The sequence below is a fragment of the Ranitomeya imitator genome, chromosome 2 (genome assembly GCF_032444005.1).
Source record: "Ranitomeya imitator isolate aRanImi1 chromosome 2, aRanImi1.pri, whole genome shotgun sequence".
NCBI lineage: Eukaryota > Metazoa > Chordata > Amphibia > Anura > Dendrobatidae > Ranitomeya > Ranitomeya imitator.
In genome coordinates this window covers 353,260,061-353,511,203 of record NC_091283.1, presented here as the reverse complement: position 1 = coordinate 353,511,203, position 251,143 = coordinate 353,260,061, and the positions used below count along the sequence as shown (strand labels likewise).

Genomic DNA, 251,143 nt, shown 5'->3' with positions numbered 1-251,143 from the left:
TTGCAATAAACGCATTACTAATGAGTCTTTTGAGGACAAAACTAATCGATTAAGTAATAAAGCTGCTGCTGCACGCTCTCAACGTTGCAAACATAATATTTCCACGTCCTCAGTCATAGATTCTGCCCACAATACAGCTTCTTTGTCTCCATTCATAGAATGTGTGCAGCTTGAAGCTCCTTTAACCGTTGGTAAATCTGCACGTAAGCGCAAACACTGTCCTACTTACACTCCAAATGATAAACGCCGTCGCCTGCACACTGTTAAGTCTGCTTATAAGACATGCTTCACACCTGACTCTTCTAAGGCAACAAACAAACCATTACCAAATGCAGCTGGTGCACGCCGTGAATGGCGCAAAAAAACCGCTTGCACCTCCATATTAATAAACTCTGACCACGATACACCTTCCAACTCCTCAGTGATCGTCTGATGTCTTTCATCCCTCCCCTCATAAGCATGTTCATGGATCCTGTGTAACTGTACCTTAAATAACAAGAATTGTCAAGAGCTGGTGAGTGCAGCCATTTTTTGTTCTTTCTTACTATTATTTATTAATTGTATTATTCTTACATTTGAATAAATAAAGTATATATGGATTCTAGACTCCCGATTCTTTAGAATCGGGCTGCCATCTAGTCTAACATAAAGAGAAGACTGCATGAAAGTAAGTACAGAGGGTTCACTGCACGGTGCAGCCACTCGTAAGCATCAAGAATAAAAAGGCTAGACTGGACTTTGCTAACAAACATCTAAAAAAGCCGCACAGTTCTGGAAGAACATTCTATGGACAGATGAAACCAAGATCAGCCTCTACCAGAATGATGGAAAGAGAAAAGTATGGTGAAGGCGTGATACAGCTCATGATCCAAAGCATACCACATCATCTGTAAAACACGGCGGAGGCAGTGTGATGGCTTGGGCATGCATGGCTGCCAGTGGCACTGGGTCACTAGTGTTTATTGATGATGTGATACAGGACAGACGCAGCCAAATTAATTCTGAGGTATTCAGAGCCGCCATACTGTGTGCTCAGATCCAGCCAAATGCAGCCAAACTGATTGTCCATCTGTAGTATGAAACGACGACCAATGACCCAAAACATAAAGCCAAAGCAACTCAGGAGTTTATTAAAGCAAAGAAGTGGAATATTCTTGAATGGCCAAGTCAGTCACCTGATCTCAGCCCAATTGAGCAGGCACTTTTATTATTATTATTATTATTATTTATATAGCACCATTAATTCCCTGGTGCTGTACATGAGAAGGGGTTACATCAAAATACAGATATCACTTACAGTAAACAAGACTAACAATGACAGGCTGGTACAGAGGGGCGAGGACCCTGCCCTTGCGGGCTTACATTCTACAGTGAATGGAAAGGGATTACCTGGCTTAAGGAAGGCAGAGCGACAGCAGGGAGATGTGGTGGTGTCACCGGCCTGCGCCCTGGTAATCCCTTTCCATTCACTTGTGTTCCATCTTATCCACCTTAATTTGAATCCCTATATCTATGCACTACCCATAGTGTGGATGCTTAGGCCATCTAGTGGCCATTATCCATAACCACCACTTGAGTTTTTACCTTATTTTCACCAATTGCGATCCTTTCTATTTCTGTTACATGTGGTTTCTATAGTAATTGTAATACTATAGTGAACTTTACCTTGGGTCAGGATTTAGGCACAAACTGGTTTTGTGTTCCTTTTAGGGGTGAGGTTTAAGGGGTTAAAATTTTGAGGCGCCAGCAACGTCCTCACCCTCTCTTTACACATACCTCTCCAGTCCCCTTAGGAAACACTCTACAAGCAGTAAAAAAATACCATCTTGTGTGTCACCTCCTGAATTTTGGTTGGAGGTCCTACAAATCTCCTTTTCATCTCCCTATCTATTTTAAACAAGTTGTTTTAACATTGTGTTAATAACAAATTGTTTTATCCATTACTCTGTGCGTCACTTCATACCTGCTTTGGTAACATTTTTGATAATTATGTATTATTGAAGTGCTTTTGCCAAACCTAATGTCGGATTATGTGATTAGTCATTTTGCGTTTGCAGAGCCCCTGATGTGCTTAAACAGTGGAAATGCTCAACAAGTGCCCCCTTTTTGGAACTGATCTACTGTTATGGGAATGTTATAATGTAGTGGCATTCGTGAGTTGTGTAGTTTTTTTCGGGTTGTCATATGTCAGTTGCATAAGTCAGAAATGAATTTAGTGGTCCATGGATGTGTGGTACAGTCTGAAGCATTCCTTTCATACACAGGCCAGGTTTTTCGTGGCAGGTGTCACATTGATAAATGAGTCCTCTTCCCCTTTTGTAACACATTCGGCACCTCTTTTGCGATTTACCATTTTTTTGCGCTTTGCTGGACTTCCCCCAGGAAATGTTGGCCTTTGTCAGGGATCCCAATTCACGATCCCACCTTCAGTTTCTGTTTTGGAACATGCAGCTTTCTGGCGCCCCCTTATCCTTAGGTCAGTCAGGGAACTACACCTAGGATAAGTAGTCACCAAAAGGGCTGCCTTGCTGTGTACTGGCTAATGGGCACTCTGCAGGGAGGGTGGTATGTATGTCCCCAGTCTCAGGTGGGTAATACACACATAATAACCTCTGTTTGTCACTGCCAGTCTCCCCAAATACCCCAGGACACACTTTGCTGACACCAGCTCCTAGTTCTGATATTAAAATCAATATTAGGTCAGGAGCCAACTGTTGTGAATTCCGCTCTTGGGCTCCCTCCGGTGGTTGTAAGTGGCACTTTTGTGAGTTCTGCTCTTGGGCTTCCTCTTGTGGTTTCAAGTGGTATGGCTGCTCCTTGGATTTAGCTGTCAGCAGCTGCTGCACTGATTGTCTTTTCTGCTCGGCTATTTATGCCTGGCTCTTTCCTTCAGCCAGTGCCACTTGTAAATGGTTTCTGGTTGGATTCACATCTCTTTGGATTTCCCTGTTATCCTGACCAGTTCAGCAAAGCTAAGCTCTTGCTTGCTCTTTTCTGTCTACAGATTGTGGACTTATCCGTTCTGTGTTTTCTATGTTTGTCCAGCTTATCAGTATGAATTAATTCTGTCTTGCTGGAAGCTCTGGGAAGCAGATTTACCCTCCACACCTTTAGTCAGGTGTGGAGATTTTTGTAAACTCTGCGTGGATTTTTGTAGTGTTTTATACTGACTGCACAGTATTCCATCCTGTCCTATCTATCTAGCTAGACTGGCCTCCTGTGCTCATCCTGGTTTCATTCTGTGTATGTCTTTTCCCTCTCCACTCACAGTCATTATTTGTGGGGGGCTAATCTATCCTTTGGGGATTTTCTCTGAGGCAAGCTAGTTTTCCTGCTTCTATCTTTAGGGGTAGTTAGCTCTTAGGCTGTGACGAGGTGCCTAGGGAGAGTTAGGAGCATCCCACGGCTACTTCTAGTGTTGTGTTGAGCTTAGGGACTGCGGTCAGTACAGATACCACTTCCTTCAGAGATCGTTCCATGTTGCTCCTAAACCACCGCATCATAACACCAACCTGTTGTGAATTCTGCTTTTGGGCGCCCTCCGGTGGTTGTAGGTGGTAATGCAGTTGTCCCTGGGTTGAAGTCCTGGTCAGGTGTATCTGCTGATTGCAGTTCTGACTGGGGTATTTAGGTGTGCAGGATTCATTAGTCCTTGCCAGTTGTCCATGGTTGTTGGGAGGGGTTGGACCTCTGTCTGGTTCCTCCTGCCTTGCTGCCAAATCAGCAAAGATAAGTGTCTGGTTTTGTTTCTGTGGCACACATGCTGTGTGCTTGATAATTCAGTGCTATTCATTTGTTTTTTTTCTTGTCCAGCTTTGATTGTGTGAGTATTTACTCAGTCTAGTTGGATTCTCAGGAGTTGCAGATATACGTTCCACGTCTTTAGTTAGATGGTGGAATTTTTTGTATTATCTGCTGTGGATATTTTTGGAAGGTTTTTAATACTAACCGCTTAGTATTCTGTCCTATCCTTTCCTATTTAGCTAGAGAGGCCTCTTTTGCTAAATCCTGTTTTCTGCCTGCGTGTGTCTTTCCTCTCCTACTCACATTCAATATTCGTTGGGGGCTGCCTATCCTTTGGGGTTCTGCTCTGAGGCAAGGTAGAAATCCTATTTCCATCTATAAGGGTATTTAGTCCTCCGGCTGTGTCGAGGTGTCTAGGGTTTGTTAGGCACACCCCACGGCTACTTCTAGTTGCGGTGTTAGTTCAGGATTTGCGGTCAGTACAGTTACCACCTACTCCAGAGAAAGTTTCATGCGGCTCCAAGGTCACCGGATCATAATAGCTCTGTATGTAATTGGGACAGTAAAAAATTCTTCATATTTCCAGACAGCCTTGTAAAATACAAGCATCTTCCATTTCAAAAGTACTGGGCCTGCTCCTTCTTGACTGCCAAATATCTGGGCCTTAATCACTACCTCCTGGAACTGAGGGTTCGACGTAGCGGTCTGGCCTGCACATCGGGACAGCTGGAAAGCATTGTACATTGCCATCTATACATTGTGCACAGCCTGCTTCTTGTACCACACCTTGGCCTTTCTCAAAGCACTGTACAGCTGGAGGACTAGATCAGAGAGATCAACGCCAATTTTTTAGTACCCCAGTACATAGTCCGGTTTGCAAACCTGTAGAGAGGTGCCTGGTACAGTGCTGACATCACCATGTATGGTGGTCAAGAAAACAACATCTTGTCCTTGTACTTGACCACCAGCAGGTGGTCGCTACATTGGGCTCTGCTGTCACCCTTTCTGAGCATCTGCCCAATTAGCGATTTTCGTGAGACCTCTGATTTTTGCCAACAGTATGGCAGGCTGCGGTGCCTTGTGCAGAGAGGGACTTGAAGAGTGGGATGCTGGTATAAAAAGTTATCCATGTAGAGGTGATAACCTTGAACCAGCAGTGGGTGCTTGTTAAATATTAATTATTGATTTATTCTTTTTACACTTAACTCTATACTGAGCACGTTGCCTTTTTGCAGACATTACATGTATTGCTCCTGTACATTTAGCTCAGGGTAAAAGTTAATACCATATACAAAGAACACGTGCTCTGTGGGACGTATATAATAACATGACCCACAAGATGGGGAGCTCACTTCACACACACTCCACACAGTCTTCAGACTGAATGAACAGCTGGTATGTGAGTTAGCCATATGCTTCTTGATGGACTTCTATCATGCTTTTGACAGAGACAGACGCCATTTACCATTCATGATCCCAAGAAAGATAGGGAGCAAACTTTGATATTTACAAATGGACAATCTCTTTGTAACTATTTCACCTATTTTATGCTTTGCTGCAATGATACTTTCTGGCTGACAATCCAATAAACCACTAGATTTTTAGAAGAAATATCATGACATTTTATTTAGAGTATCGCATCTGGTAAAGAGTCCTGAATAAATATACGAAATAAGTATATTTAACAGTGCTCCAAATCCCACACTATTTTCCCACTAAACTGCCAGGACAGGGGAGCATTCAGGGGGTTCAATGCAGGTGTCCATCCCTTCATAAATTCTAAACCTGTGGGTGTACCGTGAGGTATTCTCACACAGCTTATAGAGTTTAATTCCATACCTGGCTCTCTTACTGGGCAGGTACTGACAGAATTTGAGCCTCCCCTTGAAATAGATTAGGGACTCATCCATGCAGATGTCTCTTTGGGGCATGAACACTTTAGCAAAGTTGGGGTCATCTCGGGCAGGACACAGTGCATTATCATTATATTGCAGGAATTGGTGGATGGCCTCAAAACTTGTCTGGGTCATGACCATTTGGTACACTGGAGTGTTGTATAAAACATCAACACTCCAATATTCCTGAAAGTTCTGGCTTCTTTAGGATCCCCATGTGAAGGACCAGGCCCCAAAACTTCATCATTTCAACTGCATCTACAGGAGTCGACAAATTGATGAGCATACAAATTAGTTTGTCCTACCATGAGGATAACAAAATCCTCAGGGAAACAGGTTTTGAAAAAGCCTATTTCTGTGAGGCCGGTGATGTCAAACTTGATTCCTAATTGTGCCTCAAAATCAGGAATTAGTGGTTCACAATTTTCAGGAAGCAAGGTCCATATGGGGTCACTAATGGGGGCGCTGGTTCACCTTCTGTCCTAGGACGTCTTCGTGCTGGTTCACCTTCAGTCGTGGGGCGTATTTATGGTGGTTTGGCAGCACCTGAGGAGGAAGAGGAGGAGTCAGAGTCTGAAAAATATAGAAAGGTGGGATCCTCTCCCTCACTGTCAGTGTTGGAGGCAAGGAAAGTGTATGCCTCCTCCACTAAATAGCGTTTTTGGGCCTTTTTTTTAATGTATGTGGTGTTTGTGTCAGTACTTTAGTCAGAGGCAGTGAAAAGGGGGGGGAGAAAAAATAGCAAGTGAATAAAATAGCGTAAAACAGCGAGCACGTGTGCTGATCAGTGCAATGTCACTAATCAACTCTCAACGGCTGCTGGAGGTGCGCACGGAGGTGGTGCAAAGGGAGTGGGAAGGGGTGAGAAGGGGTTTGGAGTGGATGAGAGATCAGGCAGGGATGTTCTTACAGATGTCTTCTCTTCTTTCACAGCCGGAGCAGTGAGCTATTGTGGTGTCACAGATCAGAAAGCGTGACTGCCCTGTACAAATCCTCAGCTACTATGAGGACATGCAGGGTGGTGACAGGCAGGTCACACCGCGTCTGTGCCCTGTGATCGATGTCATCGTCAATCGCACAAATCAGAGCTGGCTGAGCTGATGTTGGTGTTGCCAGGCACCAGCTTCCGGACTTAATGAGGTATCATCGTCCTGCCTTGTGTTGCTGCATTTTAACATATTTTATATTATGTAGTGAATTCTTCTAGAGTCTCAACTTTCATCCAGACACCCAACGACTCTGGTTGGGTTATGTCTCTCTGATAGACAGTTAGTCGCTGATTTGCCGTATCTTACCAGTATACTTTTGGTGTTTCAAGTGTAGAACAGGGCTAACCCCTGTAATGAGGCCTTTTACTCCATTCTCAATTTCTACAACTATTCTCTTGGAAATCACACTATATTATCATTCTTGTTTACATAAGATTGTATCTTTGCCAAGGCTATGATCTCTCTTCCTTTTTATGTACCGGTGGCTTGGACTGACTCATTTATACCCAGATAGTTCAATACCATGATAGTCTATGGAATCGGAGTCTGATGTTTAGAAAATTAATGTGCTTCGATAGATTATGTTTGCAACCTTATCATCTACCAACTTGTACTATCTCTGCAGTTTATGCAATGTTGAGGTATGCGCCAGGATGAGATGAAATCCTGGGTTATTGGAGACAATGGGAGATTTGGGAAGGATATTTTCAGAAGCAGACAGATCAAGGATATTCCAGGTCATAAACTATCAAAATCAGAAGAATTTAAAAATTCTCTGACGATTGTATAGATACCTGGAATGGCTGCACATAATTTTTCCTTATATCTCTAATATGTGCTGGAGATGCAGAGCTGAAAGGCTCTTATCTACATTTTTGGTGGGCTTGTCCTCTAATTCATGTATTCTAGACATTAGCTTTTGTCGAATACAACCTAGTCAGTTCCATTTCTGTATAGCCTTCTCCGCAGTTTTCCCTACCGTCAGTGAAGACCATCTAAAGTGTGCCAAAAAAAGGCTTCTGAGACATTTTATTATGACAGCACACTGCCTCATCTTTCCTCATTAGAAATCCTGTGTGATTCCTTCTAAACGTGAGTTTATAGAGTACTTAAATTAGATAATGCATATAAAGGACTAAATTGCAGCAGACCATGATTTTTATGATCAGTTTTGCAATGCCTGGATTAGTTGGTCATTCTTGACAATCCCTTAGTGGGTATCATGGAAATTTAGGACCTTAACACCTTAATGGATGAACAGCATTTAGTGGACCAGGCTGACGCTCCTTGCCTTTACCTCCTGCTTGCCTGTCCACCATTGCAAGGTACGTGCATGGAGTGAAGACAGATCTTAAGGTCCCAGCAAATCAGATTTCAGGGACCACAGAAGGCCTTCTCTAAAGTCTCTGTGAAGATAGACATCTGGAGCACCCACCTTCAGTCCAAATAAGTGTATCCCACACTCAGCGTGCACTGGTAATGCCCCCTTTCATATAAAATAAGCACGGATTCTAGGGGAGATCTGTATCCAGCCCATAGATCTTAACAGGTAATTTACATATGATGAAAAATGTGTACTTCTGTGGAATAAGACATCAAATCACAAATATCAAGGTATCACTGTTCAACTACTTATGACCTGTTTGCTCCAATACACTGCTTAACCCCTTTACCCGCAAAGGTGGTTTGCACGTTAATGACCAGGCCAATTTTTACAATTCTGACCACTGTCCCTTTATGAGTTTATAACTCTGGAACACTTCAACGGATCCTGATGATTCTGACAATGTTTTCTCCTGACACATGATACTGGTAAAATTTCTTTGATATTACCGGCATTTATTTGTGAAAAAAACTGAAATCTGGCGAAAATTTAGAAAATTTCGCAATTTTGCAACTTTGAATTTTTATGCCCTTAAATCACAGAGATATGTCACTCAAAATACTTAATAAGTAACATTTTCCACGTGTCTCCTTTACATCAGCATGATTTTGGAACCAAAATTTATTTTTGTTAGGGAGTTATAAGGGTTAAAAGTTGACCAGCAATTTCTCATTTTTACAAAACCATTTTTTTTAAGGATCACATCACATTTGAAGTCACTTTGAGGGGTCTATATGATAGAAAATACCCAAGTGTGACACGATTCTAAATACTGCACATCTCAAGGTGCTCAAAACCACATTCAAGAAAATTATTAACCCTTTAGGTGTTTCACAGGAATTTTTGGAATGTTTAAAAAAAATTAACATTTAACTTTTTTTCACAAAAAATTTACTTCAGCTCCAATCTGTTTTATTTTACCAAGGGTAACAGGAGAAATTGGATCCCAAAAGTTGTTGTAAAATGTGTCCTGAGTACGCTGATACCCCATATATGGGGGTAAACCACTGTTTGGGCACATGGCAGAGCTCGGAAGGGAAGGAGAGCCTTTGACTTTTCAATGCAAAATTGACTGGAATTGAGATAGGATGTCATGTTGCGTTTGGAAAGCCCCTGATGTGCCTAAACATTGAAACCCCCCACAAGTGAAAACCATTTTGAAACCTAGACCCCCTAAGGAACTTATCTAGATGTTTTGTGTGGTGAGCACTTTGACCCACCGAGTGCTTCACAGAAGTTTATAATGTAGAGCCGTAAAAATAAAAAATCATATTTTTTTCACAAAAATGATATTTCGCCCTCAATTTTTTATTTTCCCAAGAGTAACAGAAGAAATTGGACCACAAAAGTTGTTGTGCAACTTCTCCTGAGTACGCTGATACCCCATATGTGGGGGTAAGCCACCGTTTGGGCGCATGGCAGAGCTTGGAAGGGAAGGAGCGCCATTTGACTTTTCAATGCAAAATTGACTGGAATTGGGATGGGACGCCATGTCGTGTTTGGAGAGCCCCTGATGTGGCTAAACATTGAAACCCCCCACAAGTGACACCATTTTGGAAAGTAGACCCCCTAAGGAACTTATCTAGATGTGTGGTGAGCACTTTGACCCACCAAGTGCTTCACAGAAGTTTATAATGTAGAGCCGTAAAAATAAAAAATCATATTTTTTAACAAAAATGTTCTTTTCGCCCCAAATTTTCCCAAGGGTAACAGAAGAAACTGGACCCCAAAAGTTGCTGTGCAATTTGTCCTGAGTATACTGATACCCCATATGTGGGGGTAAACCACTGTTTGGGCGCATGGCAGAGCTCAGAAGGAAAGGAACACCACTTGACTTTTCAATGCAAAATTGACTGGAATTGAGATGGGACGCCATGTTGCATTTGGAGAGCCCCTAATGTGCCCAAACATTGAAACCCCCACAAGTGACACCATTTTGGAAAGTAGACCCCCTAAGGAACTTATCTAGATGTGTGGTGAGCACTTTGACCCACCAAGTGCTTCACAGAAGTTTATAATGTAGAGCCGTAAAAATAAAAAATCATATTTTTTTCACAAAAATGATATTTCGCCCTCAATTTTTTATTTTCCCAAGAGTAGCAGAAGAAATTGGACCACAAAAGTTGTTGTGCAACTTCTCCTGAGTACGCTGATACCCCATATGTGGGGGTAAGCCACCGTTTGGGCGCATGGCAGAGCTTGGAAGGGAAGGAGCGCCATTTGACTTTTCAATGCAAAATTGACTGGAATTGGGATGGGACGCCATGTTGTGTTTGGAGAGCCCCTGATGTGCCTAAACATTGAAACCCCCCACAAGTGACACCATTTTGGAAAGTAGACCCCCTAAGGAACTTATCTAGATGTGTGGTGAGCACTTTGACCCACCAAGTGCTTCACAGAAGTTTATAATGTAGAGCCGTAAAATAAAAAATCATATTTTTCACAAAAATGACCTTTTTGCCCCCAATTTTTATTTTCCCAAGGGTAACAGAAGAAACTGGACCCCAAAAGTTGTTGAAAAAATTGTCCTGAGTACGCTGATACCCTATATGTGGGGGTAAACCACTGTTTGAGCGCATGGCAGAGCTCGAAAGGGAAGGAGCGCCATTTGACTTTTCAATGCAAAATTGACTGGAATTGAGATAGGACACCATGTCGCGTTTGGAGAGCCCCTGATGTGCCTAAACATTGAAACCCCCCACAAGTGACACCATTTTGGAAAGAAGACCCCCTAAGGAACTTATATAGATGTGTTGTGAGAACTTTGAACCTCCAAGAGTTTTACTACAGTTTATAACGCAGAACCATAAAAATAAAAATTCTTTTTTTTTTCCACAAAAATTATTTTTAGCCCCCAGTTTTGTATTTTTCCAAGGGTAACAGGAGAAATTTGACCCCAAAAGTTGTTGTCCAATTTGTCCCGAGTACGCTGACACCCCATATGTGGGGGGAACCACCGTTTGGGCGCATGGCAGAGCTCGGAAGGGAAGGAGCACCGTTTGGAATGCAGACTTAGATGGATTGTTCTGCAGATGTCATGTTGCATTTGCAGAACCCCTGATGTACCTAAACAGTAGTAACCCCCCACAAGTGACCCCATATTGGAAACTAGACCCCCCAAGGAACTTATCTAGATGTATTGTGAGAACTTTGAACCCCCGAATGTTTCACTACAGATAATAACACAGAGCTGTGAAAATAAAAATTCTTTTTTTTCCCACAAAAATTATTTTTTAGCCCCGGTTTTGAATTTTCCTAAGGGTTACAGGAGAAATTGGACCCCAAAAGTTGTCCGATTTGTCCTGAGTATGCTGATTCCCCATATGTTGGGGTAAACTCCTGTTTGGGCGCACGGCAGAGCTCAGAAGAAAAGGGGCACTGTTTTACTTTTTCAATGCTAAATTGGCTGGAAGTGAGATCGGACAGTGAAAACCCCCCAATTCTAACTGAAACCCTAACCCAAACACACCCCTAACCCTAATCCCAACAATAACCCTAACCGTAAATGTAATCCAAACCCTAACTTTAGCCCAACCCTAGCCCTAACTTTAGCCCCAACCCTAACTTTAGCCCCAACCCTAACTTTAGCCCCAACCCTAACCCTAGCCCCAACCCTAACTTTAGCCCCAACCCTAATTTTAGCCCCAACTCTAACTGTAGCCCTAACCATAACTTTAGCCCCAATCCTAACCCTAACTTTAGCCCCCACCCTAACTTCAGCCCCAACCCTAACCCTAACTTTGGCCCCTACCCAAACCGTAATGGAAAAATGGAAATAAATACATTTTTGCAATTTTATTATTTTTCTCTAATTAAGGGGGTGATGAAGGGAGGTTCAATTTACTTTTATAGTGGTTTTTTTAGCGGATTTATGTGATTGGCAGCCATCACACACTAAAAGACGCTTTTTATTTAAAAAAATATTTTTTGCGTCTCCACATTTTGAGAGCTATAATTTTTCCATATTTTGGTCCACAGAGTCATATGAGGTCTTGTTTTTTGTGGGACAAGTTGACGTTTTTATTGGTACCATTTTCGGGCACGTGACATTTTTTGATCGCTTTTTATTCCGATTTTTGTGAGGTAGAATAAACAAAAACCAGCTATTCATGAATTTATTTTAGGGGGGTGCTTATACGACTCCACGTTTGGTAAAATTGATAAAGCAGTTTTATTCTTCGGGTCAGTACGATTACAGCGATACCTCATTTATATTTTTTTATGTTTTGGTGCTTTTATAGGATAAAACAATTTTATATAAAAAATTATTTTTGCATCGCTTTATTCTGAGGACTATAACTTTTTTATTTTTTCGTTGATGATGCTATATGGCGGCTCGTTTTTTGCGGGACTAGATTACGTGAATGCTGCGATCATCTTTGATCGAAGTGTTTCGGGGGTTAATGTGCCAGGAGCGGTCCGTGACCACTCCTGGCACATAGTGCCGGATGTCAGCTGCGATAGTCAGCTGACACTCGGCCGCGCTCCCCCCGTGAGCACGGCTGATCGCGTTAGACGTACTATCCCGTCGGTGGTCATACGAGCCCATACCACCTCGACGGGATACTACGTCTAATGTCAGAAAGGGGTTAAGAGATTAAAAGGTCCTACTGATCCTTTAATAAAATTGTTTCTTGGCATAATTATCAGAGACTCGTAACATTTTTATTTCTCTGTTTATAGATGCTTTAGGGCTTGTTTTCTGTAAAAGAGCTTGCATTTTTTATTGATACCATTTTGGGGTACATATTTTGATTGCTTTTTATTGCATTTTTTAAACAGGTTCAGTCATAAAAAAAAGATAAACCACAATTCTAGCATTTTGATTTTTTTTAATGTTGACGGCATTTCTGGTAGGAGATGATTAATTTTAATATGTCAAGACCATCAGTAAATTCTTCACAGTTGATGCGCACTGACTCAGATTTTCTCAGTCAGTGTAAAGGCTCATTCAGACATCCATGATGCATGGATGTCTGAATGAGGCGTTACTACTACCTCTGCAAAATGTGTCAGACGAGATTATTTGACACTGGTTTCTGTGCTCTGCACATTAAAGTTGAACTTGCAGAGCATATTAACCAATGACCGTGATCTCATCTGATGTTTCATTCTGACATCCATGCTCTATAGAGGAATTTTGTAGTCCGGATAGATGACATTTTTCCTTTGCAATGTTTAAAATAGTGGACTGTAGGGGGTCTTAAACGAGCTTTTGCCCACTGAATTACTAGAATGCAGGATGTTAAGTTCCCAGGATTAACATTATCTTCTGTACAGACACATGATGTTTGGAGATTAGATGCTTTTAGGAAAAAGTTATGAATTTTGTTTGGAGGAGGAAAGCATTTCATGAATCTCAAGTCCAAAGAATCCACAGGAATAACTAATGATAAAGAGTAATCAGACCAGATTTTTGGAAATTATCCAGCCTAGGTGAATCATGATCTCCATTACTTGATCTACTTGGACCCTTCCCTTGTCCCTGAACCTTCTCTTCTCTTGGAGCTACAATGTACAATGAGCAAATGTTCCAAGAAAATATCCTTTTCTTGGATAAGAGCCCCCAGCTCTGTCATAACATTGGATCCTGGTGATGATGCGAGGGGTAGAGGGTAGAGTTGAGCGAATTTTTCAAAATTTGTTTCCGATTACGATTGGTGGCGAATATTGTACTTGCAATATTCGCCAAAAACAGCCGAACGTCATTGGAGTCAAAGGGAGTAGAAATGACTGAATATGTTCAGAATCAATTGTCAAACATAAATTCGCACAAATAGGGTACCAATATGATGCGAATATGGCAAATTCAGATTTGGCGACCGATTCTGAACATATTTGCTCAACTCTAGCAGAAAGATTCTAAATGTGCGTCCTGACTAGGGTTGAGCGAAACGGGTCGTTCATTTTCAAAAGTCGCCGACTTTTGGCAAAGTCGGGTTTCATGAAACCCGACTCGACCCCGATGTGGGGTCGGCCATGCGGTACGCGACTTTTGCGCCAAAGTCGCGTTTCAATTACGCTAAAAGCGCCATTTCTCAGCCAATGAAGGTGGACTCAGAGTGTGGGCAGCGTGATGACATAGGTCCTGGTCCCCACCATCTTAGAGAAGGGCATTGCAGTGATTGGCTTGCTGTCTGTGGCGTCACAGGGGCTATAAAGGGGCGTTCCCGCCGACCGCCATCTTAATGCTGCTGATCTGAGCATAGGGAGAGGTTGCTGCCGCTTCGTCAGAAGCAGGGATAGCGTTAGGCAGGGTCCATTAACCACCAATCCGCTTGTGCTGTAGCGATTTCCACTGTCCAACACCACCTTTTGTTTGCAGGGACAGTGGAAGCTACATTTTTTTTTCCTCAGCGCTGTAGCTCATTGGGCTGCCCTAGAAGGCTCCCTGATAGCTGCATTGCTGTGTGTACGCCGCTGTGCAAACCAACTGCTTTTTTCAAAGCACAAATCCTGTTGTTCCTTCCTTTCTGCACAGCTATCTTTTTTGTTTGTCCACACTTTTTATTTAATTTGTGCAGCAGTCCACTCCTTCCTGGCTGAGATTACTGCAGGGAGATGGTAATTGAAGGACAGTCCCTTTTTTTTTTTTTTTAAATTCTCCCTAAAAAAAATCAGTTGTGGGAGATTAAGATTGGCATTTCTGCTACAGTGCCATCCCTGTGTGTGCCATCTCTCTCAAATAGTGGGCCATAGAAAGCCTTTTTTTTAATTTTTATTTTTTAATGGGTTTATAAATTCTCCATGAAAAAAAAAACAGTGGGAGATTAATATTGGCCTTTGGGCTTTTGTGCCAGTCCTGAGTGTGCCATCTCTCTCAAATAGTGGGCCATAGAAAGCCTATTTATTTTTTTGTTTTTATTGGGTTTATAAATTCTCCCTGACCCAAAAAAACAGTGGGAGATTAATATTGGCCTTTGGGCTTGTGTGCCAGTCCTGAGTGTGCCATCTCTTTCAAATAATGGGCCATAGAAAGCGTTTTTTTTATATATATATTTGGTTTCTAAATTCTCCCTGAAAAAATAAAAAAAAAATCAGTGGGAGATTAATATTGGCCTTTCTGCTTGTGTGCCACTCCTGACTCCTGAGTGTGCCATCTCTCTCTCTCAAATAGTGGGCCATAGAAAGCCTATTTTTTTTTTATATTTGGTTTCTAAATTCTCCCTGAAAAAATCAACAAAAATCAGTGGGAGATTAATATTGGCCTTTCTGCTTGTGTGTCACTCCTGACTCCTGAGTGTGCCATCTCTCTCTCAAATAGTGGGCCATAGAAAGCCTATTTTTTTTTTTTTATTTGGTTTCTAAATTCTCCCTGAAAAAATAAAAAAAAAAACAGTGGGAGATTAATATTGGCCTTTCTGCTTGTGTGCCAGTCCTGAGTGTGCCATCTCTCTCTCAAATAGTGGGCCATAGAAAGCCTATTTTTTTTATTTGGTTTCTAAATTCTCCCTGAAAAAATCAACAAAAATCAGTGGGAGATTAATATTGGCCTTTCTGCTTGTGTGCCACTCCTGACTCCTGAGTGTGCCATCTCTCTCTCAAATAGTGGGCCACAGAAAGTGTTTTTTTTTATATATATATTTGGTTTCTAAATTCTCCCTGAAAAAATAAAAAAAAATCAGTGGGAGATTAATATTGGCCTTTCTGCTTGTGTGCCACTCCTGACTCCTGAGTGTGCCATCTCTCTCTCAAATAGTGGGCCATAGAAAGCGTTTTTTTATATATATATATATATATATATATATATATTTGGTTTCTAAATTCTCCCTGAAAAAATCAACAAAAAGCAGTGGGAGATTAATATTGGCCTTTCTGCTTGTGTGCCACTCCTGACTCCTGAGTGTGCCATCTCTCTCTCAAATAGTGGGCCATAGAAAGCCTATTAATTTTTTTTTTATTTGGTTTCTAAATTCTCCCTGAAAAAAATAAAAAAAACAGTGGGAGATTAATATTGGCCTTTCTGCTTGTGTGCCAGTCCTGAGTGTGCCATCTCTCTCTCAAATAGTGGGCCATAGAAAGCGTATTTTTTTTTTTAATTTGGTTTCTAAATTCTCCCTGAAAAAATCAACAAAAATCAGTGGGAGATTAATATTGGCCTTTCTGCTTGTGTGCCACTCCTGACTCCTGAGTGTGCCATCTCTCTCTCAAATAGTGGGCCATAGAAAGCGTTTTTTTTATATATTTGGTTTCTAAATTCTCCCTGAAAAAATAAAAAAAAATCAGTGGGAGATTAATATTGGCCTTTCTGCTTGTGTGCCACTCCTGACTCCTGAGCGTGCCATCTCTCTCTCAAATAGTGGGCCATAGAAAGCGTTTTTTTTTTTTTATATATTTGGTTTCTAAATTCTCCCTGAAAAAATAAAAAAAAATCAGTGGGAGAATAATATTGGCCTTTCTGCTTGTGTGCCACTCCTGACTCCTGAGTGTGCCATCTCTCTCTCAAATAGTGGGCCATAGAAAGCGTTTTTTTTTTTATATATTTGGTTTCTAAATTCTCCCTGAAAAAATTAAAAAAAATCAGTGGGAGATTAATATTGGCCTTTCTGCTTGTGTGCCACTCCTGACTCCTGAGTGTGCCATCTCTCTCTCAAATAGTGGGCCATAGAAAGCCTATTTTTTTTTTTTATTTGGTTTCTAAATTCTCCCTGAAAAAAAAAACAGTGGGAGATTAATATTGTCCTTTCTGCTTGTGTGCCAGTCCTGAGTGTGCCATCTCTCTCTCAAATAGTGGGCCATAGAAAGCCTATTTATTTTTTTTTATTTGGTTTCTAAATTCTTCTTGAAAAAATCAACAAAAATCAGTGGGAGATTAATATTGGCCTTTCTGCTTGTGTGCCAGTCCTGACTCCTGAGTGTGCCATCTCTCTCTCAAATAGTGGGCCATAGAAAGCCTATTTTTTTTTATATTTGGTTTCTAAATTCTCCCTGAAAAAATCAACAAAAATCAGTGGGAGATTAATATTGGCCTTTCTGCTTGTGTGCCACTCCTGACTCCTGAGCGTGCCATCTCTCTCTCAAATAGTGGGCCATAGAAAGTGTTTTTTTTTTTTTTATATATTTGGTTTCTAAATTCTCCCTGAAAAAATAAAAAAAAATCAGTGGGAGATTAATATTGGCCTTTCTGCTTGTGTGCCACTCCTGACTCCTGAGTGTGCCATCTCTCTCTCAAATAGTGGGCCACAGAAAGCGTTTTTTTTAAATATATATTTGGTTTCTAAATTCTCCCTGAAAAAAACAACAAAAATCAGTGGAAGATTAATATTGGCCTTTCTGCTTGTGTGCCAGTCCTGCGTGTGTGGCATCTCTCTCATTTGGTGCCACAGAAAACAGAGTGTGTAAAATTGTGGCTGATTTTCCTTGCGGTCTCACCCACCTGTAAAGGGATATCTAAATAATATTGAAGTTATAGCTCACCGTGTAAGTTGTTTGACAGCAACAATTACCGTTACTTTGGTTACGTTTTAAAAACAATGAGGAAGTCTGGTGGAAGAGGTCGTGGCCGTGGGCGTTCATTGCCAGCTGGTAATGATGGTCGTGGTAGTGGAGCATCAGGTGCTCGTGGGAAAAAAAATATAGCACCTAAGTCTGGAGCTGTGGAGCCAGGTTCGTCGTCTGGCTACACAAGGCCTCGAACGCTACCTTTTCTGGGAGTAGGAAAACCGCTTTTAAAGCCGGAGCAGCAAGAGCAAGTTTTGGCTTGCCTTGCTGACTCAGCCTCTAGCTCTTTTGCCTCCTCTTTTGAAACTGGTAAATGTAAAAGCAGCGCGTTGTTAGTGGATGTTCACGGTCAGGGACAAGTCGCTTCCTTGTCCTCTTCAGTAAAAACAACAACAGAGAAGGATGCAGCAGGCGACACAACGGGTTACTCCATGGAGCTCTTTACACATACCGTCCCTGGCTTAGAAAGTGAAACAGTTAACAGGCCATGCCCATTACTAGTTGAATCGGACATGGAGTGCACTGATGCACAGCCACAGCCAGACTACTATGCTGTTCCTTTAACTCAAACCACAACATTGCCCTCGCAGGGTACTGATCCAGAATCAGAGCCTGATGAGACTATGGTGCCCCGTCACGAACGCTATACCACCAACTTACACGGTGACACAGACGAAGTTGCACACGAGATAGAAGAGGAGGTTATAGATGACCCAGTTGTTGACCCCGACTGGCAGTCATTGGGGGAACAGGGTGCAGGCGGCAGTAGTTCTGAAACGGAGGAGGAGGGGCCGCAGCAGGCATCAACATCGCAACAGGTTCCATCTGCCGGGCCCGTATCTGGCCCAAAACGCGTGGCAAAGCCAAAACCTGTTGGAGGACAGCGTGGCCATCCGGTTAAAGCTCAGTCTGCAATGCCTGAAAAGGGATCCGATGCTCGAAAGAGTGCAGTCTGGCATTTTTTTTAAACAACATCCAATTGATCAGCGCAAAGTCATCTGTCAAAAATGTTCAACTACCTTAAGCAGAGGTCAGAATCTGAAAAGTCTCAATACAAGTTGCATGCATAGACATTTAACCACCATGCATTTTCAAGCCTGGACTAACTACCAAACGTCCCTTAAGGTTGTAGCACCCTCGGCCAATGAAGCTAGTCAGCAACGCTACATCCCTTCCGTCACTGTAAGGCCACCATTTTCCGCACCACCTGCAGTATCTGTGCAGGTTTCTTTGCCATGCCAAAGCAGTCAGGGTCAGGGAATCACCAGTTTCATAGTAGGAAACACTGCATCTAGGGCACCGGCGGAAACAATACCCTCTCTGTTGTGAATTCTGTGGTCAAGCTCCCTCCTGTGGTCACAAGTGGTACTTCGGCTGATTCTGTCTATGAGCTTCCGTTGGTGGATGTGAGTGGTACTGCGGCTTCTGAGTTTCCTTCCTCAGGTGATGAGGTGAAGTCGTTAGGTGCTGCTCTATTTAACTCCACCTAGTGCTGTGCTTATTGCCTCCAGTCAATGTTCCAGTGTTGATCTTGCTCTCTCCTGGATCGTTCCTGTGGCCTGTCTATCCTGCATAAGCTAAGTTTTGCTGGTGTTACTTTTGTTGCTATATTTTCTGTCCAGCTTGCGATATTGCTTTTTCTTGCTTGCTGGAAGCTCTGGGACGCAGAGGGGGTACCTCCGTACCGTTAGTAGGTGCGGAGGGTCTTTTTGCGCCCTCTGCGTGGTTGTTTATAGGGTTTTGTGTTGACCGCAAAGCAATCTTTCCTATCTTCGGTCTGTTCAGTCAGTCAGGCCTCACTTTGCTAAAATCTATTTCATCTCTGTGTTTGGGGGGCTGCCTTTTCCTTTGGGGAATTTCTCTGAGGCAACGTAGGCTTATTTTCCTCTCTTAGGGCTAGCTAGTTTTTCAGGCTGTGCTCGAGGCGCCTAGGTCTGGACAGGAGCGCTCCACGGCTACCTCTAGTGTGGTATGATAGGATTAGGGATTGCGGTCAGCAGAGTTCCCACGTCTCAAAGCTCGTCCTTGTTATTGGTAACTGTCAGGTCACTTTGTGTGCTCTTAACCACTAGGCCCATTGTGGTTCTGAATCACCAGATCATAACACGTCTCCAACCATCTCTCAGTCTGCCATGTCCACCGTCACACCCGCTAGTTCCACGATCTCCAGCTCTCCAGTCCAGCTCACCCTACATGAGACTCTCGTTAGAAAAAGGAAGTACTTAGCCTCGCATCCGCGTACACAGGGTTTGAACGCCCACATAGCTAGGCTAATCTCGTTAGAGATGATGCCCTACCGGTTAGTTGAAAGCGAAGCTTTCAAAGCCCTGATGGACTACGCTGAACCACGCTACGAGTTACCCAGTCGACACTTCTTTTCGAGAAAAGCCATCCCAGCTCTCCACCAGCATGTTAAAGAGCGCATCGTCCATGCACTCAGGCAATCTGTGAGTACAAAGGTGCACCTGACAACAGATGCATGGACCAGTAGGCATGGCCAGGGTTGTTACGTGTCCATCACGGCACACTGGGTGAATGTGGTGGATGCAGGGTCCACAGGGGACATCAATTTCGGGACAGTTCTGCCTAGCCCACGGTCTAGGAAACAGTTGGCTGTAGCCGTTCGCACCCCCTCCTCCTCCTCCTCGTCCTCCTGCAGAAGCGAGAGCTCGTCCACAGACCGCAGTCGCCCAACCACACCATCCGCAGCTGCCACTGTTGCACACCAGTTGTCCCATTATGGGGCAGCTACTGGCAAGCGTCAGCAGGCTGTATTGGCTATGAAGTGTTTGGGCGACAACAGACACACCGCGGAAGTTCTGTCCGAGTTCTTGCAGAAAGAAATGCAGTCGTGGCTGGGCACAGTAGATCTTGAGGCAGGCAAGGTAGTGAGTGATAACGGAAGGAATTTCATGGCTGCCATCTCCCTTTCCCAACTGAAACACATTCCTTGCCTGGCTCACACCTTAAACCTGGTGGTGCAGTGCTTCCTGAAAAGTTATCCGGGGTTATCTGACCTGCTCCTCAAAGTGCGCGGACTTTGCTCACATATCCGCCGTTCGCCCGTACACTCCAGCCGTATGCAGACCTATCAGCGGTCTTTGAACCTTCCCCAGCATCGCCTAATCATAGTCGTTGCAACAAGGTTGAACTCAACACTGCACATGCTTCAGAGACTGTGCGAACAGAGGCGGGCTGTTATGTTTTTGTGGGAGGATACACATACACGGGCAGGCAGTAGGATGGCAGACATGGAGTTGTCAGGTGTGCAGTGGTCGAAGATACAAGACATGTGTCAAGTCCTTCAGTGTTTTGATGAATGCACACAGCTGGTTAGTGCAGACAACGCCATAATAAGCATGAGCATCCCCCTAATGCGTCTGCTGATGCAAAGTTTGACGCACATAAAGGATCAGGCATCTGCAGCAGAGGAAGAGGAAAGCCTTGATGACAGTCAGCCATTGTCTGGTCAGGGCAGTGTACAGGACGAGGTAGCGGGCGAAGAGGAGGAGGAGGACGAGGAGGATGATGGGGATGAGTATATTTTTAATGAGGAAGCTTTTCCGGGGCCACTGGAAATTGGTGGCGTGGCAAGGCCGGGTTCTGGTTTTTTGAGGGACACAAGTGACATAGATTTGCCTGAAACTGCCCCTCAACCAAGCACAACCGCAGATTTGACAACTGGAACTTTGGCCCACATGGTGGATTATGCCTTACGTATCCTCAAAAGGGACACACGCATTACTAAAATGATGAACGATGACGATTACTGGTTGGCCTGCCTCCTTGATCCTCGCTATAAAGGCAAATTGCAAAATATTATGCCACATGAGAACTTGGAACTAATATTAGCAACCAAACAATCAACTCTTGTTGACCGTTTGCTTCAGGCATTCCCAGCACACAGCGCCCGTGATCGTTCTCACACGAGCTGCAGGGGGCAGCAGACCAGAGGTGTTAGAGGTGCAGAAATCAGAAGTGGCGTTGGACAGAGGGGTTTTCTGACCAGGTTGTGGAGTGATTTTGCTATGACCGCAGACAGGACAGGTACTGCTGCATCAATTCAAAGTGACAGGAGACAACATTTGTCCAGTATGGTTACTAACTATTTTTCAGCCCTTATCGATGTTCTCCCTCAACCGTCATTCCCATTTGATTACTGGGCATCCAAATTAGACACCTGGCCAGAATTGGCAGAATATGCATTGCAGGAGCTTGCTTGCCCGGCAGCTAGTGTCCTATCAGAGAGAGTATTCAGTGCTGCAGGTTCAATATTAACCGAAAAAAGGACTCGTCTGGCTACCCAAAATGTTGATGATCTAACCTTTATTAAAATGAACCACAACTGGAGTTCGAATTCTTTTGCCCCACCTTGCCCGGCCGACACCTAGCTTTCCTATGAAAACGTCTTGCCTTTGGACTACTCTGAATGACTTTTCCAATGTCGTAAGTTGCAGCAGCTGATTGTCCAGCATACGACATGTTTACACCTCCCTAAATGGCCAAACTCCCCACACGGGGACGTGGTATCGCCACTTGGCGCAAGCACCCGTGAGAGTGCTGTTTGTCTGAAGAGGTGGGTGTGCCCGATTTTGGTCGACGGCACTGCCACTGGGTCCCTCATAGTACAATAATGTGTCTCTGGCGGTGGTGGTGCGCACCCAACGTCAGACACACTGTTGTAACATGAGGGGCCCTGGGCCTGTTCCGCCGGCCAAAAGAGAGTTCCCCCACCCCCAGCTCAAACATTGCTCTACCACTTGCACAATTATCTCTCACAGTTCCACCAAGGTTTAGTCTATGCGCTGACATCCTTACATTCCTGCCACTGACAATACCATTGTGTTGACATGTATGATGGTACTTAACATAGTCAGGGGCAGTGTCCTATATTTACCTAAGTAAATACTTTGCGCCAAATTACTAGGTCTGAAACTGCGCAGAGGAGCCCACCCCTGTACCTAATGATTGCACCCTTTTGTGTTTTCGTTTTTTAGTACTGCGAGACATTAACATGCATTTATTGTTTTGGACTACTAACTGGCAGACACTCATTAAAATCGGCCTCCGCTGACAACACCAATGCTGCCTGTGTACCCCTGCAAGAGACTTCCAAGTGTCTACAGCCCAATTATATTATGTTAGGCCTTAGAAGCCTGTCTGCGGGCCCTCCTTCCACTAGGCCTCCACTGACCAGACCACTGCTGCCCGTGTACCCCTGGAACCAATTATAAAGTGCCTACAGCCCAATTTTATTATGGTAGACCTTCGAAGCCTGTCTGCGGTCCCTCCTTCCACTAGTCCTCCAATGACCAGACCACTGCTGCCCGTATACCCCTGGAACCAATTATAAAGTGCCTACAGCCCAATTTTATTATGGTAGACCTTTGAAGCCTGTCTGCGGTCCCTCCTTCCACTAGTACTCCACTGACCAGACCACTGCTGCCCGTGCACCCCTGGAACCAATTATAAAGTGCCTACAGCCCAATTTTATTATGTTAGGCCTTCGAAGCCTGTCTGCGGTCCCTCCTTCCACTAGTCCTCCACTGACCAGACCACTGCTGCCCGTGCACCCCTGGAACCAATTATAAAGTGCCTACAGCCCAATTTTATTATGTTAGGCCTTCGAAGCCTGTCTGCGGTCCCTCCTTCCACTAGTCCTCCACTGACCAGACCACTGCTGCCCGTGTACCCCTGGAACCAAATATAAAGTGCCTACAGCCCAATTTTATTATAGTAGGCCTTCGAAGCCTGTCTGCGGTCCCTCCTTCCACTAGTCCTCCACTGACCAGACCACTGCTGCCCGTGTACCCCTGGAACCAATTATAAAGTGCCTACAGCCTAATTTTATTATGGTAGACCTTCGAAGCCTGACTGCGGTCCCTCCTTCCACTAGTCCTCCACTGACCAGACCACTGCTGCCCGTGTACCCCTGGAACCAATTATAAAGTGCCTACAGCCCAATTTTATTATGTTAGGCCTTCGAAGCCTGTCTGCGGTCCCTCCTTCCACTAGTCCTCCACTGACCAGACCACTGCTGCCCGTGTACCCCTGGAACCAATTATAAAGTGTCTACAGCCCAATTTTATTATGTTAGGCCTTCGAAGCCTGTCTGCGGTCCCTCCTTCCACTAGTCCTCCACTGACCAGACCACTGCTGCCCGTGTACCCCTGGAACCAAATATAAAGTGCCTACAGCCCAATTTTATTATGGTAGGCCTTCGAAGCCTGTCTGCGGTCCCTCCTTCCACTAGTCCTCCAATGACCAGACCACTGCTGCCCGTATACCCCTGGAGCCAATTATAAAGTGCCTACAGCCCAATTTTATTATGGTAGACCTTCGAAGCCTGTCTGCGTTCCCTCCTTCCACTAGTACTCCACTGACCAGACCACTGCTGCCCGTGCACCCCTGGAACCAATTATAAAGTGCCTACAGCCCAATTTTATTATGTTAGGCCTTCGAAGCCTGTCTGCGGTCCCTCCTTCCACTAGTCCTCCACTGTCCAGACCACTGCTGCCCGTGTACCCCTGGAACCAATTATAAAGTGCCTACAGCCCAATTTTATTATGGTAGGCCTTCGAAGCCTGTCTGCGGTCCCTCCTTCCACTAGTCCTCCACTGACCAGACCACTGCTGCCCGTGTACCCCTGGAACCAAATATAAAGTGCCTACAGCCCAATTTTATTATAGTAGGCCTTCGAAGCCTGTCTGCGGTCCCTCCTTCCACTAGTCCTCCACTGACCAGACCACTGCTGCCCGTGTACCCCTGGAACCAATTATAAAGTGCCTACAGCCTAATTTTATTATGGTAGACCTTCGAAGCCTGACTGCGGTCCCTCCTTCCACTAGTCCTCCACTGACCAGACCACTGCTGCCCGTGTACCCCTGGAACCAATTATAAAGTGCCTGCAGCCCAATTTAATTATGTTAGGCCTTCGAAGTCTGTCTGCGGTCCCTCCTTCCACTAGTCCTCCACTGACCAGACCACTGCTGCCCGTGTACCCCTGGAACCAATTATAAAGTGTCTACAGCCCAATTTTATTATGTTAGGCCTTCGAAGCCTGTCTGCGGTCCCTCCTTCCACTAGTCCTCCACTGACCAGACCACTGCTGCCCGTGTACCCCTGGAACCAAATATAAAGTGCCTACAGCCCAATTTTATTATGGTAGGCCTTCGAAGCCTGTCTGCGGTCCCTCCTTCCACTAGTCCTCCACTGACCAGACCACTGCTGCCCGTGTACCCCTGGAACCAATTATAAAGTGCCTACAGCCCAATTTTATTATGTTAGGCCTTCAAAGCCTGTCTGCAGTCCCTCCTTCCACTAGTCCTCCACTGACCAGACCACTGCTGCCCGTGTACCCCTGGAACCAATTATAAAGTGCCTACAGCCCAATTTTGTTATGTTAGGCCTTCGAAGCCTGTCTGCGGTCCCTCCTTCCACTAGTCCTCCACTGACCAAACCACTGCTGCCCGTGTACCCCTGGAACCAATTATAAAGTGCCTACAGCCCAATTTTATTATGGTAGGCCTTCGAAGCCTGTCTGCGGTCCTCCTTCCACTAGTCCTCCACTGACCAGACCACTGCTGCCCGTGTACCCCTGGAACCAATTATAAAGTGCCTACAGCCCAATTTTATTATGTTAGGCCTTCAAAGCCTGTCTGCGGTCCCTCCTTCCACTAGTCCTCCACTGACCAGGCCACTGCTGCCCGTGTACCCCTGGAACCAATTATAAAGTGCCTACAGCCCAATTTTATTATGGTAGACCTTCGAAGCCTGTCTGCGGTCCCTCCTTCCACTAGTCCTCCACTGACCAGACCACTGCTGCCCGTGTACCCCTGGAACCAATTATAAAGTGCCTACAGCCCAATTTTATTATGTTAGGCCTTCGAAGCCTGTCTGCGGTCCCTCCTTCCACTAGTCCTCCACTGACCAGACCACTGCTGCCCGTGTACCCCTGGAACCAATTATAAAGTGCCTACAGACCAATTTTATTATGTTAGGCCTTCGAAGCCTGTCTGCCGTCCCTCCTTCCACTAGTCCTCCACTGACCAGACCACTGCTGCCCGTGTACCCCTGGAACCAATTATAAAGTGCCTACAGCCCAATTTTATTATGGTAGGCCTTCGAAGCCTGTCTGCGGTCCCTCCTTCCACTAGTCCTCCACTGACCAGACCACTGCTGCCCGTGTACCCCTGGAACCAATTATAAAGTGCCTACAGCCCAATTTTATTATGTTAGGCCTTCAAAGCCTGTCTGCGGTCCCTCCTTCCACTAGTCCTCCACTGACCAGACCACTGCTGCCCGTGTACCCCTGGAACCAATTATAAAGTGCCTACAGCCCAATTTTGTTATGTTAGGCCTTCGAAGCCTGTCTGCGGTCCCTCCTTCCACTAGTCCTCCACTGACCAAACCACTGCTGCCCGTGTACCCCTGGAACCAATTATAAAGTGCCTACAGCCCAATTTTATTATGGTAGGCCTTCGAAGCCTGTCTGCGGTCCCTCCTTCCACTAGTCCTCCACTGACCAGACCACTGCTGCCCGTGTACCCCTGGAACCAATTATAAAGTGCCTACAGCCCAATTTTATTATGTTAGGCCTTCAAAGCCTGTCTGCGGTCCCTCCTTCCACTAGTCCTCCACTGACCAGGCCACTGCTGCCCGTGTACCCCTGGAACCAATTATAAAGTGCCTACAGCCCAATTTTATTATGGTAGACCTTCGAAGCCTGTCTGCGGTCCCTCCTTCCACTAGTCCCCCACTGACCAGACCACTGCTGCCCGTGTACCCCTGGAACCAATTATAAAGTGCCTACAGCCCAATTTTAATATGGTAGACCTTCGAAGCCTGTCTGCGGTCTTTCCTTCCACTAGTCCTCCACTGACAAGACCACTGCTGCCCGTGTACCCCTGGAACCAATTATAAAGTGCCTACAGCCCAATTTTATTATGTTAGGCCTTCGAAGCCTGTCTGCGGTCCCTCCTTCCACTAGTCCTCCACTGACCAGACCACTGCTGCCCGTGTACCCCTGGAACCAATTATAAAGTGCCTACAGCCCAATTTTATTATGGCAGGCCTTCGAAGCCTGTCTGCGGTCCCTCCTTCCACTAGTCCTCCACTGACCAGACCACTGCTGCCCGTGTACCCCTGGAACCAATTATAAAGTGCCTACAGCCCAATTTTATTATGGTAGACCTTCAAAGCCTGTCTGCGGTCCCTCCTTCCACTAGTCCTCCACTGACCAGACCACTGCTGCCCGTGTACCCCTGGAACCTATTATAAAGTGCCTACAGCCCAATTTTATTATGTTAGGCCTTCGAAGCCTGTCTGCGGTCCCTCCTTCCACTAGTCCTCCACTGACCAGACCACTGCTGCCCGTGTACCCCTGGAACCAATTATAAAGTGCCTACAGCCCAATTTTATTATGGTAGGCCTTCGAAGCCTGTCTGCGGTCCCTCCTTCCACTAGTCCTCCACTGACCAGACCACAGCTGCCCGTGTACCCCTGGAACCAATTATAAAGTGCCTACAGCCCAATTTTATTATGGTAGACCTTCGAAACCTGTCTGCGGTCCCTCCTTCCACTAGTCCTCCACTGACCAGACCACTGCTGCCCGTGTACCCCCGGAACCAATTATAAAGTGCCTACAGCCCAATTTTATTATGTTAGGCCTTCGAAGCCTGACTGCGGTCCCTCCTTCCACTAGTCCTCCACTGACCAGACCACTGCTGCCCGTGTACCCCTGGAACCAATTATAAAGTGCCTACAGCCCAATTTTATTATGGTAGACCTTCGAAGCCTGTCTGCGGTCCCTCCTTCCACTAGTCCTCCACTGACCAGACCACTGCTGCCCGTGTACCCCTGGAACCAATTATTAAGTGCCTACAGCCCAATTTTATTATGGTAGACCTTCGAAGCCTGTCTGCGGTCCCTCCTTCCACTAGTCCTCCACTGACCAGACCACTGCTGCCCGTGTACCCCTGGAACCAATTATAAAGTGCCTACAGCCCAATTTTATTATGGTAGACCTTCGAAGCCTGTCTGCGGTCCCTCCTTCCACTAGTCCTCCACTGACCAGACCACTGCTGCCCGTGTACCCCTGGGACCAATTATAAAGTGCCTACAGCCCAATTTTATTATGTTAGGCCTTCAAAGCCTGTCTGCGGGCCCTCCTTCCAATAGTTCTCCACTGACCAGACCAATGCTGGCCGTGTACCCCTGGAACCCAGCAGAAAGTGCATGGAGCCTACTTTTTTTATTTGTTTTATATTTATAAAGCCCAGATGAACTACTCTGTACCACGGTTCAAGCTACCCAGTCGACACTTCTTTTGCGAGAAAAGCCATCCCAGCCCCGGCATGAAAAAGTCTGCATTGTCATAGCACTCAGGCAATCAAACAGTAGAAAGTTGCACGTGACAAGAGACGCATGGACCAGTAGGCATGTCCACAAAAAGTTACGTGTCCATTACGGCGCACTGGGTTAATGTGTTGGATGCATGGTCCACAGGGGACAGCCTACAAAGTCTGTCTGCAGTCCCTAATTCAAATTGTCCTCCGCTGACCACACCACTGCTGCCCGTTTACCCCTGGAACCTATTTTTAATTGCATAGAGCATCCTTTTTTTAATAGTAGGCGTACAAAGTCTGTCTGCGGTCCATAATTTAAATAGTCCTCCACTGACCAGACCAATGCTGCCTGTGTACCCCTGTAACCTTTTTTAAACTGCATTGAGCCACATTTTTGGTTTAAGGCTTACTACTTGTGTATGTCTGCGCCACTCAATACAGCTGTTCTCCTTTGAAAAAAGCTGAGCGTCAATAGTCTGGTTTTCAGCCTCTAGGAATTTGAAAACTGCATTGGGGCTACTACTTCGGTAGGGCCTACTAACGGTGTCTGCCGCTCCAAGGTGTTCCCCAGGTTTCCTCGCCATTGCTTCGATCTTCCGACTCTCGTTTAGTAGTTGTTGAAAACTACACTGCATTAGGCCTACAAATTGGGTATGGGGTGTAGAGACGGTGTCTTCCGCTCCAAGGTGTTCCCCAGGTTTCCTCTCCATTGCTTCAATCTTCATGCTCGTCTTAAGTAGTTGTTGAAAACAACACTGCATTAGGCCTACAAGTTGGGTCTGGGTTGTAGAGACGGTGTCTTCCGCTCCAAGGTGTTCCCCAGGTTTCCTCTCCATTGCTTCAATCTTCATGCTCGTCTTAAGTAGTTGTTGAAAACAACACTGCATTAGGCCTACAAGTTGGGTCTGGGTTGTAGATACGGTGTCTTCCGCTCCTAGGTGTTCTCCAGGTTGCCTCTCCATTGCTTCAATCTTCATGCTCGTCTTAAGTAGTTGTTGAAACAACACTACATTAGGCATACAAGTTGGGTCTGGGTCGTAGAGACGGTGTCTGCCGCTCCAAGGTGTTCTCCAGGTTGCCACATAATCGAAGCTGCATAGAGCCTATTTTGTAATTTTACGCCTACAAAGTCTTTCTGCGGTCCCTCCTTCCAATTGTCCTCCACTGAGCACACCAATGCAGACCGTGTACCCATGTAACCTTTTTTAAACCTGCGTCGAGCCACCTTTGTGGTTTAAGGCCTACTTGTAGTGTCTGGCTGCGCCACTCAATACAGCTGTCCTCTTTACAAAAAATGACCTACAATTATCTGGTTTTCAGCCGATCGGAATTTTAAAACTGCAGTGGGCCTACTAGTTGGGTTGAGGCCTTCTATCGGTGTCTGCCGCTCCTTGCTGTTCTCCTACAGTGAACAAAGCTGTGCCGCCTGTTTACTACTGTTGCCAATTTTGAACTGCATTTAGACTACTTAATGATTTGGGCCTACTCTCTGTGTCAGCCTCTCATTCCAGTTGTCCTCCACTGAACAAAGCAATGCCCCCTGGTTAGTCCTGTTACCAATTTTGAACTGCATTTAGCCCACTTTATTCTTTGGGCCCATATCTGTTTCCCCCTCATCCTGCCCATTGCCCAGCCAGTGATAGATGAGTCTGCTGGTACATTGACCCATAACGCAACATTCCACGTGCACGCTACACTGCAAGATTGTGACCCTGCTGAAAGCCAGGTCCCCCTTCCCGCATACCATACCACCTTACACGGGGACAAAGAGGAAGGTGCAGATGAAGGTGCAGGTTCCTTCATCAGGTGGGGGGAGGAATACTCGTTGGCGACGTCACTGGCACAGGGCCTCTCATAGTACGCAAAAGTGTTGCTGCAGGTGGGAGGCGCCCCCGCCATGCAAACACACCGCTGTACTTTGAGGGGCCCTGTGCCAGTGCCAATGCCAACGGGTGGGGCCTTCCTGCTTGCTCAGGATCACAGCACTTGCAAAGTTGAAATACTTACCTCTCCCTGCTCCACTGCCGTGACGTGGTCCAGATGTCCTGGGCCCACTAATTACTTGAACCAGCCCTACCCCCCACAACTTTAGCCAAATGACCCCCAATTTCAAATGCCTTACAATTATTATAAGCTAAATTACGATTGACAAGCTTCAGTAGCAAGAATGGATGTTTTTGCCAATACAATGGGCTCTGTACATGTTTTCCTGGCCTCTACTCACTGCCGACTATGCTCCCCCATTGACTTGCATTGGGTTTCGTGTTTCGGTCGATCCCCGACTTTTCGCGATAATCGGCCGATTCCACTCGACTCGACTTTTGAGATAGTCGGGTTTCGCGAAACCCGGCTCGACTCTAAAAAGGTCAAGGTCGCTCAACTCTAGTCCTGACACTTGAAGCAAGATATTTTCCTCTTGTATATTGTTGCTACCCCAAGAAAACTTTGATAGTCTTTGTGAGTTGGTACTTAGGAATATGCATCTTTTGTCTGCTACCAAAATGAAGCTTTGTCTGTTTGGATTTTTTTTTTATCATAAATAAGGGCGAATGAAGCCCCATGTATTCTTAATATAAGAGACAAGGCATTAAAACCTGCTTTTCCAAGAGCCTTGTATCCCATTCCCTAGGACTACTTTCTAAGAAAGAACTTACATGTCATTTGGGAGTTGTGAAATAGAAAGTCTTCATGTTTTAATATGGAAAGTAGATTGTGCTGCTAATCCAACCCTGGTAGCTGAGGTGTAAGCAGGAGATCTGCAGCCTTCTGGGTGACAGGATAAAATCTTTTTACGTTTGTAAGCACTCACAAACCTCAAAGGAACTCCCTGCATGTTCGATTTATCCTATATGAAGCGACTATATGATTAAGACTCGGGAGGAGTCAAAACGTCAGTTCAGTTTCTGGTCACTTTCTACAGTGTGGCATCCTATGTTTAATGTCCTATTAATACATTTTCACTATCATTGTAATATAAATCATCAGAGAGTGCGGTGTATTATATTAATTCTGAAGCTTAGGAAGCTGACAGTCCGTTGATGTACAGTACAGACCAAAAGTTTGGACACACCTCATTTAAAGATTTTTCTGTATTTTCATGACTATGAAAATTGTACACTCACACTGAAAGCATCAATACTATGAATTAACACATGTGGAATTATATACTTAACAAAAAAGTGTGAAACAACTGAAATTATGTCTTATATTCTAGGTTCTTCAAAGTAGCCACCTTTTGCTTTGATGACTGCTTTGCACACTCTTGGCATTCTTTTGATGAGCTTCAATAGGTAGTTACCGGGAATGGTCTTCCAACAATCTTGAAGGAGTTCCCAGAGATGCTTAGCACTTGTTGGCCCTTTTACCTTCACTCTGCAGTCCAGCTCACCCCAAACCATCTTGATTGGGTTCAGGTCTGGTGACTGTGGAGGCCAGGTCATCTGGCGTAGCACCCCATCACTCTCCTTCTTGGTCAAATAGCCCTTACACAGCCTGGAGGTGTGTTTGGGGTCATTCTCCTATTGAAAAATAAATGATGGTCCAACTAAACTCAAACCGGATGGAATAGCATGCCGCTGCAAGATGCTGTGGTAGCCATGCTGGTTCAGTATGCCTTCAATATTGAATAAATCCCCTACAGTGTCACCAGCAAAGCACCCCCACACCATCACACCTCCTCCATGCTTCACGGTGGGAACCAGACATGTAGAGTCCATCCGTTCACCTTTTCTGCGTCGCACAAAGACACGGTGGTTGGAACCAAAGATCTCAAATTTGGACTCATCAGACCAAAGCACAGATTTCCACTGGTCTAATGTCCATTCCTTTTGTTCTATGCGGTCCAGCTCACATCAAACCAGCTCGATTGGGTTCAGATCTGGTGACTGTGGAGGCCAGGTCATCTGGTGTAGCACCCCATCACTCTCCTTCTTGGTCAAATAGCCCTTACACAGCCCGGAGGTGTGTTTGGAGTCATAGTCCTGTTGAAAAATAAATGATGGTCCAAATAAACGCAAACAAGATGCAATCGCATGCTGCTGCAAGATGCTGTGGTAGCCATGCTGGTTCAGTATGCCTTCAATTTTGAATAAATCTCCAACAGTGTCACCAGCAAATCACCTCCACACCATCACACCTCCTCCTCCATGCTTCACCATGGGAACCAGGCATGTAGTCCATCCGTTCACCTTTTCTGCACAGCACAAAGACACGGTGGTTGTAACTAAAGATCTCAAATTTGGACTCATCAGACCAAAGCACAGATTTCCACCGGTCTAATGTCCATTCCTTGTGTTCTTTAGCCCAAACAAGTCTCTTCTGCTTGTTGCCTGTCCTTAGCAGTGGTTTCCTATGAGCTACTTTACCATGAAGGCCTGCAGCGCAAAGTCTCCTCTTAACAGTTGTTGTAGAGATGTGTCTGCTGCTAGAACTCTGTGTGGCATTGACCTGGTCTCTAATCTGAGCTGCTGTTAACCTGCGATTTCTGAGGCTGGTGACTTGGATAAACTTATCCTCAGAAGCAGAGGTGACTCTTGGTCTCCCTTTCCTGGCGCGGTCCTCATGTGAGCCAATTTCTTTGTATCGCTTGATGGTTTTTGTCACTGCACTTGGGGACACTTTCAAAGTTTTCCCAATTTTTCGGACTGACCTTCATTTCTTAACCCCTTCATGACCTTGGGATTTTTTGTTTTTCCGTGTTCGTTTTTCACTCCCCTCCTTCCCAGAGCCATAACTTTTTTATTTTTCCATCAATATGGTCATGTGAGGGCTTATTTTTTGCGGGACAAGTTGTACTTTTGAACGACATCATTGGTTTTAGCATGTCGTGTACTAGAAAACGGGAAAAAAATTCCAAGTGCGGTGAAATTGCAAAAAAAGTGCAGTCCCACACTTGTTTTTTGTTTGGCTTTTTTGCTAGGTTCACTAAATGCTAAAACTGACGTGACATTATGATTCTCCAGGTCAGTACGAGTTCGTAGACCCCAAACATGACTAGGTTATTTTTTATCTAAGTGGTGAAAAAAAATTCCAAACTTTGCTAAAAAAAAACAAAACAAAAAAGCGCCATTTTCCGATACTCGTAGCGTCTCCATTTTTCGTGATCTGGGGTCGGTTGAGGGCTTATTTTTTGTGTGCCGAGATGATGTTTTTAATGATAGCATTTCGGTGCAGATACGTTCTTTTGATCGCCCGTTATTGCATTTTAATGCAATGTCGTGGCGACCAAAAAAACGCAATTCTGGCGTTTCGAATTTTTTTCCCGCTATGCTGTTTAGCGATCAGGTTAATGCTTTTTTTTAATTGATAGATCGGGCGATTCTGAGCGCGGCGATACCAAATATGTGTAGATTTGATATTTCTTTTATTGATTTATTTTGATTGGGGTGAAAGGGGGGTGATTTAAACTTTTATATTTTTTTTAACATTTTTTTCAACTTTTTTTTTTTTTACTTCTGCCATGCTTCAATAGCCTCCATGGGAGGCTAGAAGCAGGCACAACTCAATCGCCTCTGCTACATAGCAGCGATCTGTTGATCGCTGCTATGTAGCAGAAATGCAGGTGTGCTGTGAGCGCCGACCACAGGGTGGTCTCAAGGACACAGGGTGGTCACAGATCTCAAGGACCTCTATGGTTACAATGGAGATGCATCGCCGACCCCCGATCATGTGACGGGGGTCGGCGATGACGTCATTTCCGGCCGCAAGCGGTAGTTAAATGCCGCTGTCTGCGTTTGACAGGGGCATTTAACTAGTTAATAGGTGCGGGCAGATCGCGATTCTGCCCGCGCCTATTACGGGCACATGTCAGCTGTTCAAAACAGCTGACATGTCCCGGCTTTGATGCGGGCTCACCGCGGAGCCCTGCATCAAAGCAGGGGATCTGACCTCGGACGTACTATCACGTCCGAGGTCAGAAAGGGGTTAAAGTAATGATGGCCACTCGTTTTTCTTTACTTAGCTGCTTTTTTTCTTGCCATAATACAAATTCTAACAGTCTATTTAGTAGGACTATCAGCTGCGTGTCCACCAGACTTCTGCACAACACAACTGATGGTCCCAACTGTCATGATCCATTCCAGGGTTTATTAGTGTCTGCCCTTTTTTTGGATGGATCATGTCAAGGGTTAACTTTGCTCTGCCTCATTCTGGGTTCGGGTTTGCTATTTAGCTCCCAGGAGTCTTACTGGCAGTGTCAGCTATAGTTCTGTCTTTGGCTGGTGAACCTGACTCTGGAAGCCCTTGGTTTGCTCTGCTGTGAACCCTGACTTGTCCTGTGTCTGTTATCTCCCTCTGTCTGCCTTTTCCCTGCGTTTGTCTGTTCTGCTTAATTCTCTGATTCTGACCTCCTGGCTTGGCTATTGACTCTGTTTTGATGTGTCCCTATTGTACCGTATTTTGCCCGTCCTGGTTTACTGATCTCTTGCTATGTCCTGACTATCCTTTCTGTTTAAATCCTTTTTGTACTGACGTGCTATCTTGTGCCCTGACTCGGCTTTTCTGACTACTCTCTTGCCACTAGATGGCATCTGTTCTGCTGCTCAGTGTGTGCAGTCTCGCTTCCCTATAAAGCTCCCCCTGGTGAAGGTTGCGCTGTACTGCAGCTGCATGACACCAACCCCATTTATAAGGCAAGAAATCCCACTTATTAAACCTGACAGGGCACACCTGTGAATTGAAAACCATTCCCGGTGACTACCTATTGAAGCACATCAAGAGAATGCCAAGAGTGTGCAAAGCAGTCATGAAAGCAAAAGGTGGCTGCTTTGAAGAACCTAGAATATAAGACATAATTTCAGTTGTTTTACACTTTTTTGTTAAGTATATAATTCCACATGTGTTAATTCATAGTATTGATGCCTTCAGTGTGAATGTACAATTTTCATAGTCATGAAAATACAGAAAAATCTTTAAATGAGAAGGTGTGTCCAAACTTTTGTTCTGTACTGTACGAGGCCAGGTGACTTGATTGTCCCAACCTGGATTCTCTAAACGTCTTTGAAGGTTCAGCGACGGTCAATTAAGCAGCTCTGTATTTCTTCAGTTGAAGCCATAATGCCATGGCTACTGTAATGTAGAGTCTCTCTAAACACAGATACTCCTTTTTATAGATCACAACTTTTTAATCAGGCATTTCTCCACAGGCTTGAGTGAAGGTAGGAGGCCGTCTCTCACTGCTGGAGTGTTCAAACAACATGCATAGATTGACCTTCATATTTTCAGAGCACCAATGGGTCATCAACATATTACCAAACATTGTTCCTTTGTTTCCTAAAGATAGTAGAACAATACTAGGACTGCAATACTAGAACAGGTACAATAGCTAATCAGCACCAGGTCCACAAATGACAGCCATTTAACATTAAATTCAGTGACAATAAAAGTCAACATTCATTCTCACATGAACCTCAGGTCCCTGGGCCTATTGAAATAATATGTCTGGATAATTGAGATTAAAAGCTGTGTCACCACATGTGTTGCTGGTCTCCACCCCGAGTTCCTGATTGGCTCCACCCTTATTGAACACCCTATTTAAACCTGGCATTGCACTCCCTTCCTTGCGAGATTATTGAGCTACCAGCCTCTAGACAAGCCCCCTTTCACTCGCTGCTTATCCTCAAGATTCCACTGCTGCTCTGTGTACCGACCCCTGGCTATCCCCGACTACGCTACATGCTGCTCCTTAAAACTACATTGCTGCTCCGTGTACTGACTCCTTGGCAATCCCTGACTATGCTACCTGCCGCTGCTGCCCCTAGTGGTTGCAATACCATTACTCCAACCCAGGTCACTCTATAACAGTAACAGCTAGGATCATTGATACCTCATACAACAGCTCAAATTTTATTCGCAGCCACACTCAGAGGGCACAAACATCAGTTTTATAGAGTACTTTAGGTAGAAAAATGTAAGGAAAGTAACAAGTAGTTGAGTAGACTGATCAATTGACCCACAGTAGAACATCTTATAATGGCACAGAAGCAGTCAGCCATGGGACATGCATGAGGTATCAAGGTCTGGGCCAGGATTTACAGCTTTGAATTGAAGTTTCAATGAAGACATGGTGGTTAAGGGAGCAGTGTAAGCCTTCTTTGCTGTGATACCTCATGCAACAGCTCCAATTTTTTTCATAGCCACACTCAGATGGCACAAACCTCCGTTTCATAGTGTACTATGGGTAGAATAATGTAAGGATAGTAACACAGGTAGCTGAGTTAAAGTATGTGCAGGCTTGCCTCTCTGGAAGCCTTACCTCAACAGGCAACACACATAAAAGAGACCTAACTTGAATTCTCCACATTTAAAAAAAAAATATTGTCACACACCAGTAAAGTGGCATCAATTTCCAGAGAGTAGAAACAGTATAATAGGCCTCTGACACACCTTCAACTACAGGTAAACCACCAGATGGAGACTCAACTTGGAGTCTCCACATTTCAAAAACTGATTGTCACACACCACACCTTCCACTACAGGCAACCCACCAAATGGAGACACAACTTTAAGTCTCCACATTTCAAAAAATTGTTTGTAACATCAGCAGCAGTAGCAACAGCAGCCACGACAAAGGTTTAACAGACTGCAATAACGCGAGATCAATGCATGACAATGAAAATGACACCATCGCCTAGTCTGCGACTGGGGTGCAAAAGTCATTGGAGAGCCATAACTTGTTCATTTTGATGAAAATAAGGTAATCTACACTTTCAGAGGACAGCCGGATGTGCTTAGACATCAGGACACCACCAGCAGTGCTGAAGAACCGTTCTGAGAGCCGGGCATTACAAAATCTCCAAAGTGTGACACGCTTCCTCAAGCTACTCTTCAGTTTTTGAAGACCAAAATGTAAAAGGGTCCAAATTCCCCCTGATGGCCTTGATATTGAGCTTAAGATATTCCTGCACCATCCTCCCCAGCCATTCACAACCTGTCAGACTTATACTCTGTTCTACTGGTGCACATGCTGGTCTACAAATATGTGAAATGCCTAACAGAAATTGCTTATGCCACTTACACTGCTGCTAATGTTTTTGTAATGATGACTTGGCGCCCGGAGTTGAAAGTCTAGAACTGCAATGCACTCTGTGTGCCTCACTACTGTCTTGGGGAAAATCACTCATAAGATTGTTTATAAGCATGTTTTCATACTCCAGCACGTGTGTGTCCCTTTCCAGGGAAGGAAGAATCTGGCAAAATTTTCTCTTGTACTGTGGATCTAACAGAGTGGCAACTCAGTAGTCAGCACTATTTCTAAACCTAAGAATATGGGCATCATGTTGAAGATGGTGCAGCAAGAAGACGCTCATGTGTCTGGCGTTTCCATGAGATCCAAGTCCATGGTGTGTTGGTAGTTGGGTAACACTCAAGGTTGCTTCCTCCATCCCCTCCCGCCAACCACGGACAACAGAGAAGGGATCATTAACCTCATTATCTACTGACTGCTGCATGCACATCACCTCTTCCTCCTCAATTTGTTCCTCGGCTCCTACATTTTCACTAACAGTTTGTCTGGTACCAAGAGCCCCCCATTGATCACTGTAATCCACCCCCCATGGCACCTGCATGTGCGACGACAGTTCGGAACTTAAGAGATATTGTTATCCCTTCCGCATCCTACTCTGCTTCCACCTATTCCTCTGGGACCAACACCTCCTAACGCAGACGCTTCAAAGTGTGCTCCAGCATGTAGGTGACCGGAATAGTGATGCTGATGATGGCATCGTCAGCTCTAACCATCTTATTATCCATTTCAAAACTGTACAGAAGGGTGCAGAGGTCCTTTATCTGTGACCACTCCGTAAGCGTGATTTGTAGCATGTCCATACTACATTGGCCCAGGCTTTGCAAAAGGACATACTGCATCAGGGCTTGTTGCTGCTGCCAGAGTCAATGAAGAATACAGCGAAACGCGCATAGGGGCGGCAGGCGGTCACGTTACAGCACAATGTACCAGTAAGTACAGACTCACCATATGCACTTTAGCCCACTTTTGGCCGTGGTTTTGCACCATTCAGCACTTTATCTATACACATTTACATACACTCATGTGCAGCTACTTTGTGCTCATTGTGATTTCTAACCACTCAGCACTACGCAGTTTCTAACCTGAATTACTGTTGCACTCCAATATCTGGTACTAATTCCATGATAATTTTCTTTACCTTACATACATTGATGTGGCTTTGTACATTATAAATTAAGCTTGCTAATCGCTTCTTATTTTGGATTCCCTTGTAGTCCTGCTTTGGCAATATGATTCTGTTTTTTAATTACTTTTGTATTGTACTTTAATAAAATATAATTTCCCTCTTTGCTATAATTAGCGGTTTGAGGGTTGTCTATGTCTATATACCAAATTTTGTGGACTATGAGGCACATTTTTTTCCAAAATTTGTTTTAGAAAAGTGAGGGGTGAGTCTTATGGTTCGGATGTGGCTTTGGGGGAAGTTGGAGTAGCGGCAGCAGAGGAGCGGGTCACAGGTGGCAGGAGTCGGCGACTGCAGCTAACAAGTGTGCTCGCCATTAAAGACAATGAATATTTGCTAACCATCCCCATCTCTGGACACAGGCAGAGCAGTGAATATTCATTCTCTTTAATGGCAGGCACACATGATAGCTGCAGTCCCTCTTGCGGCTGGGAGATTACATGTGAATGCTAGAAAGGAAAGTGTTTACTTCTCCCCATGCCTATAGTCCCTCCCACCTCTATGCACTGGAACCAGCGCCGAGAGGGAGGCGGGACTATTAGAGAGAAGAGCAATGAATATTCATTCTCTTTAATAGCGGGCACACTTGTTAGCCACAGCGGCTGGCTTCCTTTGTCCACTATTAAAGAAAATGAATATTCACTGCTTCCCACTCCCATAGTCTCGGGCGTGGGGAGCAGTAAATATTTTGGGAGCTGAAGTCGACGTGGGGGCACATGGCAGTGACTTCGTGCGCCGCATACATGCTGAAGTCAGCTGCAGGCATCAGGACACCGTGCTGTGAAGGAACAGAGGGAAGGTGAATAGAATAGTTTACTTTTTTACATGTGCAGTGTGATGAGAGCATGTATACCAGCATAGGGGGGCATATATACCAGAATGGCTGGCCATGTATACCATAATGGGGGCCATGTATACCTGGATAGGGGGGGGGGCACATATACCAGGATGGAGGGCCATATATACCAGGTTGGGGGGCCATGTACACCTTTATGGGGACATATATACCAGGATAGGGATCATATATACCTGGATGGGGACATATACACTAGGGGAAATAAGTATTTGATCCGTCTGGCAAACAAGATTTAATACTTGGTGGCAAAACCCTTGCTGGCAAACACAGCAGTCAGACAAAATTAGCAAGAGATCAAATACTTATTTCCCTGTTGTGAATTCTGTTGTCGAGCTCCCTCCTGTGGTCATGAATGGTACTTCGGCGGGTTCTGTCCATGGACTTCCTTTGGTGGCTGTGAGTGGAGCTGCTGCTTCTGAGGTTCCTTCCACAGGTGACGAGGGTAATTCGTTAGCTGGCTGCTCTATTTAACTCCACTTAGATCATTGCTCCATGCCAGCTGTCAATGTTCTAGTATCGGTCTAGTTCGCTCCTGGATCTTTCTGGTGACCTGTCTACTCCAGCAGAAGCTAAGTTCCTGCTAGTATTTATTTTCTATTTTTCTGTCCAGCCTGCTATTTTGATTTTGTCTTGCTTGCTGGAAGCTCTGGGATGCAGAGTGGCACCTCCGCACCGTGAGTCGGTGCAGAGGTCTTTTTGCACACTCTGCGTGGTTTTTTGTAGTTTTTGTGCTGACCGCAAAGATACCTTTCCTATCCTCTGTCTGTTCAGTTAGTCGGGCCTCTCTTTGCTAAAATCTATTTCATCTCTGTGTTTGTGATTTCCATCTTAACTCACAGTCAATATATGTGGTAGGCTTTATTTTCCTTCCTTTAGGGCTAGCTAGTTCTGAGGCTGTGACGAGTTGCATAGGGAGCATTAGGAGCAATCCACGGCTATTTCTAGTGTGTGTGATAGGATTAGGGATTGCGGTCAGCAGAGTTCCCACTTCCCAGAGCTTGTCCTGTATTATTGTTACTATCAGGTCTTTCCGTGTGCTGTTAACCACCAGGTCCATTATTGTCCTAACCACCAGGTCATAACAGTACAGCTGGCCCAAAGTATTAATGCATCTCAATAGAGGGATAAGAGAAGTTCTGAGATCATTTTTTTTCTTTGCAGTGTTTTGTCTCTTTTCCCCTATACCTCTGGGTGGTTCAGGACACTGGTGTAGATATGGACATTCAAGGTCTGTCCTCTTGTGTGAATCATCTCACTGCAAGGGTACAAAACATTCAGGATTTTGTGGTTCAGAATCCGATGTCGGAGCCTAGGATTCCAATTCCTGATTTGTTTTTTGGGGATAGATCTAAGTTCCTGAATTTCAAAAATAATTGTAAATTGTTTCTTGCTTTGAAACCTCGCTCCTCAGGTGACCCTGTTCAACAAGTGAAAATCATTATTTCTTTGTTACGTGGCGACCCTCAAGACTGGGCATTTTCCCTTGCGCCAGGAGATCCTGCATTGCGTGATGTTGATGCATTTTTTCTGGCGCTTGGATTGCTTTATGAGGAACCAAATTCAGTGGATCAGGCAGAGAAAATCTTGCTGGCTCTGTGTCAGGGTCAGGATGAAGCAGAGATATATTGTCAGAAGTTTAGAAAGTGGTCTGTGCTCACTCAGTGGAATGAGTGTGCCCTGGCAGCAATTTTCAGAAAGGGTCTCTCTGAAGCCCTTAAGGATGTCATGGTGGGATTTCCCATGCCTGCTGGTCTGAATGAGTCTATGTCTTTGGCCATTCAGATCGATCAACGCTTGCGTGAGCGCAAAGCTGTGCACCATTTGGCGGTATTATCTGATCATAGGCCTGAGCCTATGCAATGTGATAGGACTTTGACCAGAGCTGAACGGCAAGAACACAGACGTAGAAATGGGCTGTGTTTTTACTGTGGTGATTCCACTCATGCTATCTCCGATTGTCCTAAGCGCACTAAGCGGTTCGCTAGGTCTGCCACCATTGGTACGGTACAGTCGAAATTTCTTTTGTCCGTTACTCTGATTTGCTCTTTGTCATCTTATTCTGTTATGGCATTTGTGGATTCAGGCGCTGCCCTGAATTTGATGGACTTGGAGTTTGCTAGGCGCTGTGGTTTTTTCTTGGAGCCCTTGCAGTATCCTATTCCATTGAGAAAAATTGATGCTACGCCTTTGGCCAAGAATAAGCCTCAGTACTGGACCCAATTGACCTTGTGCATGGCTCCTGCACATCAGGAGGATATTCACTTTTTGGTGTTGCATAATCTGCATGATGTGGTCGTTTTGGGGTTGCCATGGCTACAGGTCCATAATCCAGTATTGGATTGGAAATCTATGTCTGTGTCCAGCTGGGGTTGTCAGGGGGTACATGGTGATGTTCCATTTTTGTCAATTTCGTCTTCCACTCCTTCTGAAGTCCCAGAGTTTTTGTCGGATTACCAGGATGTATTTGATGAGCCCAAATCCAGTGCCCTACCTCCTCATAGGGATTGCGACTGTGCAATTAATTTGATTCCTGGTAGTAAGTTTCCTAAGGGCCGACTGTTTAATTTATCTGTGCCAGAACACGCCGCTATGCGGAGTTATATAAAGGACTCCTTGGAGAAAGGTCATATTCGCCCGTCGTCATCACCGTTAGGAGCAGGGTTCTTTTTTGTGGCCAAGAAGGATGGTTCTTTGAGACCTTGTATTGATCACCGCCTTCTTAATAAAATTAGTCAAATTTCAGTACCCTTTGCCGCTGCTGTCTGATCTGTTTGCTCGTATTAAGGGGGCTAGTTGGTTCACCAAGATAGATCTTCGAGGGGCGTATAATTTTGTGCATATTAAACAGGGCGATGAATGGAAAACAGCATTTAATACGCCCGAGGGCCATTTTGAGTACCTGGTTATGCCATTCGGGCTTTCCAATGCTCCATCAGTATTTCAGTCCTTTATGCATGACATCTTCCGAGAGTACCTGAATAGATTCCTGATTGTATATTTGGATGATATTTTAGCTGGCTGCTCTATTTAACTCCACTTAGATCATTGCTCCATGCCAGCTGTCAATGTTCCAGTATCGGTCTAGTTCGCTCCTGGATCTTTCTGGTGACCTGTCTACTCCAGCAGAAGCTAAGTTCCTGCTAGTATTTATTTGTTTTCTATTTTTCTGTCCAGCCTGCTATTTTGATTTTGTCTTGCTTGCTGGAAGCTCTGGGATGCAGAGTGGCACCTCCGCACCGTGAGTCGGTGCGGAGGTCTTTTTGCACACTCTGCGTGGTTTTTTGTAGTTTTTGTGCTGACCGCAAAGATACCTTTCCTATCCTCTGTCTGTTCAGTTAGTCGGGCCTTTCTTTGCTAAAATCTATTTCATCTCTGTTTGTGATTTCCATCTTAACTCACAGTCAATATATGTGGGGGGCTGCATTTTCTTTTGGGGAATTTCTCTGAGGCAAGGTAGGCTTTATTTTCCTTCCTTTAGGGCTAGCTAGTTCTGAGGCTGTGACGAGTTGCATAGGGAGCGTTAGGAGCAATCCACGGCTATTTCTAGTGTGTGATAGGATTAGGGATTGCGGTCAGCAGAGTTCCCACTTCCCAGAGCTTGTCCTGTATTATTGTTACTATCAGGTCTTTCCGTGTGCTCTTAACCACCAGGTCATAACATTTCCCCCACTGAATATCAGGATGGGGAGCATATATACTAGGACGAGGAACATTAGTACAGAATTGGGGGCCATTATGCATATAAAAGTGTCAGCAGAAGACCCCCCATAACAGAGCGCCATGACTACATTTTTTGCTTCAAATTTTTTACTATTTTACTACTCCAAAACGTAGGTGTATCTTGTCTTCTGAAAAATTCAGTAAATTTGTGGGTGTAATGAAATGTGAAAGACTTTAAAGGGTATGATTATTTTTTCAAGGCTCTGTAAATATACCAAAATTCGAAAATGACAAGTTTCAGAGTGAACATTTGTTGTTTTAGGGCAAATTGGTTTATCAATTATGATTTTACCTCTACACCTTTCCTTCATTCAGTTGTACCCTACATTCGACAGAAACTGCACTCATCAAAGTGACCAACGACCTTCTGACAGCAAAATGTAAGTGACCACTCTCTGCAGCTTTCGACACTGTTGACCACCCTCTCCTACTCTCTAGGCTCCAGACACTAGCAATTAAGCACACTGCACTCTCTTGGTTCTCTTCCTATCTTTCTGACGGCTCCTTCACTGTTCTGTTTGCTGGCTCCACTTCATCTCCTCTTCCTCTCATTGTTGGGATACCTCAGGGCTCAGTCCTTGGCCCCCTTCTCTTCTTCCTCTACACGGCCCCAAATGGACAGACCATCAGCGGATTTGGCTCTTAGTACCATCTTTATGCTGATGACACACAACTATGCACATCATCCCCTAACTTTACCCCTGCTGTACTACAGAACGCCAGTGACTGTCTGTCCGCAGTCTCCAACATCATGTCCACTCTCTATCTGAAACTCAACCTTTCCAAAACCGAACTTCTTCTACTCCCGCCGTCTACTAGCCTCCCTAAATCTGACATTTCCCTCTCCGTGGGTGGCACCACAATAACGCCCCAGTAGCAGATGCGCTGCCTACGTGTTATGTTTGACACCAATCTCTCCTTCACCTCCCATATACAATCTCTTGTCCGCTCTTGCCGTTTACACCTAAAGAACATCTCTAGAATCTGCCCTTTTCTCACCATGGAAACAAAAACCCTTACTATTTCCCTGATCCACTCTCGCCTAGACTACTGTAACGTTCTATTAATTGGCATCCCCCTTACTCGACTTTCCCCCCTCCAGTCCATCCTTAATGCAGCAGCCAGGGGCATCCACTCTTCTCCAGTCGTTACACTGGCTGCCCATTCATTAAAGGATCCAATTGAAAGTACTTGTTCTCACCCACAAAGCTCTCCACAGTGCGACACCACCTTACATCTCCTCCCTCATTTCTGTCTATCGGCCTAGCTGATCGCTGTGCACTGTAAACGACTTTCGACTAACCTCTTCATTTAGCTGTACCTCCCACTCCCATCTCCAAGACTTCTCCCGTGCTGTGCTTATACTCTGGAATGCTCTACCCCAAGAAATTTGGAGCAGCCACAACTTGCACAGTTTTAGGTACTTCCTCAAAACACATTTGTTCAGAGCGGCCTGTCAAAGTCATTTTATGTGTAAGGGTATTGTTAAAGAAATGGTTAATCTACATTTTGTTACATATCAGAAAATAGCCGAAAAACAAAGTATTGCATAAGATGTTATCATCTGTCTCTCCTTGTGAACAGTTTCCCGGAACATTCCACATAGTAGCGGTCAGAATGTTCAGCCAAAATCCAATAAAACTGCAGACATGCACAACAACTCCCCGCATTCTTTCACCTCATCCATCTTATATCCCAGGATGTTTTTTTCAACTTATTGTATAAGACATTCATTTATGCCAATTTATTATGTAACTCTACATTTCCTTTTGATCTTGGGCCTTTATAAGCCCAGCCCTAAAAATAAAGGAGCAGAGACTATTTGGACAGACAACGAGCGTGTGTCTCTCTGATTATTCCTTCATTGCGTAGGTACCTAAAGACAGAACACCTGAGTAGGTTGGAAATCCCTTCTCTAACAACTTGGAGGCCTTCAGCGGGATAATATAATTTCTCCTTCGACATTCATCTTAGACTGAACAATTGACTGCCTCCATCCTGAACAGAAAACCAAATCCCGGGTAAGTGAGTAGATTTATTACTCACACAGTTTTCTCTCCGAGAATGGAGGCTTTATAGAGTCAGTCTTTGGGGATTTCTAACGGGAAAGACCTCAGGTAAAAGAAAGTATCTGTTATTTGTTTTGTTGTCTCTCGCTTGTCTTTGTTTTGCTTGTTGTTTGTTTAAGTGCTGTTAACAGTTGTTTTTGTTTCATTATGAAGTACGATGATTTTCCAGTTTGTTTTGTCTGTATCTATGACAAGGGTTTCTGTCTGTCTGTAACGATGTCAATGTTTGTTAATACTGTAAATATTGTAATAGAAGTGTCTTGATCCTGCTCTGCTATGCTATACTTGTACTATGATTGTTCTATATTTCTTTCCTCCTTTATTACTCTTATTCTGATTTTGGTTAGTAAATTATATCAGTTGAGTTTATTGGTGCCTTGTCAGTTGATAATTGATAAGTAGTACTGATAGAGCTGTGCTGAACTGTTCTGATTATGCTGTGTTTCTTTCTGATATATTGCTGAATCTATGTTGTGGGGTATGGAGCAGCGTTCATGATATGATGTATGGAGACTAAATGATGTGTGTTCAGTATATAAATAGCCTCCTCATTAAAAGCAGTGAGTAAGATAAAACTCTCCGGTTAGTTGCTTCTTGAAAAAACTTACAGGAAGGTCCCGGGTGGGAGTTTGTAGTGAAGTGGGAAAGAGCTCGTGAAGACAATCTATGTGAACATGAATTGAGGAAATGAATTAGAGGATATAGTGAATCAAGTAAGAGATTCCACAAATAGATGTGATTTATGTTTTTATGCATTGGCACTAGATCACTTTGATAAAATGTGAGGAGCAAGAAAGTACTAAGTAATGTGTGTATGGATGTAATTGAAAAATCAGACAAATGCTTCCCATGAGTGCAGCACATGTGTGAAAAGTGTCTATGTTCAGTTCACCAGTTTAGGCGCAGAGAGTACTCTTGTCATATAGTAACTCATCCTCATGGATTGATCAGAAGCTGGGTAGATATATTAGACTCTAGATGATATATGCCAAGGTGGAAAGATAATGTCACGGACGAATATTATCTTATTGAACCCGGAGTAGGTTCAGGAATAGACTTTGCATATTCAGTCTAGTGAGGACTCAGATCCAGATGTATGAGTATATAGCGCTTGTGGTTGGAACTGCGTTGTTCATAGTGATCTACTTTTACAGGACAGTGTGCATCAGCATCAGGACAGAACAGTGAGTTGCGGTTCAGCTTATTGCTTTGGAAGCAGGATTGCTGGCTATCATAGTAGACCAGTGGGATCCAGCTTATACATAACAGGGCTGAAGATAGGGGTCGCTACCTTTGACAGCTGTTATGGGTGATACATTAACCAGGTCAGGATAGATTACGGATCCGAGATATAAGATAAAGGACCTGGTGGGAAATAAAGCAGATAAGGATACCGCTAATAGTTCTAGAAAGGCAGGAATACCAAAAGAATTTATGTTTGGATGCTGAGAGATGGAAGCATTTATGTAAGAAGCATGCCACATGGATTGATAAATATGACTATGGGATGCAAGTTGCAGTATGGATCAGAACCTCTGGACGACATAATCTGTATTTTAATACTGAGAAGGATGATGAGGATGATAGTGATGAAGCACACTTGAGAAGCAGGATTTATGAAAAGAAATCTGCAGCTTCACCCCCCTCGGAACAGGCAGCCCCTCCTTCACAAATTCAGCAAGCACAGGCATGCGGGCACAGGCAGCCCCCCTTACTGAGTTCAGTGTCTGTGCAGCTCCCTCCGCCCCTGTAACAGGGGGGGATGAGATCAGCCCCCTTCCAGCAGCAGCCCAGGGAAGAATGAGTCTATGTATGAAAAAGGAATGATCCCTAGCTCGGGCTTCTCTGAGTTCCCAGCCTCAACCTCTGTGGCTAGTACAATACCTTATTTACCTAGTTTCATATCCACCCCTTCATTTCCATCTCTCATTGGGGTGCAAGCCCCGGTGATCTGCCAGCAGCCCCTTCTCCAGCAAGGGGCACCATGGATGTCTGTGATGGGAGGAGGGTGGATGCCGGTGCCAGGGCAGGTACAGTTAGCATATCCAGCTTGTGAGGCTTCCCCTCTGGGGTATTTAACTACAAACCAATACCCTGGGCTGCCAAAAGGATCCCCAGATAGTTTTTCCACTCCAGTAAATAGTCCTAGACAGCAGCAGGAAGCCCTTACCTACGGAAGTGAGGACAGGTTTCACATACATACTACCCCAACACCTCCTCCGGATGACAATAAAGCAGAGTAGACAGCGAATGGAGGTATATAGGAGATGACCAGGACAGTGAAGGATTGATGGGGGCTACAGAAAGTAGTCCTACGCACCCACAACCCGTAGTGCACGCAGGCAAGCCACAGGATAGGCAGAGAGATAAAAGAGCCATGGGATCCACTACCTGGATCTGTAATAACACAGACCACAAGCAAACCACAGGAGATACCAGCAGACAAGAAAACTAGGGAGTCAGGACAGCAATTTCTAGCCAGGCTACTTGTGGTTGCCAGAAAGCAGACAGAGGACTTAGCTTCAGGATTAACAGAAGTATTTTAGGGTTCAGAGGAGCCTATGGACAGATTTTATGCTAGATGTACAGCAGTGTTCACAGTCTCACAGATCATGATTATGACCTGAAGAATTTAGGGAAGTTAGGTTTCTTAAAAATATGTTCCTGACAGGATTAAGAGAAGAGTGAGGCCAGAATGTATCTATGCTACACTCAATCAGTCCCTTCCCATGTTAAGGTGAATATACCTCTGGATGTATTTAATAATGCTGTGAAAACTGCGGTGCAGGGGACAGGTATATATCACAGGGGAACAGGTGGAGAGAAAAGGAAAGATGGGAGTTTGCCAAGAGAAATGTAAACAAAAATAGTGGTCCCCACAGGATGGAAATCACTTTCACACAATTATAATGCCTGATTGATACGGGGGCGAGTCTTACGCATATAAGAAAATGGATATGCCACAACGATTCATGACAGTGAAAACAGTCCAGGGTGTAGGGACAGATGGGGCAGTCCATCGCTTGCATGAAACAGAACTCAAGAATGTGTGGATAGCATGTACCACAGACTTGTGTGCCCAATTGCAATGTTCAGCCAAAATCCAATAAAACCGCAGATATGCACAACAACTCCCTGCATTCTTTCACCTCATCATCTTATATCCCAGGATGTTTTTTTCAACTTATTGTATAAGACATTCATTTATGCCAAGTTATTATGTAACTCTACATTTCCTTTTGATCTTGGGCCTTTATAAGCCCAGCCCTAAAAATAAAGGAGCAGAGACTATTTAGGCAGACAATGAGCGTGTGTCTGATTATTGCTTCATTGCGTAGGTACCTAAAGACAGAACACCTGAGTAGGTTGGAAATCCCTTCACTAACAGTATGTGCACACGTTCAGGTTTTTTTCGCGTTTTTAAGTGTGCGTGTGTAGCCCATGCACTATCTCCACCTATCCCCCATGCCTGAAGATAGTTGTACCTTCACTGTAAATACATCATTGTAAAAACACACCTGCACTTTGTATCTCCCCCACCTCATTGTAGATTGTAAGCTCTCACAAGCAGGGTTGTTTTATTTTGCTTTAATCATTGTATTGTTAACGCTGTTACTTATGACTGTTGTGTTTTGAAACTGTTTAACTGTAAAGTGCTGAGGAATATGTTGGCGCTATATAAATAAAGATTAGTATTATTACCCAAAATGAATTTCAGGAAACTCATCTCCATTTCCTTATTATCATTTAGTGCAGAAAACTAATATTTCTTTCTCTTGTAGATGCTTGCATTTGTTTGTTTTTCTTGCAATTTGCCAATTAATAAATTGGTTAAAAAATAAAATTGCTACTCTTTCGTATGAATTCTTTGATGTTGAAGAAGATGAGATTTCTGGTTAAAATATTTACCACATTTGGAACATGAGAAAGGATTCACACCTGAATGGCTTTTCTGATGAGTAACAAGACTTGATTTAGCTTTAAAACATTTCCCACATTCTGAACATGAAAAAGGTTTTTCCCTTTTGTGACTTATCTGATGTCTAACAAGCGTTGATTTAACCATAAAACATTTCCCACATTCTGAACATTTGAATGGTTTCTCTCCAGTGTGAGTTCTTTGATGTGTAAGAAAATATGATTTACGGTTAAAACATTTCCCACATTCTGAACATGAAAATGGCTTCTCTCCTGTGTGAATTCTTAGGTGTCTAACAAGTTGGTATTTCTCTGCAAAATGTTTTCCGCATTCTGAACATGAAAAAGGTTTTTCCCTTTTGTGACTTATCTGATGTCTAACAAGCGTTGATTTAACCATAAAACATTTCCCACATTCTGAACATTTGAATGGTTTCTCTCCTGTGTGAGTTCTTTGATGTGTAAGAAAATATGATTTACGGTTAAAACATTTCCCACATTCTGAACATGAAAATGGCTTCTCCCCTGTGTGAATCATTTGATGTGTAAGAAGACGCGATTTACGATTAAAACATTTCCCACATTCTATACAAGAAAATGGTTTCTCCCCTGTGTGAATCATTTGATGTGTAAGAAAATATGATTTATGGTTAAAACATTTCCCACATTCTGAACATGAAAATGGCTTCTCCCCTGTGTGAATTCTTTGATGTGTAAGAAAAGATGATTTATGGTTGAAACATTTCCCACATTCTAAACAAGAATATGGCTTCTCCCCAGTATGAATTCTCACATGATTAAGTAAATTTGCTTTCCACTTAAAACCTTTCCCACATTCTGAACATAAAAATGGCTTTTCTTCTGCATGAATTATTTGATGCTGAAGAAGATGTGATTTGTAGGTAAAATATTTTCCACATTCTGAACATAAAAATGGTTTCTCCCTAGTGTGAGTTTTCTTATGTCTAACAAGATCTGATTTAAGGCTAAAATATTTCTCACATTCAGAACATGAAAATGGCTTCTCCCCAGTGTGAGTTCTCTGATGTATGGCTAAAATTGATTTACACTTGAATGTTTTCCCACATTCTGGACATGAAAATGCTTTCGTCCCTGTATGAGCTTTTTGATGTTCAGCATCGCTTCTGTTTTTTTTCTTTTGCTTATCAGTCTCTGGTGACTCTAGGATCTGTTGAAAAGGATCGGAAGATAAATCTTTGTTGTGAATGGCTAAAAATACATCTGGGATAATGGCGTGCTCTTCAAAAGTAGTATCTGGTGCAATATCATGATCATCTGCTTTAAAACCTGAAAACATCAGATGTGCTTCGGAGCTTCTGGTACAGTCATCTGTTAGGAATAAAACTCATTTTATCGTTTTTCATTTACTTGAATAAATAGTATTAATTCTAATAAAATATATAATAAAAATACTGTAACATTTCAGTGTAAACATTTCTACACCTTTCTAAACATATTTCTGTATAATGCTGTAAAATTGGAACATTTCTTACATATACTAATATACTAACTAAATACAGATACCACTGATGCATATCAATGCAAGCCTCTCACAGAGATACACCCTATAATGGACATAAGAACTAACAGGGCAAAACTCCACTACTAATCAAATCCTACAAACAAGCCACGGAGTATAAATACACCCAAAAGCTTAATATAAAAATGTAACACCTTTATTAAATATATTTATAACACAGAATAACAAACTTGACATACAGCGTACACGTATAGTCAACGTACGGCGGACAAAAACCACTGTGTGTAACACCTTGGGTACAGACAGGACACAAACCAATAGCTACCAGGAACATGTCAGTACTATAAATGAATCTATTGTCTACCATTAAAGTGCATGGTGCAAATACATGTGCCTAGTAGAGCCATGTAAGTAACGACTCATCAGACTAAAATCAGTAACATGACAGAGGTGCTATGCCTGTCTTACCCACAACAACTTAACTACCCCCTAGGAAGCCTACGCGGAACGCGCGTCGGGGCCGCCGGACAGACGCTGGCACCGATTGTTGTGGGTAAGACCGGCATAGCACCTCTGTCATTGTTACTGATTTTAGTCTGATGAGTCGCTACATGTGCCTAGTAGAGCCATGTAAGTATTTGCACCATGCACTTTAATGGTAGACAATAGATTCATTTATAGTACTGACATGTTCCTGGTAGCTATTGGTTTGGTTTGTCTGCCGTACGTGGACTATACGTGTACGCTGTATGTCAAGTTTGTTATTCTGTGTTATAAATATATTTAATAAAGGTGTTACATTTTTATATTAAGCTTTTGGGTGTAATATACTAACTACCGTAATAAGGCATATACTGCCAGATGTAACCAATATGTATGTGCCTCTGTTGGAAACAGAAGATGGAATTGACAACTCTAGGAAGGCACGCCACATATGCGACACACTTACGCTAATTTTCTATAGACCTGTGTCGCCCTTTGTCACATATCTACTTCCATCTTGGTTAGGGCTCATACTCACTTACGAGAAACTCGGATGAGTCTCGCATGTTAATACCCAGCACTCAGGAGCGGAGCGTGTGGCTGCACGTATTCCTATGCGGCCGCACGCTCCGATCTGAGTGCCGGCAGCAGTGCTGGGTATTAATATGCAAGACTCATCCAGGTTTCTCGCAAGTGAGTATGAGCCCTTAGTGTGTAGCTTACATTGTGGGCTTTGTCGTGTTTGGAGTCTGAGTGCGCATTTCCTAAACATTCCATAGGAGGTGTTGACATTCTACACATGTGTCTAATAAGTGATCACCATTTTCTATTGGATAATTCCCACTTAAATACAACTCATCTTTATACCACATCACCCCTGGAGGAAGAAGTTTCTGTGAAACGCGTGTCGCCTGTAGCAGAACTTCACCATCTCCCTTGTGGTTTGTACATCTGGTGCTGTGTGGGTAAATAATACTACTTTTGCTATCATATAGTCTTCTATTGATGTGTATTATCATATGGGTAGCTTACTCTATATATCAATATCACTTACACTACTACCTTCACTTTATTATATTTATTATCTAAGTTTTATAGATGTACCCTTTTGGCTTCACTTTTTGGATTGGTACAGCAAGGTTTCCACTATGGATCTTCTTTTGATAGGGTGATTTCTGTCATTTTCTCATTACCTGTGGTTCTCGATTTTTCCTGTTTACAAATTTTATTATCTGCTTTAATATATTACTAATAAATAGTTGGTGATTTTATTGGTTTGCATTTGTTCTATTTTTGTTAAGTCTAGGCTGTCAGTAAGACATTTCAACGTATGCAACCCTTGCATTCACACGTAAAATCTTTCAGTAAATTCCATGTAATAAACTGTGTAAATAACTATAAAAACCATTATCGCAGAAAAATCTTTGACTTCTCTGCATCTAGTGATTACTACTCACCTGGGCAGTTATCTGTAGGAATCTCCTCTCTACACCGCTCATCACTCCTCACATATGTCTCTGTAGTATTACTATGGGTCGGATCTTCACACTGAAACAAATATTGTAAAAGTCACAGACAGATGGAGAAGTCACATCTATGATCAGCTCTAATCCTGCGATCTCCACCGTTCTCATTACACAAGTCTAAAACATAATACTGGTGGATAAAACAAGACTGAGCACAAGACCTTCACAGCCATCTACACATCATAGGGGAGATCTCATGACTAGGGTTGAGCGAAACGGATCGTTCATTTTCAAAAGTCGCCGACTTTTGACAAAGTCGGGTTTCATGAAACCCGACCCCTGTGTGGGGTCGGCCATGCGGTACACGACTTTTGCGCCAAAGTCGCGCTTCAATGACGCTAAAAGCGCCATTTCTCAGCCAATGAAGGTGGACGCAGAGTGTGGGCAGCGTGATGACATAGGTACTGGTCCCCACCATCTTAGAGAAGGGCATTGCAGTGATTGGCTTGCTGTCTGCAGCGTCACAGGGGCTATAAAGAGGCGTTCCCGCCGACCGCCATCTTACTGCTGCTGATCTGAGCATAGGGAGAGGTTGCTGCCGCTTCGTCAGAAGCAGGGATAGCGTTAGGCAGGGTCCATTAACCACCATACCGCTTGTGCTGTAGCGATTTCCACTGTCCAACACCACCTTTTGTTTGCAGGGACAGTGGAAGCTACTTTTTTTTTTCCTCAGCGCTGTAGCTCATTGGGCTGCCCTAGAAGGCTCCCTGATAGCTGCATTGCTGTGTGTACGCCGCTTTGCAAACCAACTGCTTTTTTCAAAGCACAAATCCTGTTGTTCCTTCCTTTCTGCACAGCTATCTTTTTTGTTTGTCCACACTTTTTATTTAATTTGTGCAGCAGTCCACTCCTTATTGCTGCCTGCCATATCTGGCTGAGATTACTGCAGGGAGATAGTAATTGTAGGACAGTCCCTTTTTTTTTTTTTTTTTTTTAATTCTCCCTAAAAAAATCAGTTGTGGGAGATTAAGATTGACATTTCTGCTTGAGTCCCATCCCTGTGTGTGCCATCTCTCTCAAATAGAGGGCCATAGAAAGCCTATTTTTTTAAATTTTTTTATTGGGCTTATAAATTCTCCCTGACCCAAAAAAAACAGTGGGAGATTAATATTGGCGTTTGGGCTTGTGTGCCAGTCCTGAGTGTGCCATCTCTCTCAAATAGTGGGCCATAGAAAGCCTAGTGCCTGCTTTGGGTTATTAAATTCTCCTTGAAAAAAAAAGAAACAGTGGGAGATTAATATTGACATTTGTGCTTGAGTGACAGTCCTGCGTGTGTGGCATCTCTCTCATTTGGTGCCACAGAACAGAGTGTGTAACATCGTGCCTGATTTTCCTTGCGGTCTCACCCACCTATAAAGGGATATCTAAATCATACAGAAGTTAGAGTTCACCTTGTAAGTTGTTTGACAGTAACAAATACCGTTACTTTGGTGACGTTTTTAAAACAATGAGGAAGTCTGGTGGAAGAGGTCGTTGCCGTGGGCGTTCATTGCCAGCTGGTAATGATGGTAGTGGTAGTACTAGTGGAGCATCAGGTGGTCGTGGGAAAAACAATATAGGACCTAAGTCTCGAGCTGTGGAGCCAGGTTCGTCGTCTGGCTACACAAGGCCTCGAACGCTCCCTTTTTTGGGAGTAGGAAAACCGTTTTTAAAGCCGGAGCAGCAAGAGCAAGCTTTGGCTTACCTTGCTGACTCAGCCTCTAGCTCTTTTGCCTCCTCTTCTGAAACTGGTAAATGTAAAAGCAGCGCGTCGTTAGTGGATGTTCACGGTCAGGGACAAGTCGCTTCCTTGTCCTCTTCAGTAAAAACAACAACAACAGAGAAGGATGCAGCAGGCGACACAACGGGTTACTCCATGGAGCTCTTTACACATACCGTCCCTGGCTTAGAAAGTGAAACAGTTAACAGGCCATGCCCATTACAAGTTGAATCTGACATGGAGTGCACTGATGCACAGCCACAGCCAGACTACTATGCTGTTCCTTTGACTCAGACCACAACATTGCCCTCGCAGGGTACTGATCCAGAATCAGACCCTGATGAGACTATGGTGCCCCGTCACGAACGCTATACCACCGACTTACACGGTGACACAGACGAAGTTGCACACGAGAGATAGAAGAGGTGGTTATAGATGACCCAGTTGTTGACCCTGATTGGCAGCCATTGGGGGAACAGGGTGCAGGCGGCAGTAGTTCTGAAGCGGAGGAGGAGGGGCCGCAGCAGGCATCAACATCGCAACAGGTTCCATCTGCCGGGCCCGTATCTGGCCCAAAACGCGTGGCAAAGCCAAAACCTGTTGGAGGACAGCGTGGCCATCTGGTTAAAGCTCAGTCTGCAATGCCTGAAAAGGGATCCGATGCTAGAAAGAGTGCAGTCTGGCATTTTTTTTAAACATCCATTTGATCAGCGCAAAGTCATCTGTCGAAAATGTTCAACTACCTTAAGCAGAGGTCAGAATCTGAAAAGTCTAAATACAAGTTGCATGCATAGACATTTAACCACCATGCATTTGCAAGCCTGGACTAACTACCAAACGTCCCTTAAGGTTGTAGCACCCTCGGCCAATGAAGCTAGTCAGCAACGCTACATCCCTTCCGTCACTGTAAGGCCACCATTTTCCGCACCACCTGCAGTATCTGTCCAGGTTTCTTTGCCAGCCCAAAGCAGTCAGGGTCAGGGAATCACCAGTTTCGTAGTAGGAAACACTGCATCTAGGGCTCCAGCGGAAACAATACTGTCTCCAACCGTATCTCAGTCTGCCATGTCCACCGGCACACCCGCTAGTTCCACGATTTCCAGCTCTCCAGTCCAGCTCACCCTACATGAGACTCTGGTTAGAAAAGGAATTACTTATCCTCGCATCCGCGTACACAGGGTTTGAACGCCCACATAGCTAGACTAATCTCGTTAGAGATGATGCCCTACCGGTTAGTTGAAAGCGAAGCTTTCAAAGCCCTGATGGACTACGCCGTACCACGCTACGAGCTACTCAGTCGACACTTCTTTTCGAGAAAAGCCATCCCAGCCCTCCACCAGCATGTTAAAGAGCGCATCGTCCATGCACTCAGGCAATCTGCGAGTACAAAGGTGCACCTGACAACAGATGCATGGACCAGTAGGCATGGCCAGGGACGGTACGTGTCCATCACGGCACACTGGGTGAATGTGGTGGATGCAGGGTCCACAGGGGACAGCAATTTTGGGACAGTTCTGCCTAGCCCACGGTCTAGGAAACAGTTGGCTGTAGCCGTTCGCACCCCCTCCTCCTCCTCCTCCTGCAGAAGCGAGAGCTCGTCCACAGACCGCAGTCGCCCAACCACTCAATCCGCAGCTGCCACTGTTGCACACCAGTTGTCCCATTATGGGGCAGCTACTGGCAAGCGTCAGCAGGCTGTATTGGCTATGAAGTGTTTGGGCGACAAAAGACACACCGCGGAAGTTCTGTCCGAGTTCTTGCAGAAAGAAACGCAGTCGTGGCTGGGCACAGTAGATCTTGAGGCAGGCAAGGTAGTGAGTGATAACGGAAGAAATTTCATGGCTGCCATCTCCCTTTCCCAACTGAAACACATTCCTTGCCTGGCTCACACCTTAAACCTGGTGGTGCAGTGCTTCCTGAAAAGTTATCCGGGGTTATCCGACCTGCTCCTCAAAGTGCGCGGACTTTGCTCGCATATCTGCCGTTCGCCCGTACACTCCAGACCTATCAGCGGTCTTTGAACCTTCCTCAGCATCGCCTAATCATAGACGTTGCAACAAGGTGGAACTCAACACTGGACATGCTTCAGAGACTGCGCGAACAGAGACGTGCTGTTATGCATTTGTGGGAGGATACACATACACGGGCAGGCAGTAGGATGGCAGACATGGAGTTGTCAGGTGTGCAGTGGTCGAAGATACAAGACATGTGTCAAGTCCTTCAGTGTTTTGAGGAATGCACATGGCTGGTTAGTGCAGACAACGCCATAATAAGCATGAGCATCCCCCTAATGCGTCTGCTGATGCAAAGTTTGACGCACATAAAGGATCAGGCATCTGCAGCAGAGGAAGAGGAAAGCCTTGATGACAGTCAGCCATTGTCTGGTCAGGGCAGTGTACAGGACGAGGTAGCGGGCGAAGAGGAGGAGGAGGACGAGGAGGATGATGGGGATGAGTATTTTTTTAATGAGGAAGCTTTGCCGGGGCTACTGGAAATTGGTGGCGTGGCAAGGCCGGGTTCAGGATTTTTTAGGGAGACAAGTGACGTAGATGTGCCTGAAACTGCCCCTCAACCCAGCACAACCGCAGAATTGACAACTGGAACTTTGGCCCACATGGCGGATTATGCCTTACGTATCCTCAAAAGGGACCCCGCATTTCTAAAATGATGAACGATGACGATTACTGGTTGGCCTGCCTCCTTGATCCTCGCTATAAAGGCAAATTGCAAAATATTATGCCACATGAGAACTTGGAACTAATATTAGCAACCAATCAACTCTTGCTGACCGTTTGCTTCAGGCATTCCCAGCACACAGCGCCCGTGATCGTTCTCACACGAGCTGCAGGGGGCAGCAGACCAGAGGTGTTAGAGGTGCAGAAATCAGAAGTGGCGTTGGACAGAGGGGTTTTCTGACCAGGTTGTGGAGTGATTTTGCTATGACCGCAGACAGGACAGGTACTGCTGCATCAATTCAAAGTGACAGGAGACAACATTTGTCCAGTATGGTTACAAACTATTTTTCATCCCTTATCGATGTTCTCCCTCAACCGTCATTCCCATTTGATTACTGGGCATCCAAATTAGACACCTGGCCAGAATTGGCAGAATATGCATTGCAGGAGCTTGCTTGCCCGGCAGCTAGTGTCCTATCAGAAAGAGTATTCAGTGCTGCAGGTTCAATATTAACCGAAAAAAGGACTCGTCTGGCTACACAAAATGTTGATGATTTAACCTTCATTAAAATGAACCACAACTGGATTTCGAATTCTTTTGCCCCACCTTGCCCGGCTGACACCTAGCTTTCCTATGAAAAGGTCTTGCTTGTGGACTACTCTGACTGAATTTTCCAATATCGTAATTTGCAGCAGCTGATTGTCCAGCATACGACATGTGTACACCTCCCTAAATGGCCAAACTCCCCCCACGGGGCCGTGGTCTCGCCACTTGGCGCAACCACCCGTGAGAGTGCCGTTTGTCTGAAGAGGTGGGTGTGCCCGCTTTTGGTCGACGGCACTGCCACTGGGTCCCTCATAGTACAATAAAGTGGCTCTGGCGGTGGTGGTGCGCACCCAACGTCAGACACACTGTTGTAACATGAGGGGCCCTGGGCCTGTACCGCCGGCCACAAGAGAGTTCCCCCCCCCCCAGCTCAAACATTGCTCGACCACTTGCACAATTATCTCTCACAGTTCCACCAGTGTGTAGTCTATGCGCTGACATCCTTCAGTGCCTGGCACTGACAATACCATTGTGTTGACATGTATGATGGTACTTAACATAGTCAGGGGCAGTGTCCTATATTTACACCAGTAAATAATTAGCGCCACATTACTAGGTCTAAAACTCAGTAGAGAAGCCCACCCCTGTACCTAAGTATTCCACCCCTTTGTGTTTTGGTTTTGTTGTAATGCGAGACATTATATCTCAAATATCTCGCTGAGGATCTGTTTATACCAAGGAAGGTGAGGGGCACAAGGGGGCATTCTTTGCGTCTGGAGGAGAGAAGGTTTTTCCACCAACATAGAAGAGGATTCTTTACTGTTAGGGCAGTGAGAATCTGGAATTGCTTGCCTGAGGAGGTGGTGATGGCGAACTCAGTCGAGGGGTTCAAGAGAGGCCTGGATGTCTTCCTGGAGCAGAACAATATTGTATCATACAATTATTAGGTTCTGTAGAAGGACGTAGATCTGGGTATTTATTATGATGGAATATAGGCTGAACTGGATGGACAAATGTCTTTTTTCGGCCTTACTATGTTACTATGTTACTATGTTACATTAACATCTATTTATTTTTTGGGAGTACTAACTGGCAGACACTCATTACAATCGGCCTCCGCTGACAACACCAATGCTGCCTGTGTACCCCTGCAAGATAATTGCTAGTGCCTACAGCCAAATTTTGTTAGGTTAGGCCTACTACGCCTGTCTGCGGTCCCTCCTTCCACTAGTCGTCCACTGACCTGACCACTGCTGCCCGTGTACCCCTGGAACCAATTTTAAAGTGCCTACAGCCAAATTTTGTTATGTTAGGCCTACTACGCCTGTCTGCGGTTCCTCCTTCCACTAGTCCTCCACTGACCAGACCACTGCTGACCGTGTACCCCTGTAACCATTTTTAAACTGCATTGAGCCAAATTTTTTGCTTAAGGCCTACTACCTGTGTCTCTCTGCGCCACTCAATACAGCTGTCCTCCTTTTAAAAAAAGCTGAGTGTCAATAGTCTGGTTTTCAGCCTATAGGAATTTGACAACTGCATTGGGGCTACTACTTCGCTACGGCCTACTAACGGTGTCTTCCACTCCAAGGTGTTCTCCAGGTTGCTTCTCCATTTCTTCGATCTTCTGGCTCTCGTTTAGTAGTTGTTGAAAACAACACTGCATTAGGCCTACAAGTTGGGTCTGGGTCGTAGAGACGGTGTCTGCCGCTCCAAGGTGTTCTCCAGGTTGCCACATAATCGAAGCTGCATAGAGCCTATTTTATAATTTTACGCCTACAAAGTCTTTCTGCGGTCCCTCCTTCCAATTGTCCTCCACTGAGCACAACAATGCAGACCGTGTACCCATGTAACCTTTTTTTAAGCCAGCGTCGAGCCAACTTTGTGGTTTAAGGCCTACTTGTAGTGTATGGCTGCGCCACTCAATACAGCTGTCCTCTTTACAAAAAATGACCTACAATTATCTGGTTTTCAGCCTATCGGAATTGTAAAGCTGCAGTGGGCCTACTAGTTGGGTTGGGGCCTTCTATCTGTGTCTGCCGCTCCTTGCTGTTCTCCTACAGTGAACAAAGCGGTGCCGCCGGTTTACTACTGTTGCCAATTTTGAACTGCATTTAGACTACTTACTGATTTGGGCCGACTCTCTGTGTCAGCCTCTCATTCCAGTTGTCCTCCACTGAACAAAACAATGCCCCCTGGTTAGTCCTGTTACCAATTTTGAACTGCATTTAGCCCACTTTATTATTTGGGCCTATATCCGTGTTTCCTCCTCATCCTGCCCATTGCCCAGCCAGTGCTAGATGACTCTGCTGGTACATTAAACCAGACCACTACATTCCCCTTGCACGCTACACAGCCAGAATCTGACCCTGCTGAAAGTCAGGTTCCCCTTCCCGCATACTATACCACCTTACACGGGGACAAAGAGGAAGGTGCAGATGAAGGTGCAGGTTCCTTCATCAGGTGGGGGGAGGAATACTCGTTGGCGACGTCACTGGCACAGGGCCCCTCATAGTACGCAAAAGTGTTGCTGCCGGTGGGAGGCGCCCCCGCCGTGCAAACACACCGCTGTACTTTGAGGGGCCCTGTGTCAGTGCCAATGCCAACGAGTGCCCCCCCCCCCCACCCCGCTTGCTCAGGATCACAGCACTTGCAAAGTTGAAATACTTACCTCTCCCTGCTCAACTGCCGTGACGTGGTCCAGATTTCCTGGGCCCACTAATTACTTGAACCAGCCCTACCCCCCACAACTTTAGCCAAATGACCCCCAATTTCCAAATGCCTTACTATTATTATAAGGTAAATTTAGAATGACAAGCTGCAGGAATAAGAATGTATGTTTTTTGCCATTAAAATGGACACTGTACATGTTTTCCTGGCCTCCACTCACTGCCGACTATGCTCCCCCATTGACTTGCATTGGGTTTCGTGTTTCGGTCGATCCCCGACTTTTCGCGGTAATCGGCCGATTCCACTCGACTTTTGAGATAGTCGGGTTTCGCGAAACCCGACTCGACTCTAAAAAGGTCAAGGTCACTCAACCCTACTCATGACACCTTCTCTCCATCTACCTGATGATCCTGAGGAACATTGGGATCTTCTTGTTTACAGTCCTGTGGAAGAAGAGGAAGGGGACCTCTCTCTGGTGTTGTCCTCTTACTGAATAGAACTAGTGGAAACACATACAAGGACTGAATTAATTCTTTACATACAAATATGTATTATAAACCGTGTGTATTTAGTCCTATTACCTGTTGATGTGAGGGTCTGGGGAACGTCCATCACGACGTCCTTGTACAGATCTTTGTGTCCTTCTAAATACTCCCACTCCTCGATGGAGAAATAGATGGAAACATCCTGACACCTTATAGGAACCTGACACATACAATGATACCGTCATCCCCCCGATCCTTTCATAGCGTTACTGTATAATGCCCCAGCATTCCCAGCAGTGTCACCTCTCCAGTCAGAAGTTCAATCATCTTGTAGGTGAGTTCTAGGATCTTCTGGTCATTGATGTCCTCGTGGATCAGGGCGTGAGATAGAGGCCCCGCAATTGGGCTCAGGGGTCTTCCCAATCCCTCAGACATAGGGTCCTGACAGCGCTCACTAGAGGTCTTTTTCATTACTGTGTAATCCTGGTTATGGAGAGACACATTAATAAATCCGACTACAGACATTTCCAGAGCCCTCACCTCTCCACTTCTGTCCATCGGTTATTCCCATAGATGAGAATGATGTAATGTGACGTCATCAGAATCTCTCACCTCTCCAGTAAGCTGGAAGAGGATCTCTACGGTGAGATGTAATATTCTCTCCACCATCTTGTCCCTGTCCCTATCCATCTTTGGTGGGTCAAGCAGGACAGTTATCTTATATGTAAGATCGCCACTCAGAGGATCTGATTTTCCAGGTACCTAAATGGGAAGATGATTAAATTTAAAAATGAAAAAAAAAAATCCCTGGTAATGATACAAATACTGGTAGTAGAGCGCTATGGCTGTATAGCTATTGATACAGACAGAAATAAGTAAATTCAGATGAATGAACCTTTCAAAATTTTAATTTGCCAGCCTCCCCGAGGCTTTAAAAAAAAATAAATTTGTGAAAAATCACAAGTCCTGCAAGATCTCCACTTGCCCTAAAAAGATCAGCATGACACTAATGCCTCGTAGGACTGTATCCAAGCACTTTCAAGCTTTTCAAATCAAATACAGTCTTAGTAAAGTGACCACAACATATATTGCTACGGATAAATGATTGGTAATTCATGAAAACTTTTACACTATTTAATAATACCTTGCACTGACAGACTTTTTATGTTTTTTAAAATGTAAAAGTGGTCCAAAAATAATCTCTTTTGTGGGGCAGATGTCTGCCATTCCGGTGTTTATACAGAGGCTACAACATGTGGTGGGCCAAAATCTATCCATACATTTGAACAGCAACAAGTTTGTTGGTTTGAAAATCAGGAAGCAGTGGCTTAATAACAAACCACCTTTTTATTCTGTTTAGAGAGTGAAGATGCAATGGCATTTTAAGTAAGTTATTCATTTTTTTGGGGAGTAGAATAATGATAATGTTGTTAATTTTTACACCTAAGGGTATGTTTGCACGGTTAGGATTGCATCAGGATTTGACGCAGGTAAAATCTGCACCTGAGGTCACTGGCAGGTCACCTGCATTTTTGATGCGTTTTTACATGTGTTTTTCATGCATTTTGTGGGTGTTTTTGTAAGCTACATAAATATATTAAAAAAAAAAGAATTGTTATGTAATTTCTTGTCCAACCTCTTCATTTACATACTCCATTGAAGAATAATGTTTACACATTGGGGGGGGCGTGGCCTGAACGTCCATGTGAGCGGACGTGTGACAGAGCGCTCCCGCTGCTAACGCTGAATTTATCCTTATAAGCCGCAGCTGAGCGGCGATTCAAGGCGCTTACCGGCTGCAGGAGAGTCCCGGGAGTGCGGCGGTGAATAGAGGCGGCCCCGAGGTCAACAAATATGACCAGGAGGAGGCAAAGAGATGCAGGAGCCGGCGAGGCTGGGACCAGCCAAGATGGCGCCGACGCCAGGGAGAAGGACAACGCGGCATGCCAGAAGAGAATGGCGGCGGCGGCAAAGCTCCAGCAGTTTGCTAGAGTGGAGGCCGCAGGGAACACAGGAAAAGCAGAGGAGGACGCCGGAGCAGACACAGACCGAGAGGAGGAAAGCCCAGCAGAGGAGCAGGAGGTACAACAGGGGAGCAGGGATGGTGACATGGCGGTGGTAGTAGGGGGATCTGAAGATAAGGAGTCAGGAGCAGAGCCCACCCTTAGAGATGTTTTTGCACTGGTATCATCATGCAAACAATCCCTGACCCAGCAGCTACAGGAGGTCAAGGGGGATACAGCCCAGATAAATGCAGCCCTGCAGAAGATTGACAAACGTGTGGGGGCTGTGGAGGAAAGAGTGAGCACGGCAGAAGACCATATAGTGCAGCTGCAGAAAGCGGAGAGGAAGTTTACTCAAGCAATATCGGAGCTAGCTGCAAAAAATGAGGATCTGGAGAATAGGTCCAGAAGAAATAACATTCGTATAGTGGGTGTCCCTGAAAAAACTGAGGGGAGGAATCCCACGGAGTATATTGAAAGCTGGCTCCTTGAGACTTTTGGTGATGCAGAACTGACAAAAGTATTTGCGGTAGAAAGAGCCCACAGGGTCCCACCGAAACCACCTGTCCCTGGAGCAAGTCCCCGTACCATGCTTGCCAAAATCCTAAACTACAGAGACAGAGACATTATCCTGAGGAAGGCTAGAGACATGACGGATCTGACAATTGGAGGTCAAAGAATTGCTATTTACCCTGACTATTCCGCCCTGGTACAGAAACAACGGATGATGTTCACGGGTATCAAGAGACGGCTGAGAGAACTGGGAGTGCAATACTCCATGATGTTTCCGGCACGACAGAGTGGTAGCGTTGGATAAGATTCATTTTTTTCCAGACGCCGGAGGACGCTACCCAGTGGATAGATCTTAACGCTAAAAAGCTTAAAGGGAAAGGAGATTGAAAATGTGGGGTGGGTTAGTCGGGAGGTATTTTAATTCTTTCAAAAAGGGGAAAAAGAGATTGACTGACAGTACATTGGTAATTGAAATGTGAAGGTTGGAAAGTGGAACTGGGTATTACTCAGGGAACGCACTGGGAGTGCTGATGCGGCGGAGAAGTACGAGGGAGGAAGGGTGTGCAGCGTACTAAAAGTTTATTTAGTTTCTTGCAGTTGTAATTTAATACAGGTTGAATTATATTGTTCTTCTAAGAATTGCGCCGAATTCTGTTATAAACGGTAGCGGGAGGCGGAAGGAGAAGGTTACGTTAACAAGAGTGTTTGCAATGGGTGATGGTGCCCCACTCTTGATAAGAGGCAGAATGTATAGTATTGGGGGGTGTGGGGGAGGGGAGGGAAGTTAGACAGCTCAGAACCGGGAGTAACGACATAACTAAAGATGATGAGTCACATAATAGGGGACCGCTTTAAGATATTGAGTTGGAATGTGAGAGGTCTGGCGGATAAGTCTAGGAGAGCTGCGAGCTTGCAGTATGCGAAGGATCAGCGGGCTTCTATGATATGCTTGCTAGAGACGCACTTGATACAGGAGAAAGTGGACGTACTGAATAGACGTTGGATACAGAAAGGGTATCATTCTACCTTTTCGACGTACTCAAGAGGTGTGTCAGTGTTGGTGCCGGTGGGAGTGCAGTATGAAGAGGTTAAAGTATGCGTGGATGCTGAGGGTCAGTATGTAGTGATACAATGTATATTGTATGGAGTGAGATTGTGTGTTGCGGCAATGTATATTCCACCTCCATATTCAAGTAAGATCAGGGAGGTGTTGGAGAAGGTGGAACGATGGGAACCACTACCACTCTTAATTATTGGGGATTTGAACAATATCTGTGATGACTTTTGGGATAAAAATAAGAACACCCAGAACAGGTCGGAGGGGCACACTACAACATTTGGTACCTATGTGCATGAAATAGGCATGATTGATCTATGGAGAGTTAGACATGTTGGGGAGAGAGGGTACTCGTGCTACTCGCCGGCTCATGCTACGCTATCCAGAATTGATATGGCGCTGGGTAACCGCCTGTTGGACACAATGGTGGGAGAGGTGCGTTATCTGCCGAGGGCCCTTTCGGATCACAGTCCAATTGAGGTGGAGGTTAGGTTGTTGGGGACACGGACCGCAAGCGGGAGAGAATGGAAGATCCATCCTAACTGGTTACAGAGTATTGACTTGGACGGTATAGGGAAGGAGGTGACGGAATTCTTTGCTTTAAATGATGGGAGTACAGATGCTCTAACTGTTTGGGATGCAATGAAAGCGTACCTGAGAGGGTTACTATTTAGAGACATTAGTAGGTGTAAGAGGAGGACAAGGGAGGCGGAGAGAGTGGCGATGGAGGAGCTGAAAGCCGCAGAGGACGAGATGGTAGTGCTGGGGACTTCCGAGGCAGAGAAAAGGTTGAGAACAGCGCAAAATTGTATGGAAAAGATTCTGCTGGGAAAAGCTGAAAGGAAGCGGGAGTTTCAGAGGGTGACTTATTTTCAGGAGGGAGAAACAGTGGGACACATGCTATCGGTGGTAGCCGCGGCTCAGCGTAGTACCTCGTATGTACACTCGTTGGTTTCAGGTGGGGGGAGCAGGGTATCTGAAACACCTGAAATTATAAAGGTCTTTGCGGACTTTTACGCGGACTTATATTCCTCCAGGGTCAATGAGTCAGCCGGAGATACGGAGACTTTCCTTGAGAGTCTGGATCTTCCGAAATTGAGTGAGGAGGATAGGGTGAGCCTCAATGCCCCTATCACCGAGGAGGAACTGAGTCGGGCGCTGAAGTCTATGGCCAATGGGAAGGCACCTGGGGTTGATGGGTTACCAGCCGAAATCTATAAAAGTTTGGAGGAAGTGCTGATTCCCAGATTAAAGTTAGTACTGGAGGAGGCTGGATGCCAAGAGTATCTCCCAGCATCTATGAGGGAGGCTATTATAGTGGTTATTCCGAAGGAGGATAAGGATCTGGGGAAGCCCGAGTCATATCGGCCAATCTCTCTGTTAACCATCGATGTCAAACTCTTGGCCAAGGTGTTAGCTACCCGTTTGTCCAGCGTCATTGCTAACCTTGTACATCCGGATCAGTCTGGTTTTATGCCTGACAGGTCTACAGCGGTTAATCTGCGGAGGCTGCATATGAACCTGCAGCTGAAGTCTGACAACTGTGGCCGAAGGGTTATTGCATCCTTGGATGCCCATAAGGCGTTTGACAGTGTGGAGTGGTGATATCTCTGGCGGGTGTTGAAGTGTATGGGTATTGGTCCGCAATTTGTGGCTTGGACTCAACTGTTATATTCATAGTTACATAGTTATTAAGGTTGAAGGAAGACTATATGTCCATCTAGTTCAACCCATAGCCTAACCTAACATGCCCCAACATGTTGATCCAGAGGAAGGCAAAAAAAACCCATGTGGCAAAGAGTAAGCTCCACATTGGGGAAAAAAATTCCTTCCCGACTCCACATACGGCAATCAGACTAGTTCCCTGGATCAACGCCCTATCAAGGAATCTAGTGTATATACCCTGTAACATTATACTTTTCCAGAAAGGTATCCAGTCCCCTCTTAAATTTAAGTAATGAATCACTCATTACAACATCATACGGCAGAGAGTTCCATAGTCTCACTGCTCTTACAGTAAAGAATCCGCGTCTGTTATTATGCTTAAACCTTTTTTCCTCCAACCGCAGAGGATGCCCCCTTGTCCCTGTTTCAGGTCTATGATTAAAAAGATCATCAGAAAGGTCTTTGTACTGTCCCCTCATATATTTATACATTAAAATAAGATCACCCCTTAGTCTTCGTTTTTCCAAACTAAATAGCCCCAAGTGTAATAACCTATCTTGGTATTGCAGACCCCCCAGTCCTCTAATAACCTTGGTCGCTCTTCTCTGCACCCGCTCCAGTTCAGCTATGTCTTTCTTAAACACCGGAGACCAGAACTGTGCACAGTATTCTAAGTGTGGTCGAACTAGTGACTTGTATAGAGGTAAAATTATGTTCTCCTCATGAGCATCTATGCCTCTTTTAATGCATCCCATTATTTTATTTGCCTTTGTAGCAGCTGCCTGACACTGGCCACTGAATTTAAGTTTGTCATCCACCCATACACCCAGGTCTTTTTCATTGACGGTTTTGCCCAGAGTTTTAGTTTAAGCACAAAATTATACATCTTATTACTTCTACCCAAGTGCATGACCTTACATTTATCCCCATTAAAGCTCATTTGCCATTTATCAGCCCAAGCTTCTAGTTTACATAAATCATCCTGTAATATAAAATTGTCCTCCTCTGTATTGATTACCCTGCAGAGTTTAGTGTCATATTCACTACCAACAGCTAGAATTAGAGTGAATGGGGAACTTTCTCAGCCTATAAAGTTGGCCAGAAGTACGAGGCAGGGTTGCCCACTGTCGCCCCTTCTGTTTGCCTTAGCTGTGGAGCCACTGGCCGCCAAGATCCGACAATCGGATGAGGTCCCTGGGTTCAGATATGGGAGTGTTTAGGAGAAGATTGCGTTATATGCAGATGACATCTTACTGTTCCTGGCGGACCCGGATGAAGCCTTGAATGGGGCTATCGAGATCATTGGGAAATTTGGAGCCTTGTCGGGATTGAGGATAAATTGGGATAAATCGGTCCTCTTTGAGGTGGATGGGGTGGAGGAGAGCAGAAGTGAGCCATTGGGAGAGGGGCGGCTTAAGGTGGCATCCCTTTTCAAATACCTGGGAATATGGATCTCGATGCCAGTTACAGAGTTTTTGTATAGGAATTTGACACCTTTCATGGGCGCCCTTAAAGCAAAAGTGGATGCGTGGAATAAATTGCACCTATCGGTGGTGGGTAGGGTTAATCTCATTATGGTTCTGATGCCCAAATTACTTTACGTCCTACATAATGCGCCAGTTTGGATTCCACGTGGGAAATTCCGGCAGATTAATGCTCTTTTTAGAAGCCTGATATGGGGGAGGCGGTACCCACGTATTCGCCTGGAGACGCTTCAGCGACCCAAGGAAGATGGAGGATTGGCTTTACCCAATCCTGAGTTATATTTTCTTGCAGCCCAGAGCCAGCATTTGAAGGGCTGGGCGCGGGGGGCGTCTACCAGTGCGGTACAACACTTGATGGAGAGGGTGACAAACCGACGACCGGTGGCGCAGTGTCTGGAGGATGGCTCCTTGGGAGTATTGGGGAAATTATACCCAACTATGTTTTTGATACATAAATTATGGACCAGACTGCGACAGATTCGGGGGGTTACGGGGCTGACTAAATTTACACCAATATGGCTTAATAATAATTTGGTTGAGTTTGCGGCCCTTGGAGTGCTGGCGGAGTGGCAGGCCAAAGGAATCCACTTGGTGGCTCAGATAATTCAACAACGAGGATTAAAGTCCTTTTCGCAGCTGCAGGGGGAGTTTGGATTGAGACTGACTGGGGTGTATCAATATGCTCAGATGAAACATGCTTTTAAAGCTCAAAACAAGGGCGGTGGTATTGAGATCCAGGAGGACATAGTTCTGGAATACGTGTGTGGGGAAGGGTCCACAAGGGGAGTCATTACCACCCTTTATAAGGACCTTCTACATGCATATTTGCTAGACTTCCCTCTAAAAGCGAGAGCGAAATGGGAAAGAGATTTAGGCCCAATGGAGGATGAAACCTGGGAGTCGGTGTTGGAGTGGGTTCCACGAGTGTCACTGAGCGAGCCGTATAGACTACCGCAGCTGTACATTTTGCACAGAGTCTATAAATCACCGGAAGTGTTGTGCAGAGCGGGGTTGCGTGCTGACTCTGAATGCCCGAGATGTAAGACTGAGAATGCAGGAATATACCACATGATGTGGACATGTCCAAGACTGGTTGCTTTCTGGTTGGTGGTAATGAGCCGTGTGGAAGGGGCGTATAAATGCAGAGTGCCGAGAGATCCGATAGTGTGTATACTGGGACATGTAGAGGAAATTAGAGTGGATAACACCTGGAAGATAGCAATAGCTAGGCTATTATATATGGCAAGGAAGGTAATAGCAAGGAACTGGATCAAGGAGGAGCCGCCTACAAGGGGTGAATTCCTGAAATATGTTAAACATGGTCTCAATTTGGAAAAGGGGGTCTACAAAAGACGTGGGAAAATAGAAACGTTTGACAAAATGTGGTCTCCGTGGCTCGAGCTGGGATGAGTAGTTATGGGAAATGGGAGGATGAGGGCCTCTGAAAGGAAGAGAGTGCTAGAGGAACAAGCGGACATAAGTGAGTCAAATGGCTCAAAGAGCCATCAATACTGGTAACAAAAGTATAACTGGGTATGAGCTGTCAGGGGAGGGGGAGGTTTGGGTTTTGTTGGGATTGTTGAGGGTTTGGAAAATGTAAAAATTTTGTAATATACTGGAAAATGCATAAATTGTATTGTTCATATTCGCTTTCAATAAAAATCTATTTAATAAAAAAATAAAATAAGTTTACACATACAGATAGAGAGATAATAGATAGATGATAGATAGCTAGATAGATAGATCTATTTATCGTATCTATCTATTGTATCTATCTATCATCTATCTACCGATATATCTGTCCATCAATATATCCAGCTATCTATAGATAGCTCGTAATTTGCAGCAGCTGATTGTCCAGCATACGACATGTGTACACCTCCCTAAATGGCCAAACTCCCCCCACGGGGCCGTGGTCTCGCCAATTGGCGCAACCACCCGTGAGAGTGCCGTTTGCCTGAAGAGGTGGGTGTGCCCGCTTTTGGTCGACGGCACTGCCACGGGGTCCCTCATAGTACAATAAAGTGGCTCTGGCGGTGGTGGTGCGCACCCAACGTCAGTCACACTGTTGTAACATGAGGGGCCCTGGGCCTGTACCGCCGGCCACAAGAGAGTTTCCCCCCCCCCCAGCTCAAACATTGCTCAACCACTAGCACAATTATCTCTCACAGTTCCACCAGTGTGTAGTCTATACGCTGACATCCTTCAGTGCCTGGCACTGACAATACCATTGTGTTGACATGTATGATGGTACTTAACATAGTCAGGGGCAGTGTCCTATATTTACACCAGTAAATAATTAGCGCCACATTACTAGGTCTAAAACTCAGTAGAGAAGCCCACCCCTGTACCTAAGTTTTCCACCCCTTTGTGTTTTGGTTTTGTTGTAATGCGAGACATTAACATCTATTTATTTTTTGGGAGTACTAACTGGCAGACACTCATTACAATCGGCCTCCGCTGACAACACCAATGCTGCCTGTGTACCCCTGCAAGATAATTGCTAGTGCCTACAGCCAAATTTTGTTAGGTTAGGCCTACTAAGCCTGTCTGCGGTCCCTCCTTCCACTAGTCGTCCACTGACCTGACCACTGCTGCCCGTGTACCCCTGGAACCAATTTTAAAGTGCCTACAGCCAAATTTTGTTATGTTAGGCCTACTACGCCTGTCTGCGGTTCCTCCTTCCACTAGTCCTCCACTGACCAGACCACTGCTGACCGTGTACCCCTGTAACCTTTTTTAAACTGCATTGAGCCAAATTTTTTGTTTAAGGCCTACTACCTGTGTCTCTCTGCGCCACTCAATACAGCTGTCCTCCTTTTAAAAAAAGCTGAGTGTCAATAGTCTGGGTTTCAGCCTATAGGAATTTGACAACTGCATTGGGGCTACTACTTCGCTACGGCCTACTAACGGTGTCTTCCACTCCAAGGTGTTCTCCAGGTTGCTTCTCCATTTCTTCGATCTTCTGGCTCTCGTTTAGTAGTTGTTGAAAACAACACTGCATTAGGCCTACAAGTTGGTTATAGGGTGTAGAGACTGTGTCTTCTACTCCAAGGTGTTCACCAGGTTTCGTCTCCATTGCTTCGATCTTCTGGCTCTTCTTAAGTAGTTGTTGAAAATAACACTGCATTAGGCCTACAAGTTGGGTCTGGGTCGTAGAGACGGTGTCTGCCGCTCCAAGGTGTTCTCCAGGTTGCCACATAATCAAAGCTGCATAGAGCCTATTTTGTAATTTTACGCCTACAAAGTCTTTCTGCGGTCCCTCCTTCCAATTGTCCTCCACTGAGCACAACAATGCAGACCGTGTACCCATGTAACCTTTTTTAAGCTAGCGTCGAGCCAACTTTGTGGTTTAAGGCCTACTTGTAGTGTATGGCTGCGCCACTCAATACAGCTGTCCTCTTTACAAAAAATGACCTACAATTATCTGTTTTTCAGCCTATCGGAATTGTAAAACTGCAGTGGGCCTACTAGTTGGGGCCTTCTATCTGTGTCAGCCGCTCCTTGCTGTTCTCCTACAGTGAACAAAGTGGTGCCGCCGGTTTACTACTGTTGCCAATTTTGAACTGCATTTAGACTACTTACTGATTTGGGCCGACTCTCTGTGTCAGCCTCTCATTCCAGTTGTCCTCCACTGAACAAAACAATGCCCCCTGGTTAGTCCTGTTACCAATATTGAACTGCATTTAGCCCACTTTATTATTTGGGCCTATATCCGTGTTTCCTCCTCATCCTGCCCATTGCCCAGCCAGTGCTAGATGACTCTGCTGGTACATTAAACCAGACCACTACATTCCCCTTGCACGCTACACAGCCAGAATCTGACCCTGCTGAAAGTCAGGTTCCCCTTCCCGCATACTATACCACCTTACACGGGGACAAAGAGGAAGGTGCAGATGAAGGTGCAGGTTCCTTCATCAGGTGGGGGGAGGAATACTCGTTGGCGACGTCACTGGCACAGGGCCCCTCATAGTACGCAAAAGTGTTGCTGCCGGTGGGAGGCGCCCCCGCCGTGCAAACACACCGCTGTACTTTGAGGGGCCCTGTGTCAGTGCCAATGCCAACGAGTGCCCCCCCCCCCCCCCCCACCCCGCTTGCTCAGGATCACAGCACTTGCAAAGTTGAAATACTTACCTCTCCCTGCTCAACTGCCGTGACGTGGTCCAGATTTTCTGGGCCCACTAATTACTTGAACCAGCCCTACCCCCCACAACTTTAGCCAAATGACCCCCAATTTCCAAATGCCTTACTATTATTATAAGGTAAATTTAGATTGACAAGCTGCAGGAATAAGAATGTATGTTTTTTGCCATTAAAATGGACACTGTACATGTTTTCCTGGCCTCCACTCACTGCCGACTATGCTCCCCCATTGACTTGCATTGGGTTTCGTGTTTCGGTCGATCCCCGACTTTTCGCGGTAATCGGCCGATTCCACTCGACTTTTGAGATAGTCGGGTTTCGCGAAACCCGACTCGACTCTAAAAAGGTCAAGGTCACTCAACCCTACTCATGACACCTTCTCTCCATCTACCTGATGATCCTGAGGAACATTGGGATCTTCTTGTTTACAGTCCTGTGGAAGAAGAGGAAGGGGACCTCTCTCTGGTGTTGTCCTCTTACTGAATAGAACTAGTGGAAACACATACAAGGACTGAATTAATTCTTTACATACAAATATGTATTATAGGCCGTGTGTATTTAGTCCTATTACCTGTTGATGTGAGGGTCTGGGGAACGTCCATCACGACGTCCTTGTACAGATCTTTGTGTCCTTCTAAATACTCCCACTCCTCGATGGAGAAATAGATGGAAACATCCTGACACCTTATAGGAACCTGACACATACAATGATACCGTCATCCCCCCGATCCTTTCATAGCGTTACTGTATAATGCCCCAGCATTCCCAGCAGTGTCACCTCTCCAGTCAGAAGTTCAATCATCTTGTAGGTGAGTTCTAGGATCTTCTGGTCATTGATGTCCTCGTGGATCAGGGCGTGAGATAGAGGCCCCGCGATTGGGCTCAGGGGTCTTCCCAATCCCTCAGACATAGGGTCCTGACAGCGCTCACTAGAGGTCTTTTTCATTACTGTGTAATCCTGGTTATGGAGAGACACATTAATAAATCCGACTACAGACATTTCCAGAGCCCTCACCTCTCCACTTCTGTCCATCGGTTATTCCCATAGATGAGAATGATGTAATGTGACGTCATCAGAATCTCTCACCTCTCCAGTAAGCTGGAAGAGGATCTCTACGGTGAGATGTAATATTCTCTCCACCATCTTGTCCCTGTCCCTATCCATCTTTGGTGGGTCAAGCAGGACAGTTATCTTATATGTAAGATCGCCACTCAGAGGATCTGATTTTCCAGGTACCTAAATGGGAAGATGATTAAATTTAAAAATGAAAAAAAAAATCCCTGGTAATGATACAAATACTGGTAGTAGAGAGCTATGGCTGTATAGCTATTGATACAGACAGAAATAAGTAAATTCAGATGAATGAACCTTTCAAAATTTTAATTTGCCAGCCTCCCCGAGGCTTTAAAAAAAAATAAATTTGTGAAAAATCACAAGTCCTGCAAGATCTCCACTTGCCCTAAAAAGATCAGCATGACACTAATGCCTCGTAGGACTGTATCCAAGCACTTTCAAGCTTTTCAAATCAAATACAGTCTTAGTAAAGTGACCACAACATATATTGCTACGGATAAATGATTGGTAATTCATGAAAACTTTTACACTATTTAATAATACCTTGCACTGACAGACTTTTTATGTTTTTTAAAATGTAAAAGTGGTCCAAAAATAATCTCTTTTGTGGGGCAGATGTCTGCCATTCCGGTGTTTATACAGAGGCTACAACATGTGGTGGGCCAAAATCTATCCATACATTTGAACAGCAACAAGTTTGTTGGTTTGAAAATCAGGAAGCAGTGGCTTAATAACAAACCACCTTTTTATTCTGTTTAGAGAGTGAAGATGCAATGGCATTTTAAGTAAGTTATTCATTTTTTTGGGGAGTAGAATAATGATAATGTTGTTAATTTTTACACCTAAGGGTATGTTTGCACGGTTAGGATTGCATCAGGATTTGACGCAGGTAAAATCTGCACCTGAGGTCACTGGCAGGTCACCTGCATTTTTGATGCGTTTTTACATGTGTTTTTCATGCATTTTGTGGGTGTTTTTGTAAGCTACATAAAGATATTTAAAAAAAAAGAATTGTGATGTAATTTCTTGTCCAACCTCTTCATTTAGATACTCCATTGAAGAATAATGTTTACACATACAGATAGAGAGATAATAGATGATAGATATAGATAGCTAGATAGATACATCTATTTATCGTATCTATCTATTGTATCTATCTATCATCTATCTACCGATATATCTGTCCATCAATATATCCAGCTATCTATAGATAGCTAGATATATCGATAGATAATAGATATATAGATAATAGATAACTAGATACGATAGAGGATAGATACGATAGATAGATAATACCAAGCCCAATGTTTAGTAATGAACATAATAAAATGGTAATAAAGAGTTAGGCCGGGGTCACACTTGCAAGAAACTCGCACGAGTCTCGCACCTCAATACTCGGCACTGCCACCGGCACTCGGGACCGGAGTGTGCGGCTGCATGTATTTCTATGTAGCTGAACGCTCCAGTCCCAAGTGGCAGCAGCAGTGCTAGGTATTGAGGAGAGAGACTAGTGCGAGTTTCTCGCAAGTGTGACCCCGGCCTTAAAAGCAATATCTGTTTAATTTGAAAAAAAAAAAAAAATGGCTTGGGCTCCTGTGCAATTTTCTGCCCCAGAGAGGGAAAGCTAGCAATTCGGGGACATATGTTTGTAGCCTGGGAAGGGGCTAATACCCAAGGAGCTTCCCAGGCTATGAATATCAGTCCGCAGCTGTATATTTAGCCTTTACTGGCTATCAAAATAGGGGGACCCCCCAAAAAAAATGACGTGGGGTCTCCCTATAATTTATAGCCATAAAGGCTACACAGACAGCTGCGGGCTAATATTCATAGCCTAGAGAGGGGCCATGGATATTGGCCCCCCTGGCTACAAATACCAGCTCTCAGCTGCCCCTGAAATGGCGCATCTATAAGATGCGCCAATTTCGGTGCTTAGCCTCTCTCTTCCCACTCCCATGTAGCGGTGGGATATGGGGTAATAAGGGGTTAATGTCACCTTTGTAAGGTGACATTAAGCCGGCTTAGTAATGGAGAGGTGTCAATAAGATACCTACCATTACTAATCCTATAGTTGTGAAGGGTTAACCCCTTTCTGACCTGGGACGTACTATCCCGTCGAGGTGGGGTGGGCCCCCATGAACATGGACGGGATAGTACGTCCAGCGCGATCGGCGGCGCTCACGGGGGGAGCGCCGCCGATCGCAGCCGGGTGTCAGCTGTTTATCGCAGCTGACATCCGGCACTATGTGCCAGGAGCGGTCACGGACCGCCCCCGGCACATTAACCCCTGGCACACAGCGATCAAAGATGATCGCGATGTGCCGGCGGTATAGGGAAGCTTCCCGCAGGGAGGGGGCTCCCTGCGGGCTTCCCTGAGCCCCCCGCAGCAACGCGATGTGATCGCGTTGCTGCGAGGGTCTCACCTCCCTCCCTGCTTCCTCCAGCCCCGGATCCAAGATGGCCGCGGATCCGGGTCCTGCAGGGAGGGAGGTGGCTTCACAGAGCCTGCTCAGAGCAGGCACTGTGAAGGCTGCAGCGCTGCATGTCAGATCAGTGATCTGACAGAGTGCTGTGCACACTGTCAGATCACTGATCTGTGATGTCCCCCCCCTGGGACAATGTAAAAAAGTAAAAAAAAATTTTTCAAAATGTGTAAAAAGAAATATAAAAAAAATTATTCCTAAATAATGAAAAAAAAAAAAAATAAAAACATATTATTCCCCTAAATACATTTCTTTATCTAAATAAAGAAAAATAAAAAATCAATAAAAGTACACATATTTAGTATCGCCGCGTCCGTAACGGCCCGACCTATAAAATTGTTCCATTAGTTAACCCCTTCAGTAAACACCATAAGGAAAAAAAAATAAAACGAGGCAAAAAACAACGCTTTATTATCATACCGTCGAACAAAAAGTGGAATAACACGCGATCAAAAAGACAGATATAAATAAGCATGATACCGCTGAAAGCGTCATCTTTTCCCGCAAAAAACGAGCCGCCATACAGCATCATCAGCAAAAAAAAAAAAAAAAAAGTTAGTCCTGAGAATAAAGCGATGCAAAAATAATTATTTTTTCTGTAAAATAGTTTTTATCGTATAAAAGCGCCAAAACATAAAAAAATGATATAAATGAGGTGTCGCTGTAATCATACTGACCCGAAGAATAAAACTGCTTTATCAATTTTACCAAACGCGGAACGGTATAAACGCCTCCCCCAAAAGAAATTCATGACTAGCTGGTTTTTGGTCATTCATCCTCACAAAAATCGGAATAAAAAACGATCAAAAAATGTCATGTGCCCGAAAATGTTACCAATAAAAACGTCAACTCGTCCCGCAAAAAACAAGACCTCACATGACTCTGTGAACCAAAATATGGAAAAATTATAGCTCTCAAAATGTGGTAACGCAAAAAATATTTTTTGCAATAAAAAGCGTCTTTCAGTGTGTGACGGCTGCCAATCGTAAAAATCTGCTAAAAAACCCGCTATAAAAGTAAATCAAACACCCCTTCATCACCCCCTTAGTTAGGGAAAAATTAAAAAAATGTATTTATTTCCATTTTTCCATTAGGGCTAGGGTTATTGCTAGGGTTAGGGCTAAAGTTATGGTTAGGGTTTAGATTACATTTACAGTTGGGAATAGGATTGGGATTAGGGTTAGGTGTGTGTCAGGGTTAGAGGTGTGGTTAGGGTTACTGTTGGGATTAGGGTTAGGGGTGTGTTTGGATTAGGGTTTCAGTTATAATTGGGGGGTTTCCACTGTTTAGGCACATCAGGGGCTCTCCAAACACTACATGGCGTCCGATCTCAATTCCAGCCAATTCTGTGTTGAAAAAGTAAAACAGTGCTTCTTCCTTTCCGAGCTCTCCAGTGTGCCAAAACAGGGGTTTACCCCAACATATGGGGTATCAGCGTACTCAGGACAAATTGGACAACAACTTTTGGGGTCCAATTTCTTTTGTTACCCTTGGGAAAATACAAAACTGGGGGCTAAAAAATATTTTTTGGGGGAAAGATTTTTTTCAATTTTCACGGCTCTGCGTTACAAACTGTAGTGAAACACTTGGGGGTTCAAAGCTCTCACAACAAATCTAGATGAGTTCCTTAGGGGGTCTAGTTTCCAAAATGGTGTCACTTGTGGGGGGTTTCTACTGTTTAGGTACATTAGGGGCTCTGCAAACGCAATGTGACACCTGCAGACCATTCCATCTAAGTCTGCATTCAAATGGCGCTCCTTCCCTTCCGAACCCTCCCATGCGCCCAAACAGTGGTTCCCCCCACATATGGTGTATCATCGCACTCAGGACAAATTGGGCAACAAATTTTGGGGTCCACTTTCTCCTGTTACCCTCAGGAAAATACAAGACTGGGGGCTTAAAAAAAATAATTTTTGTGGGAAAAAATTTGTTTTATTTTTACGGCTCTGCATTATAAACTTCTGTGAAGCACTTGGTGGGTCAAAGTGCTCACCACACCTCTAGATAAGTTCCTTAGGGGGTCTACTTTCCAAAATGGTGTCACTTGTGGGGGGTTTCAATGTTTAGGCACATCAGTGGCTCTCCAAACGCAACATGGCGTCCCATCTCAATTCCTGTCAATTTTGCATTGAAAAGTCAAACAGCGCTCCTTCCCTTCCGAGCTCTCCCATCCGCCCAAACAGTGGTTTACCCCCACATATGGGGTATCAGCGTACTCAGGACAAATTGTACAACAACTTTTGGGGTCCAATTTCTTCTCTTACCCTTGGGAAAATAAAAAATTGGGGGCCGAAAGTTAATTTGTGAAAAAATATGATTTATTTTTACTGTTCTACATTATAAACTTCTGTGAAGCACTTGGTGGGTCAAAGTGCTCACCACACACCTAGATAAGTTCCTTAAGGGGTCTACTTTCCAAAATGGTGTCACTTGTGGGGGGGTTTCAATGTTTAGGCACATCAGGGGCTCTCCAAACGAAACATGGCGTCCCATCTCAATTCCAGTCAATTATGCATTGAAAAGTCAAATGGCGCTCCTTCGCTTCCGAGCTCTGCCATGCGCCCAAACAGTGGTTTACCCCCACATGTGGGGTATTGTCGTGCTCAGGACAAATTGTACAACAATGTTTGGGGTCTATTTTCTCCTGTTACCCTTGGTAAAATTAAACAAATTGGAGCTGAAATAAATTTTTTGTGAAAAAAAGTTAAATGTTCATTTTTAATTCAAAAAATTCTTGTGAAGCACCAGAAGGGTTAATAAACTTCTTGAATATGGTTCTGAGCACCTTGAGGGGTGTAGTTTAGAATGGTGTCACACTTGGGTATTTTCTATCATAGACCCCTCAAAATGACTTCAAATGAGATGTGGTCCCTAAAAAAAAAAAAATGGTGTTGTAGAAATGAGAAATTGCTGGTCAACTTTTAACCCGTATAACTCCCTAACAAAAAAAAAAATTTGGTTCCAAAATTGTGCTGATGTAAAGTAGACATGTGGGAAATGTTACTTATTAAGTATTTTGTGTGACACATCTCTGTGATTTAATTGCATAAAAATTCAAAGTTGGAAAATTGCAAAATTTCCATAATTTTCGCCAAATTTCCGTTTTTTTCACAAATAAACGCAGGTACTATCAAAGAATTTTTTACCATTGTCATGAAGTACAATAGGTCACGAGAAAACAATGTCAGAATCACTGGGATCCGTTGAAGCGTTCTAGAGTTATAACTCACAAAGGGACAGTGGTCAGAATTGTAAAAATTGGCCCGGTCATTAACGTGCAAACCACCCTTGGGGGTAAAGGGGTTAATAAAACACACACACATGCAGAATAAAGTATTTTAATAAAATAAAACACCACTGACGTAGTCATTAATAACGAGCGTCCCATGACGAGTCCAGCTCTGCTACATCTGGATGCTTGACATCCAGACATAGAAGAGCTTGTAGATAACCACCGGAGATAACTCTCCAGCGATCACCTACACTGCAGTGTTCCAACAATCCTCTGATCAGCTGACCGTGAGAACCAGCCTAGTGACCGGAGATAACCCCTGGTCACATGCACGGCAGTTCTGGTGGTAAGCCAAGTTATCGTGAGAACTGCAGTGGACGCAGACTTCCGGTGGTAGGACAGATAAGACCTTATTTAAATTAGGAGACATGCATAGTAAGCTGCGTTTACGCAGTTACTACGCATGTGACTAATCATTAGATGCGGTTTTACCACATCTAATGATTATCTATGGGTAATTTACGGTGCGGCGATGGAGCGTTGCCGCATTGTAAACAGACATGCTGCGTTCTGAAAAAAAACGCGCCGCATGTCCACTTACGCGGGTCTGGCGCAGGCGTCTTTTAAGGCATAGTGGAGACGGGATTTCATGAAATCCCCTCCACTACGCTGTAACATCCAAATGCTGTGTGTTTGACGCTGCGGCGCTACGCAGCGTCAAACACGCAGCGTTTCCTGACCGTCGAAACACACCCTTACATTTTAGAGGTGACATGTACACACAATAATCCGGATTACGTACCGGTAATGCTCTTTTAATGAGTCACGACAGCACCCCACATGAGAGAGAGGGATCCGCCCATAGGAACAGGAAACCTACAGAATAAAAGGAGGCGGTCCCCTCTCCTCCTCAGTTTAGTTTACAGAGTATAAAAAGGGAACCGCAAAAGTGTTAGTATTCATTCTTATTCAATAACATAAAAATTTCTTAACCCTATACAACCATTACTTCTCTGAACTTAAAGAAAAGTGCTGTGCATAATTTAGGGAGGGTAATACATGGGTGCTGTCGTGACTCATTAAAAGAGCATTACCGGTACGTAATCCGGATTTTTACTCTTCGTCACGACAGCACCCCACATGAGAGATTTTCAGAGATTCATTATTTGGGTGGGATTACTGTACTGAGCACAGCTCTACCAAAGGTCAAATCAGAGGAAGCAGAAAGGTCAAGTCTGTAATGGTTGTAAAAGGTAGAAGGTGAGGACCAGGTTGCGGCCTTACATATCATATGGATCGGTACATCTGCATGTTCCGCCCAAGAAGAAGCCATGGCCCGCGTGGAATGCGCTTTAATCCCCACTGGTGGGATTTCGCCCCTTGATGTGTAGGCTAGACAGATGGCTTCTCTAATCCATCGAGAAATGGTAGCCTTTGTGATCCCATATCCTTTCCTCAGGCCCTGAAAGGAGATAAGCAGAGCCCTACTCTGCCTCCATGTTTGAGATCTCTCTATATACGTCAGGATAGCTCTTCTGACATCTAAGGTGTGCAACCTATGTTGTTCTGGGTTTACAGGTGTATTAAAAAAGGAAGGCAGAATTATCTCCTGAGATCTGTGATAGGTGGATGCTACTTTAGGGAGGTATGAGGGATCAGGTTTTAGGACAATTCTATCCTGAAATACCACTAAGAAAGGCGGGTCTACTGATAGAGCCTGGATATCACTAACCCTTCTAGCTGAGGTAAGGGCTACCAATAAGGCGACCTTGTATGTTAGGACCTTTAGAGGTATGGTATCTAGTGGCTCAAATGGGGAGTCAGTTAAGGCCTCTAAGACTAAATTCAAATCCCACGGAGGTAGACGGGGAATATGGACCGGATTGGAACGTTCACAGGATTTGATAAACCTGGAGACCCATTTGTTGGCTGCTATGTTGTCCCCATACAAGGCTCCTAAAGCTGAGATCTGAACCCTTAAGGTGTTCACCGATAAACCTAATTCTCTTCCTCTTTGTAGGAATTCTAGAATCGGAACTATCGGAATCTGCTTAGAGAATGGTTTTGTATGAAAATCTAAGAATTTCTTCCATACCCTGCTGTACAATACGGTGGTAGATCTTTTCCTACTCAACAATAGGGTGTTAACTAGTTGTTCCGAGAACCCTCTAGATCTTAACAACTGCCTCTCAAATTCCACGCCGTCAAGTGAAGACCTTTCACTTGCGGGTGGAAAAATGGGCCCTGAGACAGCAGTTCCCTGTGTGAAGGAAGGATCCATGGATCGCAAAGAGACATGCTCTGGAGACACGAGAACCATGGTCTTTTTGGCCAGAAGGGCGCAATCAGGATTACTCTGGCTTGGTCCCTCCTGATCTTCCTGATCACTAGAGGTATCAGAGACATTGGAGGAAAGGCGTATGCCAGTTTGAAGCTCCAAGGATGGTGAAGAGAGTCCAACATATCTGGGTGATCCATGAGGTTCAGGGAAGCGAATGTCTTTACCTGTCTGTTGTCTCTTGTGGCGAACAGATCTATTTGGGGTACGCCCCATGCTTCTGTTATCATGTTGAATATGTCCTTGTTTAATGACCATTCCCCTTGTCGTAGCCTGTTTCGGCTGAGGTAGTCCGCCTTGGTGTTTTCTGCTCCTTTGATGTGCAGGGCTGTTAAGGATGGAAGATGAACCTCTGCCAACTGGAGGATGTTTGCTGCTACATTCATCAGGGTTCCTGATCGTGTACCTCCCTGACGGTTTATGTACGCCACTGCGGTGGAATTGACTGACAGAACTCTCACATGCTTTCCCTGAACCTTTGGAAGAAAATGATTTAGGGCATATTCAACTGCTTTTAACTCCTTCCAATTTGAAGAACACTCCTGCTCCGCCTGATTCCAGGTGTCTTGGAACAGACTATCTTCCATATGTGCGCCCCAACCCACAGGGCTGGCGTCAGTGATAATTGTTTTGGAGGGAATTATCATCCATGGTACACCCCCTGAAAGGTGATCCATGTCTAACCACCAGCTCAGGGATTCAATTACGTCACTGGAGAGAGTGATTTTACCCTCTAAATGTACTTCCTTCTGAATGGATAATATTTCATACTGCAATTGACAGGTATGATATTGAGCCCACAGTACGGCTGGTATACATGAGGACAGTGATCCTAGTAAGGACATGGCCTTCCTCAGGGTCATACGGGGCTTTGATACTGCCTCTGACACCTTTGTTTGAATAATTATTTTCTTTGACTGTGGCAAAAAACTCCTCTGACTTACAGAATCTAGTTGAATTCCCAGAAATATCTGGATGGTGTCTGGATTCAACCTGGATTTTTCGTAATTCACGATCCAACCTAGACCCTGCAAGGATGAGATCGCATTAGATAACCGCATTTCACATTGGTATCTGGAATTTCCGATAACAAGAAAATCATCCAGGTAGGGTATTATAAGAGTGTTTTGCTGGCGTAAGTGAGCCATCACTTCTAGGATCACCTTTGTAAAGATGCGGGGAGCCATAGAAAGCCCAAAGGGCATTGCTACATACTGGAAGTGACGAACCTGTCCTGCCAGGATGACTGCTACCCTTAGATACTGCTGATGTTCGGCATATATAGGAAGATGATAATAGGCATCTTTTAGGTCGATTCCGGCCATGACACACCTAGGAAACAAGAGCTTGATGGTAGAACTAATAGACTCCATTTTAAAAGTTCGATTATATAGAAAGGAATTTAATTTCTTGAGATTAATGATGGTTCTGAATGAACCATCTGGTTTTTTGATCAAAAACAAAGGGGAGTAAAATCCCCTTCCTCTTTGATCTTGGGGAACCTCTACCAACACTTTTTTAGATAGGAGAGAAATAATCTCGGGCTCTAGAGCCTCTTGTTGTTCTTGTCCCTTTGGAGATGTTATTATAAAAGAATCCCAAGGGATTCTAAAAAATTCTAATTTAAGACCATCTTTTATAATGTCCAGGATCCAACGGTTGGATGTTATATGTTCCCACTTGGATAGAAAAAATTTTAATCTGCCGCCTACTTCAGGGTTAGCGGTACTTGCCACGTTTTGCGTTGTAAGACCCGGTAAACAGGGCTCCTTTTTGCTTAGGGTCTTTCGCCTCCCAGCGATCCCTTTGCTCAAATGGTTTCCTGGAAAAGGGTCGTCTCCTGAATGCTCTCCTGTAAGACGGAAGATACTGATTAGGAAAACCTTTCTTCCGTTCTCCTGCTTTCTTTAAGATCTCATCCAGAGTCTTCCCGAAAAGGAACTCACCCTGGCAGGGGAGCGCACAAAGCTTTGCCTTTGCCTGTGCGTCCCCTTTCCAGTTCTTCAACCAGAGTGCTCGCCGGGCTGTGTTTGTTAAGCCGGCTGACCTGGCTGCTAGGCGTAGCGAATCTACTGAGGCGTCTGCCAGGAATGCTACAGCCTCCTTCATCAGAGGGATCTTTGGTAGAATGGAGTCTCTTGCAGTTCTACCTCTGATCTGCTCCTCCAGTTGTTCCATCCAAACCAGCAGAGATCTCGCCGTACAGGTAGCAGAGATGGCTGGTCGGAATGCCCCTGTATTGGCCTCCCAAGATTTTTTAGGCAGGGCCTCTGCTTTACGGTCCAACGGATCCGTTAGCATCCCTGAATCCTCTACAGGCAAGACTGACTGTTTTGAGGTTGAGGCTACAGCTGCGTCCACTTTTGGCACTTTCGACCAAGTATTCAGCTCCTCGTCGCTAAAGGGATATCGCCTTTTAGAGGAAGATGGTAGAAGACCTCTGGCGCTCTGTTTGTCCCACTCTTTTTTAATTAATTCTTTAACGGTTGCGACAACGGGAAAGGATCTGCGCTTCCTTTGTCCTAACCCCGCGAACATAATGTCCTGAGCTGATTTTTTCCCTTTCTCATCAGGGCACCCCATCGTGTTTCTGACTGCTTTTACCAAGCTGTCCACGCTGCTGTTAGGCAGACATAACCCCCCTTCATCTTCGGATGAACTCGGCCGAGTTTCCGACTCATCTGAGGACTTATGCACCTCCTCCGATTCTGGATTTTCCGGAGATGGGGATCTGCTAGGTTGGCGGGAGCTAGAGATACTAGCCTGTGACAGTCCCTGCATCTCTTCTCGAATCATGGCTCTAACGTCAGATGGAGTCATAATGTTTTCCTGACGCAAGGTCAGTATGATGCAATCTGAGCATAACTTCTTCATATAGGAGTCTGGAAGGGGCTGTGAACATAAAGCACATTCTTTGTGCTTGGACTTGTGTGCCTTTTTCCTGGACTAAAGGAAGGGGACATAGGAGGAACATACATCAGCATATAGGTAGAGAAGTCTTTAAACTCACCCAGAGAAGCTGACAGGTACCGGATCTGGAGGCGGATTCTTTGAGGGATCTTTTTGCTTGGTGGAAGATCGCTCCTGACGACCACCATCTTAAATGCTGCTCCTGGCGCTTTTCTCCTTACTAGGAGAGCACTCTGATACTACAAGGTGCGTTTCGTCGGCCGGTGAAGCCATACTCACATCCACACACCGGCCGACAGTAGCGCTGCAGCTTTTAAAAGTGGCGCCGAATCTCCTGCCTCCCCGGCCCGAACCCGGAAGTGCTCCAGCGACTTCCGGGTCAGACGCGCCGCTCATTCCTCCATGCGGCAGCGGCTGCTTATTTAGCCGGCCGCTTTGAGCGCGCGCGCCCTCATGGAGCCGGGCGGACCAGCGGTGACCGGACCCGGACAATGGCCATCCATCAGACGAGGGGGGAGGCTGTACACAGTGGCTCCCCCGCCGCTGCTACTGGAACCGCAGCCCCTGCCGTTCCTTACAGAGACCGACGCAGGCGGGTGCATGGCCCAGGATCTTCTGTAGGTACGTCCTGGGATTCCCATAGGAACAGGAAACCTAAACTGAGGAGGAGAGGGGACCGCCTCCTTTTATTCTGTAGGTTTCCTGTTCCTATGGGCGGATCCCTCTCTCTCATGTGGGGTGCTGTCGTGACGAAGAGTAAAAAAAGCATTATAGAATAACACATAAATCAGCAGATACCAAAAGGCGTGAGGGCCCTGCTGCTTGCAAGCTGCAATCTATCAGCAAATAGGGGAGACACAAATAGGGGAGACACAAAAAGTGGATGGTAAAAAAGGTTTGTATTGTACTGTCCAGCCATCAAGAAAATTAATAGGTGGATTCACATAATGCTGTATAAACAGGTCACCAGCTGTGTACAAGTACAGACAGAAAGGGCTAATAGTGCATGGAGGGTGTATGAATAGATACTACTAGAGTCCAGATTTAAAAAAAAAAAAATTGTAAGAGCAAAAAAGGATAGTTAGATCAAAGATATGAGGTGATAGACCAGTCTAAAGAAATTAATATTGAGGCCACACTTAAAACTGGAAAATGTGAATTAATTGAATTGTCCTGGTAGTGCACACCAAAGAATTGGTGCAGCACAGGAGAAGTCTTGGTTGATGGCAGTGGGAGGTTCGGATTATTGAGGATGTTTGTCTAAGGTCATTAGCAGTACAGAGTACACAGATAGGGTGGAAGACTGAAACGAGGGAGCAGACATAGGATGCTGCTGAACCATGGAGAGCTTTGTGGGGTGAGAGTGATAAGTTTATATTGAATTCTGTAACGGATAGGCAACTAGTGTAACAACTGGCAAAGGATAGAGGCATCTTTGTATTGGCTGGAAAAGAATATGATTCTGGCTGCTGCATTGAGGACGCATTGGAGAGGGGAAAGTCTAGAAAGAGGGAGACCTATTTGTAGAGAGTTGCAATAGTCCAGACGAGAATCAAAAAGAGCAACAGTAAGAGTTTTAGCAAAAGTCAAAGGTACACCTTCACCTACACCTCAAAATCGGATGTGGGGAAAGAAGGAAAGATCTGAGTTAATTATGACCCCCAAGACAGCGGGCATGATACTGGGAAGTAATGGTAGAACCACACATGGAAATGGCAATATAGGGCATAGGTAGGTTAGTGCTGGGAAATAACACAAGGAGTTCAATTTTTGACAAATTCAGTTTTAGACAGAGGGAGGACATAATGTTAGAGACAACGGAAAGACAATCACTGGTATTTTGTAGTAATGCAGACATGATGTCAGAAGATGATGTATATAATTGGGTGTCATCTGCATATACAGTGGGGAAAATAAGTATTTGATACACTGCCAATTTTGCAAGTTTTCCAGACTACAAAGCATGGAGAGAGATCTGTAATTTTTATCATAGCTTCACATCAACTGTGAGAGACAGAATCTTCAAAAAAAAAAAAATCCAGAAAAAAATCACATTGTATGATTTTTACATAATTAATTTGCATTTTACTGCATGAAATAAGCATTTGATACAATAGAAAAACAGAACTTGATATTTGATATAGAAACCTTTGTTTGCAATTACAGAGGTCAGGCGTTTCCTGTAGTTCCTGACCAAGTTTGTACGCAGGGAAGCAGGAATTTAGGCACACTCTTCTCTCCAGATCTTTTAGGTGTCAGGGCTGTCTCTAGGCAACATTTAGTTTAAGCTACCTCCAAATATTTACTATTGGGTTCAGGTCTGTAGACTGGCTAGACCACTTGAAATGCTTCTTATGGAGCAATTCCTTAGTTGCCCTATCTGTATGTTTCGGGTCATTGTCATGCTGGAAGACTCTGACCCGACCTATCTCCACACTCTTACTTAGGAAAGGAGGTTGTTGGCCAAAATCTTGTAATGGATGACCCCACCCATCCTTTCAATATGATGCAGTCCTGTCCCCTTTGCAGAAAAGTACTCCCAAAGTATGATGTTTCCTCAACCATGCTCCACAGTTGGGACAGTGTTCATGGGATTGTGCTCACCTTTTTTCTTCCTCCAAACACAGCAAGTGGAGTTGATACCAAAAAGCTCTTGGTCTGATCTGTCCACATGACTTTCTCACATAAGTCCACTAGATCATCCAGGTGGTCATTTGTGAACTTCAAATGGGCCTGGACATGTGCTGGTGTGCCCTGCAGAATTTGAATCCATTACTGTGTAGTGTGTTACTAACGATAATGTTTTAGACTGTGTTCTCAGCTCTCTTCAGGTCATTGACCAGGTCCTCCACTGTAGTTTTGGGCTGATTACTGATCTGACCTTTCTCAGAATCATCCTTACCTCTGTGAGGCAAGATATTCCATAGAACCCCAGACCATGGAAGATTGACAGTCATCTTGTGTTTTTTTCCATTTTCTAATAGTTGTGCCAACAGTTGTCTTCTCACTGCAGAGTGGGAGGGCTTTTTAAAGAAAATCTAATAGGTCTGTGCGAGTTAGAATTTGTTAGTTGGTAGGTGGTGATCAAATCCTTATTTCATGCAAATAAATGCAAATTAATTATTTAAAAATCATGCAATGTGATTTTCTGATTTTTACTTTTAGATTCTGTCTCTCACAGTTGACGTGCACCTGGAAATAAATAAGAATTAGACCTCTCCATTCTTTGTAGGTCGGAAAACTTGCAAAATTGGTAGTGCGTCAAATACTTATTTTCCCCACTGTAGATGGTAATGAAAACCAAATCTACTACTTGTTTGTCCTATAGGGGCAGTATATAAGGAGTGGAGGAGGAAATCCAGGATTGATCCTTGAGGAACCCCGACAGAAAGTGGAAAAACAGAGGAAGAGGAGCCATCAAAAGATACAGTAAAGGAGCAGTCAGAGAGGTAGAAGAAACAGTAGAGATCAGTATCTTTGAGGCCAATAGCATGGAGCATAGTGAGAAGAAGATGGTCATCCACAGTGTCAAATGCGGCAAAGAGATCTGGGAGAATCAAAAGGGAGTAGTGGTCATTCAATTTAGCTGTTAGTAGATGTGAGGACAATGTATAAAATCGGTAGTAGTTTCCCTGCCTTTTAGCACCATAGCTGAGGGAATTCGGCACCACTAACCATGGTGCTGTGAAACACATGGTCGCTGTAAAACCCCCCCCTCTTTTTTCCCCTTCCTGAATACAACCAATCAGCCCTAGGACAAACACTGGGTAACCTGAAGCTGTGTGTGAGCAGGGTGTGCTTTACACTGCAGGTGACCAATCATGCAAAGCCACCTGTGGTCCCTCCCTTCTTAGTCAGGAATGTCTTTGTCCTGAGAGTCTCACAACGTAAATATCTCGGAGACCTCAGTGAGTATCATTAGTGATGCCCCAAGGCTGGAGTATATAAGCCCCCACACTTAACCCAGCCGGCAGTTGGAGTTGTGTTGCCTGGGGACTTGATCAGTACTATGCATTGGGACATCTGCCTGCAGCATGGTTTTGCCTGAAATGAACTGAGAACATGTGAGTGTTACCTTTTCTTATTTACTCCCTGTTTATTTCATAATTACCCTTGTACATATTTGCAATTGTCTCATTTGTAACATCTTTATAAAATATTTTTGATAAAGCACTGCCTAATTATTTTTATGGAATATAATATTTAATATTAGTTCGTTCTCCTGTTCTAAACCGTACCCTAAGTCTTCTGAAGGGAAACACGCTACTGTTACTACTGTGTTGGGTTAGCTTCGGACCCGTTTAATCGAAGCTGGTGGCAGCGAGAAGTGTGCAGACTTTTGGGTTATGTTGTAGCGGCTGCGGCGTTAATAATTATTGTTCCTGCCTGAGTGGGAGTAGTTATCGCGTCGCTGCAGCATGCCCAATAGCCAGTACATAGCAGGCAGCCTTTCTGGCGACTAATTACCCAGGGTGCAGTACCTAATCTGACCTGAGAGTAAGGGGGGCGCCAGAGAGCTGCAAGTGTTAAGTGGAACTGTAAGCGGGATATATATAAATCCCTGCAGTTCGTGGTATGTAGAAAAGCAGTGGGATACCTAGAATAAGCCCCTGCTGTAAGCTAAGAGGTCAACAGCCTTGTGTGTGTTTCATCACATCGTGGAGTGGAGGGATAACTAAGATAAGCCCCCCTGCACATGTGATAGCCGTCTGCTGGCCTAAAGTCACCTCAATCCGTGACGTAGGGGTGACTGTCACGGTGGGAATCCTGACCAATTGGTGACAGCACTCAGGGGAATCGTGACAGTAGATCATAGATACTTTAGTAAGGGCAGTTTCAGTAAAGTGTAAGTGTTTTATTCCAATTTTTGTTCAGCGTTATGATAAAGCATCGTTTTTATTTTTTTTACAGTCCACTCAGGGGGTTATCTAGTGTGATATATATATATATATATATATATTTTTATTTTGTGATTTTTTTAAATATATTTTTATAACTTTTTTCTCCACTTTATTTTTTTACTTAGTCCCACTGAGAGACTTTGACTTGCAGCACTCTGATCGCAGTTAGGCTACGTTCACATTAGCGTTGTGCGGTGCTGCGTCGGCGACGCAACGCACAACGCAAACAAGAACGCATGCAAAATGCATAGTTTTGTGATGCATGCGTCCTTTTTTGACCGGATTTTGGACGCAAAAAAAATGCAACTTGCTGCGTCCTCTGCGCCCTGACGCTTGTGCCAAGAAAGATGCATGCATCACAAAACGCATGTCCATGCGCCCCCATGTTAAATATAGGGGCGCATGACGCATGCGTCACCGCGGCTGCGCCCGACAAAACGCTAATGTGAACGTGGCCTTATAAAGCATAGCAAGGCAGGAGCTTACATCAGATAAATGGTTAACTGCAGCTGTCAGGTAGCAAGTAAATGCAGATAGTAGGAGTTTACTGAAGAGATGATTAGCCAGCTGAAAGATGGATGGTGAGGCAGAACTCCATGACTACACATGGAAGTAAATGCAAGCTTACTGAATACTGAGACAGCATTAACCCTTTCATACAGCGGCCTCTTTCCATTGTTTCCTCCCCTTCTTCCAAGAGCAATAACTTTTTTATTTTTCCATCAACATAGTTGTAAGAGGTTGCTTTTTGCGGGATAAGTTGTACTTTTGAACGACACCATTAATTTTATCATGTTATACTGAAGCTACAGAGGCAAGGACTAGGGGAAACTACAGTATATGCAGATGGTTAAGGAATTGGTTAAATGACAGGAAACAAAGTCATCATAAATGGTACATTCTCTAAATGGGATATAGTCAGCAGCGGGGACCTCAGGGGTCTGTGCTAGGACCGATTGTTTTTAGCCTCTATTAATGACCTAGTGGATGGCATTGAGAGTAAAGTGTCAGTCTTTGCTGACGACACTAAATTATGTAGGATATTAAAATCTGACCTTGACAGTACAATATTGCAAAACAATCCAGTTAAGATGTCTGATCAGGCAAACAAAGTTTAATGTAAATAAATGTAGAGTAATGCACCTACAAAGGAGTAATCCTATTGCTGTATATATATTAAATGGGACCATACTTGGGACTACAGAACAGGAGAAGGGCTTGGGTATTCTGGTTACAAGTAAGATGAGCAGCAGTACTCAATGTCAGGCAGCAGCCACAAAAGCAAACATGATTTTAGGATGTATAAAAAAGGAGATAAAATCCTGCAACCAATGTATTGTTACCCCTTTATAAATCACTGGTGAGGCCACATCTAGTATATGGGATCCAGTTTCGGGCTCCACATTTAAAAAAGGACATTCAGAAATTACAGTCAGATCAAAAGCGGGCAACTAGAGTATTACAAGGGTGGAAGGCCTCTCGTATAATGAGAGGTTTGAAAAGTTGGGCTACTTTAGCTTTGAAAAAAAGACGCCATACAGGGGATCTCATTTACATGTATAAATATACTGCTCGGGCAAAAAATTAACCCCTTCATGACCCAGCCTATTTTGACCTTAATGACCTGGCCGTTTTTTGCGATTCTGACCAGTGTCCCTTTATGAGGTATTAACTCGGGAACGCTTCAACGGATCCTAGCGGTTCTGAGATTGTTTTTTCGTGACATATTGGGCTTCATGTTAGTGGTAAATTTAGGTCAATAAATTCTGCGTTTATTTGTGATAAAAATGGAAATTTGACGAAAATTTCGCAATTTTCACATTTTGAATTTTTATTCTGTTAAATCAGAGAGTTATGTGACACAAATTAGTCAATAAGTAACATTTCCCACATGTCTACTTTACATCAGCACAATTTTGGAAACAACATTTTTTTTTTAGACCCCGAAAGGAACTTATCTAGATGTGTGGTGAGCACTTTCAACCCCCAAATGCTTCACAGAAGTTTATAACGCAGAGCTGTGAAAACACCGGATTACGTACCGGTAATGCTCTTTTATAGAGCCACGACAGCACCCACTGAGAGAGGGGATCCGCCCCTAGGAACAGGAAACCCTACGGAGAGATAAAAGGGGCGGTCCCCCTCGCTCCCACAGTTTGGGTTACAGAGATTGCGAGGAACCGCCCACCAGTTTTAGTAGACAATTCTTTATCATCATTTATAATAATTTAACTACGTATAACTACAAGAATCCACCACCCTTAGTGCTCATATGTACACTATTATATATAAATGGGAGGGAAGTGAAGGGGTGCTGTCGTGGCTCTATAAAAGAGCATTACCGGTACGTAATCCGGTGTTTTCTCTTCGCCACGACAGCACCCACTGAGAGACTTTCAGAGATAGTTATTTGGGGGGGATTATCGTATTAAGGACTGATCTACCGAAACACAAGTCAGTGGAGGCAGATAGATCTAATCTATAGTGACTATAGAAGGTAGAAGGAGAGGACCAGGTTGCGGCCTTACATATGAGTTCTATAGGAACCTCTGCTCGTTCAGCCCAGGATGATGCTATCGCCCGAGTGGAATGTGCCTTCACAGTCTCAGGTGGATTCTCCCCTTTAGATGAATAGGCCAGATATATCGCCTCCCGAATCCATCGGGATAGTGTGCCTTTTGTAACACCAGATCCTTTCCTTTGACCCTGGAAGGAAATAAAGAGAGCCCTGCTCTTCCTCCAGGCGCTAGTCCTATCCAGATAAGCTATTATAGCCCTTCTCACATCTAAAGTATGGTATTTCTCTTCCTCCTGGTTTGTAGGATTATTATAGAAAGAAGGAAGAAGGATCTCTTGAGATCTATGAAATTTTGTACACATTTTAGGAAGGTAGGAAGGGTCTGTCTTCAGGACAATTCTATCTGGAAAAATTGACATAAAGGGAGGATCTACAGATAGTGCCTGTATGTCACTTACCCTTCTTGCCGATACTAGCGCGACAAGAAGAACAGTCTTAAGTGAAATATATTTAATGTGAGCTAAGTCTAGAGGCTCAAATGGATGACCTGTTAAGGCTTCCAGGACCAAATTAATATCCCAAGGAGGCATCTGGGGAATCTGAACTGGCTCTGATCTCTGGCAAGCTGAAATAAATCTAGCTATCCATCTATTACCCGCAACATTGTGACTATACAAGGCTCCTAGAGCAGAAACTTGTACCTTCAGAGTATTAACTGAAAGGCCTAGGTCACGTCCTTTTTGAAGAAATTCTAGAATAGTGGAGACGGGAATTTCACTAGACAACGCTGATGGATAGAGATCTAGAAATTTCCTCCACACTCTCACATATATGTCAGTAGTGGATCTTTATCTACTTGTCAACAAGGTATTAATTACACTATCGGAGAAGCCTCTTAGTTTTAACAGCTGCCTCTCAAATTCCAGGCTGTCAACCTTAGTCCCTTCACATGAGGGTGGTTGAAGGGCCCCTGGGAAAGAAGATCCTGATCCTCCGGGAGGATCCACGGATCCGAGATGGACATGGCTCTGAGCAGGGAAAACCATGGTCTTTTTGGCCAAAATGGGGCAATCAGGATTATATTTGCCCAGTCCTCCCTTATCTTCCTGATTACTGTTGGTAGAAGAATCAGAGGAGGAAAAGCGTATGCTTTCTGAAATGTCCAAGGAGTCTGAAGGGCATCGAGAATGTCGGGATTGTCGGCCCGGAACATTGAAGCGAATCTTTTTAGTTGTCGGTTTTGTCTTGTGGCGAAGAGATCTATCTCGGGTGTACCCCATTTCATGGTTATCATTTTGAAAATTTGATGATTTAGGACCCACTCTCCTTGGTGGAGGGTATGACGACTGAGGAAGTCTGCTCTTGAGTTGTCCACTCCTCTGACATGTAGCGCTGACAGGGACAGAAGATGTTCTTCGGCTATGGTTAGAATGTCTTCGGTTATAGACATGAGCGTTCCTGATCTTGTTCCTCCTTGATGATTGATATAGGCGACTGAGGTCATGTTGTCGGACAGAATTCTGGTATGTGTCCCGTGTAGCTGCGGAAGGAATTCACATAGAGCATGATAGATAGCTTTTAGCTCTCTTATATTAGAAGAGTCGTCTGACTCCGTGACTGACCATAATCCTTGGACTAAATGGTCTTTTAAATGTGCGCCCCAGCCAGTAGGACTGGCATCAGTATATATTATATTTGAGGGTTTAACTACCCAGGGAACTCCACTGACCAGGTTTTTTGGATCTAGCCACCATATCAGAGATTGGATTACATTATTAGAAAGGGAAATTTTAATATTCAAATGACCATGAGATTTTTCTTCTTCATGTAAAATTGCATACTGTAAATGCCTTGAGTGAAATTGGACCCATGGAACCGCTGGGATACATGACGTGAAGGAGCCAAGAAGGGACATGCCTTCTCTCAAAGAAATTAGGGGTTTATCTATTACCGACTGAACTTTATTCCTGACCGTTATCTGTTTATTTTCCGGAAGGAAACATTTCTGGCTTGTAGAATCCAATATAATCCCTAGGAAAATTTGCCGAGTTGTTGGGATAAGTCTAGATTTTTCCCAGTTTATTATCCAACCCAATCTTTGCAGAGATGCTATCATATCACACAACCGTTGTTGACATTGCGAAGGAGAATTTCCTACTACTAAGATGTCATCTAAGTAGGGAATTACGAGAGTGTCTTTTAGTCTTAGATATGACATTACCTCCGCCATTAGTTTAGTGAATACTCTTGGGGCTATAGATAGCCCAAAAGGCATTGCAGTATACTGAAAGTGTCGGACACACCCATTCAATACAATCGCTACCCGTAGATATTGTTGATGCTCTGCATAAATAGGTAGATGGTAATACGCATCTTTAAGGTCGAGAACCGTCATAAAGCAATAGGGAAACAGGAGTTTAATGGTGGACCGGATAGATTCCATCTTAAAGGTTTGATTTTCTAGGTAGATGTTTAATTTTTTAAGATTAATAATAGTTCTGAATGTTCAATCTGGTTTTGGAATCAAAAATAACGGGGAATAGAATCCCTTTCCCTCCTGTAGGAATGGAACCTCCACCAAGACTCCCTTAGCTAGGAGATTTATTACCTCCTGCTCCAATGCCTCTTGTTGTAACTGAGATTTTAATGAAGTCAATAGAAATGAGTCCGGAGGGACTCGGGAAAATTTTAATTGTAACCCAGAGGCAATAAGGTTATTTGCCCAAATATTTGCTGTTATGGCCCGCCATTCATTAGCAAAGGAGGACAATCTGCCTCCCACAGGTAGATCTGTCCTAACGGGGTTTTTCTTCAAACTTGAAAGGGCGCTTCCCAAAGAACGCACCCTTTTGTTTTGTGTCTCTTGTGGCCCAGCGATCCTGGTTCTTAAACTCCTTCCTTTTATTAAATGCGGCCTTTCGGAACGCTCTCCTATAAAATGGAACGTAATTATTACTATTTGGAAAGCCTTTCTTCCTTTCCCCTGCTTTAGTTAAGATCTCATCCAGTTTGGTACCAAACAGGTACTCACCCTGACATGGGAGGCTGCATAACTTAGACTTGGTCTGAGGGTCACCTTTCCAGCCCTTAAGCCATAGGGCCCTACGTGCTGCATTGGTTAATCCTGCCGACTTGGCTGCCAGGCGTATAGAGTCTGCAGATGAGTCCGCTAGAAAGGCTGTGGCACCTCTAATCAGGGGTATAGAGGACAATAATTTCTCTCGAGAGAGACCTCCTTTCAGCCCTTCTTCCAAGTCACTCAGCCAAACAAGCATGGATCTTGCGGTGCATGTGGCTGAGATTGCCGGTTTAAAGGCCCCTGCAGAAGTCTCCCATGCTCTTTTAAGGAGCGAATCGGCTTTGCGATCTAGAGGATCTTGTAACTAGCCTGAATCCTCTACAGGCAGTAAGGATTTCTTTTATGTAGACGCCACAGCTGCGTCTACTTTTGGGGCTTTTGACCATGTTGTGAATTCTTCATCATTAAAGGGGTAGCGTCTCTTTGAGGATGGTGGTAACCCCCTCTGCCCCTGGCTTTCCCACTCTTTTTTTATCAAACTTTTTACTGCCGTTATTACCGGAAAAGAGGGTCTCTTCTTTTCGGATAGGCCAGCAAACAATGTCTTGCTGTGTTTTAGGGACTTTAAGATCTTCTATGCCCATGGTATTGCAAACTGATCTCACCAGATTGTCAATGCTGTCTGTGGGGAAGCACGTATCCTGATCCGCATCTGAGGATACCTCCTGCTGCGATCTATCTGAGTTTGTATCCTCTAACTCAGAGGCCTGATTGGATACAGGTGAAACGTATCCTCTTTTCTCCTTAATACGTGGCTCTCTGTCAATGCTTTGTAGGGCTCGTAATTCCTCCCTAATCATGGCCCTTATATCCTCTGATTTAACTGAGGCTTCCTCATGTAACGTTGATTTTATACATGAATCACATAGCCTTTTAGTGTAACTATCCGGAAGGGGCTGGATACATAACGCACACTGCTTGTGTTTCGCTTTTTCCTTCCTTTTTGCCTATATAAAGGGAGAGGGACAATAATCAGGCTAGTGGGGTAGATGCACACTCACCCAGAAGCTGACCGATCAGGTACCGGCTGAGGAGGAGACACAGGCGCAGGTGGCTTTCTTTTGGACGATCCGCTCTGCCTAGAGCGGCTGCTGCTGCTGGCATGGCTACGAGGGGCGACAGTGGTAACCTCTAGCGAAGGTACCGCAGGCTCTCTCGGTGAATCCATCTTGGACGCCGGAATGCAGCGCCGGCGTCCTTTTTACATGGGGGCCGCCATGTTCTTCCTGTTGAACCTGGAAGTACTCACCACTTCCGGGTCGCGGCCATCTTGGATCTCGTGCCGCACTGCCCGATGTCATCTCTCCTCTGCTCCCACACTGGATGCATGTATCCGGCGTCCAGGGGAGCGAAAAAATGGCAGCAATACCCCCGCAATTACCGCCAGCAGCGGCGGCGCAGTTCGGGTATAATCTTCTGCCGCAGGCTCGCCCGATGCGTCCTCCTGCCCGTGACCCATGCGACCTGGAGCCCTGGCCTCACGGAGCCTGCCAGCGGAGGGGGGAAACTGAAGCCAGGACCCCCGACGCTGCTTCCAGCACTGGAGCCCCTGCCGTCCTCTCAGGTAAACCGCACAGGCGGCATCCAGGCTAGGTATCCTCTTCTCCATTGGGTTCCCTTAGGAACAGGAAACCAAACTGTGGGAGCGAGGGGGACCGCCCCTTTTATCTCTCCGTAGGGTTTCCTGTTCCTAGGGGCGGATCCCCTCTCTCCGTGGGTGCTGTCGTGGCGAAGAGAAAATAATAAATACGTTTTCTTTCCTCAAAAATAATTATTTAGCCCAGAATGTTTTAATTTTCCCAAGGGTTACAGGAGAAATTGGACCCCAAAAGTTGTTGTCCAGTTTCTCCTGAGTACACTGATACCCCATGTGTGGGGGTAAACCACTGTTTGGGCACAGGTCGGGGCTCGGAAGTGAAGTAGTGACTTTTGAAATGCAGACTTTGATGGAATGCTCTGCGGGCGTCACGTTGCGTTTGCAGAGCCCCTGGTGTGCATAAACAGTAGAAACCCCCCACAAGTGACCCCATTTTGGAAACTAGACCCCCCAAGGAACTTATCTAGATATGTAATGAGAACTTTGAACCCCCAAGTGCTTCACAGACGTTTACAACGCAGAGCCGTGAAAATAAAAAATCATTTTTCTTTCCTCAAAAATGATGTTTTAGCAAGCAATTTTTTGTTTTCACAAGGGTAACAGGAGAAATTAAACCCCAGTAATTGTTGCGCAGTTTGTCCTGAGTACAGTGATACCCCATATGTGGGGGTAAACCACAGTTTGGGCGCACCAGTGTTTTTTGTGCCGATTTCACCTGCGGATTCCTATTGAGGAACAGGTGTAAAACGCTGCAGAATCCGCACAAAGAATTGACATGCTGCGGAAAATACAACACAGCGTTCCCGCGCGGTATTTTCCGCACCATGGGCACAGGGGATTTGGTTTTCCATAGGTTTACATGGAACTGTAAGGCCGGCTTCACACTCAGCGTATGAAAATACGGTCCGTATATTACGGCCGTAATACGCTGAAATGTCCCGAAAATAGTGGTCCGTAGCTCCTCCGTAGGCAGGGTGTGTCAGCGTTTTTTGCGCATGGCATCCTCCGTATGTAATCCGTATGGCATCCGTACTGCGTGGTTTTCTCGCAGGCTTGCAAAACCGACATACCGCTATAGAAATGATCCATGTGTCCCAAAAAGAAAAAAAAAAAAAATATATATATATATATATATATATATATATATATATATATATATATATATGTCAGTAGACACATATATGTATATATATTAATATTTATTCCAGCGCTATACAGCTTGAAAGCCGGTAATTCAATTACCGGCTTTTTCTTTCTCCTTCCTAAAACCGACATGATTTGAGACATGGTTTACATACACTAAACCATGTCTTCTCTCCATTTTTTTTGCAGATTCCACACTACTAATGTCAGTAGAGTGTATCTGCTAAATTTGGCCGTTCTAGCTCTTTAAATAAAGGGTTAAATGGCGGAAAAAATTGGCGTGGGCTCCCGCGCAATTTTCTCCGCCAGAGTAGTAAAGCCAGTGACTGAGGGCAGATATTAATAGCCTGGAGAGGGTCCATGGTTATTGACCCCCCCCCTGGCTAAAAATATCTGCCCCCAGCCACCCCAGAAAAGGCACATCTGGAAGATGCGCCTATTCTGGCACTTGGCCACTCTCTTCCCATTCCCGTGTAGCGGTGGGATATGGGGTAATGAAGGGTTAATGCCACCTTGCTATTGTAAGGTGACATTAAGCCTAATTAATAATGGAGAGGCGTCAATTTTGACACCTATCCATTATTAATCCAATTGTAGTAAAGGGTTAAATAAAAGACAAACACAATATTTAAAATTATTTTAATGAAATAAAAACAATGGTTGTTGGAGTATTTTATTCTACGCCCAATCCAGTCACTGAAGACCCTCGTTCTGTGAAAGAAAAAACATAATAAACCAACAATATACTTACCCTCCGCAGATCTGTAACGTCCAACGATGTAAATCCTTCTGAAGGGGTTAAAACAGTTTGCAGCAAGGAGCTTTGCTAATGCAATGCTACTCCTCGCTGCAAAACCCCGGAGAATGAGTCTAAATATAGATCAATGAGCTATATTTAGCTTCATTTGCGGTGAGGCGCCCTCTGCTGGCTGTTCATAGATCGTGGGAAATTACCTAGAAAGCCTGGGAGCTTTCTAGGTAAGTTCCCACGATCTATGAACATCCAGCAGAGGGCGCCTCACCGCAAATGAAGCTAAATATAGCTCATTGATCTATATTTAGACTCATTCCCCGGGGTTTTGCAGCGAGGAGTAGCATTGCATTAGCAAAGCTCCTTGCTGCAAAATGTTTTAACCCCTTCAGAAGGATTTACATCGTTGGACGTTACAGATCTGCGGAGGGTAAGTATATTGTTGGTTTATTATGTTATTTCTTTCACAGAACGAGGGTCTTCAGTGACTGGATTGGGCGTAGAATAAAATACTCAAACAACCATTGTTTTTATTTCATTAAAATAATTTTAAATAATGTGTTTGTGTTTTATTTAACCCTTTACTACAATTGGATTAATAATGGATAGGTGTCATAATTGACGCCTCTCCATTATTAATTAGGCTTAATGTCACCTTACAATAGCAAGGTGGCATTAACCCTTCATTACCCCATATCCCACCGCTACACGGGAATGGGAAGAGAGTGGCCAAGTGCCAGAATAGGCGCATCTTCCAGATGTGCCTTTTCTGGGGTGGCTGGGGGCAGATATTTTTAGCCAGGGGGGGCCAATAACCGTGGACCCTCTCCAGGCTATTAATATCTGCCCTCAGTCACTGGCTTTACTACTCTGGCGGAGAAAATTGCGCGGGAGCCCACGCCAATTTTTTCCGCCATTTAACCCTTTATTTTAAGAGCTAGAACGGCCAAATTTTGCAGATACACTCTACTGACATTAGTAGTGTGGAATCTGCAAAAAAAATGGAGAGAAGACATGGTTTACTGTATGTAAACCATGTCTCAAATCATGTCGGGTTTTAGGAAGTAGAAGGAAAAAGCCGGTAATTGAATTACCGGCTTTCAAGCTGTATAGCGCTGGAAAAAATATTAATATATATACATATATGTGTCTCACTGACATATATATATATATATATACCTATTCTATGTGTACACATTTATTCTACCTATTCTACTGTAAGCTGTCAGTGTGATTTTACTGTACACCGCACTGAATTGCCGGCTTTTCTCTCTAACAGCGCTGCGTATTTCTCGCAAGTCACACTGCTTGTCCGTGTGTAATCCGTATTTTTCACGCTTCCATAGACTTTCATTGGCGTATTTCTTGCGCAGTACGGTGACAAACGCAGCATGCTGCGATTTTGTACGGCCGTAGAAAGCCGTATAATACTGATCAGTAAAATACGGCAGATAGGAGCAGAGGCATAGAGAATAATTGTGCCGTATTTTTTGCGAGTTTTACGGACGTAGTTTCTGCGCTCTTACGTCCGTAAAACTCGCAAGTGTGAAGCCGGCCTAAAGCTGATGGAAAACTGCTACGAATCCGCAGTGGCCAATCCGCTGCGGATCCGCAGCCAAATCTGCACATAGCCTAATTCTAAAAAGGTATGTGCACACGCTGCGGAAAACGCTGCGGATCCGCAGCAGTTTCCCATGAGTTTACAGTTCAATGTAAACCTATGGGAAACAAATCACTGTACACATGCTGCAGAAAAACTGCACGGAAACGCAGCGGTTTACATTCCGCAGCTTGTCACTTCTTTCTGCGGATCCCGCAGCGGTTTTACAACTGCTCCAATAGAAAATCGCAGTTGTAAAACCGCAGAGAAATGCGCAGAAAAACCGCGGTAAATCCGCCATAAATCCGCAGCGGTTTAACACTGCGGATTTATCAAATCCGCTGCGGAAAAATCCGCAGAGGACCAGAATACGTGTGCACATACCGAAACCCTAATCCTAGTTCTAACCCCAACCTTAGTGGAAAAAAAAAAAATTCTTTATTTTATTATTGTCCCTACCTATGGGGGTGACAAAGGGGGGGTCATTTACTATTTTTTTTTTATTTTGATCACTGTGATATAACCTATCTCAGTGATCAAAATGCACTTTGGAACGAATCTGCCGGCTGGCAGATTCGGCGGGCGCACTGCGCATGCGCCCGCCATTTTGGAAGATGGCGGTGCCCATGGAGAAGACGGACGGACCCCGGGAGGATCGGTAAGTATGATGGGGTGGAAGGGAGCACGGGGGGGTGGATCGGAGCATGGTGGGGTGGATCGGAACGCGGGGGGGGGGGGGGTGTTTCGAAGCACGGGGGTGGATCGAAGCACGGGGAGGGGGGAGGGGGGAGGGGGATCGGAGTGCAGGTATTGGGGGAAGCGGACAAGAGCACGGGGGAGCAGAGCACAGGACGGAGGGGAGCCGGAGCAGTGTACCGGACAGATCGGTGGCTTGGGGGGGGGTGGAATCGGTGGGGTGGGGGGTGGGGTCAGACCAGTGTTTACAGCCATGGCCAATGATATTGCAGCATCGGCCATGGCTGGATTGTAATATTTCACCAGTTATAATAGGTGAAATATTACAAATCGCTCTGATTGGCAGTTTCACTTTCAACAGCCAATCAGAGCGATCGTAGCCACGGGCTAGCCCTGGGCTGTACTACCACTCCCCCTGTCCCTGCAGATCGGGTGAAATTGGAGTTAACCCTTTAACCCTATCTGCAGGGACGCGATCTTTCCATGACGCCACATAGGCGTCATGGGTCGGATTGGCACCGACTTTCATGACTCCTACGTGGCGTCAAAGATCGGGAAGGGGTTAAGAGACCACTACAAAATGTTCAGTTTGTCTGATTTTTCTCTTTATAGGTATATTTTTGAGTAAAATGTATATTGTTCTTTTATTCTATAAACTACTGATAAAATGTCTCTAAAGCATCCCCAGACCAACACCTGGTCGTCTAATGGTTAGAGGGAGTATAGGAAAAATCAGCCGCACTCAAATGGTTGAAAGTTCAGCAAACTGTGTAGTTTCTTAATTAACATAAACCATAAACATCACCAGGTGCTTTTTTAGGAGGTAAATGGGTGGCGGAGTATTCAATTCGGGTAACGTTTCGACCCCAGCGGGTCTTTATCAAAACCTCACTGTAAAACAGATACAAACATATAAGTGAACTGTACATATATACATGTAATATATTAAAAAGAACTGAAAAAAAAAGGGAACACAAGAAAAACAATGACAAAAACAACAATAACATCAGGTCCAAAATTCATAATGGTACTAATTGACAGCTGTAACAACAGTACTCTGTCCCATAGAATTACAAGAACATGCTGTGGAGACCCTATCATAGGGGTGGGGAGTCCCCCATTTTTTGCAGGTAGAAGCAAGGCTATTCCGGAGAAACAGTTACATAGAGCACATATACAAGTCTTAATCCCTTCCCGACCTTTGACGCCACGTAGGCGTCATGAAAGTCTGTGCCAATCCGACCCATGACGCCTATGTGGCGTCATGGAAAGATCGCGTCCCTGCAGATCGGGTGAAAGGGTTAACTCCCATTTCACCCGATCTGCAGGGACAGGGGGAGTGGCAGTTTAGCCCAGGGGGGGTGGCTTCACCCCCCCCCCCCCCCCCCCCCCCGTGGCTACGATCGCTCTGATTGGCTGTTGAAAGTGAAACTGCCAATCAGAGCGATTTGTAATATTTCACCTATTAAAACTGGTGAAATATTACAATCCAGCCATGGCCGATGCTGCAATATCATCGGCCATGGCTGGAAATACTAATGTGCCCCCACCCCACCGATCGCCCCCCCAGCCCTCCGATCTGTCCGGTACACTGCCCCGCTCCCCTCTGTCCTGTGCTCTGCTCCCCCCCGTGCTCTTGTCTGCTCACCCCCGTGCTCCAATCACCCCCCCTGCAGTCCGATCCACCCCCGTGCTCTGTTCCACCCCCCCCCGTGCTCCGTTCCACCCCTCCCATGCTCCGATCCCCCCCCACCCCATCATACTTACCGATCCTGCCGGGGTCCGTCCGTCTTCTCCCTGGGCGCCGCCATCTTCCAAAATGGCAGGCACATGCGCAGTGCGCCCGCCGAATCTGCCGGCCGGCAGATAAGTTCAAAGTGCATTTTGATCACTGAGATATAATCTATCCCAGTGATCAAAATAAAAGAATAATAAATGCCCCCCCCCTTTGTCACCCCCATAGTTAGGGACAATAAAAAAATAAAGAATTTTTTTTTCCCCCACTTAATGTTAGAATAGGGTTAGGGGTAGGGTTTCGGTATGTGCACACATATTCTGGTTTCACTGCAGTTTTACAACTGCGATTTTCTATTGGAGCAGTTGTAAAACCGCTGCGGAATCCGCAGAAAGAAGCGACATGCTGCGGAATGTAAACCGCTGCGTTTCCGTGCAGTTTTTCCGCAGCATGTGTACAGCGATTTTTGTTTCCCATAGGTTTACATTGAACTGTAAACTCATGGGAAACTGCTGCGGATCCGCAGCGTGTGCACATACCTTTAGAATTAGGCTATGTGCACACGGTGCGGATTTGGCTGCGGATCAGCAGCGGATTAGCCGCTGCGGATTCGCAGCAGTGTTCCATCAGGTTTACAGTACCATGTAAACATATGGAAAACCAAATCCATTGTGCCCATGGTGCGGAAAATACCTCGCGGAAACGCTGCGTTGTATTTTCCGCAGCATGTCAATTCTTTGTGCGGATTCTGCAGCGTTTTACACCTGTTCCTCAATAGGAATCCGCAGGTGAAATCAGCACAAAAAACACTGGATTTCCGCGGTAAATCCGCAGGTAAAACGCAGTGCCTTTTACCCGCGGATTTTTCAAAAATGATGCTGAAAAATCTCACACGAATCCGCAACGTGGGCACATAGCCTTAGGGTTAGGGTTGTGGTTAGGGTTATGGCTACAGTTGGGATTAGGGTTAGGGGTGTGGGGGGGGGTTAGTGTTGGAGTTAGAATTAAGGGGTTTCCACTGTTTAGGCACATCAGGGGTCTCCAAACGCAACATGGCGCCACCATTGATTCCAGCCAATCTTGTATTCAAAAAGTCAAATGGTGCTCCCTCACTTCCGAGCCCCGACATGCGCCCAAACAGTGGTTTACCCCCACATATGGGGTATCAGTGTACTCAGGACAAACTGCGCAACAATTACTGGGGTTTAATTTCTCCTGTTACCCTTGTGAAAACAAAAAATTGCTTGCTAAAACATCATTTTTGAGGAAAGAAAAATGATTTTTTATTTTCACGGCTCTGCGTTGTAAACGTCTGTGAAGCACTTGGGGGTTCAAAGTTCTCATTACATATCTAGATAAGTTCCTTGGGGGGTCTAGTTTCCAAAATGGGGTCACTTGTGGGGGGTTTCTACTGTTTATGCACACCAGGGGCTCTGCAAACGCAACGTGACGCCCGCAGAGCATTCCATCAAAGTCTGCATTTCAAAACGTCACTACTTCACTTCCGAGCCCCGGCGTGTGCCCAAACAGTGGTTTACCCCCCACATATGGGGTATCAGCGTACTCAGGAGAAACTGGACAACAAATTTTGGGGTCAAATTTCTCCTGTTACCCTTGGGAAAATAAAAAATTGCAGGCTAAAAGATCATTTTTGAGAAAATATTTTTTATTTTTATGGCTCTGCGTTATAAACGTCTGTGAAGCACTTGGGGGTTCAAAGTCCTCACCACACATCTAGATTAGTTCCTTTGGGGGTCTAGTTTCCAAAATTGGGTCATTTGTGGGGGGGGGGGATCTCCAATGTTTAGGCATACAGGGGCTCTCCAAACGTGACATGGTGTCCGCTAATGATTGGAGCCAATTTTCCATTTAAAAAGCCAAATGGCGTGCCTTCCCTTCCGAGCTGTCCCATGCGCCCAAACAGTGGTTTACCCCCACATAAGGGGGAATCAGCGTACTCAGGACAAACTGGACAAGAACATTTGTGGTCCAATTTCTCCTATTACCCTTGGCAAAATAGGAAATTCCAGGCTAAAAAATCATTTTTGAGGAAAGAAAAATTATTTTTTATTTTCATGGCTCTGCGTTATAAACTTCTGTGAAGCACCTGGGGGTTTAAAGTGCTCACTAGGCATCTAGATAAGTTCCTTGGGGCGTCTAGTTTCCAAAATGGGGTCACTTGTGGGGGAGCTCCAATTTTTAGGCACACGGGGGCTCTCCAAACGTGACATGGTGTCCGCTAAAGAGTGGAGCCAATTTTTCATTCAAAAAGTCAAATGGCGTTCCTTACCTTCCAAGCCCTGCCGTGCGCCCAAACAGTGGTTTACCCCCACATATGAGGTATCAGCGTACTCAGGACAAATTGGACAACAACTTTCGTGGTTGAGTTTCTCCTTTTACCATTGGGAAAATAAAAAAATTGTTGCTAAAAGATAATTTTTGTGACCAAAAAGTTAAATGTTAATTTTTTCCTTCCATGTTGCTTCTGCTGCTGTGAAGCACCTGAAGGGTTAATAAACTTCTGGAATGTGGTTTTGTGCACCTTGAGGGGTGCATTTTTTAGAATGGTGTCACTTTTGGGTATTTTCAGCCATATATACCCCTCAAACTGACTTCAAATGTGAGGTGGTCCCTAAAAAAAAATGGTTTTGTAAATTTCGTTGTAAAAATGAGAAATCGCTGGCCAAATTTTAACCCTTATAACTTCCTAGAAAAAAAAAAAAATTTTGTTTCCAAAATTGTGCTGATGTAAAGTAGACATGTGGGAAATGTTATTTATTAACTATTTTGTGTCACATATCTCTCTGGTTTAACAGAATAAAAATTCAAAATGTGAAAATTTGCGAAATTTTCAAAATTTTCGCCAAATTTCCGTTTTTAATCACAAATAAACGCAGAATGTATTGACCTAAATTTACCACTAACATGAAGCCCAATATGTCACGAAAAAACAGTCTCAGAACCGCTAGGATCAGTTGAAGCGTTCCCGAGTTATTACCTCATAAAGGGACACTGGTCAGAATTGCAAAAAAACGGCAAGGTCTTTAAGGTCAAAATAGGCTGTGTCATGAAGGGATTAAACAGGAAAACCAGGTGCAGCGATCAGGTCGCTGATGAAATGCACTGACCTTATGCCAAAGAGGTAGAGGAGAGGAGAAACAGCCGAGTACCCATAGGGCTAAGGGGAAGTAGAGAGAAGGGAGAGAAAACAACAGGGAATAAGCAAATGACCAGTACAACAAGTAACCACTGTAAGCCAGAGGAGAGACTTAATAGTTACCAGCTCTGGTGGAGTTGTGTGGAAGCAAATTATACACAAGACCCATAAGGTCATATCCGGGTCTGCGCAGTGGCTCAGACTGGGAAAGAGGCTAGGAACGCTGTGTATTCACACTGAGTCTGCGCTGTGGCCACAGAGTAGATGCCAGCAGCGTGATAGTCCGGCGGGCGCCTGCGTAGTGTGAGTCCGGCGGGCGCCTGCGTAGTGTGAGTCCGGCGGGCGCCTGCGTAGTGTGAGTCCGGCGGGCGCCTGCGTAGTGTGAGTCCGGCGGGCGCCTGCGTAGTGTGAGTCCGGCGGGCGCCTGCGTAGTGTGAGTCCGGCGGGCGCCTGCGTAGTGCGCTCAGGGAGATATGCAGAGCGCTCTGGCTAAAGCTACTGCAGGTTAGGGCGGAGTCCAAGCAACCAGCGTGGAGGGCTAAGGGAGCGTATGTAAAGGGAGAAGTTAGGGAGCGTGTATAAAGAGAAAACAGAGAGAACATGAGAGCAAGAGGCTGGGAACCGGGTGTATGTGTATTGGAGGTATAGATGGAAGTGTCACAGAGTCAGCGAAAGAAAAAGAAGATGAAAAAGGAAAAAATAACAAGATATGAATAAAAAAATAAAAAATAGTAATGAAGAAAAAGAGAAGAGAGGAAGTTGTGTATGCTTAAAGCAAGCAGAGTTATGCCTAATCTCGGTAAGCAAGCTAAAATGGGGGTATATACTCCCTCTAGTTGGGAGGAAAACTAAGAGTTGTACATAAATAAAAAAAATTTTTTATAAAAAAATAAAAATAAAAAACTCCAAAAGCAATAGAATAAAATAAAGTAAAATAAAATAGAATAAAGATGAAAAATAAAAAAAATAAAAAAATCAATAAAATAAAAAAATAAATGGAAAATAAAAAAAATAAAAAAATTGAAAAAATAAAAAAATGAAACTAAGAATAAAGGAATAAAAAAAACGACTGACCCAAAACTGGAAAGAATGTACTAAGAAAAAAAGGAAAAAAGAGGAGAAATAACAAACGAGGAAAAACAAGAGAGCTACAAGGAAAAAAACAAAAAGGAAAAAAGAAAAGAAAAAAACAAGTACACAAAAAATGAAAAAAGGGATGTCAAAAAAGCAAATAAAGTAAAAAAATAAAAGAAAAAATGAAAAATGAGGAAAAAAGTTTTTTAACCCCTTCATGACCCAGCCTATTTTGACCTTAAAGACCTTGCCGTTTTTTGCAATTCTGACCAGTGTCCCTTTATGAGGTAATAACTCAGGAACGCTTCAATGGATCCTAGCGGTTCTGAGATTGTTTTTTCGTGACATATTGGGCTTCATGTTAGTGGTAAATTTAGGTCAATAAATTCTGCGTTTATTTGTGATAAAAACGAAAATTTGGTGAAAATTTTGAAAATTTCGCAATTTTCACATTTTGAATTTTTATTCTGTTAAACCAGAGAGATATGTGACACAAAATAGTTAATAAATAACATTTCCCACATGCTTACTTTACATCAGCACAATTTTGGAAACAAAAATTTTTTTTGTTAGGAAGTTATAAGGGTTAAAATTTGACCAGCGATTTGTCATTTTTACAACGAAATTTACAAAACCATTTTTTTTTAGGGACCACCTCACATTTGAAGTCAGTTTGAGGGGTCTATATGGCTGAAAATACCCAAAAGTGACACCATTCTAAAAACTGCACCCCTCAAGGTACTCAAAACCACATTCAAGAAGTTTATTAACCCTTCAGGTGCTTCACAGCAGCAGAAGCAACATGGACGGAAAAAATGAACATTTAACTTTTTAGTCACAAAAATTATCTTTTAGCAACAATTTTTTTATTTTCCCAATGGTAAAAGGAGAAACTGAACCACGAAAGTTGTTGTCCAATTTGTCCTGAGTACGCTGATACCTCATATGTGGGGGTAAACCACTGTTTGGGCGCACGGCAGGGCTTGGAAGGGAAGGAGCGCCATTTGACTTTTTGAATCAAAAATTGGCTCCACTCTTTAGCGGACACCATGTCACGTTTGGAGAGCCCCCGTGTGCCTAAAAATTGGAGCTCCCCCACAAGTGACCCCATTTTGGAAACTAGACGCCCCAAGGAACTTATCTAGATGCATAGTGAGCACTTTGAACCCCCAGGTGCTTCACAAATTGATACGTAAAAATGAAAAAGTACTTTTTTTTCACAAAAAAATTATTTTAGCCTCAATTTTTTCATTTTCACATGAGCAACAGGATAAAATGGATCCTAAAATGTGTTGTGCAATTTCTCCTGAGTACACCAATACCTCACATGTAGGGGTAAACCACTGTTTGGGCACATGGTAAGGCTCGGAAGGGAAGGAGCGCCATTTGACTTTTTGAATGAAAAATTATTTCCATCGTTAGTGGACACCATGTCGCGTTTGGATAGCTCCTGTGTGCCTAAACATTGGCGCTCCCCCACAAGTGACCCCATTTTGGAAACTAGACCCCCCAAGGAACTTATCTAGATGCATAATGAGCACTTTAAACCCCCAGGTGCTTCACAGAAGTTTATAACGCAGAGCCATGAAAATAAAAAATAATTTTTCTTTCCTCAAAAATGATTTTTTAGCCTGGAATTTCCTATTTTGCCAAGGATAATAGGAGAAATTGGACCCCAAATATTGTTGTCCAGTTTGTCCTGAGTACGCTGATACCCCATATGTGGGGGTAAACCACTGTTTGGGCGCACGGCAGGGCTCGGACGGGATGGCACGCCATTTGGCTTTTTAAATGGAAAATTAGCTCCAATCATTAGCGGACACCATGTCACGTTTGGAGAGCCCCTGTGTGCCTAAACATTGGAGATCCCCCAGAAATGACCCCATTTTGGAAACTAGACCCCCAAAGGAACTAATCTAGATGTGTGGTGAGGACTTTGAACCCCCAAGTGCTTCACAGAAGTTTATAACGCAGAGCCATGAAAATAAAATAAAAAAATTATTTTCTCAAAAATGATCTTTTAGCCTGCAATTTTTTATTTTCCCAAGGGTAACAGGAGAAATTGGACCCCAAATATTGTTGTCCAGTTTGTCCTGAGTACGCTGATACCCCATATGTGGGGGTAAACCACTGTTTGGGCGCACGGCAGGGCTCGGACGGGATGGCACGCCATTTGGCTTTTTAAATGGAAAATTAGCTCCAATCATTAGCGGACACCATGTCACGTTTGGAGAGCCCCTGTGTGCCTAAACATTGGAGATCCCCCAGAAATGACCCCATTTTGGAAACTAGACCCCCAAAGGAACTAATCTAGATGTGTGGTGAGGACTTTGAACCCCCAAGTGCTTCACAGAAGTTTATAACGCAGAGCCATGAAAATAAAATAAAAAAAAGCCGGATTACGTACCGGTAATGCTCTTTTAATGAGTCCACGACAGCACCCCACATGAGAGAGAGGGATCCGCCCATAGGAACAGGAAACCTACAGAATAAAAGGAGGCGGTCCCCTCTCCTCCTCAGTTTAGTTACAGAGTATAAAAAGGGGAACCGCAAAAGTGTTAGTATTCATTCTTATTCAGTCACATAAATTTCTTAACTCTATACAACCATTATTTGTGACCTTAAAGGAAAGAGCTGTGCATAATTTAGGGAGGGTAATACATGGGTGCTGTCGTGGACTCATTAAAAGAGCATTACCGGTACGTAATCCGGCTTTTTACCCTTCGCCACGACAGCACCCCACATGAGAGATTTTCAGAGAGTCATTATTTGGGTGGGATTACTGTATTAAGAACAGCTCTACCAAAGGTCAGATCAGAAGACGTGGACAGATCAAGTCTATAATGGTTGTAGAAGGTAGAAGGTGTAGACCAAGTTGCAGCCTTACATATTAAATGGATCGGTACATCTGCTTGTTCCGCCCAGGAGGAAGCCATGGCTCGTGTTGAGTGCGCTTTTATACCCACTGGAGGAATCTCGCCTTTTGACGTATAGGCCAAGCAGATAGCCTCTCTGATCCACCGAGATATGGTAGCTCTCGTGACCCCATGTCCTTTCTTGTGGCCCTGAAAGGAGATAAACAGAGCCCTACTCTCCCTCCATGTCTGACACCTTTCTATATAAGTCAGGATGGCTCTTCTGACATCTAAGGTGTGGAACTTATGATGTTCTGGAGTTACAGGTGAATCAAAAAAGGAAGGGAGAAATATTTCTTGTGACCTGTGGTAGGTGGACGCTACCTTAGGGAGGTATGAGGGGTCTGGTTTCAGGACTATCCGATCATGAAATATCAGTAAGAAAGGTGGGTCTACTGATAGGGCCTGGATGTCACTAACCCGTCTAGCTGAGGTTAGGGCTACTAGTAAGGCTACTTTATATGTTAGGATTTTTAAAGGTATTGAATCTAATGGTTCAAATGGAGAGCTTGTTAAGGCCTCTAATACTAGATTTAAATCCCACGGAGGTAGACGGGGAATATGGACCGGTTTACTACGTTCACAAGATTTTATGAATCTGGAGATCCACCTATTAGCTGCTATATTGCATCCATATAGGGCTCCTAATGCCGAGACCTGAACTCTTAAGGTATTTACAGATAGTCCTAACTCTCGGCCTTTTTGCAAGAACTCTAGGATAGGTGTGAGTGGAACTTGCTTAGTGAACGGTACCGTGTAGAAGTCTAAAAATTTATTCCATACCCTACTATACATTAGGGTGGTAGATCTTTTCCTGCTCAATAAGAGGGTGTTTACTAGTTCTGTTGAGAACCCTCTGGAACTTAATAGTTGCCTCTCAAATTCCACGCCGTCAAGTGAAGACCTTTCACTTGCGGGTGGAAAAAGGGGCCTTGGTACAGCAGCTCCTTGTCTGATGGGAGGATCCAAGGATCGCATAGGCACATGGTCTGGAGACAAGAGAACCATGGTCTTTTCGGCCAGAATGGTGCAATGAGGATTACTCTTGCCTGTTCCCTCCTGATCTTTCTGATCACTAGAGGAATCAGAGACATTGGAGGAAAGGCATATGCCAGTCTGAACCGCCAAGGATGGTGGAGAGAGTCCAACATATCTGGGTGATCCCTGGTGTTCAGGGAAGCGAACCTTTGTACTTGCCGGTTGTCTCTTGTGGCAAATAGGTCGATTTGTGGTATCCCCCATGCTTCTGTTATCCTTCTGAATATGGATTTGTTTAAGGTCCATTCTCCTTGACGCAACTCGTTTCTGCTGAGGTAGTCTGCCCTGATGTTCTCTACACCTTTGATGTGCAGGGCTGTTAAGGATGTTAGATGAGCCTCTGCCAGCTGAAAGATGTTTGCAGCTATGGTCATCAGACTTCCTGACTTTGTACCACCCTGACGGTTCAAGTATGCCACTGCGGTGGAATTGTCTGAGTAAATTCTTACATTTGTTCCATGAATCTGCGGAAGAAAATGATATAAGGCACATTCTATTGCTTTTAACTCCTTCCAGTTGGAGGAACATATTAATTCTGTCTGATCCCAAGTATTTTGGGCCAGATTGTCTTCCATATGTGCTCCCCACCCAATAGGGCTGGCGTCGGTGGTAATTATTTTAGACGGGTCTATTATCCATGGCACACCTCGTGATAGGTGGTCCATGTCTAGCCACCAGGATAGCGATTCTAAGACATTACTGGAAAGAGTTATTCTACTTTCTAGATAACCGTCTTTCCCCTGAGCCGACAATACTTCGTACTGCAATTGACGGGTATGGAATTGTGCCCAAGGTACAGCAGGGATACATGATGATAATGACCCCAGTAAGGACATGGCCTTCCTTAGTGTCATGTAGGGTTTGCGTATTGCGTCTGATACCTTTGATTGTATAGTCAACCTCTTTGACTGAGGAAGAAAGCATTTCTGACTTACGGAGTCTAGCTGGATTCCTAGAAATGTCTGAACGGTTTCTGGATTCAGCCGAGATTTTTCGAAGTTGACGATCCAACCTAACTCCTGTAGGGACGAGATCGTATTAGATAAACGAGTTTTACATTGAAGTGCAGAGCTTCCTACCACTAGAAAGTCATCTAGGTAGGGTATTATCAAGGTATCTCGTTGGCGTAGATGAGCCATCACTTCTAGTATCACCTTAGTGAAGACGCGGGGAGCCATAGAAAGCCCAAATGGCATTGCAACATATTGAAAGTGACGAACCTTTCCCTCCAGGGTGACTGCTACCCTTAGGTACTGCTGATGTTCGGCATGTATGGGAAGATGGTAATAGGCGTCCTTTAAGTCTATTCCGGCCATGACACACCTAGGGAATAAGAGTTTTATGGTAGAACTAATGGATTCCATTTTGAAGGTATGATTACGCAGGAAAGAATTTAATTTTTTAAGATTTATGATGGTTCTAAATGAACCATCTGGTTTATTAATCAGGAATAAAGGGGAGTAGAACCCTTTCCCTTTTTGATCCTGGGGAACTTCAATCAGGACTTTCTTAGATAGAAGAGATAGGATCTCTATTTCTAGAGCCCTCTGTTGGTCCTGACCTTTTGGAGATGTTATTATGAAGGAATCCCAAGGGATTCGATCAAATTCTAATTTAAGGCCGTATTGCACAATGTCCAGAATCCACTGGCTGGATGTTATCTGTTCCCATTGGGGAAGAAAAAATTTTAATCTGCCGCCTACTTCCTGGTTAGCGGTATTTACGTCTCGGATTATGGGACCCGCTAAAAAAGGCACCTTTTTGCTTTGGGTCCTTCGACTCCCATCGCTCTCTTTGTTCAAGCGGCTTGTTCCTAGTAAAGGGGCGTCTCCTGAAGGCTCTCCTGTAGGATGGAAGATACTGGTTAGGGAAGCCTTTCTTCCTTTCACCTGCTTTATTCAGGAGTTCATCCAGCGTCTTCCCAAAAAGGAACTCACCCTGACAGGGAATCGCACAAAGTTTTGCTTTAGCTTGTGCGTCCCCCTTCCAATTCTTTAGCCAGAGTGCACGCCGGGCTGTGTTGACTAGGCCGGCTGACCTGGCTGCAAGACGTAGCGAGTCCACTGAGGCATCAGCTAGGAATGCTACTGCTTCTTTAATTTGAGGCAATTTCAGCAGGATAGATTCCCTCGAAGTTTTGCCTCTAATCTGTTCCTCCAATTGCTCCGTCCATACTAGTAGAGATCTTGCAGTACAGGTACTAGATATGGCGGGCCTGAACGCCCCCGTATTGACTTCCCATGACCTCTTTAGTAAAGCTTCTGCTTTACGGTCCAGCGGGTCTGTCAGGACCCCTGAATCCTCCACTGGTAGGACCGACTGTTTGGTTGTGGAGGCTACCGCAGCATCAACTTTTGGCACCTTTGACCAGGTGTTTAGGTCTTCATCGCTGAAGGGATAGCGCCTTTTAGAGGATGATGGTAAAAACCCTCTATTCTGCTTGTCCCACTCCTTTTTGACAATATCTTTGATGGTTTGTATGACGGGGAAGGACCTACGTTTCTTCTGTCCTAACCCCGCAAACATTATGTCCTGTGCTGATTTCTTTTCTTTCCCATCTGGGCACCCCATCGTGCTCCTGACAGATTTTATTAAATTGTCCACATTACTGTTGGGAAGACAAAGTCCCCCTTCAGTCTCGGATGAGCTCGGCTGAGATCCCTCTTCGTCTGAAGAAATACATACACCCTCTGACTCCGAACTAACCGGAGACCGGGACCTGCTAGGCTGACGGGTACTGGCGCTACTTGTCTGCGCCAAACCCTGCATCTCTTCTCGGATAATAGCTCTGACATCTGAGGGAGTCATGATATTTTCCTGCCGTAGAGTTTGCATGATACACTCTGCACACAGTTTTTTGGCATAATCATCCGGGAGGGGCTGCGTACATAAAGCACACTCTTTATGCTTAGATTTGTGTGTCCTTTTCTTAGTCTAGAGGAAGGATACAGGAGGAACATATATCAGCATATAGGAAGAGACTCTTTCAAAAACTCACCCAGTGAAGCTGACAGGTACCGGTTCTGGAGGCGGAATTCGTTTGGTGGTAGAACTCTTCTCTGGAGGTCGGCCACCACTCTTTGTGCTGCTCCTCGTGCTTCTCTCCCTGCTGGGAGAGCGCTGTTGCACTGCGGGCAGGTGCGCTTCGTCGGCCGGTGAAGCCATTTCACACACACCGGCCCGACGCTAGCGCTGCATTTTTAAACTTGCCGCCCATTCTCCTGCCTCCCCGGACCAACCCGGAAGTGCTCCCGCGACTTCCGGGTTAGACGCGCCGCTCTCACTCACCATGCGGCCGCCAGAGGCTATTAAGCCGGCCGCTGCAGCGCGCGCGTCCTCACAGTGCCGGCCGGACCTACGGTGACCGGACCCGGACCGTGGATGTTTGGCCAGACGAGGGGGGAGGCTGCAAGCAGGGGCTCCCCCGCCGCTGCTTCTGGTACCGCAGCCCCTGCCGTTCCCACAGAAACCGGCGCAGGCGGGTGCATGGCCCAGGGATCCTCTTCATCTGTAGGTAAGCCGGGTCCCTGTAGGAACAGGAAACCTAAACTGAGGAGGAGAGGGGACCGCCTCCTTTTATTCTGTAGGTTTCCTGTTCCTATGGGCGGATCCCTCTCTCTCATGTGGGGTGCTGTCGTGGCGAAGGGTAAAATTATTTTCTCAAAAATGATCTTTTAGCCTGCAATTTTTTATTTTCCCAAGGGTAACAGGAGAAATTTGACCCCAAAATTTGTTGTCCAGTTTCTCCTGAGTACGCTGATACCCCATATGTGGGGATAAATCACTGTTTGGGCACATGCCGGGGCTCGGAAGTGAAGTAGTGACGTTTTGAAATGCAGACTTTGATGGAATGCTCTGTGGGCGTCACGTTGCGTTTGCAGAGCCCCTGATGTGGCTTAACAGTAGAAACCCCCCACAAGTGACCCCATTTTGGAAACTAGACCCCCAAAGGAACTTATCTAGATGTGTGTTGAGCACTTTGAACCCCCAAGTGCTTCATAGAAGTTTATAATGCAGAGCCGTGAAAATAATAAATACGTTTTCTTTCCTCAAAAATAATTATTTAGCCCAGAATTTTTTATTTTCCCAAGGGTTACAGGAGAAATTGGAACACATAAGTTGTTGTCCAGTTTCTTCTGAGTACGCTGATACCCCATATGTGGGGGTAAACCACTGTTTGGGCACATGCCGAGGCTCGGAAGTGAAGTAGTGACGTTTTGAAATGCAGACTTTGATGGAATGCTCTGTGGGCGTCACGTTGCGTTTGCAGAGCCCCTGATGTGGCTTAACAGTAGAAACCCCCCACAAGTGACCCCATTTTGGAAACTAGACCCCGAAAGGAACTTATCTAGATGTGTGGTGAGCACTTTGAACCCCCAAGTGCTTCATAGAAGTTTATAATGCAGAGCCGTGAAAATAATAAATACGTTTTCTTTCCTCAAAAATAATTATTTAGCCCAGAATTTTTTAATTTTCCCAAGGGTAACAGGAGAAATTTGACCCCAATATTTGTTGTCCAGTTTCTCCGGAGTACAGTGATACCCCATATGTGGGGGTAAACCACTGTTTGGGCACACGTTGGGGCTCGGAAGTGAAGTAGTGACGTTTTGAAATGCAGACTTTGATGGAATGCTCTGCGGGCGTCACGTTGCGTTTGCAGAGCCCCTGATGTGCCTAAACAGTAGAAACCCCCCACAAGTGACCCCATTTTGGAAACTAGACCCCGAAAGGAACTTATCTAGATGTGTGGTGAGCACTTTGAACCCCCAAGTGCTTCATAGAAGTTTATAATGCAGAGCCGTGAAAATAATAAATACGTTTTCTTTCCTCAAAAATAATAATTTAGCCCAGAATTTTTTATTTTCCCAAGGGTAACAGGAGAAATTGGACCCCAATATTTGTTGTCCAGTTTCTCCTGAGTACGCTGATACCCCATGTGTGGGGGTAAACCACTGTTTGGGCACACGTCGGGGCTCAGAAGGGAAGTAGTGACTTTTGAAATGCAGACTTTGATGGAATGGTCTGCGGGCGTCACATTGCGTTTGCAGAGCCCGTGGTGTGCCTAAACAGTAGAAACCCCCCACAAGTTACCACATTTTAGAAACTAGACCCCCCAAGGAACTTATCTAGATATGTGGTGAGCACTTTGAACCCCCAAGTGCTTCACAGACGTTTACAACGCAGAGCCGTGAAAATAAAAAATAATTTTTCTTTCCTCAAAAATGATGTTTTAGCAAGCATTTTTTTAGATTCACAAGGGTAACAGGAGAAATTGGACCCCAGTAATTGTTGCGCAGTTTATCCTGAGTACACTGATACCCCATATGTGGGGGTAAACCACTGTTTGGGCACACGTCAGGGCTCGGAAGTGAGGGAGCACCATTTGACTTTTTGAATACGAGATTGGCTGGAATCAATGGTGGCGCCATGTTGCGTTTGGAGACCCCTGATGTGCCTAAACAGTGGAAACCCCTCAATTCTAACTCCAACACTAACCCCAACACACCCCTAACCCTAATCCCAACTGTAGCCATAACCCTAATCACAACCCTAACCACAACCCTAATTCCAACCCTAACCCTAAGGCTATGTGCCCACGTTGCGGATTCGTGTGAGATATTTCTGCACCATTTTTGAAAAATCCGCGGGTAAAAGGCACTGCGTTTTACCTGCGGATTTTCCGCGGATTTCCAGTGTTTTTTGTGCGGATTTCACCTGCGGATTCCTATTGAGGAACAGGTGTAAAACGCCGCGGAATCCGCACAAAGAATTGACATGCTGCGGAAAATACAACGCAGCGTTTCCGCGCGGTATTTTCTGCACCATGGGCACAGCGGATTTGGTTTTTCATATGTTTACATGGTACTGTAAACCTGATGGAACACTGCTGCGAATCCGCAGCGGTCAATCCACTGCGGATCCGCAGCCAAATCCGCACCGTGTGCACATAGCCTAATTCTAAAGGTATGTGCACACTGCGGAAAACGCTGCGGATCCGCAGCAGTTTCCCATGAGTTTACAGTTCAATGTAAACCTATGGGAAACAAAAATCGCTGTACACATGCTGCGGAAAAACTGCACGGAAACGCAGCGGTTTACATTCCGCAGCATGTCACTTCTTTGTGCGGATTCCGCAGCGGTTTTACAACTGCTCAAATAGAAAATCGCAATTGTAAAACCGCAGTGAAATGCGCAGAAAAAAACGCGGTAAATCCGCCATAAATCCGCAGCGGTTTAGCACTGCGGATTTATCAAATCCGCAGCGGAAAAATCCGCAGAGGACCAGAATACGTGTGCACATACCGAAACCCTAACCCTAGCCCTAACCCTACCCCTAACCCTACCCCTAGCCCTAACCCTACCCCTACCCCTAACCCTAACCCTAGCCCTAACCCTAGCCCTACCCCTAACCCTACCCCTAACCCTACCCCTAACCCTAACCCTACCCCTAACCCTAACCCTATTCTAACATTAGTGGAAAAAAAAAATTTCTTTACTTTTTTATTGTCCCTACCTATGGGGGTGACAAAGGGGGGGGGGTCATTTATTATTTTTTTTATTTTGATCACTGAGATATAATCTATCTCAGTGATCAAAATGCACTTTGGAACGAATCTGCCGGCCGGCAGATTCAGCGGGCGCACTGCGTATGCGCCCGCCATTTTGGAAGATGGCGGCGCGCAGGGAGAAGACGGACGGGACCCCGGCAGGATCGGTAAGTATGATGGGGTGGGGGGGACCACGGGGGGGGGATCGGAGCACGGGGGGGAATCGGAGCGCGGCAGGCGTGAAACGGAGCACGGGGGCGTGGAACGGAGCACGGGGGGGGGCTGGAACGGAGCACGGGTGGGTGGAACGGAGCACGGGGGGGTGGATCGGAATGCAGGGGGGGTGATTGGAGCACGGGGGGGTGATTGGAGCACGGGGGGAGCGGACAAGAGCACGGGGGGGAGCGGAGCACTGGATGGAGGGGAGCCGGAGCAGTGTACCGGCCAGATCGGGGGGCTGGGGGGGCGATCGGTGGGGTGGGGTGGGGGCACATTTGTGTTTCCAGCCATGGCCGATGATATTGCAGCATCGGCCATGGCTGGATTGTAATATTTCACCCGTTATAATAGGTGAAATATTACAAATCGCTCTGATTGGCAGTTTCACTTTCAACAGCCAATCAGAGCGATCGTAGCCACGGGGGGGTGAAGCCACCCCCCCTGGGCTAAACTACCACTCCCCCTGTCCCTGCAGATCGGGTGAAATGGGAGTTAACCCTTTCACCGGATCTGCAGGGACGCGATCTTTCCATGACGCCACATAGGCGTCATGGGTCGGATTGGCACCGACTTTCATGACGCCTACGTGGCGTCATGGGTCGGGAAGGGGTTAACCCCTTTACCCCCAAGGGTGGTTTGCACGTCAATGACCAGGCCAATTTTTACAATTCTGACCACTGTCCCTTTATGAGGTTATAACTCTGGAACGCTTCAACGGATCCTGGTGATTCTGACATTGTTTTCTCCTGACATATTGTACTTCATGATAGTGGTAAAATTTCTTTGATAGTACCTGCGTTTATTTGTGAAAAAAATGGAAATTTGGCGAAAATTTTGAAAATTTCGCAATTTTCAAACTTTGAATTTTTATGCAATTAAATCACAGAGATATGTCACACAAAATACTTAATAAGTAACATTTCACACATGTCTACTTTACATCAGCATAATTTTGGAACCAACATTTTTTTTTGTTAGGGAGTTATAAGGGTTAAAAGTTGACCAGCAATTTCTCATTTTTACAACACCATATTATTTTAGGGACCACATCTCATTTGAAGTCATTTTGAGGGGTCTATATGATAGAAAATACCCAAGTGTGACACCATTCTAAAAACTGCACCCCTCAAGGTGCTCAAAACCACATTCAAGAAGTTTATTAACCCTTCAGGTGTTTCATAGGAATTTTTGGAATGTTTAAATAAAAATGAACGTTTAACTTTTTTTCACAAAAAATTTACTTCAGCTCCAATTTGTTTTATTTTACCAAGGGTAACAGGAGAAAATGGACCCCAAAAGTTGTTGTACAATTTGTCCTGAGTATGCTGATACCCCATATGTGGGGGTAAACCACTGTTTGGGCACATGGTAGAGCTCGGAAGGGAAGGAGCACCGTTTGACTTTTTATGCCAAAATTGACAGGAATTGAGATGGGACGCCATGTTGCATTTGGAGAGCCACTGATGTGCCTAAACATTGAAACCCCCCACAAGTGACACCATTTTGGAAAGTAGACCCCTAAGGAACTTATTTGGATGTGTGGTGAGCACTTTGACCCACCAAGGGCTTCACAGAAGTTTATAATGCAGAGCCATAAAAATAAAACAAAATTTTTTTCCCACAAAAATTATTTTTTAGCCCCCAGTTTTGTATTTTCCCTAGGGTAACAGGAGAAATTGGACCCCAAAAGTTGTTGTCCAATTTGTCCTGAGTACGCTGATACCCCATATGTGGGGAAGGAACCACCGTTTGGGCGCATGGGAGGGCTCGGAAGGGAAGGAGCACCATTTGGAATGCAGACTTAGATGGAATGGTCTGCAGGCGTCACATTGCGTTTGCAGAGCCCCTAATGTACCTAAACAGTAGAAACCCCCCACAAGTGACACCATTTTGGAAAGTAGACCCCCTAAGGAACTTATCTGGATGTGTGGTGTGCACTTTGACCCACCAAGGGCTTCACAGAAGTTTATAATGCAGAGCCATAAAAATAAAACAAAATTTTTTTCCCACAAAAATTATTTTTTAGCCCCCAGTTTTGTATTTTCCCTAGGGTAACAGGAGAAATTGGACCCCAAAAGTTGTTGTCCAATTTGTCCTGAGTACGCTGATACCCCATATGTGGCGAAGGAACCATCGTTTGGGCGCATGGGAGGGCTCGGAAGGGAAGGAGCGCCATTTGGGATGCAGACTTAGATGGAATGGTCTGCAGGCGTCACATTGCGTTTGCAGAGCCCCTAATGTACCTAAACAGTAGAAACTCACCACAAGGGATACCATTTTGGAAAGTAGACCCCCTAAGGAACTCATCTAGATGTGTTGTGAGAGCTTTGAACCCCCAAGTATTTCACTACAGTTTATAACGCAGAGCCATGCAAATAAAAAATATTTTTTTTTCCACAAAAATTATATGTTAGCCCCCAGTTTTGTATTTTTCCAAGGGTAGCAGGAGAAATTGGACCCTAAATGTTGTTGTCCAATTTGTCCTGAGTACGCTTATACCCGATATGTGGGGGGGAACCACCGTTTGGGCGCATGGGAGGGCTCGGAAGGGAAGGAGCATCATTTGGAATGCAGACTTAGATGGATTGGTCTGCAGGCGTCACATTACGTTTGCAGAGCCCCTAATGTACCTAAACAGTAGAAACCCCCCACAAGTGACCCCATATTGGAAACTAGACCCCTCAATGAACTTATCTAGATGTGTTGTGAGAACTTTGAACCCCCAAGTGTTTCACTACAGTTTATAACGCAGAGCCGTGAAAATAAAAAATCTTTTTGTTTTCCCACAAAAATTATATTTTAGCCCCCAGTTTTGTATTTTCCCAAGGGTAACAGGAGAAATTGGACCCCAAAAGTTGTTGTACTATTTGTCCTGAGTACGCTGATACCCCATATGTTGGGGTAAACCCCGGTTTGGGCACACGGGAGAGCTCGGAAGGGAAGGAGCACTGTTTTACTTTTTCAACGCAGAATTGGCTGGAATTGAGATCGGACGCCATGTAGTGTTTGGAGAGCCCCTGATGTGCCTAAACAGTGGAAACCCCCCAATTATAACTGAAACCCTAATCCAAACACACCCCTAACCCTAATTCCAATGGTAACCCTAACCACACCTCTAACCCTGACACACCCCTAACCCTAATCCCAATCCTATTCCCAACTGTAAATGTAATCTAAACCCTAACCCTAACTTTAGCCCCAACCCTAACTTTAGCCCCAACCCTAACTGTAGCCCCAACCCTAGCCCTAACCCTAGCCCTAACCCTAGCCCTAACCCTAGCCCTAACTCTAGCCCTAACCCTAGCCCTAATCCTAGCCCTAACCCTAGCCCTAACCCTAGCCCTAATCCTAGCCCTAACTCTAGCCCTAACTCTAGCCCTAACCCTAGCCCTAACCCTAACCTTAGCCCTAACCCTAGCCCTAACCCTAGCCCTAATGGGAAAATGGAAATAAATACATTTTTTTTATTTTTTCCTAACTAAGGGGGTGATGAAGGGGGGTTTGATTTACTTTTATAGCGAGTTTTTTAGCGGATTTTTATGATTGGCAGCCGTCACACACTGAAAGACGCTTTTTATTGCAAAAAATATTTTTTGCGTTACCACATTTTGAGAGCTATAATTTTTCCATATTTTGGTCCACAGAGTCATGTGAGGTCTTGTTTTTTGCGGGACGAGTTGACATTTTTATTGGTAACATTTTCGGGCACATGACATTTTTTGATCGCTTTTTATTCCGATTTTTGTGAGGAAGAATTACCAAAAACCAGCTATTCATGAATTTCTTTTGGGGGAGGCGTTTATACCGTTCCGCGTTTGGTAAAATTGATAAAGCAGTTTTATTCTTCGGGTCAGTATGATTACAGCGACACCTCATTTATATCATTTTTTTATGTTTTGGCGCTTTTATACGATAAAAACTATTTTACAGAAAAAATAATTATTTTTGCATCGCTTTATTCTCAGGACTATAACTTTTTTATTTTTTTGCTGATGATGCTGTATGGTGGCTCGTTTTTTGCGGGATAAGATGATGTTTTCAGTGGTACCATGGTTATTTATATCTGTCTTTTTGATCGCGTGTTATTCCACTTTTTGTTCGGCGGTATGATAATAAAGCGTTGTTTTTTGCCTCGTTTTTTTGTTTTTTTTCTTACGGTGTTTACTGAAGGGGTTAACTAGTGGGCCAGTTTTATAGGTCGGGTCGTTACGGACGCGGCGATACTAAAGATGTGTACTTTTATTGTTTTTTTTTTATTTAGATGAAGAAATGTATTTATGGGAATAATATTTTTTTTTTTTTTCATTATTTAGGAATATTTTTTTAATTTTTTTTTTCACATTTGGAAAATTTTTTTTTTACTTTTTTACTTTGTCCCGGGGGGGACATCACAGATCAGTGATCTGACAGTTTGCACAGCACTCTGTCAGATCACTGATCTGACATGCAGCAGTGCAGGCTTCACAGTGCCTGCTCTGAGCAGGCTCTGTGAAGCCACCTCCCTCCCTGCAGGACCCGGATCCGTGGCCATCTTGGATCCGGGACCTGGAGCAGGCAGGGAGGGAGGTAAGACCCTCGCAGCAACGCGAGTGATCGCGTTGCTGCGGGGGGCTCAGGGAAGCACGCAGGGAGCCCCCTCCCTGCGCGGTGCTTCCCTGTACCGCCGGCACATCGCGATCATCTTTGATCGCGGTGTGCCGGGGGTTAATGTGTCGGGGGCGGTCCGTGACCGCTCCTGGCACATAGTGCCGGATGTCAGCTACGATAAGCAGCCGACACCCGGCCGCGATCGGCGGCGCTCCCCCCGTGAGCGCTGCCGATCGCATATGACGTACTATCCCGTCAAGGGTCAGATAGGCCCAGGGCACCTCGACGGGATAGTACGTCTAAGGTCACAGAGGGGTTAAAAAAAGAAAAAACTAAAAAGAGAAAATAAAGGGGACTTACCCAGATCAGCCGAATAGCGGAAAAGAAAACCAAATACATATTTTTCTTATAATGCTTGCTCAAGAGTAGAGTTGAGCGACATTGACCATTTTAGAGTCGAGCCGGGTTTCGCGAAACCCGACTATCTCAAAACTCGAGTCGAGTGCAGTCGGCCGATTATCGCGAAAAGTCTGGGATCGACCGAAACACGAAACCCAATGCAAGTCAATGGGGGAGCATAGTCGGCAGTGTGTAGAGGCCAAGAAAACATGTACAGAGCCCATTGTATTGGCAAAAACATCCATTCTTGCTACTAAAGCTTGTCAATCGTAATTTAGCTTATAATAATTGTAAGGCGTTTGAAATTGGGGGTCATTTGGCTAAAGATGTGGGGGGTAGGGCTGGTTCAAGTAATTAGTGGGCCCAGGACATCTGGACCACGTCACGGCAGTGGAGCAGGGAGAGGTAAGTATTTCAACTTTGCAAGTGCTGTGATCCTGAGCAAGCAGATGAAAGTGCAGGTTCCTTCATCAGGTGGGGGGGGCATACTCGTTGGCACTTGGCACTGGCACAGGGCCCCTCATAGTATGGCGATGTGTTTGACGGCGGGTGGCGCCTCCCACTGCCAGAGACACTTTTGCGTACTATGAGGGGCCCTGTGCCAGTGACATCGCCAACGAGTATGCCCCCCACCTGATGAAGGAACCTGCACTTTCATCTGCACCTTCCTCTTTGTCCCCGTGTAAGGTGGTATGGTATGCGGGAAGGGGGACCTGACTTTCAACAGGGTCACAATCTTGCAGTGTAGCGTGCACGGGGAATGTTGCGTTATGGGTCAATGTACCAGCAGACTCGTCTATCACTGGCTGGGCAATGGGCAGGATGAGGGGGAAACAGATATGGGCCCAAAGAATAAAGTGACCGAAATGGTCTGGTCAGTGGAGGACTAGTGGAAGGAGGGACCGCAGACAGGCTTCGAAGGCCTAACATAATAAAATTGGGCTGTAGGCACTTTAAAATAGGTTCCAGGGGTACACGGGCAGCAGTGGTCTGGTCAGTGGAGGACTAGTGGAAGGAGGGACCGCAGACAGGCTTCGAAGGCCTAACATAATAAAATTGGGCTGTAGGCACTTTATAATTGGTTCCATGGATACACGGGCAGCAGTGGTCTGGTCAGTGGAGGACAAGTGTAAGGAGGGACCGCAGACAGGCTTCGAAGGCCTAACATAATAAAATTGGGCTGTAGGCACTTTAAAATTGTTTCCAGGGGTACACGGGCAGCAGTGGTCTGGTCAGTGGAGGACTAGTGGAAGGAGGGACCGCAGACAGGCTTCGAAGGCCTAATATAATAAAATTGGGCTGTAGGCACTTTATAATTGGTTCCAGGGGTACAGGGGCAGCAGTGGTCTGGTCAGTGGAGGACTAGTGGAAGGAGGGACCGCAGACAGGCTTCGAAGGCCTAACATAATAAAATTGGGCTGTAGACACTTGGAATTCTCTTGCAGGGGTACACAGGCAACATTGGTGTTGTCAGCGGAGGCCGATGTTAATGAGTGTCTGCCAATTATTAGTCCTAAACAATAAATACATGTTAATGTCTCGCATTACTAAAAACCGAAAACACAAAAGGGTGCAATCATTAGGTACAGGGGTGGGCTCCTCTGCGTAGTTTCAGACCTAGTAATTTTGCGCAAAGTATTTACTTAGGTAAATAGAGGACACTGCCCCTGACTATGTTAATTACCATCATACATGTCAACACAATGGTATTGTCAGTGGCAGGAATGTAAGGATGTCAGCGCATAGACTAAACATTGGTGGAACTGTGAGAGATAATTGTGCAAGTGGTAGAGCAATGTTTGAGCTGGGGGTGGAGGAACTCTCTTGTGGCCGGCGGTACAGGCCCAGGGCCCCTCATGTTACAACAGTGTGTCTGACGTTGGGTGCACACCACCACCGCCAGAGACACTTTATTGTACTATGAGGGACCCAGTGGCAGTGCCGTCGACCAAAAGCGGGCACACCCACCTCTTCAGACAAACAGCACTCTCACGGGTGCTTGCGCAAAGTGGCGATACCACGTTCCCGTGTGGGGAGTTTGGCCATTTAGGGAGGTGTAAACATGTCGTATGCTGGACAATCAGCTGCTGCAAATTACGACATTGGAAAAGTCATTCAGAGTAGCCCACAGGCAAGACCTTTTCATAGGAAAGCTAGGTGTCGGCCGGGCAAGGTGGGGCAAAAGAATTCGAAATCCAGTTGTGGTTCATTTTAATGAAGGTTAGATCATCAACATTTTGTGTAGCCAGACGAGTCCTTTTTTCGGTTAATATTGAACCTGCAGCACTGAATACTCTTTCTGATAGGACACTAGCTGCCGGGCAAGCAAGCTCCTGCAATGCATATTCTGCCAATTCTGGCCAGGTGTCTAATTTGGATGCCCAGTAATCAAATGGGAATGACGGTTGAGGGAGAACATCGATAAGGGATGAAAAATAATTAGTAACCATACTGGACAAATGTTGTCTCCTGTCACTTTGAATTGATGCAGCAGTACCTGTCCTGTCTGCGGTCATAGCAAAATCACTCCACAACCTGGTCAGAAAACCCCTCTGTCCAATGCCACTTCTGATTTCTGCACCTCTAAGACTCTGGTCTGCTGCCCCCTGCAGCTCGTGTGAGAACGATCACGGGCGCTGTGTGCTGGGAATGCCTGAAGCAAACGGTCAACAAGAGTTGATTGTTTGGTTGCTAATATTAGTTCCAAGTAGGGTTGAGCGAAACGGGTCGTTCATTTTCAAAAGTCATAAAACCCGACCCGACCCCTGTGTGGGGTCGGCCATGCGGTATGCGACTTTCGCGCCAAAGTCGCGTGTCAATGACGCTAAAAGCGCCATTTCTCAGCCAATGAAGGTGAACGCAGAGTGTGGGCAGCGTGATGACATAGGTCCTGGTCCCCACCATCTTAGAGAAGGGCATTGCAGTGATTGGCTTGCTGTCTGCGGCGTCACAGGGGTTATAAAGAGGCGTTCCCGCCGACCGCCATCTTACTGCTGCTGATCTGAGCCTAGGGAGAGGTTGCTGCCGCTTCGTCAGAAGCAGGGATAGCGTTAGGCAGGGTCCATTAACCACCAAACCGCTTGTGCTGTAGCGATTTCCACTGTCCAACACCACCTTTTGTTTGCAGGGACAGTGGAAGCTACATTTTTTTTCCTCAGCGCTGTAGCACATAGGGCTGCCCTAGAAGGCTCCCTGCTAGCTGCATTGCTGTGTGTACACCGCTGTGCAAATCAACTGCTTTTTTCAAAGCACAAATCCTCTTGTTCTTTCCTTTCTGCACAGCTATCTTTTTTGTTTGTCCACACTTTTTATTTAATTTGTGCATCAGTCCACTCCTTATTTCTGCTTGCCATACCTGGCTGAAATTACTGCAGGGAGATAGTAATAGTAGGAAAGTCCCTTTTTTTTAATTTAATTCTCCCTACAAAAAATAAGTTGTGGGAGATTAAGATTGGCATTTCTGCTAGTGCCATCCCTGTGTGTGCCATCTCTCTCACATAGTGGTCCATAGAAAGCCTTTTTTTCTGTTTTTTTGGGGGGGGTTTATAAATTCTCCCTGAAAAAAAAAAACAGTGGGAGATTAATATTGGCCTTTGGGCTTGTGTGCCAGTCCTGAGTGTGCCATCTCTCTCTCAAATAGTGGGCCATAGAAAGCCTATAAATTTTTTTTTTTTAAATTTGGTTTCTAAATTCTCCCTGAAAAAAAAAAAAAAAAACAATGGGAGATTAATTTTGGGCTTGTGTGCCAGTCCTGAGTGTGCCATCTGTCTCTCAAATAGTGCGCCATAGAAAGCCTATTTATTTTTTTATTTTAAAAATTTGGTTTCTAAATTCTCACTGAAAAAATAAAAACAGTGGGAGATTAATTTTGGGCTTGTGTGCCAGTCCTGAGTGTGCCATCTCTCTCTCAAATAGTGGGCCATAGAAAGCCTATTAATTTTTTTTTTTTTATTTGGTTTCTAAATTCTCCCTGAAAAAAAAAACAAAAAACAGTGGGAGATTAATTTTGGGCTTGTGTGCCAGTCCTGAGTGTGCCATCTCTCTCTCATATAGTGGGCCATAGAAAGCCTTTTTTTTTTTTTTTTTTTATTTGGTTTCTAAATTTCCCTTTAAAAAATCAATATTTTTTTATTTTGTTTCTAAATTATCCCTGAAAAAATCTTTTTTTTTATTTGGTTTCTACATTCTCCCTGAAAAAAAAAAACAGTGGGAGATTAATATTGGCCTTTCTGCTTGTGTGCCAGTCCTGACTCCTGGGTGTGCCATCTCTCTCTCTCAAATAGTGGGCCATAGAAAGCCTATTTTTTTTTTGTTTTATTTGGTTTCTAAATTTCCCTTTAAAAAATCAATATTTTTTATTTTGTTTCTAAATTATCCCTGAAAAAATCATTTTTTTAAATTTGGTCTCTACATTCTCCCTGAAAAAAAACAAACAAACAGTGGGAGAATAATATTGGCCTTTCTGCTTGTGTGCCAGTCCTGACTCCTGGGTGTGCCATCTCTCTCTCTCAAATAGTGGGCCATAGAAAGCCTATTTTTTTTTTTTGTTTTATTTGGTTTCTAAATTTCCCTTTAAAAAAATCAATATTTTTTTATTTTGTTTCTAAATTATCCCTGAAAAAATCATTTTTTTTAATTTGGTTTCTACATTCTCCCTGAAAAAAAAAAAAAACAGTGGGAGATTAATATTGGCCTTTCTGCTTGTGTGCCAGTCCTGACTCCTGGGTGTGCCATCTCTCTCTCTCAAATAGTGGGCCATAGAAAGCCTATTTTTTTTTTGTTTTATTTGGTTTCTAAATTTCCCTTTAAAAAAATCAATATTTTTTTATTTTGTTTCTAAATTATCCCTGAAAAAAATCATTTTTTTTTTATTTGGTTTCTACATTCTCCCTGAAAAAAAAAAACAATGGGAGATTAATATTGGCCTTTCTGCTTGTGTGCCAGTCCTGACTCCTGGGTGTGCCATCTCTCTCTCTCAAATAGTGGGCCATAGAAAGCCTATTTTTTTTTTTTTTGTTGTTTTATTTGGTTTCTAAATTTCCCTTTAAAAAATCAATATTTTTTTATTTTGTTTCTAAATTATCCCTGAAAAAATCATATTTTTTTATTTGGTTTCTACATTCTCCCTGAAAAAAAACAAAACAAAAACAGTGGGAGATTAACCCCTTCATGACCCAGCCTATTTTGACCTTAAAGACCTTGCCGTTTTTTGCAATTCTGACCAGTGTCATTTTATGAGGTAATAACTCAGGAACGCTTCAACGGATCCTAGCGGTTCTGAGATTTTTTTCGTGACATATTGGGCTTCATGTTAGTGGTAAATTTAGGTCAATAAATTATGCGTTTATTTGTGATAAAAACGGAAATTTGGCGAAAATCTTGAAAATTTCGCAATTTTCACATTTTGAATTTTTATTCTGTTAAACCAGAGAGTTATGTGACACAAAATAGTTAATAAATAACATTTCCCACATGTTTACTTTACATCAGCACAATTTTGGAAACAAAATTTTTTTTTGCTAGGAAGTTATAAGGGTTAAAATTTGACCAGCGATTTCTCATTTTTACAACGAAATTTACAAAACCATTTTTTTAGGGACCACCTCACATTTGAAGTCAGTTTGAGGGGTCTATATGGCTGAAAATACCCAAAAGTGACACTATTCTAAAAACTGCACCCCTCAAGGTACTCAAAACCACATTCCAGAAGTTTATTAACCCTTCAGGTGCTTCACAGCAGCAGAAGCAACATGGAAGGAAAAAATGAACATTTAACTTTTTAGTCACAAAAATTATCTTTTAGCAACAATTTTTTTATTTTCCCAATGGTAAAAGGAGAAACTGAACCACGAAAGTTGTTGTCCAATTTGTCCTGAGTACGCTGATACCTCATATGTGGGGGTAAACCACTGTTTGGGCGCACGGCAGGGCTTGGAAGGGAAGGAGCGCCATTTGACTTTTTGAATCAAAAATTGGCTCCACTCTTTAGCGGACACCATGTCACGTTTGGAGAGCCCCCGTGTGCCTAAAAATTGGAGCTCCCCCACAAGTGACCCCATTTTGGAAACTAGACGCCCCAGGGAACTTATCTAGATGCATAGTGAGCACTTTGAACCCCCAGGTGCTTCACAAATTGATCCGTAAAAATGAAAAAGTACTTTTTTTTCACAGAAAAATTCTTTTAGCCTCAATTTTTTCATTTTCACATGGGCAACAGGCTAAAATGGATCCTAAAATTTGTTGGGCAATTTCTCCTGAATACACCGATACCTCACATGTGGGGTTAAACCACTGTTTGGGCACATAGTAAGGCTCGGAAGGGAAGGAGCGCCATTTGACTTTTTGAATGAAAAATTATCTCCATCGTTAGCGGACACCATGTCGCGTTTGGAAAGATCCTGTGTGCCTAAACATTGGCGCTCCCCCACAAGTGACCCCATTTTGGAAACTAGACCCCCCAAGGAACTTATTTAGATGCCTAGTGAGCACTTTAAACCCTCAGGTGCTTCACAAATTGATCTGTAAAAATGAAAAAGTACTTTTTTTTCACAAAAAAATTCTTTTCGCCTCAATTTTTTCATTATCACATGGGCAATAGGATAAAATGGATCATAAAATTTGTTGGGCAATTTCTCCCGAGTACGCCGATACCTCATATGTGGGGGTAAACCACTGTTTGGGCGCACGGCAGGGCTCGGAAGGGAAGGCACGCCATTTGGCTTTTTAAATGGAAAATTAGCTCCAATCATTAGCGGACACCATGTCACGTTTGGAGAGCCCCTGTGTGCCTAAACATTGGAGATCCCCCAGAAATTACCCCATTTTGGAAACTAGTCCACCAAAGGAACTAATCTAGATGTGTGGTGAGGACTTTGAACCCCCAAGTGCTTCACAGAAGTTTATAACGCAGAGCCATGAAAATAAAAATAAAAAATTATTTTCTCAAAAATGATCTTTTAGCCTGCAATTTTTTATTTTCCCAAGGGTATCAGGAGAAATTTGACCCCAAAAGTTGTTGTCCAGCTTCTTCTGAGTACGCTGATACCCCATATGTGGGGGTAAACCACTGTTTGGGCACATGCCGGGGCTCGGAATTGAAGTAGTGACGTTTTGAAATGCAGACTTTGATGGAATGCTCTGCGGGCGTCACGTTGCGTTTGCAGAGCCCCTGATGTGGCTAAACAGTAGAAACCCCCCACAAGTGACCCCATTTTGGAAACTAGACCCCGAAAGGAACTTATCTAGATGTGTGGTGAGCACTTTGAACCCCCAAGTGCTTCACAGAAGTTTATAATGCAGAGCCGTGAAAATAATAAATACGTTTTCTTTCCTCAAAAATAATTATTTAGCCCAGAATTTTTTATTTTCCCAAGGGTAACAGGAGAAATTTGACCCCAATATTTGTTGTCCAGTTTCTCCTGAGTATGGTGATACCCCATATGTGGGGGTAAACCACTGTTTGGGCACATGCCGGGGCTCGGAATTAAAGTAGTGACGTTTTGAAATGCAGACTTTGATGGAATGCTCTGCGGGCGTCACGTTGCGTTTGCAGAGCCCCTGATGTGGCTAAACAGTAGAAACCCCCCACAAGTGACCCCATTTTGGAAACTAGAACCCGAAAGGAACTTATCTAGATGTGTGGTGAGCACTTTGAACCCCCAAGTGCTTCATAGAAGTATATAATGCAGAGCCGTGAAAATAATAAATACATTTTCTTTCCTCAAAAATAATTATTTAGCCCAGAATTTTTTATTTTCCCAAGGGTTACAGGAGAAATTGGACCCCAAAAGTTGTTGTCCAGTTTCTCCTGAGTACGCTGATACCCCATGTGTGGAGGTAAACCACTGTTTGGGCACACGTCGGGGCTCAGAAGGGAAGTAGTGACTTTTGAAATGCAGACTTTGATGGAATGGTCTGCGGGCGTCACGTTGCGTTTGCAGAGCCCCTGGTGTGCCTAAACAGTAGAAACCCCCCACAAGTGACCCCATTTTAGAAACTAGACCCCCCCAAGGAACTTATCTAAATATGTGGTGAGCACTTTGAACCCCCAAGTGCTTCACAGACGTTTACAACGTAGAGCCGTGAAAATAATAAATCATTTTTCTTTCCTCAAAAATGATGTTTTAGCAAGCATTTTTTTATTTTCACAAGGTTATCAGGAGAAATTGGACCCCAGTAATTGTTGCGCAGTTTGTCCTGAGTACACTGATACCCCATATGTGGGGGTAAACCACTGTTTGGGCACACGTCAGGGCTCGGAATTGAGGGAGCACCATTTGACTTTTTGAATACGAGATTGGCTGGAATCAATGGTGGCGCCATGTTGCGTTTGGAGACCCCTGATGTGCCTAAACAGTGGTAACCCCTCAATTCTACCTCCAACACTAACCCCAACACACCCCTAACCCTAATCCCAACTGTAGCCATAACCCTAATCACATCCCTAACCCCAACACACCCCTAACCACAACCCTAACCCCAACACACCCCTAACCCTAACCACAACCCTAATTCCAACTGTAGCCATAACCCTAATCACAGCCCTAACCCTAACCCCAACACACCCCTAACCCTAATCCCAACTGTAGCCATAACCCTAATCACAACCCTAACCACAACACACCCCTAACCACAACCCTAATTCCAACCCTAACCCTAAGGTTATGTGCCCACGTTGCGGATTCGTGTGAGATTTTTCAGCATCATTTTTGAAAAATCCGCGGGTAAAAGGCACTGCGTTTTACCTGCGGATTTTCCGCGGATTTCCAGTGTTTTTTGTGCGGATTTCACCTGCGGATTCCTATTGAGGAACAGGTGTAAAAAGCTGCGGAATCCGCACAAAGAATTGACATGCTGCGGAAAATACAACGCAGCGTTTCCGCGCGGTATTTTCCGCACCATGGGCACAGCGGATTTGGTTTCCATATGTTTACATGGTACTGTAAACCTGATGGAACTCTGCTGCGGATCCGCAGCGGCCAATCCGCTGCGGATCCGCAGCCAAATCCGCACCGTGTGCACATGGCCTAATTCTAAAGGTATGTGCACACGCTGCGGAAAACGCTGCGGATCCGCAGCAGTTTCCCATGAGTTTACAGTTCAATGTAAACCTATGGGAAACAAAAATCGTAATACACATGCTGCGGAAAAACTGCACGGAAACGCAGCGGTTTACATTCCGCAGCATGTCACTTCTTTGTGCGGATTCCGCAGCGGTTTTACAACTGCTCAAATAGAAAATCACAGTTGTAAAACCGCAGTGAAATGAGCAGAAAAAACGCGGTAAATCCGCCATAAATCCGCAGCGGTTTAGCACTGCGGATTTATCAAATCCGCAGCGGAAAAATCCGCAGAGGACCAGAATGCGTGTGCACATACCGATACACTAACCCTAACCCTACCCCTAACTCTACCCTACCCCTAACTCTACCCTACCCCTAACCCTAGCCCTAACCCTAACCCTAGCCCTAACCCTAGCCCTAACCCTACCCCAACCCTACCCCTAACCCTACCCCTAACCCTACCCCAACCCCTACCCCTAACCCCAACCCTACCCCTAGCCCTAACCCTACCCCTAACCCTATTCTAATATTAGTGGAAAAAAAAAATTCTTTATTTTTTTTATTGTCCCTACCTATGGGGGTGACAAAGGGGGGGGGGGGGGTCATTTATTATTTTTTTTATTTTGATCACAGAGATAGATTATATCTCAGTGATCAAAATGCACTTTGGAACGAATCTGCCGGCCGGCAGATTCGGCGGGCGCACTGCGCATGCGCCCGCTATTTTGGAAGATGGCGGCGCCCGGGGAGAAGACGGACGGACCCCGGCAGGATCGGTAAGTATGATAGGGTGGGCGGGAGCACGGGGGGGGGATCGGAGCATGGGGGGGTGAATCGGAGCGCGGGAGGGGTGGAACGGAGCACGGGGTGGTGGAACGGAGCACGGGGGGATGGAACGGAGCACGAAGGGGGGTGGATCGGACTGCAGGGGGGTGGATCGGAGTGCAGGGGGGGTGATCGGAGCACGGGGAGGGTGATTGAAGCACGGGGGGAGCGGACAAGAGCACGGGGGGGAGCGGAGCACAGGACAGAGGGGAGCCGGAGCAGTGTACCGGCCAGATCGAAGGGCTGGGGGGGCGATCGGTGGGGTGGGCTGGGGGCACATTAGTATTTCCAGCCATGGCCGATGATATTGCAGCATCGGCCATGGCTGGATTGTAATATTTCACCCGTTATAATAGGTGAAATATTACAAATCGCTCTGATTGGCAGTTTCACTTTCAACAGCCAATCAGAGCGATCGTAGCCACGAGGGGGTGAAGCCACCCCCCCTGGGCTAAACTACCACTCCCCCTGTCCCTGCAGATCGAGTGAAATGGGAGTTAACCCTTTCACCCGGCCTGCAGGGACGCGATCTTTCCATGACGCCACATAGGCGTCATGGGTCGGATTGGCACCGACTTTCATGACGCCTACGTGGCGTCAAAGGTCGGGAAGGGGTTAATATTGACATTTGTGCTTGAGTGACAGTCCTGCGTGTGTGGCATCTCTCTCATTTGGTGCCACCGAAAACAGAGTGTGTAACATTGTGCCTGATTTTCCTTGCAGTCTCACCCACCTGTAAAGGGATATCTAAATCATACTGAAGTTCTAGCTCACCGTGTAAGTTGTTTGACAGCAACAAATAAAGTTACTTTGGTTACGTTTTTAAAACAATGAGGAAGTCTGGTGGAAGAGGTCGTGGCCGTGGGCGTTCATTGTCAGCTGGTAATGATGGTAGTGGTAGTGGAGCATCAGGTGGTGGTGGGAAAAAAAATATTCCACCTAAGTCTGGAGCTGTGGAGCCAGGTTCTTCGTCTGGCTACACAAGGCCTCGAACGCTCCCTTTTCTGGGAGTAGGAAAACCGCTTTTAAAGCCGGAGCAGCAAGAGCAAGTTTTGGCTTACCTTGCTGACTCAGCCTCTAGCTCTTTTGCCTCCTCTTCTGAAACTGGTAAATGTAAAAGCAGCGCGTCGTTAGTGGATGTTCACGGTCAGGGACAAGTCGCTTCCTTGTCCTCTTCAGTAAAAACAACAACAGAGAAGGATGCAGCAGGCGACACAACGGGTTACTCCATGGAGCTCTTTACACATACCGTCCCTGGCTTAGAAAGTGAAACAGTTAACAGGCCATGCCCATTACAAGTTGAATCCGACATGGAGTGCACTGATGCACAGCCACAGCCAGACTACTATGCTGCTCCTTTGACTCAGACCACAACATTGCCCTCGCAGGGTACTGATCCAGAATCAGACCCTGATGAGACTATGTTGCCCCGTCACGAACGCTATACCACCGACTTACACGGTGACACAGACGAAGTTGCACACGAGATAGAAGAGGAGGTTATAGATTACCCACTTGTTGACCCCGATTGGCAGCCATTGGGGGAACAGGGTGCAGGCGGCAGTAGTTCTGAAGCGGAGGAGGAGGGGCCGCAGCAGGCATCAACATCGCAACAGGTTCCATCTGCCGGGCCCGTAGATGGGACAAAACGCGTGGCAAAGCCAAAACATGTTGGAGGACAGCTTGACCATCCGGTTAAAGCTCAGTCTGCAATGCCTGAAAAGGGATCCGATGCTCGAAAGAGTGCAGTGTGGCATTTTTTTAAACAACATCCAATTGATCAGCGCAAATTCATCTGTCAAAAATGTTCAACTACCTTAAGCAGAGGTCAGAATCTGAAAAGTCTCAATACAAGTTGCATGCATAGACATTTCACCACCATGCATTTGCAAGCCTGGACTAACTACCAAACGTCCCTTAAGGTTGTAGCACCCTCGGCCAATGAAGCTAGTCAGCAACTCTACATCCCTTCCGTCACTGTAAGGCCACCATTTTCCGCACCACCTGCAGTATCTGTCCAGGTTTCTTTGTCAGCCCAAAGCAGTCAGGGTCAGGGAATCACCAGTTTCGTAGTAGGAAACACTGCATCTAGGGCTCCGGCGGAAACAATACTGTCTCCAACCGTCTCTCAGTCTGCTATGTCCACCGGCACACCCGCTAGTTCCACGATCTCCAGCTCTCCAGTCCAGCTCACCCTACATGAGACTCTGGTTAGAAAAAGGAAGTACTTATCCTCGCATCCGCGTACACAGGGTTTGAACGCCCACATAGCTAGACTAATCTCGTTAGAGATGATGCCCTACCGGTTAGTTGAAAGCGAAGCTTTCAAAGCCCTGATGGACTACGCTGAACCACGCTACGAGCTACCCAGTCGACAGTTCTTTTCGAGAAAAGCCATCCCAGCCCTCCACCAGCATGTTAAAAAGCGCATCGTCCATGCACTCAGGCAATCTGTGAGTACAAAGGTGCACCTGACGACAGATGCATGGACCAGTAGGCATGGCCAGGGACGTTACGTGTCCATCATGGCACACTGGGTGAATGTGGTGGATGCAGGGTCCACAGGGGACATCAATTTCGGGACAGTTGTGCCTAGCCCACGGTCTAGGAAACAGTTGGCTGTAGGCGTTCGCACCCCCTCCTCGTCCTCCTGCAGAAGCAAAAGCTCGTCCACAGACCGCAGTCGCCCAACCACTCCATCCGCAGCTGCCACTGTTGCACACCAGTTGTCCCATTATGGGGCAGCTAGTTGCAAGCGTCAGCAGGCTGTATTGGCTATGAAGTGTTTGGGCGACAACAGACACACCGCGTAAGTTCTGTCCGACTTCTTGCAGAAAGAAACGCAGTCGTGGCTGGGCACTGTAGATCTTGAGCCAGGCAAGGTAGTGAGTGATAACGGAAGGAATTTCATGGCTGCCATCTCCCTTTCCCAACTGAAACACATTCCTTGCCTGGCTCACACCTTAAACCTGGTGGTGCAGTGCTTCCTGAAAAGTTATCCGGGGTTATCCGACCTGCTCCTCAAAGTGCGCAGACTTTGCTCACATATCCGCCGTTCGCCCGTACACTCCAGCCGTATGCAGACCTATCAGCGGTCTTTGAACCTTCCCCAGCATCGCCTAATCATAGACGTTGCAACAAGGTGGAACTCAACACTGCACATGCTTCAGAGACTGTGCGAACAGAGGCGGGCTGTTATGTTTTTGTGGGAGGATACACATACACGGGCAGGCAGTAGGATGGCAGACATGGAGTTGTCAGGTGTGCAGTGGTCGAAGATACAAGACATGTGTCAAGTCCTTCAGTGTTTTGAGGAATGCACACGGCTGGTTAGTGCAGACAACACCATAATAAGCATGAGCATCCCCTTAATGTGTCTGCTGATGCAAAGTTTGACGCACATAAAGGATCAGGCGTCTGCAGCAGAGGAAGTGGAAAGCCTTGATGACAGTCAGCCATTGTCTGGTCTGGGCAGTGTACAGGATGAGGTAGCGGGCGAAGAGGAGGAGGAGGACGAGGAGGATGATGGGGATGAGTATATTTTTAATGAGGAAGCTTTTCCAGGGCCACTGGAAATTGGTGGCGTGGCAAGGCCGGGTTCTGGATTTTTGAGGGACACAAGTGACGTAGATTTGCCTGAAACTGCCCCTCAACCAATCACAACCGCAGATTTGACAACTGGAACTTTGGCCCACATGACGGATTATGCCTTACGTATCCTCAAAAGGGACACACGCATTACTAAAATGATGAACGATGACGATTACTGGTTGGCCTGCCTCCTTGATCCTCGCTATAAAGGCAAATTGCAAAATATTATGCCACATGAGAACTTGGAACTAATATTAGCAACCAAACAATCAACTCTTGTTGACCGTTTGCTTCAGGCATTCCCAGCACACAGCGCCCGTGATCGTTCTCACACGAGCTGCAGGGGGCAGCAGACCAGAAGTGTTAGAGGTGCACAAATCAGAAGTGGCGTTGGACAGAGGGGTTTTCTGACCAGGTTGTGGAGTGATTTTGCTATGACCGCAGACAGGACAGGTACTGCTGCATCAATTCAAAGTGACAGGAGACAACATTTGTCCAGTATGGTTACTAACTATTTTTCATCCCTTATCGATGTTCTCCCTCAACCGTCATTCCCATTTGATTACTGGGCATCCAAATTAGACACCTGGCCAGAATTGGCAGAATATGCATTGCAGGAGCTTGCTTGCCCGGCAGCTAGTGTCCTATCAGAAAGAGTATTCAGTGCTGCAGGTTCAATATTAACCGAAAAAAGGACTCGTCTGGCTACACAAAATGTTGATGATCTAACCTTCATTAAAATGAACCACAACTGGATTTCGAATTCTTTTGCCCCACCTTGCCCGGCCGACACCTAGCTTTCCTATGAAAAGGTCTTGCCTGTGGACTACTCTGAATGACTTTTCCAATGTCGTAATTTGCAGCAGCTGATTGTCCAGCATATGACATGTTAACACCTCCCTAAATGGCCAAACTCCCCACACGGGGCCGTGGTATCGCCACTTGGCGCAAGCACCCGTGAGAGTGCTGTTTGTCTGAAGAGGTGGGTGTGCCCGCTTTTGGTCGACGGCACTGCCACTGGGTCCCTCATAGTACAATTAAGTGTCTGTGGCGGTGGTGGTGCGCACCCAACGACAGACACACTGTTGTAACATGAGGGGCCCTGGGCCTATACCGCCGGCCACAAGAGAGTTCCCCCACCCCAGCTCAAGCATTGCTCTACCACTTGCACAATTATCTCTCACAGTTCCACCAATGTTTAGTCTATGTGCTGACATCCTTAAATTCCTGCCACTGACAATACCATTGTGTTGACATGTATGATGGTACTTAACATAGGGCCAGTGTCCTATATTTACCCAAGTAAATACTTTCCGCAAGATTACTAGGTCTGAAAAGACACAGAGGAGCCCACCCCTGTACCTAAGTATTGCACCCTTTTGTGTTTTCGTTTTGTTGTATTGCGAGACATTAACATGTATTTATTGTTTGGGACAATTAACTGGCAGACACTCATTAACATCGGCCTCCGCTGACAACACCAATGCTGCCTGTGTACCCCTGCAAGAGAATTCCAAGTGTCTACAGCCCAATTTTATTATGTTAGGCCTTCGAAGCCTGTCTGCGGTCCCTCCTTCCACTAGGCCTCCACTGACCACACCACTGCTGCCCGTGTATCCCTGGAACCAATTATAAAGTGCCTACAGCCCTATTTTATTATGTTAGGCCTTTGAAGTCTGTCTGCGGTCCCTCCTTCCACTAGGCCTCCACTGACCACACCACTGCTGCCCGTGTATCCCTGGAACCAATTATAAAGTGCCTACAGCCCTATTTTATTATGTTAGGCCTTTGAAGCCTGTCTGCGGTCCCTCCTTCCACTAGGCCTCCACTGACCACACCACTGCTGCCCGTGTATCCCTGGAACCAATTATAAAGTGCCTACAGCCCTATTTTATTATGTTAGGCCTTCGAAGCCTGTCTGCGGTCCCTCCTTCCACTAGGCCTCCACTGACCACACCACTGCTGCCCGTGTATCCCTGGAACCAATTATAAAGTGCCTACAGCCCTATTTTATTATGTTAGGCCTTCGAAGCCTGTCTGCGGTCCCTCCTTCCACTAGGCCTCCACTGACCACACCACTGCTGCCTGTGTATCCCTGGAACCAATTATAAAGTGCCTACAGCCCTATTTTATTATGTTAGGCCTTCGAAGCCTTTCTGCGGTCCCTCCTTCCACTAGTCCTCCACTGACCAGACCACTGCTGCCCGTGTATCCCTGGTACCAATTATAAAGTGCCTACAGCCCAATTTTATTATGTTAGGCCTTCGAAGCCTGTCTGCGGTCCCTCCTTCCACTAGGCCTCCACTGACCACACCACTGCTGCCCGTGTATCCCTGGAACCAAATATAAAGTGCCTACAGCCCTATTTTATTATGTTAGACCTTCAAAGCCTGTCTGCGGTCCCTCCTTCCACTAGGCCTCCACTGACCACACCACTGCTGCCCGTGTATCCCTGGAACCAATTATAAAGTGCCTACAGCCCTATTTTATTATGTTAGGCCTTCGAAGCCTGTCTGCGGTCCCTCCTTCCACTAGGCCTCCACTGACCACACCACTGCTGCCCGTGTATCCCTGGAACCAATTATAAAGTGCCTACAGCCCTATTTTATTATGTTAGGCCTTCGAAGCCTGTCTGCAGTCCCTCCTTCCACTAGGCCTCCACTGACCACACCACTGCTGCCCGTGTATCCCTGGAATCAATTATAAAGTGCCTACAGCCCTATTTTATTATGTTAGGCCTTCGAAGCCTGTCTGCGGTCCCTCCTTCCACTAGTCCTCCACTGACCAGACCACTGCTGCCCGTGTACCCCTGGTAACAATTATAAAGTGCCTACAACCCAATTTTATTATGTTAGGCCTTCGAAGCCTGTCTGCGGTCCCTCCTTCCACTAGGCCTCCACTGACCACACCACTGCTGCCCGTGTATCCCTGGAACCAATTATAAAGTGCCTACAGCCCTATTTTATTATGTTAGGCCTTCGAAGCCTATCTGCGGTCCCTCCTTCCACTAGGCCTCCACTGACCACACCACTGCTGCCCATGTATCCCTGGAACCAATTATAAATTGCCTACAGCCCTATTTTATTATGTTAGGCCTTCGAAGCCTGTCTGCGGTCCCTCCTTCCACTAGGCCTCCACTGACCACACCACTGCTGCCCGTGTATCCCTGGAACCAATTATAAAGTGCCTACAGCCCTATTTTATTATGTTAGGCCTTCGAAGCCTGTCTGCGGTCCCTCCTTCCACTAGGCCTCCACTGACCACACCACTGCTGCCCGTGTATCCCTGAAACCAATTATAAAGTGCCTACAGCCCTATTTTATTATGTTAGGCCTTCAAAGCCTGTCTGCAGTCCCTCCTTCCACTAGGCCTCCACTGACCACACCACTGCTGCCCGTGTATCCCTAGAACCAATTATAAAGTGCCTACAGCCCTATTTTATTATGTTAGGCCTTCGAAGCCTGTCTGCGGTCCCTCCTTCCACTAGTCCTCCACTGACCAGACCACTGCTGCCCGTGTACCCCTGGTACCAATTATAAAGTGCCTACAACCCAATTTTATTAAGTTAGGCCTTCGAAGCCTGTCTGCGGTCCCTCCTTCCACTAGGCCTCCACTGACCACACCACTGCTGCCCGTGTATCCCTGGAACCAATTATAAAGTGCCTACAGCCCTATTTTATTATGTTAGGCCTTCGAAGCCTATCTGCGGTCCCTCCTTCCACTAGGCCTCCACCGACCACACCACTGCTGCCCGTGTATCCCTGGAACCAATTATAAAGTGCCTACAGCCCTATTTTATTATGTTAGGCCTTCGAAGCCTGTCTGCGGTCCCTCCTTCCACTAGGCCTCCACTGACCACACCACTGCTGCCCATGTATCCCTGGAACCAATTATAAATTGCCTACAGCCCTATTTTATTATGTTAGGCCTTCGAAGCCTGTCTGCGGTCCCTCCTTCCACTAGGCCTCCACTGACCACACCACTGCTGCCCGTGTAACCCTGGAACCAATTATAAAGTGCCTACAGCCCTATTTTATTATGTTAGGCCTTCGAAGCCTGTCTGCGGTCCCTCCTTCCACTAGGCCTCCACTGACCACACCACTGCTGCCCGTGTATTCCTGAAACCAATTATAAAGTGCCTACAGCCCTATTTTATTATGTTAGGCCTTCAAAGCCTGTCTGCAGTCCCTCCTTCCACTAGGCCTCCACTGACCACACCACTGCTGCCCGTGTATCCCTAGAACCAATTATAAAGTGCCTACAGCCCTATTTTATTATGTTAGGCCTTCGAAGCCTGTCTGCGGTCCCTCCTTCCACTAGTCCTCCACTGACCAGACCACTGCTGCCCGTGTACCCCTGGTACCAATTATAAAGTGCCTACAGCCCAATTTTATTATGTTAGGCCTTCGAAACCTGTCTGCGGTCCCTCCTTCCACTAGGCCTCCACTGACCACACCACTGCTGCCCGTGTATCCCTGGAACCAATTATAAAGTGCCTACAGCCCTATTTTATTATGTTAGGCCTTCGAAGCCTATCTGCGGTCCCTCCTTCCACTAGGCCTCCACCGACCACACCACTGCTGCCCGTGTATCCCTGGAACCAATTATAAAGTGCCTACAGCCCTATTTTATTATGTTAGGCCTTCGAAGCCTATCTGCGGTCCCTCCTTCCACTAGGCCTCCACCGACCACACCACTGCTGCCCGTGTATCCCTGGAACCAATTATAAAGTGCCTACAGCCCTATTTTATTATGTTAGGCTTTCGAAGCCTGTCTGCGGTCCCTCCTTCCACTAGGCCTCCACTGACCACACCACTGCTGCCCATGTATCCCTGGAACCAATTATAAATTGCCTACAGCCCTATTTTATTATGTTAGGCCTTCGAAGCCTGTCTGCGATCCCTCCTTCCACTAGGCCTCCACTGACCACACCACTGCTGCCCGTGTATCCCTGGAACCAATTATAAAGTGCCTACAGCCCTATTTTATTATGTTAGGCCTTCGAAGCCTGTCTGCGGTCCCTCCTTCCACTAGGCCTCCACTGACCACACCACTGCTGCCCGTGTATCCCTGAAACCAATTATAAAGTGCCTACAGCCCTATTTTATTATGTTAGGCCTTCGAAGCCTGTCTGCAGTCCCTCCTTCCACTAGGCCTCCACTGACCACACCACTGCTGCCCGTGTATCCCTAGAACCAATTATAAAGTGCCTACAGCCCTATTTTATTATGTTAGGCCTTCGAAGCCTGTCTGCGGTCCCTCCTTCCACTAGTCCTCCACTGACCAGACCACTGCTGCCCGTGTACCCCTGGTACCAATTATAAAGTGCCTACAGCCCAATTTTATTATGTTAGGCCTTCGAAGCCTGTCTGTGGTCCCACCTTCCACTAGGCCTCCACTGACCACACCACTGCTGCCCGTGTATCCCTGGAACCAATTATAATGTGCCTACAGCCCTATTTTATAATGTTAGGTGTTGTGAATTTTGTGGCAGAGCTCCCTCCTGTGGTCACAGGTGTTACTTCGGCTGATTCTCTCTGGGAGCTTCCGTTTGTGGAGGAAAGTGGTACTGCGGCTTCTGAGTTTCCTCCCTCAGGTGATCTGGTGAGGTCGTTAGGTGCTTCTCTACTTAACTCCACCTAATGCTTTGATCCATGCTTCCTGTCAATGTTCCAGTGTTGGACTTGTTTTTCCCTGGATCATTCCTGTGGCATGCTGCTCTGCATAGCTAAGTTCTTCTTTGCTGTTTGTTTGCTATTTTTTCTGTCCAGCTTGTCTAATTGTTTTGCTGGAAGCTCTGGGACGCAAAGGGTGTACCTCCGTGCCGTTAGTTCGGTACGGAGGGTCTTTTTGCCCCCTTTGCGTGGTTTTCTTTAGGGTTTTGTGGAGACCGCAAAGTTATCTTTCCTATCCTCGCTCTGTTAAGAAAGTCGGTCCTCACTTTGCTGAATCTATTTCATCCCTACGTTTGTCTTTTTCATCTTACTCACAGTCATTATATGTGGGGGGCTGCCTTTTCCTTTGGGGTATTTCTCTGAGGCAAGGTAGGCTTATTTTCTATCTTCAGGCTAGTTAGGTTTTCAGGCTGTGCCGAGTTGCATAGGCAGTGTTAGGCGCAATCCACGGCTGCCTCTAGTGTTGTTTGGAGAGGATTAGGGATTGCGGTCTGCAGAGTTCCCACGTCTCAGAGCTCGTTCTATTATTTTGGGTTATTGTCAGATCACTGTATGTGCTCTGACCGCTATGTCCATTGTGATACTGAATTGCCTATCACAACAGTTAGGCCTTCGAAGTCTGTCTGCGGTCCCTCCTTCCACTAGTCCTCCACTGACCAGACCACTGCTGCCCGTGTACCCCTGGTACCAATTATAAAGTGCCTACAGCCCAATTTTATTATGTTAGGCCTTCGAAGCCTGTCTGCGGTCCCTCCTTCCACTAGTCCTCCACTGACCAGACCACTGCTGCCCGTGTACCCCTGGAAACAATTTTAAAGTGCCTACAGCCCAATTTTATTATGTTAGGCCTTCGAAGCCTGTCTGCTGTCCCTCCTTCCAATAGTTCTCCACTGACCAGACCAATGCTGGCCGTGTACCCCTGGAACCCAGCTGAAAGTGCATGGAGCCTACTTTTTTTCTTTGTTTTATATTTATAAAGCCCAGATGAACTACGCTGTACCACGGTTCAAGCTACCCAGTCGACACTTCTTTTGCGAGAAAAGCCATCCCAGCCCTCCACCGGCATGAAAAAGTCTGCATTGTCATAGCACTCAGGCAATCTAACAGTAGAAAGATGCACCTGACAAGAGACGCATGGATCAGTAGGCATGTCCAAAAAAAGTTACGTGTCCATTACGGCGCACTGGTTTAATGTGTTGGATGCATGGTCCACAGGGGACAGCCTACAAAGTCTGTCTGCAGTACCTAATTCTAATTGTACTCCGCTGACCACACCACTGCTGCCCGTGTACCCCTGGAACCAATTTTAAAGTGCCTACAGCCTAATTTTGTTATGTTAGGCCTACTAAGCCTGTCTGCGGTCCATCCTTCCACTGGTCCTCCACTGACCTGACCACTGCTGCCCGTGTACCCCTGGAACCAATTTTAAAGTGCCCTCAGCCAAATTTTGTTATGTTAGGCCTACTACGCCTGTTTGTGGTCCCTCCTTCCAATACTCCTCCACTGACCACACCACTGCTGCCCGTGTACCCCTGGAACCTATTTTTAATTGCATAGAGCATCCTTTTTTTAATAGTAGGCGTACAAAGTCTGTCTGCGGTCCATAATTGAAATAGTCCTCCACTGACCAAACCAATGCTGCCTGTGTAACCCTGTAACCTTTTTTAAACTGCATTGAGCCACATTTTTGGTTTAAGGCCTACTACCTGTGTCTGTCTGCGCCACTCAATACAGCTGTCCTCCTTTGAAAAAAGCAGAGCGTCAATAGTCTGGTTTTCAGCCTCTATGAATTTGAAAACTGCATTGGGGCTACCACTTCCGTAAGGCCTACTAACGGTGTCTGCCGCTCCAAGGTGTTCCCCAGGTTTCCTCGCCATTGCTTCGATCTTCTGCCTCTCGTTTAGTTGTTGTTGAAAACTACACTGCATTAGGTCTACAAATTGGGTATGGGGTGTAGAGACGGTGTGTTTCACTCCAAGGTGTTCCCCAGGTTTCGTCTACATTGCTTCGATCTTCTGACTTTCGTTTAGTTGTTGTTGAAAACTACACTGCATTAGGTCTACAAATTGGGTATGGGGGGTAGAGACGGTGTGTTCCACTCCAAGGTGTTCCCCAGGTTTCGTCTACATTGCTTCGATCTTCTGACTCTCGTTTAGTTGTTGTTGAAAACTACACTGCATTAGGTCTACAAATTGGGTATGGGGGGTAGAGACGGTGTGTTCCACTCCAAGGTGTTCCCTGTTGTGAATTCTGTGGTCAAGCTCCCTCCTGTGGTCACAAGTGGTACTTCGGCTGGTTCTGTCTATGAGCTTCCGTTGGTGGATGTGAGTGGTACTGCGGCTTCTGAGTTTCCTTCCTCAGGTGATGAGGTGAAGTCGTTAGGTGCTGCTCTATTTAACTCCACCTAGTGCCTTGCTCATTGCCTCCAGTCAATGTTCCAGTGTTGATCTTGCTCTCTCCTGGATCGTTCCTGTGGCCTGTCTATCCTGCATAAGCTAAGTTTTGCTGGTGTTACTTTTGTTGCTATTTTTTCTGTCCAGCTTGCGATATTGGTTTTTCTTGCTTGCTGGAAGCTCTGGGACGCAGAGGGGGTACCTCCGTACCGTTAGTCGGTGCGGAGGGTCTTTTTACTTCCTCTGCGTGGTTGTTAGTAGGGTTTTGTGTTGACCGCAAAGCTACCTTTCCCATCTTCGGTCTGTTTAGTCAGTCGGGCCTCACTTTTCTAAAATCTATTTCATCTCTGTGTTTGTACTTTCATCTCAACTCACAGTCATTATATGTGGGGGGCTGCCTTTTCCTTTGGGGAATTTCTCTGAGGCAAGGTAGGCTTATTTTCCTCTCTTAAGGCTAGCTAGTTTCTCAGGCTGTGCTCGAGGCGCCTAGGTCTGGACAGGAGCGCTTAACGGCTACCTCTAGTGTGGTTTGATAGGATTAGGGATTGCGGTCGGCAGAGTTCCCATGTCTCAGAGCTCGTCCTTGTTATTGGTAACTGTCAGGTCACTTTGTGTGCTCTTAGCCACTAGGCCCATTGTGGTTCTGAATCACCAGTTCATAACAGTACTGGAGGCCCAAAGTACTAATGCTTCTCAATAGAGGGAAAAAAGAAGTTCTGAGACCATTTTTTTTTCTTTGCACTGTGTTTTGCCTTTTTTTTCCCCTAGACATTTGGGTGGTTCAGGACACAGGTGTAGTGATGGACATTAAAGGTCTGTCTTCATGTGTGGATCATCTCACTGCAAGAGTACAAAATATTCAAGACTTTGTGGTTCAGAATTCTATATTAGAACCAAGAATTCCTATTCCTGATTTGTTTTCTGGAGATAGAGCTAAGTTTCTGAGTTTCAAAAATAATTGTAAACTGTTTCTGGCTTTGAAACCCCGCTCCTCTGGTGACCCAGTTCAACAAGTTAAGATCATTATTTCTTTATTACGTGGCGACCCTCAGGACTGGGCATTCTCTCTTGCGCCAGGAGATCCTGCATTATGTAATATTGATGCGTTTTTTCTGGCGCTCGGTTTGCTCTATGATGAACCTAATTCAATGGATCAGGCAGAGAAAAATTTGCTGGCTCCGTGTCAGGGTCAGGATGAGGTAGAGGTATATTGTCAGAAGTTTAGGAAGTGGTCTGTGCTCACTCAATGGAATGAATGTGCGCTGGCAGCGATTTTCAGAAAGGGTCTCTCTGAAGCCCTTAAAGATGTCATGGTGGGATTTCCTATGCCTGCTGGTTTGAATGAGTCTATGTCTTTGGCCATTCAGATCGGTCGATGCTTGCGTGAGCGTAAAACTGTGCACCATTTGGCGGTATTATCTGAGTATAAACCTGAGCCTATGCAGTGCGATAGGACTTTGACCAGAGTTGAACGGCAAGAACACAGACGTCAGAATGGGCTGTGTTTCTACTGTGGTGATTCCACTCATGCTATCTCTGATTGTCCTAAACGCACTAAGCGGTTCGCTAGGTCTGCCACCATTGGTACGGTACATTCGAAATTTCTTTTGTCCGTTACTTTGATCTGCTCTTTGTCATCTTATTCTGTCATGGCATTTGTGGATTCAGGCGCTGCCCTGAATTTGATGGACTTGGAGTATGCTAGGTGTTGTGTGTTTTTCTTGGAGCCCTTACAGTGTCCTATTCCATTGAGAGGAATTGATGCTACGCTTTTGGCCAAGAATAAGCCTCAGTACTGGACCCAGCTGACCATGTGCATGGCTCCTGCACATCAGGAGGATATTCGCTTTCTGGTGTTGCATAATCTGCATGATGTGGTCGTGTTGGGGTTGCCATGGCTACAAGTCCATAACCCAGTATTGGATTGGAAATCAATGTCTGTGTCCAGCTGGGGTTGTCAGGGGGTACATGGCGATGTCCCATTTCTGTCTATTTCGTCATCCACCCCTTCTGAGGTCCCAGAGTTCTTGTCGGATTACCGGGATGTATTTGATGAGCCCAAGTCCAATGCCCTACCTCCGCATAGGGATTGTGATTGTGCTATCGATTTGATTCCTGGTAGTAAGTTTCCTAAAGGTCGACTGTTTAATTTATCTATGCCTGAGCACGCCGCTATGCGGAGTTACGTAAAAGAATCCTTGGAGAAGGGTCATATTCGCCCGTCATCATCGCCATTGGGAGCAGGGTTCTTTTTTGTGGCCAAGAAGGATGGTTCGCTGAGACCTTGTATTGATTACCGCCTTCTAAATAAAATCACGGTCAAATTTCAGTACCCCTTGCCGCTGCTATCTGATTTGTTTGCTCGGATTAAAGGGGCTAGTTGGTTCACCAAGATTGATCTTCGTGGTGCGTATAATCTTGTGCGTATTTAATGGGGCGATGAATGGAAAACTGCATTTAATACGCCCGAGGGCCATTTTGAGTACCTGGTTATGCCATTCGGGCTTGCCAATGCTCTATCAGTATTTCAGTCCTTTATGCATGACATCTTCCGAGAGTACCTGGATAAATTCCTGATTGTATACTTGGATGATATTTTGGTCTTCTCGGATGATTGGGAGTCTCATGTGAAGCAGGTCAGAATGGTGTTCCAGGTCATGCGTGCTAATTCTTTGTTTGTGAAGGGATCAAAGTGTCTCTTTGGTGTTCAGAAGGTTTCATTTTTGGGGTTCATTTTTTCCCCTTCTACTATCAAGATGGACCCTGTTAAGGTCCAGGCCATTTATGATTGGACTCAGCCGACATCTCTGAAGAGTCTGCAAAAGTTCCTGGGCTTTGCTAATTTTTATCGTCGCTTCATCAGTAATTTTTCTAGTATTCCTAAACCATTGACTAATTTGACCAAGAGGGGTGCTGATGTGGTCAATTGGTCTTCTGCTGCTGTGGAAGCTTTTCAAGAGTTAAAGCGTCGTTTTTCTTCTGCCCCTGTGTTGTGCCAACCAGATGTTTCGCTTCCGTTCCAGGTCGAGGTTGATGCTTCTGAAATTGGAGCAGGGGCTGTTTTGTCGCAAAGAAGTTCTGATTGCTCAGTGATGAAACCATGCGCCTTCTTTTTCAGGAAGTTTTCGCCTGCTGAGCGAAATTATGATGTTGGCAATCGAGAGTTGCTGGCCATGAAGTGGGCATTCGAGGAGTGGCGTCATTGGCTTGAAGGAGCTAAGCATCGCGTGGTGGTCTTGACTGATCACAAGAACTTGACTTATCTCGAGTCTGCCAAACGGTTGAATCCTAGACAGGCTCGTTGGTCGCTGTTTTTCTCCCATTTTGACTTTGTGGTTTCGTACCTTCCGGGCTCTAAAAATGTGAAGGCGGATGCCCTGTCTAGGAGTTTTGTGCCCGACTCTCCGGGTTTGCCTGAGCCGGCGGGTATTCTCAAAGAGGGGGTCATTTTGTCTGCCATCTCCCCTGATTTGCGGCGGGTGCTGCAAAAATTTCAGGCTAACAAACCTGACCGTTGCCCAGCGGAGAAACTGTTTGTCCCTGATAGGTGGACGAATAGAGTTATCTCTGAGGTTCATGGTTCGGTGTTGGCTGGTCATCCTGGAATCTTTGGTACCAGAGATTTAGTGGCTAGATCCTTTTGGTGGCCGTCTCTGTCGCGGGATGTGCGTTCTTTTGTGCAGTCCTGTGGGATTTGTGCTCGGGCTAAGCCCTGCTGTTCTCGTGCCAGTGGGTTGCTTTTGCCCTTGCCGATCCCGAAGAGGCCTTGGACACATATCTCTATGGATTTTATTTCGGATCTCCCCGTCTCTCAAAAAATGTCGGTCATTTGGGTGGTTTGTGATCGCTTCTCTAAGATGATCCATTTGGTACCCTTGTCTAAATTACCTTCCTCCTCTGATTTGGTGCCATTGTTCTTCCAGCATGTGGTTCGTTTACATGGCATTCCTGAGAACATCGTTTCTGACAGAGGTTCCCAGTTTGTTTCGAGGTTTTGGCAAGCTTTTTGTGCTAGGATGGGCATTGATTTGTCTTTTTCCTCGGCTTTCCATCCTCAGACAAATGGCCAGACTGAACGAACCAATCAGACCTTGGAAACATATCTGAGATGCTTTGTTTCTGCTGATCAGGATGATTGGGTGTCCTTTTTGCCGTTGGCTGAGTTCGCCCTTAATAATCGGGCCAGCTCGGCTACTTTGGTTTCGCCGTTTTTCTGCAATTCTGGGTTCCATCCTCGTTTCTCTTCAGGGCAGGTTGAGTCTTCGGACTGTCCTGGTGTGGATACTGTGGTGGACAGGTTGCAGCAGATTTGGACTCATGTAGTGGACAATTTGACTTTGTCCCAGGAGAAGGCTCAACGTTTCGCTAACCGCAGACGCTGTGTGGGTCCCCGTCTTCGTGTTGGGGATTTTGTTTGGTTGTCATCTCGTTATATTCCTATGAAGGTTTCCTCTCCTAAGTTTAAGCCTCGTTTCATTGGTCCGTATAGGATTTCTGAGGTTCTTAATCCTGTGACTTTTCGTTTGACCCTTCCAGATTCTTTTTCCATCCATAACGTATTCCATAGGTCATTGTTGCGGAGATACGTGGCACCTATGGTTCCATCTGTTGATCCTCCTGCCCCGGTTTTGGTTGAGGGGGAGTTGGAGTATATAGTGGAGAAGATTTTGGATTCTCGTGTTTCGAGACGGAAACTCCAGTATCTGGTTAAGTGGAAGGGTTATGGTCAGGAAGATAAATCCTGGGTCTTTGCCTCTGATGTCCATGCTGCCGATCTTGTTCGTGCCTTTCATATGGCTCATCCTGGTCGGCCTGGGGGCTCTGGTGAGGGTTCGGTGACCCCTCCACAAGAGGGGGGTACTGTTGTGAATTCTGTGGTCAAGCTCCCTCCTGTGGTCACAAGTGGTACTTCGGCTGGGTCTGTCTATGAGCTTCCGTTGGTGGATGTGAGTGGTACTGCGGCTTCTGAGTTTCCTTCCTCAGGTGATGAGGTGAAGTCGTTAGGTGCTGCTCTATTTAACTCCACCTAGTGCCTTGCTCATTGCCTCCAGTCAATGTTCCAGTGTTGATCTTGCTCTCTCCTGGATCGTTCCTGTGGCCTGTCTATCCTGCATAAGCTAAGTTTTGCTGGTGTTACTTTTGTTGCTATTTTTTCTGTCCAGCTTGCGATATTGCTTTTTCTTGCTTGCTGGAAGCTCTGGGACGCAGAGGGGGTACCTCCGTACCGTTAGTCGGTGCGGAGGGGTCTTTTTACTTCCTCTGCGTGGTTGTTAGTAGGGTTTTGTGTTGACCGCAAAGCTACCTTTCCGATCTTCGGTCTGTTTAGTCAGTCGGGCCTCACTTTGCTAAAATCTATTTAATCTCTGTGTTTGTACTTTCATCTCAACTCACAGTCATTATATGTGGGGGGCTGCCTTTTCCTTTGGGGAATTTCTCTGAGGCAAGGTAGGCTTATTTTCCTCTCTTAAGGCTAGCTAGTTTCTCAGGCTGTGCTCGAGGCGCCTAGGTCTGGACAGGAGCGCTCCACGGCTACCTCTAGTGTGGTTTGATAGGATTAGGGATTGCGGTCGGCAGAGTTCCCACATCTCAGAGCTCGTCCTTGTTATTGGTAACTGTCAGGTCACTTTGTGTGCTCTTAGCCACTAGGCCCATTGTGGTTCTGAATCACCAGTTCATAACAGTACTGGAGGCCCAAAGTACTAATGCTTCTCAATAGAGGGAAAAAAGAAGTTCTGAGACCATTTTTTTTTTCTTTGCACTGTGTTTTGCCTTTTTTTTCCCCTAGACATTTGGGTGGTTCAGGACACAGGTGTAGTGATGGACATTAAAGGTCTGTCTTCATGTGTGGATCATCTCACTGCAAGAGTACAAAATATTCAAGACTTTGTGGTTCAGAATTCTATATTAGAATCAAGAATTCCTATTCCTGATTTGTTTTCTGGAGATAGAGCTAAGTTTCTGAGTTTCAAAAATAATTGTAAACTGTTTCTGGCTTTGAAACCCCGCTCCTCTGGTGACCCAGTTCAACAAGTTAAGATCATTATTTCTTTATTACGTGGCGACCCTCAGGACTGGGCATTCTCTCTTGCGCCAGGAGATCCTGCATTATGTAATATTGATGCGTTTTTTCTGGCGCTCGGTTTGCTCTATGATGAACCTAATTCAATGGACCAGGCAGAGAAAAATTTGCTGGCTCCGTGTCAGGGTCAGGATGAGGTAGAGGTATATTGTCAGAAGTTTAGGAAGTGGTCTGTGCTCACTCAATGGAATGAATGTGCGCTGGCAGCGATTTTCAGAAAGGGTCTCTCTGAAGCCCTTAAAGATGTCATGGTGGGATTTCCTATGCCTGCTGGTTTGAATGAGTCTATGTCTTTGGCCATTCAGATCGGTCGATGCTTGCGTGAGCGTAAAACTGTGCACCATTTGGCGGGATTATCTGAGTATAAACCTGAGCCTATGCAGTGCGATAGGACTTTGACCAGAGTTGAACGGCAAGAACACAGACGTCAGAATGGGCTGTGTTTCTACTGTGGTGATTCCACTCATGCTATCTCTGATTGTCCTAAACGCACTAAGCGGTTCGCTAGGTCTGCCACCATTGGTACGGTACAGTCGAAATTTCTTTTGTCCGTTACTTTGATCTGCTCTTTGTCATCTTATTCTGTCATGGCATTTGTGGATTCAGGCACTGCCCTGAATTTGATGGACTTGGAGTATGCTAGGTGTTGTGTGTTTTTCTTGGAGCCCTTACAGTGTCCTATTCCATTGAGAGGAATTGATGCTACGCCTTTGGCCAAGAATAAGCCTCAGTACTGGACCCAGCTGACCATGTGCATGGCTCCTGCACATCAGGAGGATATTCGCTTTCTGGTGTTGCATAATCTGCATGATGTGGTAGTGTTGGGGTTGCCATGGCTACAAGTCCATAACCCAGTATTGGATTGGAAATCAATGTCTGTGTCCAGCTGGGGTTGTCAGGGGGTACATGGCGATGTCCCATTTCTGTCTATTTCGTCATCCACCCCTTCTGAGGTCCCAGAGTTCTTGTCGGATTACCGGGATGTATTTGATGAGCCCAAGTCCAATGCCCTACCTCCGCATAGGGATTGTGATTGTGCTATCGATTTGATTCCTGGTAGTAAGTTTCCTAAAGGTCGACTGTTTAATTTATCTATGCCTGAGCACGCCGCTATGCGGAGTTACGTAAAAGAATCCTTGGAGAAGGGTCATATTCGCCCGTCATCATCGCCATTGGGAGCAGGGTTCTTTTTTGTGGCCAAGAAGGATGGTTCGCTGAGACCTTGTATTGATTACCGCCTTCTAAGTAAAATCACGGTCAAATTTCAGTACCCCTTGCCGCTGCTATCTGATTTGTTTGCTCGGATTAAGGGGGCTAGTTGGTTCACCAAGATTGATCTTCGTGGTGCGTATAATCTTGTGCGTATTTAACGGGGCGATGAATGGAAAACTGCATTTAATACGCCCGAGGGCCATTTTGAGTACCTGGTTATGCCATTCGGGCTTGCCAATGCTCCATCAGTATTTCAGTCCTTTATGCATGACATCTTCCGAGAGTACCTGGATAAATTCCTGATTGTATACTTGGATGATATTTTGGTCTTCTCGGATGATTGGGAGTCTCATGTGAAGCAGGTCAGAATGGTGTTCCAGGTCATGCGTGCTAATTCTTTGTTTGTGAAGGGATCAAAGTGTCTCTTTGGTGTTCAGAAGGTTTCATTTTTGGGGTTCATTTTTTCCCCTTCTACTATCGAGATGGACCCTGTTAAGGTCCAGGCCATTTATGATTGGACTCAGCCGACATCTCTGAAGAGTCTGCAAAAGTTCCTGGGCTTTGCTAATTTTTATCGTCGCTTCATCAGTAATTTTTCTAGTATTGCTAAACCATTGACTGATTTGACCAAGAGGGGTGCTGATGTGGTCAATTGGTCTTCTGCTGCTGTGGAAGCTTTTCAAGAGTTAAAGCGTCGTTTTTCTTCTGCCCCTGTGTTGTGCCAACCAGATGTTTCGCTTCCGTTCCAGGTCGAGGTTGATGCTTCTGAAATTAGAGCAGGGGCTGTTTTGTCGCAAAGAAGTTCTGATTGCTCGGTGATGAAACCATGCGCCTTCTTTTTCAGGAAGTTTTCGCCTGCTGAGCGAAATTATGATGTTGGCAATCGAGAGTTGCTGGCCATGAAGTGGGCATTCGAGGAGTGGCGTCATTGGCTTGAAGGAGCTAAGCATCGCGTCGTGGTCTTGACTGATCACAAGAACTTGACTTATCTCGAGTCTGCCAAACGGTTGAATCCTAGACAGGCTCGTTGGTTGCTGTTTTTCTCCCATTTTGACTTTGTGGTTTCGTACCTTCCGGGCTCTAAAAATGTGAAGGCGGATGCCCTGTCTAGGAGTTTTGTGCCCGACTCTCCGGGTTTGCCTGAGCCGGCGGGTATTCTCAAAGAGGGGGTCATTTTGTCTGCCATCTCCCCTGATTTGCGGCGGGTGCTGCAAAAATTTCAGGCTAATAAACCTGACCGTTGCCCAGCGGAGAAACTGTTTGTCCCTGATAGGTGGACGAATAGAGTTATCTCTGAGGTTCATGGTTCGGTGTTGGCTGGTCATCCTGGAATCTTTGGTACCAGAGATTTAGTGGCTAGATCCTTTTGGTGGCCGTCTCTGTCGCGGGATGTGCGTTCTTTTGTGCAGTCCTGTGGGATTTGTGCTCGGGCTAAGCCCTGCTGTTCTCGTGCCAGTGGGTTGCTTTTGCCCTTGCCGATCCCGAAGAGGCCTTGGACACATATCTCTATGGATTTTATTTCGGATCTCCCCGTCTCTCAAAAAATGTCGGTCATTTGGGTGGTTTGTGATCGCTTCTCTAAGATGATCCATTTGGTACCCTTGTCTAAATTACCTTCCTCCTCTGATTTGGTGCCATTGTTCTTCCAGCATGTGGTTCGTTTACATGGCATTCCTGAGAACATCGTTTCTGACAGAGGTTCCCAGTTTGTTTCGAGGTTTTGGCAAGCTTTTTGTGCTAGGATGGGCATTGATTTGTCTTTTTCCTCGGCTTTCCATCGTCAGACAAATGGCCAGACTGAACGAACCAATCAGACCTTGGAAACATATCTGAGATGCTTTGTTTCTGCTGATCAGGATGATTGGGTGTCCTTTTTGCCGTTGGCTGAGTTCGCCCTTAATAATCGGGCCAGCTCGGCTACTTTGGTTTCGCCGTTTTTCTGCAATTCTGGGTTCCATCCTCGTTTCTCTTCAGGGCAGGTTGAGTCTTCGGACTGTCCTGGTGTGGATACTGTGGTGGACAGGTTGCAGCAGATTTGGACTCATGTAGTGGACAATTTGACTTTGTCCCAGGAGAAGGCTCAACGTTTCGCTAACCGCAGACGCTGTGTGGGTCCCCGTCTTCGTGTTGGGGATTTGGTTTGGTTGTCATCTCGTTATATTCCTATGAAGGTTTCCTCTCCTAAGTTTAAGCCTCATTTCATTGGTCCGTATAGGATTTCTGAGGTTCTTAATCCTGTGACTTTTCGTTTGACCCTTCCAGATTCTTTTTCCATCCATAACGTATTCCATAGGTCATTGTTGCGGAGATACGTGGCACCTATGGTTCCATCTGTTGATCCTCCTGCCCCGGTTTTGGTTGAGGGGGAGTTGGAGTATATAGTGGAGAAGATTTTGGATTCTCGTGTTTCGAGACGGAAACTCCAGTATCTGGGTAAGTGGAAGGGTTATGGTCAGGAAGATAATTCCTGGGTCTTTGCCTCTGATGTCCATGCTGCCGATCTTGTTCGTGCCTTTCATATGGCTCATCCTGGTCGGCCTGGGGGCTCTGGTGAGGGTTCGGTGACCCCTCCACAAGGGGGGGGGGTACTGTTGTGAATTCTGTGGTCAAGCTCCCTCCTGTGGTCACAAGTGGTACTTCGGCTGATTCTGTCTATGAGCTTCCGTTGGTGGATGTGAGTGGTACTGCGGCTTCTGAGTTTCCTTCCTCAGGTGATGAGGTGAAGTCATTAGGTGCTGCTCTATTTAACTCCACCTAGTGCTGTGCTCATTGCCTCCAGTCAATGTTCCAGTGTTGATCTTGCTCTCTCCTGGATCGTTCCTGTGGCCTGTCTATCCTGCATAAGCTAAGTTTTGCTGGTGTTACTTTTGTTGCTATATTTTCTGTCCAGCTTGCGATATTGCTTTTTCTTGCTTGCTGGAAGCTCTGGGACGCAGAGGGGGTACCTCCGTACCGTTAGTCGGTGCGGAGGGTCTTTTTGCGCCCTCTGCGTGGTTGTTTATAGGGTTTTGTGTTGACCGCAAAGCAATCTTTCCTATCTTCGGTCTGTTCAGTCAGTCGGGCCTCACTTTGCTAAAATCTATTTCATCTCTGTGTTTGGGGGGCTGCCTTTTCCTTTGGGGAATTTCTCTGAGGCAACGTAGGCTTATTTTCCTCTCTTAGGGCTAGCTAGTTTCTCAGGCTGTGCTCGAGGCGCCTAGGTCTGGACAGGAGCGCTCCACGGCTACCTCTAGTGTGGTATGATAGGATTAGGGATTGCGGTCAGCAGAGTTCCCACGTCTCAGAGCTCATCCTTGTTATTGGTAACTGTCAGGTCACTTTGTGTGCTCTTAACCACTAGGCCCATTGTGGTTCTGAATCACCAGATCATAACACGTCTCCAACCGTCTCTCAGTCTGCCATGTCCACCGGCACACCCGCCAGTTCCATGATCTCCAGCTCTCCAGTCCAGCTCACCCTACATGAGACTCTCGTTAGAAAAAGGAAGTACTTAGCCTCGCATCCGCGTACACAGGGTTTGAACGCCCACATAGCTAGACTAATCTCGTTAGAGATGATGCCCTACCGGTTAGTTGAAAGCGAAGCTTTCAAAGCCCTGATGGACTACGCTGAACCACGCTACGAGCTACCCAGTCGACACTTCTTTTCGAGAAAAGCCATCCCAGCTCTCCACCAGCATGTTAAAGAGCGCATCGTCCATGCACTCAGGAAATCTGTGAGTACAAAGGTGCACCTGACAACAGATGCATGGACCAGTAGGCATGGCCAGGGTTGTTACGTGTCCATCACGGCACACTGGGTGAATGTGGTGGAAGCAGGGTCCACAGGGGACATCAATTTCGGGACAGTTCTGCCTAGCCCACGGTCTAGGAAACAGTTGGCTGTAGCCGTTCGCACCCCCTCCTCCTCCTCCTCGTCCTCCTGCAGAAGCGAGAGCTCGTCCACAGACCGCAGTCGCCCAACCACTCCATCCGCAGCTGCCACTGTTGCACACCAGTTGTCCCATTATGGGGCAGCTACTGGCAAGCGTCAGCAGGCTGTATTGGCTATGAAGTGTTTGGGCGACAACAGACACACCGCGGAAGTTCTGTCCGAGTTCTTGCAGAAAGAAATGCAGTCGTGGCTGGGCACAGTAGATCTTGAGGCAGGCAAGGTAGTGAGTGATAACAGAAGGAATTTCATGGCTGCCATCTCCCTTTCCCAACTGAAACACATTCCTTGCCTGGCTCACACCTTAAACCTGGTGGTGCAGTGCTTCCTGAAAAGTTATCCGGGGTTATCTGACCTGCTCCTCAAAGTGCGCGGACTTTGCTCACATATCCGCCGTTCGCCCGTACACTCCAGCTGTATGCAGACCTATCAGCGGTCTTTGAACCTTCCCCAGCATCGCCTAATCATAGACGTTGCAACAAGGTGGAACTCAACACTGGACATGCTTCAGAGACTGTGCGAACAGAGGCGGGCTGTTATGTTTTTGTGGGAGGATACACATACACGGGCAGGCAGTAGGATGGCAGACATGGAGTTGTCAGGTGTGCAGTGGTCGAAGATACAAGACATGTGTCAAGTCCTTCAGTGTTTTGAGGAATGCACACAGCTGGTTAGTGCAGACAACGCCATAATAAGCATGAGCATCCCCCTAATGCGTCTGCTGATGCAAAGTCTGCAGCAGAGGAAGAGGTAAGCCTTGATAACAGTCAGCCATTGTTTGGTCAGGGCAGTGTACAGGACGAGGTAGCGGGCGAAGAGGAGGAGGAGGACGAGGAGGATGATGGGGATGAGTATATTTTTAATGAGGAAGCTTTTCCGGGGCCACTGGAAATTGGTGGCGTGGCAAGGCCGGGTTCTGGTTTTTTGAGGGACACAAGTGACATAGATTTGCCTGAAACTGCCCCTCAACCAAGCACAACCGCAGATTTGACAACTGGAACTTTGGCCCACATGGCGGATTATGCCTTACGTATCCTCAAAAGGGACACACGCATTACTAAAATGATGAACGATGACGATTACTGGTTGGCCTGCCTCCTTGATCCTCGCTATAAAGGCAAATTGCAAAATATTATGCCACATGAGAACTTTGAACTAATATTAGCAACCAAACAATCAACTCTTGTTGACTGTTTGCTTCAGGCATTCCCAGCACACAGCGCCCGTGATCGTTCTCACACGAGCTGCAGGTGGCAGCAGACCAGAGTGATTTTGCTATGACCGCAGACAGGACAGGTACTGCTGCATCAATTCAAAGTGACAGGAGACAACATTTATCCAGTATGGTTACTAACTATTTTTCATCCCTTATCGATGTTCTCCCTCAACTGTCATTCCCATTTGATTACTGGGCATCCAAATTAGACACCTGGCCAGAATTGGCAGAATATGCATTGCAGGAGCTTGCTTGCCCGGCAGCTAGTGTCCTATCAGAAAGAGTATTCAGTGCTGCAGGTTCAATATTAACCGAAAAAAGGACTCGTCTGGCTACCCAAAATGTTGATGATCTAACCTTTATTAAAATGAACCACAACTGGAGTTCGAATTCTTTTGCCCCACCTTGCCCGGCCGACACCTAGCTTTCCTATGAAAAGGTCTTGCCTGTGGACTACTCTGAATGACTTTTCCAATGTCGTAAGTTGCAGCAGCTGATTGTCCAGCATACGACATGTTTACACCTCCCTAAATGGCCAAACTCCCCACACGGGGACGTGGTATCGCCACTTGGCGCAAGCACCCGTGAGAGTGCTGTTTGTCTGAAGAGATGGGTGTGCCCACTTTTGGTCGACGGCACTGCCACTGGGTCCCTCATAGTACAATAAAGTGTCTCTGGCGGTGGTGGTGCGCACGCAACGTCAGACACACTGTTGTAACATGAGGGGCCCTGGGCCTGTTCCGCCGGCCAAAAGAGAGTTCCCCCACCCCCAGCTCAAACATTGCTCTACCACTTGCACAATTATCTCTCACAGTTTCACCAATCTTTAGTCTATGCGCTGACATCCTTACATTACTGCCACTGACAATACCATTGTGTTGACATGTATGATGGTACTTAACATAGTCAGGGGCAGTGTCCTATATTTACCAAAGTAAATACTTTGCGCCAAATTACTAGGTCTGAAACTGCGCAGAGGAGCCCACCCCTGTACCTAATGATTGCACCCTTTTGTGTTTTTGTTTTTTAGTACTGCGAGACATTAACATGCATTTATTGTTTTGGACTACTAACTGGCAGACACTCATTAAAATCGGCCTCCGCTGACAACACCAATGCTGCCTGTGTACCCCTGCAAGAGAATTCCAAGTGTCTACAGCCCAATTTTATTATGTTAGGCCTGTAAAGTGCCTACAGCCCAATTTTATTATGGTAGACCTTCGAAGCCTGTCTGCGGTCCCTCCTTCCACTAGTCCTCCACTGACCAGACCACTGCTGCCCGTGTACCCCTGGAACCAATTATAAAGTGCCTACAGCCCAATTTTATTATGTTAGGCCTTCGAAGCCTGTCTGCGGTCCCTCCTTCCACTAGTCCTCCACTGACCAGACCACTGCTGCCCGTGTACCCCTGGAACCAATTATAAAGTGCCTACAGCCCAATTTTATTATGTTAGGCCTTCGAAGCCTGTCTGCGGTCCCTCCTTCCACTAGTCCTCCACTGACCAGACCACTGCTGCCCGTGTACCCCTGGAACCAATTATAAAGTGCCTACAGCCCAATGTTATTATGGTAGGCCTTCGAAGCCTGTCTGCGGTCCCTCCTTCCACTAGTCCTCCACTGACCAAACCACTGCTGCCCGTGTACCCCTGGAACCAATTATAAAGTGCCTACAGCCCAATTTTATTATGGTAGGCCTTCGAAGCCTGTCTGCGGTCCCTCCTTCCACTAGTCCTCCACTGACCAGACCACTGCTGCCCGTGCACCCCTGGAACCAATTATAAAGTGCCTACAGCCCAATTTTATTATGGTAGACCTTCGAAGCCTGTCTGAGGTCCCTCCTTCCACTAGTCCTCCACTGACCAGACCACTGCTGCCCGTGTACCCCTGGAACCAATTATAAAGTGCCTACAGCCCAATTTTATTATGTTAGGCCTTCGAAGCCTGTCTGCGGTCCCTCCCTCCACTAGTCCTCCACTGACCAGACCACTGCTGCCCGTGTACCCCTGGAACCAATTATAAAGTGCCTACAGCCCAATTTTATTATGTTAGGCCTTCGAAGCCTGTCTGCGGTCCCTCCTTCCACTAGTCCTCCACTGACCAGACCACTGCTGCCCGTGTACCCCTGGAACCAATTATAAAGTGCCTACAGCCCAATTTTATTATGTTAGGCCTTCGAAGACTGTCTGCGGTCCCTCCTTCCACTAGTCCTCCACTGACCAGACCACTGCTGCCCGTGTACCCCTGGAACCAATTATAAAGTGCCTACAGCCCAATTTTATTATGGTAGGCCTTCGAAGCCTGTCTGCGTTCCCTCCTTCCACTAGTCCTCCACTGACCAGACCACTGCTGCCCGTGAACCCCTGGAACCAATTATAAAGTGCCTACAGCCCAATTTTAATATGGTAGACCTTCGAAGCCTATCTGCGGTCCCTCCTTCCACTAGTCCTCCACTGACCAGACCACTGCTGCCCGTGTACCCCTGTAACCAATTATAAAGTGCCTACAGCCCAATTTTATTATGTTAGGCCTTCGAAGCCTGTCTGCGGTCCCTCCTTCCACTAGTCCTCCACTGACCAGACCACTGCTGCCCGTGTACCCCTGGAACCAATTATAAAGTGCCTACAGCCCAATTTTATTATGGTAGGCCTTCGAAGCCTGTCTGCGGTCCCTCCTTCCACTAGTCCTCCACTGACCAGACCACTGCTGCCCGTGTACCCCTGGAACCAATTATAAAGTGCCTACAGCCCAATTTTATTATGTTAGGCCTTCGAAGCCTGTCTGCGGTCCCTCCTTCCACTAGTCCTCCACTGACCAGACCACTGCTGCCCGTGTACCCCTGGAACCAATTATAAAGTGCCTACAGCCCAATTTTATTATGGTAGGCCTTCGAAGCCTGTCTGCGGTCCCTCCTTCCACTAGTCCTCCACTGACCAGACCACTGCTGCCCGTGTACCCCTGGAACCAATTATAAAGTGCCTACAGCCCAATTTTATTATGTTAGGCCTTCGAAGCCTGTCTGCGGTCCCTCCTTCCACTAGTCCTCCACTGACCAGACCACTGCTGCCCGTGTACCCCTGGAACCAATTATAAAGTGCCTACAGCCCAATTTTATTATGGTAGGCCTTTGAAGCCTGTCTGCGGTCCCTCCTTCCACTAGTCCTCCACTGACCAGACCACTGCTGCCCGTGTACCCCTGGAACCAATTATAAAGTGCCTACAGCCCAATTTTATTATGGTAGGCCTTCGAAGCCTGTCTGCGGTCCCTCCTTCCACTAGTCCTCCACTGACCAGACCACTGCTGCCCGTGTACCCCTGGAACCAATTATAAAGTGCCTACAGCCCAATTTTATTATGGTAGGCCTTCGAAGCCTGTCTGCGGTCCCTCCTTCCACTAGTCCTCCACTGACCAGACCACTGCTGCCCGTGTACCCCTGGAACCAATTATAAAGTGCCTACAGCCCAATTTTAATATGGTAGACCTTCGAAGCCTGTCTGCGGTCCCTCCTTCCACTAGTCCTCCACTGACCAGACCACTGCTGCCCGTGTACCCCTGGAACCAATTATAAAGTGCCTACAGCCCAATTTTATTATGTTAGGCCTTCGAAGCCTGTCTGCGGTCCATCCTTCCACTAGTCCTCCACTGACCAGACCACTGCTGCCCGTGTACCCCTGGAACCAATTATAAAGTGCCTACAGCGCAATTTTATTATGGTAGGCCTTCGAAGCCTGTCTGCGGTCCCTCCTTCCACTAGTCCTCCACTGACCAGACCACTGCTGCCCGTGTACCCCTGGAACCAATTATAAAGTGCCTACAGCCCAATTTTATTATGGTCGACCTTCGAAGTCTGTCTGCGGTCCCTCCTTCCACTAGTCCTCCACTGACCAGACCACTGCTGCCCGTGTACCCCTGGAACCAATTATAAAGTGCCTACAGCCCAATTTTATTATGTTAGGCCTTCGAAGCCTGTCTGCGGTCCCTCCTTCCACTAGTCCTCCACTGACCAGACCACTGCTGCCCGTGTACCCCTGGAACCAATTATAAAGTGCCTACAGCCCAATTTTATTATGGTAGGCCTTCGAAGCCTGTCTGCGGTCCCTCCTTCCACTAGTCCTCCACTGACCAGACCACTGCTACCCGTGTACCCCTGGAACCAATTATAAAGTGCCTACAGCCCAATTTTATTATGGTAGGCCTTCGAAGCCTGTCTGCGGTCCCTCCTTCCACTAGTCCTCCACTGACCAGACCACTGCTGGCCGTGTACCCCTGGAACCAATTATAAAGTGCCTACAGCCCAATTTTATTATGGTAGACCTTCGAAACCTGTCTGCGGTCCCTCCTTCCACTAGTCCTCCACTGACCAGACCACTGCTGCCCGTGTACCCCTGGAACCAATTATAAAGTGCCTAAAGCCCAATTTTATTATGTTAGACCTTCGAAGCCTGTCTGCGGTCCCTCCTTCCACTAGTCCTCCACTGACCAGACCACTACTGCCCGTGTACCCCTGGAACCAATTATAAAGTGCCTACAGCCCAATTTTATTATGGTAGACCTTTGAAGCCTGTCTGCGGTCCCTCCTTCCACTAGTCCTCCACTGACCAGACCACTGCTGCCCGTGTACCCCTGGAACCAATTATAAAGTGCCTACAGCCCAATTTTATTATGGTAGGCCTTCGAAGACTGTCTGCGGTCCCTCCTTCCACTAGTCCTCCACTGACCAGACCACTGCTGCCCGTGTACCCCTGGAACCAATTATAAAGTGCCTACAGCCCAATTTTATTATGGTAGGCCTTCGAAGCCTGTCTGCGGTCCCTCCTTCCACTAGTCCTCCACTGACCAGACCACTGCTGCCCGTGTACCCCTGGAACCAATTATAAAGTGCCTACAGCCCAATTTTATTATGGTAGGCCTTCGAAGCCTGTCTGCGGTCCCTCCTTCCACTAGTCCTCCACTGACCAGACCACTGCTGCCCGTGTACCCCTGGAACCAATTATAAAGTGCCTACAGCCCAATTTTAATATGGTAGACCTTCGAAGCCTGTCTGCAGTCCCTCCTTCCACTAGTCCTCCACTGACCAGACCACTGCTGCCCGTGTACCCCTGGAACCAATTATAAAGTGCCTACAGCCCAATTTTATTATGTTAGGCCTTCGAAGCCTGTCTGCGGTCCCTCCTTCCACTAGTCCTCCACTGACCAGACCACTGCTGCCCGTGTACCCCTGGAACCAATTATAAAGTGCCTACAGCCCAATTTTATTATGGTAGGCCTTCGAAGCCTGTCTGCGGTCCCTCCTTCCACTAGTCCTCCACTGACCAGACCACTGCTGCCCGTGTACCCCTGGAACCAATTATAAAGTGCCTACAGCCTAATTTTATTATGGTAGACCTTCGAAGTCTGTCTGCGGTCCCTCCTTCCACTAGTCCTCCACTGACCAGACCACTGCTGCCCGTCTACCCCTGGAACCAATTATAAAGTGCCTACAGCCCAATTTTATTATGTTAGGCCTTCGAAGCCTGTCTGCGGTCCCTCCTTCCACTAGTCCTCCACTGACCAGACCACTGCTGCCCGTGTACCCCTGGAACCAATTATAAAGTGCCTACAGCCCAATTTTATTATGGTAGGCCTTCGAAGCCTGTCTGCGGTCCCTCCTTCCACTAGTCCTCCACTGACCAGACCACTGCTGCCCGTGTACCCCTGGAACCAATTATAAAGTGCCTAAAGCCCAATTTTATTATGGTAGGCCTTCGAAGCCTGTCTGCGGTCCCTCCTTCCACTAGTCCTCCACTGACCAGACCACTGCTGCCCGTGCACCCCTGGAACCCATTATAAAGTGCCTACAGCCCAATTTTATTATGGTAGACCTTCGAAGCCTGTCTGAGGTCCCTCCTTCCACTAGTCCTCCACTGACCAGACCACTGCTGCCCGTGTACCCCTGGAACCAATTATAAAGTGCCTACAGCCCAATTTTATTATGTTAGGCCTTCGAAGCCTGTCTGCGGTCCCTCCTTCCACTAGTCCTCCACTGACCAGACCACTGCTGCCCGTGTACCCCTGGAACCAATTATAAAGTGCCTACAGCCCAATTTTATTATGTTAGGCCTTCGAAGCCTGTCTGCGGTCCCTCCTTCCACTAGTCCTCCACTGACCAGACCACTGCTGCCCGTGTACCCCTGGAACCAATTATAAAGTGCCTACAGCCCAATTTTATTATGGTAGGCCTTCGAAGACTGTCTGCGGTCCCTCCTTCCACTAGTCCTCCACTGGCCAGACCACTGCTGGCCGTGTACCCCTGGAACCAATTATAAAGTGCCTACAGCCCAATTTTATTATGGTAGGCCTTCGAAGCCTGTCTGCGGTCCCTCCTTCCACTAGTCCTCCACTGACCAGACCACTGCTGCCCGTGTACCCCTGGAACCAATTATAAAGTGCCTACAGCCCAATTTTATTATGTTAGGCCTTCGAAGCCTGTCTGCGGTCCCTCCTTCCACTAGTCCTCCACTGACCAGACCACTGCTGCCCGTGTACCCCTGGAACCAATTATAAAGTGCCTACAGCCCAATTTTATTATGGTAGGCCTTCGAAGCCTGTCTGCGGTCCCTCCTTCCACTAGTCCTCCACTGACCAGACCACTGCTGCCCGTGTACCCCTGGAACCAATTATAAAGTGCCTACAGCCCAATTTTATTATGGTAGACCTTCGAAGCCTGTCTGCGGTCCCTCCTTCCACTAGTCCTCCACTGACCAGACCACTGCTGCCCGTGTACCCCTGGAACCAATTATAAAGTGCCTACAGCCCAATTTTATTATGTTAGGCCTTCGAAGCCTGTCTGCGGTCCCTCCTTCCACTAGTCCTCCACTGACCAGACCACTGCTGCCCGTGTACCCCTGGAACCAATTATAAAGTGCCTACAGCCCAATTTTATTATGGTAGGCCTTCGAAGCCTGTCTGCGGTCCCTCCTTCCACTAGTCCTCCACTGACCAGACCACTGCTGCCCGTATACCCCTGGAACCAATTATAAAGTGCCTACAGCCCAATTTTATTATGGTAGGCCTTCGAAGCCTGTCTGCGGTCCCTCCTTCCACTAGTCCTCCACTGACCAGACCACTGCTGGCCGTGTACCCCTGGAACCAATTATAAAGTGCCTACAGCCCAATTTTATTATGGTAGACCTTCGAAACCTGTCTGCGGTCCCTCCTTCCACTAGTCCTCCACTGACCAGACCACTGCTGCCCGTGTACCCCTGGAACCAATTATAAAGTGCCTAAAGCCCAATTTTATTATGTTAGACCTTCGAAGCCTGTCTGCGGTCCCTCCTTCCACTAGTCCTCCACTGACCAGACCACTGCTGCCCGTGTACCCCTGGAACCAATTATAAAGTGCCTACAGCCCAATTTTATTATGGTAGACCTTCAAAGCCTGTCTGCGGTCCCTCCTTCCACTAGTCCTCCACTGACCAGACCACTGCTGCCCGTGTACCCCTGGAACCAATTATAAAGTGCCTACAGCCCAATTTTATTATGGTAGACCTTCGAAGCCTGTCTGCGTTCCCTCCTTCCACTAGTCCTCCACTGACCAGACCACTGCTGCCCGTGTACCCCTGGAACCAATTATAAAGTGCCTACAGCCCAATTTTATTATGGTAGACCTTCGAAGCCTGTCTGCGGTCCCTCCTTCCACTAGTCCTCCACTGACCAGACCACTGCTGCCCGTGTACCCCTGGAACCAATTATAAAGTGCCTACAGCCCAATTTTATTATGTTAGGCCTTCGAAGCCTGTCTGCGGTCACTCCTTCCACTAGTCCTCCACTGACCAGACCACTGCTGCCCGTATACCCCTGGAACCAATTAAAAAGTGCCTACAGCCCAATTTTATTATGGTAGAACTTCGAAGCCTGTCTGCGGTCCCTCCTTCCACTAGTACTCCACTGACCAGACCACTGCTGCCCGTGTACCCCTGGAACCAATTATAAAGTGCCTACAGCCCAATTTTATTATGTTAGGCCTTCGAAGCCTGTCTGCGGTCCCTCCTTCCACTAGTACTCCACTGACCAGACCACTGCTGCCCGTGTACCCCTGGAACCAATTATAAAGTGCCTACAGCCCAATTTTATTATGGTAGGCCTTCGAAGCCTGTCTGCGGTCCCTCCTTCCACTAGTCCTCCACTGACCAGACCACTGCTGCCCGTGTACCCCTGGAACCAATTATAAAGTGCCTACAGCCCAATTTTATTATGGTAGGCCTTCGAAGCCTGTCTGCGGTCCCTCCTTCCACTAGACCTCCACTGACCAGACCACTGCTGCCCGTGTACCCCTGGAACCAATTATAAAGTGCCTACAGCCCAGTTTTATTATGGTAGGCCTTTGAAGCCTGTCTGCGGTCCCTCCTTCCACTAGTCCTCCACTGACCAGACCACTGCTGCCCGTGTACCCCTGGAACCAATTATAAAGTGCCTACAGCCCAATTTTATTATGGTAGACCTTCGAAGCCTGTCTGCGGTCCCTCCTTCCACTAGTCCTCCACTGACCAGACCACTGCTGCCCGTGTACCCCTGGAACCAATTATAAAGTGCCTACAGCCCAATTTTATTATGGTAGGCCTTCGAAGCCTGTCTGCGGTCCCTCCTTCCACTAGTCCTCCACTGACCAGACCACTGCTGCCCGTGTACCCCTGGAACCAATTATAAAGTGCCTACAGCCCAATTTTATTATGTTAGGCCTTCGAAGCCTGTCTGCGGTCCCTCCTTCCACTAGTCCTCCACTGACCAGACCACTGCTGCCCGTGTACCCCTGGAACCAATTATAAAGTGCCTACAGCCCAATTTTATTATGTTAGGCCTTCGAAGCCTGTCTGCGGTCCCTCCTTCCACTAGTCCTCCACTGACCAGACCACTGCTGCCCGTGTACCCCTGGAACCAATTATAAAGTGCCTACAGCCCAATTTTATTATGTTAGGCCTTCGAAGCCTGTCTGCGGTCCCTCCTTCCACTAGTCCTCCACTGACCAGACCACTGCTGCCCGTGTACCCCTGGAACCAATTATAAAGTGCCTACAGCCCAATTTTATTATGGTAGGCCTTCGAAGCCTGTCTGCGGTCCCTCCTTCCACTAGTCCTCCACTGACCAAACCACTGCTGCCCGTGTACCCCTGGAACCAATTATAAAGTGCCTACAGCCCAATTTTATTATGGTAGGCCTTCGAAGCCTGTCTGCGGTCCCTCCTTCCACTAGTCCTCCACTGACCAGACCACTGCTGCCCGTGCACCCCTGGAACCAATTATAAAGTGCCTACAGCCCAATTTTATTATGGTAGACCTTCGAAGCCTGTCTGAGGTCCCTCCTTCCACTAGTCCTCCACTGACCAGACCACTGCTGCCCGTGTACCCCTGGAACCAATTATAAAGTGCCTACAGCCCAATTTTATTATGTTAGGCTTTCGAAGCCTGTCTGCGGTCCCTCCTTCCACTAGTCCTCCACTGACCAGACCACTGCTGCCCGTGTACCCCTGGAACCAATTATAAAGTGCCTACAGCCCAATTTTATTATGTTAGGCCTTCGAAGCCTGTCTGCGGTCCCTCCTTCCACTAGTCCTCCACTGACCAGACCACTGCTGCCCGTGTACCCCTGGAACCAATCATAAAGTGCCTACAGCCCTGTCACGATATGGTATGAAATATCATAAGTAGTTCTCTAGCCTGTGTGGGCTAAGCCCCCCTTCTTGGAGCAACAGTTTGTAGCTGCAAATTCCTGGCTTTCCTTCTCTGAGAGTATGGGGGAAGAGAGGTTTTATTGCTCTAGGGTCGTAAATTCCAGGCTCAGAGGAAAGTCCCTCACCCCTCCCACATTCTCTAGTTCAAACTGGAAAAGTGGCTCCAAGATTCAGGAAAGATTCTTTGTTTAGTTTTTGTTAGATATTAGGCAAACGATTTAAGCTAGAAATACGAAAATATATATTTTTATTCTCACTCGGTGTATCTACACAACCCGCGAAACACGAGCTTCTAACTCCATCTGGTAAAGAAGTAGGGATTTCTCTGTAAATATGTATCCCAGTTAGGACATATTTGATCTCATTAGAATGCTCACGTTAACCCGAGATGAATTATGGGTTTGGTATGACTCTGTCATGTTTTGTAGTGAAGTTATAGAAATCAGAGAGAATAGTTTAAAGTTTAGGCAGAATGTAGAGAGAGGAGGGTCTGGATAAGCCAGCCTTTCTGTGATGTCACAGCCTTGAAAGTATAACTGGCTGCACACATCCCCAGCTGTGTCTCTGCTAGATTTCTTCCTGACTTCTTGTCCTCTCCTGAAGCCAGCAGCATCCCATGGACTGGGATATATGGAAACTGCCCTAGCCTGGTTGCCTGTCATGCTTTGAACATGTAAGTGTTGCTTTTTCTCATTTATTCCCTTTATGTTATAATTACCCTTGTACATATTGGCAATTGTCTCCTTTGTAACTTCTTTATAAAATATTTTTCATAAAGCACTGCCTAATTAATTTCAATGGAATATACTATTATATATTAGTTCGTTCATCCATGCTCTAAACTTACCCTGTCTTCTGAAGTGAAATACGCTACTGTTACTGTTGTGTTGGGTTAGCTTCGGACCCGTTTAATCGAAGCTGGTGGCAGCGAGAAGTGTGCAGACTTTTGGGTTATGTTGTAGCGGCTGCGACGTTAATAATTATTGTTCCTGCCTGAGTGGGAGTAGTTATCGCGTCGCTGCAGCGTGCCCAATAGCCAGTACATAGCAGGCAGTCTGTCTGGCGACTAATTACCCAGGGTGCAGTACCTAATCTGACCTGAGAGTAAGGGGGGCGCCAGAGAGCTGCAAGTGTTAAGTGGAACTGTAAGCGGGATATACATAAATCCCTGCAGTTCGTGGTATATAGAAAAGCAGTGGGATACCTAGAATAAGCCCCTGCTGTAAGCAAGAGGTCAATAGCCTTGTGTGTGGTTTTTTCATCACATTGTTAGCAGTGGAGGGATAACTAAGATAAGCCCCCCTGCACATGTGATAGCCGTCTGTTGGCCTAAAGTCACCTCAATCCGTGACGTAGGGGTGACGGTCACGGTGTGAATCCTGACCCATTGGTGACAGCGGTCGGGGGAATCGTGACAATTGGTGGCAAGGCGGTGGGATATCTTAGAGCATTAGTGATTTGGTTTGAGTAATCATTCCTCTCACTAAAAACTTGCAGAAAGTTCTTGCGAGGACTCTGCGCAAATAAGTTTGGAGAACGAACTCAGTGCTTTTTAGTTGTGAGACAATTGCGTACTGGTAATTATCCCCTCCCTTTCTCTTCGTTTTTCTATCCTATCTTTTATTTGGCAACCATGGTTGTGCTGGGAGAAACCTTCTATGAGCAGCAGACCAGAGACACCCTTGTCGCCTTATGCAAGTCACAGCACATTGACTTTGCAAGCAAAAACAAAGCCCAACTGGTCGCAGATCTGGTGCAATGGGAAGCCGCTCGAGACCAATCTCAGAGCTCAGAGGCCGCAGAAGCCAGCACCAGCGAACATGGTGCTGCAGCAGAGGTCCACCCACTGAATGCTGGCCCTGTTAGCAATCCGGGCGAATTGGACCCCCACCTGCAGGCGGCCTTGAAAGAATTCCCCACTGACGACCATGAGGGACGTCGGCAGCTGATTCAGCAATACCGGCAAGAGGCCCGAGCTGAGCGAGAGGCCCGAGCTGAGCGAGAGGCCCAGGCCCAGCAAGCGGAGCGGGAGTACCAGCTGCAGATGGCCCGACTGCAAATGCAGGGGTCGTCCCAGTCCAGCCGTGAGCCCAGCAGCGCTCAGATGCCTAAACCCCGGCCCGATCACTTCCCTGTTATGGAGAAGGACGGAGAGTTGGACACTTTTCTGCGGGCCTTTGAGAAAGCCTGCAGACAGTACCGGCTGCCTACAGATGAATGGGCCTGATACCTGACACCAGGGCTGAGAGGTAAAGCTCTGGAGGCGTTTGCTGCCCTCCCTCAAGAACAAGATGGTGACTATGAGGCCATCAAAAAGGCTCTGATAGCCAAGTACCAGCTTACACCCGAGGTGTACCGTAGAAAGTTCCGGACCCTCCAACGTGGCCCACACGACAGTTACAGTGATGTGGTGCATGGACTGGGGACCCACTTTGACCAGTGGACCCAAGGACTGTCAGTGACCACCTTTGCGCAGCTGCAAGACCTGATGATCAAAGACCAGTTCTTTCATCTTTGCCCAGCTGAGGTGCCACTGTTCGTGATGGACAGAGAACTCAAAGACGTGACGAAAGCAGCGCAGATTGCCGATGCCTATGAGGCCAACCGTAGATCGGAAGGGCGGAAGCCAGTCACCACCAGCTGGAGAGGGGGTAAGCCTACAACCAACCCCAGTACCCCTGCCAGCCAACACACCCGAGGTCCTGGCCCTGTGGCCAACAGCACCAGACCTACCACCGAACCTCGCGCGTGTTACACCTGCAAGCGGCCTGGACATATCAGTACCTTCTGTCCAGACAGGCCGAAGAACCTCCCAGCCAAGGCCCCAGGGCCTAATGCAGCAGTTCTTTTGGTGGGTGGTGTGGTTGGGAGGGTGTGTGACAACGTACAGCCCGTCACTGTGGGGGGCCATGTTGCTACAGGCCTCAAGGACACCGGGGCTGAACGAACCCTCATCCGACCCGAACTGGCGGCCCCTGAAGAAATCATTCCGGGGAAAACCCTAACTGTCACTGGGATTGGGGGCATCAGCTGTCCCTTACCGATGGCCCGGGTTTTTATTGATTGGGGTGCTGGGAGCGGGGTGAAGGAAGTGGGGCTGTCGGATAATTTGCCCACTGATGTTTTGTTGGGAACTGATTTGGGGAGGATGTTTGCATACTACGTCCCTGACACCCCTCCCCAATCTACTAATAAGGGTAACGTTAACCCTGATGATGATGATGATGATGATGGGAAATCGCATGTGTTACCTGACCATGCTTTATCTTGTAATGATGCATCTAATAACCATTTTTTCCCTAGGATTGATGGTGAAAATGTTGTACCTGTGCCAGCGGAACCTGATAATGATTTTTCTGTGAAGGTTAATGTGTCTATAGGTACAGGCGTGCCCAGCCACGTCGCTCTGCGGAGTGAGACGGCTGAGGAACCCCTAACAGGGGCAAGTGTCGGTGCTACAGGAAATGGGGAGATGCATGGGAACCGTGAGGAAGTTGATGCCATGAAAGTGACCAGTGCCACCGAGGAAGGTAACTGGCCCATAAGTAGCACTGCCCCTGGAGTGTTGGGGGTGGATGGGGAGGTAGAGCCCATAGCAGCGCCGGCTGATGGGCCTGTAGAAACCCCCGGGGAGACAGCCTACGTAGCTGCTGTCACCCGCAGTCAGAGTGCCCGGAACGCAGATAACTGTCTGCCTTCCGGACCCTCCTCAGTCATCACGGTGACTGAACCAGAGGTGGACCCAGAGCAGGTCCAAGAGGGTTCCCGTGGGGAAGGGACCCTGACGTCGCTTCTGGCTTCCCCTAGCCAGGAGTTTCAGGCCGCTCTGCACACAGATGCGAGCCTAGAGAGTTTGAGACAACTTGCCGGGACGCCCTTCTCCGAGACTGATAAGGAGAAGGTGTTCTGGGAACAAGGAAGGTTGTACCGGGAGACAGTACCCGGAGAATCACAAAAGGAGTGGTTGAGGGAAAGACAGCTGGTCGTCCCACAGCAATTCCGGGGTGAGTTGTTGCGGATTGCCCATGAGATCCCGCTAGCTGGACACTTGGGGATCAGCAAAACTAAGGCCCGTCTGTCTCAACACTTCTATTGGCCTAAGATGGGGACAGATGTGTCAAACTACTGCCGCTCCTGTGTCACCTGTCAAAGGGTGGGGAAAGCGGGGCCTGCTATTAAGGCTCCCCTGATCCCTTTGCCAGTGATAGAGGAGCCTTTCCAGAGGATCGCGGTGGACATTGTGGGCCCGCTGGCCGTCCCCAGCAGCTCTGGAAAGCAATACATCCTTACTGTGGTAGACTATGCTACCCGGTACCCAGAGGCAGTAGCTCTGTCGTCAACTAGGGCAGATAAGGTGGCGGATGCCCTGTTGGCCATCTTTTCACGTGTAGGGTTTCCCAGGGAGATGCTTACTGATCTAGGGACCCAATTTATGTCTCGCCTAATGGAGGCTCTCTGTAAGAGAATGCAGGTGAAGCACCTGGTATCGAGTGCGTATCACCCACAGACCAATGGCTTGTGTGAACGCTTCAATGGTACCCTCAAACAGATGCTACGCATGCTGGTTGAGACTCAAGGGCGCGACTGGGAACGGTACCTCCCACACCTGCTGTTCGCTTACCGAGAGGTTCCGCAGGCCTCGACGGGGTTCTCCCCCTTCGAGCTCCTGTACGGCAGGCGAGTCCGGGGACCCCTTGGGTTGGTAAGAGAATCCTGGGAAGAGGAGCCGAACCCTTCTGAAGTGTCCATAGTGGAGTATGTCATGCGCTTCCGTGACAAGATGCAGACCTTGACGCAGTTGGTGCATGACAACATGACGCAGGCTCAGGCTGATCAGAAGCACTGGTACGACCAGAACGCCCGGGAGCGGACCTACCACGTGGGTCAAAAGGTGTGGGTGCTGGTCCCCGTACCAACGGATAAGCTTCAGGCAGCCTGGGAGGGCCCGTACGTCGTCCACCAACAGCTCAACCCGGTCACGTACGTGGTCACGCTTGACCACGCTCGGGGTAGGCAAAAGGCCTTTCACGTCAACATGATGAAGGCTCATCACGAACGTGAACCTTTCGTCCTACCGGTCTGCAGCTTACCCGAAGACGGGGAGGAAGACACCCTCCTGGACTTGCTGGCCCAAGCCAAGGCCAATGGGTCCATCGAGGATGTGGAGGTAAGCGCCTCGTTAACTGAACCCCAGCGGGTGCAGTTGCAAACCACACTGGAACCCTTCCGGGTCGTATTCTCCAACCGACCTGGGAGGACTGAGTTAGCAGTCCACGAGGTGGACACTGGGAATCACGCCCCACTACGGCGAACACCCTATCAAATCTCTGACCAGGTGCAGCAGACTATGCGCCAAGAGATCGATGAGATGTTACAGCTGGGGGTGATTCGGCGGTCAAAGAGCGCGTGGGCATCACCTGTAGTTCTCGTGCCAAAGAAGGACCGGACCACCCGGTTCTGCGTGGACTACAGGGGGCTCAACGCCATCACAGCCTCGGATGCGCACCAAATGCCGCGCATGGAGGAGCTGCTTGAGAAGTTAGCTGGCGCAGATTACCTAACAATAATGGATCTGAGTCGAGGATACTGGCAGATTCCCCTGAGCCCCGAGGCGCAGGAAAAGTCCGCCTTTATCACACCCTTTGGACTGTACGAGTCCACGGTCATGCCCTTCGGCATGAAGAATGCCCCTGCCACCTTCCAGCGGATGGTCAACCTCCTGCTTCAGGGACTGGAGACGTACGCCGTGGCGTACTTGGATGACATTGCCATCTTCAGTCCCTCCTGGAAGGAACACCTGCAGCATCTCGAGGAGGTGCTCAGGCGAATTCACCAAGCAGGAATGACTATCAAGCCGGGAAAGTGTCAGATGGGCATGAGGGAGGTTCACTACCTGGGGCACCGGGTAGGCGGGAACACCCTGAAGCCAGAGCCTGACAAAGTGGGAGTGATCGTGAACTGGCCCTCTCCCGTGACCAAGAAACAGGTGATGTCCTTCTTGGGCACTGTAGGGTACTATAGGCGCTTCGTAAAGCACTATAGTAGCCTGACAAAACCTTTGACGGACCTCACCAGGAAGAAGCTACCTCACATTGTCAACTGGACAGATGGCTGTGAGGGGGCCTTCCAGGCGTTGAAAACCGCACTGTGCAACGCCCCTGTGTTGAAAGCAGTCGACAGCAGTCGACCGTTCTTGGTGCAGACCGACGCCAGCGAGTTTGGCCTTGGTGCTGTGCTCAGCCAGGTTGACTCAGAGGACCAAGAGCACCCCGTGTTATACCTGAGCCAAAAACTTTTGCCGAGGGAAGTGGCCTACTCCACAATCGAGAAGGAGTGCCTGGCCATAGTCTGGGCCCTGCAGTGCTTGCAGCCCTACTTGTATGGTCACACTTTCACTGTGGTGACCGACCACAACCCTCTTTGCTAGCTAAACGCCATGTGTGGAACCAACGGCAGGTTGCTACGCTGGAGCCTTGCCCTTCAGCAGTTTGACTTCACCATTGAACATAAAATGGGCAAAGAGCATGGGAATGCAGATGGACTCTCCCGCCAGGGTGAACCTACTGAGGTGCCCATGGAGGCATACCGTGGGGTACTGCCTCCCTAGCGCACACCAAAAGGGGGAGGTGTCACGATATGGTATGAAATATCATAAGTAGTTCTCTAGCCTGTGTGGGCTAAGCCCCCCTTCTTGGAGCAACAGTTTGTAGCTGCAAATTCCTGGCTTTCCTTCTCTGAGAGTATGGGGGAAGAGAGGTTTTATTGCTCTGGGGTCGTAAATTCCAGGCTCAGAGGAAAGTCCCTCACCCCTCCCACATTCTCTAGTTCAAACTGGAAAAGTGGCTCCAAGATTCAGGAAAGATTCTTTGTTTAGTTTTTGTTAGATATTAGGCAAACGATTTAAGCTAGAAATACGAAAATATATATTTTTATTCTCACTCGGTGTATCTACACAACCCGCGAAACACGAGCTTCTAACTCCATCTGGTAAAGAAGTAGGGATTTCTCTGTAAATATGTATCCCAGTTAGGACATATTTGATCTCATTAGAATGCTCACGTTAACCCGAGATGAATTATGGGTTTGGTATGACTCTGTCATGTTTTGTAGTGAAGTTATAGAAATCAGAGAGAATAGTTTAAAGTTTAGGCAGAATGTAGAGAGAGGAGGGTCTGGATAAGCCAGCCTTTCTGTGATGTCACAGCCTTGAAAGTATAACTGGCTGCACACATCCCCAGCTGTGTCTATGCTAGATTTCTTCCTGACTTCTTGTCCTCTCCTGAAGCCAGCAGCATCCCATGGACTGGGATATATGGAAACTGCCCTAGCCTGGTTGCCTGTCATGCTTTGAACATGTAAGTGTTGCTTTTTCTCATTTATTCCCTTTATGTTATAATTACCCTTGTACATATTGGCAATTGTCTCCTTTGTAACTTCTTTATAAAATATTTTTCATAAAGCACTGCCTAATTAATTTCAATGGAATATACTATTATATATTAGTTCGTTCATCCACGCTCTAAACTTACCCTGTCTTCTGAAGTGAAATACGCTACTGTTACTGTTGTGTTGGGTTAGCTTCGGACCCGTTTAATCGAAGCTGGTGGCAGCGAGAAGTGTGCAGACTTTTGGGTTATGTTGTAGCGGCTGCGACGTTAATAATTATTGTTCCTGCCTGAGTGGGAGTAGTTATCGCGTCGCTGCAGCGTGCCCAATAGCCAGTACATAGCAGGCAGTCTGTCTGGCGACTAATTACCCAGGGTGCAGTACCTAATCTGACCTGAGAGTAAGGGGGGCGCCAGAGAGCTGCAAGTGTTAAGTGGAACTGTAAGCGGGATATACATAAATCCCTGCAGTTCGTGGTATATAGAAAAGCAGTGGGATACCTAGAATAAGCCCCTGCTGTAAGCAAGAGGTCAATAGCCTTGTGTGTGGTTTTTTCATCACATTGTTAGCAGTGGAGGGATAACTAAGATAAGCCCCCCTGCACATGTGATAGCCGTCTGTTGGCCTAAAGTCACCTCAATCCGTGACGTAGGGGTGACGGTCACGGTGTGAATCCTGACCCATTGGTGACAGCGGTCAGGGGAATCGTGACAAGCCCAATTTTATTATGGTAGGCCTTCGAAGACTGTCTGCGGTCCCTCCTTCCACTAGTCCTCCACTGACCAGACCACTGCTGCCCGTGTACCCCTGGAACCAATTATAAAGTGCCTACAGCCCAATTTTATTATGGTAGGCCTTAGAAGCCTGTCTGCGGTCCCTCCTTCCACTAGTCCTCCACTGACCAGACCACTGCTGCCCGTGTACCCCTGGAACCAATTATAAAGTGCCTACAGCCCAATTTTAATATGGTAGACCTTCGAAGCCTGTCTGCGGTCCCTCCTTCCAGTAGTCCTCCACTGACCAGACCACTGCTGCCCGTGTACCCCTGGAACCAATTATAAAGTGCCTACAGCCCAATTTTATTATGTTAGGCCTTCGAAGCCTGTCTGCGGTCCCTCCTTCCACTAGTCCTCCACTGACCAGACCACTGCTGCCCGTGTACCCCTGGAACCAATTATAAAGTGCCTACAGCCCAATTTTATTATGGTAGGCCTTCGAAGCCTGTCTGCGGTCCCTCCTTCCACTAGTCCTCCACTGACCAGACCACTGCTGCCCGTGTACCCCTGGAACCAATTATAAAGTGCCTACAGCCCAATTTTATTATGGTAGACCTTCGAAGTCTGTCTGCGGTCCCTCCTTCCACTAGTCCTCCACTGACCAGACCACTGCTGCCCGTGTACCCCTGGAACCAATTATAAAGTGCCTACAGCCCAATTTTATTATGTTAGGCCTTCGAAGCCTGTCTGCGGTCCCTCCTTCCACTAGTCCTCCACTGACCAGACCACTGCTGCCCGTGTACCCCTGGAACCAATTATAAAGTGCCTACAGCCCAATTTTATTATGGTAGGCCTTCGAAGCCTGTCTGCGGTCCCTCCTTCCACTAGTCCTCCACTGACCAGACCACTGCTGCCTGTGTACCCCTGGAACCAATTATAAAGTGCCTACAGCCCAATTTTATTATGGTAGGCCTTCGAAGCCTGTCTGCGGTCCCTCCTTCCACTAGTCCTCCACTGACCAGACCACTGCTGGCCGTGTACCCCTGGAACCAATTATAAAGTGCCTACAGCCCAATTTTATTATGGTAGACCTTCGAAACCTGTCTGCGGTCCCTCCTTCCACTAGTCCTCCACTGACCAGACCACTGCTGCCCGTGTACCCCTGGAACCAATTATAAAGTGCCTAAAGCCCAATTTTATTATGTTAGGCCTTCGAAGCCTGTCTGCGGTCCCTCCTTCTACTAGTCCTCCACTGACCAGACCACTACTGCCTGTGTACCCCTGGAACCAATTATAAAGTGCCTACAGCCCAATTTTATTATGGTAGACCTTCGAAGTCTGTCTGCGGTCCCTCCTTCCACTAGTCCTCCACTGACCAGACCACTGCTGCCCGTGTACCCCTGGAACCAATTATAAAGTGCCTACAGCCCAATTTTATTATGTTAGGCCTTCGAAGCCTGTCTGCGGTCCCTCCTTCCACTAGTCCTCCACTGACCAGACCACTGCTGCCCGTGTACCCCTGGAACCAATTATAAAGTGCCTACAGCCCAATTTTATTATGGTAGGCCTTCGAAGCCTGTCTGCGGTCCCTCCTTCCACTAGTCCTCCACTGACCAGACCACTGCTGCCCGTGTACCCCTGGAACCAATTATAAAGTGCCTACAGCCCAATTTTATTATGGTAGGCCTTCGAAGCCTGTCTGCGGTCCCTCCTTCCACTAGTCCTCCACTGACCAGACCACTGCTGGCCGTGTACCCCTGGAACCAATTATAAAGTGCCTACAGCCCAATTTTATTATGGTAGACCTTCGAAACCTGTCTGCGGTCCCTCCTTCCACTAGTCCTCCACTGACCAGACCACTGCTGCCCGTGTACCCCTGGAACCAATTACAAAGTGACTAAAGCCCAATTTTATTATGGTAGACCTTCGAAACCTGTCTGCGGTCCCTCCTTCCACTAGTCCTCCACTGACCAGACCACTGCTGCCCGTGTACCCCTGGAACCAATTATAAAGTGACTAAAGCCCAATTTTATTATGTTAGGCCTTCGAAGCCTGTCTGCGGTCCCTCCTTCCACTAGTCCTCCACTGACCAGACCACTACTGCCCGTGTACCCCTGGAACCAATTATAAAGTGCCTACAGCCCAATTTTATTATGGTAGACCTTTGAAGCCTGTCTGCGGTCCCTCCTTCCACTAGTCCTCCACTGACCAGACCACTGCTGCCCGTGTACCCCTGGAACCAATTATAAAGTGCCTACAGCCCAATTTTATTATGGTAGACCTTCGAAGCCTGTCTGCGGTCCCTCCTTCCACTAGTCCTCCACTGACCAGACCACTGCTGCCCGTGTACCCCTGGAACCAATTATAAAGTGCCTACAGCCCAATTTTATTATGGTAGACCTTCGAAGCCTGTCTGCGGTCCCTCCTTCCACTAGTCCTCCACTGACCAGACCACTGCTGCCCGTGTACCCCTGGAACCAATTATAAAGTGCCTACAGCCCAATTTTATTATGTTAGGCCTTCGAAGCCTGTCTGCGGTCACTCCTTCCACTAGTCCTCCACTGACCAGACCACTGCTGCCCGTATACCCCTGGAACCAATTAAAAAGTGCCTACAGCCCAATTTTATTATGGTAGACCTTCGAAGCCTGTCTGCGGTCCCTCCTTCCACTAGTACTCCACTGACCAGACCACTGCTGCCCGTGTACCCCTGGAACCAATTATAAAGTGCCTACAGCCCAATTTTATTATGTTAGGCCTTCGAAGCCTGTCTGCGGTCCCTCCTTCCACTAGTCCTCCACTGACCAGACCACTGCTGCCCGTGTACCCCTGGAACCAATTATAAAGTGCCTACAGCCCAATTTTATTATGGTAGGCCTTCGAAGCCTGTCTGCGGTCCCTCCTTCCACTAGTCCTCCACTGACCAGACCACTGCTGCCCGTGTACCCCTGGAACCAATTATAAAGTGCCTACAGCCCAATTTTATTATGGTAGACCTTCGAAGCCTGTCTGCGGTCCCTCCTTCCACTAGTCCTCCACTGACCAGACCACTGCTGCCCGTGTACCCCTGGAACCAATTATAAAGTGCCTACAGCCCAATTTTATTATGTTAGGCCTTCGAAGCCTGTCTGCGGTCCCTCCTTCCACTAGTCTTCCACTGACCAGACCACTGCTGCCCGTGTACCCCTGGAACCAATTATAAAGTGCCTACAGCCCAATTTTATTATGTTAGGCCTTCGAAGCCTGTCTGCGGTCCCTCCTTCCACTAGTCCTCCACTGACCAGACCACTGCTGCCCGTGTACCCCTGGAACCAATTATAAAGTGCCTACAGCCCAATTTTATTATGGTAGGCCTTCGAAGCCTGTCTGCGGTCCCTCCTTCCACTAGTCCTCCACTGACCAAACCACTGCTGCCCGTGTACCCCTGGAACCAATTATAAAGTGCCTACAGCCCAATTTTATTATGGTAGGCCTTCGAAGCCTGTCTGCGGTCCCTCCTTCCACTAGTCCTCCACTGACCAGACCACTGCTGCCCGTGTACCCCTGGAACCAATTATAAAGTGCCTACAGCCCAATTTTATTATGGTAGGCCTTCGAAGACTGTCTGCGGTCCTTCCTTCCACTAGTCCTCCACTGACCAGACCACTGCTGCCCGTGTACCCCTGGAACCAATTATAAAGTGCCTACAGCCCAATTTTATTATGGTAGGCCTTCGAAGCCTGTCTGCGGTCCCTCCTTCCACTAGTCCTCCACTGACCAGACCACTGCTGCCCGTGTACCCCTGGAACCAATTATAAAGTGCCTACAGCCCAATTTTATTATGGTAGGCCTTCGAAGCCTGTCTGCGGTCCCTCCTTCCACTAGTCCTCCACTGACCAGACCACTGCTGCCCGTGTACCCCTGGAACCAATTATAAAGTGCCTACAGCCCAATTTTATTATGGTAGGCCTTCGAAGCCTGTCTGCGGTCCCTCCTTCCACTAGTCCTCCACTGACCAGACCACTGCTGCCCGTGTACCCCTGGAACCAATTAAAAAGTGCCTACAGCCCAATTTTTTTATGGTAGGCCTTCGAAGCCTGTCTGCGGTCCCTCCTTCCACTAGTCCTCCACTGACCAGACCACTGCTGCCCGTGTACCCCTGGAACCAATTATAAAGTGCCTACAGCCCAATTTTATTATGGTAGACCTTCGAAGTCTGTCTGCGGTCCCTCCTTCCACTAGTCCTCCACTGACCAGACCACTGCTGCCCGTGTACCCCTGGAACCAATTATAAAGTGCCTACAGCCCAATTTTATTATGTTAGGCCTTCGAAGCCTGTCTGCGGTCCCTCCTTCCACTAGTCCTCCACTGACCGGACCACTGCTGCCCGTGTACCCCTGGAACCAATTATAAAGTGCCTACAGCCCAATTTTATATGGTAGGCCTTCGAAGCCTGTCTGCGGTCCCTCCTTCCACTAGTCCTCCACTGACCAGACCACTGCTGCCCGTGTACCCCTGGAACCAATTATAAAGTGCCTACAGCCCAATTTTATTATGGTAGGCCTTCGAAGCCTGTCTGCGGTCCCTCCTTCCACTAGTCCTCCACTGACCAGACCACTGCTGGCCGTGTACCCCTGGAACCAATTATAAAGTGCCTACAGCCCAATTTTATTATGGTAGACCTTCGAAACCTGTCTGCGGTCCCTCCTTCCACTAGTCCTCCACTGACCAGACCACTGCTGCCCGTGTACCCCTTGAACCAATTATAAAGTGCCTAAAGCCCAATTTTATTATGTTAGGCCTTCGAAGCCTGTCTGCGGTCCCTCCTTCCACTAGTCCTCCACTGACCAGACCACTACTGCCCGTGTACCCCTGGAACCAATTATAAAGTGCCTACAGCCCAATTTTATTATGGTAGACCTTCGAAGCCTGTCTGCGGTCCCTCCTTCCACTAGTCCTCCACTGACCAGACCACTGCTGCCCGTGTACCTCTGGAACCAATTATAAAGTGCCTACAGCCCAATTTTATTATGGTAGGCCTTCGAAGCCTGTCTGCGGTCCCTCCTTCCACTAGTCCTCCACTGACCAGACCACTGCTGCCCGTGTACCCCTGGAACCAATTATAAAGTGCCTACAGCCCAATTTTATTATGGTAGGCCTTCGAAGCCTGTCTGCGGTCCCTCCTTCCACTAGTCCTCCACTGACCAGACCACTGCTGCCCGTGTACCCCTGGAACCAATTATAAAGTGCCTACAGCCCAATTTTATTATGTTAGGCCTTCGAAGCCTGTCTGCGGTCCCTCCTTCCACTAGTCTTCCACTGACCAGACCACTGCTGCCCGTGTACCCCTGGAACCAATTATAAAGTGCCTACAGCCCAATTTTATTATGTTAGGCCTTCGAAGCCTGTCTGCGGTCCCTCCTTCCACTAGTCCTCCACTGACCAGACCACTGCTGCCCGTGTACCCCTGGAACCAATTATAAAGTGCCTACAGCCCAATTTTATTATGGTAGGCCTTCGAAGCCTGTCTGCGGTCCCTCCTTCCACTAGTCCTCCACTGACCAAACCACTGCTGCCCGTGTACCCCTGGAACCAATTATAAAGTGCCTACAGCCCAATTTTATTATGGTAGGCCTTCGAAGCATGTCTGCGGTCCCTCCTTCCACTAGTCCTCCACTGACCAGACCACTGCTGCCCGTGTACCCCTGGAACCAATTATAAAGTGCCTACAGCCCAATTTTATTATGGTAGGCCTTCGAAGACTGTCTGCGGTCCCTCCTTCCACTAGTCCTCCACTGACCAGACCACTGCTGCCCGTGTACCCCTGGAACCAATTATAAAGTGCCTAAAGTCCAATTTTATTATGTTAGACCTTCGAAGCCTGTCTGCGGTCCCTCCTTCCACTAGTCCTCCACTGACCAGACCACTGCTGCCCGTGTACCCCTGGAACCAATTATAAAGTGCCTACAGCCCAATTTTATTATGGTAGACCTTTGAAGCCTGTCTGCGGTCCCTCCTTCCACTAGTCCTCCACTGACCAGACCACTGCTGCCCGTGTACCCCTGGAACCAATTATAAAGTGCCTACAGCCCAATTTTATTATGGTAGACCTTCGAAACCTGTCTGCGTTCCCTCCTTCCACTAGTCCTCCACTGACCAGACCACTGCTGCCCGTGTACCCCTGGAACCAATTATAAAGTGCCTACAGCCCAATTTTATTATGGTAGACCTTCGAAGCCTGTCTGCGGTCCCTCTTTCCACTAGTCCTCCACTGACCAGACCACTGCTGCCCGTGTACCCCTGGAACCAATTATAAAGTGCCTACAGCCCAATTTTATTATGTTAGGCCTTCGAAGCCTGTCTGCGGTCACTCCTTCCACTAGTCCTCCACTGACCAGACCACTGCTGCCCGTATACCCCTGGAACCAATTAAAAAGTGCCTACAGCCCAATTTTATTATGGTAGACCTTCGAAGCCTGTCTGCGGTCCCTCCTTCCACTAGTACTCCACTGACCAGAGCACTGCTGCCCGTGTACCCCTGGAACCAATTATAAAGTGCCTACAGCCCAATTTTATTATGTTAGGCCTTCGAAGCCTGTCTGCGGTCCCTCCTTCCACTAGTCCTCCACTGACCAGACCACTGCTGCCCGTGTACCCCTGGAACCAATTATAAAGTGCCTACAGCCCAATTTTATTATGGTAGGCCTTCGAAGCCTGTCTGCGGTCCCTCCTTCCACTAGACCTCCACTGACCAGACCACTGCTGCCCGTGTACCCCTGGAACCAATTATAAAGTGCCTACAGCCCAATTTTATTATGGTAGGCCTTTGAAGCCTGTCTGCGGTCCCTCCTTCCACTAGTCCTCCACTGACCAGACCACTGCTGCCCGTGTACCCCTGGAACCAATTATAAAGTGCCTACAGCCCAATTTTATTATGGTAGACCTTCGAAGCCTGTCTGCGGTCCCTCCTTCCACTAGTCCTCCACTGACCAGACCACTGCTGCCCGTGTACCCCTGGAACCAATTATAAAGTGCCTACAGCCCAATTTTATTATGGTAGGCCTTCGAAGCCTGTCTGCGGTCCCTCCTTCCACTAGTCCTACACTGACCAGACCACTGCTGCCCGTGTACCCCTGGAACCAATTATAAAGTGCCTACAGCCCAATTTTATTATGTTAGGCCTTCGAAGCCTGTCTGTGGTCCCTCCTTCCACTAGTCCTCCACTGACCAGACCACTGCTGCCCGTGTACCCCTGGAACCAATTATAAAGTGCCTACAGCCCAATTTTATTATGTTAGGCCTTCGAAGCCTGTCTGCGGTCCCTCCTTCCACTAGTCCTCCACTGACCAGACCACTGCTGCCCGTGTACCCCTGGAACCAATTATAAAGTGCCTACAGCCCAATTTTATTATGTTAGGCCTTCGAAGCCTGTCTGCGGTCCCTCCTTCCACTAGTCCTCCACTGACCAGACCACTGCTGCCCGTGTACCCCTGGAACCAATTATAAAGTGCCTACAGCCCAATTTTATTATGGTAGGCCTTCGAAGCCTGTCTGCGGTCCCTCCTTCCACTAGTCCTCCACTGACCAAACCACTGCTGCCCGTGTACCCCTGGAACCAATTATAAAGTGCCTACAGCCCAATTTTATTATGGTAGGTCTTCGAAGCCTGTCTGCGGTCCCTCCTTCCACTAGTCCTCCACTGACCAGACCACTGCTGCCCGTGCACCCCTGGAACCAATTATAAAGTGCCTACAGCCCAATTTTATTATGGTAGACCTTCGAAGCCTGTCTGAGGTCCCTCCTTCCACTAGTCCTCCACTGACCAGACCACTGCTGCCCGTGTACCCCTGGAACCAATTATAAAGTGCCTACAGCCCAATTTTATTATGTTAGGCCTTCGAAGCCTGTCTGCGGTCCCTCCTTCCACTAGTCCTCCACTGACCAGACCACTGCTGCCCGTGTACCCCTGGAACCAATTATAAAGTGCCTACAGCCCAATATTATTATGTTAGGCCTTCGAAGCCTGTCTGCGGTCCCTCCTTCCACTAGTCCTCCACTGACCAGACCACTGCTGCCCGTGTACCCCTGGAACCAATCATAAAGTGCCTACAGCCCAATTTTATTATGGTAGGCCTTCGAAGACTGTCTGCGGTCCCTCCTTCCACTAGTCCTCCACTGACCAGACCACTGCTGCCCGTGTACCCCTGGAACCAATTATAAAGTGCCTACAGCCCAATTTTATTATGGTAGGCCTTCGAAGCCTGTCTGCGGTCCCTCCTTCCACTAGTCCTCCACTGACCAGACCACTGCTGCTCGTGTACCCCTGGAACCAATTATAAAGTGCCTACAGCCCAATTTTATTATGGTAGACCTTCGAAGCCTGTCTGCGGTCCCTCCTTCCACTAGTCCTCCACTGACCAGACCACTGCTGCCCGTGTACCCCTGGAACCAATTATAAAGTGCCTACAGCCCAATTTTATTATGTTAGGCCTTCGAAGCCTGTCTGCGGTCCCTCCTTCCACTAGTCCTCCACTGACCAGACCACTGCTGCCCGTGTACCCCTGGAACCAATTATAAAGTGCCTACAGCCCAATTTTATTATGGTAGGCCTTCGAAGCCTGTCTGCGGTCCCTCCTTCCACTAGTCCTCCACTGACCAGACCACTGCTGCCCGTGTACCCCTGGAACCAATTATAAAGTGCCTACAGCCCAATTTTATTATGGTAGACCTTCGAAGTCTGTCTGCGGTCCCTCCTTCCACTAGTCCTCCACTGACCAGACCACTGCTGCCCGTGTACCCCTGGAACCAATTATAAAGTGCCTACAGCCCAATTTTATTATGTTAGGCCTTCGAAGCCTGTCTGCGGTCCCTCCTTCCACTAGTCCTCCACTGACCAGACCACTGCTGCCCGTGTACCTCTGGAACCAATTATAAAGTGCCTACAGCCCAATTTTATTATGGTAGGCCTTCGAAGCCTGTCTGCGGTCCCTCCTTCCACTAGTCCTCCACTGACCAGAACACTGCTGCCCGTGTACCCCTGGAACCAATTATAAAGTGCCTACAGCCCAATTTTATTATGGTAGGCCTTCGAAGCCTGTCTGCGGTCCCTCCTTCCACTAGTCCTCCACTGACCAGACCACTGCTGGCCGTGTATCCCTGGAACCAATTATAAAGTGCCTACAGCCCAATTTTATTATGGTAGACCTTCGAAACCTGTCTGCGGTCCCTCCTTCCACTAGTCCTCCACTGACCAGACCACTACTGCCCGTGTACCCCTGGAACCAATTATAAAGTGCCTAAAGCCCAATTTTATTATGGTAGACCTTCGAAGTCTGTCTGCGGTCCCTCCTTCCACTAGTCCTCCACTGACCAGACCACTGCTGGCCGTGTATCCCTGGAACCAATTATAAAGTGCCTACAGCCCAATTTTATTATGGTAGACCTTCGAAGTCTGTCTGCGGTCCCTCCTTCCACTAGTCCTCCACTGACCAGACCACTGCTGGCCGTGTATCCCTGGAACCAATTATAAAGTGCCTACAGCCCAATTTTATTATGGTAGACCTTCGAAACCTGTCTGCGGTCCCTCCTTCCACTAGTCCTCCACTGACCAGACCACTGCTGCCCGTGTACCCCTGGAACCAATTATAAAGTGCCTAAAGCCCAATTTTATTATGTTAGGCCTTCGAAGCCTGTCTGCGGTCCCTCCTTCCACTAGTCCTCCACTGACCAGACCACTACTGCCCGTGTACCCCTGGAACCAATTATAAAGTGCCTACAGCCCAATTTTATTATGGTAGACCTTCGAAGTCTGTCTGCGGTCCCTCCTTCCACTAGTCCTCCACTGACCAGACCACTGCTGCCCGTGTACCCCTGGAACCAATTATAAAGTGCCTACAGCCCAATTTTATTATGTTAGGCCTTCGAAGCCTGTCTGCGGTCCCTCCTTCCACTAGTCCTCCACTGACCAGACCACTGCTGCCCGTGTACCCCTGGAACCAATTATAAAGTGCCTACAGCCCAATTTTATTATGGTAGGCCTTCGAAGCCTGTCTGCGGTCCCTCCTTCCACTAGTCCTCCACTGACCAGACCACTGCTGCCCGTGTACCCCTGGAACCAATTATAAAGTGCCTACAGCCCAATTTTATTATGGTAGGCCTTCGAAGCCTGTCTGCGGTCCCTCCTTCCACTAGTCCTCCACTGACCAGACCACTGCTGGCCGTGTACCCCTGGAACCAATTATAAAGTGCCTACAGCCCAATTTTATTATGGTAGACCTTCGAAACCTGTCTGCGGTCCCTCCTTCCACTAGTCCTCCACTGACCAGACCACTACTGCCCGTGTACCCCTGGAACCAATTATAAAGTGCCTACAGCCCAATTTTATTATGGTAGACCTTCGAAGCCTGTCTGCGGTCCCTCCTTCCACTAGTCCTCCACTGACCAGACCACTGCTGCCCGTGTACCCCTGGAACCAATTATAAAGTGCCTACAGCCCAATTTTATTATGGTAGACCTTCGAAGCCTGTCTGCGTTCCCTCCTTCCACTAGTCCTCCACTGACCAGACCACTGCTGCCCGTGTACCCCTGGAACCAATTATAAAGTGCCTACAGCCCAATTTTATTATGGTAGACCTTCGAAGCCTGTCTGCGGTCCCTCCTTCCACTAGTCCTCCACTGACCAGACCACTGCTGCCCGTGTACCCCTGGAACCAATTATAAAGTGCCTACAGCCCAATTTTATTATGTTAGGCCTTCGAAGCCTGTCTGCGGTCACTCCTTCCACTAGTCCTCCACTGACCAGACCACTGCTGCCCGTATACCCCTGGAACCAATTAAAAAGTGCCTACAGCCCAATTTTATTATGGTAGACCTTCGAAGCCTGTCTGCGGTCCCTCCTTCCACTAGTACTCCACTGACCAGACCACTGCTGCCCGTGTACCCCTGGAACCAATTATAAAGTGCCTACAGCCCAATTTTATTATGTTAGGCCTTCGAAGCCTGTCTGCGGTCCCTCCTTCCACTAGTCCTCCACTGACCAGACCACTGCTGCCCGTGTACCCCTGGAACCAATTATAAAGTGCCTACAGCCCAATTTTATTATGGTAGGCCTTCGAAGCCTGTCTGCGGTCCCTCCTTCCACTAGACCTCCACTGACCAGACCACTGCTGCCCGTGTACCCCTGGAACCAATTATAAAGTGCCTACAGCCCAATTTTATTATGGTAGGCCTTTGAAGCCTGTCTGCGGTCCCTCCTTCCACTAGTCCTCACTGACCAGACCACTGCTGCCCGTGTACCCCTGGAACCAATTATAAAGTGCCTACAGCCCAATTTTATTATGGTAGACCTTCGAAGCCTGTCTGCGGTCCCTCCTTCCACTAGTCCTCCACTGACCAGACCACTGCTGCCCGTGTACCCCTGGAACCAATTATAAAGTGCCTACAGCCCAATTTTATTATGTTAGGCCTTCAAAGCCTGTCTGCGGTCCCTCCTTCCACTAGTCCTCCACTGACCAGACCACTGCTGCCCGTGTACCCCTGGAACCAATTATAAAGTGCCTACAGCCCAATTTTATTATGTTAGGCCTTCGAAGCCTGTCTGCGGTCCCTCCTTCCACTAGTCTTCCACTGACCAGACCACTGCTGCCCGTGTACCCCTGGAACCAATTATAAAGTGCCTACAGCCCAATTTTATTATGTTAGGCCTTCGAAGCCTGTCTGCGGTCCCTCCTTCCACTAGTCCTCCACTGACCAGACCACTGCTGCCCGTGTACCCCTGGAACCAATTATAAAGTGCCTACAGCCCAATTTTATTATGGTAGGCCTTCGAAGCCTGTCTGCGGTCCCTCCTTCCACTAGTCCTCCACTGACCAGACCACTGCTGCCCGTGTACCCCTGGAACCAATTATAAAGTGCCTACAGCCCAATTTTATTATGGTAGGCCTTCGAAGCCTGTCTGCGGTCCCTCCTTCCACTAGTCCTCCACTGACCAGACCACTGCTGCCCGTGTACCCCTGGAACCAATTATAAAGTGCCTACAGCTCAATTTTATTATGGTAGGCCTTCGAAGACTGTCTGCGGTCCCTCCTTCCACTAGTCCTCCACTGACCAGACCACTGCTGCCCGCGTACCCCTGGAACCAATTTTAAAGTGCCTACAGCCCAATTTTATTATGGTAGGCCTTCGAAGCCTGTCTGCGGTCCCTCCTTCCACTAGTCCTCCACTGACCAGACCACTGCTGCCCGTGTACCCCTGGAACCAATTATAAAGTGCCTACAGCCCAATTTTATTATGGTAGGCCTTCGAAGCCTGTCTGCGGTCCCTCCTTCCACTAGTCCTCCACTGACCAGACCACTGCTGCCCGTGTACCCCTGGAACCAATTATAAAGTGCCTACAGCCCAATTTTATTATGGTAGGCCTTCGAAGACTGTCTGCGGTCCCTCCTTCCACTAGTCCTCCACTGACCAGACCACTGCTGCCCGTGTACCCCTGGAACCAATTATAAAGTGCCTACAGCCCAATTTTAATATGGTAGACCTTCGAAGCCTGTCTGCGGTCCCTCCTTCCACTAGTCCTCCACTGACCAGACCACTGCTGCCCGTGTACCCCTGGAACCAATTATAAAGTGCCTACAGCCCAATTTTATTATGTTAGGCCTTCGAAGCCTGTCTGCGGTCCCTCCTTCCACTAGTCCTCCACTGACCAGACCACTGCTGCCCGTGTACCCCTGGAACCAATTATAAAGTGCCTACAGCCCAATTTTATTATGGTAGGCCTTCGAAGCCTGTCTGCGGTCCCTCCTTCCACTAGTCCTCCACTGACCAGACCACTGCTGCCCGTGTACCCCTGGAACCAATTATAAAGTGCCTACAGCCCAATTTTATTATGGTAGACCTTCGAAGTCTGTCTGCGGTCCCTCCTTCCACTAGTCCTCCACTGACCAGACCACTGCTGCCCGTGTACCCCTGGAACCAATTATAAAGTGCCTACAGCCCAATTTTATTATGTTAGGCCTTCGAAGCCTGTCTGCCGTCCCTCCTTCCACTAATCCTCCACTGACCAGACCACTGCTGCCCGTGTACCCCTGGAACCAATTATAAAGTGCCTACAGCCCAATTTTATTATGGTAGGCCTTCGAAGCCTGTCTGCGGTCCCTCCTTCCACTAGTCCTCCACTGACCAGACCACTGCTGCCCGTGTACCCCTGGAACCAATTATAAAGTGCCTACAGCCCAATTTTATTATGGTAGGCCTTCGAAGCCTGTCTGCGGTCCCTCCTTCCACTAGTCCTCCACTGACCAGACCACTGCTGGCCGTGTACCCCTGGAACCAATTATAAAGTGCCTACAGCCCAATTTTATTATGGTAGACCTTCGAAACCTGTCTGCGGTCCCTCCTTCCACTAGTCCTCCACTGACCAGACCACTGCTGCCCGTGTACCCCTGGAACCAATTATAAAGTGCCTAAAGCCCAATTTTATTATGTTAGGCCTTCGAAGCCTGTCTGCGGTCCCTCCTTCCACTAGTCCTCCACTGACCAGACCACTACTGCCCGTGTACCCCTGGAACCAATTATAAAGTGCCTACAGCCCAATTTTATTATGGTAGACCTTCGAAGCCTGTCTGCGGTCCCTCCTTCCACTAGTCCTCCACTGACCAGACCACTGCTGCCCGTGTACCCCTGGAACCAATTATAAAGTGCCTACAGCCCAATTTTATTATGGTAGGCCTTCGAAGCCTGTCTGCGGTCCCTCCTTCCACTAGTCCTCCACTGACCAGACCACTGCTGCCCGTGTACCCCTGGAACCAATTATAAAGTGCCTACAGCCCAATTTTATTATGTTAGGCCTTCGAAGCCTGTCTGCGGTCCCTCCTTCCACTAGTCTTCCACTGACCAGACCACTGCTGCCCGTGTACCCCTGGAACCAATTATAAAGTGCCTACAGCCCAATTTTATTATGTTAGGCCTTCGAAGCCTGTCTGCGGGCCATCCTTCCAATAGTTCTCCACTGACCAGACCAATGCTGGCCGTGTACCCCTGGAACCCAGCAGAAAGTGCATGGAGCCTACTTTTTTTTATTTGTTTTATATTTATAAAGCCCAGATGAGCTACTCTGTACCACGGTTCAAGCTACCCAGTCGACACTTCTTTTGCGAGAAAAGCCATCCCAGCCCCCCACCGGCATGAAAAAGTCTGCATTGTCATAGCATTCAGGCAATCAAACAGTAGAAAGGTGCACCTGACAAGAGACGCATGGACCAGTAGGCATGTCCACAAAAAGTTACGTGTCCATTACGGCGCACTGGGTTAATGTGTTGGATGCATGGTCCACAGGGGACAGCCTACAAAGTCTGTCTGCAGTCCCTAATTCAAATTGTCCTCCGCTGACCACACCACTGCTGCCCGTGTACCCCTGGAACCTATTTTTAATTGCATAGAGCATCCTTTTTTTAATAGTAGGCGTACAAAGTCTGTCTGCGGTCCATAATTTAAATAGTCCTCCACTGACCAGACCAATGCTGCCTGTGTACCCCTGTAACCTTTTTTAAACTGCATTGAGCCACATTTTTGGTTTAAGGCCTACTACCTGTGTATGTCTGCGCCACTCAATACAGCTGTCCTCCTTTGAAAAAAGCTGAGCGTCAATAGTCTGGTTTTCAGCCTCTAGGAATTTGAAAACTGCATTGGGGCTACTACTTCGGTAGGGCCTACTAACGGTGTCTGCCGCTCCAAGGTGTTCCCCAGGTTTCCTCACCATTGCTTCGATCTTCCGACTCTCGTTTAGTAGTTGTTGAAAACTACACTGCATTAGGCCTACAAATTGGGTATGGGGTGTAGAGACGGTGTTTTCCTCTCCAAGGTGTTCCCCAGGTTTCCTCTCCATTGCTTCAATTTTCATGCTCGTCTTAAGTAGTTGTTGAAAACAACACTGCATTAGGCCTACAAGTTGGGTCTGGGTTGTAGACACGGTGTCTTCCGCTCCAAGGTGTTCCCCATGTTTCCTCTCCATTGCTTCAATCTTCATGCTCGTCTTAAGTAGTTGTTGAAAACAACACTGCATTAGGCCTATAAGTTGGGTCTGGGTTGTAGAGACGGTGTCTTCCGCTCCAAGGTGTTCCCCAGGTTTCCTCTCCATTGGTTCAATCTTCATGCTCGTCTTAAGTAGTTGTTGAAAACAACACTGCATTAGGCCTACAAGTTGGGTCTGGGTTGTAGAGACGGTGTCTTCCGCTCCAAGGTGTTCTCCAGGTTGCCTCTCCATTGCTTCAATCTTCATGCTCGTCTTAAGTAGTTGTTGAAACAACACTACATTAGGCCTACAAGTTGGGTCTGGGTCGTAGAGACGGTGTCTGCCGCTCCAAGGTGTTCTCCAGGTTGCCACATAATCGAAGCTGCATAGAGCCTATTTTGTAATTTTACGCCTACAAAGTCTTTCTGCGGTCCCTCCTTCCAATTGTCCTCCACTGAGCACACCAATGCAGACCGTGTACCTATGTAACCTTTTTTAAACCTGCGTCGAGCCACCTTTGTGGTTTAAGGCCTACTTGTAGTGTCTGGCTGCGCCACTCAATACAGCTGTCCTCTACAAAAAATGACCTACAATTATCTGGTTTTCAGCCGATCGGAATTTTAAAACTGCAGTGGGCCTACTAGTTGGGTTGGGGCCTTCTATCGGTGTCTGCCGCTCCTTGCTGTTCTCCTACAGTGAACAAAGCTGTGCCGCCTGTTTACTACTGTTGCCAATTTTGAACTGCACTTAGACTACTTACTGATTTGGGCCTACTCTCTGTGTCAGCCTCTCATTCCAGTTGTCCTCCACTGAACAAAGCAATGGTTAGTCCTGTTACCAATTTTGAACTGCATTTAGCCCACTTTATTCTTTGGGCCCATATCTGTTTCCCCCTCATCCTGCCCATTGCCCAGCCAGTGATAGATGAGTCTGCTGGTACATTGACCCATAACGCAACATTCCCCGTGCACGCTACACTGCAAGATTGTGACCCTGCTGAAAGCCAGGTCCCCCTTCCCGCATACCATACCACCTTACACGGGGACAAAGAGGAAGGTGCAGATGAAGGTGCAGGTTCCTTCATCAGGTGGGGGGAGGAATACTCGTTGGCGACGTCACTGGCACAGGGCCTCTCATAGTACGCAAAAGTGTTGCTGCCGGTGGGAGGCGCTCCCGCCGTGCAAACACACCGCTGTACTTTGAGGGGCCCTGTGACAGTGCCAATGGTTGGGCCCCCCTGCTTGCTCAGGATCACAGCACTTGCAAAGTTGAAATACTTACCTCTCCCTGCTCCACTGCCGTGACGTGGTCCAGATGTCCTGGGCCCACTAATTACTTGAACCAGCCCTACCCCCCACAACTTTAGCCAAATGACCCCCAATTTCAAATGCCTTACAATTATTATAAGCTAAATTACGATTGACAAGCTTCAGTAGCAAGAATGGATGTTTTTGCCAATACAATGGGCTATGTACATGTTTTCCTGGCCTCTACTCACTGCCGACTATGCTCCCCCATTGACTTGCATTGGGTTTCGTGTTTCGGTCGATCCCCGACTTTTCGCGATAATCGGCCGATTCCACTCGACTCGACTTTTGAGATAGTCGGGTTTCGCGAAACCCGGCTCGACTCTAAAAAGGTCAAGGTCGCTCAACTCTAGTCCTGACACTTGAAGCAAGATATTTTCCTCTTGTATATTGTTGCTACCCCAAGAAAACTTTGATAGTCTTTGTGAGTTGGTACTTAGGAATATGCATCTTTTGTCTGCTACCAAAATGAAGCTTTGTCTGTTTGGATTTTTTTTTACCATAAATAAGGGCGAATGAAGCCCCATGTATTCTTAATATAAGAGACAAGGCATTAAAACCTGCTTTTCCAAGAGCCTTGTATCCCATTCCCTAGGACTACTTTCTAAGAAAGAACCTACATGTCATTTGGGAGTTGTGAAATAGAAAGTCTTCATGTTTTAATATGGAAAGTAGATTGTGCTGCTAATCCAACCCTGGTAGCTGAGGTGTAAGCAGGAGATCTGCAGCCTTCTGGGTGACAGGATAAAATCTTTTTTCGTTTGTAAGCACTCACAAACCTCAAAGGAACTCCCTGCATGTCCGATTTATCCTATATGAAGCGACTATATGATTAAGACTCGGGAGGAGTCGAAACGTCAGTTCAGTTTCTGGTCACTTTCTACAGTGTGGCATCCTATGTTTAATGTCCTATTAATACATTTTCACTATCATTGTAATATAAATCATCAGAGAGTGCGGTGTATTATATTAATTCTGAAGCTTAGGAAGCTGACAGTCCGTTGATGTACAGTACAGACCAAAAGTTTGGACACACCTCATTTAAAGATTTTTCTGTATTTTCATGACTATGAAAATTGTACACTCACACTGAAAGCATCAATACTATGAATTAACACATGTGGAATTATATACTTAACAAAAAAGTGTGAAACAACTGAAATTATGTCTTATATTCTAGGTTCTTCAAAGTAGCCACCTTTTGCTTTGATGACTGCTTTGCACACTCTTGGCATTCTTTTGATGAGCTTCAATAGGTAGTTACCGGGAATGGTCTTCCAACAATCTTGAAGGAGTTCCCAGAGATGCTTAGCACTTGTTGGCCCTTTTACCTTCACTCTGCAGTCCAGCTCACCCCAAACCATCTTGATTGGGTTCAGGTCTGGTGACTGTGGAGGCCAGGTCATCTGGCGTAGCACCCCATCACTCTCCTTCTTGGTCAAATAGCCCTTACACAGCCTGGAGGTGTGTTTGGGGTCATTCTCCTATTGAAAAATAAATGATGGTCCAACTAAACTCAAACCGGATGGAATAGCATGCCGCTGCAAGATGCTGTGGTAGCCATGCTGGTTCAGTATGCCTTCAATATTGAATAAATCCCCAACAGTGTCACCAGCAAAGCACCCCCACACCATCACACCTCCTCCATGCTTCACGGTGGGAACCAGACATGTAGAGTCCATCCGTTCACCTTTTCTGCGTCGCACAAAGACACGGTGGTTGGAACCAAAGATCTCAAATTTGGACTCATCAGACCAAAGCACAGATTTCCACTGGTCTAATGTCCATTCCTTTTGTTCTATGCGGTCCAGCTCACATCAAACCAGCTCGATTGGGTTCAGATCTGGTGACTGTGGAGGCCAGGTCATCTGGCGTAGCACCCCATCACTCTCCTTCTTGGTCAAATAGCCCTTACACAGCCCGGAGGTGTGTTTGGAGTCATAGTCCTGTTGAAAAATAAATGATGGTCCAAATAAACGCAAACAAGATGCAATCGCATGCTGCTGCAAGATGCTGTGGTAGCCATGCTGGTTCAGTATGCCTTCAATTTTGAATACATCTCCAACAGTGTCACCAGCAAATCACCTCCACACCATCACACCTCCTCCTCCATTCTTCACCATGGGAACCAGGCATGTAGTCCATCCGTTCACCTTTTCTGCACAGCACAAAGACACGGTGGTTGTAACTAAAGATCTCAAATTTGGACTCATCAGACCAAAGCACAGATTTCCACCGGTCTAATGTCCATTCCTTGTGTTCTTTAGCCCAAACAAGTTTCTTCTGCTTGTTACCTGTCCTTAGCAGTGGTTTCCTATGAGCTACTTTACCATGAAGGCCTGCAGCGCAAAGTCTCCTCTTAACAGTTGTTGTAGAGATGTGTCTGCTGCTAGAACTCTGTGTGGCATTGACCTGGTCTCTAATCTGAGCTGCTGTTAACCTGCGATTTCTGAGGCTGGTGACTTGGATAAACTTATCCTCAGAAGCAGAGGTGACTCTTGGTCTCCCTTTCCTGGCGCGGTCCTCATGTGAGCCAATTTCTTTGTATCGCTTGATGGTTTTTGTCACTGCACTTGGGGACACTTTCAAAGTTTTCCCAATTTTTCGGACTGACCTTCATTTCTTAACCCCTTCATGACCTTGGGATTTTTTGTTTTTCCGTGTTCGTTTTTCACTCCCCTCCTTCCCAGAGCCATAACTTTTTTATTTTTCCATCAATATGGTCATGTGAGGGCTTATTTTTTGCGGGACAAGTTGTACTTTTGAACGACATCATTGGTTTTAGCATGTCGTGTACTAGAAAACGGGAAAAAAATTCCAAGTGCGGTGAAATTGCAAAAAAAGTGCAGTCCCACACTTGTTTTTTGTTTGGCTTTTTTGCTAGATTCACTAAATGCTAAAACTGACTTGACATTATGATTCTCCAGGTCAGTACGAGTTCGTAGACCCCAAACATGACTAGGTTATTTTTTATCTAAGTGGTGAAAAAAAATTCCAAACTTTGCTAAAAAAAACAAAACAAAAAAGCGCCATTTTCCGATACTCGTAGCGTCTCCATTTTTCGTGATCTGGGGTCGGTTGAGGGCTTATTTTTTGTGTGCCGAGATGACGTTTTTAATGATAGCATTTCGGTGCAGATACGTTCTTTTGATCGCCCGTTATTGCATTTTAATGCAATGTCGTGGCGACCAAAAAAACGTAATTCTGGCGTTTCAAATTTTTTTCCCGCTATGCTGTTTAGCGATCAGGTTAATGCTTTTTTTTATTTGATAGATCGGGCGATTCTGAGCGCGGCGATACCAAATATGTGTAGATTTGATATTTCTTTTATTGATTTATTTTGATTGGGGTGAAAGGGGGGTGATTTAAACTTTTATATTTTTTTCAACTTTTTTTTCAACTTTTTTTTTTTACTTCTGCCATGCTTCAATAGCCTCCATGGGAGGCTAGAAGCAGGCACAACTCAATCGCCTCTGCTACATAGCAGCTATGTAGCAGAAATGCAGGTGTGCTGTGAGCGCCGACCACAGGGTGGCGCTCACAGCCACCGGCGATCAGTAACCATAGAGATCTCAAGGACCTCTATGGTTACAATGGAGATGCATCGCCGACCCCCGATCATGTGACGGGGGTCGGCGATGACGTCATTTCCGGCCGCAAGCGGTAGTTAAATGCCGCTGTCTGCGTTTGACAGCGGCATTTAACTAGTTAATAGGTGCGGGCAGATCGCGATTCTGCCCGCGCCTATTACGGGCACATGTCAGCTGTTCAAAACAGCTGACATGTCCCGGCTTTGGTGCGGGCTCACCGCGGAGCCCTGCATCAAAGCAGGGGATCTGACCTCGGACGTACTATCACGTCCGAGGTCAGAAAGGGGTTAAAGTAATGATGGCCACTCGTTTTTCTTTACTTAGAATTTGTATTATGGCAAGAAAAAAGCAGCTAACAGTCTATTTAGTAGGACTATCAGCTGCGTGTCCACCAGACTTCTGCACAACACAACTGATGGTCCCAACTGTCATGATCCATTCCAGGGTTTATTAGTGTCTGCCTTTTTTTTGGATGGATCATGTCAAGGGTTAACTTTGCTCTGCCTCATTCTGGGTTCGGGTTTGCTATTTAGCTCCCAGGAGTCTTACTGGCAGTGTCAGCTATAGTTCTGTCTTCGGCTGGTGAACCTGACTCTGGAAGCCCTTGGTTTGCTCTGCTGTGAACCCTGACTTGTCCTGTGTCTGTTATCTCCCTCTGTCTGCCCTTTCCCTGCGTTTGTCTGTTCTGCTTAATTCTCTGATTCTGACCTCCTGGCTTGGCTATTGACTCTGTTTTGATGTGTCCCTATTGTACCGTATTTTACCCGTCCTGGTTTACTGATCTCTTGCTATGTCCTGACTATCCTTTCTGTTTAAATCCTTTTTGTACTGACGTGCTATCTTGTGCCCTGACTCGGCTTTTCTGACTACTCTCTTGCCACTAGATGGCATCTGTTCTGCTGCTCAGTGTGTGCAGTCTCGCTTCCCTATAAAGCTCCCCCTGGTGAAGGTTGCGCTGTACTGCAGCTGCATGACACCAACCCCATTTATAAGGCAAGAAATCCCACTTATTAAACCTGACAGGGCACACCTGTGAATTGAAAACCATTCCCGGTGACTACCTATTGAAGCACATCAAGGGAATGCCAAGAGTGTGCAAAGCAGTCATGAAAGCAAAAGGTGGCTGCTTTGAAGAACCTAGAATATAAGACATAATTTCAGTTGTTTTACACTTTTTTGTTAAGTATATAATTCCACGTGTTAATTCATAGTATTGATGCCTTCAGTGTGAATGTACAATTTTCATAGTCATGAAAATACAGAAAAATCTTTAAATGAGAAGGTGTGTCCAAACTTTTGTTCTGTACTGTACGAGGCCAGGTGACTTGATTGTCCCAACCTGGATTCTCTAAATTCTTTGAAGGTTCAGCGATGGTCAATTAAGCAGCTCTGTATTTCTTCAGTTGAAGCCATAATGCCATGGCTACTGTAATGTAGAGTCTCTCTAAACACAGATACTCCTTTTTATAGATCACAACTTTTTAATCAGGCATTTCTCCACAGGCTTGGGTGAAGGTAGGAGGCCGTCTCTCACTGCTGGAGTGTTCAAACAACATGCATAGATTGACCTTCATATTTTCAGAGCACCAATGGGTCATCAACATATTACCAAACATTGTTCCTTTGTTTCCTAAAGATAGTAGAACAATACTAGGACTGCAATACTAGAACAGGTACAATAGCTAATCAGCACCAGGTCCACAAATGACAGCCATTTAACATTAAATTCAGTGACAATAAAAGTCAACATTCATTCTCACATGAACCTCAGGTCCCTGGGCCTATTGAAATAATATGTCTGGATAATTGAGATTAAAAGCTGTGTCACCACATGTGTTGCTGGTCTCCACCCCGAGTTCCTGATTGGCTCCACCCTTATTGAACACCCTATTTAAACCTGGCATTGCACTCCCTTCCTTGCGAGATTATTGAGCTACCAGCCTCTAGACAAGCCCCCTTTCACTCGCTGTTTATCCTCAAGATTCTACTGCTGCTCTGTGTACCGACCCCTGCTATCCCCGACTATGCTACATGCTGCTCCTTAAAACTACATTGCTGCTCCGTGTACTGACTCCTTGGCAATCCCTGACTACGCTACCTGCCGCTGCTGCCCCTAGTGGTTGCAATACCATTACTCCAACCCAGGTCACTCTATAACAGTAACAGCTAGGATCATTGATACCTCATACAACAGCTCCAATTTTATTCGCAGCCACACTCAGAGGACACAAACATCAGTTTTATAGAGTACTTTAGGTAGAAAAATGTAAGGAAAGTAACAAGTAGTTGAGTAGACTGATCAATTGACCCACAGTAGAACATCTTATAATGGCACAGAAGCAGTCAGCCATGGGACATGCATGAGGTATCAAGGTCTGGGCCAGGATTTACAGCTTTGAATTGAAGTTTCAATGAAGACATGGTGGTTAAGGGAGCAGTGTAAGCCTTCTTTGCTGTGATACCTCATGCAACAGCTCCAATTTTTTTCATAGCCACACTCAGATGGCACAAACCTCCGTTTCATAGTGTACTATGGGTAGAATAATGTAAGGATAGTAACACAGGTAGCTGAGTTAAAGTAAGTGCAGGCTTGCCTCTCTGGAAGCCTTACCTCAACAGGCAACACACATAAAAGAGACCTAACTTGAATTCTCCACATTTAAAAAAAAAATATTGTCACACACCAGTAAAGTGGCATCAATTTCCAGAGTAGAAACAGTATAATAGGCCTCTGACACACCTTCAACTACAGGTAAACCACCAGATGGAGACTCAACTTGGAGTCTCCACATTTCAAAAACTGATTGTCACACACCACACCTTCCACTACAGGCAACCCACCAAATGGAGACACAACTTTAAGTCTCCACATTTCAAAAAATTGTTTGTAACATCAGCAGCAGTAGCAACAGCAGCCACGACAAAGGTTTAACAGACTGCAATAACGCGAGATCAATGCATGACAATGAAAATGACACCATCGCCTAGTCTGCGACTGGGGTGCAAAAGTCATTGGAGAGCCATAACTTGTTCATTTTGATGAAAATAAGGTAATCTACACTTTCAGAGGACAGCCGGATGTGCTTAGACATCAGGACACCACCAGCAGTGCTGAAGAACCGTTCTGAGAGAACGCTGGCTGCCGGGCATTACAAAATCTCCAAAGTGTGACACGCTTCCTTAAGCTACTCTTCAGTTTTTGAAGACCAAAATGTAAAAGGGTCCAAATTCCCCCTGATGGCCTTGATATTGAGCTTAAGATATTCCTGCACCATCCTCCCCAGCCATTCACAACCTGTCAGACTTATACTCTGTTCTACTGGTGCACATGCTGGTCTACAAATATGTGAAATGCCTAACAGAAATTGCTTATGCCACTTACACTGCTGCTAATGTTTTTGTAATGATGACTTGGCGCCCGGAGTTGAAAGTCTAGAACTGCAATGCACTCTGTGTGCCTCACTACTGTCTTGGGGAAAATCACTCATAAGATTGTTTATAAGCATGTTTTCATACTCCAGCACGTGTGTGTCCCTTTCCAGGGAAGGAAGAATCTGGCAAAATTTTCTCTTGTACTGTGGATCTAACAGAGTGGCAACTCAGTAGTCAGCACTATTTCTAAACCTAAGAATATGGGCATCATGTTGAAGATGGTGCAGCAAGAAGACGCTCATGTGTCTGGCGTTTCCATGAGATCCAAGTCCATGGTGTGTTGGTAGTTGGGCAACACTCAAGGTTGCTTCCTCCATCCCCTCCCGCCAACCACGGACAACAGAGAAGGGATCATTAACCTCATTATCTACTGACTGCTGCATGCACATCACCTCTTCCTCCTCAATTTGTTCCTCGGCTCCTACATTTTCACTAACAGTTTGTCTGGTACCAAGAGCCCCCCATTGATCACTGTAATCCACCCCCCATGGCACCTGCATGTGCGACGACAGTTCGGAACTTAAGAGATATTGTTATCCCTTCCGCATCCTACTCTGCTTCCACCTATTCCTCTGGGACCAACACCTCCTAACGCAGACGCTTCAAAGTGTGCTCCAGCATGTAGGTGACCGGAATAGTGATGCTGATGATGGCATCGTCAGCTCTAACCATCTTATTATCCATTTCAAAACTGTACAGAAGGGTGCAGAGGTCCTTTATCTGTGACCACTCCGTAAGCGTGATTTGTAGCATGTCCATACTACATTGGCCCAGGCTTTGCAAAAGGACATACTGCATCAGGGCTTGTTGCTGCTGCCAGAGTCAATGAAGAATACAGCGAAACGCGCATAGGGGCGGCAGGCGGTCACGTTACAGCACAATGTACCAGTAAGTACAGACTCACCATATGCACTTTAGCCCACTTTTGGCCGTGGTTTTGCACCATTCAGCACTTTATCTATACACATTTACATACACTCATGTGCAGCTACTTTGTGCTCATTGTGATTTCTAACCACTCAGCACTACGCAGTTTCTAACCTGAATTACTGTTGCACTCCAATATCTGGTACTAATTCCATGATAATTTTCTTTACCTTACATACATTGATGTGGCTTTGTACATTATAAATTAAGCTTGCTAATCGCTTCTTATTTTGGATTCCCTTGTAGTCCTGCTTTGGCAATATGATTCTGTTTTTTAATTACTTTTGTATTGTACTTTAATAAAATATAATTTCCCTCTTTGCTATAATTAGCGGTTTGAGGGTTGTCTATGTCTATATACCAAATTTTGTGGACTATGAGGCACATTTTTTTCCAAAATTTGTTTTAGAAAAGTGAGGGGTGAGTCTTATGGTTCGGATGTGGCTTTGGGGGAAGTTGGAGTAGCGGCAGCAGAGGAGCGGGTCACAGGTGGCAGGAGTCGGCGACTGCAGCTAACAAGTGTGCTCGCCATTAAAGACAATGAATATTTGCTAACCATCCCCATCTCTGGACACAGGCAGAGCAGTGAATATTCATTCTCTTTAATGGCAGGCACACATGATAGCTGCAGTCCCTCTTGCGGCTGGGAGATTACATGTGAATGATAGAAAGGAAAGTGTTTACTTCTCCCCATGCCTATAGTCCCTCCCACCTCTATGCACTGGAACCAGCGCCGAGAGGGAGGCGGGACTATTAGAGAGAAGAGCAATGAATATTCATTCTCTTTAATAGCGGGCACACTTGTTAGCCACAGCGGCTGGCTTCCTTTGTCCACTATTAAAGAAAATGAATATTCACTGCTTCCCACTCCCATAGTCTCGGGCGTGGGGAGCAGTAAATATTTTGGGAGCTGAAGTCGACGTGGGGGCACATGGCAGTGACTTCGTGCGCCGCATACATGCTGAAGTCAGCTGCAGGCATCAGAATAGGACACCGTGCTGTGAAGGAACAGAGGGAAGGTGAATAGAATAGTTTACTTTTTTACATGTGCAGTGTGATGAGAGCATGTATACCAGCATAGGGGGGCATATATACCAGAATGGCTGGCCATGTATACCATAATGGGGGCCATGTATACCTGGATAGGGGGGGGGCACATATACCAGGATGGAGGGCCATATATACCAGGTTGGGGGGCCATGTACACCTTTATGGGGACATATATACCAGGATAGGGATCATATATACCTGGATGGGGACATATACACTAGGGGAAATAAGTATTTGATCCGTCTGGCAAACAAGATTTAATACTTGGTGGCAAAACCCTTGCTGGCAAACACAGCAGTCAGACAAAATTAGCAAGAGATCAAATACTTATTTCCCTGTTGTGAATTCTGTTGTCGAGCTCCCTCCTGTGGTCATGAATGGTACTTCGGCGGGTTCTGTCCATGGACTTCCTTTGGTGGCTGTGAGTGGAGCTGCTGCTTCTGAGGTTCCTTCCACAGGTGACGAGGGTAATTCGTTAGCTGGCTGCTCTATTTAACTCCACTTAGATCATTGCTCCATGCCAGCTGTCAATGTTCTAGTATCGGTCTAGTTCGCTCCTGGATCTTTCTGGTGACCTGTCTACTCCAGCAGAAGCTAAGTTCCTGCTAGTATTTATTTTCTATTTTTCTGTCCAGCCTGCTATTTTGATTTTGTCTTGCTTGCTGGAAGCTCTGGGATGCAGAGTGGCACCTCCGCACCGTGAGTTGGTGCGGAGGTCTTTTTGCACACTCTGCGTGGTTTTTTGTAGTTTTTGTGCTGACCGCAAAGATACCTTTCCTATCCTCTGTCTGTTCAGTTAGTCGGGCCTCTCTTTGCTAAAATCTTTTTCATCTCTGTGTTTGTGATTTCCATCTTAACTCACAGTCAATATATGTGGGGGACTGCCTTTTCTTTTGGGGAATTTCTCTGAGGCAAGGTAGGCTTTATTTTCCTTCCTTTAGGGCTAGCTAGTTCTGAGGCTGTGACGAGTTGCATAGGGAGTGTTAGGAGCAATCCACGGCTATTTCTAGTGTGTGTGATAGGATTAGAGATTGCGGTCAGCAGAGTTCCCACTTCCCAGAGCTTGTCCTGTATTATTGTTACTATCAGGTCTTTCCGTGTGCTCTTAACCACCAGGTCCATTATTGTCCTAACCACCAGGTCATAACATTTCCCCCACTAAATATCAGGATGGGGAGCATATATACTAGGACGAGGAACATTAGTACAGAATTGGGGGCCATTATGCATATAAAAGTGTCAGCAGAAGACCCCCCATAACAGAGCGCCATGACTACATTTTTTGCTTCAAATTTTTTACTATTTTACTACTCCAAAACCTAGGTGTATCTTGTCTTCTGAAAAATACAGTAAATTTGTGGGTGTAATGAAATGTGAAAGACTTTAAAGGGTATGATTATTTTTTCAAGGCTCTGTAAATATACCAAAATTCGAAAATGACAAGTTTCAGAGTGAACATTTGTTGTTTTAGGGCAAATTGGTTTATCAATTATGATTTTACCTATACACCTTTCCTTCATTCAGTTGTACCCTACATTCGACAGAAACTGCACTCATCAAAGTGACCAACGACCTTCTGACAGCAAAATGTAAGTGACCACTCTCTCTCATTCTTCTCGACCTTTCTGCAGCTTTCGACACTGTTGACCACCCTCTCCTACTCTCTAGGCTCCAGTCACTAGCAATTAAGCACACTGCACTCTCTTGGTTCTCTTCCTATCTTTCTGACCGCTCCTTCTCTGTTCTGTTCGCTGGCTCCACTTCATCTCCTCTTCCTCTCATTGTTGGGATACCTCAGGGCTCAGTCCTTGGCCCCCTTCTCTTCTTCCTCTACACGGCCCCAAATGGACAGACCATCAGCGGATTTGGCTCTTAGTACCATCTTTATGCTGATGACACACAACTATGCACATCATCCCCTGACTTTACCCCTGCTGTACTACAGAACGCCAGTGACTGTCTGTCCGCAGTCTCCAACATCATGTCCACTCTCTATCTGAAACTCAACCTTTCCAAAACCGAACTTCTTCTACTCCCGCCGTCTACTAGCCTCCCTAAATCTGACATTTCCCTCTCCGTGGGCGGCACCACAATAACGCCCCAGTAGCAGATGCGCTGCCTACGTGTTATGTTTGACACCAATCTCTCCTTCACCTCCCATATACAATCTCTTGTACGCTCTTGCCGTTTACACCTAAAGAACATCTCTAGAATCTGCCCTTTTCTCACCATGGAAACAAAAACCCTTACTATTGCCCTGATCCACTCTCGCCTAGACTACTGTAACGTTCTATTAATTGGCATCCCCCTTACTCGACTTTCCCCCCTCCAGTCCATCCTTAATGCAGCAGCTAGGGTCATCCACCTGGCTAATCGTTACTCTGACGCATCCACTCTTCTCCAGTCGTTACACTGGCTGCCCATTCATTAAAGGATCCAATTGAAAGTACTTGTTCTCACCCACAAAGCTCTCCACAGTGCGACACCATCTTACATCTCCTCCCTCATTTCTGTCTATCGGCCTAGCTGATCGCTGTGCACTGTAAACGACTTTCGACTAACCTCTTCATTTAGCTGTACCTCCCACTCCCATCTCCAAGACTTCTCCCGTGCTGTGCTTATACTCTGGAATGCTCTACCCCAAGAAATTTGGAGCAGCCACAACTTGCACAGTTTTAGGTACTTCCTCAAAACACATTTGTTCAGAGCGGCCTGTCAAAGTCATTTTATGTGTAAGGGTATTGTTAAAGAAATGGTTAATCTTCATTTTGTTACATATCAGAAAATAGCCGAAAAACAAAGTATTGCATGAGATGTTATCATCTGTCTCTCCTTGTGAACAGTTTCCCGGAACATTCCACATAGTAGCGGTCAGAATGTTCAGCCAAAATCCAATAAAACCGCAGATATGCACAACAACTCCCTGCATTCTTTCACCTCATCATCTTATATCCCAGGATGTTTTTTTCAACTTATTGTATAAGACATTCATTTATGCCAATTTATTATGTAACTCTACATTTCCTTTTGATCTTGGGCCTTTATAAGCCCAGCCCTAAAAATAAAGGAGCAGAGACTATTTGGGCAGACAATGAGCGTGTGTCTGATTATTGCTTCATTGCGTAGGTACCTAAAGACAGAACACCTGAGTAGGTTGGAAATCCCTTCACTAACAGTATGTGCACACGTTCAGGTTTTTTTCGCGTTTTTAAGTGTGCGTGTGTAGCCCATGCACTATCTCCACCTATCCCCCATGCCTGAAGATAGCTGGACCTTCACTGTAAATACATCATTGTAAAAACACACCTGCACTTTGTATCTCCCCCACCTCATTGTAGATTGTAAGCTCTCACAAGCAGGGTTGTTTTATTTTGCTTTAATCATTGTATTATTGTTAACGCTGTTACTTATGACTGTTGTGTTTTGAAACTGTTTAGCGCTGAGGAATATGTTGGCCCTATATAAAGATTAGTATTATTACCCAAAATGAATTTTAGGAAACTCATTCATTTCCATATTATCATTTAGTGCAGAAAACTAATATTTCTTTCTCTTGTAGATGCTTGCATTTGTTTGTTTTTCTTGCAATTTGCCAATTAATAAATTGGTTAAAAAATAAAATTGCTACTCTTTCGTATGAATTCTTTGATGTTGAAGAAGATGAGATTTCTGGTTAAAATATTTACCACATTTGGAACATGAGAAAGGATTCACACCTAAATGGCTTTTCTGATGAGTAACAAGACTTGATTTAGCTTTAAAACATTTCCCACATTCTGAACATGAAAAAGGTTTTTCCCTTTTGTGACTTATCTGATGTCTAACAAATGTTGATTTAACCATAAAACATTTCCCACATTCTGAACATTTGAATGGTTTCTCTCCTGTGTGAGTTCTTTGATGTGTAAGAAGATATGAATTATGGTTAAAACATTCGCCACATTCTGTACAAGAAAATGGCTTCTCCTTAGTGTGAATTCTTTTTAGGTGTCTAACAAGATGGCATTTCTCTGTAAAATGTTTTCCGCATTCTGAACATGAAAATGGTTTCTCTCCTGTGTGAATTCTTTGATGTTTAAGAAGATGCGATTTACGATTAAAACATTTCCCACATTCTATACAAGAAAATGGTTTCTCCCCTGTGTGAATCATTTGATGTGTAAGAAAATATGATTTACGGTTAAAACATTTCCCACATTCTGAACATGAAAATGGCTTCTCCCCTGTGTGAATTCTTTGATGTGTAAGTAAACAGGATTTATGGTTGAAACATTTCCCACATTCTAAACAAGAATATGGCTTCTCCCCAGTATGAATTCTCACATGATTAAGTAAATTTGCTTTCCACTTAAAACCTTTCCCACATTCTGAACATAAAAATGGCTTTTCTTCTGTATGAATTATTTGATGCTGAAGAAGATGTGATTTGTAGGTAAAATATTTTCCACATTCTGAACATAAAAATGGTTTCTCCCTAGTGTGAGTCTTCTTATGTCTAACAAGATCTGATTTAAGGCTAAAACATTTCTCACATTCAGAACATGATAATGGCTTCTCCCCAGTGTGAGTTCTCTGATGTATGGCTAAAATTGATTTACACTTGAATGTTTTCCCACATTCTGGACATGAAAATGCTTTCGTCCCTGTATGAGCTTTTTGATGTTCAGCATCGCTTCTGTTTTTTTTCTTTTGCTTATCAGTATCTGGTGACTCTAGGATCTGTTGAAAAGGATCAGAAGATAAATCTTTGTTGTGAATGGCTAAAAATACATCTGGGATAATGGTGTGCTCTTCAAAAGTAGTATCTGGTACAATATCATGATCATCTGCTTTAAAACCTGAAAACATCAGATGTGCTTCGGAGCTTCTGGTACAGTCATCTGTTAGGAATAAAACTCATTTTATCATTTTTCATTTACTTGAATAAATAGTATTAATTCTAATAAAATATATAATAAAGATACTGTAACATTTCAGTGTAAATATTTCTACACCTTTCTAAACATATTTCTGTATAATGCTGTAAAATTGGAACATTTCTTACATATACTAATATACTAACTAAATACAGATACCACTGATGAATATCAATGCAAGCCTCTCACAGGGATACACCCTATAATAGACATAAGAACTAACAGGGCAAAACTCCACTACTAATCAAATCCTACAAACAAGCCACGGAGTATAAATACACCCAAAAGCTTAATATAAAAATGTAACACCTTTATTAAATATATTTATAACACAGAATAACAAACTTGACATACAGCGTACACGTATAGTCCACGTACGGCGGACAAAAACCACTGTGTATAACACCTTGGGTACAGACAGGACACAAACCAATAGCTACCAGGAACATGTCAGTACTATAAATGAATCTATTGTCTACCATTAAAGTGCATGGTGCAAATACATGTGCGTAGTAGAGCCATGTAAGTAACGACTCATCAGACTAAAATCAGTAACAATGACAGAGGTGCTATGCCTGTCTTACCCACAACAATCGGTGCCAGCGTCTGTCCGGCGGCCCCGACGCGCGTTTCGCGTAGGCTTCCTCGGGGGTAGATATGTTGTTGTGGGTAAGACAGGCATAGCACCTCTGTCATTGTTACTGATTTTAGTCTGATGAGTCGTTACTTACATGGCTCTACTAGGCACATGTATTTGCACCATGCACTTTAATGGTAGACAATAGATTCATTTATAGTACTGACATGTTCCTGGTAGCTATTGATTTGTGTCCTGTCTGTACCCAAGGTGTTATACACAGTGGTTTTTGTCCGCCGTACGTGGACTATACGTGTACGCTGTATGTCAAGTTTGTTATTCTATGTTATAAATATATTTAATAAAGGTGTTACATTTTTATATTAAGCTTTTGGGTGTAATATACTAACTACCGTAATAAGGCATATACTGCCAGATGTAACCAATATGTATGTACCTCTGCTGGAAACAGAAGATGGAATTGACAACTCTAGGAAGGCACGCCACATATGCGACACACTTACGCTAATTTTCTATAGACCTGTGTCGCCCTTTGTCACATATCTACTTCCATCTTGGTTAGGGCTCATACTCACTTGCGAGAAACTCTGATGAGTCTCGCATGTTAATACCCAGCACTGCACCCAGCACTCAGGAGCGGAGCGTGTGGCTGCACGTATTCCTATGCGGCCGCACGCTCCGATCTGAGTGCCGGCAGCAGTGCTGGGTATTAATATGCGAGACTCATCCAGGTTTCTCGCAAGTGAGTATGAGCCCTTAGTGTGTAGCTTACATGGTGGGCTTTGTCGTGTTTGGAGTCTGAGTGCGCATTTCCTAAACATTCCATAGGAGGTGTTGACATTCTACACGTGTCTAATAAGTGATCACCATTTTCTATTGGATAATTCCCACTTAAATACAACTCATCTTTATACCACATCATCCCTGGAGGAAGAAGTTTCTGTGAAACGCGTGTCGCCTGTAGCAGAACTTCACCATCTCCCTTGTGGTTTGTACATCTGGTGCTGTGTGGGTAAATAATACTACTTTTGCTATCATATAGTCTTCTATTGATGTGTATTATCATATGGGTAGCTTACTCTATATATCAATATTATAATCACTTACACTACTACCTTCACTTTATTATATTTATTATCTAAGTTTTATAGATGTACCCTTTTGGCTTCACTTTTTGGATTGGTACAGCAAGGTTTCCACTATGGATCTTCTTTTGATAGGGTGATTTCTGTCATTTTCTCATTACCTGTGGTTCTCGATTTTTCCTGTTTACAAATTTTATTGTCTGCTTTAATATATTACTAATAAATAGTTGGCGATTTTATTGGTTTGCATTTGTTCTATTTTTGTTAAGTCTACGCTGTCAGTAAGACATTTCAACGTATGCAACCCTTGCATTCACACGTAAAATCTTTCAGTAAATTCCATGTAACAAACTGTGTAAATAACTATAAAAAAATAAACAAAATTACAGCAACCATTATCGCAGAAAAATCTTTGACTTCTCTGCATCTAGTGATTACTACTCACCTGGGCAGTTATCTGTAGGAATCTCCTCTCTACACCGCTCATCACTCCTCACATAGGTCTCTGTAGTATTACTATGGGTCGGATCTTCACCCTGAAACAAATATTGTAAAAGTCACAGACAGATGGAGAAGTCACATCTATGATCAGCTCTAATCCTGCGATCTCCACCGCTCTCATTACACAAGTCTAAAACATAATACTGGTGGATAAAACAAGACTGAGCACAAGACCTACACAGCCATCTACACATCATAGGGGAGATCACATGACTAGGGTTGAGCGAAACGGATCTTTCATTTTCAAAAGTCATGAAACCCGACCCGACCCCTGTGTGGGGTCGGCCATGCGGTACGCGACTTTCGTGCCAAAGTCGTGTTTCAATGACGCTAAAAGCGCCATTTCTCAGCCAATGAAGGTGGATGCAGAGTGTGGGCAGCGTGATGACATAGGTCCTGGTCCCCACCATCTTAGAGAAGGGCATTGCAGTGATTGGCTTGCTGTCTGCAGCGTCACAGGGGCTATAAAGAGGAGTTCCCGCCGACCGCCATCTTACTGCTGCTGATCTGAGCATAGGGAGAGGTTGCTGCAGCTTCGTCAGAAGCAGGGATAGCGTTAGGCAGGGTCCATTAACCACCAAACCGCTTGTGCTGTAGCGATTTCCACGGTCCAACACCACCTTTTGTTTGCAGGGACAGTGGAAGCTACATTTTTTTTTCCTCAGCGCTGTAGCTCATTGGGCTGCCCTAGAAGGCTCCCTGATAGCTGCATTGCTGTGTGTACGCCCCTGTGCGAACCAACTGCTTTTTTCAAAGCACAAATCCGGTTGTTCCTTCCTTTCTGCACTGCTATCTTTTTTGTTTGTCCACACTTTTTATTTAATTTGTGCAGCAGTCCACTCCTTATTGCTGCCTGCCATATCTGGCTGAGATTACTGCAGGGAGATAGTAATTGTAGGACAGTCCCTTTTTTTTTTTTTTTTAATTCTCCCTAAAAAAATAAGTTGTGGGAGATTAAGATTGGCATTTCTGCTTGAGTGCCATCCCTGTGTGTGCCATCTCTCTCAAATAGTGGGCCACAGAAAGCCTAGTGTTTTTTTATTGGGTTTATAAATTCTCCCTGAAAAAAAAAAAAAAAAACAGTGGGAGATTAATATTGGCCTTTGTGCTTCTGTGCCAGTCGTGTGTGCCATCTCTCAGAAATAGTGGGCCACAGAAAGCCTAGTGCCTGCTTTGGGTTATTAAATTCTCCCTGAAAAAGAAAGAAACAGTGGGAGATTAATATTGACATTTGTGCTTGAGTGACAGTCCTGCGTGTGTGGCATCTCTCTCATTTGGTGCCACAGAACAGAGTGTGTAACATCGTGCCTGATTTTCCTTGCGGTCTCACCCACCTATAAAGGGATATCTAAATCATACAGAAGTTAGAGTTCACCTTGTAAGTTGTTTGACAGTAACAAATACCGTTACTTTGGTGACGTTTTTAAAACAATGAGGAAGTCTGGTGGAAGAGGTCGTTGCCGTGGGCGTTCATTGCCAGCTGGTAATGATGGTAGTGGTAGTACTAGTGGAGCATCAGGTGGTCGTGGGAAATACAATATAGGACCTAAGTCTCGAGCTGTGGAGCCAGGTTCGTCGTCTGGCTACACAAGGCCTCGAACACTCCCTTTTTTTGGGAGTAGGAAAACCGCTTTTAAAGCCGGAGCAGCAAGAGCAAGTTTTGGCTTACCTTGCTGGCTCAGCCTCTAGCTTTTTTGCCTCCTCTTCTGAAACTGGTAAATGCAAAAGCAGCGCGTCGTTAGTGGATGTTCACGGTCAGGGACAAGTCGCTTCCTTGTCCTCTTCAGTAAAAACAACAACAGAGAAGGATGCAGCAGGCAACACAACGGGTTACTCCATGGAGCTCTTTACACATACCGTCCCTGGCTTAGAAAGTGAAACAGTTAACAGGCCAAGCCCATTACAAGTTGAATCTGACATGGAGTGCACTGATGCACAGCCACAGCCAGACTACTATGCTGTTCCTTTGACTCAGACCACAACATTGCCCTCGCAGGGTACTGATCCAGAATCAGACCCTGATGAGACTATGGTGCCCCGTCACGAACGCTATACCACCGACTTACACGGTGACACAGACGAAGTTGCACACGAGATAGAAGAGGAGGTTATAGATTACCCAGTTGTTGACCCCGATTGGCAGCCATTGGGGGAACAGGGTGCAGGCGGCAGTAGTTCTGAAGCGGAGGAGGAGGGGCCGCAGCAGGCATCAACATCGCAACAGGTTCCATCTGCCGGGCCCGTATCTGGCCCAAAACGCGTGGCAAAGCCAAAACCTGTTGGAGGACAGCGTGGCCATCCGGTTAAAGCTCAGTCTGCAATGCCTGAAAAGGGATCCGATGCTAGAAAGAGTGCAGTCTGGCATTTTTTTTTAAACATCCAATTGATCAGCGCAAAGTCATCTGTCAAAAATGTTCAACTACCTTAAGCAGAGGTCAGAATCTGAAAAGTCTAAATACAAGTTGCATGCATAGACATTTAACCACCATGCATTTGCAAGCATGGACTAACTACCAAACGTCCCTTAAGGTTGTAGCACCCTCGGCCAATGAAGCTAGTCAGCAACGCTACATCCCTTCCATCACTGTAAGGCCACCATTTTCCGCACCACCTGCAGTATCTGTGCAGGTTTCTTTGCCAGGCCAAAGCAGTCAGGGAATCACCAGTTTCGTAGTAGGAAACACTGCATCTAGGCCACCGGTGGCAACAATACCGTCTCCAACCGTCTCTCAGTCTGCCATGTCCACCGGCACCCCCGCTAGTTCCACGATCTCCAGTCCAACTCACCCTACATGAGACTCTGGTTAGAAAAAGGAAGTACTTATCTTCGCATCTGCGTACACAGGGTTTGAACGCCCACGCTAGACTAATTTCGTTAGAGATGATGCCCTACCGGTTAGTTGAAAGCGAAGCTTTCAAAGCCCTGATGGACTAAGCTGTACCACGCTACGAGCTACTCAGTCGACAGTTCTTTTCGAGAAAAGCCATCCCAGCCCTCCACCAGCATGTTAAAGAGCGCATCGTCCATGCACTCAGGCAATCTGTGAGTACAAAGGTGCACCTGACAACAGATGCATGGACCAGTAGGCATGGCCAGGGACGGTACGTGTCCATCACGGCACACTGGGTGAATGTGGTGGATGCAGGGTCCACAGGGGACAGCAATTTTGGGACAGTTCTGCCTAGCCCACGGTCTAGGAAACAGTTGGCTGTAGCCGTTCGCACCCCCTCCTCCTCCTCCTGCAGAAGCGAGAGCTCGTCCACAGACCGCAGTCGCACAACCACTCAATCCGCAGCTGCCACTGTTGCACACCAGTTGTCCCATTATGGGGCAGCTACTGGCAAGCGTCAGCAGGCTGTATTGGCTATGAAGTGTTTGGGCGACAACAGACACACCGCGGAAGTTCTGTCCGAGTTCTTGCAGAAAGAAACGCAGTCGTGGCTGGGCACTGTAGATCTTGAGCCAGGCAAGGTAGTGAGTGATAACGGAAGGAATTTCATGGCTGCCATCTCCCTTTCCCAACTGAAACACATTCCTTGCCTGGCTCACACCTTAAACCTGGTGGTGCAGTGCTTCCTGAAAAGTTATTCGGGGTTATCCGACCTGCTCCTCAAAGTGCGCGGACTTTGCTCGCATATCCGCCGTTCGCCCGTACACTCCAGCCGTATGCAGACCTATCAGCGGTCTTTGAACCTTCCCCAGCGTCGCCTAATCATAGACGTTGCAACAAGGTGGAACTCCACACTGCACATGCTTCAGAGACTGTGCGAACAGAGGCGTGCTGTTATGTATTTGTGGGAGGATACACATACACGGGCAGGCAGTAGGATGGCAGACATGGAGTTGTCAGGTGTGCAGTGGTCGAAGATACAAGACATGTGTCAAGTCCTTCAGTGTTTTGAGGAATGCACACGGCTGGTTAGTGCAGACAACGCCATAATAAGCATGAGCATCCCCCTAATGCATCTGCTGATGCAAAGTTTGACGCACATAAAGGATCAGGCGTCTGCAGCAGAGGAAGCGGAAAGCCTTGATGACAGTCAGCCATTGTCTGGTCAGGGCAGTGTACAGGACGAGGTAGCGGGCGAACAGGAGGAGGACGAGGAGGATGATGGGGATGAGTATTTTTTTTAATGAGGAAGCTTTGCCGGGGCCACTGGAAATTGGTGGCGTGGCAAGGCCGGGTTCAGGATTTTTTAGGGAGACAAGTGACGCGTAGATGTGCCTGAAACTGCCCCTCAACCCAGCACAACCGCAGAATTGACAACTGAACTTTGGCCCACATGGCGGATTATGCCTTATCTATCCTCAAAAGGGACCCCCGCATTTCTAAAATGATGAACGATGACGATTACTGGTTGGCCTGCCTCCTTGATCCTCGCTATAAAAGGCAAATTGCAAAATATTATGCCATATGAGAACTTGGAACTAATATTAGCAACCAAACAATCAACTCTTGTTGACCGTTTGCTTCAGGGATTCCCAGCACACAGCGCCCGTGATCGTTCTCACACGAGCTGCAGGGGGCAGCAGACCAGAGGTGTTAGAGGTGCAGAAATCAGAAGTGGCGTTGGACAGAGGGGTTTTCTGACCAGGTTGTGGAGTGATTTTGCTATGACCGCAGACAGGACAGGTACTGCAGCATCAATTCAAAGTGACAGGAGACAACATTTGTCCAGTATGGTTACTAAATATTTTTCATCCCTTATCGATGTTCTCCCTCAACCGTCATTCCCATTTGATTACTGGGCATCCAAATTAGACACCTGGCCAGAATTGGCAGAATATGCATTGCAGGAGCTTGCTTGCCCGGCAGCTAGTGTCCTATCAGAAAGAGTATTCAGTGCTGCAGGTTCAATATTAACCGAAAAAAGGACTCGTCTGGCTACCCAAAATGTTGATGATCTAACCTTCATTAAAATGAACCACAACTGGATTTCGAATTCTTTTGCCCCACCTTGCCCGGCTGACACCTAGCTTTCCTATGAAAAGATCTTGCTTGTGGACTACTCTGACTGAATTTTCCAATATCGTAATTTGCAGCAGCTGATTGTCCAGCATACGACATGTGTACACCTCCCTAAATGGCCAAACTCCCCCCACAGGGCCGTGGTCTCGCCACTTGGCGCAACCACCCGTGAGAGTGCCGTTTGTCTGAAGAGGTGGGTGTGCCCGCTTTTGGTCGACGGCACTGCCACTGGGTCCCTCATAGTAAAATAAAGTGGCTCTGGCGGTGGTGGTGCGCACCCAACGTCATACAAACTGTTGTAACATGATGGGCCCTGGGCCTGTACTGCCGGCCACAAGAGAGTCCCCCCCCCACCCCCCCGCTCAAACATTGCTCGACCACTTGCACAATTATCTCTCACAGTTCCACCAGTGTGTAGTCTATGCGCTGACATCCTTCAATGCCTGGCACTGACAATACCATTGTGTTGACATGTATGATGGTACTTAACATAGTCAGGGGCAGTGTCCTATATTTACACCAGTAAATAATTGGCGCCACATTACTAGGTCTAAAACTCAGTAGAGGAGCCCACCCCTGTACCTAAGTATTCAACCCTTTTGCGTTTTGGTTTTGTTGTAATGCGAGACATTAACATCTATTTATTTTTTGGGAGTACTAACTGGCAGACACTCATTACAATCGGCCTCCGCTGACAACACCAATGCTGCCTATGTACCCCTGCAAGAGAATTGCTAGTGCCTACAGCCAAATTTTGTTATGTTAGGCCTACTACGCCTGTCTGCGGTCCCTCCTTCCACTAGTCGTCCACTGACCTGACCATTGCTGCCCGTGTACCCCTGGAACCTTTTTTAAACTGCATTGAGCCAAATTTTTTGTTTACGGCCTACTACCTGTGTCTCTGCGCCACTCAATACAGCTGTCCTCCTTTTAAAAAAGCTGAGCGTCAATAGTCTGGTTTTCAGCCTATAGGAATTTGACAACTGCATTGGGGCTACTACTTCGCTACGGCCTACTAACGGTGTCTTCCACTCCAAGGTGTTCTCCATTTCTTCGATCTTCTGGCTCTTCTTAAGTAGTTGTTGAAAACAACACTGCATTAGGCCTACAAGTTGGGTCTGGGTCGTAGAGACGGTGTCTTCCACTCCAAGGTGTTCCCCAGGTTTCGTCTCCATTGCTTCGATCTTCTGGCTCTTCTTAAGTAGTTGTTGAAAACAACACTGCATTAGGCCTACAAGTTGGGTCTGGGTCGTAGAGACGGTGTCTGCCGCTCCAAGGAGTTCTCCAGGTTGCCACATAATCAAAGCTGCATAGAGCCTATTTTGTAATTTTACGCCTACAAAGTCTTTCTGCGGTCCCTCCTTCCAATTGTCCTCCACTGAGCACAACAATGCAGACCGTGTACCCATGTAACCTTTTTTAAGCCAGCGTCGAGCCAACTTTGTGGTTTAAGGCCTACTTGTAGTGTCTGGCTGCGCCACTCAATACAGCTGTCCTCTTTACAAAAAATGACCTACAATTATCTGTTTTTCAGCCTATCGGAATTGTAAAACTGCAGTGGGCCCACTAGTTGGGTTGGGGCCTTCTATCTGTGTCTGCCGCTCCTTGCTGTTCTCCTACAGTGAACAAAGCTGTGCCGCCGGTTTACTACTGTTGCCAATTTTGAACTGCATTTAGACTACTTACTGATTTGGGCCGACTCTCTGTGTCAGCCTCTCATTCCAGTTGTCCTCCATTGAACAAAACAATGCCCCCTGGTTAGTCCTGTTACCAATTTTGAACTGCATTTAGCCCACTTTATTATTTGGGCCTATATCTGTGTTTCTTCCTCATGCTGCCCATTGCCCAGCCAGTGCTAGATGACTCTGCTGGTACATTAAACCAGACCACTACATTCCCCTTTCACGCTACACAGCCAGAATCTGACCCTGCTGAAAGTCAGGTTCCCCTTCCCGCATACTATACCACCTTACACGGGGACAAAGAGGAAGGTGCAGATGAAGGTGCAGGTTCCTTCATCAGGTGGGGGGAGGAATACTCGTTGGCGACGTCACTGGCACAGGGCCCCTCATAGTACGCAAAAGTGTTGCTGCCGGTGGGAGGCGCTCCCGCCGTGCAAACACACCGCTGTACTTTGAGGGGCCCTGTGCCAGTGCCAATGCCAACGAGTGCCCCCCCCCCCGCTTGCTCAGGATCACAGCACTTGCAAAGTTGAAATACTTACCTCTCCCTGCTCCACTGCCGTGACGTGGTCCAGATTTCCTGGGCCCACTAATTACTTGAACCAGCCCTACCCCCCACAACTTTAGCCAAATGACCCCCAATTTCCAATGCCTTACTATTATTATGAGGTAAATTTAGATTGACAAGCTGCAGGAATAAGAATGTATGTTTTTTGCCATTAAAATGGACACTATACATGTTTTCCTGGCATCCACTCACTGCCGACTATGCTCCCCCATTGACTTGCATTGGGTTTCGTGTTTCAGTCGATCCCCGACTTTTCACGGTAATCGGCCGATTGCACTCGACTCGACTTTTGAGATAGTCGGGTTTCGCGAAACCGGCTCGACTCTAAAAAGGTCAAGGTCACTCAACCCTACTCATGACACCTTCTCTCCATCTACCTGATGATCCTGAGGAACATTGGGATCTTCTTGTTTACAGTCCTGTGGAAGAAGAGGAAGGGGACCTCTCTCTGGTGTTGTCCTCTTACTGAATAGAACTAGTGGAAACACATACAAGGACTGAATTAATTCTTTACATACAAATATGTATTATAGGCCGTGTGTATTTAGTCCTATTACCTGTTGATGTGAGGGTCTGGGGAACGTCCATCACGACGTCCTTGTACAGATCTTTGTGTCCTTCTAAATACTCCCACTCCTCGATGGAGAAATAGATGGAAACATCCTGACACCTTATAGGAACCTGACACATACAATGATACCGTCATCCCCCCGATCCTTTCATAGCGTTACTGTATAATGCCCCAGCATTCCCAGCAGTGTCACCTCTCCAGTCAGAAGTTCAATCATCTTGTAGGTGAGTTCTAGGATCTTCTGGTCATTGATGTCCTCATGGATCAGGGGGTGAGATAGAGGCCCCGCGATTGGGCTCAGGGGTCTTCCCAATGCCTCAGACATAGGGTACTGACAGCGCTCACTAGAGGTCTTTTTCATTACTGTGTAATCCTGGTTATGGAGAGACACATTAATAAATCTCACTACAGACATTTCCAGAGTCCTCACCTCTCCACTTCTGTCCATCTGTTATTCCCATAGATGAGAATGATGTAATGTGACGTCATCAGAATCTCTCACCTCTCCAGTAAGCTGGAAGAGGATCTCTACGGTGAGATGTAATATTCTCTCCACCATCTTGTCCCTGTCCCTATCCATCTTTGGTGGGTCAAGCAGGACAGTTATCTTATATGTAAGATCGCCACTCAGAGGATCTGATTTTCCAGGTACCTAAATGGGAAGATGATTAAATTTAAAAATGAAAAAAAAAAAATCCCTGGTAAGGATACAAATACTGGTAGTAGAGAGCTATGGCTGTATAGCTATTGATACAGACAGAAATAAGTAAATTCAGATGAATGAACCTTTCAAAATTTTAATTTGCCAGCCTCCCCGAGGCTTTAAAAAAAAAAATAAAATTTGTGAAAAATCACAAGTCCTGCAAGATCTCCACTTATCCTAAAAAGATCAGCATGACACTAATGCCTCGTAGGACTGTATCCAAGCACTTTCAAGCTTTTCAAATCAAATACAGTCTTAGTAAAGTGACCACAACATATATTGCTACGGATAAATGATTGGTAATTCATGAAAACTTCCACACTATTTAACCCCTTAGTGACAGAGCCAATTTGGTACTTAATGACCGGGCCAATTTTTGCAATTCTGACCACTGTCACTTTATGAGGTTATAACTCTGGAACGCTTCAACGGATCCCGCTGATTCTGAGATTGTTTTTTCATGACATATTGTACTTCATGTTAGTGGTAACATTTCTTCGATATTACTTGCGATTATTTATGAAAAAAATGGAAATATGGCGAAAATTTTTAAAATTTTGCAATTTTCAAACTTTGTATTTTTATGCCCTTAAATCAGAGAGATATGTCACGAAAAATAGTTAATAAATAACATTTCCCACATGTCTACTTTACATCAGCACAATTTTGTAAACAAAATTATTTTTTGTTAGGGAGTTATAAGGGTTAAAAGTTGACCAGCAATTTCTCATTTTTACAACACCATTTTTTTTAGGGACCACATCCCATTTGAAGTCATTTTGAGGGGTCTATATGATAGAAAATAATGAAGTGTGACACCATTCTAAAAACTACACCCCTCAAGGTTCTCAAAACCACATTCAAGAAGTTTATTAATCCTTTACGTGCTTCACAGGAACTGAAACAATGTGGAAGGAAAAAATGAACATTTAACTTTTTTTTGCAAACATCTTAATTTAGAACCATTTTTTTTATTTTCACAAGTGTAAAAACAGAAATGTAACCATAAATTTTGTTATGCAATTTCTCCTGAATACGCCAATACCCCATATGTGGGGGTAAACCACTTTTTGGGCACACCGCAGAACTTAGAAGTAAAGGAGCGCCGTTTGACTTTTTCAATGCAGAATTGGCTGGAATTGAGATCGGACACCATGTCACGTTTAGAGAGCCCCTGATGTGCCTAAACAGTGGAAACCCCCCACAAGTGACACCATTTTGGAAACTAGACCCCTTAGGGAACTTATCTAGATGTGTGGTGAGCACTTTGAACCCCCATGTGCTTCTCAGAAGTTTATAATGTAGAGCCGTGGGGGGGGAAAAAAAAAAAAAAAAAAAAAAAAAAAAAAATCACATTTTTTCTCCAAAAATGATCTTTTTGCCCACAAATTTTTATTTTCACAAAGGTAACAGGAGAAATTAGACCACAAAAGTTGTTGTGCAATTTGTCCTGAGTATGCTGGTACCCCATATGTGGAGGTAAACCACTGTTTGGGCGCACGGTAGAGCTCGGGAGGAAGGAGCGCCGTTTTGGAATGCAGACTTTGATAGAATGGTCTGCGGGCATTATGTTGCGTTTGCAGAGCCCCTGATGTACCTAACCAGTAGAAACCCTCCACAAGTGACCCCATTTTGGAGACTAGACCCCCCAAGGAACTTATCTAGATGTGTGGTGAGAACTTTGAATGCCCAAGTGCTTCACAGAAGTTTAGAATGCAGAGTCGTGAAAATAAAAAATATTTTTTTTTCCACAAAAAAGATTTTTTAGCCCCCAAGTTTTTATTTTCACAAGGGTAACAAGAGAAATTGGACCCCAAAAGTTGTTGTCCAATTTATCCCGAGTATGCTGATGCCAAATATGTGGGGGTAACCCACTGTTTGGGCGCACGGCAGAGCTCAGAAGGGCGGGAGCACCATTTGACTTTTTGAGCGCAAAATTGGCTGTCGTGTTTGGAGACCCTCTGATGTAACTAAACAGTGGAAACCCCCCAATTCTAGCTCCAACCCTAACCCCAACACACCCCTAACCCTAACCCATAATCCTAATCACTAACCCTAACGATAATCCCAACCCTTACCCCAAAACAACCCTAATGTCAACCCTAACCATAATCAAAACCCTAAATCCAACACACCCCTAATCCTAATCTCAACCCTAACCTCAAACCTAACCCTAATCCCAATACACCCCTAATCACAACCCTAACCTTAACCCTAATCCCAAACCTAACCCTAATCCCAAGCGTAACCCTAATGCCAACCCTAACCCTAATACCAACCCTAATCCAAACCCTAACCCTAATCCCAGCTCTAACCCTAACTTTAGCCCCAACCCTAACCCTAAGGCTACTTTCACACTTGCGTCGTTTGGCATCCGTCGCAATCCGTCATTTTGGACAAGAAACGGATCCTGCAAATGTGCCCGCAGGATGCGTTTTTTGCCCATAGACTTGTATTGCCGACGGATCGCGACGGATGGCCACACGTCGCGTCCGTAGTGCACTGGATCAGTGTTTTGGCGGACCGTCAGCACAAAAAAAGTTCAATGTAACGTTTTTTTGTACGTCGCATCCGCCATTTCTAACCGCGCATGCGTGGCCGTAACTCCGCCCCCTCCTCCCCAGGACATAGATTGGGCAGCAGATGCGTTGAAAAACTACATCCGCTGCCCACGTTGTGCACAATTTTCACAACGTGCGTCGGTATGTCGGGCCGATGCATTGCGACGGCCCCGTACCGACGTAAGTATGAAAGAAGCCTAACCCTAAATTTAGCGCCAACCCCAACTCTAAATTTAGCCCCAACCCTAAATTTAGCCCTAACCCTCACCTTACCCCTACCCCTAACCCTAATTTTAGCCCCAACTGCTCTTCTCCTGCCGGCCGGCAGATGGAGACAGATGGCGGGCGCACTGCGCATGCGCCCGCCATTTTCTTTTGCCCAGAAGATGCCGGCGGCCAGGAGGAGCAGCAGGAGGATCCAGGGACGCAGGTGAGTATTGTAGGGTCCCCGAATCCCCCTATTTCTCTGTCCTCTGATGTGCGATCACATCAGAGGCCAGAGAATTACACTTGGCTTTTTTTTTTGCGGTCGCCGGTAAACAGTTAATTACCGGCGATCGCAAAACAGGGGTCGCTAAAACCGACCCCCGATCATGCTCTTTGGGGGTCTCGGCTACCCCCGGAAGCCGAGACCCCAAAGACTCCCGCGGGGCCAGCCGGCAGGCGCACTGCGCATGCGCCCGCCATTTTCAAGATGGCGGCGCCCACCAGGAGCCACGAGGAGCATCGGGGGAGATAGGCAAGTATTGGGGGGCTACCTGGGACCCCTTTTCTCTATCCTCCGATGTTCGATCACATCGGAGGATAGAGAAATTAAAAAGAGATCACGTTTTTTTTTTTTTTGCGATCGCCGGTAAACGGTTAATTACCGGCGATCGCAAATGCGGGCGGGGTGGGTTAAAAAAACCCCGAATCATGTTCTCTGGGGTCTCGGCTACCACCGGCAGCCGAGACCCCGGAGAAAATCCGACTCTGGGGGGCGCCATTTACTTTTTCCACAGCGCCGTTAATTAACGGCGCTGTGGTTTAAGTACCCTTAGCGGCCGCCGTTAAAAGGCGTATCGGCGGTCGCTAAGGGGTTAATAATACCTTGCACTGACAGACTTTTTATGTTTTTTAAAATGTAAAAGTGGTCCAAAAATTATCTCGTGGGGCAGATGTCTGCCATTCCGGTGTTTATATAGAGGCTACAACATGTGGTGGGCCAAAATCTATCCATACATTTGAACAGCAACAAGTTTGTTGGTTTGAAAATCAGGAAGCAGTGGCTTAAAGGGAACCTGTCACCCCGTTTTTTGAGATTGAGCTATAAATACTGTTAAATAGGGCCTGCGCTGTGCGTTACTATAGTGTATGTAGTGTACCCTGATTTCCCATGTATGCTGAGAAATACATTACCAAAGTCGCCGTTTTCGCCTGTCAATCAGGCTGGTCTGGTCAGGTGGGCGTGTTCACAGCGCTCTTTTCTTCCCCAGCTTTCCGTTGGTGGCGTAGTGGTGTGCGCATGTCCAGAGTTCCGACTTCCCTGCGCCCACGTGAAGACACAGCGCGCGATCTGCGCTGTAATCCCTTGCATCGGTGGGGGCGGCCATCTTCCTGGGGCCGCGCGTGCGCAGATGGAGTGCTCTGCTGCACGGGGCTTCAGGAAAATGGCCGCGGGATGCCGCGCGTGCGCATTAGAGATCGCGGCGGCCATTTTCCCAAAGCCGAGATGCAAACTCGGCTTTGGGAAAATGGCCGCCGCGATCTCTAATGCGCACGCGCGGCATCCCGCGGCCATTTTCCTGAAGCCCCGTGCAGCAGAGCACTCCATCTGCGCACGCGCGGCCCCAGGAAGATGGCCGCCCCCACCGATGCAAGGGATTACAGCGCAGATCGCGCGCTGTGTCTTCACGTGGGCGCAGGGAAGTCGGAACTCTGGACATGCGCACACCACTACGCCACCAACGGAAAGCTGGGGAAGAAAAGAGCGCTGTGAACACGCCCACCTGACCAGACCAGCCTGATTGACAGGCGAAAACGGCGACTTTGGTAATGTATTTCTCAGCATACATGGGGAATCAGGGTACACTACATACACTATAGTAACGCACAGCGCAGGCCCTATTTAACAGTATTTATAGCTCAATCTCAAAAAACGAGGTGACAGGTTCCCTTTAATAACAAACTACCTTTTTATTCTGTTTAGAGAGTGAAGATGAAATGGCATTTTAAGTAAGTTATTCATTTTTTTGGGGAGTAGAACAATGATAATAATGTTGTTAATTTTTACACTTAAGGGTATGTTTGCACGGTTAGGATTGCATCAGGATTTGCTCAGGATTTGACGCAGGTAAAATCTGCACCTGAGGTCACTGGCAGGTCACCTGCATTTTTGATGCATTTTTACATGTGTTTTTCATGCATTTTGTGGGTGTTTTTGTAAGCTACATAAAGATATTTAAAAAAAAAGAATTGTGATGTAATTTCTTGTCCAACCTCTTCATTTACATACTCCATTGAAGAATAATGTTTACACATACAGATAGAGAGATAATAGATAGATGATAGATAATAGATAGCTAGATAGATACATCTATTTATCGTATCTATCTATTGTATCTATCTATCATCTATCTACCGATCTATCTGTCCATCAATATATCCAGCTATCGATAGACAATACCAAGCCCAATGTTTAGTAATGAACATAATAAAATGGTAATAAAGAGTTAGGCCGGGGTCACACTTGCAAGAAACTTGCACGAGTCTCGCACCTCAATACTCGGCACTGCCACCGGCACTCGGGACTGGAGTGTGCGGCTGCATGTATTTCTATGTAGCTGAACGCTCCAGTCCCAAGTGGCAGCAGCAGTGCTAGGTATTGAGGAGAGAGACTAGTGCGAGTTTCCCGCAAGTGTGACCCCGGCCTTAAAAGCAATATCTGTTTAATTTGAAAAAAAAAAAAAAAAAAAAAAAATGGCTTGGGCTCCTGTGCAATTTTCTGCACCAGAGAGGGAAAGCCAGCAATTGGGGGACAGATGTTTGTAGCCTGGGAAGGGGCCAATACCCATGGAGCTTCCCAGGCTATGAATATCAGTCCGCAGCTGTATATTTAGCCTTTACTGGCTATCAAAATAGGGGGACCCCCCCAAAGTCTTAGTTACTCACCAGTTAACGGTGTTTTTCGGAGTCCATGACATCACTACGGAGAGAGGGGATCCGCCCTTCAGGAACAGGAAACCTACAGATACATAAGGGCGGTACCTCTCCCACGCATCAGTTGGTTTAAAGAGCACAAGAGGACCACCAAGGTTAATAGCCTTCATAATAAACAATAATACAATAACTAACTATTCACTACCCGTGAATTATATATATAAATAAAGGAAGAGGTGTACACCCAGAACTTAAGAAGACGGGAGGGTATGTACAGGTGCTGTCATGGACTCTGAAAAACACAGTTAACCAGTGAGTAACTAAGACTTTATTCGGTCGTCCATGACAGCACTACGGAGAGAATTACAGAGAGTAACTAACTAGGGAGGGACTACAGCTTGCAGCACCCTTACACCAAAAGAGAGGTCAGAAGAGGCACCCAGGTTCAATCTATAATGGTTATAGAAAGTGTTTGGAGAAGACCAAGTAGCAGCCTTACAAATCTGGTCGATCGACACCTCCAATCTTTCCGCCCACGAAGCCGCCATAGCTCTAGTGGAATGTGCTTTAAGACCTTCAGGCGCCGGCTTGCCCTTTGAGACGTATGCCAGCGAGATAGCCTCCCTGATCCATCTAGCTAGAGTAGATTTCGATGCTCTATGCCCTTTCCTACTACCCTGATAGGACACGAATAGGGCATTATCTAACTTCCAGGGATCAGTTACCGCTAGATATTCCAGGATACCTCTTTTTATATCTAAAGTGTGTAACTTCCTTTCCTTATCGTTAGTAGGATTGGGGAGGAAAGATGGAAGAACTATTTCCTGTGTTCTGTGGAAACTGGACACTACTTTAGGGAGATATGCTGGATCAGGGGATAGTATCACTATCATCCCTAAGCTGCATGTAAGGGGGAACCCTAGATAATGCTTGTATGTCACCTATCCTACGCGCCGATGTTATGGCCACCAGGAAGGCTACTTTAAGGGATAGATGTTTAATAGAGGCTGAAGTAATTGGCTCAAATGGGGCCTCTGTCATGGCTGAGAGGACTAGGTTCAGGTCCCAAGGCATGAATCTATTCTTCACAATTGGCCTAGACCGTTTTGTTGCCCTGATGAATCTGCTGACCCAGTGATTCTCAGCAATGTTGCAGCCAAAGAGGGCCCCCAAGGCTGATACCTGCACTTTAAGAGTATTTGGGGATAACCCCATATCTAACCCCTTCTGTAAGAATTCCAAAATCTGGTCTATTGGTATTGACTGACCAGCTATTACCCCCGAGTTCTGAAGAAATCTCTTCCAGATTCTGACATAGATTTTTGTGGTTATCACTTTCCTGCTTTTCAGCAGCGTGTTAATGAGGGCAGGCGAGAACCCCCTATCTTTTAGCAGCGCCCGCTCAAAATCCACGCCGTCAGATGAAGGCCAACCGCTCGAGGATGGTAGACTGGGCCCTGGGATAGGAGATCCGGAATGTCTGGCAAGACCCATGGATCGGACATCGACATAGCCCACAGGCATGGAAACCACGTCCTTCTGGGCCAGAAGGGGGCAATTAATATTACTGTGGCTTTGTCCTTCCTGATTTTCCTCACCACCAGAGGAAGTAGAGACAGGGGAGGAAAGGCGTAGGCTACCCTGAAGTCCCAGTTTGTGAGGAGGGCGTCTACTGTCAGGGGATTTTCTCTGGGGTTCAGAGAGCAGAATTGTGCCACTTTCCTGTTTTCTTTTGTGGCAAACAGGTCTACCTCTGGTTGTCCCCACCTTTCCACGATAAGGTCGAAGATGGTGCCGTTCAGGGACCACTCTCCCTGCCTCAATGTGTTGCGACTTAAGAAATCCGCCGTAGTGTTTTCTGCCCCTTTTATGTGTAGCGCCGTCAACGAGAGAAGATGTTGCTCTGCTAGATGAACCAGACGATCTGCTACACACATCAGGGATCTGGAACGAGTCCCGCCTTGGTGATTTATGTATGCCACGGTGACTCGATTGCCCGAGAATACCCGCACGTGGTGGCCCTGTAGATAGACAAGGAGTGTTTTAACCGCCTGCTCCACAGCTGTTAACTCCTTTAGATTGGAAGACATTTCCATCTGATCACGATCCCAAAGCCCCTGGACCAATGTATCCCCCATGTGAGCCCCCCACCCAGAAGGGCTAGCATCTGAGGTGACAATACGAGTTATATTATATTCCCAGGGGACCCCTGTGGACAGATTCTCTTGGTCCAACCACCAACCGAGGGATACAATAGCATCTTGGGATAGGGTCAGCAGACTTTCTAGACAACCCCCCAACCTTTTTTGATGTGACAGCACCTCGCCCTGAAGTATCCTCGTATGATACTGAGCCCATCGGACGGCTGGAATACAGGATGAGAGAGAGCCTAACAGAGACATGGCTCTTCGTAGGGACATGGTGGGGTTTTTTGAGGCATTCAGCACCTGAAGGTGCAGGCGATTCATTTTTTTCTTGAGGCAAACGGCATTCCTGAACCTGGGAATCCAGGGTCAGGCCTAAAAATCGCTGCACCGTCATGGGCTGTAACCGTGATTTTTTAACGTTTAACATCCACCCCAGACGCTCTAGAGCTGACATCACTTTATGTAACTGTTCCAGACAGTGATCCGCCGTTTTACCTACGATAAGGAGATCGTCCAGGTAGGGGATTATTAGAATGTTGGACTCATGCAGGTGTGCCATAACTTCCGCCATTACTTTGGTAAATACCCGAGGGGCGACCGAAATCCCAAAGGGAAGGTCCCTATACTGGAAGTGTTTTACTACCCCATCCAACCGTACCGCCACCCTCGGGTATCGTTGGTGACCTGCATAAATAGGGATATGGTAATAGGCGTCCTTCAAATCCAATACTACCATAAAGCAGTTTTTAAACAGCAGCTTTATTGCGGTGTTTATAGTTTCCATTTTAAATGGTTGAACGGTCAGAAAATTATTCAGCGCTCTAAGGTTAATGATTGTTCTGAAGGAGCCGTCTGGTTTACTTATTAGGAATAGAAGAGAGTAGAAATCACTACCCTGTTCTCCTTCCGGAACCTCAGATAGGACATTTTTATTGAGCAGATCGTGAACTTCTGCTTCCAGGGCCGCCTGCTCCGCTGGAGAGGATCTGAGAGGGGTGATTCGGAAGAAGTTCTAGCTGCAGACCCGTAGCCATCAACCCCAAAATCCAATCACTACTGGAGATCTTGGACCAGGCCGGGTAGAAGGCAGATAGTCTACCTCCCACCGGGGCGACTAGTCATTGGGGTGGTTTTTTGATTTCACGGGGTGGCTCCGGACGTCCTCCACCAAACATGAACCCAGTACCTCTCTTCTTTTTATCGTCCCATCTGCTCTGGTCTCTGGCTGGTCTCTTCCGAAAGAATCTTTTCCCTGCGAAGGGACGCCTGTAAGAAGTAGTTGGTAGATTAGGAAACTTCTTCTCATCTCCGGCTTTCTCTAGCAGCTCATCTAGGACTGGCCCAAACAGGTATTCCCCTTCGCATGGGATAGAGCACAGACGAGATCTGGATTGAAGGTCACCCGGCCAACATTTCAGCCATAGGGCCCTACGTGCTGCGTTCGATAATCCTGCCGCTCTAGCCGCCATTCTTGCCGAATCCGCAGAGGCGTCTGCGAGAAAGGCAGCAGCATTTTGGATTGTTGGCAGGAATTTCAACATGGAATCTCTGGAAACACCTTCTAATTTAGACCCTAGCTGATCCAGCCAGACCATCATCGATCTAGCTGCGCATGTCGCAGCCACAGCAGGTCTCAAGGCACCCGCCGACATCTCCCATGTCCCTTTCAGGAACGAGTCAGCCTTTTTATCTAGAGGATCCTTTAGGGGGATAGATGATTTCTTAGATGCCTTAGACACCGCCGCGTCTAATTTTGGCGCCTTATCCCAGGTGTTCACCATGGGGTCCTCAAAGGGGTACCTTCGTTTAAAGGCCGGTGGAAAAGAGCCTTTTTTCTCTGGCTTCTTCCATTCTCTTTTGATGAGGTTCTGCACCTTGTCATTGAGTGGAAAGACCTACGTTTTTTAGGGTCTAGACCGCCAAACATTAGGTCCTGTGCTGAAAGATCTGGCCTTTCGTCCGCCACCCCCATGGTGGATCTAACTGATTTAATTAGTTTGTTCATTTTGTCCAACGGGAAACAGAACTGGTTAGACTCTTCTTCCGAAGAGGACGCTGAGGAGACAGAGGCGTCTGAATCAATGTCCCTACTTGGGCCAGCGGACGAATCTGAATTTGAGGCGCTAGCCTCCCTTCTTCTCTTGGAAGGCTCTGCCCGGGATAGGGATTTCAGGGACTCCTTCACCTCCTTCCTGATAATCTCCCTAAGATTTGAAGTGAAATGGGGAGACTCCTCCGCCACCTATGGGAGTGGAGAAAAGGGCTATGTCACTTATCCGGTACTACCGCTATACCGTATCCTATTCAACCATTTCCTACCGTCTGCCGCACACACGACTGACAAAGTCTTTTACGGTAGGCGTCTGGCAAAGGGCAAGCGCATAGCACGCAGTCCTTGTTTTTTGATATACCAGCGCTTTTTTTCCCCTACGGAAATAAACATAGGAAAAGACTGCATCAGGGTACATTCACGAAGATCTCTTACCCAGGCAGTAGCGGTAGGTACCGGATCACTGGCGGGGTGGGGGGCCGGTCCAGATCCTTCTGTCTAGATCTGCGACTGGGCTGATTACTGCGTCCGCGGGTCTTCGGCTGGGGGTTTGCATGGGACTTCTCCGAGGATCTGTCCTGCTCTTGCTCCAGCAGACCGACGGCAGCTTCCGGCTCATCCATAGCTGCAGATGGGCACACAGGCAGCCCTGCAGCGTTCTGTTCGGCTATAAATAGCCCTTCCCCCGGATCCGGAACATGTGCAGCTGTGTGGCCGAATCAACCCCCCCACGTGCAGGACGCTCCCCCACCCCCAATCGCCCCTCCCCCGCCGCATGCAGGACAGCGGCGCTGCAAGCAAAAAACCGGCCGGCGTTTCACTTCCGGTTTCGGACAGAGAGCTCAGGGATGCTGCCGGAAGCCGGGGACGGCTCCGCCGGACCCCCCAGCCGCCACACTACCGCCGCTCACGGCCGCAGTACAGCGGCGATCGCGGCAGAAGCCAGCGCCTGACCCCCGGCTCCGGTCCCGCCCCCCCCGAACCGAAAGGAGCGCACAGGGCGCTCCCGGAAGGCTTGCCCCGCACTGCACCGACGGGGGCCAGAGGCGGGGAAGACCGAGGCCCAGGAGGGAGAACTGCCCTGAAGGGGGGGGATATACTCACCTTGCTGCCACTGGGGATGGACCTCCTCCGGACATCACTCCAGCCTGCACCGATCACTGTTGTGGAGTCCTACCCGGACCCACCGTGGCGCTTCCAGGGACCCGCACTGCCCGAGGTAGGAGACCCCCTCGCTACCTGGGTCGGACAGCCGGCCTGGGTGTTGATAGGTGAACGAAGTCGTCGTATCTGAAGGGAATCCTGTCCTCCAGGAACAGGAAACCAACTGATGCGTGGGAGAGGTGCCACCCTTATGTATCTGTAGGTCTCCTGTTCCTGAAGGGCGGATCCCCTCTCTCCATAGTGCTGTCATGGACGACCGAATAAAAAATGACGTGGGGTCTCCCTATAATTTATAGCCATAAAGGCTACACAGACAGCTGCGGGCTAATATTCATAGCCTAGAGAGGGGCCATGGATATTGGCCCCCATGGCTACAAATACCAGCTCTCAGCTGCCCCTGAAATTTCGGTGCTTAGCCTCTCTCTTCCCACTCCCGTGTAGCGGTGGGATATGGGGTAATAAGGGGTTAATGTCACCTTTGTATGGTGACATTAAGCCGGCTTAGTAATGGAGAGGTGTCAATAAGATACCTACCATTACTAATCCTATAGTTGTGAAAGGGTTAATAAAACACACACACACACACGCAGAATAAAGTATTTTAATGAAATAAAACACCACTGACGTAGTCCTTAATAACGAGCGTCCCATGACGAGTCCAGCTCTGCTACATCTGGATGCTTGACATCCAGACATAGCAGAGCTTGTAGATAACCACCGGAGATAACTCTCCAGCGATCACCTACACTGCAGTGTTCCAACAATCGTCTGATCAGCTGACCGTGAGAACCAGCCTAGTGACCGGAGATAACCCCTGGTCACATGCACGGCAGTTCTGGTGGTAAGCTAAGTTATCGTGAGCACTGCAGTGGACGCAGACTTCCGGTGGTAGGACAGATAAGACCTTATTTAAATTAGGAGACATGCGTAGTAAGCTGCGTTTACGCAGTTACTACGCATGTGACTAATCATTAGATGCGGTTTTACAACATCTAATGATTATCTATGGGTAATTTACGGTGCGGCGATGGAGCGTTGCTGCATTGTAAACAGACATGCTGCATTCTGAAAAAAACGCAACGCATGTCCACTTACACGGGTCTGGCGCAGGCGTCTTTTAAGGCATAGTGGAGACGGGATTTCATGAAATCCCCTCCACTATGCTGTAACATCCAAATGCTGTGTGTTTGACGCTGCGGCGCTACGCAGCGTCAAACACGCAGCGTTTCCTGACCGTCGAAACACACCCTTACATTTTAGAGGTGACATGTACACACAATAAAAGCATTATAGAATAACACATAAATCAGCAGATACCAAAAGGCGTGAGGGCCCTGCTGCTTGCAAGCTGCAATCTATCAACAAATAGGGGAGACACAAATAGGGGAGACACAAATAGGGGAGACACGAAAGGTGGATGGTAAAAAAGGTTTGTATTGTACTGTCCAGCCATCAAGAAAATTAATAGGTGGATTCACATAATGCTGTATAAACAGGTCACCAGCTGTGTACAAGTACAGACAGAAAGGGCTAATAGTGCATGGAGGGTGTATGAATAGATACTACTAGAGTCCAGATTTAAAAAAAAAAAAATTGTAAGAGCAAAAAAGGATAGTTAGATCAAAGATATGAGGTGATAGACCAGTCTAAAGAAATTAATATTGAGGCCACACTTAAAACTGGAAAATGTGAATTAATTGAATTGTCCTGGTAGTGCACTCCAAAGAATTGGTGCAGCACAGGAGAAGTCTTGGTTGATGGCAGTGGGAGGTTCGGATTATTGAGGATGTTTGTCTAAGGTCATTAGCAGTACAGAGTACACAGATAGGGTGGAAGACTGAAACGAGGGAGCAGACATAGGATGCTGCTGAACCATGGAGAGCTTTGTGGGGTGAGAGTGATAAGTTTATATTGAATTCTGTAACGGATAGGCAACTAGTGTAACAACTGGCAAAGGGTAGAGACATCTTTGTATTGGCTGGAAAAGAATATGATTCTGGCTGCTGCATTGAGGACGCATTGAGAGGGGAAAGTCTAGAAAGAGGGAGACCTATTTGTAGAGAGTTGCAATAGTCCAGACGAGAATCAAAAAGAGCAACAGTAAGAGTTTTAGCAAAAGTCAAAGGTACACCTTCACCTACACCTCAAAATCGGATGTGGGGAAAGAAGGAAAGATCTGAGTTAATTATGACCCCCAAGACAGCAGGCATGATACTGGGAAGTAATAGTAGAACCACACATGGAAATGGCAATATAGGGCATAGGTAGGTACTGCTGGGAAATAACACAAGGAGTTCAATTTTTGACAAATTCAGTTTTAGACAGAGGGAGGACATAATGTTAGAGACAACGGAAAGACAATCACTGGTATTTTGTAGTAATGCAGACATGATGTCAGAAGATGATGTATATAATTGGGTGTCATATGCATATACAGTGGGGAAAATAAGTATTTGATACACTGCCAATTTTGCAAGTTTTCGAGACTACAAAGAATGGAGAGAGATCTGTAATTTTTATCATAGCTTCACATCAACTGTGAGAGACAGAATCTTCAAAAAAAAAAAAATCCAGAAAAATCACATTGTATGATTTTTACATAATTAATTTGCATTTTACTGCATGAAATAAGCATTTGATACAATAGAAAAACAGAACTTGATATTTGATATAGAAACCTTTGTTTGCAATTACAGAGGTCAGGCGTTTCCTGTAGTTCCTGACCAAGTTTGCACGCATTGAAGCAGGAATTTTGGCAAATTCTTCCATACAGATCTTCTCTCCAGATCTTTTAGGTGTCAGGGCTGTCTCTAGGCAACATTCAGTTTAAGCTACCTCCAAATATTTACTATTGGGTTCAGGTCTGTAGACTGGCTAGACCACTTGAAATGCTTCTTATGGAGCAATTCCTTAGTTGCCCTATCTGTATGTTTCGGGTCATTGTCATGCTGGAAGACTCTGACCCGACCTATCTTCCACACTCTTAGTTAGGAAAGGAGGTTGTTGGCCAAAATCTTGTGATGGAAGACCCCACCCATCCTTTCAATATGATGCAGTCGTCCTGTCCCCTTTGCAGAAAAGTACTCCCAAAGTATGAGGTTTCCTCAACCATGCTCCACAGTTGGGACAGTGTTCTTGGGATTATGCTCACCTTTTTTCTTCCTCCAAACACAGCAAGTGGAGTTGATACCAAAAAGCTCTTGGTCTGATCTGTCCACATGACTTTCTCACATACCTCCACTAGATCATCCAGATGGTCATTTGTGAACTTCAAATGGGCCTGGACATGTACTGGTGTGCCCTGCAGAATTTGAATCCATTACTGTGTAGTGTGTTACTAACGATAATGTTTGAGACTGTGTTCTCAGCTCTCTTCAGGTCATTGACCAGGTCCTCCACTGTAGTTTTGGGCTGATTACTGATCTGACCTTTCTCAGAATCATCCTTACCTCTGTGAGGCAATATATTCCATAGAACCCCAGACCATGGAAGATTGACAGTCATCTTGTGTTTTTTCCATTTTCTAATAGTTGTGCCAACAGTTGTCTTCTCACTGCAGAGTGGGAGGGCTTTTTAAAGAAAATCTAATAGGTCTGTGCGAGTTAGAATTTCTGCTAGTGTACCTGGAAATAAAAATTAGACCTCTCCATTCTTTGAAGGTTGGAAAACTTGCAAAATTGGTAGTGCGTCAAATACTTATTTTCCCCACTGTAGATGGTAATGAAAACCAAATCTACTACTTGTTTGTCCTATAGGGGCAGTATATAAGGAGTGGAGGAGGAAATCCAGGATTGATCCTTGAGGAACCCCGACAGAAAGTGGAAAAACAGAGGAAGAGGAGCCATCAAAAGATACAGTAAAGGAGCAGTCAGAGAGGTAGAAGAAACAGTAGAGATCAGCATCTTTGAGGCCAATAGCATGGAGCATAGTGAGAAGAAGATGGTCATCCACAGTGTCAAATGCGGCAAAGAGATTTGGGAGAATCAAAAGGGAGTAGTGGCCATTCAATTTAGCTGTTAGTAGATCATAGATACTTTAGTAAGGGCAGTTTCACTAAAGTGTAAGTGTTTTATTCCAATTTTTGTTCAGCGTTATGATAAAGCATCGTTTTTACTTTTTTTACAGTCCACTCAGGGGGTTATCTAGTGTGATAGATATATATATATATATATTTTTATTTTGTGATTTTTTTAAATATATATTTTTATAACTTTTTTCTCCACTTTATTTTTTTTACTTAGTCCCACTGAGAGACTTTGACTTGCAGCACTCTGATCGCAGTTAGGCTACGTTCACATTAGCGTTGTGCGGTGCTGCGTCGGCGACGCAACGCACAACGCAAACAAGAACGCATGCAAAATGCATAGTTTTGTGATGCATGCGTCCTTTTTTGGCCGGATTTTGGACGCAAAAAAAAAATGCAACTTGCTGCGTCCTCTGCGCCAAAAAAGACACATGCATCACAAAACGCATGAAAACGCATGTCCATGCGCCCCCATGTTCAATACAGGGGCGCATGACGCATGCGTCACCGCGGCTGCGCCCGACGCAGCCCGGCAAAACGCTAATGTGAACGTGGCCTTATAAAGCATAGCAAGGCAGGAGCTTACATCAGATAAATGGTTAACTGCAGATGTCAGGTAGCAAGTAAATGCAGATAGTAGGAGTTTACTGAAGAGATGATTAGCCAGCTGAAAGAGATGGATGGTGAGGCAGAACTCCATGACTACATATGGAAGTAAATGCAAGCTTACTAAATACTGAGACAGCATTAACCCTTTCATACAGTGGCCTCTTTCCATTGTTTCCTCCCCTTCTTCCAAGAGCAATAACTTTTTTATTTTTCCATCAACATAGTTGTAAGAGGTTGCTTTTTGCGGGATAAGTTGTACTTTTGAACGACACCATTAATTTTATCATGTTATACTGAAGCTACAGAGGCAAAGACTAGGGGAAACTACAGTATATGCAGATGGTTAAGGAATTGGTTAAATGACAGGAAACAAAGAGTCATCATAAATGGTACATTCTCTAAATGGGATATAGTCAGCAGCGGGGACCTCAGGGGTCTGTGCTAGGACCGATTGTTTTTAGCCTCTATTAATGACCTAGTGGATGGCATTGAGAGTAAAGTGTCAGTCTTTGCTGACGACACTAAATTATGTAGGATATTAAAATCTGACCTTGACAGTACAATATTGCAAAACAATCCAGTTAAGATGTCTGATCAGGCAAACAAAGTTTAATGTAAATAAATGTAGAGTAATGCACCTACAAAGGAGTAATCCTATTGCTGTACTGTATATATATTAAATGGGACCATACTTGGGACTACAGAACAGGAGAAGGGCTTGGGTATTCTGGTTACAAGTAAGATGAGCAGCAGTACTCAATGTCAGGCAGCAGCCACAAAAGCAAACAAGATTTTAGGATCTATAAAAAAGGAGATAAAATCCTGCAACCCCAATGTATTGTTACCCCTTTATAAATCACTGGTGAGGCCACATCTAGTATATGGGATCCAGTTTCGGGCTCCACATTTAAAAAAGGACATTCAGAAATTACAGTCAGATCAAAAGCGGGCAACTAGAGTATTACAAGGGTGGAAGGCCTCTCGTATAATGAGAGGTTTGAAAAGTTGGGCTTGTTTAGCTTTGAAAAAAAGACGCCATACAGGGGGATCTCATTTACATGTATAAATATACTGCTCGGGCAAAAAATTAACCCCTTCATGACCCAGCCTATTTTGACCTTAATGACCTGGCCGTTTTTTGCGATTCTGACCAGTGTCCCTTTATGAGGTATTAACTCGGGAACGCTTCAACGGATCCTAGCGGTTCTGAGATTGTTTTTTCGTGACATATTGGGCTTCATGTTAGTGGTAAATTTAGGTCAATAAATTCTGCGTTTATTTGTGATAAAAATGGAAATTTGACGAAAATTTTGAAAATTTCGCAATTTTCACATTTTGAATTTTTATTCTGTTAAATCAGAGAGTTATGTGACACAAAATAGTTAATAAGTAACATTTCCCACATGTCTACTTTACATCAGCACAATTTTGGAAACAACATTTTTTTTGCTAGGAAGTTATAAGGGTTAAAATTTGACCAGCGATTTCTCATTTTTACAACGAAATTTACAAAACCATTTTTTTAGGGACCACCTCACATTTGAAGTCAGTTTGAGGGGTCTATATGGCTGAAAATACCCAAAAGTGACACCATTCTAAAAACTGCAGCCCTCAAGGTGCACAAAACCACATTCAAGAAGTTTATTAACCCTTCAGGTGCTTCACAGCAGCAGAAGCAACATGGAAGGAAAAAAATGAACATTTAACTTTTTAGTCACAAAAATGATCTTTTAGCAACAATTTTTTTATTTTCCCAATGGTAAAAGGAGAAACTGAACCACGAAATTTGTTGTCCAATTTGTCCTGAGTACGCCGATACCTCAAATGTGGGGGTAAACCACTGTTTGGGCGCACGGCAGGGCTTGGAAGAGGAGCGCCATTTGACTTTTTGAATGAAAAATTGGCTCCACTCTTTAGCGGACACCATGTCACGTTTGGAGAGCCCCTGTGTGCCTAAACATTGGAGCTCCCCCACAAGTGACCCCATTTTGGAAACTAGACCCCCAAAGGAACTTATATAGATGCATATTGAGACCTTTAAATCCCCAGGTGCTTCACAGAAGTTTATAACGCAGAGCCATGAAAATAAAAAATAATTTTTCTTTCCTCAAAAATGATTTTTAGCCTGGAATTTCCTATTTTGCAAATGGTAATAGGAGAAATTGGACACCAAATGTTGTTGTCCAGTTTGTCCTGAGTACGCTGATACCCCATATGTGGGGGTAAACCACTGTTTGGGTGCACGGCAGGGCTCGGAAGGGAAGGCACGCCATTTGGCTTTTTAAATGGAAAATTAGCTCCAATCATTAGCGGACACCATGTCACGTTTGGAGAGCCCCTGTGTGCCTAAACATTGGAGATCCCCCACAAATGACCCCATTTTGGAAACTAGACCCCCAAAGGAACTAATATAGATGTGTGGTGAGCACTTTGAACCCCCAACTGCTTCATAGAAGTTTATAACGCAGAGCCGTGAAAATAAAAAATCATTTTTCTTTCCTCAAAAATGATGTTTTAGCAAGCAATTTTTTGTTTTCACAAGGGTAACAGGAGAAATTAGACCCCAGTAATTGTTGAGCAGTTTGTCCTGAGCACACATACCCCATATGTGGGGGTAAACCACTGTTTGGGCACACGTCGGGGCTCGGAAGTGAGGGAGCACCATTTGACTTTTTGAATACAAGATTGGCTGGAATCAATGGTGGCGCCATGTTGCGTTTGGAGACCCCTGATGTGCCTAAACAGTGGAAACCCCTCAATTCTACCTCCAACACTAACCCCCCCACACCCCTAACCCTAATCCCAACTGTAGCCATAACCCTAACCACAACCCTAACCCCAACACACCCGTAACCCTAATCACAACCCTAACCACAACCCTAATTCCAACCCTAACCCTAAGGCTATGTGCCCACGTTGCGGATTCGTGTGAGATATTTCTGCACCATTTTTGAAAAATCCGCGGGTAAAAGGCACTGCGTTTTACCTGCGGATTTACCGTGGATTTCCAGTGTTTTTTGTGCGGATTTCACCTGCGGATTCCTATTGAGGAACAGGTGTAAAACGCTGCAGAATCCGCACAAAGAATTGACATGCTGCGGAAAATACAACACAGCGTTCCCGCGCGGTATTTTCCGCACCATGGGCACAGCGGATTTGGTTTTCCATAGGTTTACATGGTACTGTAAACCTATGGAACACTGCAGCGAATCCGCAGCGGCTAATCCGCTGCGGATCCGCAGCCAAATCCGCACCGTGTGCACATAGCCTAATTCTAAAGGTATGTGCACACGCTGCGGAAAACGCTGCAGATCCGCAGCAGTTTCCCATGAGTTTACATTTCAATGTAAACCTATGGGAAACAAAAATCGCTGTACACATGCTGCAGAAAAACTGCACGGAAACGCAGCGGTTTACATTCCGCAGCATGTCACTTCTTTCTGCGGATTCCGCAGCGGTTTTACAACTGCTCCAATAGAAAATCGCAGTTGTAAAACCTCAGTGAAATGCGCAGAAAAACCGCTGTAAATCCGCAGCGGTTTAGCACTGCGGATTTATCAAATCTGCTGCGGAAAAATCCGCAGACGACCAGAATACGTGTGCACATACCGAAACCCTAACCCTAGCTCTAACCCCAACCTTAGTGGGAAAAAAAAAAAATTCTTTATTTTATTATTGTCCCTACCTATGGGGGTGACAAAGGGGGGGGGGGTCATTTACTATTTTTTTTTTTATTCTGATCACTGTGATATAACCTATCTCAGTTATCAAAATGCACTTTGGAACGAATCTGCCGGCTGGCAGATTCGGCGGGCGCACTGCGCATGCGCCCGCCATTTTGGAAGATGGCGGTGCCCATGGAGAAGACGGACGGACCCCGGAAGGATCGGTAAGTATGATGGGGTGGGGGGGGGGGGGTGTGGATCGGAGCATGGTGGGGTGGATCGGAACGCGGGGGGGCGGGGGGGTGGATCGAAGCACGGGGGTGGATCGAAGCATGGGGGGGGGGGGGGGGGGAAAATCGGAGTGCAAGGATTGGGGGGGAAGCGGACAAGAGCACGGGGGAGCAGAGCACAGGACAGAGGGGGGCCGGAGCAGTGTACCGAACAGATCGGTGGCTTGGGGGGGGGGGGCGATCGGTGGGGTGGGGGGGTGGTGTCAGACCAGTGTTTACAGCCATGGCCGATGATATTGCAGCATTGGCCATGGCTGGATTGTAATATTTCACCAGTTATAAAATAGGTGAAATATTACAAATCGCTCTGATTGGCAGTTTCACTTTCAACGGCCAATCAGAGCGATCGTAGCCACGGGCTAGCCCTGGGCTGTACTACCACTCCCCCTGTCCCTGCAGATTGGGTGAAATTGGAGTTAACCCTTTCACCCCATCTGTAGGGAAGCGATCTTTCCATGACGCCACATAGGCGTCATGGGTCGGATTGGCACCGACTTTCATGACGCCTACGTGGCGTCAAAGGTCGGGAAGGGGTTAAGAGACCACTACAAAATGTTCAGTTTGTCTGATTTTTCTCTTTATAGGTATATTTTTGAGTAAAATGTATATTGTTCTTTTATTCTATAAACTACTGATAAAATGTCTCTAAAGCATCCCCAGACCAACACCTGGTCGTCTAATGGTTAGAGGGAGTATAGGAAAAATCAGCCGCACTCAAATGGTTGAAAGTTCAGCAAACTGTGTAGTTTCTTTATTAACATAAACATCACCAGGTGCTTTTTTTAGGAGGTAAATGGGTGGCGGAGTATTCAATTCGGGTAACGTTTCGACCCCAGCGGGTCTTTATCAAAACCTCACTGTAAAACAGATACAAACATATAAGTGAACTGTACATATATACATGTAATATATTAAAAAGAACTGAAAAAAAAGGGAACACAAGAAAAACAATGACAAAAACAACAATAACATCAGGTCCAAAATTCATAATGGTACTAATTGACAGCTGTAACAACAGTACTCTGTCCCATACAATTACAAGAACATGCTGTGGAGACCCTATCATAGGGGTGGGGGGTCCCCAATTTTTGCAGGTAGGAGCAAGGCTATTCCGGAGAAACAGTTACATAGAGCACATATACAAGTCTTAACCAGGAAAACCAAAGAGCCGAGTTCCCATAGGGCTAAGGGGAAGTAGAGAAAACAACAGGGAATAAGCAAATGACCAGTAAAACAAGTAACCACTGTAAGCAAGAGGAGAGACTTAATAGTTACCAGCTCTGGTGGAGTTGTGTGGAAGCACGTCCGCCTGGTGGGTGATGTGGGAGCAAATTATACACAAGACTCATAAGGTCATATCCGGGTCTGCGCAGTGGCTCAGACTGGGAAAGAGGCTAGGAACGCTGTGTATTCACACTGAGTCTGCGCTGTGGCCACAGAGTAGATGCCAGCAGCGTGATAGTCCGGCGGGCGCCTGCGTAGTGTGAGTCCGGCGGGCGCCTGCGTAGTGTGAGTCCGGCGGGCGCCTGCGTAGTGTGAGTCCGGCGGGCGCCTGCGTAGTGTGAGTCCGGCGGGCGCCTGCGTAGTGTGAGTCCGGCGGGCGCCTGCGTAGTGTGAGTCCGGCGGGCGCCTGCGTAGTGCGCTCAGGGAGATATGCAGAGCGCTCTGGCTAAAGCTACTGCAGGTTAGGGCGGAGTCCAAGCAACCAGCGTGGAGGGCTAAGGGAGCGTATGTAAAGGGAGAAGTTAGGGAGCGTGTATAAAGAGAAAACAGAGAGAACATGAGAGCAAGAGGCTGGGAACCGGGTGTATGTGTATTGGAGGTATAGATGGAAGTGTCACAGAGTCAGCGAAAGAAAAAGAAGATGAAAAAGGAAAAAATAACAAGATATGAATAAAAAAATAAAAAATAGTAATGAAGAAAAAGAGAAGAGAGGAAGTTGTGTATGCTTAAAGCAAGCAGAGTTATGCCTAATCTCGGTAAGGCTACGCTCACACTAGCGTTATGCTAACTTGCGTCGGGTTTGCGTCGGGCGACGCAGCGGCGACGCATGCGTCATGCGCCCCTATATTTAACATGGGGGACGCATGCGTTTTTGTTTGTTGCGTTGTGCGGCGCATACGTCTTTTTTGCCGCAAGCGTCGGACCAAGAAAACGCAACAAGTTGCATTTTTCTTGCGTCCAAATTTCGGCAAAAAACGACGCATGCGTCGCAAAAGGCAGCGTTTTTGCGTGCATTATGGTGCATTGTGTCGCCGACGCAGCGGCGCACAACGCTAATGTGAACGTAGCCTAAGCAAGCTAAAATGGGGGTATATACTCCCTCTAGTTGGGAGGAAAAATAAGAGTTGTACATAAATAAATAAAAAATTTTATAAAAAAAATAAAAATAAAAAACTCCAAAAGTAATAGAATAAAATAAAGTAAAATAAAATAGAATAAAGATGAAAAAATAAATAAATAAATAAATAAATAAAAAAAATGGAAAATAAAAAAATCAAAAAAAATGGAAAATAAAAAAATCAAAAAAAATGGAAAATAAAAAAATAAAAAAATGAAACTAAGAATAAAGGAATAAAAAAAACGACTAAACCAAAACTGGAAAGAATGTACTAAGAAAAAAAAAGGAAAAAAGAGGAGAAATAACAAACGAGGAAAAACAAGAGAGCTACAAGGAAAAAAACAAAAAGGAAAAAATAAAAGAAAAAAACAAGTACACAAATAATGAAAAAAGGGATGTCAAAAAAGCAAATAAAGTCAAAAAATAAAAAAAAGAAAAGAAAAAATGAAAAATGAGGAAAAAAGTTTTTTAAAAAAAAGAAAAAACTAAAAAGAGAAAATAAAGGGGACTGACCCAGATCAGCCGAATAGAGGAAAAGAAAACCAAATACATATTTTTCTTATAATGCTTGCTCAAGAGGTCTGATGTGGGAAGGAAGGGTGGAGACAAAAAGAATGACATAGGTTAGAAATGGGGGCGACCTTGACCGGAGAACCTGGAGAACCTGCGGCAGATACAGTTACAACATATCAAAGTTACGTATAGAACAATCCACTCAACTAAAAGATCAAATCTAATTCCCTGTTGAGGCCTTTGGGGGCCATGGTCTGTAGCGTATAAATCCAAAAGGTTAGAGGGAGACCTGGAGAGGTGTAAAAGCCACAGTGTCTTGCACCCACTGTGAAATGTGGTGGAGGATCGGTGATGATCTGGGGATGCTTCAGCAAGGCAGGAATTGGGCAGGTTGTTCTTTGCGAAGGACGTACAAGCCACATACAAGTTTATCCTGGTTAAGGTCAGCGTGGTTCCCGGCATATACTGGTATGTGTACAATGTGTCTCCATACGGCATGTGTTCTATTTATTTGCACTGTCATTTCCACTAGTGTCGATATGGGTTCATACATTCTTGTAGCCTAATGTGCTTTACTTGATACATATCCTGATTATGTGCTAGGTTCCACCTGTCTCATTGCCATGTGTGTGTTGTCTTGTATCCCCCATTTTTAAGCCCACATGCTTTGTTTGTTTCTTCTTAATGAACTTTTCATTATTTGCATTACTTTGGACTATGGCACTAATTTTATTTAGTGGTTTTTCTTAGGTCAATCAAGGTGTGGATGAAGGACCACCACATCAAATCCCCGTCATGGCCAGCACAATCTCCAGACCTGAACACCATTGAAAACCTCTGGAATTTGTTCAAGAGGAAGATGGGTAGTCACAGGCCATCAAATAAAGAACTGCTTACATTTTTGTACAAGGAGTGGCATAAGGTCACCCAAAATCAGTGTGAAAGACTGGTGGAAAGCATGCCAAGACGCACGAAAGCTGTGATTAAAAATCATGGTTATTCCACCAAATATTGATTTCTGAACTCTTCCTGAGTTAAAACATTAGTATTGTTGTTTCTAAATGATTTTGAACTTTTTTTTGCATTATTTGAGGTCTGCAAGCAATGCATATTTTTTTTATTTTGATGATTTCTCATTTTCAGAAAATAAATACAAAATGTATTGCTTGGAACTTCGAAGACATGTTGTCAGTAGTTTATAGACTAAAAGAACAATTTACATTTTACTCAAACATATACCTATAAAGAGAAAAATCAGACAAACTGAACATTTTGCAGTGGTCTCTTAATTTTTGCCAGAGCTGTATGTGTCACCAGTACAAAACACTGGCACATGACATTCCTTCCAAAGACCATACTGAGGACCAGGGGGCACTCATTACTGGTGGAAGAAATGAGATTCCTGCAGCTAAATAGGAAAGAGTTCTTTACAGTTAGAGCAGTCACACTGTGGAATGCCCGACCACAAGAGGCAGTAATGGCTGACACTATAACAGATTTTATACAAGGGCTGAATGATTTCCTCGGTTACACATATCATTGTGGGTTATAGTTAAATTAGTGACAAAATGTACAATTGGTGGAGAAAGGTTGAACTTGAGGGACCAAGATTCCAAGTAAGTTGAAATTGCAAAAAAGTGCAATTCCACAATTGTTTTTTTTGGAATGCTTAGTTACCATTTGCACTATATGGTAAAACTGACCTGGCAGTATGATTTCCCAGGTCAGTATAAGTACGCAGATACTAAAAACGCATAGTTGTTTTTATTTAACTGATGGAAAAAATTTGGACATTCATAATAAAACTTTTCTTGTGTCGCCATTTTCTGAGACCTGTAACGTTTCCATGTTTTGGGATCTGGGGCTGGATGATGACTTATCTATTTGTCCTCTGAGCTGCTGTGTTTAGCGATAGCATTCTGGGGTAGATACAATGTTTTGATCGCCTCTTATTGCATTTTAAGGCAATTTTGCAGTAGCCAAAAACCCACCGAATCCTGGCATTTCAATTTTTTTTCATTACACCATTTATCAATTTATTTTATATTTCGATAGATCAGGCTTTTACAAATGCAGCTATACCAAATATGGGTATTTTTTAATTGTTTTATTTTAAAGGGGATATTTAAACTTTTTTTATTTTCAGATTTTTAAAAACATTTTTTTACTCTATTTAATAGTCTCCTTAGGGGGTATTGAAGCTGCAATCGCCTGATTGGTTGTTATGTATAGCAAAAATAATGTTGGGTACAGACTGGCTTTTACAGAAGTATCGTAGTAACAGGCATGGGGGTCATCTGCACATCCCTGGCTGTCATAACAACCCATCGGTGTCTCCTGATCCAGATGGGTGGAATGATGCGCCTTTCAGCACGTGTTAAATGTTTGTCAGAGATAGACAGCGGGATTTAACAGATTAACAGCTGTGGGCGGAGTTCCGATCCTCCTGTGGCTGTTAGAGGCACATGATGGCTGATTTATTCAGCCATCATCTGTCAGGAGGGATGCAGGCTTGGCATGCACGTACGCATCAAAGTCAGGGAGTCGGTATATGATGTGAAGGGGTTAAAAGGTGATGGTGTCAAAGGAGTTCACTGGGTTACTTGAAAAACTCACTGTGGACTACAGCAAAGGGAGGCAGAGACAGGATCAGGGAGCAAAGGGAGGCCATGGAGCCGGGACAGGTGAATAATAACAGATATGTATATAACATATAAACGCAGATCTACAAAGCCAATATAGGAAGTGTAAAAATAATTATAGGGAATCCTGTGGGAAAAAGGGTAAAGAGTAGGCAGGAGATCCCTCACATCAGCTCAGGGTAACAATATTGTTGTCCTTGTACATAATGGAGCATGTGAGGTAAAAATAAATTAATGACGACCCTTATAATAACAAGCAATAGGTACACCAGAATGTGACTACCGGAAAGTGCAGCTCGTTCTGCAAAAACAATGGCATTGCTTAGTATAGAAGGGGTTAATGTTAGTATCCCTCAGTAACAGGGGGCTCTCCAGCACCTACCTCCACCTGCAGAGCCACACAGGCGCACACCACATATTTGGCTGCTCTGTGCGCACAGGACCTGTGATGAGGTCACAGGAGGGGAGGAGTCAGGAGTCACATGATCAGGGTCCGCCTGACACACTCCAGACACATGAAGTCTGGCATTGTCATGCATCAGAAGAAACCAAGGGGGCAATGTACGGTATGGTCACACAATGTGTCTGAGGATCTCATCCCAGTACCTAACGGCAATCAGGGTATCTCTGGCTAGCACATGGAGGGCTGTGCAGCAGTTCAAAGAAATGATTCTCACACCAGTACTGACACACTGCCAAACCAGTCATATTCGAGGATGTTACAGGCAACAAAAAATTCTCCACGGCATCACCAGACTCTCACATGTGCTCAGTGTGAACCTTCTCTCATCCATGAAGAGCACAGTGCGCCAATTTAAAATCTGCCAATCTTGGTGCTCTCTGGCAAATGCCAATCGCCCTACACAACACCCACTTGTGGATGTCGAGCCCTCATACCACTCTGTTTCTGACAGTTTGATCAGACACATGAATGTTTGTAGCCTGCTGGAGGTCATTTTGCAGGGCTCTGGCAGTGCTCCTCCTTACACAAAGGAGGAGATAGCGGTCCTGCTGCTGGGTTTTTGCCCTCCTATGGCCAGTTCCACGTCTCCTGGTGTACTTGCCTGGCCCCTGGTAGCATCTCCATGCTCTGGACACTGTACTGAAAGACACAGCTGTCAGCTACCCTTCTTGCCATAGTATGCATTGATGTGCCATCCTAGATGAGCTGCACTACATGAGCAATTTCTGTGGGTTCTGTGCCTCATGCTACTTTACTGTACCTCTAGGCGTGAGAGCCTGACAAAATGCAAAAGTGACCAAATCGACAGCAAAAAAGGATGAGAACAGAGAAATGTTCTGTGGTCACCACCTGCAGAACCACTCCTTTATAGAGGTTGTCTTGCTAATTGCCTATCATTTTACCTGTTGTCTGTTCCATTTGCACAACCGCAGGAGAAATTGATTAACAATCAATGTTACTTCAAAACTGGACAGGTTGATTTCACAGAAGTGTGATTGACTTGGAGTTACATTGTATTGTTGAAGTGTTCTTTTTATTTTTCTCAGCAGTATTGTTCACTGCTCAAAAAAATAAAGGGGACACTAAAATATCACATCCTAGATATCTCTGAATGAAATATTCCAGTTGCAAATTTTTATTGATTGCATAGTGAAATGTGTTCAGAACAATAAAACATAACAATTATCAATGTAAATCAAAATGAATATCCCATGGAGGCCTGGATTTGGAATGATACTCAAAATCAAATTGGAACATCAAATTACAGTCTGATCCAACTTCAGTGGAAATGCCTCCTGACAAGGAAAAGATGCTCAGTATTATGGCCTCCATGTGCCAGGATGACCTTCCAACTGTACAACGCTTGGGCATGCTCCTGATAAGGCGGTGGATTGTCTCCTGAGGGATCTCCTCCCAGACCTGGACTAAAGCATTCGCCAACTCCTGGACAGTCTGTGGTGCAACCTGACATTGGTGGATGGAACGAGACATGATGTCCCAGATGTGCTCAATCGGATTCAGGTCAGGGGAATGGGCGGGCCAGTCCATAGCTTCAATGCCTTCATCTTGCAGTAACTGCCAACACAATCCAAATAAAAATAGATAAACACGGCACTCTGTGAGGATATGAGTTTTGGTGCTCGAGTAGGGTATCCAACCCCCAGTCACAAGTATTCAAGAATCACCCGGCACTCAAAAATTGACAGCACGCTTCCCCTCGGCGACCTAGCACGCCACCAGTGCTGCTGCTTCACCACGTGCTGACCTCCGGATCTCTGTAGCGCCGCTGTGCACTACACACCCCAGATGTACACATTGCATTTAGTGTGGTGATAGCCAGTACATTGTCAGAGGGATCCCCCTACTGGCCATACGCATTATCCTTCCATTCCAGATAAATTGAACTGTTCTGAAGAAGGTCCATCTGGGACCGAAAACGTTCAACATACTGGTTCTATGTCTGGATAATAATAAACTGTATTTGTAACTTTTCACAATTTTTGAGTGCCGGGTGATTCTTGAATACTTGTGCCAACACAATCCAGCCACATGAGGTCTTGCATTGTCCTGCATTAGGAAGAACCCAGGGCCAACCGCACCAGAATATGGTCTCACAAGGGGTCTGAGGATCTCATCTCGGTACCTAATGGCAGTCAGGCTACATCTGGTGAGCACATGGAGGGCTGTGTGGCCCTCCAAAAAAAATGCCACCCCACACCATTACTGACCCACTGCCAAACCAGTCATGCTGAAGGATGTTGCAGGCAGCAGATCGCTCTCCTCAGTATCTCCAGACTGTCACGTCTGTCATGTGCTCAGTGTGAATCTGCTTTCATCTGTAAAGACCACATGGCTCCAGTGGCGAATTTGCCAATCCTGGTGTTCTGTGGCAAATGCCAAGCATCCTGCAGTGTTGGGCTGTGAGAACAACCCCATCTGTGGACGTCGGGGACTCAGACCATCCTCATGGAGTCGGTTTCTAACCGTTTGTGCAGACACATGCACATTTGTGGCCTGCTGGAGGTAATTTTGCAGGGCTCTGGTAGTGCTCCTCCTGTTCCTCCTTCCATAAAGGTGGAGGTAGCGGTCTTGCTGCTGGGTTGTTGCCCTCCTACGGCCCCCTCCACATCTCCTGGTGTACTAGCCTGTCTCCTGGTAGCGCCTCCAGCCTCTGAACACTACACTGACAGACACAGCAAACGTTCTTGCCACAACTCGCATTGATATGCCATCCTAGATGAGCTGCACTACCTGAGCCACTTGTGTGGGTTGTAGAGTCCGTCTCATGCTACCACGAGTGTGAAAGCACAACCAACATTCAAAAGTGACCAAAACATCAGCCAGAAAGCATTAGTACTGAGATGTGGTCTGTGGTCCCACCTGCACAACCACTGCTTTATTGAGGGTGTCTTGATAATTGCCAATAATTTCCATCTGTTGTCTATTCCATTTGCACAGCAGCATGTGACAGTTTGATTTCACAGAAGTTTGATTAGTTGGAGTTATATTCTGTTGTTTAAGTGTTCCCTTTATTTTTTTGAGCAGAATATATATATATATCTATATACACACACATACAGTGGGGAAAATAAGAATTTGATACACTGCCGACTTTGCAAGTTTTCCCACCTATACAGAATGAGAGGTCTGTAATTTTTATAGTAGGCACACTTCAACTGTAAGAGACAGAATCTTTAAAAAAAATCCAGAAACTCACATTATGATTTTTACATAATTAATTCGCTTTTTATTGTGTGGAATAAGTATTTGATAAAATAGAAAAAAAGAACTTAATATTTGATACAGAAAATGTTGTTTGCAATTATAGAGGTCAGACGTTTCCCATACGTTCTTGACCAAGTTTGCACAGAATGCAGCAGGGATTTTGGCCCATTCCTATGAAAAGATCTTCTCCAGATCGTTCTGGTTTAAGGGCAGTTGCTAGACAACATTGAATTTCAGCTACCTCCAAAGATTTTCTATTGGGTTCAGATCAGGAGACTGGCTAGGCCACTTCAGGATCTTGAAATGTTTCTTATACAGCAATTCCTTCATTGTCCAGGCTGTATGTTATGGTTCGTTGTCATCCTGGAAGACCCAGCCACGAGCCATCTCCAATGCTCTTACTGAGGGAAGGAGGTTGTTGGCCAAAACCTACCGATACATGACCCCAGCTATCCTACCTTCAATATGGTGCAGTCATCCTGTCCCCTTTGCAGAAAAGCACCCCCCAAAGTATGATGTTTCCCCCACCATGCTTCAAGGTTGGGATGGTGGTCTTGAGGTTGTACTCATCCTTCTTCTTCCACCAAACATGGAGAGTGGAGTTGATACCAAAAAGTTTTATTTTGGCCTTATTTGACCACATGTCTTCCTCCCATACCTCTTCTGTATCATCCAGATTGTAATTGGTGAACTTCAAATGGGTCTGGACCTGTGCTGGCATGAGAAGGGGGACCTTATGTCTCCTGCAGGATTTTAATCAATGACGGCATAGTGCGTTACTAACAGTAATGTCTGAGACTGTGGTCCCAGCAAGTCATTGGCCAGGTCCTCCTGTGTAGTTCTGGGCTTATTCCTGACCTTTCTCAGAATCATACTTACCCCACGAGGAGAGATCCTGCTTGGAGCCCCAAAATTTTTTTTCACAATTTTCCAACTTTGAATTTTTATGCCCTTAAATCACAGAGATATGTCACACAAAATACTTAATAAGTAACATTTCCCACATGTCTACTTTACATCAGCACAATTTTGGAACCAAATTTCTTTTTTGTTAGGGAGTTATAAGGGTTAAAAGTTGACCAGCAATTTCTCATTTTTACAATACCGTTTTTTTTTAGGGACCACATCAAATTTGAAGTAACCTTGAGGGGTCTATATGATAGAAAATACCCAAGTGTGACACCATTCTAAAAACTACACATCTCAAGGTACTCAAAACCACATTCAAGAAGTTTATTAAGCCTTCAGGTGTTTCACAGGAATTTTTGGAATGTTTAAAAAAAATGAACATTTAACTATTTTTCTCAAAAAATTTACTTCAGCTCCAATTTGTTTTATTTTACCAAAAGTAACCGGAGAAATTGGACCCCAATTTTTACTGAGAATGCTAATACCCCATATGTGGGAGTAAACCACTGTTTAGGTGCATGGCAGAGCTCAGAAGGGAACGAGCGCCGTTTGGAATGCAGACTTAGATGGATTGGTCTTCAGGAGTCACGTTGCATTTGCAGAGCCCCTGATGTGCTTAAACAGTGAAAACTCCCAATTCTAACTGAAACCCTGACCCAAACATTCCCCTAACCCTAATCCCAACCATAACCCTAACAACACCCTTAACCCTAATCCCAACCGTAAATGTAATCCAAACCCTAACTTTAGCCCAAAACCTAACCCTAACTTTAGCCCCAACCCTAACTTTAGCCCCAACCCTAACCCTAACTTTAGCCCCAACCCTAACCCTAAATTTAGCCTCAACCCTTGCCCTAACTTTAGCCCCAACCCTAACCCTAACTTTAGCCCCAACCCTAACTCTAACCCTCACCCCAAACTTAACCCTAACCCCATCTTTAGCCCCAACCCTGTTGTGAATTCTGTTATCGAGCTCCCTCCTGTGGTCGTGAATGGTACTTCGGCGAGTTCTGTTCATGGGCTCCCTCTGGTGGCTGTGAGTGGTGCTGCTGCTTCTGAGGTTCCTTCCACAGGTGATTTAAGTTGTTCTTTAGCTGCTGCTCTATTTAACTCCACCTAGATCGTTACTCCATGCCAGCTGTCAATGTTCTAGTACTGGTCTAGTTCGCTCCTGGATCTTTCTGGTGACCTGTCTACTCCAGCAGAAGCTAAGTTCCTGCTAGTTATTTATTTGTTTACTATTTTTCTTGTCCAGCTTGCTATTATGATTTTGTCTTGCTAGCTGGAAGCTCTGGGATGCAGAGTGGCACCTCCGCACCGACTCACGGTGCGGAGGTCTTTTTGCACACTCTGCGTGGTTTTTTGTAGTTTTTTGTGCTGACCGCAAAGATACCTTTACTATCCTCTGTCTGTTTAGTAAGTCGGGCCTCTCTTTGCTGAAATCTATTTCATCTCTGTGTTTGTGATTTTCATCTTAACTCACAGTCAATATATGTGGGGGGCTGCCTTTTCCTTTGGGGAATTTCTCTGAGGCAAGGTAGGCTTTATTTTTCTACCTTTAGGGCTAGCTAGCTCTGAGGCTGTGACGAGTTGCATAGGGAGCGTTAGGAGCAATCCACGGCTATTTCTAGTGTTTGTGATAGGTTTAGGGGTTGCGGTCAGCAGAGTTCCCACTTCCCAGAGCTTGTCCTGTATTATTTTAACTATCAGGTCGTTCCGGGTGCTCCTAACCACTAGGTCCATAACAGTCCTAACCACCAGGTCCATAACACAACCCTAACCTTAACTTTAGCCACAACCCTAACTTTAGCCACAATCCAAACCCTAACTTTAGCCCCAACCCTAACTCTAACTTTAGCCCCAACCCTAACTTTAGCCCCATCACTAACCCTAACTTTAGCCCCAACCCTTACCCTAACTTTAGCCCCAACCCTAACCCTAACTTTAGCCCCAACCCTGTTGGGAATTCTGTTATCGAACTCCCTCCTGTGGTCATGAATGGTACTTCGGCGAGTTCTGTCCATGGATTCCCTCTGGTGGCTGTGAGTGGAGCTGCTGCTTCTGAGGTTCCTTCCACAGGTGACTTAAGCTATTCTTTAGCTGGCTGCTCTATTTAACTCCACTCAGATCGTTACTCCAGGCCAGCTGTCAATGTTTTTGTACTGGTTCAGTTCGCTCCTGGATTTTTTTTTTATAAAAAAAAAAATCCAGGAGCGAACTGAACCAGTACAAAAACATTGACAGCTGGCCTGGAGTAACGATCTGAGTGGAGTTAAATAGAGCAGCCAACTAAAGAATAGCTTAAGTCACCTGTGGAAGGAACCTCAGAAGCAGCAGCTCCACTCACAGCCACCAGAGGGAGTCCATGGACAGAACTCGCCGAAGTACCATTCATGACCACAGGAGGGAGTTCGATAACAGAATTCACAACACAACCCTAACTCTAACCCTAATCCCAACCTTAACCCTAACCTCAACCGTAAATGTAATCCAAACCCTAACTTTAGCCCCATCACTAACCCTAACTTTAGCCCCAACCCTAGCTTTAGCCCCATCACTAACCCTAACTTTAGCCCCAACCCTTACCCTAACTTTAGCCCCAACCCTAACCCTAACTTTAGCCCCAACCCTAACTCTAACCCTAACCCCAACTCCAACCTTAACCCTAACCCCAACCGTAAATGTAATCCAAACCCTAACTTTAGCCCCAACCCTAACCCTAACTTTAGCCCCAACCCTAACTTTAGCCCCAATCCAAACCCTAACTTTAGCCCCAACCCTAACCCTAACTTTAGCCCAACCCTAACTTTAGCCCCAACCCTAACTTTAGCCCCAATCCTAACCCTAACTTTAGCCCCAACCCATACCCTAACATTAGCCCCAACCCTGACCCTAACTTTAGCCCAAACCCTAACTCTAACCCCAACCCTAACCCCAACCTTAACCCTAATCCCAACCGTAACTGTAATCCAAACCCTAACTTTAGCCCCAACCCTAACCATAACTTTAGCCCCAACCCTAACTGTAGCCGTAACCCTAACTTTAGCCCCAACCCTTACCCTAATCGGAAAATGGAAATAAATACATTTTTTTTATTTTATTATTTTTCCCTAACCAAGGGGGTGATGAAGGGTGGTTTGATTTACTTTAATAGCGGGTTTTTCAGCGGATTTTTATGATTGGCAGCTGTCACACACTAAAAGACGCTTTTTATTGCAAAAAATAGTTTTTGCGTCTCCACATTTTGAGTGCTATAATTTTTCTATATTTTGGTCCACAGGGTCATGTGATGTCTTGTTTTTTGCGGGACGTGTTGACATTTTTATTGATACCATTTTCGGGCAAGTGACATTTTTGATCGCCTTTTATTCGAAATTTTGAGGTAGAATGATCAAAAACCAGCTATTCATGAATTTCTTTTGGGGGGGGGTGCTTATACCGTTCCACGTTTGGTAAAATTGATAAAGCAGTTTTATTCTTCGGGTCAGAACGATTACAGCGATACCTCATTTATATCTTTTTTTATGTTTTGGAGCTTTTATACGATAAAAACTATTTTATATAAAAAATAATTATTTTTGCATTGCTTTATTCTGAGGACTATACCTTTTTTATATATTCATTGATGATGCTGCATGGCGGCTTTTTTTGCGGGACAAGATGATTTTTCAGCGGTACCAAGGTTATTTATATCCGTCTTTTTGATCGCGTGTTATTCCACTTTTTGTTTGGAGGTATGATAATAAAGGGTCGTTTTTTGCCTTTTTTTATGGTGTTCACTAAAGGGGTTAACTAGTGGGACAGTTTCATAGGTCGGGTTGTTACGGATGCGGCGATACTAAATATGTGTACTTTTATTGTTTTTTTAATTTAGATAAAGAAATGTATTTATTGGAACAATAATTTTTTTTCTTTATTTAGGAATTTTTTTTTTACACATGTAAATATTATTTTTTTTACTTTTTTACATTGCCCGAGGGAGACATCATATTATAGTGACAGATCGCTGATCTGACACTTTGCAGTGCACTGTGTCAGAGATCTGCGATCACACAGGCACTGCAGGGAGGCTTTCCGGCACCTGCTCTGAGCAGGCGCTTGAAAGCCACCTCCCTGCAGGACCCAGAAGGCCCCCGCGGCCATTTTGGATCCGGGCCTGCAGGAAGGAGGAGGTAGGAGACCCTCGGAGCAAAGCAATCACAACGCGTTGCTCCGAGGGTCTCAGGTAAGCACGCAGGCAGCCCCGTCCCTGCGCGATGCTTCCCTATGCCGCCGGAACGCTGCGATCATGTTTGATTGCAGTGTTCTGGGGGTTAATGTTCCGGGAGCGGTCCGTGACCGCTCCTGGCACATAGTGCCATATGTCAGCTGTAATAATCAGCTGACACCGGCGGCGATTGGCCGCGCTCCCCCGTAAGCGCGGCCGATCGACTATGATGTAATATCCCGTCACTGGGAATTAAGTCCCAGGTCACCTTGATGGGATAGTACGTCATATGGGATTAAGGGGTTAAAGGAAAACTACGTAAAAATGATGTTCCACATTATTAAGCAGGCCACAGGTTTCAAGCAATATGGGAAATAAAAAAGATCTCTCTGCTGCTGAAAAGCGTTAAATAGTGCAATGTCTTGAACAAGGTATGAAAACATTATATATTTCACAAAAACTTAAGAGTGATCATCATACCATGAAGAGATCTGTGACTGAAACAGAGCACGGACAGAGTTCATGCAGATAAAGGCATAATGAGGAAGGTTTCTGTCAGACAAATTCATTGCATTAAGAGAGCAGCTGCCAAAATACCATTACAAAGCAGCAGTTATTTGAAGCTGCTGGTGCCTCTGGAGTCCCTCAAACCTCAAGGTGTAGGATCCTTCAAAGGCTTGCTGTGGTGCATAAACCTACTATTTGGCCAACCCCAGTGTTCACAAGCAGAAATGGTTGCAGTGGGCCAAGACATACGTGAAGACTAATTTCCAAACAGTCTTGTTTACTGATGAGTGTCGAGCAACCCTGGAAGGTCCAGATGGATGGAGTAGTGGATGGTTGGTGGATGGCCACCATGTCCCAACAAGGCTGTAATGTCAGCAAGGAGGTGGAGGAGTCATGTTTTGGGCCGGAATCATGGGGAAACAGCTGGTAGGGCCCTTTAAGGTTCCTGAAGGTGTGAAAATGACCTCTGCAAAGTATATAGAGTTTCTGACTGACAACTTTCTTCCATGGTATAAAAAGCAGAAATGTGCCTTCAGGAGCAAAATCATCTTTATGCTTGACAATGCACCATCTCATGCTGCAAAGAATACCTCTGAGTCCTTGGCTGCTATGGGCATAAAAGAAGCTAAACTCATGGTGTGGCCACCATCTTCCCCTGACATCAACCCTATAGAGAACCTTTGGAGTATCATCAAGCAAAAGATCTATGAGGGTGGGAGGCAGTTCACATCAAAACAGCAGCTCTGGGAGGCTATTCTGACTTCATGCAAAGAAATACAAGCAGAAACTCTCCAAAAACTCACAAGTTCAATGGATGCAAGAATTGTGATGGTGATATCAAAGAAGGGTTCCTATGTTAACATGTAACTTGGCCTGTTAAGGTACCTTCACACATAACGATATCGTTAACGATATCGTTGCAACGTCACGCTTTTTGTGACGTAGCAACGATCTCGCTAACGATCTCCTTTATGTGTGACAGCGACCAACGATCAGGCCCCTGCTGGGAGATTGTTGGTCGTGGGGAATGATCAGAACCTTTTTTTGGTCGCTGATCACCCGCTGTCATCGCTGGATCGGCGTGTGTGATGCTGATCCAGTGATGTGTTCACTTGTAACCAGGGTAAATATCGGGTTACTAAGCGCAGGGCCGCGCTTAGTAACCCGATATTTACCCTGGTTACCATTGTAAAAGTTAAAAAAAAAACAGTACATACTTACAATCCGATGTCTGTCACGTCCCCCGCCGTCAGCTTCCCTGCACTGACTGTGAGCGTCGGCCGTAAAGCAGAGCACAGTGGTGACGTCACCGCTGTGCTCTGCTTTACGGCCGGCGCCGCTGACACAGTCAGTGCGGGAAGCTGACGGTGGGGGGCTTGACAGACATCGGAATGTAAGTATGTACTGTTTTGTTTTTTTTTTTAACTTTTACAATGGTAACCAGGGTAAATATCGGGTTACTAAGCGCGGCCCTGCACTTAGTAACCCGATGTTTACCCTGGTTACCCGGGTGCTGCAGGGGGACTTCGGCATCGTTGAAGACAGTTTCAACGATGCCGAAGTCTTTCCCCTGATCGTTGGTCGCTGGAGAGAGCTGTCTGTCTGACAGCTCCCCAGCGACCACACAAGGTCGTATCGCTGGTCGTGATCGTTGGTAAGTCGTTTAGTGTACCGGTACCTTTAGGGTGTTTTGGAGTTAAATAGCTTTTTTGTTCAGTGAATGTGACCTCCTACTGCTGCAAATTCCACAAATGAGCATTTTCAGTTCTTTAAAACATATCAAATGTTTAGAAATTCTACTGTGCCTAATAATTTGGAATAGTGCATTTTGAGCTTTTATTCATTTTGGAGATTATACCTTATCATTGGGAGGTTTCATCATTAAAATTGAAGGTATAATCAAACGGGTGATGACTTTTATTTGACTGTCATTTGCACCAACCATTAAGGAAAATCTGAGAAAAATATAATTTGCATAATAATTTGGAACATGGTGTAGACATTTTGAGAGGTAGGCATAACCAGGACATGGGGAGGAAGAGAGGAAGTCTCAACACAAGAGTCCAAAATCTGAGAGGTGGCAGAGATGAAGCTGGAGGGTGCCAATCCAGCTGGTAAACACAGCACTGGGTAAGATGAGAAGAGGATTTGTAGATAGCACTCTATCCAGGTAAAATTCAAATTTATTTAATCCATAGTTAAAAGAAAAACTGCATTAAAACAACCTGACGCATTTCTGGTGCAGCGTGAACCCCTAGTCACAGGATGTCAGGAAGTAAATGAAGGGAAACATACAGTGGGGAAAAAAATTTAGTCAGTCACCACTCACCAGTGATGAGTGAGTAAACTTGCTGCTCGGGTTTTCCCGAGCCCACTCTGGTTGTCTCCGAGTATTTGAAACTGCTCGGAGATTTAGTTTTTGTTGACACAGCTGCATGATTTACAGCTGCTTGCCAGCCTGAGTACGTGTGGGGGTTGCCTGGTTGCTAGGGAATCCCCACATGTATTCAAGCTGTCTATCAGCTGTAAATCATGCAGCTGAGGCAACGAAAACTAAATCTCTGAGCATTTACAAATTCCCGGAGACCACCCAAGTGTGCTCAGGGAAAACTGAGTATACTCGCTCATCACTATCAGCCACCAATTTTGCAAGTTCTCCCACTTAAAAAGATGAGAGAGGCCTGTAATTGACATCATGCGTAGACCACAACTATGAGGGTCAAAAAGAGAAAACAAATTCAGAAAATTACCCTATCTGATTTGGCAAGATTTATTTTGCAAATTATGGTGGAAAATAAGTATTTGGTCATTAACAAAAGTTAATCTCAATAATTTGTTATATATCCTTTGTTGACAATGACAGAGGTCAAATGTTTTCTGTAAGTCTTCATAAACTTGGCACACACTGTTGGTGGTATGTTGGCCTATTCCTCCATGCAGATCTCCTCTAGAGCAGTGATCTTTTGGGCCTGTCGCTGAGCAACACGGACTTTTAACTCCCTCCAAA

General features: G+C 46.0%; 1 protein-coding gene across 7 annotated transcripts; it reads right to left on the bottom strand.

Annotated features, from left to right (window-relative positions):
• Positions 1–48,222: 48,222 nt before the first annotated feature.
• LOC138663761 (zinc finger protein 182-like) lies at positions 48,223–239,257 on the bottom strand. 7 transcript variants are annotated; one of them, XM_069750091.1, is made up of 15 exons: positions 239,208–239,257; positions 213,481–213,630; positions 213,172–213,351; positions 212,965–213,088; positions 212,785–212,882; positions 72,103–72,252; positions 71,794–71,973; positions 71,587–71,710; positions 71,407–71,504; positions 60,763–60,912; positions 60,454–60,633; positions 60,247–60,370; positions 60,067–60,164; positions 52,009–52,099; positions 48,223–49,917 (listed from the first exon to the last, which is right to left on the bottom strand). In XM_069750091.1, the coding sequence occupies exons 2-15, from the start codon at positions 213,556–213,558 to the stop codon at positions 48,497–48,499; spliced, it is 3,096 nt and encodes a 1,031-aa protein (XP_069606192.1). In that variant the 5' UTR covers positions 213,559–213,630; positions 239,208–239,257; the 3' UTR covers positions 48,223–48,496. The 7 variants fall into 7 exon arrangements, with proteins under 7 accessions (XP_069606192.1, XP_069606191.1, XP_069606193.1 ...); XM_069750090.1 differs by lacking the exon at positions 239,208–239,257 and adding an exon at positions 234,605–234,734; XM_069750092.1 differs by lacking the exons at positions 212,785–212,882; positions 212,965–213,088; positions 213,172–213,351; positions 213,481–213,630; positions 239,208–239,257 and adding exons at positions 104,199–104,248; positions 104,351–104,479.
• Positions 239,258–251,143: the final 11,886 nt, after the last annotated feature.

Bases quoted from the DNA above. Each gene is read 5' to 3' on its own strand.
- LOC138663761 (XM_069750091.1), bottom strand. From the start codon at position 213,558: ATGGATAGGGACAGGGACAAGATGGTGGAGAGAATATTACATCTCACC. The intron at 213,089-213,171 runs GTGACACTGCTG...TGTATGTGTCAG, and splicing joins TTGAACTTCTGACTGGAGAG to GTTCCTATAAGGTGTCAGGA. The intron at 212,883-212,964 runs GTAATAGGACTA...TGTTTCCACTAG, and splicing joins CCAGACCCTCACATCAACAG to TTCTATTCAGTAAGAGGACA.